Source organism: Homo sapiens, chromosome 6 (assembly GCF_000001405.40).
Source record: "Homo sapiens chromosome 6, GRCh38.p14 Primary Assembly".
Lineage (NCBI taxonomy): Eukaryota > Metazoa > Chordata > Mammalia > Primates > Hominidae > Homo > Homo sapiens.
In genome coordinates, this window is record NC_000006.12 from 31,100,903 (window position 1) to 31,348,749 (window position 247,847).

At 46.1% G+C, this 247,847-nt stretch overlaps 8 protein-coding genes, 4 long non-coding RNA genes and 4 pseudogenes across 63 annotated transcripts, besides 82 other annotated features; 6 read left to right on the plus strand and 10 right to left on the minus strand.

Annotated features, from left to right (window-relative positions):
* Positions 10,321-11,673, minus strand: C6orf15 (chromosome 6 open reading frame 15). Its single transcript, NM_014070.3, has 2 exons — positions 11,587-11,673; positions 10,321-11,389 (listed from the first exon to the last, which is right to left on the minus strand). The coding sequence occupies exons 1-2, from the start codon at positions 11,651-11,653 to the stop codon at positions 10,479-10,481; spliced, it is 978 nt and encodes a 325-aa protein (NP_054789.2). The 5' UTR covers positions 11,654-11,673; the 3' UTR covers positions 10,321-10,478.
* Positions 13,898-39,190, plus strand: PSORS1C1 (psoriasis susceptibility 1 candidate 1). The gene is made up of 6 exons (NM_014068.3): positions 13,898-13,989; positions 24,774-24,937; positions 28,667-28,743; positions 37,528-37,557; positions 37,754-37,877; positions 38,739-39,190. The coding sequence occupies exons 3-6, from the start codon at positions 28,731-28,733 to the stop codon at positions 39,028-39,030; spliced, it is 459 nt and encodes a 152-aa protein (NP_054787.2). The 5' UTR covers positions 13,898-13,989; positions 24,774-24,937; positions 28,667-28,730; the 3' UTR covers positions 39,031-39,190.
* On the minus strand, positions 14,185-19,544 carry CDSN (corneodesmosin). Its single transcript, NM_001264.5, has 2 exons — positions 19,433-19,544; positions 14,185-16,627 (listed from the first exon to the last, which is right to left on the minus strand). The coding sequence occupies exons 1-2, from the start codon at positions 19,515-19,517 to the stop codon at positions 15,123-15,125; spliced, it is 1,590 nt and encodes a 529-aa protein (NP_001255.4). The 5' UTR covers positions 19,518-19,544; the 3' UTR covers positions 14,185-15,122.
* Positions 15,838-16,707: an enhancer, noted in NCBI's record as "H3K4me1 hESC enhancer chr6:31084517-31085386 (GRCh37/hg19 assembly coordinates)". NCBI's record gives its function as "activates a minimal SCP1, AML or CMV promoter by ChIP-STARR-seq in naive H9 embryonic stem cells {active_cell/tissue: H9 hESC(naive)}" and the evidence as "EXISTENCE:reporter gene assay evidence [ECO:0000049][PMID:30033119]".
* Positions 24,489-25,089: an enhancer, noted in NCBI's record as "H3K27ac-H3K4me1 hESC enhancer chr6:31093168-31093768 (GRCh37/hg19 assembly coordinates)". NCBI's record gives its function as "activates a minimal SCP1, AML or CMV promoter by ChIP-STARR-seq in naive H9 embryonic stem cells {active_cell/tissue: H9 hESC(naive)}" and the evidence as "EXISTENCE:reporter gene assay evidence [ECO:0000049][PMID:30033119]".
* Positions 25,090-25,690: an enhancer, noted in NCBI's record as "H3K4me1 hESC enhancer chr6:31093769-31094369 (GRCh37/hg19 assembly coordinates)". NCBI's record gives its function as "activates a minimal SCP1, AML or CMV promoter by ChIP-STARR-seq in primed H9 embryonic stem cells {active_cell/tissue: H9 hESC(primed)}" and the evidence as "EXISTENCE:reporter gene assay evidence [ECO:0000049][PMID:30033119]".
* Positions 25,691-26,290: an enhancer, noted in NCBI's record as "H3K4me1 hESC enhancer chr6:31094370-31094969 (GRCh37/hg19 assembly coordinates)". NCBI's record gives its function as "activates a minimal SCP1, AML or CMV promoter by ChIP-STARR-seq in primed H9 embryonic stem cells {active_cell/tissue: H9 hESC(primed)}" and the evidence as "EXISTENCE:reporter gene assay evidence [ECO:0000049][PMID:30033119]".
* Positions 36,632-38,164, minus strand: PSORS1C2 (psoriasis susceptibility 1 candidate 2). The gene is made up of 2 exons (NM_014069.3): positions 38,070-38,164; positions 36,632-37,404 (listed from the first exon to the last, which is right to left on the minus strand). Exons 1-2 carry the CDS (start codon positions 38,122-38,124, stop codon positions 37,049-37,051), a joined length of 411 nt encoding a protein of 136 aa, NP_054788.2. The 5' UTR covers positions 38,125-38,164; the 3' UTR covers positions 36,632-37,048.
* Positions 36,684-37,664: an enhancer, noted in NCBI's record as "H3K4me1 hESC enhancer chr6:31105363-31106343 (GRCh37/hg19 assembly coordinates)". NCBI's record gives its function as "activates a minimal SCP1, AML or CMV promoter by ChIP-STARR-seq in naive H9 embryonic stem cells {active_cell/tissue: H9 hESC(naive)}" and the evidence as "EXISTENCE:reporter gene assay evidence [ECO:0000049][PMID:30033119]".
* Positions 39,825-40,011, plus strand: POLR2LP1 (RNA polymerase II subunit L pseudogene 1; annotated as a pseudogene).
* Positions 41,537-57,295, minus strand: CCHCR1 (coiled-coil alpha-helical rod protein 1). 25 transcript variants are annotated; one of them, XM_047418911.1, is made up of 19 exons: positions 57,265-57,295; positions 56,483-56,598; positions 56,121-56,187; positions 55,829-55,934; positions 53,594-53,897; positions 50,057-50,220; positions 49,823-49,958; positions 49,553-49,663; positions 49,164-49,313; positions 47,716-47,826; positions 47,503-47,609; positions 44,794-44,906; positions 44,546-44,591; positions 44,264-44,400; positions 43,983-44,171; positions 43,785-43,886; positions 42,360-42,511; positions 42,061-42,232; positions 41,537-41,814 (listed from the first exon to the last, which is right to left on the minus strand). In XM_047418911.1, the coding sequence occupies exons 3-19, from the start codon at positions 56,134-56,136 to the stop codon at positions 41,690-41,692; spliced, it is 2,241 nt and encodes a 746-aa protein (XP_047274867.1). In that variant the 5' UTR covers positions 56,137-56,187; positions 56,483-56,598; positions 57,265-57,295; the 3' UTR covers positions 41,537-41,689. The 25 variants fall into 25 exon arrangements, with proteins under 25 accessions (XP_047274867.1, NP_001381575.1, NP_001381571.1 ...); NM_001394646.1 differs by having other exon boundaries at positions 47,503-47,600; positions 55,829-56,042; NM_001394642.1 differs by having other exon boundaries at positions 55,829-56,042.
* Positions 54,792-55,407: an enhancer, noted in NCBI's record as "OCT4 hESC enhancer chr6:31123471-31124086 (GRCh37/hg19 assembly coordinates)". NCBI's record gives its function as "activates a minimal SCP1, AML or CMV promoter by ChIP-STARR-seq in primed H9 embryonic stem cells {active_cell/tissue: H9 hESC(primed)}" and the evidence as "EXISTENCE:reporter gene assay evidence [ECO:0000049][PMID:30033119]".
* Positions 56,141-56,641: an enhancer, noted in NCBI's record as "H3K4me1 hESC enhancer chr6:31124820-31125320 (GRCh37/hg19 assembly coordinates)". NCBI's record gives its function as "activates a minimal SCP1, AML or CMV promoter by ChIP-STARR-seq in primed H9 embryonic stem cells {active_cell/tissue: H9 hESC(primed)}" and the evidence as "EXISTENCE:reporter gene assay evidence [ECO:0000049][PMID:30033119]".
* Positions 56,642-57,142: an enhancer, noted in NCBI's record as "H3K4me1 hESC enhancer chr6:31125321-31125821 (GRCh37/hg19 assembly coordinates)". NCBI's record gives its function as "activates a minimal SCP1, AML or CMV promoter by ChIP-STARR-seq in primed H9 embryonic stem cells {active_cell/tissue: H9 hESC(primed)}" and the evidence as "EXISTENCE:reporter gene assay evidence [ECO:0000049][PMID:30033119]".
* Positions 57,687-63,313, plus strand: TCF19 (transcription factor 19). 13 transcript variants are annotated; one of them, NM_001438635.1, is made up of 6 exons: positions 57,687-57,820; positions 57,995-58,133; positions 58,241-58,805; positions 60,545-60,675; positions 60,845-61,103; positions 61,575-63,313. In NM_001438635.1, exons 3-5 carry the CDS (start codon positions 58,568-58,570, stop codon positions 61,076-61,078), a joined length of 603 nt encoding a protein of 200 aa, NP_001425564.1. In that variant the 5' UTR covers positions 57,687-57,820; positions 57,995-58,133; positions 58,241-58,567; the 3' UTR covers positions 61,079-61,103; positions 61,575-63,313. The 13 variants fall into 13 exon arrangements, 12 of the variants coding, with proteins under 12 accessions (NP_001425564.1, NP_001425565.1, NP_001305837.1 ...); NR_199382.1 differs by having other exon boundaries at positions 57,995-58,805; positions 60,891-61,103; NM_001438636.1 differs by having other exon boundaries at positions 57,995-58,805.
* Positions 58,366-58,549: a silencer, noted in NCBI's record as "fragment chr6:31127045-31127228 (GRCh37/hg19 assembly coordinates)". NCBI's record gives its function as "represses an EF-1alpha promoter that drives an FKBP-Casp9 reporter gene in an ReSE screen in K562 erythroleukemia cells {active_cell/tissue: K562}" and the evidence as "EXISTENCE:reporter gene assay evidence [ECO:0000049][PMID:32094911]".
* Positions 60,290-61,273: an enhancer, noted in NCBI's record as "OCT4-H3K4me1 hESC enhancer chr6:31128969-31129952 (GRCh37/hg19 assembly coordinates)". NCBI's record gives its function as "activates a minimal SCP1, AML or CMV promoter by ChIP-STARR-seq in naive and primed H9 embryonic stem cells {active_cell/tissue: H9 hESC(naive and primed)}" and the evidence as "EXISTENCE:reporter gene assay evidence [ECO:0000049][PMID:30033119]".
* Positions 61,274-62,257: an enhancer, noted in NCBI's record as "OCT4-H3K4me1 hESC enhancer chr6:31129953-31130936 (GRCh37/hg19 assembly coordinates)". NCBI's record gives its function as "activates a minimal SCP1, AML or CMV promoter by ChIP-STARR-seq in primed H9 embryonic stem cells {active_cell/tissue: H9 hESC(primed)}" and the evidence as "EXISTENCE:reporter gene assay evidence [ECO:0000049][PMID:30033119]".
* Positions 63,314-63,434: 121 nt separating the features above from the next.
* Positions 63,435-69,780, minus strand: POU5F1 (POU class 5 homeobox 1). 4 transcript variants are annotated; one of them, NM_002701.6, is made up of 5 exons: positions 69,314-69,780; positions 65,025-65,145; positions 64,669-64,799; positions 64,226-64,384; positions 63,435-63,965 (listed from the first exon to the last, which is right to left on the minus strand). In NM_002701.6, the coding sequence occupies exons 1-5, from the start codon at positions 69,716-69,718 to the stop codon at positions 63,699-63,701; spliced, it is 1,083 nt and encodes a 360-aa protein (NP_002692.2). In that variant the 5' UTR covers positions 69,719-69,780; the 3' UTR covers positions 63,435-63,698. The 4 variants fall into 4 exon arrangements, with proteins under 4 accessions (NP_002692.2, NP_001167002.1, NP_976034.4 ...); NM_001173531.3 differs by lacking the exon at positions 69,314-69,780 and adding an exon at positions 65,632-66,268; NM_203289.6 differs by lacking the exon at positions 69,314-69,780 and having other exon boundaries at positions 65,025-66,268.
* Positions 63,640-64,221: an enhancer, noted in NCBI's record as "OCT4-H3K4me1 hESC enhancer chr6:31132319-31132900 (GRCh37/hg19 assembly coordinates)". NCBI's record gives its function as "activates a minimal SCP1, AML or CMV promoter by ChIP-STARR-seq in primed H9 embryonic stem cells {active_cell/tissue: H9 hESC(primed)}" and the evidence as "EXISTENCE:reporter gene assay evidence [ECO:0000049][PMID:30033119]".
* Positions 66,854-67,711: an enhancer, noted in NCBI's record as "OCT4-H3K27ac hESC enhancer chr6:31135533-31136390 (GRCh37/hg19 assembly coordinates)". NCBI's record gives its function as "activates a minimal SCP1, AML or CMV promoter by ChIP-STARR-seq in primed H9 embryonic stem cells {active_cell/tissue: H9 hESC(primed)}" and the evidence as "EXISTENCE:reporter gene assay evidence [ECO:0000049][PMID:30033119]".
* Positions 67,712-68,569: an enhancer, noted in NCBI's record as "OCT4-NANOG-H3K27ac hESC enhancer chr6:31136391-31137248 (GRCh37/hg19 assembly coordinates)". NCBI's record gives its function as "activates a minimal SCP1, AML or CMV promoter by ChIP-STARR-seq in primed H9 embryonic stem cells {active_cell/tissue: H9 hESC(primed)}" and the evidence as "EXISTENCE:reporter gene assay evidence [ECO:0000049][PMID:30033119]".
* Positions 68,570-69,427: an enhancer, noted in NCBI's record as "OCT4-NANOG-H3K27ac hESC enhancer chr6:31137249-31138106 (GRCh37/hg19 assembly coordinates)". NCBI's record gives its function as "activates a minimal SCP1, AML or CMV promoter by ChIP-STARR-seq in primed H9 embryonic stem cells {active_cell/tissue: H9 hESC(primed)}" and the evidence as "EXISTENCE:reporter gene assay evidence [ECO:0000049][PMID:30033119]".
* Positions 69,428-70,285: an enhancer, noted in NCBI's record as "OCT4-H3K27ac-H3K4me1 hESC enhancer chr6:31138107-31138964 (GRCh37/hg19 assembly coordinates)". NCBI's record gives its function as "activates a minimal SCP1, AML or CMV promoter by ChIP-STARR-seq in primed H9 embryonic stem cells {active_cell/tissue: H9 hESC(primed)}" and the evidence as "EXISTENCE:reporter gene assay evidence [ECO:0000049][PMID:30033119]".
* Positions 69,428-72,859: a biological region, named in NCBI's record as "POU5F1 5' regulatory region". NCBI's record gives its function as "regulatory_interactions: POU5F1".
* Positions 69,718-70,099: a promoter, noted in NCBI's record as "-380 promoter fragment used in the -380/-1-Luc reporter construct". NCBI's record gives its function as "drives POU5F1 transcription in NCCIT embryonal carcinoma cells {active_cell/tissue: NCCIT}" and the evidence as "EXISTENCE:reporter gene assay evidence [ECO:0000049][PMID:16149048]".
* Positions 69,718-72,321: a promoter, noted in NCBI's record as "-2601 promoter fragment used in the -2601/-1-Luc reporter construct". NCBI's record gives its function as "drives POU5F1 transcription in NCCIT embryonal carcinoma cells {active_cell/tissue: NCCIT}" and the evidence as "EXISTENCE:reporter gene assay evidence [ECO:0000049][PMID:16149048]".
* Positions 69,719-69,848: a conserved region, noted in NCBI's record as "conserved region; CR1". NCBI's record gives the evidence for it as "COORDINATES:sequence alignment evidence [ECO:0000200][PMID:11309664]".
* Positions 69,743-69,752: a GC rich promoter region, noted in NCBI's record as "GC-2 sequence mutated in the Mutant GC-2 and Mutant GC-1,-2 hOct4-380-Luc (D5) reporter constucts". NCBI's record gives its function as "important for POU5F1 promoter activity in NCCIT embryonal carcinoma cells {active_cell/tissue: NCCIT}" and the evidence as "EXISTENCE:site-directed mutagenesis evidence [ECO:0005528][PMID:16149048]".
* Positions 69,804-69,831: a protein binding site, noted in NCBI's record as "1st SF-1 site". NCBI's record gives its function as "positive regulation of POU5F1 promoter activity" and the evidence as "EXISTENCE:protein binding evidence [ECO:0000024][PMID:17226773]".
* Positions 69,824-69,843: a protein binding site, noted in NCBI's record as "GC-1 probe". NCBI's record gives its function as "binds Sp1 and positively regulates POU5F1 promoter activity in NCCIT embryonal carcinoma cells {active_cell/tissue: NCCIT}" and the evidence as "EXISTENCE:protein binding evidence [ECO:0000024][PMID:16149048]".
* Positions 69,824-69,843: a protein binding site, noted in NCBI's record as "GC-1 probe". NCBI's record gives its function as "binds Sp3 and may negatively regulate POU5F1 promoter activity in NCCIT embryonal carcinoma cells {active_cell/tissue: NCCIT}" and the evidence as "EXISTENCE:protein binding evidence [ECO:0000024][PMID:16149048]".
* Positions 69,828-69,837: a GC rich promoter region, noted in NCBI's record as "GC-1 sequence mutated in the Mutant GC-1 and Mutant GC-1,-2 hOct4-380-Luc (D5) reporter constucts". NCBI's record gives its function as "important for POU5F1 promoter activity in NCCIT embryonal carcinoma cells {active_cell/tissue: NCCIT}" and the evidence as "EXISTENCE:site-directed mutagenesis evidence [ECO:0005528][PMID:16149048]".
* Positions 69,992-70,002: a protein binding site, noted in NCBI's record as "ARID3B RE3". NCBI's record gives its function as "positive regulation of POU5F1 promoter activity" and the evidence as "EXISTENCE:protein binding evidence [ECO:0000024][PMID:25858147]".
* Positions 70,253-70,282: a protein binding site, noted in NCBI's record as "AHRE1". NCBI's record gives the evidence for it as "EXISTENCE:protein binding evidence [ECO:0000024][PMID:26059097]".
* Positions 70,286-71,143: an enhancer, noted in NCBI's record as "OCT4-NANOG-H3K27ac-H3K4me1 hESC enhancer chr6:31138965-31139822 (GRCh37/hg19 assembly coordinates)". NCBI's record gives its function as "activates a minimal SCP1, AML or CMV promoter by ChIP-STARR-seq in naive and primed H9 embryonic stem cells {active_cell/tissue: H9 hESC(naive and primed)}" and the evidence as "EXISTENCE:reporter gene assay evidence [ECO:0000049][PMID:30033119]".
* Positions 71,031-71,229: an enhancer, noted in NCBI's record as "CR2". NCBI's record gives the evidence for it as "EXISTENCE:reporter gene assay evidence [ECO:0000049][PMID:17226773]".
* Positions 71,034-71,229: a conserved region, noted in NCBI's record as "conserved region; CR2". NCBI's record gives the evidence for it as "COORDINATES:sequence alignment evidence [ECO:0000200][PMID:11309664]".
* Positions 71,086-71,115: a protein binding site, noted in NCBI's record as "2nd SF-1 site". NCBI's record gives its function as "positive regulation of POU5F1 transcription" and the evidence as "EXISTENCE:protein binding evidence [ECO:0000024][PMID:17226773]".
* Positions 71,144-72,001: an enhancer, noted in NCBI's record as "OCT4-NANOG-H3K27ac-H3K4me1 hESC enhancer chr6:31139823-31140680 (GRCh37/hg19 assembly coordinates)". NCBI's record gives its function as "activates a minimal SCP1, AML or CMV promoter by ChIP-STARR-seq in naive and primed H9 embryonic stem cells {active_cell/tissue: H9 hESC(naive and primed)}" and the evidence as "EXISTENCE:reporter gene assay evidence [ECO:0000049][PMID:30033119]".
* Positions 71,147-71,176: a protein binding site, noted in NCBI's record as "3rd SF-1 site". NCBI's record gives its function as "positive regulation of POU5F1 transcription" and the evidence as "EXISTENCE:protein binding evidence [ECO:0000024][PMID:17226773]".
* Positions 71,190-71,208: a protein binding site, noted in NCBI's record as "CR2 EBS (ETS binding site)". NCBI's record gives its function as "negative regulation of POU5F1 transcription" and the evidence as "EXISTENCE:protein binding evidence [ECO:0000024][PMID:24971534]".
* Positions 71,571-71,675: a conserved region, noted in NCBI's record as "conserved region; CR3". NCBI's record gives the evidence for it as "COORDINATES:sequence alignment evidence [ECO:0000200][PMID:11309664]".
* Positions 72,002-72,859: an enhancer, noted in NCBI's record as "OCT4-NANOG-H3K27ac-H3K4me1 hESC enhancer chr6:31140681-31141538 (GRCh37/hg19 assembly coordinates)". NCBI's record gives its function as "activates a minimal SCP1, AML or CMV promoter by ChIP-STARR-seq in primed H9 embryonic stem cells {active_cell/tissue: H9 hESC(primed)}" and the evidence as "EXISTENCE:reporter gene assay evidence [ECO:0000049][PMID:30033119]".
* Positions 72,145-72,276: a conserved region, noted in NCBI's record as "conserved region; CR4". NCBI's record gives the evidence for it as "COORDINATES:sequence alignment evidence [ECO:0000200][PMID:11309664]".
* On the minus strand, positions 72,833-85,415 carry PSORS1C3 (psoriasis susceptibility 1 candidate 3). Of its 13 annotated transcripts, NR_152834.1 has the most exons (7): positions 85,124-85,415; positions 76,737-76,997; positions 74,787-75,053; positions 73,739-73,924; positions 73,624-73,654; positions 73,336-73,368; positions 72,833-73,131 (listed from the first exon to the last, which is right to left on the minus strand). It is a non-coding gene; the product is annotated as a psoriasis susceptibility 1 candidate 3 (long non-coding RNA). The 13 variants fall into 13 exon arrangements; NR_152837.1 differs by lacking the exon at positions 74,787-75,053 and having other exon boundaries at positions 73,739-73,777; NR_152833.1 differs by lacking the exon at positions 74,787-75,053.
* Positions 73,809-74,705: an enhancer, noted in NCBI's record as "OCT4-H3K27ac-H3K4me1 hESC enhancer chr6:31142488-31143384 (GRCh37/hg19 assembly coordinates)". NCBI's record gives its function as "activates a minimal SCP1, AML or CMV promoter by ChIP-STARR-seq in primed H9 embryonic stem cells {active_cell/tissue: H9 hESC(primed)}" and the evidence as "EXISTENCE:reporter gene assay evidence [ECO:0000049][PMID:30033119]".
* Positions 76,949-77,543: an enhancer, noted in NCBI's record as "OCT4 hESC enhancer chr6:31145628-31146222 (GRCh37/hg19 assembly coordinates)". NCBI's record gives its function as "activates a minimal SCP1, AML or CMV promoter by ChIP-STARR-seq in primed H9 embryonic stem cells {active_cell/tissue: H9 hESC(primed)}" and the evidence as "EXISTENCE:reporter gene assay evidence [ECO:0000049][PMID:30033119]".
* Positions 78,076-78,577: an enhancer, noted in NCBI's record as "OCT4 hESC enhancer chr6:31146755-31147256 (GRCh37/hg19 assembly coordinates)". NCBI's record gives its function as "activates a minimal SCP1, AML or CMV promoter by ChIP-STARR-seq in primed H9 embryonic stem cells {active_cell/tissue: H9 hESC(primed)}" and the evidence as "EXISTENCE:reporter gene assay evidence [ECO:0000049][PMID:30033119]".
* Positions 79,684-80,227: an enhancer, noted in NCBI's record as "H3K27ac-H3K4me1 hESC enhancer chr6:31148363-31148906 (GRCh37/hg19 assembly coordinates)". NCBI's record gives its function as "activates a minimal SCP1, AML or CMV promoter by ChIP-STARR-seq in naive H9 embryonic stem cells {active_cell/tissue: H9 hESC(naive)}" and the evidence as "EXISTENCE:reporter gene assay evidence [ECO:0000049][PMID:30033119]".
* Positions 84,748-85,337: an enhancer, noted in NCBI's record as "OCT4-H3K27ac-H3K4me1 hESC enhancer chr6:31153427-31154016 (GRCh37/hg19 assembly coordinates)". NCBI's record gives its function as "activates a minimal SCP1, AML or CMV promoter by ChIP-STARR-seq in primed H9 embryonic stem cells {active_cell/tissue: H9 hESC(primed)}" and the evidence as "EXISTENCE:reporter gene assay evidence [ECO:0000049][PMID:30033119]".
* Positions 85,338-85,925: an enhancer, noted in NCBI's record as "OCT4-H3K27ac-H3K4me1 hESC enhancer chr6:31154017-31154604 (GRCh37/hg19 assembly coordinates)". NCBI's record gives its function as "activates a minimal SCP1, AML or CMV promoter by ChIP-STARR-seq in primed H9 embryonic stem cells {active_cell/tissue: H9 hESC(primed)}" and the evidence as "EXISTENCE:reporter gene assay evidence [ECO:0000049][PMID:30033119]".
* Positions 89,489-89,990: an enhancer, noted in NCBI's record as "OCT4 hESC enhancer chr6:31158168-31158669 (GRCh37/hg19 assembly coordinates)". NCBI's record gives its function as "activates a minimal SCP1, AML or CMV promoter by ChIP-STARR-seq in primed H9 embryonic stem cells {active_cell/tissue: H9 hESC(primed)}" and the evidence as "EXISTENCE:reporter gene assay evidence [ECO:0000049][PMID:30033119]".
* Positions 94,701-95,583: an enhancer, noted in NCBI's record as "OCT4-H3K27ac-H3K4me1 hESC enhancer chr6:31163380-31164262 (GRCh37/hg19 assembly coordinates)". NCBI's record gives its function as "activates a minimal SCP1, AML or CMV promoter by ChIP-STARR-seq in primed H9 embryonic stem cells {active_cell/tissue: H9 hESC(primed)}" and the evidence as "EXISTENCE:reporter gene assay evidence [ECO:0000049][PMID:30033119]".
* Positions 96,858-103,066, plus strand: HCG27 (HLA complex group 27). The gene is made up of 2 exons (NR_026791.1): positions 96,858-96,980; positions 101,470-103,066. It is a non-coding gene; the product is annotated as an HLA complex group 27 (long non-coding RNA).
* Positions 97,721-98,604: an enhancer, noted in NCBI's record as "OCT4 hESC enhancer chr6:31166400-31167283 (GRCh37/hg19 assembly coordinates)". NCBI's record gives its function as "activates a minimal SCP1, AML or CMV promoter by ChIP-STARR-seq in primed H9 embryonic stem cells {active_cell/tissue: H9 hESC(primed)}" and the evidence as "EXISTENCE:reporter gene assay evidence [ECO:0000049][PMID:30033119]".
* Positions 98,605-99,487: an enhancer, noted in NCBI's record as "OCT4 hESC enhancer chr6:31167284-31168166 (GRCh37/hg19 assembly coordinates)". NCBI's record gives its function as "activates a minimal SCP1, AML or CMV promoter by ChIP-STARR-seq in primed H9 embryonic stem cells {active_cell/tissue: H9 hESC(primed)}" and the evidence as "EXISTENCE:reporter gene assay evidence [ECO:0000049][PMID:30033119]".
* Positions 101,055-101,595: an enhancer, noted in NCBI's record as "OCT4-H3K27ac-H3K4me1 hESC enhancer chr6:31169734-31170274 (GRCh37/hg19 assembly coordinates)". NCBI's record gives its function as "activates a minimal SCP1, AML or CMV promoter by ChIP-STARR-seq in primed H9 embryonic stem cells {active_cell/tissue: H9 hESC(primed)}" and the evidence as "EXISTENCE:reporter gene assay evidence [ECO:0000049][PMID:30033119]".
* Positions 101,596-102,134: an enhancer, noted in NCBI's record as "OCT4-H3K27ac-H3K4me1 hESC enhancer chr6:31170275-31170813 (GRCh37/hg19 assembly coordinates)". NCBI's record gives its function as "activates a minimal SCP1, AML or CMV promoter by ChIP-STARR-seq in primed H9 embryonic stem cells {active_cell/tissue: H9 hESC(primed)}" and the evidence as "EXISTENCE:reporter gene assay evidence [ECO:0000049][PMID:30033119]".
* Positions 102,293-103,013: an enhancer, noted in NCBI's record as "H3K27ac hESC enhancer chr6:31170972-31171692 (GRCh37/hg19 assembly coordinates)". NCBI's record gives its function as "activates a minimal SCP1, AML or CMV promoter by ChIP-STARR-seq in primed H9 embryonic stem cells {active_cell/tissue: H9 hESC(primed)}" and the evidence as "EXISTENCE:reporter gene assay evidence [ECO:0000049][PMID:30033119]".
* Positions 103,014-103,733: an enhancer, noted in NCBI's record as "OCT4-H3K27ac hESC enhancer chr6:31171693-31172412 (GRCh37/hg19 assembly coordinates)". NCBI's record gives its function as "activates a minimal SCP1, AML or CMV promoter by ChIP-STARR-seq in primed H9 embryonic stem cells {active_cell/tissue: H9 hESC(primed)}" and the evidence as "EXISTENCE:reporter gene assay evidence [ECO:0000049][PMID:30033119]".
* Positions 103,734-104,453: an enhancer, noted in NCBI's record as "OCT4-H3K27ac hESC enhancer chr6:31172413-31173132 (GRCh37/hg19 assembly coordinates)". NCBI's record gives its function as "activates a minimal SCP1, AML or CMV promoter by ChIP-STARR-seq in primed H9 embryonic stem cells {active_cell/tissue: H9 hESC(primed)}" and the evidence as "EXISTENCE:reporter gene assay evidence [ECO:0000049][PMID:30033119]".
* Positions 104,454-105,172: an enhancer, noted in NCBI's record as "OCT4-H3K27ac hESC enhancer chr6:31173133-31173851 (GRCh37/hg19 assembly coordinates)". NCBI's record gives its function as "activates a minimal SCP1, AML or CMV promoter by ChIP-STARR-seq in primed H9 embryonic stem cells {active_cell/tissue: H9 hESC(primed)}" and the evidence as "EXISTENCE:reporter gene assay evidence [ECO:0000049][PMID:30033119]".
* Positions 110,070-111,064: an enhancer, noted in NCBI's record as "OCT4 hESC enhancer chr6:31178749-31179743 (GRCh37/hg19 assembly coordinates)". NCBI's record gives its function as "activates a minimal SCP1, AML or CMV promoter by ChIP-STARR-seq in primed H9 embryonic stem cells {active_cell/tissue: H9 hESC(primed)}" and the evidence as "EXISTENCE:reporter gene assay evidence [ECO:0000049][PMID:30033119]".
* Positions 111,566-111,751: a silencer, noted in NCBI's record as "fragment chr6:31180245-31180430 (GRCh37/hg19 assembly coordinates)". NCBI's record gives its function as "represses an EF-1alpha promoter that drives an FKBP-Casp9 reporter gene in an ReSE screen in K562 erythroleukemia cells {active_cell/tissue: K562}" and the evidence as "EXISTENCE:reporter gene assay evidence [ECO:0000049][PMID:32094911]".
* Positions 114,888-115,789: an enhancer, noted in NCBI's record as "OCT4 hESC enhancer chr6:31183567-31184468 (GRCh37/hg19 assembly coordinates)". NCBI's record gives its function as "activates a minimal SCP1, AML or CMV promoter by ChIP-STARR-seq in primed H9 embryonic stem cells {active_cell/tissue: H9 hESC(primed)}" and the evidence as "EXISTENCE:reporter gene assay evidence [ECO:0000049][PMID:30033119]".
* Positions 122,098-122,599: an enhancer, noted in NCBI's record as "OCT4 hESC enhancer chr6:31190777-31191278 (GRCh37/hg19 assembly coordinates)". NCBI's record gives its function as "activates a minimal SCP1, AML or CMV promoter by ChIP-STARR-seq in naive H9 embryonic stem cells {active_cell/tissue: H9 hESC(naive)}" and the evidence as "EXISTENCE:reporter gene assay evidence [ECO:0000049][PMID:30033119]".
* Positions 123,396-124,018: an enhancer, noted in NCBI's record as "OCT4 hESC enhancer chr6:31192075-31192697 (GRCh37/hg19 assembly coordinates)". NCBI's record gives its function as "activates a minimal SCP1, AML or CMV promoter by ChIP-STARR-seq in primed H9 embryonic stem cells {active_cell/tissue: H9 hESC(primed)}" and the evidence as "EXISTENCE:reporter gene assay evidence [ECO:0000049][PMID:30033119]".
* Positions 124,112-124,707: an enhancer, noted in NCBI's record as "OCT4 hESC enhancer chr6:31192791-31193386 (GRCh37/hg19 assembly coordinates)". NCBI's record gives its function as "activates a minimal SCP1, AML or CMV promoter by ChIP-STARR-seq in primed H9 embryonic stem cells {active_cell/tissue: H9 hESC(primed)}" and the evidence as "EXISTENCE:reporter gene assay evidence [ECO:0000049][PMID:30033119]".
* Positions 127,561-128,062: an enhancer, noted in NCBI's record as "OCT4 hESC enhancer chr6:31196240-31196741 (GRCh37/hg19 assembly coordinates)". NCBI's record gives its function as "activates a minimal SCP1, AML or CMV promoter by ChIP-STARR-seq in primed H9 embryonic stem cells {active_cell/tissue: H9 hESC(primed)}" and the evidence as "EXISTENCE:reporter gene assay evidence [ECO:0000049][PMID:30033119]".
* Positions 128,635-129,144: an enhancer, noted in NCBI's record as "OCT4 hESC enhancer chr6:31197314-31197823 (GRCh37/hg19 assembly coordinates)". NCBI's record gives its function as "activates a minimal SCP1, AML or CMV promoter by ChIP-STARR-seq in primed H9 embryonic stem cells {active_cell/tissue: H9 hESC(primed)}" and the evidence as "EXISTENCE:reporter gene assay evidence [ECO:0000049][PMID:30033119]".
* Positions 134,473-134,974: an enhancer, noted in NCBI's record as "OCT4 hESC enhancer chr6:31203152-31203653 (GRCh37/hg19 assembly coordinates)". NCBI's record gives its function as "activates a minimal SCP1, AML or CMV promoter by ChIP-STARR-seq in primed H9 embryonic stem cells {active_cell/tissue: H9 hESC(primed)}" and the evidence as "EXISTENCE:reporter gene assay evidence [ECO:0000049][PMID:30033119]".
* Positions 138,748-139,249: an enhancer, noted in NCBI's record as "OCT4 hESC enhancer chr6:31207427-31207928 (GRCh37/hg19 assembly coordinates)". NCBI's record gives its function as "activates a minimal SCP1, AML or CMV promoter by ChIP-STARR-seq in primed H9 embryonic stem cells {active_cell/tissue: H9 hESC(primed)}" and the evidence as "EXISTENCE:reporter gene assay evidence [ECO:0000049][PMID:30033119]".
* Positions 143,697-144,446: an enhancer, noted in NCBI's record as "NANOG-H3K27ac hESC enhancer chr6:31212376-31213125 (GRCh37/hg19 assembly coordinates)". NCBI's record gives its function as "activates a minimal SCP1, AML or CMV promoter by ChIP-STARR-seq in primed H9 embryonic stem cells {active_cell/tissue: H9 hESC(primed)}" and the evidence as "EXISTENCE:reporter gene assay evidence [ECO:0000049][PMID:30033119]".
* Positions 144,981-145,482: an enhancer, noted in NCBI's record as "OCT4 hESC enhancer chr6:31213660-31214161 (GRCh37/hg19 assembly coordinates)". NCBI's record gives its function as "activates a minimal SCP1, AML or CMV promoter by ChIP-STARR-seq in primed H9 embryonic stem cells {active_cell/tissue: H9 hESC(primed)}" and the evidence as "EXISTENCE:reporter gene assay evidence [ECO:0000049][PMID:30033119]".
* Positions 149,271-149,772: an enhancer, noted in NCBI's record as "OCT4 hESC enhancer chr6:31217950-31218451 (GRCh37/hg19 assembly coordinates)". NCBI's record gives its function as "activates a minimal SCP1, AML or CMV promoter by ChIP-STARR-seq in primed H9 embryonic stem cells {active_cell/tissue: H9 hESC(primed)}" and the evidence as "EXISTENCE:reporter gene assay evidence [ECO:0000049][PMID:30033119]".
* Positions 152,080-152,699: an enhancer, noted in NCBI's record as "OCT4 hESC enhancer chr6:31220759-31221378 (GRCh37/hg19 assembly coordinates)". NCBI's record gives its function as "activates a minimal SCP1, AML or CMV promoter by ChIP-STARR-seq in primed H9 embryonic stem cells {active_cell/tissue: H9 hESC(primed)}" and the evidence as "EXISTENCE:reporter gene assay evidence [ECO:0000049][PMID:30033119]".
* Positions 152,700-153,319: an enhancer, noted in NCBI's record as "OCT4 hESC enhancer chr6:31221379-31221998 (GRCh37/hg19 assembly coordinates)". NCBI's record gives its function as "activates a minimal SCP1, AML or CMV promoter by ChIP-STARR-seq in primed H9 embryonic stem cells {active_cell/tissue: H9 hESC(primed)}" and the evidence as "EXISTENCE:reporter gene assay evidence [ECO:0000049][PMID:30033119]".
* Positions 153,688-154,364: an enhancer, noted in NCBI's record as "OCT4 hESC enhancer chr6:31222367-31223043 (GRCh37/hg19 assembly coordinates)". NCBI's record gives its function as "activates a minimal SCP1, AML or CMV promoter by ChIP-STARR-seq in primed H9 embryonic stem cells {active_cell/tissue: H9 hESC(primed)}" and the evidence as "EXISTENCE:reporter gene assay evidence [ECO:0000049][PMID:30033119]".
* Positions 158,954-159,560: an enhancer, noted in NCBI's record as "OCT4 hESC enhancer chr6:31227633-31228239 (GRCh37/hg19 assembly coordinates)". NCBI's record gives its function as "activates a minimal SCP1, AML or CMV promoter by ChIP-STARR-seq in primed H9 embryonic stem cells {active_cell/tissue: H9 hESC(primed)}" and the evidence as "EXISTENCE:reporter gene assay evidence [ECO:0000049][PMID:30033119]".
* Positions 160,064-160,565: an enhancer, noted in NCBI's record as "OCT4 hESC enhancer chr6:31228743-31229244 (GRCh37/hg19 assembly coordinates)". NCBI's record gives its function as "activates a minimal SCP1, AML or CMV promoter by ChIP-STARR-seq in primed H9 embryonic stem cells {active_cell/tissue: H9 hESC(primed)}" and the evidence as "EXISTENCE:reporter gene assay evidence [ECO:0000049][PMID:30033119]".
* Positions 165,585-166,528: an enhancer, noted in NCBI's record as "OCT4 hESC enhancer chr6:31234264-31235207 (GRCh37/hg19 assembly coordinates)". NCBI's record gives its function as "activates a minimal SCP1, AML or CMV promoter by ChIP-STARR-seq in primed H9 embryonic stem cells {active_cell/tissue: H9 hESC(primed)}" and the evidence as "EXISTENCE:reporter gene assay evidence [ECO:0000049][PMID:30033119]".
* Positions 166,664-167,223: an enhancer, noted in NCBI's record as "OCT4 hESC enhancer chr6:31235343-31235902 (GRCh37/hg19 assembly coordinates)". NCBI's record gives its function as "activates a minimal SCP1, AML or CMV promoter by ChIP-STARR-seq in primed H9 embryonic stem cells {active_cell/tissue: H9 hESC(primed)}" and the evidence as "EXISTENCE:reporter gene assay evidence [ECO:0000049][PMID:30033119]".
* Positions 167,342-167,843: an enhancer, noted in NCBI's record as "OCT4 hESC enhancer chr6:31236021-31236522 (GRCh37/hg19 assembly coordinates)". NCBI's record gives its function as "activates a minimal SCP1, AML or CMV promoter by ChIP-STARR-seq in primed H9 embryonic stem cells {active_cell/tissue: H9 hESC(primed)}" and the evidence as "EXISTENCE:reporter gene assay evidence [ECO:0000049][PMID:30033119]".
* On the minus strand, positions 167,847-171,190 carry HLA-C (major histocompatibility complex, class I, C). The gene is made up of 8 exons (NM_002117.6): positions 171,097-171,190; positions 170,697-170,966; positions 170,171-170,446; positions 169,308-169,583; positions 169,064-169,183; positions 168,591-168,623; positions 168,436-168,483; positions 167,847-168,271 (listed from the first exon to the last, which is right to left on the minus strand). Exons 1-8 carry the CDS (start codon positions 171,167-171,169, stop codon positions 168,267-168,269), a joined length of 1,101 nt encoding a protein of 366 aa, NP_002108.4. The 5' UTR covers positions 171,170-171,190; the 3' UTR covers positions 167,847-168,266.
* Positions 168,629-169,130: an enhancer, noted in NCBI's record as "OCT4 hESC enhancer chr6:31237308-31237809 (GRCh37/hg19 assembly coordinates)". NCBI's record gives its function as "activates a minimal SCP1, AML or CMV promoter by ChIP-STARR-seq in primed H9 embryonic stem cells {active_cell/tissue: H9 hESC(primed)}" and the evidence as "EXISTENCE:reporter gene assay evidence [ECO:0000049][PMID:30033119]".
* Positions 174,670-178,522, plus strand: USP8P1 (USP8 pseudogene 1; annotated as a pseudogene).
* Positions 178,032-178,533: an enhancer, noted in NCBI's record as "OCT4 hESC enhancer chr6:31246711-31247212 (GRCh37/hg19 assembly coordinates)". NCBI's record gives its function as "activates a minimal SCP1, AML or CMV promoter by ChIP-STARR-seq in primed H9 embryonic stem cells {active_cell/tissue: H9 hESC(primed)}" and the evidence as "EXISTENCE:reporter gene assay evidence [ECO:0000049][PMID:30033119]".
* Positions 178,608-179,493: an enhancer, noted in NCBI's record as "OCT4 hESC enhancer chr6:31247287-31248172 (GRCh37/hg19 assembly coordinates)". NCBI's record gives its function as "activates a minimal SCP1, AML or CMV promoter by ChIP-STARR-seq in primed H9 embryonic stem cells {active_cell/tissue: H9 hESC(primed)}" and the evidence as "EXISTENCE:reporter gene assay evidence [ECO:0000049][PMID:30033119]".
* On the plus strand, positions 179,389-180,669 carry RPL3P2 (ribosomal protein L3 pseudogene 2; annotated as a pseudogene).
* Positions 179,494-180,377: an enhancer, noted in NCBI's record as "OCT4 hESC enhancer chr6:31248173-31249056 (GRCh37/hg19 assembly coordinates)". NCBI's record gives its function as "activates a minimal SCP1, AML or CMV promoter by ChIP-STARR-seq in naive and primed H9 embryonic stem cells {active_cell/tissue: H9 hESC(naive and primed)}" and the evidence as "EXISTENCE:reporter gene assay evidence [ECO:0000049][PMID:30033119]".
* Positions 181,857-182,358: an enhancer, noted in NCBI's record as "OCT4 hESC enhancer chr6:31250536-31251037 (GRCh37/hg19 assembly coordinates)". NCBI's record gives its function as "activates a minimal SCP1, AML or CMV promoter by ChIP-STARR-seq in primed H9 embryonic stem cells {active_cell/tissue: H9 hESC(primed)}" and the evidence as "EXISTENCE:reporter gene assay evidence [ECO:0000049][PMID:30033119]".
* Positions 182,539-183,462: an enhancer, noted in NCBI's record as "OCT4 hESC enhancer chr6:31251218-31252141 (GRCh37/hg19 assembly coordinates)". NCBI's record gives its function as "activates a minimal SCP1, AML or CMV promoter by ChIP-STARR-seq in primed H9 embryonic stem cells {active_cell/tissue: H9 hESC(primed)}" and the evidence as "EXISTENCE:reporter gene assay evidence [ECO:0000049][PMID:30033119]".
* On the minus strand, positions 186,599-188,213 carry WASF5P (WASP family member 5, pseudogene; annotated as a pseudogene).
* Positions 187,028-187,878: an enhancer, noted in NCBI's record as "OCT4 hESC enhancer chr6:31255707-31256557 (GRCh37/hg19 assembly coordinates)". NCBI's record gives its function as "activates a minimal SCP1, AML or CMV promoter by ChIP-STARR-seq in primed H9 embryonic stem cells {active_cell/tissue: H9 hESC(primed)}" and the evidence as "EXISTENCE:reporter gene assay evidence [ECO:0000049][PMID:30033119]".
* Positions 193,006-200,735, minus strand: LINC02571 (long intergenic non-protein coding RNA 2571). Its single transcript, NR_149115.1, has 4 exons — positions 200,570-200,735; positions 194,042-194,111; positions 193,313-193,393; positions 193,006-193,219 (listed from the first exon to the last, which is right to left on the minus strand). It is a non-coding gene; the product is annotated as a long intergenic non-protein coding RNA 2571 (long non-coding RNA).
* On the minus strand, positions 195,924-207,692 carry LOC112267902 (uncharacterized). Its single transcript, XR_926691.3, has 5 exons — positions 206,897-207,692; positions 206,435-206,524; positions 205,876-205,953; positions 200,857-200,952; positions 195,924-197,674 (listed from the first exon to the last, which is right to left on the minus strand). It is a non-coding gene; the product is annotated as an uncharacterized LOC112267902 (long non-coding RNA).
* Positions 235,587-236,786: an enhancer, noted in NCBI's record as "MED14-independent group 3 enhancer chr6:31304266-31305465 (GRCh37/hg19 assembly coordinates)". NCBI's record gives its function as "activates an origin of replication core promoter dependent on BRD2, BRD4, P300/CBP and CDK7 cofactors, and independent of MED14, by STARR-seq in HCT116 cells {active_cell/tissue: HCT116}" and the evidence as "EXISTENCE:reporter gene assay evidence [ECO:0000049][PMID:35650434]".

Consider the following 247,847-nt stretch of genomic DNA (forward strand, 5'->3'; position numbering starts at 1 on the left):
ATGTCATGCCACTGTCTCCTGGCCTGTAAGGCTTCCACTGAAAAATCTGCTGCCAGACTTATTGACGCTTTGGGAGTTTGATCATTAAATGCCTTGAGGTAGTCTTTGAGTTTAATCTGCCTGGCATTCTATAACCTTCTTTTATTTGAATGTTGATATCTTTCCATAGGTTTGGGAAATTCTGTTATTTCTCTGAATAAACTTTCTATCTCTATGTCTTCTGTACCTCCTCTTTAAAGCCAATAACTCTTAGATTTGCCCTTTTGAGGCTGTTTTCTAGATCTCGTAGGCATGCTTCATTGTTTTTTATTATTTTTTCTTTTGTCTCCTCTGACTCTGTATTTTCAAGGAGCCTGTCTTCAGGCTCACTAATTCTTCTGCTTGATTAATTCTACAATTCAGAGATTCTGTCTTTTCTGAAAGATTAAAATAAATAAAATTTTAAAAAGGCTGGGCACAGTGGGTCACACCTGAAATCCAAGCACTTTGAAAGGCCAAGGCAGGCGGATCAACTGAGATCAGGAGTTCGAAACCAGCCTGGCCAACACAACAAAACCCTATCTCTACTAAAAATACAAAAATTAGCCAGGCGTGGTGGTGGGCATCTGTAATCCCAGCTACTCGGGAGGCGGAGGCAGGAGAACCTCTCGAACCCAGGAGACGGAGGTTGCAGTGAACTGAAATTGTGCCACTGCACTCCAGCCTGGGTAACAGAGTAAGACTCTGTCCCCCCCACAAAAAAAAAAAGAAAGAAAGAAAAGGAAAAAGGAAAAAGAAAAAAAATTTTCAAAAAAATTTTCAAAAGAGTCGTACATTCTTCAGCATGTCCATTGTATTTTTCAACTATTGAATTTCTGCCTGATTCTTTTTAATTATTTCATTCTCCTTGTTAAATTTATCTGATAGAATTCTGAATTCTTTCTCTATGCTATCTTAATTTTTTTTTTTTGGAGATGGAGTCTCACTCTGTCACCCAAGCTGGAGTGCGGTAGCGTGATCTCGGCTCACTGCAACCCCTGCCTCCTGGGTTCAAGCGATTCTCCTGCCTCAGCCTCCTGAGTAGCTGGGACTGCAGGCACGTGCCACCACGCCCAGCTAATTTTTTGTATTTTTAGTAGAAATGGGGTTTCACCATGTTAGCCAGGATGGTCTCGATCCCGATCTCGCGATCCGCCCTCCTCAGCCTCCCAAAGTGCTGGGATTTCAGGCATGAGCCACCGTACCCGGCCCTTGAATTTCTTTTAGTTTCCTCAAAACATCTATTTTGAATGATCTATCTGAAAGATCATATATCTCTTTTTCTCCAGGATTGGTCCCTGATAGCCTATCTAGTTCATTTGATGAGGTCATGATGGTATTGATGCTTATAGGCGTTTGTCGGTATCTGGGCATTGAAGAGTTAGGTATTTATTGTAGCCTTCACAGCCCTGGGCTTGTTTGTGCCTGTCCTTCTTGGGAAACCCAATAATGCTGTGGTTTTGCAGACTCTTAGAAGTACTGCCTTGGTGGTCTTGGATAAGAGCTGGAAGAATTTTCTGGATTATCAGGCATAGACTCTTGTTCTTTTTGCTTACTTTCTCCCAAACATACAGTCTCTCTCTCTCTTGCTGAGCCACCTGGAGCTGGGGGTGTGGTGACACAAGCACCCCTGTGGCCGTCACTGGGACTGCACTGGGTCAGATCTGAAGCCAGCACAGCACTGGGTCTTTGCCAGGGCCTTCCCTTCAGGGCAACAAGTTCCTCTAGGCTAAGAGCTTCTCCAGAGATGCTGTCTGGGAGCCAGGGATTGGAGTCAAAAACTTTGGTAATTTACCTGATGTTCTGTTCTACTGTGGCTAAGCGGGCGCTGACACCACAATACAAAGTCCCTCCCACTCATCCCTCCCCTTTCCTTAGGCAGAGGAGCCTCTCCCTATGGCAACCACCACCACCAGTCCACAGCAATTCTGCCAGTCCACCACCAATGTTCACTTAAAGCCCAAAGGTGGCCGGCTGTGGTGGCTCACGCCTGTAATCCCAGCACTTTGGGAGGCCGAGGCAGGTGGATCACTTGAGGTCAGGAGGTCAAGACCAGCCTGACCAACATGGTGAAACACTGTCTCTACTAAAAATACAAAAATTAGCCAGGTGTGGTGGTGGGTGCCTGTAAGCTCAGCTTCTTGGGAGGCTGAGGCAGGAGAACCTCTTGAACCCAGGAGACGGAGGTTACAGTGAGCCCAGATGGTACAACTGCACTCCAGTCAGGGTGACAGCAAGACTCCGTCTCGAAAAAATAAAAATAAAAATTAAAGCCCAAGAACTCTTCCATCAGCTTGTGGTGAATGTTGCCAAGCCTGGGACTTACCTTTCAGGGCAGCAGGCTCCCCTCTGGACCTGCCATGAGCCAGAGGGGCAGGTCCAGGACAGAATCTACACCTAGATTTGGGGACTCCAAGAGACTGCTTGTTGCTCTGCCCTACCATGGTTGAGCTGGTGCCTAAGGTACAAGACAAAGTCCCCTTTACTTTTCCCTCTGCTTTTCTCAAACTGCAGGAGTCTTTCACCATAGCCACCATAGCTGGGAATGTGCTGGGTTACTGCTGAAGACAGCATGTCTCAGAGTCTCACCCAAGGCCCACAGTGTACTACCTGGTTATTGCTGCTAGTTATGCAGGGCCCAGGGGCTCTTTAGTCAGCAGGTGATGAATCCTGCAAGTACTGGGCCCTTCTCTTCAAGGCAGCAGCTTCCCTTTTGGCCCAGGTATCTAAAAATGACATCTGGGAGTTGGGCCTGGAATGGGGGCCTCATGACTTGGCCCAGTGCCCTATCCTACTGTGGCTGAGCTGGTATCCAAGATGCAAGACCAAGTCCTCTTTACCCGTTGCTCATCTCTCCTTAAGCAGAGGGAAGGAGTCACTTTCGTTGCTAGGAGCTGCACTGCCTGGGATTGGAGAAGGGGTGGCACAAGCCCTCCCTTAGCCATACCGGCTGGTGTCTACCTAGGTCAAGTGCAACCCTAGTCCATTGGCTGTAAGTCCAGCCGAGCACTAGGAGTTGTCTAGGAATTGCAGTCCTTGGGTCCTAGACTGCCTTTTCTTTTTTTTCTTTTGTGGAAATATGGCCTCCTTATGTTGCCCAGGCTGGTCTCAGACTCCTGGGCTCAAGTGTCCCTCCTGCCTCAGCTTCCCCAAGTGCTGGGATTATAGGTGTGAGCCACCGCATCCAGCCTAGACTGCCTTTCAAGTTTACCTAGGACACCAGAGCACTTTGGCCCATGGTGGTGAGGCTTGCAGAGAAACTCAAGTTCCAACCACTGGGACAGGTGATTTCCCTCTGGCTAGGGCTGGCCCAGATGCCCCCCTCCACATGCAGGTGCCGGTCGATCCCAGCATGACTTTGCTCTCCGCTATGACAGTGCAGCAGTGAGTTCAATATAAAGTCCCCCACCCCATGCCCTCCCTCCCCAAAATGCAAAGACTCTCTTTCCACGCTGCAGGGACACTGCCAGGGAGGACGGAAGGGGCGTCACAATTCAAGACTGTCTCTCCTGCCCTCCTCAATGTTTCCTTTAGTGATATGAAGTTAAATCCAGTTACTGTGATTGCTCACCTGATTTTTGGTTCTTGTGATGATGCTTCTCTGTGTGCAGATAGTTGTTAAAAGTTAGTGTTCCAGGCTGGGCACAGTGGCTCATGCCTGTAATCCCAGCACTTTAGGAGGCTGAGGTGGGAGGATCATTTGAGGCCAGGAGTTCAAGATCAGTCTGAGCAACATAGTGGGACCCCATCTCTATAAAAATTTAAAAATTACCCAGGTGCAGTGGTGCAGGCCTGTTGTCCCAGCTACTTGGAAGGCTGAGGTGGGAGGACTCCTTGGGCTCAGGAGGTTGAGGCTGCAGTGAGCCCTGATGGTGCCACTCCACTTCAGCCTGGGTGATAGAGGAAGACTCTGTCTCCAAAAAATAAAAATAAAATAATAATAATAATTGCATTCGTAGGCCGGGTGCAGTGGCTCACACCTGTAATCTCAGCAGTTTGGGAGGCCAAGGTGGGTGGATGACCTGTGGTCAGGAGTTCAAAACCAGCCTGACCAACATGGTGAAACCCCATCTCTACTAAAAATAAAAAATTAGCCGGGCATGGTAGTGCACACCTGTAATCCCTGCTACTTGGGAGGCTGAGGCAGGAGAATTGCTTGAACCCGGAAGGCAGAGGTTGCAGTGAGCAGACATCGCGCCATTGCACTACAGCCTGGGCAACAAGAGCGAAAATCCATCTCAAAAAAAAAAACGCATTTGCTTCTTAGGGGGTTTCAGACATTTAAGAGAATCCTATGTATTAAATGCAAGATTTTTTTTTTTTTTTTAAGATGGAGTCTTGCTCTTGTCACCCAGGCTGGAGTGCAATGGCGCGATTTCGGCTCACTGCAACCTCTGCCTCCTGGGTTCAAGCGATTCTGCTGCCTCAGTCTCCTGAGTAGCTGGGATTATAGGCGCTTGCCACCATGCCCAGCTAATTTGTATATTTTTAGTAGAGACAGGGTTTCACCATGTTGGTCAGCCTGTTCTCGAACTCCTGACCTCAGGTGATCCACCCGCCTCGGCCTCCTAAAGTGCTGGGATTACAGGTATGAGCCACTGTGCCCAGCTAAATGAAAGATTTTAATTAAATGCTTAAATGAGTTTAAGTCTAAAATCAATATTTAGGCCGGGCGCAGTGGCTCACGCCTGTAATCCCAGCACTTTGGGAGGCTGAGGTGGGTGGATCACAAGGTCAGGAGATCGAGACCATCCTGGCTAACACGGTGAAACCCCATCTCTACTAAAAATACAGAAAAATTAGCCAAGCGTGGTGGTGGGCACCTGTAGTCCCAGCTACTCAGGAGGCTGAGGCAGGAGAATGGCGTGAACCTGGGAGGCAGAGGTTGCAGTGAGCCGACATCACGCCACTGCACTCCAGCCTGGGTGACAGAGAAGACTCCGTCTCAAAAAAATAAATAAATAAATAAATAAATAAATAAATAAATAAATAAAATCAATAATGTGTTTTAATCAGTTTGGATTATTAAATCCATAAATGTCTATGTATTAGTTGTGTACATAGTGTATAAATAGAAGAATATTTAATGCTTAAATGCTATTTGTTTAATAAATTCATAAGAGAAACAAAATTACATTAAGTAGAAATACCTTAATGACATTTAGACACTGAGAGGGTGTCCCAGGAAAAGAGAGGGGCACCTGAACTTGAAGGCTGGTGACAGATGTTTAAGGGGCCACTAACATACCAGATAGATTTTATCTTCCTAGACTCATCATCTTTGCACCTATTAATCATGAACAGAGTTAGTTCTCCTGAATTCATCATATGAAAATGTCACAGTGGACAGAGAGACTCAAGAGAAGTGAGTTTTGACTGGGTGAGTCAAGAGGGATTATGGTCCTGAGTAGCCAGGGAGTGATTTAAGTACGGGATTCAGAGAAAGGAGGGACAGAGGAAGAGGTGCTAAAGAAACAACCCTCTGGCCGGGCGGGGTGGCTCACGCGTGTAATCCCAGCACTTTGGGAGGCTGAGGCGGGCGGATCACGAGGTCAGGAGATCAGACCATCCTGGCCAACATGGGGAAACCCCGTCTCTACTGAAAAATACAAAAATTAGCTGGGGATGGTGGCACATGCCTGTAATCCCAGCTACTCGGGAGGCTGAGGCAGGGGAATCGCTTGAACCAGGGAGTCGGAGGTTGTGGTAAGCAGAGATCACGCCACTGCACTCCAGCCTGGCAACAGAGCGAGACTCCGTCTCAAGAAAAAAAAAAAAAAAAAGAAAGAAAGAAAGAGAAAAAAAAAACACCTGCTGCATCAGTCACAACTGCCATCCTGAGGCCAAGAAGAACTAAATGGTCTCAAAATTATTTCACAACTTGTTGCTACCACCTTTCCACAGTGGGGCTTGTCTAGCCAGAGAATCAAACATTAATTCACTTTAGGCTGGTCATGGTGGCTCATACCTGTAATCCCAGCACTTTGGAAGGCCGAGGCAGGAGGATCACTTGAGGCCAGGAGTTCAAGACCAACCTGGGCAACAAGCGAGACCCCCATCTCTACAAACAAACAAACAAACAAAAGAGTAAGCACGTCATACACATCATAGAATTCTAAGAACTGAAGTAACCTTGTAACATTTAGTTCATGGTAAATACATAAAGGAAACTATTATTATTATCACCCAACAGTGTGTGTGTAAGTGAAAAATGTCTTTTTTACTGACAAATGGCTAAGTGAATGCTGTTTGTTTGAGGGATGAAATATTTAAATGAGAAGCCAACTCAACTCTTCCTCTTGATCTTAGAGTCATTCTCTCAAGTGTAACTCCCAGTGCAAAGCATCACATCAACTTATCAATCGACTGTGATGTCAACTACAGCCTCTGCACCAGACCAGCCCTCCTCTGTGGGACGAAGAACTATCCTGTGGTCCTGCCAGGACTGCCTCACTGGGACAACGCACTGCATTAGGATCTATCCCTTACGATGGCTCAGGGTTTTCCAGTCTCTAAGGCACCTTATCATTATCTTACCTAAACTTCCTAATAATCCTGTGAGGGAGGCTGGACATCTGCTTTCATCCCATGTTACAGATGAGAAAACGAAGGTCCACAGAGGTCAATGACTTGCCTAAGGTGACCTGGCACAGAAAGTTGTGTGGCAGAAGGGGAACTTCTGTTTCCTAACTTCTGGATAAGCGCCCTCCTAGGATAGGAGAAATGAATGACTCTTGCTACTCCAGCCACCACTTCCACTAATTAACCACTAATAAAAATGTAAAAATCAGTATGCCAGCAGTAGTCCCTGTTGCAAACATTAGGACCTTTCTCATATCACAGATTACTGAAGACATTCCCTCTCTTTTTGTTGTAGTTGTTGTTGTTTGGTTTTTGGGTGTTGTTTTTGTTGTTGTTGTTGTTTTTCTGAGATGGAGTTTCCCTCTTGTCACCTAGGCTGGAGTGCAATGGTGCAATCTCAGCTCACTGCAACCTCTACCTCCCAGGTTCAAGCGATTCTCCTACCTCAGTCTCCCGAGTAGCTGGGATTACAGGCGCCCACCACCACACCTGGCTAACTTTTTATTTTTAGTAGAGACAGGGTAGCACCATGTTGGCCAGGCTGGTCTTGAACTCCTAATCTCAGGTGATCCACCCTCCTTAGCCTCCCAAAGTGCTGGGATTACAGGTGTAAGCCGCCTTTCTTTTCTTTTCTTTTTTTTTCCTTTTTAGTCTTGCCCTGTCACCCAGGCTAGAGTGCAGTGGAATGATCATGGCTCACTGCAGCCTCAACCTCCCAGGCTCGGGTGATCCTCCCACCTCAGCCTCCCAAGTAGCTGGTACCACAGGCATAACACCATGCCAAGCTAATATTTTATTTTTTTTAAAGTTTATTTTTGCTCTTATGATGATGATTTTTTTTTTGAGACAGAGTCTCACTCTGTTGCCCAGGCTGGAGTGCAGTGGCACAATCTCAGCTCACTGCAACCTCCATCTCCCAAGTTCAAGCAATTCTTATACCTCAGCCTTCCCTCTAGCTGGGATTACAGGCGTGCAACACCATGCCTGGCTAATTTTTGTATTTTTAGTAGAGATGGGGTTTCACCACATTGGCCAGGCTGGTCTCCACCTGCCTTGGCCTCCCAAAGTGTTGGGATTACAGGTGTGAGCCACCATGCCCGGCCTACTCTTAATTTTTTTTTTAAGTGCTCAAGCTAATTTTTTAATTACTATTTGTAGAGATGAGGTCTCCCTATGTTGCCCAGGCTGGTCTAGAATTCCTGGGCTCAAGTAATCCTCCTGCCTCAGCTCCCAAAGTGCTGAAATTACAGACATGAGCCACCATGCCCAGTTCCACCATTTTTTAAGCAACAACTAACGTTAATCCAAAGACCACCCTGAGGGGACTGGCCACATCCCCCTGGGACCCTCCACTGTTAAAGTCCATCTTCCCTGAGCCATCAGCACCAAGCATCAGATGAACTTCACTGCCCTGGCTCAGTGTTGCCTGTGTGTGAGCCTCAGCTCCCCATCCTCTCTGGGCCTCAGTGTCTTCCCTGTGCAGTATGCCCCGCAGTGCCCACCCAATGGGGTTGTTGTGAGGATTTGCTGGAAGGGTGTGTGTGCAAGCCCCTTGTCCAGGACCTGGCCTATATGTAAATATAATAAAAGTTCGTTGTTATTTCTGTTAATTGCATATTGTACTTGAATACTCCCTGGACAGATAATGAGAAAAATGAGGTTTGAGTCACCACCCCTGTCACTTGTAACCCTGTGTGACTTGCTTAATCCCTCTAAATCTCAGTTCCTCCATCTGTAAAAATCTTTTTTTTTTTTTGAGACGGAGTCTCGCTCTGTCACCCAGGCTGGAGTGCAGTGGCGCGATCTCGGCTCACTACAACCTCCAACTCCCGGGTTCAAGCGATTCTCCAGCCTCAGCCTCCTAAGTAGCTGGCATTACAGGCACCATGCCTGGCTAATTTTTGTGTTTTTAGTAGAGATGAGGTTTCACCATGTTCCCCATGTTGGACTAGGCTGTCTCGAACTCCTCAGGTGATCCGCCTGCCTCGTTCTCCCAAAGTGCTGGGATTACAGGTGTGAGCCACCGTGCCTGGCCGCAAAAATCTTATAATGCCTTCCTCACAGAGAATAATGAAGGTTAAATGATGAAACGCACAGAGCATTTTAATGCTGAGAAGGGCTTCATGAGGTTGTTGAAAAATGTCAGTGAGGCTCTGGGAGGGCTACAGCCGGAGTGTAGATTAGACTCTGGGTGTAGCCGCATGGCTCAGGAATTGAGTGGAAGAAGAGAGATGATGAGAGAGGGGGAGGGACAGAGAGAGAGGATCAGCCATTCCTTCGTGCCTGCTGAGTGCCTGCCCTGGTCCAGACCCTGTTCTTTGTGCTGGGGGTGCAGCAGTGAACTAAAGAGACAAAGCCCCTGTCCTCGTGGTGCTTATGCTCTAGTGAGTCTGTGGAACAGAGCAGGGGACTGTTGACACCAAATTTAAATGTGCGAATAGGAATGACTATGCAGAAGAGGCCACCAGGAAGAGGGACAGAGAGAAATGAGACTCCAGGCTTGATAGAATGACCTTGGGCTGGTGGAAGAGGCAGGTGCTGAAAACAGGCATGGAACCCCTTGCCCTAGGGCAGGGAGAAACCAAGAGAGTCCAAGCTGGGAAAAGAATCAGGTGAGGAGGTTGAGGTGTTGACGAAGGGAGTGTGCTTGGTGATGGGAAAGGTGGGCTCTGAGGAAGGTGTTCCAGGAAGGACTTCTCAGTGTAGGATGGAGCCTTATGGCAGACGCTGGGACCGGGCATCTTCTCCAGAAATGCCCATCTGCCACTCAGGCAGGCAGGCAGGCAGCTCCCTACCCCTTGAGTTCTGGTGTTTTTCCTACTCCTTTCTCCCCTCCCACAAGCTGCCCAACTCCCAGGGACCTGACTGGATGGAGAGTACATACACCTGGACCACTGCAGGCATGGCACAGGGAAGAGAGAATCCAGACCCAAATCACCTCCAACCCACACCTGCTGATTCTTCCGTGCTTTTGTAGCCTGACCCTTCGCTGCCGTCACTCCAACTCCTGTGTGAGGATGTTGAGCTCCTGGGAAAACCGAAGGGAGGGCAGGAGAGACAATACTGTGACCAAAGGCTGAGACTGTGTCATCACTTGGGAATGAAAGCATCAAATGCCACCCCAGGTGGGATTGTTGGCTTCAAGGTTTTTTTCTCCCTTTCCTTTCTCCCTTTTCTCTTTTCCTTTATCGAGGTCTGCTATTTACTCAGCAACTCTTCAAAGTCTGTGGTTCTGTGGGACACAATGTGCTAAATGATGCCTGTAAGGGAGGAGGTCGATGTACCTCCACTTCCAAGAAGCTTGACTTTCCGGGGAAGAAAAGACAAGTGAAGCGTAGACATTGCGACTTTTGGCTTCCTGTTTCTGTGAGTTGCAAGGAATCCTGTCCACCTGGCCCTGGAGCCGCCTTCTGGGACCTCATCCTTGCCCCCTGCTGCAGGTGCCATCTCAATTAGTCCTGCTGTCCCTCCTCCCCCTTTCAGATTCCAGCACAATTCTGGAACAGCTCTCCCACCTGGCCGGGGTGAGACTGAGGCTCCACCCTCAAGCACTTGGGCACTGATCCTTTGTGAAGGATGGGGATAGCAAGACAGCGTCTGCAGGGGCCCCTAGAGGGCCGTGGGGATGGCTAGAAAACAGGAATGAACAGACTCACTTCAGCTTATGCCCAGACTCACTTCAGCTTATGCCCAGAAACAAAGAAACCAAGGAGAAGCAAATTCCATAAGTGCTTTTATTTTATTGGAGATGAGCAGGGGAGGCACTGAAAAGTGGGGATAGTGCTGGAAACATGCTGACAGGGCCTGGATTGAGCCCACACAGCAAGGGGCGGGAGCAGGACTCTAACTCCCAATGTTGGGTTTCCCTCTATCGTGCTCTAGCCCCACTGCAACCTAGGGCTTGGAGGATTAGGGAAGCCAGCTGGGATGTTCCAAGAAGAGCCAGGAGGGCGGAGGACTCCAGGAGGAAATGGGTTATTGATACCTGGGTATAGATGAATATTCCCCCAGCTGCCTCCTGGATACCGATTAATATTCCCCCAGCTGCCTCCTGGATACCGATTAATATTTCCCCAGCTGCCTCCTGGATACCGATTAATATTTCCCCAGCTGGTACCTGGGGGTTGATTATTGATACCCCAGATTCCCTCAGGGTGTGGCATGGGCCTCGTTCCCCAACCAGTCCCAGGGCCTCCACCTCCCCAGGACACACTGGGATTCAGGGTACCCCAGGGGTGATCAGGCAGAACCCTGTGGATGAGAGACCAGGGAGGGCGTTGGGAAAGGATTTTTCCCCCGGCTCCCAGTGAATTAGAACGGGGCAGTCGTCTGGACTCCGAGTCCTGGTGGAGGAGTGAAGCCTTGGGTGAGAGGCCTGTGGCATCGGGAGAAGACTCCCCAGGCAAAGGGCCACTGCCCGGAGCGAGGGCCGCAGCACTGGAGAGGTAAGAGAGTTCTTCAGGCAGCGCTTCCCCCAGGCGGTCCTCAGCCGCAGCAGCCATCATCTGCCAAGGATCCTCAGGGGGCCAGGAATCCATGGCAGGCAGCCCCCACGATGGAGGCCACCTCTGCACTGCAGAACCTCCTGCAGGTGGGAAGCCATCTGATGCAGGCACGCTGAGCTTCAGAGGAACCCTTGCCAAGTCATTAGACCTAGGGTCCAGAGCGGGCTGCGGATGTTCAGAGTTAGAGGGGCCAGTGGAGGAAGGTTGTCCGAGCTGAGGCAAGTTGGTCCCCAAGTTTTGGGAAACTTTCTCCTCCACAACACCGATGCTCCGGGCAAAGAGGCCTGAGGGAAAGGGAAGATAAAGCAACCAGTGGTCTCCAGTCCCCGAGTCCCCAGTTCCCTTTGCTTCCCCTATGCCTATTCTTCCTTTTCCCTCAGGGACCTAAATGTGTACCCTCCTGCCTTTACCCCTTTCCTTAATTCCTGTTTCCTGGGGGACCTCCAGTCCCTCCTGCCCAAGGGCATCACGGCCTCCATACCTGGGAGATGAAGACAGACCAGGAGCAGGCCCAGAGGAGCGCAGCTCCCTGCCACGCGGCCCTGCATCCTGCTCAGCACCCGATCTCCCTCAGCCCCAAGACAGCCAGCCCTTTATCCTGGTAGTGGGGTGGGGGACAGCAGAAACAGGCTGGGCTAGTGGTTGTGAAGACAATAAACCTCCACATTCCACCCTCATTCCTAATGTGGTCTGTGGCAACAGGTGTCACTTGAATGAATGTCCCAGAGGAAGCTGGGTGTCTCCCGCCCTGGCTCCTTTCCTTGACCTCCCTGCCCCTTCTTGGCCCAGGTGTCCTGGCTCACAGCTCATCCCTGGTTGCCAGCCTCCCCAGCCCTGCTTCTCTATACACAAGGACCTCCACCCTGGGGTCCCACTCTCTTAATTGCCTCTCTCAGCAACAGAAACACTTGTTTCTTTTTGGGAGCTGGATTGTTTCCTCCCAGCACCCCTTTCTCATGCATCCTCATATCTCCTTCACCTTGGCCCCAACCTGCAGGAGGTTCTGGGGTGCAGAAGTGGCCCCATCTGAGGAGCTGCTCCTACATGAGACCCTGGATCTAGCTAGGGAAATGGACCTGGATGCCATCCTTATGAGATACTGACTAATTCCTGCTGCTGCAGTGACAAATTACCATGAACCGAATGGCTTACAACAACATGGATTTATTACTTTACAGTTTTGGAGATCAGAAGTCTAAAACAGGTCTCAGTGGATTAAAATAAAGGTGTCAGCAGGGCTGTGATTCTTTCTGGGGGCCTCAGGGGAAAATCCCTTTCCCTGCTTTTTCACCTTCTAGAGGCATCCTGTGTTCTTTGGCTCATGGTCCCCTTCCTCCATCTCCAAAGCCAAAATCAGCCATTTCTTACACTGTATCACTCAGACTTCCTCTTCTGCCTCCCATGTCCACATTAAGGGACCTGGTGACTACACTGGACCCACCTGAATAATCCATGATAATCTCTGTGAAGTCAGCCGAATAGCAACCTTAATCCCATCTGGAACCTTAATTTCCCTTTGCCATGTAACCTAATTCCTACGTTCCAGGGATTAGGATGTGGACATCTTTGATGGTGTTGGGGTTGAAGACATCATTCTGCCTGCTACTGGTGGTCAGATGTGCCATAGAGTATAAGAAACCTTGGGAGAAAGTGGCTATTTCCAAGTAACAGTAGAGGAGAGCCTTTAAATGCTGCTGTCAAATGGCCAGGACTTGATCCTTGTTGAAGCTGGGCGATGAGAATGTAGAGATTCATTAACAGTTTGTTGGCTTTTAAATATGTTTGCAAATTTTATTATAAAAATGCAATGGCTTTGTTCTCTCCATGGCTTCCGGGAGGCCCCAGGAGTAGGCTTCCCTGGCTGCCCAAGGTCTAAACATGAGCTGTTGGCTGATTCTACTGCTGTGTCCTCCCCACCTGCCCCTGCTGGCTTAACCACTGGAGGAGTGAAGAGCTCCTCTCCAGAACTGGCAGTGGATGGAGCCCAGAGGCCTTTTTGGATGACATGCATGAGTTTTACACAAGCTTTTAATTTGGAGCACAGCAGGAGACTCGAGGAAACACCACATCAGAGAGCCTTCTCTCCCTGCAATTCCCATTCATGAAGCATCTGAGGACCTCGATTCCTGCCATTGGCTGCAGATCAGGGGCCAGATGCTGGACCAAGGGTGATTCAATCCCTTTCTGGTCAATGTAATACATTTTTGCTGATTCCAGACTTGGAGTTTCAACAGTTCTAAATTCAGGACCAGACAGCACCACCCTGATAGGAGGGAATGGGTTAAGTGCTACAGTAGGGGTGAATTCCTTTGCAGCCAAGCAGAGGCTCTGAGAGGTGGCCTGGGGTGGGGGGTGGGGCTCCTACAGGGACAAGCACAATCCACTCTGCCCTCCTTGGGATGCGGGAACTTCGTCCGCCTCAGCCTCTCCCTGCCTGTCTCAGGACTTAAGTCGCATGGACCCCACCACACACTCCACTTTCTCTCTCTTCTCCAGTGGAAGCGACTCCTCTTTCCCACTGGGGCACTCTGCCTTCTCAGCCCTCACCTGAGAGCCATGTTGCTCACACTCTCACTCTGGACCCCAGCAGAGCAGGGAGTGTGAAGATGGAGAGACCACCGGCAGCTCTGTTCTGCCACAGGCTGGGCCTCTTGATCTAGGCCAGTGAGTCACCCTGCTTGGCTGCACTCCCTGCCCTGCTCCCATCCTCTCAGTCCTTTACTCTCTCCACCCCCAGCTCCAGGAACAACGCCCAACTGGCCTCCTACTCAGCTGACAGGAATCTGGTTGGAGTTGTTGTGTCCCAGCCTTCCCAAGCTTCCAGGTGTCCCAGAAACCCAGGAAATCGAGACTCATGACTCCCAGAGAGGATGGCATCTAGAAGGTGAGGAATGCTAATGGTGGAAGAAAAGGAGTTTGGGTGGGGAGGGGAGGGGAGGGGAGGGAGAGGAAACACTGAGGGCCCTAAATAAGGGGAAGGGGGACCCCACGGTGAATGAGGAATGGGAAGAGAATGGATTTCCTGGAGCAATGAGAGAGGAGGGAAATGGCGGAAGGATCTGGGAGGCCAGGCAATCTCTGCTTTCAGTTCAACAAATATTTATTGTCTTCCTCCTCTGTGGGAGCAGCTGGAAGGTAGAAGAGAAACACAGCCCGCTTTTGAAGGAAAATGAGGAACACAGAGACCTCTAGAGGCGTAGGAAGAGCACCACCCAGACTCTCAGAGGAGACCCAGGACTCCAAGAAGGCAAAAAGTCTGCACCTAGTCCCCACAGTTTACTGAGCCATCTGTCCAGGATCCAGGGACAGCAGGGAGCCTGCTTCAACCTCTGAGGGTGCCCCAGTGTCTCCCTCACCCAGGGAATCATCTGAGCACTGAGGGAAGTGGCCACAGGAAGGGGCTGAGATAAGGGCCTTGAGAGGCAATGGGTGTGTTGGGGACGGTGATCTAGGAGGGCGTGGTGAGCTCTGTAATGGAGGGTGGGGTGGAATTGGGAGCGAGAGCCCAGTGGCATATTGGGTGGGTTGACTAGATGTCGAAGAAAGGTCAGTGAAAAGTGGCCACTGTTTCCAGATGATGGTTTGACTTTGCTTTATTTGGTAAAGGGGAAGAGGAAGGTATAACTTCTTCAGGCGTCAGAGGTGCTCTGAGAGCATTTCAGGGGTTTCCCAGTTGAGAAGCTGATGGGGGTGTTACTCAATGGACCATTTCCACACAGTAGAGGGAATTGTAAGGGGTGGTGATCTGGCTGAGGGGCACTGTGGTGGAATGGGAATTTAAACAGTAGGAGAGAATCAAGAGAGGAGCTTTGAATCTACCATTTTGAGAAGAGGAAGGAGGAAGGGGTGATAAGAGAGAGTCTGCAACCTTGGGGTAGTGGAGAAAGCAGAACCACTCTTTTGGGAAGGAGGGAAACTGAGCTAACCCTATGCCTGGGCACTGGACTTCTCCCATATGGGATATAGTGTATGTGCTTGTTTGTGCCCAAGGCATGCACACACACAACAGTTGACTTCTTATGGACTGTTGAGTAACTCTCCTTGGGGTAGGAAAACTTCAGGGTCAGCTAGCTGGGGCCCCAGAGGCTTCACTTGGGCTAGGATATCCCGGATGGAGCGGCAGGGGATCTTTCCAGCACTGCTGGAGCCACAGGGCTTGGCACCAGCGGAGGGATCAGGATGGGGAGAGCCATCGGGGCCCCCAGTCAGTGTCAAGGAGGAGACAGACATGCAAGGGTGACCAGAAGAGCTGGACTTGCTGCCACAAGGCTGAAGGATGATTTTGCCACTGGATTGGGAACTGGAGCTGCTGCTGAAGGAGCCGGTGCCTGGTGGGGAGCAGGGGCTCTGGGAAGCACTGCCGCAGGGATGGTAGGGTAAACCGGAGCTGCTGGAAATGCTAGAACTGCTGGGGACTCGAGAACTGGAGGGAGAGCAGGGTCCCTTGGAGCCCGTGGAGCCGCCTCCACAGAGCTGGACCCCACCAGTCCCCACTGGCTGGAATGCAATGGCCGAGGAAGCTGCCGACTGGCTGGGGATGATGGGGTTGCTGGAGAAGTATTTGCCCTCAGAGATGGGGGGCCCAGCTGCAAAGGAAGGGACCCCTGGAGAGCCTTTCACAGGGTTCTCTTTGGTGAAGTAGCCCACAGGGTAGATTTTACCCTTACTGTAGGTCATGCCTGGAACCAGATAACTGTCAGAGGAGCCACCCACCACCTCGTAGCCACCATAGGATTTGTCTACAGAGGTGATTGGGGGACAGGGCTTGCCTGGAAGGCCACCATTGCTACAGGGGGGACCTTGAACCACTCCAGGGGCACCAGAACCGTGCTGGTCCACCACCACCACCACAGGCCTCTGACCCCCTGACACAGAGTGGGAGCTGGGGATGTAGGGGCCGGAGTGCGAGACGATGGGCCCTCCACTGCAGGGAGAGTCGGGGATGTCCGAACTACAGGGACGCTGGTTGGAGCTGACGCTTTGGCCACTGCTGGATACCCCAAAGGTCTGGGAAGAGGAAGAGCTTTGTCCAGGCTGGGAAGGGTTTAGTATTCCGCGGTAAGAGTTGTCATTGGTTGGCAGAGCAGAGCCATTCCCTACTTGGAAGCTGCTGCTGCTGAACTGAAAGCTGCTGCTGCTGCTCGAATGAGAGCTGCTGCTTCCCGAGTGAGAGCCGCTGTTTCCCGAGTGAGAGCTGCTGCTCCCCAGCTGGGAGGAACCGGATGCACCTTGTAGACTAGAGCCAGATCCGGAGGAGTAGCTGACCTGGGAATACCCCGTTCCTGGCTTAAAAGATCCTGCAGAACCACCCTGGGCAATGCTGGATCCGCTGGAGCTACCACTGGAGCCACCACCAGAGCTTCTGGCACTGGAAATGGAGCTGCCAGAACTGCTGGAGCCACTGTAGCTACTGAAACCGCTGGAGTCACCCTTCCCAGTGAGGCAGGGGTCGTTAGGGGAGGTGATACGCGTGGGGTCCTTACAAGGGTCTGAGAAGGTGCCAATGCTCTTAGCCAAGGTCCCTGTGGAGGAAAGCAGTGGTTAGTAAGGGCCAAGGAGGCTTGGCTTCCTCCCTCACCTTTCTGCCTTATCTCAGTCATCGGCCTCTCGGGTTTCTCCCAAGCAGAGCGCAGGGAGAGTTTAGGGATGGAGAAAGGAGGAAGAACTGGCTATTGTCTCTAAAGGATATTGAGGTGGCCGAATAAAGGCATTTCTTTGTTTGGGAAGGGTGGGCAAACACCAACCAGAAAAATAGAAAATTAGGTGCCAAAGTGAGTGGCCTCAAAGGAATACATTGAATATAAGAGGGGGCTGGGCACAGTGGCTCACGCCGGTAATCCCAGCACTTTGGGAGGCCGAGGTGGGAGGATTGCATGCGCCCCAGAGTTCAAGACCAGCCTGGGCAACATAGACCCCGTCTGTATTTTGTTTTTTAATTAAAATTTTTTTTAAAAAGAAGAGGGAATGGAGAAGGGGCAGGAACAAGTAGGTCTAAAAGAAAGGACCCTGAAGAGACAGAGAATTGGGGAAACTGAGGCTCTGAGGAGTCCAGGCGTAAATTCTTAGGGGAAAAATCCTGGGCCAGACAGTGGGACCAAAGGGAAGAAGACAAAAGGCAAAACAATGGAGGGCTGAGAAGTGGAGACACATATAGAAGGAGACACTGGAAAAAGACAAAGCTGGGGGCAGAGGGGCTGAAATAAAGGAAAGGGCACTCGAGGACTAAGATTTGGTCACCAGCTTCTTCGTGAGAGCCCAGGCTGGGGTCAGGAATGGAAACCCTATTTCCTATCTCAGCACTGGCCATGCCAGTAAAGCTGGGTGGGGGCCAGGATGTGGGGTCACTACCTGTTGCTTCAGAACCTGCTGGTACCAGTGTGTCAGGACACCGCACCCTGAGCCAGCCCTGCTCTCGCTGGCCCAGCCCAGGGAACCAGGACGAAACCCCACGAACCTCCGAGGCTCCTGGCCACAATCAGCTTCCCTCTCTGAGCACACCTGCCTCTGTCCAGCCCCTCATCTGACTTCTGCTGCCTTGACTTCCCTCAGGGATGTGGAGCCACATCTTTCCTTATCTTTCCTTTCCTTTGCTCAAAACCCCAGGCCCAACTTACCCCGTGGTTCCTCCATGACTCTTTCACCTGCGTTCCTTCTGCCTTCCCTAGCCCCTCCAGGTCCCACGTGTTACAAACAGAGCCACATACTAGCAAGTTACTGAACCTCTCTGAGCTTTAGTTTATACATTCAGAGGGGCCAAATTTTCCCTGCCTTCCCACAGCATTACTATGAAGAAAACTAAATGAGATCATCCACCTGGAAGTTTTTTCTTCTTCTTCTTTTTTTTTTTTTTTTTTGTGAGATGGAGTTTCTTGTTGCCCAGGCTAAAGTGCAATAACACGGTCTCAGCTCACTGTAACCTCTGCCTCCTTGGTGCAAGCGATTCTCCTGCCTCAGCCTCCCAAGTAGCTGGGACCACAGGTGCCCGCCACCACACCCAGCTAATTTTTTGTATTTTTAGTAGAGAGGGGGTTTCACCATCTTGGCCAGGCTGGTCTTGAACTCCTAACCTCAGGCGATTCACCTGCCTTGGCCTCCTGAAATGTTGGGATTACAGGCACAAGCTATCATGTGCGGCCAGATGTTTTAGAAAGTGTAAAGCATTATATATTATGAATTATTACTGCCACTCATCCTGATCCCTCCACCAACAACCAGACTGCCATCCTCTGTGATGTCCCTGTTCTCTCCTCAGAAAGAAATTCTCTGCATGCACCTCCACGCCGAACCCCAGCTGTGCCAATTCCCTTCAGTCCTCTGCACGAATCCACCATGCATTGCCTCTCTCTTTCGCTATTCCCTCAGACACCAACCACCCACTAGACCATGGGAAGGTCGCAGAAATTCCTCAAGGGCTATAAGTACCCGGTGGTCAACAACACAGGTCCAGGGGTTGCCCGGCCTGGGGTTGAAATCTTGGCTTTGCTGCCTTCTAATGCATGATCTTGAGCTACTTTCCTAACTTCTCTGAGCCTCAGTGTCCTCATCTGTAGAGTGGAAATAGCAAATCTCCTTTCATACCGTTCTTGTAATGATCAAAAGTGCTAATATAGGCCGGGTGTGGTGGCTCATGCCTGTAATCCCAGCACCTTGGGAGGCTGAGGCGAGCGGATCACTTGAGTCAGGAGTTCAAGACCAGCTTGACCAAAATGGTGAAACCCTGTTTCTACTAAAAATACAAAAAAAAGAAAATTAGCCAGGTGTGGTGATGGGCACCTGTAGTCCCAGCTACTCTAGAGGCTGAGGCATGAGAGTCGCTTGAACCTGAGAGGTGGAAGTTGCAGTGAGCCGAGATTACGCCACTGCACTCCAGCCTTGGAGACAGAGTGGGACTCCATCTCACAAAAAAAAATAAAAATAAAAGTTCTAATATATAATCCAAATGTGCTTAAAACAGAGTCTAGCATATAAAAAGGCTCTAAAAATGATATTATTACTATTAAATGTCCAATCATTATCTTGTAGTGCTCCCATAATAAAAATCACCACCACCATTTATATAAACCTCTAGAATTTCCAAAGTACATATCACATACATTATTTAATTTGAGACACACAGACTAGAGTTAGGTGTCATTAACCCCACTTCAGAGTTTCAGAAACTGGGGCTCAGGAAGTTTAAGAAACTTACCTGAGGCGACCATACAGTGAGGAGCAACCCCCAGACTCAAAAGGCAGATTCCAGAGCCCCTGCCTGTCCCCTTCGCTGGGTCCTCTCCCGGAGTCTCCCTCCCGCCTCCCTCCTGTTCCCAGGGCCCCCAGCCTCCTACCTGGCAGGAGGAGACCAGCCAGCAGCAGTGCCATCATCCCGTGCCCACCCACACGCCCCATCCAGGGTGCCCGAGACGAGCCCATCTCGGACTGCACGGCCTCCTGACTGATGGCAGCTCAAGGACACCCGGGTCCTTTATGCCAGAGCTGGACATTCCCTGGGCAGGAGTCACTGTGGGGAGAGGAGGAGAGGTGGAGGGGGTGGGTGCCCCAGGGGAAGTTGGTGTGGCCGGGAGGAGCGTGGTAATCAGCCCGGTGCATCTGCCTACTCAGCAGCAGCAGTGGCTGCAGTGTGGGGTACCCATGGCCACGGGGCTCTAACGATCCTGCCACCTGACAGGCCTGGCCCCGGCTCCTCATTGCCTAACCCGGAACCAGGCGCTCTGCCCCACGGCCACCCACTCTGGGGCGGCCACTCTTGCCACGGGACCCAGCTGCCTGGCTCCTTAACTCTCCTGCCTACCGTAGCTTGGCCTGTCTCTCCATCTGCCCTCCACTCGCAGTCGTGGGTGTTTCAGCTTTTTCTTCCACACTTGGGTGCCCGCTCCAGCCCCACCCACCCAACCCCAATGAGGTCCCATTCACAGCCCCTGATCTGCTCCTTCCTTAGGACCCCATCACTCCACCTCCACTTTCCTCCTTCAAATATGAGTTCTGCCCCCATCCCCCAGGCTCCCCCTCCCACCACTCCCCAAGTACCAGGCCAGCCACATACCTATTACGTGTTCCATCACCTGGGGAACTTTCTCCTTCTCAGAAATGGGGCACCACATTCCCAAAACCAACTCCCTGACCTGTCGCTTCTGGGGGCCTCTGGGGACGGCATGGTGGCGGGGGTGGGGGGGTGCTGGGAGCCAGGGCTCAGCCAGGGGAGGGGCCTGGGCTGATGACCTCTGTCAAAGCTGGGCCTTGGTTACTCACAGGGCACTCACAGCCCCTCCCCATGGCTGGTAACCCAGACCTCAAGGGTGAGCAAGAGGCTAAGAAGGCTAATTGGGAAGGTGGTGGCCCCATAGCCCATCTGCTGGCCCTGGGCTGGATGAGCGAGCAGGAAGCAGCAGCCAGCTCTGGGCAGGTCGAGGAGGGCCAGGCAGGCTCCCGGGTCCTCAAAGGATGAAAGGAGGCCAGGAGAACCGGAGCCCTGCCATCTGCTGAGAGGGTGGTGGCTTCTCCTCCATTGCGTTGGCCTCCCTCCTGCTCTGGCCCCTGCCCCGCCCCAGCCAATTAATTGCTCACTAGTATTGCGGGAGTATCAGTATCGGAGGGAGGTGCCTGGGAGTCCAGCAAGCTGCCCTCTCCTCCCCCAGGCCTCAGACACCCCTGCTCCCCTCACCCAAACTCACTTCCCAAACCTCATCTCCTCACAAAGGCAGCTCTGTCCCTGGGCCCCTTGGCCTGGTCTCTCCCATTCCCTCTACCTCCTGACCGCCCTTTAAGTTCAGACCAGCAGGAGGATGGAAATGTTTCCTGTCTGTGCTGTCCGATACGGTAGCCACTGGCCACATGGAGCAAGTTTAACCACCAAAGATTTGGAGCTTTAATTTTAATTAATTGTAATGATGTGGTTGGCCACGTGCAGCTAGTGGCTGCCATCTAGTCTTGCTCTTGACTTGCTAGTGACACTCAGAATGGGAGTGGGAGGAAAGAGGGGCTGAGGGAGCTGTGGAGAGAGGAAGGGATAGGACAGGGTCCCCTGAAGGGGGCTAATGCCTTGGGAAAAACAAACAAACAAAAAACACTGGCTTCAGAATGAAGATGACGTGGGTTCAAGTCCCAGCTAACCTCTTGGCTTTGGGCGGCTCTTCAAACCTTTCTGAACTTCCATCTCCTCATCTGTGAAATGGGGGTATTTTAAATAACACTTATTTCACAAGGTTTTTGTGAACATCAAATGGGAAATTATCAAAAAGGTTAAATGGGACAAGGGGTGCAGTCCCCCAGTAGGAAGCCCAGCAAATGGAGCCCTGCAGGTGCTCCTGTCTTCATCCTTCCACTGGGGGAGACAAATAGGCCAGCTTCACCCCCACAGCCCCAGGCTCCCTTTCCTGAGTCTCCAGCCCAGCCAATGCTAGCAGAGTGTCTTCTGCTCCCTTCCTGCCTTGTATAGAGGTGCAGGCACAAATGTGAGACAGAGATACCATTTAAAGTGATGCTGCTCGGCTGGGCACGGTGGCTCACGCTTGTAATCCCAGCACTATGGGAGGCCGATGCGGGCGGATCACTTGAGGCCAGGAGTTCGAGATCAGCCTGGCCAACATGGCGAAACCCCGTCTCTACCAAAAATACAAAAAAAATTAGCCAGGCGTGGTGGTGGGCGCCTGTAATCCCTGCTACTCGGGAGGCTGAGGCAGGAGAATCACTTGAACCCTGGAGGCAGAGGTTGCAGTGAGCCAAGATTGCACCATTGCACTCCAGCCTGGGTGACAAAAGGGAAACTCCGTCTCAAAAAATAAAGTGATGCTGCTCTTTCCGAACATCATTTCCTCCTGTGGGCCTCCCTAGACTCTCAGGCTTGGCTCCCTGGAGGACCTGGGCAAGGAGGGAGGGGGCACTGGGGTAATGAGGGGAGTGGCAGAGGGCAGGGAGGAGTGGACTAGAAGGTGCTGGGCCGTCCCAGGGTGTGAGGGGAGAAGGCAGCGGAACAGTGGAATCTGTGGCTTCTTCTTTTCCAACACAAACTTCCCCTGACCAGCCAGAGGTAGCAAAGTTTGTCTTGTTTTCTTTGTCACATTCCTCCTGGCTGCCGTCAGAACTTGGCCAAGACAGCCAGGCTGGAGGAGGCACAGTCTCTCCTGGCCTCCTGCCAGGTCTCCAGCCGCCCACGTGGACTGGCGGTGCAGCCACGTCCCTCCTCCTGGCTACTCTCTCCTGTCCACTCCTGTCCACCCCATCCTGCCACCCTGGGCTGCCCAGTTCCTCTACTGTCCTGCCCACCTGTGGGCCCTTGAGCTCTAATCCGCCGTGCTTTTGGTTTTTTACTGAAACCCTGCCTTCTGTGCTAGATTTTACTCTGGTGCTCACCATTAATCTTTCTCTCAGTGCAGGTGGTGGAGACCTAAAGCTAATGGGGCTTAGGAGGGAAGAAAAGGGCATCAGCTGAGTGCCCACACAGGCCAGGGTCACCTTCAGTGAAGCTGCCAGTTTGGTGACGTCCACAGTAGTGCAGGCAGCTCTGCTGTGTTCTACAGCAACAGATTCTGGCCCTGCCCCTGCCCGTGCCCGTGCATTGGACCGGGTGAGAAAGTGTGGGTGGCGTAGACACTCTACACCCGAGAAAATCAAGCTCAAAGCACATGCCTTCCATAGGCAAAAGGTGGGGCTCCCAGCCATGTATCATGAAGCAGGCAGGTCACTGTCCCCTCTGGTCCCCTCCACCCCTCCAGCAGCCCTGTGCTGCTGTGTTTGCTGTGCCAGCCTTGGCCCCCAGTGCACGCTCCTCTGCTGTGTTTTGGAAGTTGCACTGAGAAAGAAGAGAAATTGTTCCTTGCCCTGAGGAGCTGCCATCCAGCTGGGGACACACAGCGTAAGACAGCAGCCTAGAGTGGAGAAGCGGGTAGGCACTTGGCTTCAGGGAGGTGGCAGGACTTTCCCCGGGCCTTGAGGAATGATGAGAGAAGCACAGAGCAGGCAGCCAGACGTGGGGCCTTGTGGTGCTTCAGGTGTATTTAGAACCAGCGGATGGCGTGGGTTGGTGTGGGACATGCATGTGGAGGACAGTGGTGTGGGAGAAGGGACAGGCTGCTTGGATCAGGATTGTAGATGACCTACAACACCAGGTTAAAAGAATTTGGATTCTATAGGAATTGCAGTAAATGTGAGAGGGTGCAGGGAACCAAACGGCTTTGAATGATCACAAAGGGGGCTGAAGCATGGCGTGCTATAGTCCCAGCTACCCAGGAGGTGGAGGTGGGAGGAATCCGAGGCCAGCTGGGGCAAGTTGAGGGACTCCATAAAGAGGAGGCTTGGGGCACGAGATCCACCATGTACTGACTGCCTGCTGCAGGCGGACACGGTGCCTGGGTATTTAACATGAGTTGTCTTGTTCAATCTTCACAACAGCCCTACAGGGTAAGTGCTTTTTCCCCCTGTTTCACAGATGAGAAAACTAAGTTGAAATTATTTGTCCAAACCAGCTGCTAACAAGCAAAAATGTTTGAAAAAGATTCAAACCCAGGCCTGTTGGACTTCCAGGCCCACATAGATCCTATTACTCTGCAGCTGACACCATGCTATAAATGAATGGCAGAGGTTCATGGACAGGCTTAAGAGGCTCCCTAAACCCTGTAAGGATGTGTGCAAAATTCCTTATGTATATGAATATTTCTAGAGAGAAGATTTCTGCTGTCAAAGCTGGCCAGGTATGGTGGCTCACGCCTGTAATCCCAGCACTCTGGGAGGCCAAGGCAGGTGGATCACTTGAGCTCAGGAATTTGAAACCAGCCTGGCCAACATGGCAAAACCATCTCTACTAAAAATACAAAAATTAGCCGGGTGCGGGGGCAGGCACCTGTAATCCCAGCTACTCAGGAGGCTGAGGCAGGAGAATCATTTGAACCGGCGAGGCGGAGGCTGCAGTGAGCCGATTTCATGCCACTGCACTCCAGCCTGGGTGACAGAGTGAGACTCCGTCTCAAAAAAAAAAAGTGAAGAATTCTTAAGTGAAGGTTACTGGCTCATGAGGTCCCTCCTCCACAGCTTTCCTCCTCTGGGGGCCTGAGAGTCAGGACAGAAGTTCTAGCACAAGTGTTTCACATAGGGGTCCTTGGTAGACCAGGGCTTAGGCTTGGAAGAAGGAAAATGGAGTGAGCACGAGGAAGAGAAAAAGCCTGGAAAAGCAGCTTATTTTGTGCTGAGGAGAGAAGGAAAGGGGCCACCCAGAGCTGCTCTGGGGCTCCAGGGCCTGTGGGCTCCTCCCCTCCTTTGTTCCTCTCTGCTTGGCTCCAGCGAGAGGCCGTTTCCTCTCCTCTCTCTTTCTCCATGACACCCACGCTTCCCTGTGGACTCACCTCTGCAGCCACAACAACACCCTCCTCTCCTTGGCGTGGAAGCCAGCGCTCCTGGCCCACTCCCAGTAGGGGATGTCCTCTGAGTTGTTTTTCCTGTGCGGGGAGGGGTGGACTGAGTCATCCACACTCTTCACCTGGTTCCTCTGGTGACCAAGAACATAGAAGGAGAGGGCACATCCCCAATCAGGTGTTCCGAACATCTCTGCGAAGACTGACCCTCCTCAGCCCAGGTGCTCCTATGGGACTGGCTACACTTCTTGACTCAGTTTTAATCTCTCCTTCTCTGCCTTCCTGTTGGGAATACCCCCTCACTTCTGTGGCTTCTTTCCTGTAGTAGACGATCAAGGGTGGAATCTACAGTCCGTGAGCCCTGACTTCTTGCCTTCGTCTCAAATAGACTCTGCAGCCAGCCATCTATGCAGCGCCCCAGTGGCTTTGAAATGCAACAGAAACCATCACCCCCGGACCGTGGGCTCCATGCCAGTGGGCAAAGCACAGGTGCGTTCACTGAGTTCCCAGCACATAGCTGTGGCAGGCACTTGGTGATATTTTGAAATAAAAGAATGGAAGAATGTGTCCAGGCTGTGCTTCCCCTTTCTACCTTACTCAGGGACATGGTGCCCTCCTCTCTGGTTTCCTGCCCTGTGCCCACCCCCCACCCCCTGCAAGCACAGCTCTTATGTGCAAAGCCCCTGTAGGTGCTGGAGGGATTCACTGATGGCCTTGGCGGAGGTGGCAGTGGGCATGTGCACTTGGCTCTGACACAGCCACTCATGCAACACCCTGTGCAATCTCGGCCTGGGCCTGTGTGTCCTGCCCTCATTCCTCACGGGTGACTGTCTCCCCTGAGCCACTCTTCTCTCTATTGGATTAGCTCCTTTTATTTCCCCCTAGGGATGCAACACATTTTTATGAACAAACAGCAGTGTTCACATGGCTGTGATGAGGACGTACTGGGGTTTCCCCTGGACATGGCATTCATCTGATGCCAGTGGTGGGCAGGACCGTGCTGTATACTTTAAAAAAACCCTAGGGGGTTCTGTTAGGTGCCCCCACTGCAGCATAACGAGTTGCCCCTAGCTGAGAAGCCCTGTCCTGGGGCCTGTCCACACCATCCTCTTCCTGAGATTATTCCTGGTGTGGGCGGTGCTCGGCTCTACCTTTCCTTCCTTCTTCCCTGCTTGGCTCCTGGTCCAATGGCTCTCTCCTCTATGGAATGGCCTCCTGGAGCTTGGCTGGGTCAGCCCCCACTTTCCACTCTTCCCATGCCTGTCCTCACCCTCCCAGCAGCCCTGCCAGCCTCCGACGGGCCCAGGGCACTGCAGCCGGCACTTGGGAGTGAAGACTGGGGCCAGAGCCAGGCTCACCTTTGGCCACTGAATCCTGAAAGAGGAGGAATTTGGCAAGTGGGGTTCTGCCCACCAAGCTTTCTTCCCCCCGCTCCCCTGAGTCTTTTCCCTTCACCCCCACTTCCCAAAAGCAGCAGGGAGTCAGCTGTAGGGCAGTCGCTCCCTGGCCGAAGCCTTCCTGGCTGTTTCCGTCACACCCTGAGGCCACCCCTCTTATCTTGCGAGGAGGGAGGCACACAGAGGCTGTGATTAGCTGTCACAGTAGCAAGACTGTTCCCCTCTCTGTCCTGCGGAGTGAGTGTGAGGGAAAAGAGCTCTCCTTGTCTGCTCATTATGTGCACCTGTTAAATAGTCATTCTTTCCACTAGGGCTATTAGTGGTTTTTATTGTTACTGGTCACCCAGAATTAGAGTCACAGCTTCCTCGACAGGGTGAAAGAGAGCGCCAGGGTGCAGTCTGAACGTGCTCTCGGGAGAGGAGAGGCCGGAAAGACTTGTACCAGGAGGGACTTCTAGGCTGGGCTGGCCCTTGGAGCGCCTAGGAATGGGACTGTGGTGGCCCATCTTCCCTCCTGTGTTCTGGGCTGTCTGAGTGCCTCTGGGTGAGAGTCCTCACAGGAGGGAGCTTCTCCTACTGCCCAGTGTCTCCCTGGCACCTGAGGCATCACCCAGCACACAGAGGTGACCAGGAAACACAGACTCCTGTTAGAGAGGCATCTCGTGTCCCGCTCTGTTCTCTTGGGCCCTGGGACTAGAACATCTTCACCAGAGACCGGCGCCGACTCCTTGGCAGTGTGTAACATTCAGCTCGGTGCCGAGGTCTGCCCATGCAGGACTGATCTCCATTCTCTCAATGACCCTAGGAGACAGGAATTATTATTATTATTATTATTATTATTATTTTGAGATGGAGTTTCGCTCGTAGCCCAGCCTGGCCAACATGATGAAACCCCATCTCTACTAAAAATACAAAAATTAGCCGGGTGTGGTGGTGAACACTTGTAATCCCAGCTACCCGGGAGGCTGAGACAGGAGAATCACTTGAACCCGGGAGGTAGAGGTTGCAGTGAGCTGAGATCGCACCACTGCACTCCAGCCTGGGCGACAAGAGCGAAACTCTGTCTCAAAAAAACACACATACACACACACGTTTGGGACCATCCCTATTTCCTCGCTCTGCCTAAGCTGCGTCACACCATTCATCACTAGGTGACATCCTACTACAGATACCTTGTAAGCATCTGTGTATCTCTCTCCTCCCTCACTGGAAGGCAGCTCCCTGAGGGCAGGGCCCTGATCCCTTTGACTGGCTGTGGTATCCTCTCCTGTAGACCGCTGGCTCATGAAATAATCAGGGAGAGAATGTGTAAATGATGATCGTGAGGTCCACTTGGACAGGCAGCCTGTGCCTGAATTTTCCTGAGGGCTTCAGAGCCTGTCTCGCCTCGCCTCACATGCCTGGCTCACCTTAGAACGGTCACCTTGACGGCTAAAGGGACACCTGTGTGCCTTGATGGTGGACCCAGGGAGTGGATGACATTAGTGAGGGAAAGAGCAAAGGCTCTGGAGGAAAACACCTGAGAGGAGTCTCTAGGCTGCCCTCTGGTGGCAGTTCTTGGAACAAGACCTGAGAGCCGCTACCTTGGCTCTCAGCATTGCACGGGAGTTTAGAGGTTATTAAAGAAATCCCCCTAAAGTCCCATCCCAAGGTCACATAGAGAACGAATGGCTAAGTAGCGACAAGAACCCAAGTCACAGTCTGTTGATCTCACTACCATGCTATCCTGCCTGCCCCCATCACAGGAGTTGAGATTATACTGCAAAAGGAAAGGTGGGGATGGGGTGGGGACTGGGGAATTTGGGGAGGGAATTGATTACTGCCTCTGAGGATATTAGGGGGAAAAACCCACAGGAGGTGCATTTGGCTTAATTCAGCAAGTTTTTTGAGTTTTGATTCAGTGCCAGGCACCTGGTGGGCACTTAATTAAAGATTAGCAGGAGAAGAAAAATGTACAGTAAGAGAGCTTAAGTTTATACCAAAGCGAGTCTTGGGTCTAATAATTTTGAAACATGAAATTGGCAGAGAAGTTAGGAGTCCCTCCTGGGCTCCTACGTCAGGGTTTGCCCCCTCTCTAATTTAACTTTTTATCAAATTTTATTGTCATGATGTATATGTTTGTCCTCCCTAAACACAGAGCCCCTTGAGGGCAGGGAGGACTGAAACTGCTTCCTGGGACTGTCACCATCACATAGCACCCCACAGAGCAGATGCTCAATGAATGTTGATTGTGTGGGCAAATGGATGAACAAATGAATGGTTTGGAGTTTCCCTGGCCAGAGAGCTTCAAAGCAGGGCAGACAACCATCTCTTCTGTCTAGTCCAAAGACATCATTCGCTGCCCAAGGCTCAGGGCTGTGCCTGGTGCTTTCTCAAGGTAACTTAGCTTGTATAATTAGATTTTACCGTGATACTAGTTCTAGGTTCTTTTTTTTTCATTGGCCAAGCATTTAATAACTATCTGTCATGTCCAAGGTTCTGGGCTATTGTTCTGTAAATCTGTGATCCTATTCTGTTATTTAATTCCGTGACTCTGTGTTGACATAGACGTGACGGTGTCCCTGGGGCATTTACTCCTAGGTGAGCTTAGCCAAGGCAGGTAGAGAGGAACCAGCATTGTCTAATCTGAATGGATAAGCCAGCACAATGGGTTTCCCTCTGCAAATACCTCCATACCATCCAGGCCCACTCAGTCTCCTCCCCAGCTAATGAAGACAGCCTGTTTGAGTGCCAAAATCCACTGCCTATTAATAGGTACTAAAATCTCCAATTGCCTCATGCCTCCCCCTTCTCTTTCCCACTCACCTACCTGCCATGTCAGCCTGGGAAGAATTGGTTTGCAGCCAGGCAGTCCTCCATCCAGTCTTGACTTTGGCACTTGTGATATGACTTGCACAGGTGAGTTACCTCTCTCAGTGTTGGTTCCTCTTCTGTGAAATGGGGCTAATCATTTGCTTTATTGAGTGCCTTCTAGGCTGGGTACTAGGAGAGAAGGAAGGGATACAAAGAAAGACAAGGCACAGTTGCTGTCTTCAAGAAGCTCATACTTTCCAAGGAAATAAAGGCATGGAAACCCACATAGTGCTGTGGAATTAAAGAAGGCAGCATGCTGTAAAGAGCCCCAGCTTTTTCCCTAGACAACATCAGGGGCTCAGTTCCTTTCCCTCCTTTCTCTCTTCTTTAAGAATTTCTCTTAGCTGGACATGGTGGCACATGCCTGTGGTCCCAGCTACTCAGGACGCTGTGGTAGGAGGATCCCTTGAGCCCAGGAGGTCAAGGCTGCAGTGAGCTGTAACTGCACCTCTGCACTGTCCAGCCTGGGCGACAGAGCAAGAACCTGTCTCAAAAAATAAAAAATTAATTAATTAATTAATTTTTTTTCCTCCTAACTAATTCCACGTTATTGGCTTGAGGGTCAGTTTGAGGGGTCCAGACCTCCTTCTTCCTTTCTATCCTTAGCTTCCTGCCACAGTATACCCAGAGATGTATGTGTTTCTCCCCACCCTAGGCACAATTTTTTTTTTTTTTCTGAGACAGCTCTGTCATCCAAGCTGGAGTGCAGTGGTGCAATCATATCTCACTCCAGCTTCAACCTCTCATGCTCAGGTGATCTTCCTGCTGAGTAGCTGGGACTACAGGCATGCACTACCATGGCCTGGCTAATTGTTTGTTTTTTTTTTTTGAGATGGAGTCTCACTCTGTCGTCCAGGCTGGAGTGCAGTGGTGCGACCTCGGCTCACTGCAACGTCCGCCTCCCGGGTTCACGCCATTCTCCTACCTCAGCCTCCCGAGTAGCTGGGACTACAGGCGCCCGCCACCACTCCCGGCTAATTTTTTTTGTATTTTTAGTAGAGACAGGGTTTCACCGTGGTCTCGATCTCCTGACCTCGCGATCCGCCCACCTCGGCCTCCCAAAGTGCTGGGATTACAAGCGTGAGCCACTGCGCCTGGCAACCTGGCCAAATGTTAAACATTTTTTTTGTAGAGGTGAGGTCACACTATGTTGCCCACACTGGTATCAAACTCCTGAGCTCAAGCGATCCTCCTGCCTTGGCCTCCCAAAGTGCTAGGATTACAGGTGTGAGCCACTGTGCCTGGCCCTTTTTTAATTTTAATTTTTTTTTTTTTTAGAGATGGGGTCTTGCTGTGTTGCCCAGGCTGGCTTTGACCTCCTGAGCTCAAGCAATCTTCCACCTCAGCCTCTGGAATAGCTGGGATTACAGGTGCGCCCTACCATGTTCAGCTAACTTATTTTGTTTGTTCAGAGACAGGGTCTTGTTATGTTGCCCAGGCCCAGGCACAGTTCTGATAGAGGAGAGAGACTTTCAGATATGAGCTCCTGCACTTGGCACCAAGATCTTCCCTAATTTTCCCCCGACCTGTCTCTCCAACATGTCTCTCTCTTCTTCGGGTTATTTTACTCCAATCATTCCGATCTACTCTTTGTTAATTGGGCCCTTCATTAAATAATTTAGCCTTTCACAAAACACACATTAAGTGTGCATGACGGCCCAGGCACTGTATTCTCTGTCAGGGTTACACAGATGAATAAAGAGCTGGGATGGGCCAGGCGCGGTGGCTTATGCTTGTAATCCCAGCACTTTGGGAAGCCAAGGCTGGTGGATCACGAGGTCGGGAGTTCAAGACCAGCCTGGCCAACATGGTGAAACCCCGTGTCTACTAAAAAAAAACTACAAAAATTAGCCAGGTATGGTGGCGGGTGCCTGTAATCCCAGCCATGTGGGAGGCTGAGGCAGGAGAATTGCTTTAACCCAGGAGGCGGAGGTTGCAGTGAGCCAAGATCGTGCCATTGCACTCTAGCCTGGGTGAAAAGAGCAAGACTCCGTCTCAAAAAAAAAAAAAAAAAAAAAAAGAGCTGGGATGATGTAGTGGTTAAAATCAGTGTTGTTAGCATAGCACAGACCTAAATTGAAATCCCAGTTCTGCCATTTGTCCCCTGTGTGACCTTGCATGGGTCACTGTACCTCTCTAGGCCTGTTTCTGTCTTCTGTGAAATGATCATGATAGCATTGTTATGCAAATTAAACGAGAGCTTAAGCTGTAGAGCATTTACCAACAGTGCCCTATGGCACATGCGCAGTAGAAAGTAGTTGCAATAGTGTGTAGCAAATACTTTGCATCCTAGGTTGGATTCCCCAGAAGCAGGCCCTGAGACAAAGATTCAAGTAAAAGAGATTTATTTAAAACTAATGAGAAGTTGGGCAGGGTGGCTCACGCCTATAATCCCAACACTTTGAGAGGCGGAGGCAGGAGGGTTTCTTGAGCTCAGGAGTTTGAGACCAGGTTGGGCAATATAGTAAGACCCAATCTCTACAAAAAAAATTAGCCAGACGTGGTGGCATGCGCCTGTGATCCAGCTACTTGGGAGGCTTAGGTGGGAGGATCGCTTGGGTCCAGGCTTCAGTGAGCTGTGATCGTGCCACTGTACTCCAGCCTGGGCAACAGAGTGAGAACTGTCTCAAAAATAAATAGGCCAGGCACAGTGGCTCATGCCTGTAATCTCGACACTTTGGGAGGCCAAGGCGGGCAGATCACCTGAGGTCAGGAGTTTGAGACCAGCCTGGCCAACATGGTGAAACCCTGTTTCTACTAAAAATACAAAAATTAGCTGGGCATAGTGGCGCATGCCTGTAATCCCAGCTACTCAGGAAGCAGAGGCAGGAGAATCGCTTGAACTCAGGAGGCGGAGATTGCAGTGGGCTGAGATCACACCACTGCATTCCAGTCTGGGCAACGAGAGGGAGACTCCGTCTCAAAAATTGAATAAATAAATAAATAAATAAATAAAAGTAATGAGGGGACTGGGCATGATGGCTCACACCTGTAATCCCAGTGCTTTGGGAGGCCAAGGCAGGAAGATTGCTTGAGTCCAGGAGTTCCAGACCAGCCTGGGCAACATGGCAAGACATCATTTCTGCAAGAAATTAAAAAATTAGCCCAGTGAGTGGAGTGCATCTATAGTACCAGCTACTCAGAAGGCTGAGGCAGGAGGACCACTTGAGCCCAGGAGGTTGAGACTGCAATGAGTTATGATTGTGCCACTGCACTTTAGCCTGGGTGACAGAGTGAGACCCTGTCTTAAAAAAAAAAAAAAGTAATGAGGGTGGGGAGGAGTGGAAAGGGAGTGGGAAAGTGGGACCCAAGCACATGAGTGGAACCAAGCTAAGTCTCATGGAGGGCTGGGGTACTGACACCTTCATATTTGTCCACCGTTGGTTAAGGTCTGGGGGCGGGCTGGGGGAGTGGGAGGGTGGTGGCATGTGAGGATGTGGGAGAGAAAAATTTCCAAGTGCTTCCAGCTCTCTGCCCCTGGAAAAGGTCCCGGCAGAGGCATAGGCGGGGCTGTTGGGAGTGATTTAGCACTCTGGGAGTCCGTAGGCACAAAAATGGTAAAGGGGTTCAAGAAGAAATGCGTAGAACACAGTCCCTGCCCCACAAGGTTCATGGCCTGGGAAGGGAAGACAGACATGAATAAATCATTGCCATAGGGTGACTGGGGTGAAGGGCGTTGGGGGTCGGGTGGGGTGCGGGAAGGAGTGGTGTAGGCAGAGGCATCCCTGAGGAGAAATGCAGCTGGTTTGGGAGAGGACGGCCATTCCAGACATAGGGAACAGCACACACGAAGGCTGATGCACATACGCGCAAGGGCTGGTCCCTAGAGCTGGTGGTTCTGGCCACGAGAGCTCATCACCTGGGGGCAGCTTTTGTACCTGCACCCTGTATGAGGCTCCGGGTCTGCCCTTCCTGGTCCATCCTCCAGACACACTGCCTGTTCTTCTCTCAGGTCCCGCTCCGGGCCCTCCTCCCAGAAGCCTCCCCTGACTAGTCCAGCTCACCGTGACTCTTCTGAACTCACGGCGTTTACTGCCAAGGCTATTACGTTGGCGCTCGCTCATGTCATTATTAGGAAATATGCATTTTTACTGTCTTTGATGTTATTTAAACTTGCCTGTAAATTCTGTCTCTCTCAATTTTAAGTTCTGAGTAGAAACTACATATTTTTATTATTTATATTCTTATATTCTCCCATGGCACCCGGCATTCGTGGACACATTGAGGAAGTAAGATAATGAATGAATGAATGGGTGAATCCAGTCCAGCTTGGGGCCTATTTAATTCTACTAGGCTCAACCTACAATTCTTATGTGTTCTCAGATTATTCCTAAACCCTAAGCTTAGTTTTGTTTCATTCGGACCACATGTAGTTTTTTTTTGTTTTTTGTTTTCTGAGATGGGGTCTTGCTCTGTCGCCCAGGCTGCAGTGCAGTGGCACGATCTTGGCTCACCGCAACCTCTGCCTCCCAGGTTCAATGGATTCTCCTGCCTCAGCCTCCTGAGAAGCTGGGATTACAGGCGCCCGCCACCATGCCCAGCTAATTTTTTTGTATTTTTAGTAGAGACAGGGATTCACCATGTTGGTGAGGCTGGTCTCGAACTCCTGACCTCAGGTAATCCACCCGCCTCAGCCTCCCAAAGTGCTAGGATTACAGGTGTGAGCCACCACGCCTGATCTCATGTGTAGTTTTTTGGTTTTTTATTTGTTTGTTTTTTTGAGATGGAGTCTCGCTCTGTCGCCCAGGCTGGAGTGCAGTGGCACGATCTCGGCTCACTGCAAGCTCCACCTCCCAGGTTCACGCCATTCTCCTGTCTCAGCCTCCCGAGTAGCTGGGACTACAGGCGCCGGCCACCATGCCCGGCTAATTTTTTTTGTATTTTTTAGTAGAGACTGGGTTTCACCATGTTAGCCAGGATGGTCTCGATCTCCTGACCTCGTGATTCGCCCGCCTTGGCCTCCCGAAGTGCTGGGATTACAGGCGTGAGCCACCGCGCCTGGCCTCTCATATGTAGTTTTTAATGAGAGTTACCACATAAGCAAACTGGGTTCTAAGTGGTGAAATTTAAGGTTATGCAACCTCAGTTTCTTTTAACCCCTCTTCATCCCTAACCCTGGTCGGATACTTGATTGACAGTAGACCATTGGGATCTCTGAGCTCCTGTCCTTCTAACCTGATTGCCTCTTTAAAGGATTTTGAAAAACTATGTCCCTTGCACATTTGTATTGTTTTGAGACACGGTCTCACTCTGTTGCCCAGACTGGAGTGCAGTGGTGCCATCTTGGCTCACTATAGCCTCAACCTCCCAGGGTCAAGCAATCTTCCCACCTCAGCCTCCTGAGTAGCTGGGACTACAGGTGCGGGCCACCACATCTGGCTAATTTCTTAAATTTTCTGTAGAAACAGTTTTGCCATGTTGCCTAGGCTGGTCTCAAACTCCTGGCCACAAGCAATCCACCCGATTCGGCCTCCCGAAGTGCTGGTATTACAGGCATGAGCCACCTTGCCCAGCCCCTTGCACATTTTTAAGTCAACATTTAACATTTGTAATAATTTAATAGCATTCCAAAGGGTATGCTTTTCAAGGAATTGCAAATACATGTTAAAAATCACATCACTATTTATGTATTTATTTATTTATTTATTATTTTTGAGATGGAGTCTCACTCTGTCTCCCAGGCTGGAGTGCAGTGGTGCGATCTCGGCTCACTGCAACCTCTGCCTCCCAGGTTCAAGCAATTCTCATGCCCTAGCTTCCCGAGTAGCTGGGATGCCCAGCTAAGTTTTTTGTATTTTTAGTAGAGACAGAGTTTCACCATTGTCCAGGCTGGTCTTGAATTGCTGACCTCAAGTGATCTGCCTACCTCAGCCTCCCAAATGCTGGGATTACAGGCGTGAGCCACCATGCCTGGCCATGTCAGTTTTTAAAATTAAAAACAATTTGTTGTGCTCAGTCTGTCGGAGACTGCACGTCACTCTAAGTGTAGCAAATTGAATATAATGCCATAGAACTTTCATATCTGTTAGCATCCTTTTAAAAAATACGTGAACAAGCCCTTGAACAAGTGTTAGAAACAGTTATTCTATTTGTATTGCAATTATTGCAGTTAACCAAAACTAGGAATATTCACAAGGATTAAACATAAAAAGTTGGTCAGGCGCGGTGGCTCGTGCCTGTAATCTCAGCACTTTGGGAGGCCAAGATGGGCCGATCACTTGAGCTCCGGAGTTTGAGACAAGCCCGGGCAACACGGTAAAACCCCATCTCTAAAAACAAAACAAAACTAAACTAAACAAATACAAAAAATTAGTCAGGGGTGGTGCACCTGTAGTCTCAGCTACGCCAGAGGCTGAGATAGGAGGATTGCTTGAGCCCAGGAGGTTGAAGCTATACGAGCCATGATCGTGCCACTGCACTCCAGCCTGGATGACAGATGGAGACCCTGTCTCAAACAAACACACAAAAAGACATGAAAAGTAACTTATTGAAAATGCATCTCTTGGCCAGGCGTGGTGGTTTACACCTGTAATCCTAGCACTTTGGGAGGCCAGGGCAAGCAGATCCCATGAGATCAGGAATTCGAGACCAGCCTGGCCAACATGGCAAAATCCCATCTCTACTAAAAATAGAAAACTTATCTGGGTGTGGTGGCACACACCTGTAATCCCAGCTACTCGGGAGGTTGAGGCAGGAGAATCACTTGAATCCAGGAGGCGAAGGTTGCAGTGAGCTGATATCTGTCGTGCCACTGCACTCCAGCCTGGGCGACAGAGAGATAATACGTCTCAAAAAAAAAAAAAAAGAAAAGAAAGAAAATGAATCTCTTAATGAGATGGGAAAGGTTGATTTGTTTCCTATTGACCTTTGGCGGCTCTGGGAAGGGCACTCTGGTCAGGCCCAGGACAAGCAGGAGATTCATTCTAGCGGGGGGCACATATTAATCTGGAAACTGATTCCCTTAAAACTGGTCCTGCCGACACACCCCTGGGAAGGTTTGCATATACCACTAGGGGTATCCAAGCCATAGGCCATTAAACAGAGATGAAACTTGCCTTCCCATTCTTTAATATAGTGTTCTCAGAAAGGGAGAAATGTGGGCCTGAATGTTATTGTGACTTGCATAGTGACATTTCCAACCCTCCTCCTGCTAAGCCCCAGAGCCTTACATGCTGGACATGGGCAAGATAGGAACTCAAGTTACTTCCAGGTCTCCGTAAGTTTAGGACTGTGAAGAGGGCATCCTAATAGTCAAAAACATAAGTGTTGGCCGGGCACGGTGGCTCACGCCTGTAATCCCAGCCCTTTGGGAGGCCGAGGTGGGCAGATCACGATGTCAGGAGTTCGAGACCAGCCTGGCCAACATGGTGAAACCCCATCTCTACTAAAATACAAAAATTAGCCGGGCATGGTGGTGCGCACCTGTAATCCCAGCTACTCAGAAGGCTGAGGCAGGAGAATGGCTTGAACCCGGGAGGCGGAGGTTGCAGTGAGCCGAGATCGTGCCATTGCACTCCAGCCTGGGCATAGAGTGAGACTCCGTCTAAAAAAAAAAGAAAGAAAAAGAAGAAAGAGGCCGGGCGCTGTGGCTCACGCGTGTAATCCCAGCACTTTGGGAGGCCCAGGCGGGCAGATCACGAGGTCAGGAGATCGAGACCACTCTGGCTAACACGGTGAAACCCCGCCTCTACTAAAAAATACAAAAAATTAGCCTGGCGTGGTGGCGGGCGCCTGTAGTCCCAGCTACTCGGGAGGCTGAGGCAGAATAGCGTGAACCCGGGAGGCGGAGCTTGCAGTGAGCCGAGATCGTGCCACTGTACTCCAGCCTGGGCGACAGAGCGAGACTTCGTCTCAAAAAAAGAAAAAAACAAATAAATAAAAATAAATAAAAAAGACCCTAAGTGTTAGTTAAAGCAGCAGCCTAGATTCAGAATTAAGAAAACATGATTTTTATTTTTCCGTTTCATGGAAGCAGCAGCTGTCTACTGATAGTTCCTGCCGCCGGCCACCAGGTGGCAGAAGGGAACACAGTACCATAGCCCTGCCCCAGCGATCGCGCGGGCAGGAAGACCGGGTGGGAGGTAGGTGCGGCCGAGGCCTGGAGGCGAGGTAGGAGAGTAGGCTTAGGCTGTCAGAGGAAAAAACGGGCGATGTGAGGACTAAGTATGGATCTCAGGAGGGGACAGGAAATATTGAGAACACCACCTTACGGGTTCAGAATAAAACCGAGGGAATGAGGAAGAGGTTTAAGGAGACAGGCTAAATTGGGAAGAATTCACGGGGAATCAGAGGGTGGAGAGGGCGTGGGTGCCTGGAGATGCCTGGGAACAGAACGGCTGAGGGGACTCCATTATCTGTACTCTTCCCGGGGTGGGTCTAGGTCTGGCTCCTCCTGAGGTCGGTTGTCCACCTCAGGGGCAGGAGGCCAGGGGTTTTCTGGGGGCTGGGGTCCTGCCGGCCAAGGGTCGTCAGGCCGGGGAGGTTGAGGAGGATCCGTTCTAGGCGGTTCAGGGAGCCAGACTCCAGTTTCAGGCAGGTCTCTCCAGGGACGACTGGGGCGGGTAGGCGGAGGATCTTCAAAGAGAGGGGGTGCCCCTGGCCAAGGGTCACCGGGGACTGGGGGGCCCTGAGGCAATGTTGGGGAGCCTGCCTCCTCTCGGTCCTCTGCGGGTGGGTGAGAGGGGTGGCCCTCGCTGCCTGAGATGCCTGTAAAGGAGGAAGGAGAAAGGTAAGAGGTGGTGAGGGCTTCTCTCCCCAGCCCCACCCAGCCCCAGCCCCAGGAGGAGGAGCCTGTCTGGATGGACGCAGCCTGAACTGACCCACAAACAGACCAAAAAAGTCACTCTCAAAGAGCTCTCGGTAGGTTTGTAAATACTTAACTGATGGTAAAATGTCATGAACCCCTACCCCCGATGGATCTGAACCGTTCACTTGACCCACTTTAAACTGACCAGACTTCTCCAAATAAGCTCCATCCACCCCTGGTTGGGGTACCCCACTAGCTTTGTCCTCAGGCCAACCTGCAACCCAAAGTGGGTTACACCTTGGCCCCCAGGCACACAGACCCCAGCTTTACAAGGACCCCAGCTCCTTAACACAGATCCCAGCTCCGAGGAAACTCGTCCCCCCCACGTTAATCCTGACCGACTTTGCCACATGGAGCCAGCAAACCATTTCTGGTGAGAGCCAAATGCACCTTCTGCACCATGTCCCCCACCCAATGTGTCCAGAAAGCCATTTCTGGTGAGCCAGATGCACCTTCTGCGTCCCCTGAATTCCTGTCCCCAACCCCATGCGTCCAGTTCACCTCCGCCATCTTGAGTATCCCTCATCACCCCAAACTGCAGTCCCTGCCTCTGTTCCCACCTCACCTCTGGTGTGCAGGCAAAGGACCAGGATCCCCAGGAGCTTCCAGTTGAGGATCATGGCTATGTACTGGCCCCCAAAGCTGGGGTGGGCTGAGTCTGGGTGCCTGGGAACCCCAAGAGGCTTTATAGGGGAGGAGTGGAGGAGGGACCAGCCCAGTGGCACAGGAATACCATCAGAACAGAACTGGTCAAACCCGTTGGGAAGGCCTGGGCTGATGTGTCACCCCTGAAGGTGGCGTCCCTTATTTTAGTCCTCCAGCCCAGGACCCAGCTGCCTGCTCTCCCTATCATGACCCAGAGCCTGCGTCACCCCACCCTGGTTTTCACACCCTCCATCCACATCCTGGAGCAGTCAATACCCACTTGGCATCTCCGTAATCACAGAGATGTCCACCTTCATCCCTTGCAACTATTGGAAGCCAAAGAATGGGAGCAAACCACGCGATGGGCGTTGGGAAGCACCGTAATTACAGGGTTGGGAGGCAGGATGCCTGCGCTGAGGGAGGAGGTGCTTTTCAAACCTGGGATGCAGCTGGGACAGTGTCAGCTACTACCCCAGCCTCCCCACTCACCCCCGCACTGAAAGCTCCCCCTGGGGCTTCGTGCTTTCCTGGGCACTTCCCTTCCCCCATGGGATCCAGGCATCCTGCTCTCCACCATGTCCTTCTTCAGGCATGCAGGGGACCTCCAAGCAATGATATCCAAGGAATTCCATCTGGCAGCCACCCAGGATGACTGCAGAAAAGGAAGGACACAGGAGGATATCCTGGTTCCCTCTTCCCACCCAGAGCTGTTTGCATCAGTCCTGCCAATGGCTCCGGAAGAAGCTGCCAGGCTCCAGCAACCTCAGCCCCTTCCTCCTCCCTCAGGAATCCACCTATCCGCCTCTAGGACCTTGGCTCCAACTCTATTGTACTCGTCTCCTCCCTCCCATTCTCCTTTTGGTCTCAGCTCCTTGATCTAAGCCTCCCAGAGAGACCCCTAGAACGTTTCCCTCAAGGACCTTTCTGCCTGGAAGTCTGTTAGCCTTTCAGAAGTAACATGTCCAAAATAAAATTTGATTCCTCCCAGGTTGTTCCCTGCCTGGTCCGCTACCCCACAGTAAGGAACACCTTATTATGCAATGGCGTGATCTCATCTGTTCCCTCCAGGGCTCACCCAGAAACCTTCGTTACACTCCTCCACCATCCACCTGCAAGCCCCTCCACACCCTGTCCAAACCCAGCCCATCATCCTGAGCCACCATCTCCCCTGAGCCTCCCCAACACCCTTCTAATTGGCCCCCTTGCTCCCACTGTTTATCCCTCCCCCTCACACAAAGCCTGTCCTCCACCAGCAAAAGAGGTCTTAAAATATACATCACGCGGGCCTGGTGTGGTGGCTCGCGCCTGTAATCCCAGCACTTTGGGAGGCCGAAGCGGGCGGATCACCTGAGGTCGGGAGTTCAAGACCAGCCTGACCAACATGGAGAAACCCCGTCTCTACTAAAAATACAAAAATATTAGCCGGACATGGTGGCACATGCCTGTAATCCCAGCTACTCAAGAGGCTGAGGCAGGAGAATCGCTTGAACCCAGGAGGCAGAGGTTGTGGTGAGCTGAGATCACACCATTGCACTCCAGCCTGGGCAACGAGTGAAATTCCGTCTCAAAAAAAAAAAACATATATATATATATATATATATCAGGCCAGGCGTAGTGGCTCATGCCAGCACTTTGGGAAGCTGACACAGGAGGACCGCTTGAGCTCAGGAGTTGTGTGCGCTGCTTCACCTGCAGCAAGACTGTGGGCAACACGTGGGAGGCCTACCTGGGGCTGCTGCAGTCCAAGTACGCTGATGGGGACGCCCTGGGCCTGAAGCGCCACAGCCGCTGCCTGCCGCATGCTGCTGGCCCACGTGGACCTGATGCGGAAACTGCTCAATTATGCCCTCCTGGGGAAGTGACCTGGTTAGACCCACCCATCTGCTGCGCTGGGTGCCGGGAGCAATCGCTGACCACAGTGCGTGGATATGTGTACCTCACTCTGGAAGGGACCATCCAGTAAGTCCCTCAGGAAAAAAAATGTACACCAAATCATGTTGCGTCTTCCCTTTGTTTGGGGAGTGAGGACAGGTTCTCGCTCTCTTAGGCTGGGGTGCAGTGGTGCGATCACAGCTCATTGCAGCCTCAACCTCTTGGGCTCAAACAATCCTCCCAACTCAGCCTCTGGAGTAACTAGGACCATGGGTGCACGCCACCATGCCCTCCAATGTTTTTTATTTTTATTTTTTATATAGATGGAGTCTCCCTATGTTGGCTGGTCTCAAACTCCTGGGCTCAAGCGATCCGCTCACCTCGGCCTCCCAAAAAAGTGCTGGGATTCAGCTACTCCGGAGGCTGAGGCAGGAGAATTGCTTGAACCTGGGAGGTGGAGGTTGCAGTGAGCTGAGATTGTGCCACTGCACTCCAGCCTGGCAACAAGAGCAAAACTGTCTCAAAAAAAAAAAGTGCTGGGATTACAGGCAGGAGCCACAACACCGGGCCCCCTTCCCTGTTTTTTTTTTTTTTTTTTTAATTCTTCTTCTTTTTTTGAGGCTGAGTCTCGCTCTGTCACCCAGGCTGGAGTGCAGTGGCATGATCACGGCTCACTGCAACCTCCACCTCCCGTGTCCAAGCAATTCTCCTGTGTCAGCCTCCTGAGTAGCTGGGACTACAGGCTCACACCACCACACCTGGCTAATTTTTTGTATTTTAGTAGAGACGAAGTTTCACCATGTTGCCCAGGCTGGTCTCAAACTCCTGAGCTCAGGTGATCCGCGTGCCTCAGCCTCCCAAAGTGTCAGGATTACAGGCGTGAGCCACCACACCTGGCTTTCTTCCCCGTTTTTAAAGAAGTACTCCAATGGCTTTCTATTGACTTACAGTAAAATCCAAACTTGGCCACATCTCGGCCTCGCAGCAGCATCCTTGAGCATTCTCTACAGAGACCTCCTGGCCTCCACAGGAGCCCACTTCAGGCAGGCCTCTGCACAAGGTCCCCTGCTCAGAGGCCTCTCCCCAGAGTCAGTTTCTATCATATCATCGTACTGTACTTTCTCTTCAAGCACTTATTTGAAACGATCTCGTTCATCTGTTTAGGTCCCATCTGCTCGCTCGCTCTCCCACTAGGATGTAGGCTCTCAGGGTCCAAGTGGCCCCCAGGCTAATACAGTGCCTAGCTCTGACATTCCTGTTGAACGAGTGAATGTTTCATCTTCCCCACTCCTAGCATTTATCATCTTCCAGAAGAAAAGAGTTTTAAAACAAAAGTTGAGAATAAAGAAAAGCAGGAGCTTCCCAAACATTTCCAAAGCTGCCTAGAAAAAGGATTTGAAAAGGTGCCACCCATAGAGAGAGCTATGGGTGGGACCACTTCTCACAATCTCCAAGAGAGATGGCTGCAGGGAGAATTCCCACAGATTCCCAGAAATAACATTTCCAAACAATGGCTCCTTCTGTAGTCGTCTTTATTTAGAGCAGAATTCAGACTCAGCTGGTATCCCCCAGGGCAACCCCAGGATGGGGAAGGGCTGGTCTGTCCCCACCCACTTCTCCAGGATCCTCCCAGCCCCCAGGCTGGCTTTCCCTCCAACTGTCAGCTGCTTAGCTGCTCATCTGGGGATTGGAGCTGGAGCATCTGTCAAGGTTGTCTCCTTGACAAACAGCTTCCTCTTTGGAAATGGCTTCACTCAGGTCCTGCAGGTCATCGAGCAGGACAGAGAGGGACCCTGGGAAGGAAGACAGCAGATGAGCACCAGACAAGGGAAGGTGCTCGTGGTTACAGAGGAAACAGGGCTGGCACAGGAAATGAGGAATGGGAGAGAGGAGGCTCTTTGGTCCAAGCTGGGCATCGCTAAAAGAGGCTAAGGGCCTCGAAGGACCGCAGAGAACAACACTCATCATGCGAGAGTCTGAAGAGGAGATTCCTGAAGTGCGCGCATTTGTCCCTTGTCCCTTTGTGCTTGGCCCAAGACCTTTTATGGACTCCCTGGTGGGCACTGCTGCTGCTACAGGTGCAGATGCTGAACACTCTGGAGGCCTGGGGCTGGACACCACAGATTTCTTCTTATCCAGTAGGGAAGGAAGAACTGTCAACAGTCGCTGCTGCTTGTAACGGGAGAGGAGACCTTCCTGCTGCAAGGTGGCCTGGGAAGGAGAGGGTTAAACCTAGCCCGGATAGAGCCTCCCTCACCATCCTCTTTCCACACCTCTAGCCCAGGAACCAGCCCAGGATGGGCCCTAGTGTCTGCCTGTCTGCCCTCCTGTCTCCTACCAGCATGAGGTTCTTATCCCTCTCTAGCTCCTGCAAGCGCCGGGCCAGTCGCTGCCCCTCCTCCTTCCGGGCCTCCTCCTGCAGACGCCTGAGTTCCTGGCTCCGCTCCTTTTCCTGGGCGGCTCTGCGCTGAATCTGGCGTAAGGAGACCACTACAGAGAGGCCAAGGCACAGAGGAGGCAGGTGTGAGTCAGGCCAGAGGCAGCCAGGCACCATGAAGACAGGAACAAACGCTGGGTCACCAACTCTGTGGCTTGGGGAGGCTGTTCTGCTCTGTGGATCTGTCTCTTCTGTACAGTTGGAGGGGTGGGCTGATGCTCTAGGAGCCTGGGAATCTGAACCTAAGTATCTTCCTCATCCCTGAACCATCCTGGAGTTCCTCAGGGGAAATCTGAACATGAACTGGGTTAGATTTTGTGCAATTAGTGTTCACTGTCTTAAAGTGTGATGATTGCAGCTATATAGGAGAATTTACTGGCTTTGGGAGATGCGGCTGAACAACTTATGTTTACAACTTACTTAGGCGTGGTGGCTCACGCCTATAATCCCAGCACTTTGGGATGCCAAGGCGGGCGGATCACGAGGTTAGGAGCTCGAGACCATCCTGGCCAACATGGTGTAATCCCGTCTCTACTGCAAATACAAAAACTAGCTGGGCATGGTGGTGGGCGCCTGTAATCCCAGCTACTTGGGAGGCTGAGCCAGGAGAATGGCTTGAACCCGGGAGGCAGAGGTCACAGTGAGCCAAGATCATGCCACTGCACTCCAGCTGGTGACAGAGGAAGACTCTGTCTCAAACAACAACAACAACAAAACATTAAATGATTACAACTTAAAGTGATTCAAAAGATGTACAAATATGTGTGTATATAGATAAGAGACCAAATGTGGCAAATGTTAACTGCTATATTTAGTTAGAGAAGATACATTCATTACACAATTCTTTTTTTGACACATGGTCTTTCTCTATCACCCAGGCTTGAGTGCAGTGGCACAATCTTGGCTCACTGCAGCCTCGACCTCCCGGGTTCATGTAGTCTTCCCACATCAGCCTCACAAGTAAGCTTGGGGTACAGGTGCCCACCACCAGGCCTAGCTAATTTTTGTATTTTTAGTCGAGACAGGGTTTCGCCATGTTGTCCAGGCTGGCCTCAAACTCCTGACCTCAGGTGATACACCCACCTCGGCCTCCCAAAGTGCTTGGATTACAGGCATAAGCCACCGCGACCGGCCATATGCTGTTTCTTAATCTGGTGCTGGCTACATGGGTGTGTTCACGATGTGATAATTCATCTGTGCTACTCCTGGATACCTTCATTACTTCCTGTAATGAAGCTTTGAACACACTTTGAGGGGAAAATAATAACCTTATGTCTTAACACTTCCTTCTTCCTGGAAGGCCCTATCCACCCTGGCAAGGCTCACCGGCCTTGGCATGCTCCCTCCGAGCCTCGTTCAGCCTCCTCTCTGTGTCTGAGAGTTGCTCCCGCAGCCGAGTTTCCACTTCAGCCACCTTTTCTTGCAGGGCTGGGGTGAAAGTGCAGACGGGGCATATCAGCAGGAGCTTTGATTCGCAGTTCCCACCCCACCCTCCAAGGGAAGCACCCATTTCCCTCTCGACACCTTGCCCGTAGAGTTCCTGCTGCTGGGTCAGCTCCTGCCGCAGACTGGCAGCCTCCTCTGTGCTCTCCTGCTGGCCCTGGCGTGCTACCTCCAGCTGCAGCCCCAAGCTAGCCAGGGACTCCTGGGTCTGCTGCAGCTCCTGCTCCAGCTGCTGGGCCACCTTGCTCAGCTGCTGCCGCTCTGCCTCCCCTAAAAGGAGGGGGTGCTGGGTCAGGCCTCTCCCAGCACCCTAGACACCGGGTTTTTCCTCATCCTCTCCACCCCCTGGCAACCAGGTGTACCTTGCTCCCGAGCCCGGCCCACCTCCTGCTGGATGAGGCGGGCACTCAGCTGCAGTTCTGCATCCAGGCGGTTCCGTTCTTCCCGCAACTGCTGCAACTCAAGGCTCACGTCTGTGACCGGTGGTGGTAGGGGACAGCTGGGACGGGGAAGAGAAAGAGTCAGAAGAAATCACCCAGCTGCCTGATCCCAAAGCCCCCATCCCACCTCAGTCCTCATGGTTTTGGGGGTCCCAGCAGCCAATGCCCTAAAGCCCCATCCACCTCAAAGTGCCCAAACTTCACCTCTCCTGGCGCAGCTGAGCAAGGGCAAGCTTTCGAGCAATCAGGCCTGGAGGGGAAAAAGCAGGGAGAAAAAGAGATGAAGTTTGCATGGGAGAAAGTGGGGACAGGGAGTAAGGGAAAAAGAGATGCAAGGACTGGTGAAAGGAGGAAGGTGAATGGATGTGGGATCAGAGAGAGCTGGGTCAGGAAGAAGAAAGTCCGAGCTGGTGGGGTGGGGGCAGGACGTGGCTCGCAGTTGTCCTACGCACCCCGAATGGTGTGGACCTTGCGGACAGCATAGCTGAGTCGGTTGTTGAGGCTGGGAAGCTGGGCGGCAGCCCCTTCCACCTTAGCCATGGTGGTCTCGAGCCAGATCTGAGAGCTGGAGAGGGCACAAGTCACTGATCCTCCATGCCTCCCCTCATTCCCAAAGGACTTGCTGTGCCTTGTATAGACAACTCCCTCTAATCCTGTCCCATTATACAAGTACAGAACGCACAGCTTCCGTCAATTATCTAAAGGACCCTTGCCCCAAGAATGCATTAAATGACTATCTTTTTAAGCAACCTGTTAAGCTTATTTCTCACAACTGTGTTTTGCTCACTATCGTGTATCAAAGAGTAAAGTTATCCTCTCTGATCAGGGGCAGTGGCTCCTGCCTGTAATCCCAGCACTTTGGGAGGCCGAGGCGGGCGGATCACCTGAAGTCAGGAATTGGAGACTAGCCTGGCCAACATGGTGAAACTCTCTCTACTTAAAAACACAAAAATTAGCCGGGCATGGTGGCTCATGCCTGTAATCCCAGCTACTCCAGAAGCTGAGGCACGAGAATCACTTGAACCTAGGAGGTGGAGGTTCCAGTGAGCCAAGATCGCACCCCTGCCCTCAAGACTGGGTGACAGAGCGAGACTCCATCTCAAAAAAACAAAAGAAAACAAAGTTATCCTCTCCAAGCCCAGGAGTGTCGATCTAGCACCAATGACGGGCAGGTCCACATGCTTTACCAGCTGGCTGTGCCAGAAGTAGGACCAACCTGGCTCATGAAAACTGAGCAGCTTAAACAGGCCCCAGGAGGAGGCCAAGGAGTGTCTGGGGCCGGGCTGGGGTTTCCTCAGGAGAGTCCAGGTCTGCACCCACAGAAAAACACATGATGATGAAGGCTTGCAGCTGCATCCCCAGCAGCACAGCAAAGTTCACTTTGATCTGGAAATTGTTCCAGTAGATGCTTCCAACACCTACCACAGCCCTTATTAAAGTCTCCAATTACCTAGAGACAATCTAATAAACCCAGCAACAATCAGAGTTTGGACTGCTTTAAGCCTGGAGGACTTTCGGCAAATGCATCATTACACAGACCATTTCTGTGATCGCCTGGTACCAAAGTCAAACCCTGTCCACAGTGCATCTTTCTGTTCTCCTGGAGGTAGGGGGCACCCGCGATGGATTGAACCTGGGTGGTAGGTCATTATAACTAGTTTAATTCCGTGCAAGTTTGAAATTTTTCATAATTTTTAAAGCTAAATTAGTCCCTAAGGTACAAATCCAAGAGAAGGAAGTGATGGGCAAGGACTCATCCTGCATCTTAATTTCGCTAAACCAAAAATTATCTTTATCTAAATTAACCCATCAAGAAGAGCCTCACGATAACAATAAACATTTACAAGCCAGAGACTGTGCTAAGAACTACCTGCCGGCCAGGCACGGTGGCTCAAGCCTGTAATCCCAGCACTTTGGGAGGCCGAGGCGGGCGGATCACGAGGTCAGAAGTTTGAGACCAGCCTGGCCAACACAGTGAAACCCTGTCTCTACTAAAAATACAAAAAAGTAGCCGGGTGTGGTGGTGTGCACCTGTAATCCCAGCTACTCAGGAGGCTGAGGCAGGAAAATCGTGTGAACCCGGGAGGCAGAGGTTGCAGTGAGCTGAGATCGTGCCATTGCACTCCAGCCTGGGTGACAGTGCGAGACTCTGTCTCAAAAAAAAAAAAAAAAAAAAAAAGAACTACCTGCCTTGGGTACCTCAGTGTCTAAGGCTGAGGGGAAGTCATCACCAGCACAAAGAAGCTTTGCTGTTTTCTTAGAGGTTTTTCTGAAGGTCATACAACAATTGTAGGTAATGAAACAACTAGGAAGTTGGTAGGAGAGACAAAGGCTGGCAATTGATTTAGAAGGAAACTAACTGGCTTACATTTTAGATGGAATAGTAAGCAAGTTAAGTATATAATAAGCAAGTAAGTATATAGCTTTAAATAAATAGACTAGGCCAGGTGCAGTGGCTCACACCTATAATTCCAGCACTTTGGGAGGCTGAGGTGGGTGGATCACCTGAGGTCAGGAGTTCAAGACCAGCCTGGCCAACATGGTGAAACCCCGTCCCTACTAAAAATGCAAAAATTAGCCGGGTGTAGTGGAGGACACTGGTGGAGGATGCCTGTAATCCAGCTACTCGGGAGGCTGAGGCAGGAGAATCACTTGAACCAGGGAGGTGAGGTTGCAGTGAGCCAAGATTGCGCCATTGCACTCCAGCCTGGGTGACAGAGCGAGACTTTGTCTCAAAATAAATAAATAAATAGACTAAATTTTTCTCCAGTGAAACGGATTGCCCGTAAAATTTTAGAAAAAAAAAGGAAGATGAAGTGTCTACACTCTCCATCCTTGAACAATACTGCAAGTAAAGATCCTCCCGGGTGCTCTATTTAGCTCAAGCCATTACTAGACTGAACTGCAGGAGGAAGCAAGGCCTCACCTCCAGCCAAACATGCAACGGGAAATTCATAACAAGCAATCAGGTATGAATGCAGAAGGGGCTTCCCCAGGAAAAGAAACGAACACAGGAACATTGATAGAGCTAAATCTGCCCAGCCCTGTAGCCTCCAGTGGCCACTTTCCAGCCCCTCTTGCCTGAGGATCCTCAGCAACAAGGTGCCCAGGAACCTGAGGTGGCAGAAACACTACTCCACCCACCCCTCCATCCCTGATACCTGCTGACAGCATTGACCACAAGCCTCAGCTGCTCCTCGGCTGAGGCTGTCTGCTGCTGCCACCGACGCCTGGCCTCCTGAGCACGGCTCAGCTCCAACTGCAGGCCCTGGGGAGGATGCAGCAAAGGACAGGGTCCCTCCCTAAGTCCTGGCTGCAGCCCCGGAACAGGGGCTCCCTTGCCCTCCCCGAGTCTCTAGTAGGCTGACACCAACCTTGGCACCCATACGCTCCACCTCCACCTCTGCGGCTTTGTCCTGCAGGGATCGCTGCAGGATGGCCTGCTCCTGGCTCTGGGATGTCACTTTTTCCTGGAGTGAGGCCACCTGGGGGAGGAGAGAGAGCTAGGCAGGGCCCTCTAGAGCTAAAAGATGAGGGGGGCACTGGAAGCAAAGTGGCAGGTGCAGAGATCTCTGTAAGAATGCCATGCAGGGGCTGGGGGGAGGGGGGGCGGGCGACGGGGGTGGGTTGCAGCACGGTGGCTCACACCTGTAATCCCAGCACTTTGGGAGGCCGAGGCAGATGGATCACTTGAGGTCAGGGGTTCAAGATCAGCCTGACCAACATGGTGAAAGCCTGTCTCTACTAAAAATACAAAAATTAGCTGAGCGTGATGGCATGTGCCTGTAATCCCAGCTACTCGGGAGGCTGAGGCAGGAGAATCACTTGAACCTGGGAGGCGGAGGTTGCAGTGAGCTGAGATCAGGCCACTGCACTCCAGCCTGGTGACAAGAACAAGACTCCTTCTCAAAAAAAAAAAAAAAAAAAAAAGAAAAGAAAAAGAATGAATGCCACGCAGGGAGACAGAAGCTTAGGTTCTGAGGATGGAATCTGAGCCCAGTGTTCCATGTTCCACATTCCATGTGCCCACTCAAAGATGGGAATAGCCCTTGACCCACCCCACAAGACCCACCAACTGACCATGCCACTCTCCTCAGATGCTGTCACCTCCTCAGAGAGGCTGTCTCTGAGCATCCTACCTGAGGCTGACTCACCCCACAGTCTCTCCGTCACATTATCTTTTGAATTTTTCTTACTACTTTCTTTTTTTTTGAGAAAAGATCTCGCTTTGTCACCCAGGCTAGAGTGCAGTGATGGGATCACAGTTCACTGTGGCCTCGCCTCGACCTCCCAGCCTCAGGTGATCCTCCCACCTCATCCTCCAGAGTAGCTGGGACTACAGGAATGAGCCACTATGACCGGCTAATTTTTTGTATTTTTAGTAGAGACGGGATTTCACATGTTGCCCAGGCTGGTCTCGAACTCCTGACCTCCAGTGATCCACCTGCCTCGGTCTCCCAAACTGTTGGCATTACTTGACTGGGCACGGTGGCTCACACCTGTAATCCCATCACTTTGGGAGGCTGAGGCAGGTGAATCACCTGAGGTCAGGAGTTCAAGACCAAAGTGATCGCATTATAGGTGTGAGCCACTGCACCTGGCTTCAATCTTTCTATCGCACATATAATTACCCAACATTATCTGTTTACTTGCGTGTTCTGTGTCTCTGTTCTAGAATGCAAGCTCCACATTTTAGTTTTGTTCAGGGCTGTGTGCCCAGCATGTGGCAACCACTCAATAAACACTGGTTGAATGGATGCCACCTTCATGGAAGGAGCAAGGTGCTGGGAGGGAATACCGGGAGAAAAGAGAGTGCAGTGACCTGTCCCTTCAGCTGCTTAACAGAGTCACTGTGTTCCAGCTCCTGGGCCTTTAGCTGCACCATGAGGGCAAACACCTTCTCCCGCCAGCGGTTCAGCAGGGACTGGCACTTCCTGGTAAACTCAGGCTCCAGGGAATCTGAAGGTTGAACCTGAGGGAGAAGGAGTGGGAGAAAAGTGTGGGCTCCTGGGGGAGGAGAGGAAGGAGGTGGCATCTTTGTTTCTCCTCTGTCCTGCCTGGGCAACATGAGCTACAGCAAGAGGAGTTCACAGGAAGGAGATCTAAGCAGGTTCTGGGGCACATTGACCCCTCCTGCCCACAGGGAGGGAGGCAGGGGACAGTAGATGCAGGATGCGGCTGAGGGTGAGGGGTCTGGGGGTTGGGCTGTACCTTCCTGGTCAGCTCCTCCTCCTGCAGGGCGAGGATGTGTGTGAGGCTCTGCACCCGCACCTGCAGCAGCTCCGCGGTGGCATGCAGGCTGTCCCGGTCCTCCTGCAAGTGCTGCGGGCAGAGGAAAGCAGCCCCTCTGTAGGGCCTCCATGCCGCCTTAGGTACCACCTTCTCTCCCGGAGGCTGTGCTCTACACGCTCCTCCAAGGGCCACGCTTGCCTCCCAACCTGATCCCTAAGTCTGCACACAGATACATTCCTGCACCCTCACCTGCATGGTTTCCAGAAGCTTCTGTCGCTCCAGTTCCCATGTCTGGCTGTGGACCTCAGAAGGCACTTGTTCCCCAACATATTTTCTTAGATTCTCAACCAGGGTCACCTGAGCCTCCAAGTCTTCCTGGGTCTTGCTAGGGTTGGGGTGGGAATGGGACAGCCATCAGTGGGGCGCCCTGCAGATCCACCACATCACTAATTGCTGGGCTCCCGTCGGCGTCCGCCCACCTACCTCAGCTGCTTCCGAAGCAGCTCGGCCTCCCTCTGAGCCTCGGCCAGCTCCTTGGCTTCCCCTGCTCTTCTGGTTTCCAGACTACTCAGAGACTTCTCCAAGCCCTCAGCCTTGCTGGTCAAACTGGAAAGAGCCTCCTCGTGAGCCTGTGTCAAAGAGGACAGCTGCGGAAAGAAGAGGGGGCTCAGCAGAGGCTCGACCCCACATGGAGGCCTTCCTTGTTCCCTTCACTCCCACTTTCTGTGACCTTAGAGAATGACCCAACCAATCAGCCAACTGTGCACAGCAAATGGAGAGCTGGCAACTCACTCTCCGCAGCTGCCCCACAACCCATCAGGAGTTCTTGTCCGATCTCCCCCAAAACATATCTTCACCTCTCTGTCTCCGTCTCCACTGCCACCAACCCTCATCTTTTGCCTGGGCAACAGCGACCATCTCCTAACTAGTCTTTACAAACCCTCAGTGGCTTCTCACAGCATTCACAACAAAACCCAGGTGTCTCTCCACACCTGCAGGCCAGGGGACCCGGCCTCTGCCTACCTCCTGAGCTCACCCTGGAGGCTCTCCCACTGCTCCCCGCTCCGGCCACGGGGAGTCTGCTGAGAACCAGACAGCGGCCCCTCCTTGCTCCACAGACCCCAGGCGATAGCCCCTCCTCAGGGTGGCTTCACTGGGCCCTCTAATACCGTCCCTCCCCACCCTACTCTGCCCCATCAGCTGTTCACGTCCTCCTGAGCACTTAGCACTGACCATATCTTGCTTATGTGTATGTGTTACTATCTGTCGGACCACACTGGAAGGAAAGCTCCAGGAAAGGAGGAATTTTGTGTCTTTTGCTCATGGCACCTCAAAGGGTTGCAGGGGTGTCAGAGCCACCAAGAGTCATGGGATGGACTGGAAAGGAGGGCAAAGTGCCCACCCTGCTTCCTGGTCTGCCTCCTCTAGCCCTGTCTCCATACAACAATAAAATTAATTTGGGGGACATAAATGACAAAATTTTTTAGACATAAAATACAAATCTAATCATGTTATTTCCCTGCTTAAAACCTTTCAACAGGCCGGGCGCAGTGGCTCATTCCTGTAATTCCAGCACTTTGGGAGGCCGAGGTGGGTGGATCACAAGGTCAGGAGATCGAGATCATCCTGGCTAACATGGTGAAACCCCGTCTCTATTAAAATACAAAAAATTAGCTGGGCGTGGTGGCGGGCGCCTGTAGTCCCAGCTACTCGGAAGAATGACTTGAACCCGGGAGGCGGAGCTGGCAGTGAGCCAAGATCGCGCCACTGCACTCCAGCCTGGGCGACAGAGCGAGACTCCATCTCAAAAAAAAAAAAAAAACAACCTTTCAACGGTTGCTTATTACTTGAAAAAACAATTTTTTTTTGTTTGTTTTTTTGGAGATGGAGTTTCACTTTGTTGCCTAGACTGGAGTGCAATGGCACGATCTCAGCTCACTGCAAACGCTGCCTCCCAGGTTCAAGCGATTCTCCTGCCTCACCCTCCTGAGTAGCTGAGATTACAGGCATGAGCCACCACGCCCAGCTAATTTTTGTATTTTTAGTAGAGATGAGGTTTTACCATGTTGGCCAGGCTGGTCTCGAACTCCTGACCTCAAGTGATCCACCCGCCTCAGCTTCCCAAAGTGCTAGGATTACACATGTGAGCAACCATGCCCAGCCCTAATTTCTTCCATAAAATAGAGATGGGGGTCTCGCTTTGTTGCCCAGGCTGGTCTCAAACTCCTGGGCTCAAATGATCCTTCCACCTTGGCCTCCCAAAGTGCTAGGATTACAGGTATGAGCCACTGTGCCCAGCCTGCTCATTGCTCTTATGGGAAAGTAGCAAGTTCTGAAGTGGCCAAAGCCTTGTGCCCTGGGCCCTGGGCTCTGCAGCACACTCAGTGCCCCTCATCTCTGTGCCCCAGCCTTCTGGCCTCCTGTCCCCGCCTTCACCTGTTGTCCCACCAAGTGTCTTCCAGCTACCACTGGACTTCACACGCCTCTTCACTGGCCAACTCCTATTCAGCACAAACGGTAGCTTGTTGTTTTTTTAGTCTCGCTCTGCTGCCCAGGCTGGAGTGTGATGTCAGCTCACTGTAACCTCTGTCTCCCAGGTTCAAGCAATTCTCCTGCCTCAGCCTCCCAAGAAGCTGGGGGATTACAGGCGCCCACGACTATACCCGGCTAATTTTTGTATTTTTTTGTAGAGTTCTTCATGTTGGCCAGGTTGGTCTTTAACTCCTGGCCTCAAGTGATCCGCCCACCTCGGCCTCCCAAAGTGCTGGGATTACAGGCATGAGCCACTGTGCCTGGCCTAGCTTCTTGTTTCTAAGTTTCTTTCATAAATCTCCTTTGTCCATTTTCTGATTGGATTGCTGGTCTTTCCCTTACCAATTTCTAGGCACACATTTTATATTAGGGATATTACCCTTTTCTTGTGATCTGAGCTATAAATATAGCTTTTTTTTTTCTTTTTGGCTATTCCTAATGTTCATGTTATAAAGTCAATGGATCAATTTTTTCCTTTATGGCTTCTAGATTTTGGATTTTGACTCACAGGTAGAAAGGCCTTGCCCACTACAAGGTTATAAAGGAATTCTCCCTTGTTTTCTCCCAGTTCCTTTTTTATTTTATTTTTTGAGACAGAGTCTTGCTCTGTCGCCCAGGCTGGAGTGCAATGGCACAGTCTCGGCTCACTGCAACCTCCACTGCCCAGGTTCAAGTGATTCTCCTGCCTCGGCCTCCCAAGTAGCTGGGATTACAGGTGCGCACCACCACGCCTGGTGAATTTTTGTATTTTTAGTAGAGACAGGGTTTCGCCATGTTGGCCAGGCTGGTCTTGAACTCCTGACCTTGTGATCTGCCTGCTTCGGCCTCCCAAAATGCTGGGATTACAGGCGTGAGCCACTGCGCCCAGGGCTATGGTTTCTTTCCTTGACATGTCAACTGGTTACAGTGGCCTTCCCTGAACCCCAGACTAAGTTAGTGCTTTCTAGTCCTTCTCCTTCAAGGCATTCCTCCTGATTGCAATTAATTATGATTAAATTAAATGTGGATGTGTATATCCCCCACGAGGCTGTCAGTTCCATCCACGAAGGCAGGACTCAGGCTAATTTGGTCACTGAGTCTTAGAGATGGCAAAGAGTAAGTACTGAGTTTGAGGACTGAATAATCTCTCTCTCCCAGTCCACCATAGCCCCCTTATACCCACCTTCCTCACTGCCCTCCACAATACCCCTGATGAATTGGTACCTGGAGTAAAGTAGGGAGGCAAACTATTTCCTACTAGAAAGGGAAGCAGGGCTTCAAGTGGTGGGAGGCCACCTGAGTCTTGGGGGAAAAGTGCAACCTGAATTAAGATAAAAGTACCCAAATTCTCCATCTTTCTAGGCCATGTGTGTTTATTTTCACCAAAGGTCTCATCACTCTACTACTCACTACTCATGGAGGGTCTTTTCTGCAATACCTGTTCTTTGCTTGGAAGCTACTGCCCAGCTCTCCGTTATGAATTTGAATCCTTTCTACCCCTGCATTCACCTGCTCTTGGTGCAGCCTCTGAACCTCTTCCAGCTCCCGCTGGCTCCCCTCTTCCAAGTTCTTCCGGACAACCTCAGCCCCAGCCAAAGCAGCACGCAGGCCCTCAGCCTCAGCTCGGCCGGCCTTCTCCGCCCGTGCCAGAGCCTCTAGCTCCATGGCCTGGGCCTCTAGCCTCATCTTCTGCTGCAGCGAGGTCTCCCGCAGGAGCCGGACCTCCTCCTCCAGCCGCCGCAGCTCTTGCAGCTGCCGAACGATCACCTCAGCCTGCTGGCTCAGGGCCTGTGACCCCTCCAGCCCCCAGGACCTTCAAAGACAGGTTAGTGCAGGTGAGACTTGTCTCCAGTGCTGGAAGGATAGTTGAGGGCATAAACATAGCCAGGAGAAGGAAAAGAGGACCCCTCTGCTTCCGTGTGGGGAGGTGAAGGGGGTGCTGAAGCTGGGGTATGGGGATGTCTGCATTGACATCATCATCATTCATCAAAGCCCTATTGAGCATGTTGAGTCCAGTGCCTGGACTCACAGGACCTAAAGTCTGGCTGAGATCGTGGAACATGATCTCCCTAGAGAGAGCTACATACAGGAGGATTCAACATCAAATGTGTATATCATTAGGCCACACATTCTTTTTGTTTTTTGGTGGTTTTTTTGTCTTATTTATTTTTTTATTTTTAGGCCACACATTTTAAGTGGAAAGGTTGGAAGAACACACAGGGACTTCTCAATTCTAATTTAAGGGCAAGAAGTTTGAGGGAGGAATGGGCATAGAGAGGTCGTAAGCTTCCAGTATCAATATGGTGAGGCCAGGTGCTAGTTAAAAGGCATTTATTGGCTGGGCGCGGTGGCTCATGCCTGTAATCCCAGCACTTTGGGAGGCCGAGGCGGGCGGATCACGAGGTCAGGAGATCGAGATCATCCTGGTTAACACGGTGAAACCCCATCTCTACTAAAAATATAAAAAACTAGCTGGGCATGGTGGCAGGTGCCTGTAGTCCCAGCTGCTTGGGAGGCTGAGGCAGGAGAATGGCGTCAACCTGGGAGGCAGAGCTTGCAGTGAGCCAAGATCTCCCCAGTGCACTCCAGCCTGGGCGACAGAGTGAGACTCCATCTCAAAAAAAAGGCATTTATTGAGTGTTAGGTATACTTTATGAGGAGTCTGAGAGAACAGTACATAAATAACACAGTGCCAGCCTTTAGAGAAATCGTCTACCAATGTCACGTGAAGTTTAATCCAGCTTGGAACATGGCTCCTGAGGCAGCTCTCTGAGACCCAGGACTATAAGAGATTGTTGTTGTTGTCGTTTTTAGAGACAGGGTATCACTGTGTCACCCAGGCCTCAATGCAGTGGCTGGATCATAGGTCACTGCAGTCTTCAACTTCTGAGCTCAAGGGGTCCTACCACCTTAGCCTCCTGAGTAGCTAGGACTACAAATGCATGCCACCACAGCCAGCTAATTATTTTCTGTGGAGACGGAGTCTCGCTTTGTTGCCCACGCTGGTCATGAACTCCTGGGCTCAAGTGATCCTCCTGCCTCAGCTCCCAAAGTGCTAGGATTATAGGTGTGAGCCGCCATATCTGGCTCGCTCTTTCTTTCTTTCTTTAGTAGCAGCGATCTGTAGGCTAGGGAAATTAAGTGACTTGCCAAATGTCCTCTAGCTGGTAGCCAAACTAGAAATAGAGTCTCTGTCTCCTGACACCCAGTCTAGTATTCCTTCTTCATCATGCTGCTTCTTCTAATGTAATCCTATTCTGGAGCAAAATGGCAGAATGATATCCCAGTACATCTGGGAAAAGACACATGAAACAAGAATAAGAATGTTTACAGATAATACGACAGCATGGCCAGCTCCCACAGCATGTCCTCTGTAAAGGCTTTCTTCCATCAGAATGAACCCACACTGCCACAGTGCTGGGTCTCTACCTCTAGTTTGCACTTCTTCATCTTGCCTCATACCATGCTTTACCATCAGCTGGTGGTCAATCTATCTCCCCTCTTAGGATTTTAGATTCCTTATTAATTACAAATTTAAGTCAGGATTTGTCTTATTCACTATTGTTATCCTCATCCCTAGCACTTAGCACACTGCTTTATTATTTATGCACTGTAGGAACTAATTGCTTACATAAAAATGAGTACGTTCTGGAAACTAGGGCCGAAATAGGGTAAGGAGTTTATTCCAGTGAGGAAGGGTCACTAGCAAGCAAGCCTGAGAAAACGGCGTGGATGGATCCCTACCTGCCTCTCCGCCCTGGCTCCTGCCTGTCACTGGAAACATCCCGTTCCCACATGGTCACTTGAGGTCTCTGGGTGTCTAGCCGCCTCTCTGAGACATCTTGATGGCCTGGGGGTTGGACCAGGGGAATGTCTGAGAGCCAGGTGGGAGCCATTCTTGGCAGAGTTGAAAGGGGCCGAGCTTGAAAGTGGGAGGGGGGAATCAGCCCAGTGGAACCTGAAGAATTACAAAAACAAAGATGGTCAGTTTCCCAGGCAGAGACAACCACCACTCCCCTTGTCTGGTCCCACTGACCTGAAGGTGGAAACATCTCCACATTATTTGAAGGCTCTAGATTCTGTCTCCAGCCATCTATGTTCCCCTGGACAAGAGGAGAAACAAAGACACTCCAATTCAATTTTCAGGCCACCTTCCAAAGAGAAAGCCCCTACAATAACAAAGTCATAATCCTTGAATTATAGCCAGGTCCACCCGATGCTTAGCTCTTTTCCTACTTCCCCAAAGTAGGAGATACCCCAAATTCACTTGCTTGTCTCAACCTGGTTCCTCATGGAACCCAAGCAACTATCAAGTGGAGAGAATTTACTGAAAGAGACAGACTGAGAGGGGCTCTGAGGCTTTACTCATACTTTCAGGATTCTGGGCAGTGCCTCTACCCTCCTCCTTAAGTTTCTATGGTCCCTGCTGCTCCTGGCCAGAGGTGAGAAAGGAGGTACACAGTGCAGGGGTCTTGAGCGCCATCTCCAGAGTTCTCTCCATGGCTCAGCAAGGCCTGAGGGAAGCCCATCCAGACACCAGCAGGCCATGACTCTTGGGTCCTTCCCTGTTAAAGTGCTGGCCCAAGGCCTGGCCCCAGCTGAATGTGGCCACATGCAGGGCTAGACCCTCCCCAAGACCTTGGGAATCCAGGCCGCCTAGATCCCCAGGCAGAAAAGCCAGCGTCCTGACATCTTATTCAAATCTTTCCTGCGGCTGTTCTCTCAGCTTCTCTCTACTATCCCCTTAGCTTCCATGCCTGCTGCCCGCCTCCTCTTTCTCGAGTCCTAACACATAGTGGGCACTTTAAGATCTTCCTCCCACCCTCCCACCCTCATTAATCTATTTTTTACCCGAATCTGGGATCCCTACTCCCGTCCCTTTTTACAACCTAATCTACCTTTTTCTGAAGGAATTATTCTGGTCCTGACCCTCACCCCCATCTCTCAATAGCCTGCCCTCGCCCCCTGTACGCTAGCCGGCTCTACTCTCCCACCACTGCTCCCCTAGATACCCGAGGCTTCACCCAGTTAGCCCGTGAGCTCTAAGGCTGTTCTGATCTCTTCATCTGTCCCTTCACCTGGCCCCTGTACCCCCTTCCCCTTTGGACCCCTTGAACCCTCCCAGGACCCCCGCTCAGCCCCTTCCCGCCCCCAACCGACTCTTCCCGAACGTCCCTTACCAACCGCGAGAGCCCCCTACTGCGCTTTGGCCACACCCCCTACGCCTCGCTCCCGGCCCCGCCTCTGCCCCTGACCGCGCCTGCGCAAGGCGGGCGCCCTAAAGTCCTATTTCACTCTGTTGGGAGGAGGGGGAAAGGTGTACGCAGGCGCAGTGGCGTCTAAATTTGGGCCCACTAAATGCGTCGGAGCATCTCCGCGCCCAGGCGGCTCCTCCTCACTGCGGCAACCCGGGAAAACTTGTGAACTAATCAGAAAAAGTGGAAGGCGGGAGATCTTGGGGCGCTGTCCAATGGCGCGGAAGAGAACACATGAGCTGGCCAATCGGGAACGGCACGGGGGCGGGCTCGCTCGGCGCGAAGTTCGGGCCCGGGAATTCCGAAGGAGGGGTAGGCGCTGCCCGCGCGCAGAGGCCGCGCCCCTCCTGGCCCCGGCTTCTTGGCTGTCAAACAGATGCAGCAACGTCGGCTCCTGCCGAGGAGCCCAAGGGGTCCCGGGATCCGCCGCACAGGCTGGCACTGCTTGAAGAGGAGGCTACTCGGAGACTGCGCCGCGCGGGTAGATCCGAAACGGGGCTGGGGCGGAGTGGGAAAAGGCCGGGTATGCCTTGCATGATCGCGGGGAGCTCCTTCCTGTTTTTATCCCACCTAGAGAAGCCGGGAAGTAGGGGTTTAGGTCCAATTTGTTGGAGTACTTAAGGACTCGTTTGCACTTTCTTTTGGGGGATGACAGTGGATTCATTGCCCTCGGAGGTTCAACCAGTTATGAGTGAGGGATTGGCCAGAAGATCGGGGCGCAGGCAAGCAGGAGTGCTCTATTAGGATAAGCAAGTTTGACAGGAAGAAGCTACTCTTCTCCGAATTACACAGAGGTGATGTGTTCGTATTGCACGTAGACGTGTGTATAACAGGACCTCCTTCCCCGCGCCCCGCCACCCCGACACACACAGGAGCTGCCTAAAGTATCCTTGCCTTGCAGATTGGAGGCTCCCCAAATATTTTGCGATCTGAGGATCCAGCTCAAGTGAGGTGCCATAGGACGTGTTCCTGAGTTTGCATTGCACGGAGACCTTCCTGGAATTTTTCATTTGCAAGTCGGCTTAACCAATTTTGCATTGAGTCCTAGGCTGCTTGCACTCTGAATTTGGGCTATTCAGGTAGTGTGCTCAAAGTTGAAACCGCATACAGCACAACTCAAGTTTGCATCAGACTGGGAAGCGAACTTAAGCCAGCGGTGCGTGGCCCAGGAGTGGGAAAGGAAATGGATGCCTGAAGTGGAAGAGGTGGTGCAGAGGGGGCACCGCCCATGCTGCCCTGCTTCCAACTGCTGCGCATAGGGGGCGGCAGGGGCGGTGATCTCTACACCTTCCACCCCCCCGCCGGGGCTGGCTGCACCTATCGCTTGGGCCACAGGGCCGACCTGTGTGATGTGGCCCTGCGGCCCCAGCAGGAGCCTGGCCTCATCTCTGGGATCCACGCCGAACTGCATGCCGAGCCCCGGGGTGATGACTGGAGGGTCAGCCTGGAAGACCACAGCAGCCAAGGTGAGCATTAAGCAGGGCAGCTTTGCCCCTGGGTGGTTGAAGCGCCAGGCTGGAATGAGTAAGGTCTCCACAAGACCCTGCTGCCTGCCTCCCATACTCCCATCAGATTGGATGGATGGTCGTGGTCCAGACCTTCATCTTCCCACCAGAAGTGTGCACAGTCAGAAGCTCTCTGCCAGACTGACCCTTTTTGGTCCCGTTTAGCTCATACAGGACCTGGGATATCATCAGAAAGATATCACAGTGGGGATGTTCTGAGGCCACTAGAGGCCAAGTTTAGACTTGATTCAGTTTCCAGCTTTGCTGAGGCACTCTGTTCCTGGGTTAGGGCAGTTCTATGTTGAATAATGTTTTTAATAATCTGGGCATGTCTTTCTCCGTGACTTGAGGCAGTTAGCCTCAGAAAGCCTAGATTCACATTTGAGTTTTGCCACTGCCTCTTGGTAAAGTCAGCTGTAGGAGTGTTATGGTTATTAGACTATAGTAGCCAACATTCATCTAGTGCTTACTGTTATGAGCCAGGCCCTATTTTAAGTGTATTGAATGTAGGTGGTACTAATATTATCCTCATTTACAGTAAAGGAAAATGAGGCACAAAGAGGTTAAGGAACTTGTCCAGGGCTGGGCATGGTGGTTTACACCTATAATCCAGCACTTTGGGAGGCTAAGGCAGGGTGGATCACTTGAGCTCAGGAGTTCGAGACCAGCCTGGGCAACATGGTGAAAACCTGTCTCTACCAAAAAATTAATTAATTTTTTTAAAAAAGCCTGGGCACGGTGGCTCACGCCTGTAATCCCAGCACTTTGGGAGGCCGAGATGGGCAGATCACGAGGTCAGGAGTTCGAGACCATCCTGACCAACATGTTGAAACCCCATCTGTGCTGAAAAAAAAATACAAAAATTAGCCAGGTGTGGTGGCGTGCACCTGTAACCCCAGCTACTCAGGAGGCTGAAGCAGCAGAATCACTTGAACCCGGGAGGCGGAGGTTGCAGTGAGCTGAGATCGCACCACTGCACTCCAGCTTGGGCGACAGAGCGAGACTCCATCTCAAACAAACAAACAAACAAAAAGCTTGCCCAGGGTCACATAACTGGTAAGTGGTAGAGCTAGGATCTGAACGAGCTGGAGCTGGGGGAGAGTGAGCATGTTTGAAAACTGGACCTTAGGGCGGGGCACGGTGGCTCACGCCTGTAATCCCAGCACTTTGGGAGGCTGAGGCGGGCAGATCAGGAGGTCAGGAGTATGAGACCAGCCTGGCCAACATGGTAAAACCCTGTCTCTGCTAAAAATAAAAAAATTAGCCAGACGTGGTGGCACATGCCTGTAATCCCAGCTACTCAGGAGGCTGAGGCAGGAGAATTGCTTGAACCTGGGAGGCGGAGTGCAGTGAGCTGAGATTGCACTACTGCACTCCAGCTTGGGCAATAGAGCAAAACTCCATCTCAAAAAAAAAAAAAAAGAAAGAAAGAAAAAAAAAGAAGAAAGAAAGAAAATTGGACCTTAGGACAGTGAGGGCAGGGATCCTTTGTAGGAAAGCACAAGAAACACAGACTTGTTCCTAGCTGACAAGGAGTGTACTGCCTGGTACCTGTCACCTGCTGAGGGGCTTAGGATGTGAGGGAGAATCTGACTACAGTTTCATATTCTTCCCCAGAAATCATACAGATTTCTCCACTCCTGACTCTGGTCATTTCTGTTTTTGTCCTCCATATTTGCCTGGTGCCCCACCATCAACAGGTACTTTGGTCAATAATGTCCGACTCCCAAGAGGTCACAGGCTGGAATTGAGTGATGGAGACCTCCTGACCTTTGGCCCTGAAGGGCCCCCAGGAACCAGCCCCTCGGAGTTCTACTTCATGTTCCAACAAGTACGAGTCAAGCCTCAGGACTTTGCTGCCATTACCATCCCACGGTCTAGGGGAGAAGCCCGGGTTGGGGCTGGTTTCCGGCCTATGCTGCCCTCCCAGGGGGCTCCACAGCGGCCTCTCAGCACCTTCTCCCCTGCCCCCAAGGCCACACTGATCCTAAACTCCATAGGCAGCCTCAGCAAGCTCCGGCCCCAGCCCCTCACCTTCTCCCCTAGTTGGGGTGGACCAAAGAGCCTGCCTGTTCCCGCCCCACCTGGGGAAATGGGGACCACGCCTTCTGCTCCACCACAACGCAATCGGAGGAAATCTGTTCACCGAGTGTTGGCGGAACTGGATGATGAGAGTGAGCCTCCTGAGAACCCGCCACCGGTCCTTATGGAGCCCAGGAAGAAACTCCGTGTAGACAAAGCCCCACTGACTCCCACTGGGTAAGTGGAGTCCTCACTTGGCCCTCTCAGTGTTTTACTGCTTTTCGATTCCTTGTATCCCTAGGCTGTGAGGAGGTCCCCCTGCCTGGGGGGATGGGCACGGGAGGTGGAATAGATGGAATGGCAAGACCTGGGTTAGCTCTGATAGGAAAAGAAAAATATGTGCAGGAGAACATGAGAGGTGGGGTGGGGCAGTGCTTATAAAACAACCGGAGTGAGCATGTCCTGCTTTTTACATTCATATGGCTTTAACCCCATTCTTCTAGTGCCTAAGGATGGGGAACTTTCAGGCTCATACTAGAGGTTTTTAGGCCCACCCTATGTGTTTTTAAGGACAGAGTCCAGGCTCACCTTAGTTCTCAGACCACTGTGCCTCTGTGGCCTCACCCTATGACCAGCCATAGGGTGGCAAGGTCTAGGCCTTCTCCTACAGGTTTCCGGTGACCCTTGTGTCTGTGTCACTTCCTTCAGAAATCGACGTGGCCGTCCTCGGAAGTACCCAGTGAGCGCTCCCATGGCTCCCCCTGCAGTTGGGGGCGGGGAGCCCTGTGCAGCTCCTTGTTGCTGCCTGCCCCAGGAAGAGACAGTGGCCTGGGTTCAGTGTGATGGCTGTGACGTCTGGTTCCATGTGGCCTGTGTTGGCTGCAGCATCCAGGCTGCCAGGGAGGCCGACTTCCGATGCCCAGGGTGCCGGGCTGGCATTCAGACCTAAGGTCCACTGCCAAGGCACCATCGGACACACCTGCCCATGAGTAGACACAGCAGCGAGCAAATAGGTCTGATAAATACCCCCCTTCCCTTCCCTCCCCAGGAGGGAATGACTACAGGGAAGAAGGATGGATTGATGTGGACTCATTCAGGGCCTGGAGCAGACCCTGGTGGCCAAGACAGAAGAGATGGTTTCCTGCCAAAGATATTGCCACCTCCAGGAAATTGCCAGTGAGCTGGAAGTTCCCACTATTACAAGCCATAAGGCCATGTTGCCATGGACACCAGAATATCTGTAGTCAGAGCACCTATCAGTTGCAAAAGCCATGCCTGCAACCGATGGAAAATGTAAGAGGGAGTTCTTAAGGTTCTTGGTGGCATCACCCAAGGCATTCTGGGAAAACCTAGGGCCTGGCCCCAAAACTTCCCTACTCTGTGGCTAGTCCTGCTGCCAACAAAATCGTAGCGACCTGGCTTTTCACAGCTTTGCTTTTATTTCCAAGTCAAGGACAAGCCGCTTCATTCACTCCTGGGCATTTACTCTTCTTGTGGGTCTGTGATATTCCTTGCTTTCCAGGGAGAATGTGCTTGGCAAGGTCTGGAGAACTAATTCAGAATCTTAGGGGAAGGGGAGAGATGGAAATACAAACCTGCTTACTGGAAAGGTGCAAATATATGGGTTGAGCTGGAGGTAGGAATACAGGTAATTAAGGTTTCTAGTTTAAGGGAAAACAGATCTATTGCCATTTAAATAAGGTAACTGGGATTTGGTTAAGTTCACAAAGATAGCAGAAGATTTATTTACAGGCTTCACCTGTACTGTCAGGGCAAGAGAAAGCCTGGTAAACCAGCTACAGCAGTTTACCAGTGTGATGGCTGTGACACAGCTCCACTCCACGGGTGGACACAGCAGAGGGCAACTGGGCTGGCCTGGTTCAGTGTGAATCAAACCGCTTAACCCACACATGGTACATGTGATTTTCTTTTGTGAGCCTTACACCAAGCCAAACTATTGTCAAAGCATCATTTCTATAGAAATAAAGCCTTATCTTGACCTGTTCTATTAAAACCTGCCACACCCGCCCTTTCCTACCTAGATTTAATGAGCCCAAGTTTTTAAAATGGAAGAAATGACTCTGGGGCAAAGACCCCTAATGAACTAGTGGCAGAGCCAGGAATAAAACTTGAGTAACTAATGAGTCACTTATGGGCAGAGTATGCAAAAACCTTAAGTGGAAACCAAATAGACCCTGGTATCAAGAAAGCACAAAGTATTAATAGAAGTTTCTGGTTGGGGTGATCTAGGTTCAACAGAAATAAGATGATTTCTAAGTATAAAGCCATTTAAGAATTCCAGAGTAGGGTGGGAAAGCAAAAAGCCAGCTCTGAACAGGTAACAGCTACATGGTGACTGAGTCTATGGGCAAAAGTTCTTGCATCACAGGCTTTTGGGAACTAGCCTATCACAGGGCCCTGTACAAATAAACTTGGCTGCAATCCCAGCTCTCCCTCTGATGTTGTGTGACCTTAAGGAGTGTAAATGGCACCTTAGTTTCAGGGTCACTTGGGTATGAGCATTGGATATTCCCATCCCTACCTCAGTAACTGAAGGACAAACCAAGATAAGTGTGTCTATCTACTGTGTCCCAGGCTTCTTTATTTAAGAAAAAAGTGATACATGATGTGGGATTAAAATCAAGAGCATCATTGAACTTCACCTTCCCTCCAACCAGTTGCCCCAAACTCCCCTGCCCCCACCCTTTGTGTTCCCAATTCCTTCCTTAGTGAATGAAGAACTTAATCCCAAAAACCCTGGCACAAACTCCAGGTTTTCTTTCCCTAGCTCCTCCCCTCCCCCTGTCCCCCATTCCTAGAAGGGCAGGCACCTCAGTTTGAATGCATGGGAGAGCCCAGAGTGGTGACGGAGACAGGGGGAAAGGCTTCCCCCTCAGGGAAAGGGACCGAGGAGTACAGTGCAGTGAAGTGAGGGCTCCCATAGCCTGGGGTACCAAAATGGGGCCCTGGGGCCAGAGGAAAGGACACTGGTCCCCCTGAGAAAGGAGACCCAGCAGCCTCAAAATCCTCTCGTTGTGCATAGTCGCTGCTTGATCGCTTGCCCTTCTGGCGCCGGTTACAGAACCACACTCGGACCACCTGCAAGTGAATGACAGAAAGGAGAATGACATTAGACAATGAGCTGAGACGGGCCTGACTCTGCTTGGACATTCTATCCAAAGCCAACAGCCCTAGAGCAGTTAGAGGAGGACATTAGAGAATGAGCTGAGACAGGCCTGACTGCTTGGACATTCTGTCCAAAGCCAACAGCCCTAGAGCAGTTGGAGGAGCCAGAGCTAGGGAAAGCGAGGTGGTGACAGGGGAAAGAGATGGAGCCCGCAGAGAGACATGGCACTCACATCCTTCTCGAGCCCAAGCTGCTGGGCGATGTGGCTGATCTGCTGCAGTGTGGGTTTCGGGCACTGCAGGAACAAATTCTCCAGGTTGCCTCTCACTCGGTTCTCGATACTGGTTCGCTTTCTCTTTCGGGCCTGCACGAGGGTTTCTGCTTTGCATATCTGTGCAGGTGGGAAGGGGGTGACAAGGGCAAGCTTTGGACTTGCTGAGTAACAGCATCACAGGGGTCTGTGACTAGATGTGTCAGCAGAGCCAGGTGGTGGTGTGAAAAGGCAGGATCCTGGAAGGGTTGGCTCTGGACCTTATCCCAGCAGAACTGAGGAATTTCACTCCATCCCACTGAGAACCACTGCACCAAAGACGGAGAGCTACGAGCCAGTGATGGAAGCAATGGAAATTAGGCCAAGAAAGGGAAGGTCCCCGGGTATCCCCCTCCCACCCTTACCTCCTGAAGATTTTCATTGTTGTCAGCTTCCTCCACCCACTTCTGCAGCAAGGGCCGCAGCTTACACATGTTCTTGAAGCTAAGCTGCAGAGCCTCAAAGCGGCAGATGGTCGTTTGGCTGAATACCTTCCCTGGGGGAGGCCAGTCAAAAGAGAAGCAAAGTGAGGGAGCACGCAGGGCCCTTGTGACCCTGAGATCCAAGCTTACCACCTCTTCCCAGAGGGAGCTCAAAGCATCTTCTCCCTCTCCCTACTCCTCTTCATGGGTGAGGGTAGTCTGCCCCTGCCCCTCCCCACTAGGTTCAGGGATACTCCTTAGAGGGGAGATGCGGTCAGAATCTGCAGAGGGGAACCCACCAAATAGAACCCCCAGGGTGAGCCCCACATCGGCCTGTGTATATCCCAGGGTGATCCTCTTCTGCTTCAGGAGCTTGGCAAATTGCTCGAGTTCTTTCTGCAGAGCTTTGATGTCCTGGGACTGGATTTTAAAAGGCAGAAGACTTGTAAGAACATAAACACACCAGTTATCAATCTCCCCTTTCCATTCGGGATTCAAGAACCTACGTGTGGCCCCAAGGAATAGTCTGTAGAAGTGCCTCTGCCTTCCAAGCTGCCCACCTAACTTCTAGAAATAACCTACCCACAAATGTCATTCACCCATTCCCTGTTCACTGACTCATGCATGTAACAAAGGACTACTCTTCCCCCAGAAACTGGCACATCCAAGGGATGCAGAGCATCGTGAAAGGACAGAAAGAGAGACCCTGGCCTCGAGAACACCTGTCAGGTTATGAAGGTTAGAAGTTCTTTGCTGGGCGCGGTGGCTCACGCCTATAATTCCAGCACTTTGGGAGGCCGAGGTGGGCAGATCACGAGGTCAGGAGTTCAAGACCAGCATGGCCAACATGGTGAAACCCCGTCTCTACTAAAAACACAAAAATTAGCTGGGCACGGTGGCACGCACCTGTAATCCCAGCTACTCAGGAGGCTGAGGCAGGAGAATCACTTGAACCCGGGAGGCGGAGGTTGCAGTGAGCTGAGATCACGCCACTGCACTCCAGCCTGGGTGACAGAGCAAGACTCTGTCTCAAAGAAAAAAAAAAAAGAAGATAGTTCATTTAATACCTGCAAAATTCTCTCACTCAAGTATCACCCCCAGTTTAAGGATGTTTTGAGATTAGAGAAATAGATAAGCTGCTAAGTTCTGGGTTAATTAAAAAGGAAGAGCATCATGTCTCAGAAGCTAAATTCAGTATATACTCTCCCCAGCTTGCTTTGAGGGTCCCACAAACTATAACATGGCATGCATACACACAAACACAGCAAAAAAGTAACAGGTGTCATAAGAATGGATAAAGTGCTTTGTGTGTACTTACTCATTTTTTAAATTGATTATCCCTCATCTTTACTGTATCTTTTTCACTATAGAGGCATCCTAATTGATTTTTAAATTCAAGAGATTTATCGAGCACCTTCTATAAGCCAGCGGCTATACAAAGTGGACAAAGAGCCCTGACATCCAGCATGACAGAAGTGCTATTTGGCACTTGTTCTTCAAGTTGCCCACTTGGATCTCTTCCAAGTGCACTTTCCTTTTTTCCCTGCCCTATAACTTTTTAATAATAAACTTCCACTCCTGCTCTGAAAAATAAAAAAGTAAATAAAATAAAAAATGGCCAGGCACAGTGGCTCATGTCTGTAAATCCTAGCACTTTGGGAGGCCAAGGTGGGCAGACTGCTTGAGCCCAAGAGTTAGAAAGCAGCCTGGGTAACATAGTGAGACCCGTGCCGCCCCTTCTCCCACCCCTGCTGCCTCTATTTAAAATATATATATATATTATGGAAAAAAGTAAAGCAGTCTGGGCGCAGTGGTCATGCCTGTAATCCCTTCACTTTGGGAGGCCAAGGTGGGTAGATCACTTGAGGTCAGGAGTTCAAGACTAGCCTGGTCAACATAGTGAGACTCTGTCTCTACTAAAAATACAAAAATTAGCTGGGCATCATGGCGCTCCCCTATAATCCCAGCTACTCAGGAGGCTGAGGCAGGAGAATTGCTTGAACCTAGGAGGTGGAGTTTGCAGTGAGCCAAGATCGCACCACTGCACTCCAGCCTGAGGGACAGAGTGAGACTCCATCTCAAAAATTAAAAAAAAAATAAAGCAGTCTATAGGAGTAGGGTAAAGGAGGGAAGGAGATTATGGAGGAGGGTGACACTTTTAAAGACAGAGAAGGTGATTGTTTGAGCAAAGGACAAGAGTCTAATGTGGCAAGGCCCTGAAGTGGGCCTTCCAGAGCCCAAAGCTGGTCTGGTGGCTAGGTAGATCCTGTTGCAGACATAGTGACTTTGTTTTAGTCCAAGCGAAATGATCTCTCACCCTTTTTCTCCCCACCAAGACGGAATCTCGTTCTATCGCCCAGGCTGGAGTGCTGTGGCGTGATCTTGGCTCACTGCAATCTCCGCCTTCTGGGTTCAAGCTATTCTGCCTCAGCCGCCTGAGTAGCTGGGACTACAGGCACCCACCACCATGCCCGGCTAATTTTTGTATTTTTAGTAGATATGGGGTTTCACCATGTTGGCCAGGCTGGTCAGGAGACCTCAAGTGATCTGTCCACCTTGGCCTCCCAAAGTGCTGGGATTACAGGTGTGAACCACCGCACCTAGCCTCACCTTTTTTTTTTTTTTTTTTGAGAGTTTCGCTTTTGTTGCCTAGGCTGGAGTGCACTGGCGCGATCTCGGCTCACCGCAACCTCCATCTCCCAGGTTCAAGCGATTCTCCTGCCTCAGCTTCCTGAGTAGCTGAGATTACAGGCATGCGTCACCACGCCCAGCTAATTTTGTATTTTTAGTAGAGATGGGGTTTCGCCATGTTGGTCAGGCTGGACTCGAACTCCCGACCTCAGGTGATTCGCCTGCCTCGGCCTCCCAAAGTGCCTGGCCACACCTTTTAAAACACTGACTCTAGTTGACGTGTTGGCCACAGACAGTAGGGAGGAAGCAGTATAATTTGAGAAGCTACTGCGGTAATCCCAGCAGAGATGATGGTGGCTGAGGCCAGGGTTAGGTTGTGATTGATTCAGGATGTTTCTTAAGGATAGGATGTAGGACATGAAAGAAACTGAGGATGACTGGGTTTGGCCTTGAGCAACTGGGTGATCAGGGTGGAGCAGTTCAGGGAGCCATCACAAGAGACAGAAAACGCGGTAGTCATCTGGTGTCTAAATGGCATTTAAGCCTTGAGGGTGGGTGAGAGGAAGGAAGGGTAGATAGAGCAGAGGTTGAAGGACTGAGCCCTGGGGCATGCCATATGAGGCTGCCGGCAGACAGAGGTGCACAGCTAGTGAGAAAAAAACAAGGCCTTTTTGTAGTTCTGAAGCCTCAAGGAAGTGTTTCAATGGTGCTTGATCATATCAATTTCAAATAGGCTGTTTTCATCCCCAACTTCTGCTCAGCCAATAACTCAAACTGATAAATGCCCTCTGCTATCTTGGATTTTCCAAATTCTGTTTTGGGGTTTTGGAATAAACACTGGTCCAAATCCTCGCTTCATCATTTAGCAGTTAAAACCCGTTAAATAGGATAATAATACCTCCCCCTAGGAGATTTTGTGCTGGTTAATGAGATAATGATGTATAAACGGAGCACACAGCCAGGCACTTAGGAAGTGGACCACAATTGCCAGCCATTATCATTCAAGGCTCAGCAGTGACCTCCTGCGAAGAGGTTGGGGCTTCTCGGTCACTCCAGAAACCAGTCACACCTTTCTGTGAGGTCTCAAGGCTTAGTATTTAATCTCTAATTGCTTACACTTGTCGCCTTGAAGGACTGGAAGATACATCTTTAATAGTCCTCAGCAGGGCTGGATGCCTTCAATCCCGCAGCAGCTCTATATTTGCAAATGGCCTGGAGAAATCTCTCACCATTTTTCTTGTTTACAACTTTGGAACTGAGGCTGAAGTCAATCAAAATCCAGCTTTCTACAAGGGGTGCCAGGGTGTGCACCTTAACACAGTGGCCAGTCATTGGCCTGAGGCAGAGATCCGGGGAAGACAAGCCCTATACTTGACTGGAGGTAAACCCAGCTCACAACGCGCACACACACAGCCCAAACAGGAGATCCTATCAGAAACGAGTCACACCCTAGACTTTCAGGAACAATAATCCTGGAATGAGCACTGTTTTTACCCTCAGGCTATGCTTAACCCTAAGGCCAAAATCTTGGGTCTGATAAGGGTCAAATTTTCAAGCAGGACTAAGGGTGGGAAAAGGGGCTCAAACCAACCCCAAGCTGGGTCTGGTGCTGGGCCAGTAATGAGTGACCAGACCCTGGGCAGGCCTAGGAGATGTGAGAGACCCTGACAAGGGCTGGGCCAGAGCAAAGGCCAGCCTGGGCCAGCTTCCGACTCTCCCAGGCTGCTCTGCCCTCACCGGCAGTTGTCTCTTCGAAATCCAGCTTCCACTTCCCACCTGGCCCCTGCCTGCCAGGGCTGCCAGCAGTTGATACACACCCCTCCCTGGCCAGGGCAGCTGACCCTGCCTGCTCCTCTCCTGGGTGCCAGGTCTGGGCAGCTGCAGGTGACCACTTCCCCATCAGGCTGCCCTGTCATGACCACCTCCCCACACCCCAACCCCGTCGAAGCTCACTTGCCTCCTCCGGGTTTTGCTCCAGCTTCTCCTTCTCCAGCTTCACGGCACCAGGGGTGACGGTGCAGGGCTCCGGGGAGGCCCCATCGGAGTTGCTCTCCACCCCGACTCCTGCTTCGCCCTCAGGCTGAGAGGTCTCCAAGCCGCCTTGGGGCACTAGCCCCACTCCAACCTGGGGCCCACAGTACGCCATCCCCCCACAGAACTCATACGGCGGGGGGCATGGGGGAATCCCCCACACCTCAGAGCCTGGCCCAACCCCCGGCCCGATTCCTGGCCCTCCAGGAGGGCCTTGGAAGCTTAGCCAGGTCCGAGGATCAACCCAGCCCGGCTCCGGCCCCCCTGGCCCATCACCTCCACCACCTGGAGGGGGCGAGAAGGCGAAATCCGAAGCCAGGTGTCCCGCCATGGGGAAGGAAGGCGCCCCAAGCCGGGGGCCTGGTGAAATGAGGGCTTGCGAAGGGACTACTCAACCCCTCTCTCCCTCCCCAGTCCCACCCACTAGCCTTGACCTCTGGCCCCGCCCCCTGGATGGGTGGAGGAGAGGGAGGTGGGGGGAGAAACTGAGGCGAAGGATGTTTGCCTAATGGTGGTGGCAATGGTGTCTGTGGAAGGGGAAAACCGGGAGACACAACTGGCGCCCCTCCAGGACCTCAGTGCAGGTCCCCCACAGAAACTTTTTTTATTTTTATTTTTTAAGACAGGGTCTCACTTTGTTGCCCAGACTGGAGTGCAGTGGAGTACAATGATGGCTCAATGTAGCCTCGATCTACTGGGCCAAAGCAATCCTTCTGCTCCAGCCTCCTAAGTGGCTGGGACTACAGGCTTGGACCACTGTGCCCTGTTAGTTTTTTTATTTTTAGTAGAGATGGGGCCTTGCTATGTTACCCAGGCTGGTCTTGAATTCCTGTCCTCAAGAAATCCTCCCGCCTCTGCCGCCCAGTGTCATGATTAAAGGCGTGAGCCACCACACCCAACTTTCAACTCCCAACCCGCTCCCTGGCACTCTCTCAGGCTCTGCACATCCCAGCTGTCTGGAATCACTCCCACACCTCCATGTTCTTCAGGAACCCAGGTGCTTGACCCCCTCTCCACAGACCTCTGGCACTGTGCCTTCAGGGGCCAGTCACCCTCTCAGCTCCTCAAATTTATTGAATGTGTGTGTGGCGCTATCCCTCAATGCATCAACAGCCATAAGCACAATGGCCAGCTGCTCCCTTATGCCTTCCCCCGATCCATCCAGAATCCTAGGCATTCCCATCCCGATACTGGCCAAATCCAGCCACCCCGCAGCCTGGGTGCCTGGCACCATCTGCCCAGCCTGCCAAATTTCACCCCATCTTCAAGAGTAGACTGCCAGACAAGGCCTCCGTGCTATATCCCCCCACCCCCCCATCCCCCCACCCCTCCGTCTTCCAGAATCAGACTCCAGACTCTCCTCATCTAACAGACTAAGGGGTTGGTCCCTACTTCCCCTTCAAGGGACCAGACTTTGGACTGACTGGGCCTCAGTTTCCCAACCTTTGCTGAAACAGAGTGATAAGACACCCGCTTTGGGCCCCCTCCACTATGGAACCTGCACATCAGGTTCCTTGCTCCCCTCTCAACCAAAACTCAGACATCTAATACCACGGTAGGCCCCGTTCTCCCTCCCCCACCTCCCTGGCCCAGGCCTCCAGCCCTAGGCCCTGGGTGGGGAAAACCAGGGGGTGGGGGGTGTGGAGAAAAAATATCTGACTTCAGGTTCAAAGAAGCCTGGGAGGGACTGGGGGAAGGGGGCAGGACAATGGCCTTGGCTGGACAATCCCGGTCCCCAGAGGGGGCAGCTCTAACCCTAAACAAGTGCTCAACCCTTGAATGGGCCTGGATGGCTCCCCTGGGGACTGCTTCCTGCTCCCCAACCCCCCAGTCCCAATCCCCTCACACAGAATCCCCTTCAGAGACGCTAAAAGGAGCTCCAGCAACCCCCCTCTGCAATCCCCTCAAAGACTGAGCCTCAGACGGGCACCAAGGGCCCCCCACAGGGACCTAGGTATCTAGTTCCTCCTTCCTCTGGGGGACTCAGGCGTCCAGCTTCATCGTGCGTCCCTCCCCGAGCCTGGCAGATTGAGGGATGTGCTTTGTTTAGTGGGGCTGGCTGGCAGAAAGACGCAGAGGAGGTGGAGAGTGATTTGTGGAGGCGTGCAGGAAGGCTGCCCTAAGCTCCCCTTCAGGGTCTGTTTTTCTGGGCCTGGCCTGAGTATCCTGAGGCTCATGCTGCTGGTCTAGTGCTTGATTCTGTTTGCAAGAGAATAGCCAACGGAATGCCTGTCTGTGAGGGATGATGTTTGTCTGTCTGCTCCCAAAACTTGATCTCAGTGGAGGGCCTGGGGTAAGTCTGGGGGCTCCAGAGGGGGCTCTGGGCCAGGGCTCCCCACAGCTTCGAAGGCCAGAAGGCCAGGTCTGGACTGGGCACGCTGACCTCTGTCGACTTAAGTAAGGCTTCTCATTGCAGGCTCCAGGCTCAGCCCTGCCTGGGCTTGTCTGCTGGGGTCAGTGGCTCTATCTGCCTTCTAAGGGGATGGGTGTCCCGTGGCCAGCTGTCTTCATCTTGGTGGCATCCGTGAGTCTTTTGAGACTTTTCCCCCACTCTTATGTTGCCTCTGTTCGTGTGCCCATCTCCTGTCTGTGTAGACTTTTTGAGCCTAATTGTATGCGTGCATTTCAATACCTGCCACAGGTCTGCCGGAAGGTCTACAAGGCAGTGGGGTTGCAGCTGTGTTCACTTCTCGGCCTTTAACTGCCCAAAAGGCAGGTAGATTATGGGGCCTGGTGGGGGTGGGAGGAACATGCTTCGGAACAGGAGGAGGCCCCTCCCCAGCCATCTCAATCCCCAGGACAGAACCATCACGGCACCTTTGTCATGCATCTCTCTGCTGTCTGCCAAGAAGACGGCCTCTCAGAGGAGGGGGAGGGGCAGGCCTGGGATTTGGCTGGAATCTCCACACCAGTGTTTCTCAGCTTGCCATCCTCCAGGTTCCCCAAAAGCGCTCTTCCCAAGCCAGTCCAGAGAGTCCCTGCTGCCCATTTTCCTAGTGGCTCCTAAAACACCTTCCCCAATTTCCCCACTCAACACCACCCTCTTGTTTTTAGATTATAATTTGTACTGTAGGTGGTGTATTTCTGGCCTGGGCAAGAGGCCCATTCCCGAGAGGGACGCAGACAAGGGGTGGGTGCCTGGATCCCTGGCTGCCTTGTGGCTGGATATGAGCCCAGTCAGGGGTCAGCCTCCTGCATGCCTAGACTCCTAGCCGGCCCCCTTCTGGGGTGCTCAGGGCTGATGGGAGGTTGAGGCAGGCTTTCCTTCCTTCTCACTGTCCTGTTATGCCTGAAGGGTAGGTGGCTTCACTTCAGCCAAGGCCAGCTCTCCCAGGCCCCAACCAGTGCTGGGGGCCACCGTTGGGCCTGGAGGAGACTGGAAGCCAGGCTGAGTCATCAGAACTGGTCCCATGATTCCCTGGGTTTTAGAAAGTCACCATAAAAAGATACTTCACACACACCTTTATTATTACAGTGCAATGTCAAGACCCTTCACAGAGCACTGCCAGGGGACCCAGGTGAGGCCCACCTCTCCCCACCAGGTGAGGCGGCTGGCATGGCTGGGTGGGGAGAGGTGAGATGAGCAGCCTTGCTGCTCTCAGCCCAGCCTTCCCTTCCCCTCACTGGGAGATGAGGTGCTGTTTGGTTGAAAAACCAGCTGAAAAAACTCAGTTGGGACCAATAGAGACTTGCTCTCGACCCGGTCTAGGAAACCACTTATTTTGACTTCCGAGGCCTGTCAATCTGAAGGCAAAAGAAAGGGAAGAAACGGAGGGCTGAGGGTTCAGGCTTGGCCCACCTTGGGAGATGATCTCCCTTAATAGCAATTTAGACAAATTCCTTTGCTCACTGTGGACCAAGTCCCCTCTTCTCAACAAAGGACCCTCTGATCTCCCCCATGAGCCCTGCAAACTGAGGTCACCTTATCCCAAATCCAGACACTCTTACCTCAAATAGAGGAGTCAACTCTCTAGCTGTAGCCTGTAGGGAGTCAGAGGTGAGAGCAAAAGGAGTGGGTGAGCTGGGAGGATTGGTCAGGAACAAACTAGGAGGCATGGACCAGGTTCTAAGTCCTGGCTCTGACTCCCTGGCTAATGGCACCTCCCCCTCCTGTGCCTCAGTTTCCTCACCTAGTAAAGAGGATTTGGACTCAATGAACTCTAAACTTCCTTCCAACTCAGACATAAAATTGCTGCCCCGCTCTCATATGCCCTCCCATCTACCCACCCCCCTTACTTGACATGGGAATGTAGACTTCTCTGCACACCTGTGAAGAGAAATGGGGGTAGGAAAGCTGGGAGTGGTGTTCAATGAGAAGTTGGCATAGGCCTCCCTGTACCCTGCCACCTACCTCCAAGCATCCTTCCTGGGGAATCTGGCAGGTTTTCCCCTGAAGTTTGATCAAGAGATATAGGAGGAGGCCGGGAGCGGTGGCTCATGCCTATAATCCCAGCACTTTAGGAGGCTGAGGCGGGCGGATCACTTCAGATCAGCAGTTCGAGACCAGCCTGGCCAACATGGTGAAACCCTGTCTCTACTAAAAATACCAAAAGGTGGTTTTTTTGTTTGTTTGTTTTGTTTTTTTTGCATGTGGTGGTGCATGCCTGTAATCCCAGCTACTCAGGAGGCTGAGAAACAAAAATCGCTTGAACTCAGGCAGCAGAGGGTGCAGTGAGCTGAGATCGAGCCACTGCACTCGGCAACTGCATTGCTACATGCCTCCAAACCCCAGCTGCTCATCTGAGGTTGCACAGAGACTCAGCATCAGCCTGGTGCATCACCAGACAGGAGAGCCTATGCTCACGTCAAAGGGATCACAGCAGACTGCTGGCTCTGGGCATCTGAGCAGCGCCATGCAAGGGGGCAAGTGGCTTAGGGTTCCAGGGACTCAGGGGCTGGGGCAGCCCATCCCTCAGCTAAGTTAGCTGGACACTGGAGGATAGAAGTCAAGGGCCTAGCATGTTGGGATGGCTCCTCTCCAGGGGCTTTGCAGAGAGTCCCATGCACCAAGGGGGCTAGCGGGACAGGGAAAAGTGGTGGCAAAGACCTCCCAGACAAACTGGCTGCCTCTGGTCCTATCAAGCTGCCGTACATCCTCCACACCAGGGCTTTAGGCACCATTCCACTGTGTTCCATGGTGACTGTAGGTGATGCCCCACCTTGAGAGCCCTTGGGTGCTCAGCCCTGGGTCAGAACTTGAACACCAAGTGGGAAAAGGGCTGACCAAGCACGGGAGAGGGAAGGAAAGCAGAGTGGCTAGGACGGTCAGCAACAGAGCTGTGTTCATTTAGGACATGGGTATTGAAATGGAGTTTTGAAGGCTGGCTGAGGGGCCTGCACTCCATCCCTCCCACAGTGCCCTCAGCTCCTCCACCTTCCCCACATGAACCAGTCCGCACCTATCACACCTACGGTGGGCCGTGGTCCCACCCCAGCTTTCAGGTGTTTCCGGAGAGGGTAGACGCAGCTCTAGGTCAGGAAGGATTGTTTCCTTCCCTTCTCTCCTTCTGCAGCTATGCTTGGTTCTGGCTGGCTTTTGCTGGAGTTGAAAGACTCAAGTGTGCTAAGAAGGGAGTCCTGGCCATCACAGTTGTAGTGCCAGTGTCCCCAGCTGCTCCGGTTCCCCAGCAACTCACAGACAACCGTGGTCTGGAGGGTGTGTGACTCTGAAAAGCCAAAACCCCAGAACTCCAAAGTTACAAGAGGTCAAAACAGTGGCTCTCTCCACCTCCGCTCCTACCTCCTCCCAAAATGCATGAAATTCCCTTCCTCTGACTGATAAACCCTCACTCATTCTCCAAGACATATCTTCTCTGTCAACCACATCCCCACCAAAGTCACACTGCACCCGCTCTCCCTCCCCTGCAGCATGTGGCTCCCTCCCATGTACCCAGCATGCACTGTTCAGCCACATATACTCACCCACCCTCCTGAAGGCCCAGCACAGACAGCATTGTGTTTAAATCCCTGATCTACACATCAGCTACTGGCTATATGCCCACGGCAAATGTAATGGAACCTCTCCAAGCCTTGCTTTCCTCATTTGGCAACTGGACACAATTATAGTCTCTACCACACAAGTAAAGATAACATGAGATAATCCTTGCCAGTGTTAATGTAGGACCTACCAAGAAGAATTCAAGAACTAGTAGCTGCTATTGTAAGGTGTATTATTGGTAACAGCAAAATGAACAGCACTTACTAGGCTTAAATGTTTGCTAGATGAAAAAAAATGATATTGGTTAGAAATATATTTTGCTCAGGTCACCAGGTTTCTTATTAACTACTGGTGGTGGCGAGAGAGGTGAATGTCAGAAAAAGGCCAGTTTTTCCCATTTCCTGGATTTGAGAAAGTTGGATAAATTTTTTTCACCTGGCCGGGTGCGGTGGCTCACGCCTGTAATCCTAGCACTTTGGGAGGCCCAGGCAGGTGGATCACGAGGTCAGGAGTTTGAGACCAGCCTGGCCAACATGGTGAAACCCCATCTCTACTAAAAATATAAAAATTAGCCAGGTGTGGTGGCAGGCGCCTGTAATCCCAGCTACTCAGGAGGCTGAGGCAGGGGAATCGCTTGAACCTGGGAGGCGGAGTTTGCAGTGGGCTGAGATCGGGCCATTGCACTCCAGCTTGGGCAACAAGAGCAAAAAAAAAACAGACTTTTTTCACCTGAAGGGAAGGCTTGGGAGCTTAAGGACAATGGCTTCTTTCTTAGAGACCTAGTCCTTGACTGAGGGAAAGGGTGAGGGTCTTATACTTCTTTTTTTTTTTTTTTTATTGAGACAGAGTCTTGCTCTGTCACCCAGGCTGGAGTGCAGTGGCACGATCTCGGCTCACTGCAAGCTCCACCTCCCGGGTTCATGCCATTCTCCTGCCTCAGCCTCCCGAGTAGCTGGGACTACAGGTGCCTGCCAGCGCACCCGGCTAATTTTTTTTGTATTTTTAGTAGAGACAGGGTTTCACTGTGTTAGCTAGGATGGTCTCGATCTCCTGACCTTGTGATCCACCTGCCTCGGCCTCCCAAACTGCTGGGATTACAGGCATGAGCCACCGCGCCCAGCCAGAGGGTCTTATACTTCTGTCCTACTCTTGCTAATACCTAAGACCCAGTCCTTTTGGCACCACTGGGTACATAAAACAAGGTTTGAGTCAGGGATGAACTCCCCCAGGCAGGAGGAGATAGCATCAGGATCTCAGTGAAGTGGGATGGTATCTGAGTGCCTAGCACAGTGCCCCACGCAGAGCTCAATGCATCTTAGCTGAACAATAACGAATGCAGCTGCACATCTTCAGGCCCATATTGAGCTCTTCTCTCTTTTCTGCCTCCTCCTGAGCCCCCAAGCCCAATCACCTTGGCTCTGGTTGTTGTGTGCCATGATGCTCCCCGGGATGGTGACAAGGTGCTGGGCTCTGGCCTTCAGTCTGAGAACCAGCTTCTCCCAAGCTCTTGGGTCCCTGGCCTGAGCCCAGGATGCACGGGGCTCTGCCCACCTGCCCTCCTTGCAGCATCATAAGAAAGGGTGGTCATCCAGGTAGCCTGAGACTTCGTAAGGGGCTTGCCCAGGGCTGGGCTGGGAAAGAGTAATGAAGTCATAGCACAGAGAGTGGGTTGCTGAGGAAAAGAGAATGATGGGAAAGGGTTATTTTCCAACAGGAGTCTTACCTGGGAGACACTGCACAAGGTGCCTGTGTGGTGAGGCTGTGTGACTATTTTTGAGGGCACCAAAGGAGTGGGTAAGGGGAATGCAGACTGAACAATGGGAAGGGAATCTCTTGTTTCCCTGCAGGGCCTCATCTAGGCTCATTGTTTTAAATAGTAATGACTCCCAAATCTCTTCATCCCTGTTCTTCACATCGGTATATCCAACTACCTACCTGTTGGTCATCTGGACCTAAGGTTCCATATGGCCTTAAATCTGACACATCCAAAACTGAGTATTTCCTCTTGGCCCTGGCCATGGAACAACCTGCCTCTCATCCTATATTCCTGGTGAGTGGCATCATCCTCTCACCTGCCTGCTTACTCAAGCCAGAACTGGGTTGAGGTGTGGGCAACTACCGGATGTCATGTAGCCTCCTGGCACAATAGCATGAAGTGAGCTGAGAGGTCATGGAACAAAAAGGCTCACAGACCAAATGTAAATGCTCAAATAACATCGTTTATTAAATAAATGTAAAACACATTCTGAGAAGCAGGAGGCAGGTGCTGGGGTGGGTCAACACACGGGAGAGGGGGCAAGTTGGGTGGAATGATCACACCAGCTGAACTGTGGGTCATGCAGTGTGCATCCATCCTGTCAAATTGAAACCTCCTGCATCCTGAGTGCCTCATGTCTCACGTATTTAGGGTACCGTGAATATTTAGTGCCTCCTTGGTCTTTCTGTCCCTTTTGATCTCTGTACACACGAATATGTTGTACTATCTACAGATGACTAATTTAGTTATCTATGTGTAACACTTCTTTTGAGTTTATTGTTTTCCTGTCTTCTACAGCAGAATTGGATATTCCCAAACAATCGGCAAGTCTGGTGTTTATCCTAGAGTGCTGCCTCCCTTCACACCCCCTAGTTTCAAACAGTCAGCAAGCCCTGCCCATTTTTAACTTCCTGTTTCTCCAATCTGGACATTCCTCTACCTCCACCAAACCAGCCCATAGTATGGCTTGCTTGGATTATAGCCAGAGTCTTTCTAACTGGTCTCTCTCCCTCCAGTCTTAAGCATATAAAATCTGTCCTCCTTGATATAATCAGAGTGATCTATCCAGAAATACATATCAGACCGCATACCTCTCTGCTCTTCCTCTAAGGATTCCCCTTTTGTCCTCGGGATGGTTTCCAAGCTCCTTAGCAAGCTAAACAAGGCCCCTTGAAGGCTGCCGTCTCCACCCTCATCTCCCACCACACCCTGCCTTCACCTGACCCACTTGGAACAGGAAGGTTGGAGCACCTCCATACTCCTGCAGTTCCACCTCCCAGTGCCTTCCTGAGATGGTCCCCTGAAGGGAAGACCCATCCTCCCCTTCTCCAAACACCACTTAAACCACTTAAACCCTTTCATTAAACCCTTACCCTGGCCTCAAACCATCTACCACGCTGCTGTACCCCTTTATTTCAGAGACGGCTCTGACTTTCACTCAGAGGTGACACTCACCCTACCACTTGTCTATGGCTGTGCATCCCTCTTGGGGCCATCTCTTGTGGACAAGAATATGAGCCACATTCTTCATATATGAGAAAATTACACCAATCTCAGAGGATTAGAGGTCATGCCAAAAAACACACCTGGTAGTTATGTTTAAATATATTTTTAAGGCTGGGTTAAAAACCACGATGAGGCGAAACCCCATCTCTACTAAAAAAATACAAAAATTAGCTGGGCCTGGTGGTGCACGCCTGTAATCCCAGCTACTCGGGAGGCTGAGACAGGAGAATCCCTAGAACCCAGGAGGCGGAGGTTGTAGTGAGCCGAGATTGCACCACTGCACTCCAGCCTGGGCGACTGAGTGATTCTCCGTCTCCAAATATATATATACACACACACACATATACGTATATATATGTGTATATACGTATATATATATATATTTTTTTAACAAACATAGCTGCTATCATTGGCTCCTTTTCTCTTTTTTTTCGAGACGGTCTCACTCTGTCACCCACATTGAAGTGCAGTGGCACAATCATGAGGCCCACCCCAACCTCTGCCTCCCAGGCTCAAGCGATCCTCCCACCTCAGCCTCCAGAGTAACTGGGACTACAGGCGTGCACCACCACGCCTGGCTAATGTTTTTGTATTTTCTGTATTGACAGGTTTTCCTCATGTTCCCTGGGCTGGTCTCAAACTCCTGTGTCCAAGCAATCCTCCGCCCAGCTCGGCCTCCCAAAGTCCTGGGATTACAGGCATAAGGACCTCCTACGGCCAAGTTTAAGCTTCAAGTGGGAGACATGGGACAATTACTTACCAGATACAACCAGTTTCAGAGGAAGCCCTACCTACCCTCTAAGCCTGACCTTATCTTGCAACCTCCATCGCCCCAGACCTCCCCCGGCTCCAAAAAGCACTCCCAAGAGGCCTCATAAAGGCCACAGTTTGGGGAAGGTTATGGCTCAGGGGAAGGGGAGAGGTGCTAAATAATTAAGCCCCCCTACTACTCAGCACCCGCGTGAGGCATCGTCAGGCATCGTCAGGCCTCCAGTGGTGGTGGTGGCACCGGGCCTCAACCTCCCCGGAGGGCTGGACTCTCGCTGCCAGGCTGTGGGGATCAGGCGTTGTGGGGGAGGGGGACACTTAACAGGTATGGAGGGCGGAGCAGAGCCCCGCAGTCACTGGCCTGACTTCCGGAACGAACCGTCGCCAGCAAGCACAGCAGTAGGACCAGGGGGATGCAAGAGCGGGGGCGGCCGGGGATCGTGCTTCTCGCTCAGGTCCAGATTCCCGGCAACCAGGCCGGCGGAATCACGTGCCATGCTCCAGGCCAGCGTAGTCCCGCCCATCTTCCAGCTGAGCGTACCGGGAGGCTCCCATTGGACTGGAGCTGCTACGGAGGCGGGACTTTCCCTTTTTCTTGAACCCCATTGGGTTAAGTCCAGTCCGAGACAAGCGTCTCTCCTCAGCAGTGGGAGGGGTGATTTGGCTCATCCATACTTAGGAATTTGGGGTTTGAGGCCGGGTGCGGTGGCTCACGCCTGTAATCCCAGCACTTTGGGGGGCCGAGGCGGGCGGATCACAAGGTCAGGAGATCGAGACCATCCTGGCTAACACTATGAAACCCCGTCTCTACTAAAAAAATACAAAAAAATTAGCCGGGTGTGGTGGCGGGCACCTGTAGTCCCAGCTACTCGGGAGGCTGAGGCAGGAGAATGGCGTGAACGCTGGAGGCAGAGCTTGCAGTGAGCAGAGATCGCGCCACTGCACTCCAGCCTGGGCGACAGAGCAAGACTCCGTCCCCCCAAAAAAATAATTTGGGGTTTGAGACCCGGCGCGGTGGCTCACGCCTGTAATCCCAGCATAATCCCAGCACTTTGTGGGGGGCCGAAGCGGGCGGATCACCTGAGGTCAGGAGTTGGAGACCAGCCTGGCCAACATAGCGAAACCCTGGCGCGCACTTGTAAACCCAGCTTCTCGGGAGACTGAGGAAGGAGAATCGCTTGAATCCGGGAGGCGGAGGTTGCAGTGAGCCGATATAGCTAGCGCCACTGCACTCCAGCCTGGGCGACAGAGTGAGACTCCGTCTCAAAAAAAGAGAGAGAATTTGAGGTTTAAGTTGTCTCTCCTTGGTCGCTGTGCAGTCGAGTGTTTTTATGTTCAGACCTCTTCCTGCCCATTTTATTTATTTAATTTATTATTTATTTATTTATTTATATTTTTTGATATGGAGTTTCACTCTTGTTGCACAGGCTGGAGTGCAATGGCGCGATCTCGGCTCACTACAACCTCCGCCTCCCAGGTTCAAGCGATTCTCCTGACTCAGCCTCCCTAGTAGCTGGGATTACAGGTGCCTGCCACCATACCCCACTAATTTTTTGTATTTTTAGTAGAGATGGGGTGTGTGTATACATATATATATATATATATATATAGCAAGTAGTCAAGAGCTAGTCTATTTTGATAGATAGCATTTCTCATCAGAGTCTCTTGCCGGGCAAGAACAGTCAAGGTTTGACGGGTTTTATTAGTAATAATTTCTAAACAGCTTGCAACCATATGATTCGGTTGAGCATGTAGATGGGGGTTCGATATCCTCATGAGCCATCTTGTGTCTAAGTGGCAGGCCTATAGTATTATATAATTTTTTTAGGAGGTCATTTATCATCTTTCCAATTACCTATGGCTATGCTTCGTTTTTCGCAGGAAGCATAGACTGGGAAGCCCAGAAGTTTACCTGTTTTTATGGGCAGTAAGAAGAAAGATGGCTTAATGGTGCCAATTACACAGCTACCTGTCCACTGATCAGGGAGCTTAGCATAAGCTCTGCGTATAACCCGGTGGGGGCTGTCCAGTCCCGGTGGAGTTCTGGGTGGGCCCAAACAGTCTGCAACTTTGGAAATTTACTGAATGGATTTCTTTCTGTGTAATTGGAACTCCACCATGTAACTTTTTGTGGTACCATTATACAGTTTTTGCCCAAGACAACTAAGCCGCCAAACAGGATCTTTTTTATCTTCTTTTTAAGTAGCCCAAATGACACAAGACCAGTATTGACACATCTCACATAAATACAATTCTTGACAGATACACTTATTTTTTTTTTACTGTGTCACTTTTTTTTTCCAATTTAGAGAACCGCATCCTATTCCATGCTGCTTACTATCAATAGCGGCACAAGCACCAAATTTTAAGGTTACATTTTTGGGGGCCCCTCTTTTTTCCATTCTAGCTATTACCTTACTTGTGTCACCTAGAAAAGGACCAGTCCTTAATTTTATTTTAAAAACTGTGATCACGGGAGGCTTAAAATGGGTCATAACACACATCAGGTTGGTTATTCCCTGGGCTACATACCTTGGATAGCATTATACAAACAAGTTTCTTTTAGAGTCCTGGTACACTTATGATAACCATAAAATAATAGGACTGTAGCAATTTTTGTCCTACCTCAGTGACTTGATGTATATACTGGAAACAGTTCTCAATCTGAGGAAGGTCAGTTGAAGTCCTTACTGTACAAGTCCAAATTTTAAGGAAAATGAGTCCCGCAATGAGTTTCCTCATGCTTCGCCTGTGCGTGGACCAGTCAGCTTCTGGGTGTGACTGGAGCAGGGCTTGTCTCCTTCTTCAGAGTCACTTTGCAGGGGTTGGCAAAGCCGCTCCCATCCACGTACAGCTCCCAGTCTACTGATGTTTAAGGGTGGTCTCGGAGGTTAGGCCTACTAGAATAAACTGAGTCCAGCACCTCTAAACAGTTATGTTTAACTGGGCTCTCTGTTACCAGGAGTAAGGTGGCTGGGTTAGGGTGTTGGAAACTTCAATGGTTTTGTGGGGATTTTCACAGAGCAAGGTTTGGTATCTAGTTAGTCTAGCATTTATTAGCTAATGATGTCCTTTGGTATTTATTAAAGTCACCACAGCATGGGGAGACTTTCTGTTTAGGTTTTGCCTAAGAGTTAGCTCATCTGCTTCTTGTGCTAACAGGGCAGTTGCTGCCAGGGCCCTTGGACATGGGGGCCAGCCTTTGGAAACCCCGTCTAGTTGTTTTGAGAGATAGGCCCCTGGCCTTGACCAGGGCCCTACAGTCTGGGTTAAAACTCCAACTGTCATTTTTTCTCTTTCTGACACACAGAGTGTAAAGAGTTTTGTCAGGTCAGGTAGCCTCAGGGCTGGGGCCGACATGAGTTTTTCTTTTTAACTAATGAAAAGCTCTTTGCTGTTGGTTGTAATAGATGTAGTTTATCTAATCTACATTTTTGTTGACTGTCATCTACTAAAATATTGACTTAAATCCTGTAACTATTTGATTTCAAGCTTTAAATTGATCTGGTATTCCTTGTGGGGCTCCAATTGCATTTAAGTAGATGTGAGAATTGAAAGACCTATAAGGGGCTTCTCTCGTTTTATGATGTCTTACTTTTTTTTTCCTCTGGTTGATGAAATGCCAGGGTGAAAGGGATAGCCAAATGGACTAAAGCACAAGTGCCACTCTAGTTATTCAGCAGAGTGCCCAGTAAAGGTCCACCCCGATACCACCACACATCCTCTCGGGGATGAACAAGGGCTGACTGATTGATAAGCTCTTGGAAACTCTTAAGCTCACTGCATCCCTTCAGGTCTCCAAGGAATGCTAAATCTCCTCCCTGCCGTGAGAGACAAGAAGTGAACTTAGTGTTGGGAGATGGAAGCTGGATGGCCCTCGGGGGCTGACCCACAGAGACTTCGGGATATAGCAGAGAGAGCTTGGCATGACTTATTACTCCAGGCTGTAGAATCCTGGAAAAGAGCTACCATGCAGCCCACACCTGGTCGACTGGAGGACCACCTTAGTGGAAGAGGGACAATCAGGGCCTCTGGCCTGCCATGTGCACAAGCATAACAATTGATTTTGTTTAACGTGCAGATGGAATATTTAATCCATTCCAACCAGGCATTTGCATCTTGGTATGCTGTCTTAACTGCCAAAGTTTGTTTTAAGTCTTTAACTTCTATGATCCTCTAGTAAAATGAATGTTTCCTTTAGCATCTATTTTTATTAGTTTTTAGACCAAAGAAAGCTAAACACCATTTTATATTTAATAATGCTTCTTGTATGATTTTTATACCAGGTAAGCTAAATTTTACCTTTATATTAGTGTGTTATTAATGTTAAACTTAATTTTAATAAAACTTTGTAGACATATTTATCCAATTTTTCATGTTTGACCATAAGGTAAGGTTTTATAGACTCTTTTTAACCTTTTATAATTTTTGTTAAAGAGCAGGTTGATGCTTTAAGAAAAACCTGTCACATTTTTACTTTAATGTCCAGTTCACAGAAAAACTGGATGATACCTTTTTAACTTTAGCTAATATGTTTACACACAGAATTTTCTTTACAATTAACATTTTAAAATTTGCTTACACTTTCAAAACAATAATTTTTTTAACCTTTTAATGTAGGTAAAAATCCACATTCTTATGCCTCCTTATAATCTTTTTACCAAAGGTATATTTTACTTTTCTTATACACCTTGCACATAAACTGTTTTTTTTTTTAAATAGTACTCAGGAGGCCTTATTACTTTTAAATTACACAATATTTTTTGCATAAATTTTTTTATAACATTTTTTCTTTCACGACTTTCGCCGACAATTCTTCAACATGTCTCAACTTTCTGACTTATTACAAACATTTTTTTTTCTTTAAACAACCAGTTAATTTATTTCAGGACAAGAATTTACCATATAACACTCTTTTTACATAAATTCTGCCTCCCCCGCTTTTTTTTTTTAAAGTGAACTTTTTTTTTGTCTTTGGACTAGACTGTCTAAGGCCACAAGATTAGAAGTTACCATAATACATGTTATACTGTTAATTTTTAGCAAACTTCACTTTTGTTGAAAACCTTGTAAGTTTGGGATTTCAATTATCCTTTGCTATTAATAAGACCTTGTTTAGTCTAAATTAACTTAGAATTGGTATAGATGGCCTTTTTTTCTCTCTGCTGGTCTTTCCTTGCCTCTGCCAGATGCTTATGCTACTGTTCTCTTAACTACTGTAGGGGGAAGGGGGTCTAAAACCAGCTGTAACTGTCTATGTACAGAAACTGGTCTGGATGCCTTGGCTTACAGGTTACTTTGTGTCATACCTTTGAAACAAGGGACCTGTCCAGGCTTCCTTCTGATGGCCAACCCACCTCTAATGCTGGCCAGTCTATTTCACAAGTTCTAAGTTTTCCTGGTGTCACAGTAACATCGTAATCTCCCTTAAATTCTTTCTTGAAAAAAAATTTTTTTTAACATAGTTCCTAGTGGGGTGGGCTTATTTGTGCCTGACCCATGCTTCTTCGAGACAAAACACCACGCTCACACCACACGTGCACTACAAAACAAAAAAACAGGGCACACACACTTTTGCAGTTTACACCAAACCAAAATCAGAGTATCCAAAAACCCAAGCCAGGTCAAAACCAAAACCAAAACCAAAGTATCACACAATCTAAGTCAAGTCAAAACCAGAATAAAAGTGCCAGTACAGGCACACCATGGGTGATCAGGCCATGCTTCCACTCAGATGGAGTGGGGCAAGTTCCAAAGACTAGTCTTACCAAGTTTCAGATGTCCGGACTCCAAGTGCCAGTTCCTTCCCAGTGTTCAGCCAGTGTGTTAATCCTCCTCGGGGGCCTGCTACGTGCTGCTCTGGCGAGGCGTTCCACCCGGGGAATTTCCTACCCGGGAGCGCTCTTTGGATCGCGTCACTCAGGCTGGCCAGAGTCCACCGCAGGGATGCTCCACAGGGCAGGCCTAAGCCACCCAAGGGGCTGCCTTGGCCGTCCGTCAGTTACCTCGCTTCCTGTTCAGGGAACCAAGAAATGTAGCAGGACGAGCCCCAGACAAAACCTTTCAGACACCGAGTTGTAGAAGGAAGGGCTTTATTCAGCTGCGAGCATCGGCAAGCTACTGCCTTAAAATCCAAACTCCCTGAATGCACAATTTCTGTCCCTTTTAAGGTCTCACAACACTAAAGATTTCACATGAAAGTGTCGTGATTGATTTGAGTACGCAGGTGGTACGTGACAGGGGCTGCATGCACTGGTGGTCAGAGAGAAACAGAACAGGGCAGGGAGTGTCACAATGTTCTTCTATACAATGTCTGGAATCTAGGAATAACATCGCGTTCTAAGTCATGGGTTGATTTTTAACTACTGGGTTTAGGCCAGGCAGGCCCAGGCCTGGTTTCGGGCCTGGCGCCAGGCTGCCTGTCTTTGGTTTTACTTCCTTGTTTTTTCTTAAAACAGGTACTGAGTATAAAGCAATATAAAACAATACGAAAGGGTCTCTCTCTTCCCTCAAAGGGAATAGGCTGCTGTGGAGAAAGGTAAATAAATGGTGGAAAGAATTACATGGGGGATTAACTAATCTGTATACCAAATCCCCATGACAGGCAATTTACTTCTATAACAAACCTGCTCATGTAAAAGGTTTTTGGCCGGGCATGGTGGCTCACGCCTGTAATCCCAGCACTTTGGGAGGCTGAGGTGGGTGGATCACTTGAGGTCAGTAGTTTAAGACAAGCCTGGCCAACATGGTGAAACTCCATCTCTACTAAAAATACGAAAATTAGCTGGGCATGGTGGCACGCACCCGTAGTCCCAGCTACTCGGGAGGCTGAGGAAAGGGAATGGCTTGAACCTGGGAGGGGGAGGTTGCAGTGAGTCGAGATCATGCCACTGCACTCCAGGCTGGGTGACAGAGTGAGACTGTGTCTCAAAAAAAAAAAAAAAAAAAAGCAAAAAGTTTTTAAAAGAAAATAGTGGAAAGACAGAGACCCTAGAAGAGGGAGAAGGCCTAAGGCAATTTCTTCTTCCTCTCTTCCCCATCATTCTTTCAGCCACTGTGGAGAGAGGGAGAGTACGGGGTGCAGGGTAGATGAGAGTAGACAATTCTGATTATTTGAGGAGGGTTTGTGGTTTAGGAAGTGAGCTTCTCACCGATTTTATTTATTTATTTTGAGACGGAGTCTCACTCTGTCACCCAGGCTGGAGTGAGATCTCAGCTCACTGCAACCTCCACCTCCCGGGTTCAAGTGATTCTCCTGCCTCAGCCTCACGAGTAGCTGGGACTACAGGCATGCACCACCATGCCTGGCTAATTTTTTGTATTTTTAGTAGAGATGGGGATTTCACCATGTTGGCCAGGCTGGTCTCAAATTTCTGACCTCAGGTGATCTGCCCACCTCGGCCTCCCAGAGTGCTGGGATTACAGGCGTGAGCCCCGCACCTGGCCTAAAAACTTTTATATTAAGTTCAGGGGTATATGAGCAGGTTTGTTATAGAGATAAATTTCCTGTCACAGGGGTTTAGTGTACAGATTAGTTAATTCCCCTTGTAATTTTTTCCATCATTTATTTACCTTTCTCCACAGCAGCCTATTCACCTAACAATAAACTGAGTGCCCATTATGTGCCAAGAACTGGAGATAAGGATATGAGTAAGGAATCTTACTTATCTCCAGTTCTTATAGCATATACTCATTCTGTTTCTCTTTCCTTTGGCCTAGTTTGAGTGCCCAGCAGGTGTTTCAAGTCACTGATTACGTATCTACTCTGCGAAAGTTGTTTGTGCAGCCTGTTTATCCTCTCCTTTGGAACTTCAGTACTCTTTTTTTTTTTTTTGAGACGGAGTCTTGCTCTGTTGCCCAGGCTAGAGTTCAGTGGTGTGATCTCGGCTCACTGCAAGCTCTGCTTCCCGGGTTCATGCCATTCTCCTGCCTCAGCCTCCCGAGTAGCTGGGATTATGGGTGCCTGCCACCACGCCTGGCTAATTTTTTTGTATTTTTAGTAGAGACGGGGTTTCACCATGTTAGCCAGGATGGTCTCGATCTCCTGACCTTGTGATCCGCCTGCCTCAGCCTCCCAAAGTGCTGGGATTACAGGCTTGAGCCACCGTGCCCGGTGTGCCCTGCTAATTTTTTGTATTTTTTTTTTTTGAGATAGAGTCTCGCTCTGTCGCCCAGGCTGGAGTGCAATGGTGTGATCTGGCTCACTGCAATCTCCACCTCTCGGGTTCAAGTGATTCTCCTGCCTCAGCCTCCCAGGTAGCTGGGACTACAGGCATGTGCCACTACGCCCAGCTAATTTCTTGTATTTTTAGTAGAGATGGGGTTTTACTGTGTTAGCCAGGATAGTCTCGATCTCCTGACCTCGTGGTCCACTGGTCCACCTGCCTTGGCCTCCCAAAGTACAGGAATTACAAGCGTGAGTCACCACACCCAGCCAATTTTTTGTATTTTTAATAGAGATGAGGTTGCACCATGTTGGCCAGGCTGGTCTTGAACTCCTGACCTCAGGTGATCCTTCCACCTCGGCCTCCTAAAATGCTGAGATTACAGGTGTGAGCCACCACACCTGGCACAATTATCTTATTTATTATCATTATTATTTTTGAGACGGAGTTTTGTTCTTGTTGCCCAGGCTGGAGTGCAATGGCACAATCTCAGCTCACCGCAACCTCTGCCTCCTGGGTTCAAGTGATTTTTCTGCCTCAGCCTCCTGAGTAGCTGGGATCACAAACCCCTGCCACCACCCTCGGCTAATTTTGTATTTTTGGTAGAGACAGGGTTTCTCCATGTGGGCCAGGCTAGTCTCAAACTCCTGACCTCAGGTGATCCGCCCACCTCGGCCTCCCAAAGTGCTGGGATTACAGGCATGAGCCACAGCCCCCGGCTACTTTTTATTATTAACATTAAAATATTTTTGTTTAATTAATTTATTTATTTTTAAAATTATTATTATTACTTTTTTTACTTTAAGTTCCAGGATACATGTGCAGAATGTGCAGGTTTGTTACATAAGTATACATGTGCCATGGTGATTTCTGCACCTATCAACCTGTCATCCAGGTTTTAAGCCCCGCCTGCATTGGGTATTTGTCCTAATGCTCTCCCTCCCTTTGTCCCCAACCCTATTTTATTTTTTTGAGACAGAGTCTCCCTCTATTGCTCAGGCTGGAGTGCAGTGGTGTGATCTCAGCTCACTGCAACTTCCACCTCCCAGGGTCAAGCGATTTTCCTCTCTCAGCCTCCTGAGTAGCTGGGACTACAGGTACACACCACACACCTGGATGATTTTTGTATTTGCTTGCAGAGACAGGGTTTCGCCAGGCTGGTCTCAAATTCCTGACCTCAAGTGATCCACCCACTTTGGCCTCCCAAAATGCTGGGATTACAGGCGTGAGACACCGTGCCCAGCAAAAATATTTTTATTTTAAAATTTATTAAATTTATTAAAATTTTATTTTAAAATTTCACCATTTACAAAAAGTGAAATGATCAGATCTTTAGCAAATCCATCAATGAATTTTGACAAGTACATGTCACCCACACCCCTGTCAAGATATAGAAAGTTCTCTTTGCCCTCTTTGATTCTGCCCTACCCCTGAGTAGCCATGGATCTGATGACTATCACTATAGAGCAGTTTTTCCTAATTTTTTTTTTTTTTTGAGATGGAGTCTCACTCTGCCACCCAGGCTGGAGTGCAATGGCACGATCTCGGCTCACTGCAACCTCTGCCTCCTGGGTTCAAGAGATTCTCCTGCCTCAGCCTCCTGAGTAGCTGGGAGTACAGGTGTGAGCCACCATGACTGGCTAATTTTGTACTTCCAGTAGAGATGGGGTTTCGCTATGTTCACCAGGCTGGTCTCAAACTCCTGACCTCAGGTGATCCACCCGCCTCGGCCTCCCAAAGTGCTGGGATTACAGGTGTGAGCCACTGTGCTGGGCTGCCTGTTTTAAAACTTCCTATAAATGCATGCATAGGTATGGCCTCTTTTGTGTCTGGCTTTTTGTATTTGGCATAATATCTATGTAATCCATCCATGTTGTTGCACCTATCAGTAGTTCATTCTTTCTTTAAAAAAAATTTTTTTTTTTAAATTTTGAGACAGTCTCACTGTCTTAGGCTGCAGTGCAGTGGTGAGATCTCAGGTCACTGCAACCTCCACCTCCCAGGTACAAGCATTTCTTCTGCCTCAGCCCCCTGAGTAGCTGGAACTACAGGTGTGTGCACCACCACGCCTGGCTAATTTTTGTATTTTTAGTACAGATGGGATTTCCCAGCTACTCCAGAGGCTGAGGCAGGAGAATCACTTGAACCCAGAAGGCAGAGGTTGCAGTAAGCCGAGATCGCACCACTGCACTCTAGCCTGGGCGGCAAGAGTGAAACTCTGTCTCAAAAAAAAGCCAGGTGTTGTGGCTCACACCTGTGGTCCCAGCTAGTGGGGAGCCCAAGAGTTCAAGCCTTCAGTGAGTGGTAGTCATACTAGTATACCCCAGCCTGGGTGACAGAGTGAAACCTTGTCTCAGAAAGAAAAAAAAAACAAGATGAAGGAAAGCATATGTAGTTTGCTAAAATTTATGTGGAAAGAGGGAAATTATATGTATATACACACACACTTATATTTGCTTGCATATGCATAAAACGTCTAAGTTTGTTTGGTTTTTTTGGGACAGAATCTGACTGTCACCCAGGCTGGAGTGCAATGGTGCAATCTCAGCTCACTGCAACCTCCGCCTCCCGGGTTCAAGTGATTCTTCTGCCTCAGCCTCCCAAGTAGCTGGATTACAGCCTTCTGCCACCATGCCCACTAATGTTTTGTATTTTTAGTAGAGACAGGGTTTTGCCATGTTTTCCAGGCTAGTCTCGAACTCCTTACCTCAGGTGATCCGCCCGCCTCGGCCTCCCAAAGTGCTGGAATTACAGGCGTGGGCCACCAAGCCCGAACAAATGTCTTAAGTTTGTTTTCTTTCTTTCTTTAATTAATTAATTTATTTATTTATTTTTCGAGACGGAGTCTTGCTCTTGTCGCCCAGGCTGGAGTGCAATGGCAAGATCTCGGCTCACTGCAACCTCTGCCTCCCGGGTTCAAGTGATTCTCCTGCCTCAGCCTCCCAAGTAGCTGGGATTACAGATGCCCACCACCACACCCGACTAATTTTTGTATTTTTAGTAGAGACGGGGGTTTCATCATGTTGGCCAGGCTGGTCTCGAACTCTTGACCTTGTAATCCACCTGCTTCGGCCTCCCAAAGTGCTGGGATTACAGGCTTGAGCCACTGCACCCGGCCAAGACAGAGACTTTTTGCCTTTTGAACCTTTTGAATTTTTAACCAAGTGAAAACACAAAAGGTAATTCCAAGGAGGAAAAAAACCCAAAAAACTCATAGTGAAAATTTAAGAAAAAAACTCAGCCTGATAGAATTCTCTTACCTTCATTAAGAGAAAACAAAAATTGTAGCTGGGGCCAGGCGCGGTGGCTCACGCCTGTAATCCCAGCACTTTGCGAGGCAGAGGCAAGCGGATCACGAGGTCAGGAGATGGAGACCATCCTGGCTAACACGGTGAAACCCTGTCTCTACTAAAAATACAAAAAATTAGCCAGGTGTGGTGGCGGGCACCTATAGTCCCAGCTACTCAGGAGGCTGAGGCAGGAGAATGGCGTAAACCCGGGAGGCAGAGCTTGCAGTGAGCCAAGATCGTGCCACTGCACTCCAGCCTGGGTGACAGAGCGAGACTCCATCTCAAAAAAAAAAAAAAATTGTCTAAAAATTATATCACTCCTTTTTTTTTTTTTTTTTTTGAGATGGAGTCTTGCTGTGTTGGCCAGGCTGGAGTGCAGTGATGCAATCTTGGCTCACTGCAACCTCTGCCTTAAGAGCTCAAGCAATTCTCTTGCCTCCTGAGTAGCAGGGACTACAGTTGCATGCCACCATGCCCAGCTAATTTTTGTATTTCTAGTAGAGATGGGGTTGCACCATGTTGACTAGGCTGGTCTTGAACTCCTGACCTCAAGCGATCCACCGTGGCCCACCCTCAGCCTTTCAAATTTCTGGCATTACAGGCATGAGCCACTGCTCCCAGCCAAACCGCAGTCTTTACAAGGGATTCTTTTTTTTTTTTTTTTCTGATGGAGTTTTGCTGTTGTTGCCCAGGCTGGAATGCAAGGATGCAATCTTGGCTCACTGCAACCTCTGCCTTCCATGTTCAAGTGATTCTCCTGCTTCAGCCTCCCCAGTAGCTGAGATTACTGGTGCATGCTACCACACCCGGCTAATTTTTAGTAGAGATGGGGTTTCACCATGTTGGCCCGGCTGGTCTCGAACTCCTGACCTCAGATGATCCACCCTCCGCGGTCTCCCAAAGTGCTGTGATTACAGGTGTGAGCCACCATGCCTGGCCTTTACAAGGGATTCTAATGGTCTAATGCGACAGTTGTGGCTTCAGTGAGCTCAGGGTGCCCTCTGGTGTCCATGTGGGCCCAAGGATGTGATATTTAGAAAAAACACTTGTAATTCTGGGGGACATGTAATTGAAGCCACTTGCCAACTTTTCAAGATTCTTATTTATTTATTTATTTTTTTTTTTGGAGACAGAGTCTCGCTCTGTTGCCCCATCTGGAGTGCAGTGGTGCAATCTTCTCGGTTCACTGCAACCTCCGCCTCCCTGGTTCAAGCGATTCTCTGCCTCAGCCTCTGGAGTAGCTGGGACTACAGGTGCATGCCACCATGCCTGGCTACTTTTTGTATTTTTTGCAGAGACAGGGTTTCACCATGTTGGCCAAGGTGGTCTGGAACTCCTGGCCTCAAGTGATCCATTGGCCTTGGTCTCCCAAAGTGCTGGGATTACAGGTGTGAGCCACCATGCCCGGCCTTTTTATTTTATTTTATTTTATTTGAAACAGAGTCTCACTTTTTTGCCCAGGCTGGAATGTTGGTGGCCTGATCTCTGCTCACTGTAACCTCCACCTCCCGGGCTCCAGCGATCCTCCCACCTCAGCCTCCCAAGTGGCTGGGATTACAGGCGTGCGCAACCAAAGATTCTCATTCTTAGCCCATTCTGTTATCCCTATGAGTCTGCTAATAGTTGTCATACTAGGTCACCCTGTATTTGGATCAGAAGGTACGGTAGGAGCGCCTAGGGTCATATACCAGGCCCAAACAGCTGAGGGCAGTAGAGTAAGTCCTGCAGGTCAATGCTTCGAGGAGGGGTGGGAAGGATTGAGGGTGTGGGGGCCAGACTGTGTAGTGGCAGGAACCCCAGGTGCTGTGTGAAGCAGAGAGCATGCATCACCCTCTGACCCACATTCAGTTTCTTCCTAGGTGTCTGCAATTCCCGGGACTCCCAAGGAATTCAAATGCTGCAGCCTTGGGCTTGCGAATTCTCCAGGATGGGCAGAGTATGGTCTTATTTATCCTACACTTCTGCCTCATAGTGCTCTCCCAGTCCTCTTCTGTTATTAGAGATCAAACCAGGTTGCTTTAGGGCAGTGATTCTCAAAGTGTAGTCCTGGGACAAACAGCACTGGCATCACCTGGAAACTTGTTAGAAATGCAATTCTCAGCTGGGCGCAGTGGCTCACGCCTGTAATCCCAGCACTTTGGGAGGCTGAGGCGGGCGGATCACCTGAGGTCAGGAGTTCGAGACCAGCCTGGCCAACATGGTGAAACCCTGTCTCTACTAAAAATACAAAAAATTAGCCGAGCGTGGTGGCAGGCGTCTGTAATCCCAGCTACCTGGGAGGCTGAGACAGGAGAATCACTTGAACCCGGGAGGCGGAGGTTGCAGTGAGCCAAGATTGCGCCATCGCACTCCAGCCTGGGGGACAATAGCAAGACTTCGTCTCAAAATAAATAAATAAATAAATAAAAAAGGAAATGCAATTCTCTGGCCTGGCCCACACATATTATATCAGAAACTGCAGTTTAACCTCCCCCCACCCCTGGAGAATTCTGCTTTTCGAATCAGGCCTTTCTCTTTTTCTGTCTGTCTTAAGTCTCAACATTGAGTAGCTGTGATTTTGGAATAGTCAGATGTGGGACACCCTTTCTTGCCAGGAAGCATCTGGCTCCTCAGTCAGCTTAGTCTGATTCTTGGCCTGGCCCAGGGAAAGAAATTCATGTTCTGGATTCTGAGCAATGCTCTCTTGTCCCAGGTGCCTGTTGGGCTCCTACTTACACCTCAAAACATAGCTTGAACATTGTCTCTTTTGTGAACTTTCTGTGACTCCTAGGTCAGAGAAGATGGTCTACTTGTGAGTTTGCAAAGCATGTGTACATGTCCTGCCAACCATTAGTGTTACAATTTCCTGACTGATCTCTGCCTGAGCAAGACTGGGACAACCTTGAGCGCAAGGGGGGTTTGGTTCCTCTTACCTCAGCCCCAGCTCCTTAAACACAATGCCTGGCACGTGGTAGGTATTTGATAAATATTTATTCAATGAAGGAACTGCCTGCAATGGCCTGGTAGACAGGAAAGCGGAATGAAAGCAGGTCAAAAGTGGCTGGGAGAAGATTTTCTAAATCCCGATGTTGGGCACAGGGACCCCTGAAGTTTTCTTTTGGAACCTTCCTATCTGTCTTGTTCTCCTCTCACCAGGCACATCCCTGCCCTCCAGAGCCCACTTAGTCACACACTACCTTTCAGGACTACCTTCCACATCAGCCAGGTGCAAACCCCACAATGACTTCTGCCATGGCTCCCAATGCTTGGCTGCAACTCTGAGGCCAATTTCAGTGAGAGTAAGGAGCTTATCCAATGGAAGTGTCACTAGGAGTGACAATGGCTGGCTTGAAGATTAGGGAAATAGTGTCTACATTTCAAAAGAGAAGACTGCTCCACAAGGAATGTACAGTTTTGATATGTGCAGGGCTCAGGTCTTCAGGGGATAAATAAGTTCCTAAATGCGCCATCAACAGGAATTTCCTTCAGGATAAATAGGAAAAGAACATTTAGGCTTTTTAATTAAAATTTTATTTTACATGTTTTTAAAATTCACAATAGATATTTTATCCTAAAATAAAGTAAAACCGAGAGGTGACAGCGTGCTGGCAGTCCTCACAGCCCTCGCTTGCTCTCCCCGCCTCCTCTGCCTGGGCTCCTACTTTGGCGGCACTTGAGGAGCCCTTCAGCCCACCGCTGCACTGTGGGAGCCCCTTTCTGGGCTGGCCAAGGCCGGAGCCCTCTCCTTCAGCTTGCGGGGAGGTGTGGAGGGAGAGGCGCGAGCGGGAACCGGGGCTGTGTGCCGCGCTTGCCGGCCAGCTGGAGTTCCGGGTGGGCGTGGGCTTGGCGGGCCCCGCACTCGGAGCAGCCGGCCAGCCCTGCTGGCCCCTGGCAATGAGGGACTTAGCACCCGGGCCAGCAGCTGCGGAGGGTGTACTGGGTCCCCCAGCAGTGCCAGCCCACCAGCGCTGCGCTCGATTTCTCACCGAGCCTTAGCTGCCTTCCCGCGGGGCAGGGCTGGGGACCTGCAGCCCGCCATGCCTAAGCCTCCCACCCACTCCAAGGGCTCCTGTGCGGCCCGAGCCTCCTCGACGAGCACCACCCCCTGCTCCACGGCGCCCAGTCCCATCGACCACCCAAGGGCTGAGGAATGCAAGCGCACCGTGCGGGACTGGTAGGCAGCTCCACCTGCAGCCCCGGTGCGGGATCCACTAAGTGAAGCCAGCTGGGCTCCTGAGTCTGGTGGGGACGTGGAGAGTCTTTATGTCTAGCTCAGGGATTGTAAACACACCAATCAGCACCTTGTGCCTAGCTCAGGGTTTGTGAGTGCACCAATCCACACTCTATCTAGCTGCTCTGGTGGGGCCTTGGAGAACCTTTATGTCTAGCTCAGGGATTGTAAATACACCAATCGGCACTCTGTATCTAGCTCAAGGTTTGTAAACACACCAATCAGCACCCTGTGTTTAGCTCAAGGTTTGTGAATGCACCAATCTACACTCTGTATCTAGCTGCTCTGGTGGGGCCTTGGAGAACCTTTGTGTCCATACTGTGTATCTAACTAATCTGATGGGGACTTGGAGAACCTTTGTGTCTAGCTCAGGGATTGCAAACGCACCAATCAGCACCCTGTCAAAACAGACCACTCGGCTCTACCAATCAGCAGGATGTGGGTGGGGCCAGATAAGAGAATAAAAGCAGGCTGCCCGAGCCAGCAGTGGCAACCCAGTCGGGTTCTCTTCCACACTGCTAAAGCTTTGTTCTTTTGCTCTGCAATAAATCTTGCTACTGCTCACTCTTTGGGTCCATAGTGCTTTTATGAGCTGTAACACTCACTGTGAAGGTCTACAGCTTCACTCCTGAAGCCAGCAAGACCAAAAGCCCACCGGGAGAAACAAACAACTCCAGACGTGCCGCCTTAAGAGCTATAACACTGACCGCAAAGCTCTGTAGCTTCACTCCTGAGCCAGCGAGACCACGAACCCACCAGAAGGAAAAAACTCCGGACACGTCCGAACATCAGAAGGAACAAACTCCAGACGCGCCACCTTAAGAGCTGTAACACTCACCGCGAGGGTCCACAGTTTCATTCTTGAAGTCAGTGAGATCAAGAACCCACCAATTCCGGACACAAAACTTGCTTAATTACAGAAAATATGAAAAGTATATAAAAGCAGGGTCTCACTCTGTCGTCCAGGCTGGAGTGCAGTGGTGTGATCACGGCTCACTGCGACCTCAAACTCCTGGTCTCACACGATCCTCCTGCCTCGCCTCCGAAAACTCTAGTTTTACAGATATGAACCATAGCGCTAGCTCTTACTGTCTTTCTTCAACACGTCCTCCCATCCTTCCCTCCTTTCTCCACTCTGCATTTGACCCCGGTGTATTCCAGCCTCCAGGCCAACACACGTGACCACGTCTGCCTGGGGCAGTTGAAGTAAAGGACGCGAGGCGGCGCTGTCACCGCATTCTGTGAACCGCAGCGCTCTGGGTCCCTCCCGCTGGTCTAGTATCATTTCAGTGAACGTCACTCTACATTTTTTGTGTGTGTGTGAGATGGAGTCTCTGTCGCCCAGGCTGGAGTGCAGTGGCGCGATCTCGGCTCCCTGCAAGCTCCGCCTCCCGCGTTCAAGCCATTTTTCTGCCTCAGCCTCCGAGTAGCTGGGACTACAGGCGCCTACGACCACACCCGGCTAATTTTTGTATTTCTAGTAGAGAAGGGGCTTCACCATGTTGGCCAAGCTGGTCTCGAACTCCTGACCTCAAGTGATCCGCCCGCCATGGTCTCCCAAAGTGCCGGGATTACAGACGTGAGCCACCGCGCTCGGCTGTCACTGCAGACTTTGATGGGGGCCACACTCGGGGTATAAATTAGGATCCTCACTGAAAGGGCGGGACCATGGAGGCTTTTTCTTGGCCCCTTAGTTGTGGGTTTTCCTCTGGGCGGCGAAGCCAGTTTCCATCAGAACTGCCCAGAGGCGGGCGCTGCCTTCCTGGGGTGACGCAGCAGCAGGAAGAGTTTCCGGATCCTGGAATCCGTGGGCGGCCCGTGGGAGGGGCTGAGGCTCATTTCTCTACTCACCTGTCTCCGAATCCGTCGTGGTGTTTCAAGCGAGTCAAGATTCCAGATCGCGCCCCAGGCTGGACTCGGAATTACTGCCCCGCGGGTCTGCATTTTCACAGCGGCAGGTGTGAGTTCCCCGCCGCTGGAGACCAGAAGCCTGAAGGCAGCTCCGCCCACCCCAGCCCACAGCGCCGTTATTCCGTTTCTATATCAGTAAACACTTGTCATTTTCCGTAGACCAGGGCGGGGTGACGGGTGATCCCAGTCCTCGCAGTGAACTCTGGGGCGCAGAATTCAAAACGCTTGCGGTCGCCGAGCGCAGCCCCGCCCTGGGTTATGTAAGTGACAGCGCTGGGCCGTTTCTCTTTTTTTTCCGGACCCCGCAGTGGCGCCTAAAGTCTGCAAGGAGGAGGTCGCCTCTGTGCTGTGGGTCCAGGAATCTAAGGCGAGTGCTGAGGGAGAAAATGTAGTTGATGGGGCAGAGCAGAAGGGGCTGTAGGTGGGTTGGAGGGGGAGGGGAACGGGCAGCCAGGCCTGGACCCTGGGGAGTGACTCACCCGGAGCCGAAGACCATCTCAGCTTTCCCTAGCCCAGAAAGGGTGGGACTGGCTTTATTTCTGCCTGCCATCACCTCAAAATGCCGTGGGACAAATCTTACATATTATTATTGTTATTTATTTATGTATTTTATTTTTTTTGAGACAGTCTTGGTCTGTCACCCAGACTGGAGTGCAGTGGCGCCATCTGGGCTCACTGCAACCCCCACCCCCCCGGGTTCAAGCAATTCTTCCTGCCTCAGCCTCCCAAGTAGCTGCGATTACAGGCACCCCCCACCACGCCCGGCTGATTTTTATATTTTTAGTAGAGACGGGGTTTTGCCATGTTGTCCAGGCTAGTCTCGAACTCCTGACCTTAGGTGATCCACCCGCCTCGGCCTCCCAAAGTGCTGGGATTACAGGTGTAAGCCACCGCGCCTGGCCGGGAAATATCTCTTACAGAAATAAAGGCAGTTGGCTGGGTGTGGTGGCTCACCTGTAATCCTAGCACTTTGGGAGGGTGAGGCAGGCAGATGGTTTGAGCCTAGGAGTTTAAGACCAGCCTGGGCAAAATGGTGAAACCCCTTCTCCACCAGAAATACAAAAAATTAGCCGGGTGAGGTGGCTCATGCCTGTAGTCCCAGCTACTCCGGAAGCTGAGGTGGGAGGATCACCTGAGCCTGGGGAGGTCGCGGCTGCAGTGAGCCATGATTAACCCACAACTGCACTCCGCCTGGGTGACAGAGTGAGGCCCTGTGTCAAAAAATAAGAAAGAAAGAAGAGAGAGAGAGAGGAAGGGAGGGAGGGAGGGAGTTGAGGTTCAGAATATGTAACAGTGTTTATTGCTATACTCCATTCAATGGACTATGGACTATTATGCAGTGATTTAAAAGTAGGAGTTTGGGCTCACACCTGTAATCTCAGCATTTGGGAGGCTGAGGTGGGCGGATCACTTGAGGTCAGGAGTTCGAAACCAGCCTGGTCAACATGGTGAAACCTCGTTTCTACTAAAAATACAAAAATTACCCTGGCATGGTGGCACACGCCTGTAATCTCAGTTACTTGGGAGGCTGAGGCAGGAGAATCACTTGAACTTGGGAGATGGAGGTTGCAGTGAGCTGAGATTGCATCACTGCACTCCAGCCTGGGGGACAAGAGCAAAACTCCGTCTCAAAAAAAAAAAAGATATTTCCCACCTTGGATTGCTGGGTCGGGGGGTGGTGGGTATTTTCATTCATAATTGTCAGATTACTTTCATAAACAATGGAAACAGTTTCAGGCTCCTCAGCTTCTCACCTCCAAAATGGGCCTTTTCCTGTATCATTAACAGTCCTCAATGTTCTGGCTAATCAACTGAGCGACTGTTTATAGATTTGCAGGCCATTTGGATTTACAATTAATCTTATTAATGAGGCTGAAATGTGAAGTTTATCTCAGCCTCAAAGAAGTAATTCAGCAAGGATCAGTGGTTTCACTTAACAGTCTGGCTCTGAGGCTGGCTGTGGCCCTGTTATCCATGGTGAGCACCATGGGAATGCAGGCAAGGGCTGTGAGAGGCTTGGAACAAGGCTCCACCCAGGAGAGATCTGGGTGGGCGTTGGTGACCAGTAGAACCTAGGTGTCCTGGGCCAGTGCCCTTGGAGACTAGTCTTCTTTACCCCAGGCATCTTCTTTATTCTGGAATGAGCCTGCCCATCCCTCAGGAAGACTGAAAGGAATTCGGTCAGAAGAATATTATTGACTTTTATCCAGACTTGATTTCAGTAGAGTTCTGGGACCTGCCATATCCTATGGGTGAGCTCTATCCAGGTCCCCTTCCCTGAATTACCTGTCCTCTCCCCACTGACTGGGATGACACCTAATTTTACAACCTGCTGTAGCATCTTTGCTCCCACTGTGACAGTAAACTCCTTGAGACTGGTGGCCATCTTGGGAAGTGATTAGATTCAGAAGAGGTTGAGAGGTTGGGGCCCCCATGATGGGATTAGTGTCCTTTTAAGAAAAAGAAGAGACTGGAGCTCCCACTCTCTTCACCACGTGAGGATATGGCAAGAAGGCAGCTGTCTGCCAGGCAGGAAGAGGGCCCTCACCAGGAACTGAATCTGCTGGTTCCCTAACCTCAGATTTCCAGGGTCCAGAATTGTGAGAAAGAAATGTCTGTTGTTAACCAATCCATCTGTGGTGTTTTGTTATGGCAGCACAAGCTGACTAAACAAGTGCCAAAACCAAACCAGTAACTCCCACTTTCTAGTCTCGGACCCAGTATTAAGGAATTCTGGTCACATAGTTTATTCATCCATTTAACAAATATTTAGTAAGTGCTTCTGTGCCAGGCATTTTTCTAGGCCTGGTGATCATTTAATCAAAAGAGACTAACACCTGCTCCCTGATGCTTACAATCTGAAAGACAATAAAGAAAAATATAGTAACAGTAGTGAATTATATGGATGTGTTCCAGCAATTGATTGCTGAGCAAAAAATAATCTTAACGCATACAAACGCCGGGCATGGTGGCTCACGCCTGTAATTCCAGCACTTTGGGAGGCTGAGGTGGGCAGATCACAAGGTCAAGAGTTCGAGACCAGCCTGGCCAGCATGATGAAACCCTGTTTCTACTAAAAATACAAAAATTAGCTGGGCGTGGTGGTAGGTGCCTGTAATCCCAGCTGCTTGGGAGGCTGAGGCAGGAGAATCGCTTGAAACCAGAACGTGGAGGTTGCAGTGAGCCAAGATTGTGCCACTGCACTCCAGCCTGGGTGACAGAGTGAGACTCCATCCCCCCCAAAATATATATATATGTATATATATATTATAAACAACCTTTATATTATCTCTCATTCTGTGGGCTGATTGGGCTCAGCTGGGCAGCTCTTCCGCTCCATACAACATGGGCTGGGCCACCATCATCTGGAGCCCAGCTGGTCCAACACATTCAAGAGGCTCCTGCACAGGGCTGCAGTTGGTGCTGGCTTGTTGGCTGGGAACTCACTGAGGCTGTGAACCAGGTGACTTGGTTTCTCCTCCACCTGCTCCTCCACGTGCCCTGGCTGCTTCTGGCTCTGCACCTGGGGTCCGGGTGTTTCAAGTGGCCAAGTCAGAACCACAAGGCATCTTATGCTGGAACCTCAGAAGTCAGGCAGCATCACGTTCCTCATGTTCTAGTCACCAAAGCAAGTCCCAGATCCAAAAAGGGGGATTAGCATCAGCTCTTGATAGAGGATGGCAAGGTCACATTGCTAAAGAGCATGTGGGATGGGAGATATTGTTGAGGCCATCTTTGGAAAAGGACTTTTATGTTTACAAAGTGATAGGTGATAAAAAGAAAAAATAGGCCAGGTGCGGTGGCTCACGCCTGTAACCCCAGCACTTCGGGAGACCGAGATGGGTGGATCACGAGGTCAAGAGATCGAGACCATCCTGGCCAATATGGTGAAACTCTGTCTCTACTTAAAAATACAAAAATTAGCTGCATGTGGTGGCGTGCACCTGTAGTCCCAGCTACCCTGGAGGCTGAGGCAGGAGAATCGCTTGAACCCAGGAGGTGAAGGTTGCAGTGAGCCAATATCGCACCACTGCCCTCCAGCCTGGTGACAGAGCAAGACTCCACCTCAAAAAAAAAGAAAAAAAGTAAAAAAAAAAAAATGCAAAGTTGACAATCAATGCAAAGTAATAGAGGTGGCATTTTAAGTAGGGTGGTCAGGGTGGGCCTCATGAAGGTGCCATTTGAGCAGACTTGAAGAGGAGAGAAACTGAGACACGCAGGTATGTGCAAAGGAAGAACCTTCCAGAATCACCCTCATGTACACCTATGCTCTGTACATACCCAGGGCTCTGCACTGAGGCAGACCCTAAAGCTGCAGTGGGAATGGAGGTGGACACACTTATGGAAAGACTTCTTCAAAGAATGTTGGGGACCCAGGTCTACCCTTCCTGCTGTGGCTCTTATACGACGTGGAGTTGGGGAGGGAAAGGCACTGGCATGTGGAGGAAGACTAGGAGAGGAGGGGAGGCCAAAGCGTGTCCCACCCTCACTCCACCTCTCTGCTCTCTGTCTCCTACATCGAGTGCCTCCTTCCCCAGGGCTTGTGGTCCCTGACAAGGAGGACCCTGAGGGCAACCACACCTTGCCATGCAGAGCACCTGGCTTCTCATCTGCCAAGCTCACTCTGACCCGGCTGCAGGAAGGGAAGGAGCCAACCCCGGACTCAAGACTCAAGGGGACCAGAACCAGGGAGATGAGACATACCAGGGCTGGGCAGCTGTGGGGGTCCTTCCAGAGAGGAGCTGAGATACGCCTACCTGGAGGGGCCCCTGGGCCTGGAGGGGCTCCTCAGTGTGACTGGGTGAAGTGTTTTCAGAGGACCAGGGTTGAGGTTGGGGGCATCTCATCCAGACCCTGCCGGCATCTGCCCCAGAACCCAAGGGCCCCTCCTTCCTCCCTCCTCAATGGAAATGCTGGAGATGTCCTCAGTCACCCTCTGAGCACTCACACATCACCCCTTATTTGGAAATTTTTCTCACTCTAACCTTCCTTCCTGCCGCACCTTCTGCCCCATCCCCAGGCTCTGGCCTCTCTCTCTCCTCTTCTACCCTTTAGCAGGTAATGACTCAGTTCCCACTGAGGAGCCAGCTGTAGGTGAGAGTTTGGGCTCTCGGTGAGGTTGGGAGAAGGAAAAGGCTTATGGGCCAGGGGGTGGGAGGGAGAATGGGCACAGCCAGAGCAGAGTGGAAGGGTTGGGGGAGGCGATAAAGACAGATGTTTCCGTATTACCATTTTTCTTTCATGGTCCGAGGGAGCTGCCCTTCCCCCAAGCCCAGGAAAGTGAAAAGAGAAGCAGGAACAGTAAAATACTCCACAGGAAAGAAAAATCTTAGTGATCCCTCCTGCTGTCTCTTTCCTTTTGCCTATTCTGGCAAATTTTGTAAGTGAAATTTGTTACCAAGATGTGAAAATCTTATAAGAAAGTCTCTAAATATTTGAGAATAAAATTATCAATGTCTCAGCTCTGCAGGCTGAAAAAACGGAGGCTTTACAAAATAAAATCATGCTTGGAAAACTTCTCCTCTGAGGGATGTCAAAGGCTGCACTGAATAAGCTCTAAGGTGGTGCTGAAATGAGTCATTTATTTGCCTGTGTAAGCTCAGGCAGGTGTTGGAATTGAGGAAGTATAGGTAATGAAAAAAGTAAACATGTCCTCGGGACATAGCGACTGGTGATGACCACACAATCAACACAATAAACTCTAGCATTCACATTGTAGTCCAGCTCATTCAAGCAAAGCTATCTCCAATAGGGAGTTTACCCTGTACAGAACACGTGCATTTCCACCTGTTCTCAGACTGACCCTTTGCTCATCACAATAGTGAAAAAAAACACAGCCCTGGGTGGAGATTTAAGATGCTAATGAGTCATGAGATGTATGAACAAGCATGTACAGCTACTGCACACGTGCACCCAGAAGACCGCCCAGAACATGCTTGCTAGTAACACCTCTTCCCACCCACCTCCTGTGAATAATCATGTAAGACTCCCATAAAGGGAGTTTCTCCAGCAGTGATCAATGCTGTCTCATCCTTAGGAGCAGCCCACCCTGAATCCTCTCAGGGTGTACAGTTTATTTTGCACTTAACTTTCAAAATAATATTTTTCCTTTGTAATAAATTGCTTTGTACTTCATCTCCTTTGCTGCGTGTTTCTTGTTTAAATTCTTTTAAATGAAGAAGTCAAGAACCAAGGTATTACAACAGCCGTCAACATTTCCGGTGCCATGACTCAGAGGTTTGTCTGCTTCGTTGGTTTCAGTTTCCCTTCACTACTGGTGAGTACTATGGCAGCCAGAGACCCCTGATTGACTATCACTGCTTTCCCCAGATCTATTAAGGTTTTGGGGGAGGACCTTTTAACTCACTCACATTCTTTGAGCAACTAATTGTGATTGCTTTCCATTTGGCTGCTGCTTTTACAGTGTTTACAATTACCTTATTTGGATGGAACGCCCTGATTATTCAGCCTTGGGACTTTTGCTGCTTCTGTTTCACTTTTTGTTTTGCTGTTCCTCCCAGGACTGCACCTGATCTGTACTTACTGGCTATTGTAACTTTTTTTTTTTTTTTTTTTTTGAGACAAGAGTCTCACTCTGTCACCCAGACTGGAGTGCAGTGGCTCTATCTCGGCTCACTGCAACCTCCACCTCCTGGGCTCAAGCGATTCTCCTGCCTCAGCCTCCCAAGTAGCTGGGATTACAGGCGTGCACCATCACGCCCGGCTAATTTTTGTATTTTCAATAGAGTCGGGGTCTCACCATACTGGCTCAGCTGGTCTCGAACTCCTGACCTTATGATCAGCCCACCTTGGCCTCCCAAAGTGCTGGGATTACAGACATGAGCCACCGCGCCCAGCACTTGTTTGTTAATCAAGTAATCTCTTCAAAGATTTTTGTTCACCTTGAGGGACACATTAGATCTACTTTTGCCAACAGTCCCCATTCCTCCAGGCTCTGTGTGTTCTGAGACTCCTCTGAGTCTCAGAGGAGTGTGTTCTGAACGTCTCCTCTGAGAACAGGAGACGTTCCAAGAGGCCATCCATGTTGAGTGCAGGATGTGTGGCCACATGGATGTGTAGTCATGGGGACTATAACCAGGCATTCCAAGCATGATGACTGGACATTAAAAATGGCAGATCAGTGAAATAAGGAAGGGCTTGTTGGTGAGACATCCAGGCTCCCCGGCTGGCAGCAGAGATCACTTCAGTTCAGCTTGGAGACGTCCAGCACCAGTGAGACCTAGAATGGTGCATGGCAAATGCCCATGACCTCCTAGGGCCTCAGTTTCATGGGGATTCAAGGGAACACCCTGGACTCCATCGTCCGGCTTAGCTCACAGGGATGCCGATGACCTCCTGGATTTTGGTACATGTTTCTGTGGTTGCAGGATTCTCTTGTTACCTAGAAAGCCACCTCCTCTACTGTCACTGAAACACCTCTAGGGTATATACTAAACATTGGAATATTTTGAAACTGTATAAATTAAAAGATAATAGGTGGGTGCGATGGCTTACACCTGTAATCTCAGCACTTTGCGAGGCCGAGGTGGGCAGATCACCTGAGGTTGGGATTTTGAGACCAGCCTGACCAACATGGAGAAACCCCATCTCTACTAAAAATACAAAATTAGCTGGGCATGGCGGCACATTCCTGTAATCCCAGCTACTCGGGAGGCTGAGGCAGGAGAATTGCTTGAACCAGGAGGCGGAGGTTGCAGTAAGCCGAGATTATGCCATTGCACTCCAGCCTGGGCAACAAGAGCAAAACTCCGTCTCAAAAAAAAATTTTTTTTAAATAAATATAATAAACAATTGCCAAAGAGTAAAACTATTGATACAATCCTCACCACTTTAAGGCTTAAGGTTTTCTTTTCCATCACTGAGTCTCTCCCTTTCCTCTCATTCTTCCACTTACAAATCTCCAAAACAATTCTCACGCACTGTGACTTTGCTCCCTTCAGCTGATTTATCAGTTCATCCTGATAGCCTGATAGGTGACAAGCAGAGGTGAGGACTTCAAAGTTCACACCAAGTAGATCTAGTTCACTGTGGCCCTCCTTGACAGGAAGTTTGTGAAGCTGGCAGGGCTTCCGTCCAGGCTGTGCACTGTCTGGGAATCCTCATTTGCAATGTCTGGAGATCTTCATTTTTCTTACTACTAACAATCATCTTGTTATGTTTGCACTTCTTTGCATTTCACCCCTTTTGAATTCTGTCCTTCCATGAAAATTTATTGTCCTTTTTGATCCATCTGTATTCACAGACTTTCATTTGCTTTCTTTTTCTCTCTAACCCGTAAGACTGATAAAAATTGTCCTAAAGTTTCTTTCTTTCTGCTTTGTGTGTCAGGGCTCCTCTGCCTTTGGTGAGAGCAGAGTTTTATCTTTACCGGAAGAAAACTTTTTTTTTTTTTTTTTTTTGAGATGAAATCTCACTCTGTCACCCAGGCTGGAGTGCAGTGGCCCGATCTCAGCTCACTGCAACCTCCACCTCCCTGGTTCGAGCAATTCCCCTGCCTCAGCCTCCCGAGTAGCTGGGACTACAGGTGTGTGCCACCACGCCTGGCTAATTTTTTTGTATTTTTAGTAGAGATGGGGTTTCACCATATTGGCCAGACTGCTCTGGAACTCCTGACCTCAGGCAATCTGCCTGCCTCAGCCTCCCAAAATGCTGTGATTACAGGTGTGAGCCACAGTGCCCAGCCCTGGAAGAAAACTAATTGCTGGGTGAAATATATTTTCTACCAAATTCCCCTTACGAGACCTAGAAAGCCTAATGAACATAGCTACTTACATGTCCTAAGCTGTTATTTTAAGGCCAAAATTAAAACATTAAGGGCACATATAAGGTTGGCCATTACTAACCTGAAAAAAAAGATAAATAAATTTCCATGATTAGGTCTTTTCAACATTGCATAGTCCCAAACAATACTGTTTTACAATTAGAGTTTTTGTTGTTGTTGCTGTTTTTAAATAAAAAGAAAGGAAGTTTGGGTGCAGTGGCTCATGCCTGTAATCCCAGCACTTTGGGAGGCCAAGGCGGGCAGATCACGAGGTCAGGAATTTGAGACCAGCCTGGCCAATATGGTGAAACCCCGTCTCTACTAAAAATACAAAAATTAGCTGGGCATGGTGGCACGTGCCTGTAGTCCCAGCTACTCGGGAGGCTGAGGCAGGAGAATCACTGGAACCTGGGAGGCAGAGGTTGCAGTGAGACAAGATTCAGCCACTGCACTCTAGCCTGGGTGACAGAGAGAGACGCCATCTCAAAAAAAAAAAAAAAAAAAAAAAAAAAAAAGAGGATGATCAGGGATTTTCCAAGGGCCCAGGGGAACCTGACATTATTCCCCCTACTAACCAGACAGCTCTATACTAAGACCAGTCCCTTAGAGACTGATACCAAATCTATTATGCTCATGTTATTCAAAAGAATTTGGGAGGCCGGGCGCAGTGGCTCACGCCTGTAATCCCAGCACTTTGGGAGGCCGAGGCAGGTGGATCATGAGGTCAGGAGTTCGAGACCAGCCTGACCAACATGGTGAAACCCCATCTCTACTAAAAATACAAACATTAGCCAGGCGTGGTGGCTTGCACCTATAATCCCAGCTACTCAGGAGGCTGAGGCAAGATAATCACTTGAACGTGGGAGGCGGAGGTTGCAGTGAGCCGAGATCGCACCACTGCACTCCATCCTGGGTGACAGAGCGAGACTCTGTCTCAAAAAAGAATTTGGGGAAATCTAACATAATTAATGACTCTATAATAAGAAATATACCAGCTGGGTGCAACAGTGGCCCTTTGGGAGGCCAAGGTGGGTGGATCACTTGAGGTTAGGAGTTCGAGACCAGCCTGGCCAACATGGTGAAACCCTGTCTCTACTAAAAATAAAAAAATTAGTCGGGTGTGGTGGCGCAGGCCTGTAATCCCAGCTACTTAGGAGGCTGAGGCAGGAGAATCACTTGAGTCCAGGAGGCGGAGGTTGCAGCGAGCTGAGATCATACCAATGCACTCCTGCCTGGGTGATGAGTGAGACTCTGTCTCAAAAAAAAAAAAAAAAAAAAGAAAGAAAAATACCTCCTACCAACAACTTTCCTCCCTTACAATCTAGTCCAGGGTTACTCTTCAAACCTCTTAAGCTTCTACTCCTGTAGTCCTTCCTCACTTGACACACAGTCTTCTGCACCCCGTCCTTATCAGCTTGTTCACCAAACACTCCCTAAAGAGCCCAGTCCTGCTGGGACAACTCATAGCAGAGTATCCTATTGCCCCCCTAAAACAAAAAGCAACCTACTCTCACTCTCTATCTGTATCTCCCTCTCTCAGGTAACACACAGAAAAACAACCAAATCCTCTTAGAGACCTACTTCATGAGTCAGTCTGTCCCAGATATCAGGAAAAAGTCACAAAACTAGTCATAAATCCCCAAGTCCCAATAAATGAACTGCTAAACCTAACTTTTGGTGTCTTTAATTACCAAGACAGAGTGGAAAAGGCACATAGAGATCAAAGGGAAGAAAAGAGAGACAAAAGATAGTCCCAATTTTTGGCCTTCACTCACTATGCGAAAACTCCCACCTCCAGGTCATCCTGAGTGGAACCCAAGGGCTATTCCTGCATTTATAAAAAGCCTGGACACCGGAGCTAAGTAAGTAACAAAGGCCTTCAGGCTTGCAAACCCTCTGGAGCCTGTCATCAATGTGACAAAGAAGGGCAATGGAAGAAGGACTGTCTCCAACTCTGAAGGGAGGAGGGACTCCTAATTCCTTATTGTCCCTGGCTAAAGACTAAAGAGACCAAAGGCAAAAAACAGCTCCTATGTGGCAATCAGCCCCAGTCACAGCAATGGAGCCTCGGATGACCCTGGACATGACAGGCAAAAATATCAATATCCTTTTAAAGACAGAGGCTGGCCTGTCAGTTCTCACTGTCTGCCCTGGGCCTCTGTCTACCAAACACGACACTGTCATTGGTGTTAATAGCAAACTCCAGACTAGGATTTTCACTCTACCATGCAGCTGACCAACTTCTGCTGCAGTAAAACTTAGGGGTGTAGGCCTTTGGTGTGTTTATCAAAAATAAAAAATGATTCCTTTTAAGTCATCACAGAAACTTGAAACAAAGACTCCAAGCTATTCCTATGAAGCACTGGAGGATCTAAGGCTCCTGTCCAAAAACAGCCAAGACCCAAAACATCAGGCAATTAATGTTGCCTCAGCATAAGCTTCTATTCAAGAAAACAACTCACAGTGAAATGTGATGTTTTTATTTTTTTCTTATTTATTTACTGTATTTTAGGCGCTTTTAGTAAAACGACCTTATCTGCTAAAGAAATAATAAACCATACTACTAATTTATAAAAATTAACTCAGTCTTGCTGGCTTTGCATGACTACCAAAATTTAAAAATGTGCAAAACCTGTTTCTCGGGAAGAATGGGCCAACATTCCTATACACCTCCTGGAACAAACTTTGGACCATAATGTGGGAATATCTGACTAAACAAACAATACAAAGAGAGTTCCTTGGACCTGGCCACTGCCAGTTCAAACTTCCATTTTTATCTATGAATAATAGCTTCACTCTGCCAAGGGGAAAATTGCTTTCTTACCTTGCTTTTTACCCAGAGCAATTCCCCTTCTGCCTTTACAGCAACCATGCCAGTTTCACTCCTTTTATAGAAAAACTCCACAAGAGAGTCAGTATATCTAAACCTTTCTCACAGAATCATTTATACACCTCATGATAGAACCCTAAAGGGGGAACTTTATTTCAAAAAGCTTATTAACACCACTCAACTCTACCATCCTCTAATTAGTCCAGTGACCACCAAATTTCCATTACTTTTACCACCTCGATGCAAAATGCTTTTGCAGCACAAATTTCACCATCACATAGAATTTGCTTGTGTTGGCCGGGCGCAGTGGCTCACGCCTGTAATCCCAGCACTTTGGGAGGCTGAGGCGGGTGGATCACGAGGTCAGGAAATTGAGACAATCCTGGCCAACATGGTGAAACCCTGTCTCTACTAAAAATACAAAAATTAGCTAGATATGGTGGCATGTGCCTGTAATCCCAGCTACTCAGGAGGCTGAGGCAGGAGAATCGCTTGAACCAGGGAGTCGGAGGTTGCAATGAGCTGAGATCGCACTACTGTACTCCAGCCTGGCGACAGAGTGAGACTGTCTCAAAAAAAAAAAAAAAAAAAGAATTTGTTGGTATTTGTGGATCTTCAGCACGTCTACAACTCCCTCCACAATGGAAGGGACGATGTCCCATAGTTTACATTTCCCCTTATCTACCTTTTGCGTTGGCTAACAAATCTCTCCCTTTCCCCATGTACCAACATCACAAGATCCACCGCTGAGCAGGATTCCTTGTTCCCTTGGGATTAATGCTATCCTCTCTATCGGGACTAGCAGAGCCAGCCACAGAGACAGAGCCTTGGGAACCCAGCATAAACTGTCTCAGGAGACCACAGTGGCCCTCTGACAAACAGCAGAGAGCCTCACTAGACTTCAGCAACAGCTGGACTTCCTGGCAGTCCTACAAAACCGAAGAGCCTTAGACCTTCTCACAGTTGGACAACGAGGAACATGTTTGTATCTAGAAGAAGAATGTTGTTTTCGCATCAATCAAATTACAAATATATATTAATAGCATTTTCTTGGAATAAGAAAATCATTACCCAGGCAGACAAAATTGAATATTTAGGAGCTTCCGTGGGAACTTGGAAGCAATGGCTGTTTTCTGCCTTGCTCCCTTTAACAATGCCAGTCATTACCATATGTTTAGCTCTAACTTTTGGTCCAACTTTGTTTAAAATGCTGATTTCCCAGCCTGGCCAACATGTCGAAACACTGTCTCTACTAAAAATACAAAAAATTAGCCAGGTGTGGTGGCAGGCGTCTGTAATCTCAGCTACTTGGGAGGCTGAAGCAAGAGAATTACTTGAACCTGGGAGGCAGAGGTTGCAGTGAGCTGAGAGCTGAGATCACTCCATTGCACTCCAGCCTGGGCATCAGAGCCAGACTGTCTCAAAAAAAAAAAAAAATTGCTGATTTCTTGCTTTGTCACCTACAGCAAATCCCGGTTCATGTGATGGTTTTGCAAGGCTTCCAACCTTTGGCTGCTAATTAGCTATCTCACATCTTGCCCACCAGTCCCCTGAAAGACATGGCTTACACACTGTTAGACTAGGCAGGAAAAGACTTCAGGGCCCAGGTTAGGCAAGGACAATGCCGCACTCAGCAGGAAGCAGCTCTGGAAGAAATGACCTAGCCTCTCATCCTCCCGTATGATTATGGGTCCTAAGATCTTTTAGGGAGGAATTGAGGCAGGATAGGGAGTCAAGGAAGTAACTGTGTCCTTGGGATGCAGCAACAGTGATAACCATACAGACAACACAATAAGCTCCAGCATTCACATTGTAGACCAGCTCATTCAAGCAAAGCTATCTCCAGTAGGGAATTTACCCTGTAGAGAGCATGCGCATTTTGATTTTACCTACCGTCAAACTGACCCTTAGCTCATTACAATAGTAAGAAACACACACCTGGGTGGAGATTTAAGATGCTTATGAGACATGAGATGCATGAACAAGCATGTATAGCTACTGCACATGTGCATCCAGAGGACCACCCACCCAGAGGACCACCCAGAACATGCTGACTAGTAACACCTCTTCCCACCTCCTTATGAATAATCATGTAAGACCCCCATAAAGGGAGTTTCTGCAGCAATAATCAATGCTGTCTCATCCTTAGGAGCAGCCCACCCTGAATCCTCTCTCTCAGGGCATACTATCTATTCTGCACTTAACTTTCAAAATATCATTTTTCCTTTGCAATAAATTGCTCTGTACTGCATCTCCTTTGCTGTGTGTCCCTTGTTTACATTCTTTTAAATGAAGAAGACAAAGACAGAGGTATCACAGATGTCATCAACAGAACCTCTATGTCCTCCTTAGGAAAGTGAAATGAGCACCCAATGCCCAGATTTTGGTTATAATACATCAATCTCCAATAGAAGGAACCAGGGCTCCTTAGAAAAATAGCTGATTCTAGGGGTGAAGTAGGAAAAATACAAGATAAGCCTGGAACATCTTGAAATGCTACAAAAGAACTGGGCATGGTGGCTCACGCCTGTAATCCCAGCACTTTGGGAGGCTGAGGCAGGCGAATCACAAGGTCAGGAATTCGAGACCAGCCTGGTCAACATGGTGAAACCCCATCTCTACTAAAAATACAAAAAATTAGCCAGGCGTAGTGGTGGGCACCTGTAATCTCAGCTACTCGGGAGGCTGAGGCAGGAGAATAGCTTGAACGTGGGATGCAAGACCAGGAAGACTCAATATTGTTAATATGTCATTTCTTCCCAACCTGATCTATAGAATCAATGCAATCCCAGTCAAAACCCCAGGACGTTATTTTGTGTATACTCACAAGCTGATTTAAAAATTTATATGGAGAGGCCGGGCACAGTGGCTCATGCCTGTAATCCCAGCACTTTGGGAGGCCGAGGTGGGCAGATGACCTGAGGTCAGGAGTTCAAGACCAGCCTCGCCAACATGGTGAAACCCCGTCTCTACTAAAAATACAAAAATTAGCTGGGTGTGGTGGCGGGTGCCTGTAATCCCAGCTACTTGGGAGGCTGAGGCAGGAGAATCGCTTGAACCCAGGAGGTGGAGGTTGCAGTGAGCTGAGATTGCACTCCAGCCTGGGCAACAGGAGCGAAACTCTGTCTCAAAAAAACAAAAAACAAACAAACAAAAAAGGTTTATATGGAGAGGCAAAAGGCCTAGCCAGCACAATATAGAAGGAAAACAAAGTCAAAGTACTGCCACACCTGACTTCAAGACTTTCTATAAAACTGCAGTAATCCAGACAGATAATTGGTATAGTCATTGCTGGAAGGAGTATGAAGGTTCCTCAAAAAATTAAAATATAGAACTACCATATGATCCAGCAATCCTACCACTGAATATATATTCAAAGGATATAAAATCTGTGTGTCAAAGAGATGTCTGCACTTCCATGTTCATTGCAGCATTATTCTTTCTTCTTTCTTTAGAGTTAGGGTGTCACTGCATTGCCCAGCTTGGTCTCAGAATCCTGGCCTTAAGTGGTCATCTTGCCTCAGCCTCCTGAGTAGCTGGATTCCATGTGCGAGCCACCACACCTGGCTGCAGTGTTATTCTCAAGAGCCAAGATATGGAATCAACCTAAGTATCCATTAATGGATGAATGTATAAAGAAAATGTGGTATATATACACAGTGGGATACTATTCAGTCAACAACATGAATGAACCTAGAAGACATTATGTTAAGTGAAATAAGCCAGGCGCAAAAAGACAAACATGATCTCACATATATGTGGAATGTAAAAAAAGCCAAACTCATATACATGGTGAGTAAACCGGTAGTTGTCAGAGGCTGGGAGGTGGGAGGATTGGGGAGGGGTAAGCAAATGACACAAAATTTCTTTTCTTTCTTTCTTTTTTTTTTTTTAAAGACAGAGTCTCGGCTGGGCGCAGTGGCTCAAGCCTGTAATCCTAGCACTTTGGGAGGCCGAGGCAGGCAAATTGCCTGAGCTCAGGAGTTAGAGACTAGCCTGGGCAACATGGTGAAACCCTGTCTCTACTAAAATACAAAAGAAATTAGCCGGGTGTCGTGGCATGCGCCTGTAGTCCCAGCTACTCGGGAGGCTGAGACAGGAGAATTGCTTGAACCCGGGAGGTGGAAGTTGCAGTGAGCTGAGATTGCACCACTGAACCACTGAACTCCAGCCTGGGCAACAGAGAGAGACTCTACCAAAAAAAAAAAAAAAAAAAAAAAAAAAAGACAAGAGTCTCTCTCTGTCACCCAGTCTGGAGTGCAGTGGCATGATCTTGGCTCATTGCAGTCTCTGAATCACTCGGGTTCAAGTGATTCTTGTGCCTCAACCTCCCAAGTAGCTGGGACTATATGCATGTGACACCACATCCAGCTAATTTTTGTATTTTTAGTTTCACCATGTTGACCAGTCTGGTCTCGAACTCCTGACCTCAAGTGATCCACCCGCCTCGGCCTCCCAAAGTGCTGGGATTACAGGCATGAGCCATCATGCCCGACCAACACAAAATTTCAATTAGATAGGAAGAATAAGTTTAAGAGATCTATTGTACTTTATGGTGATTAAACTTAGTAACCACATATTGTATATTTCAAAATTATAAGATAAATTATTTGAAGCATTATTACCACAAAAAGTATGTGAGGTAATGTATATGTTAATGGCTTGCTTTAGCCATTTTACAATGTATACGTATATGAAAACATGATGCTATACACCCAAATATAACTTTTATTTGTCAACCAAAATAATTTAATTTAAAAAAGACAGTGTTGTATTGGCAAAAGAATAGACAAATAGATCAATGAAACAGAATAGAGAACCAAGAAATAGACCCACGTAAATACAGATAAAGGAGCAAAGACAATACAGTGGAGAAAAGACTGTCTTTTCAATAAATGGCACTGGAAAAACTGGACATCCACATGCAAGAAAAGTGAAATGAAAAGAGCTCTCTTGAAAGGTTGTTGTGAAGGTCATCTGTGACAGGAACAAAAAGTGCCCAGCAGGGTCTCTGACAGCAAGCTCCTACATTAATCTAATGGCTGGACTTCAATAGCCTTAGCCCCGTCTCCATAAAACTTTGCTATGAAGGCTACAATGATTCCTGTCAGTCATGCAGTCCTACTAACCTGCTGGGTAGGATACAATATCGAAGGGGCCAGTATACTGCCCTCAGGGGGCTCTGTGGCCTCTTGACCTTGTGGATGATGCTGACCATAATGTTCTGCTTGTCCCTGGCTGAAGACAGGCCCCTCCTGCAGAGGCCAGGCATGAATGCACATCTGAGTAAGACTCTATTATGACTCAAGAATAACAAACATAAATAAATAAACATGATAACATAACAAACTAGGTTTCATTTTCTGCTGCTGTAACAGAATACCACAGACTGGGCAATTTATTAAAATATGTATTTCTTACAGTTCTGGAGGCTGGGAAGTCCAAGAGCATGGTATCAGCATCTTGTGGGGGCCTTCCTGTAGTGTCATCCCATGGTGAAAGAGGTAGGGCAAAGGGGCCAAACATACTTTTTATCAGGAGCCCACTCCCACAATAATGACATTAATCTATTCAACCTAATCAACTCTTAAAGGTCTCCCCTCTTAATACTATCAGAATAGCAATTAAATGTCAACATGAGTTTTGGGGGGTCATTCAAACTGTCAGAGGCATGTGAACCAGAGCAACTCCATCTTGAATAGGGGCTGAGTAAAATAAGGCTGAACCCTACTGGGCCACATTCCCAGACGGTTAAGGCATTCTAAGTCATAGGATGAGACAGAAGGTCAGCACAAGATACAGGTCCTAAAGACCTTGCTGATAAAATGGGTTGCAGTAAAGAAGCTAGCCAAAACCCACCAAAACCAAGATGGTGATGAGAGTGACCTCTGGTCGTCCTCACTGCTACACTCCCACCAGCACCATGACAGTTTACAAATGCTGTGGCAACGACAGGAAGTTACTCTATATGGTCTAAAAAGGGAAGGCATAAATAACCCACCCCTTGTTTAGCATATCATCAAGAAATAACCATAAAGATGGGCAACCAGCAGCCCTCAGGGGTGCTCTGTTGATGGAGTAGCCATTCTTTTGTTCTTTTACTTTTCTAATAAACTTGGTTTACTTTACTCTATGGACTTGCCCTGAATTCTTCCTTGTGCAAGATCCAAGAGCCCTCTCTTGGGGTCTGAATCAAGACTCCTTTCCTGTAACAAAACCTTAGCATTAGGTAATCTGTGGTTTACTTTTTTTTTTTTTTTTTTTTTGAGACAGAGTTTCTACTCTTGTTGCCCAGGCTAGAGTGCAATGGCACGATCTTGGCTCAACGCAACCTCCACCTCCAGGGTTCAAGCGATTCTCCAGCCTCAGCTTACCGAGTAGCTGGGATTACAGGCATGTGCCACCATGCCTGGCTAATTTTGTATTTTTGGTAGAGATGGGGTTTCTCCATGTTGGTCAGGCTGGTCCCAACCTCAGGTGATCCTCCTGCCTTGGCTTCCCAAAGTGCTGGGATTACAGGAGTCAGCCACCGAGCCTGGCCTGGTTTATGTATATTTATCTTTATTCCTACATTTCCATGATTATGAGATTCACAGTTCATCCAATAGACTTGAACTGACCCAATGCCCAGCACTTTCTTAAGTTCTTACAGATGAACAAAGCTAATATTCACAGATTCTATTTATTTATGGCTTAGGACTACCTACTGTAAATTACTGGGGGCCAGTCCATTTTGGAGTTCATAACCTAAAGCAGAAACTCAGGTGGCTAATATGTTACTTTCATGAAGGATTGTTATGAGTGTATCATTTCAATTGTCTTGCAGAAGCCTCATTTGTTCTGTTAGATACAGTAAGTTCCTCTTCAAAGGTTCAGCTTCTTCAACTTCCTTGTTCTTTGTTTTCTATTTCTAAAACCCAACTTCCTTGTACTCTCTTGTTCCTAGTTACCCGCTCTGTAAACACCAACTCCCACCAGTTCCAATCTGTAACTTGCAGAGGGCTCTTCCTGCCTTTGCCATGCCCTGACATGTTTTGCACAGTAAAGGATGGCCTCTCTCTTCTCGCTGAAACAGCCCTTCCCGCCCTACTTACTCACACTCCTGCTCCATTTGAAATAGCCAATTGGGATCAGCTTAGATTGTGCAGTCTGACTTCAGCAAATGGGGACAGGACACAGTAGCAGGGGCTGATTGCGTTAGGGATAAAACCCGCTTCTGTCCATTGTTCGGTGTGCTCTCACAGCAGCCAGAAGTGCAAGCAGCACCCTTCTGCAGAAGTAAACTTGCCTTGCTGAGAAATCCTTTTGTTTGAGTGCTTGTCTTCTTTGCGACTCCAAGCTCTTGTTTTTTTTTTTCTAAATAGCTGCTATCTTTTTGTTTTTGTTTTTGTTTTTGTTTTTTTTGAGATGGGGTCTCACCTTGTTGCCCAGGCTGGAGTGCAATGGTGTGATCTCAGCTCATTGCAACCTTGGCCTCCTGGGTTCAAGTGATTCTCCTGCCTCAGTCTCCCGAGTAGCTGGGATTACAGGTGTGTGCCACCATGCCTGGCTAATTTTTTGTATCTTTAGTACAGATGGGGTTTCTCCATGTTGGCCAGGCTGGTCTTGAACTCCTGACCTCATGATCTGCCTGCCTTGGCCTCCCAAAGTGCTGTGATTACAGGCATGAGCCAATGTGCCCAGCCTCTTTTTTTTTTTTTTTTTTGAGACGGAGTTTCACTCTGTTGTCCAGGCTGGAGTGCAGTGGTGTGATCTTGGCTCACTGCAACCTCTGCCTCCTGCCTCAGCCTCCCGAGTAGCTGGGATGACAGGTGCCTGCCACCATGCCTGGCCAATTTTTGTATTTTTAGTAAAGACAGGGTTTTGCCATGTTGGCAAGGCTGGTCTCCTGACCTCAGGTGATTCACCCACCTCGGCCTCCCAAAGTGCTAGGATTACAGGCATGAGCCACTGCACCTGGCCCCTTGTTTTTAATTTACAAATGTAATTAATTTAGCTTTGTAAACCAAAAAGTGACTGAGGCAGATCTCAATCAATTCGGTGTTCATTTTGCCAAGGTTGAAAATATGCTGGGGGAAAAGAAACATAAGCCACAATAGGACCTGTGACCTGTGCTTTTTCCAAGGAGGATTTTGGGACCTTCAATATTTAAAGGAGAAAGGGCAAGCAGGAGAGGAAAGAAAAAAAAAGGAAGGACAGGTAGGCAATGATGCGAGTGGTTACATACTTGTGAGGCTGTGATTAGTCCTTAGTGAATCTACATTTTACATGTGAAAAGAAGGGAGGGAGGAAGAAGTCAGTTATGCATTCACATCATGTTCAGTAAATCTATATTTTACATAAGCTAAAGTAAGCATGTAAAATTACAGTTATATGTTTGGGAACAAAAGGAAGGCAAATTTTGCATGACTCAGTTTCCAAGCTTAATTTCTTGCATAGCAGTTTGGGGTCCTGAGATTCTATTTTCTTTTCACATTTCTCCCTTGTTATTCAAAATCTTTCAGAGAAAGCATGGTAGAAGAAAATGGGTGTCTGCTCATGGGTTTAGTCTAACCTCTTCTGCTAGAATGATTTATTCCTGGAAGATTAGATCCCATGTTGCTAGGAAGGCTTATTCTTAGGGGCTTGTAAAGTCTCTTGTCCCATGGAGAAAAATAGAGGGAGGAAGAGAGAAAGAAAAAAGGGAAAGAGAGAAAGAAAAAAGGGAAAAAGAGAAACAAAAGGGAGGGACCAAGACCAGATTATAGAAACAAATGGAATGCAATCCTGGAAAAGTAATTTAGGATATGCTACCGAGAAGTCCATACTTCAGTAGGCAGGCACAAAGGTGGGGTGTGTGAGGCTCTGATTAGTGCTCAGTGAATCTACATTTTATAGGTGAAAAGAAGGGAGTAGAGAAAAAATCTATTATGCATTTGTCTTGCACTTAGTAAGTCTACATTGTACATAAGAAAAAGTAAGCTTGTGAAAATACAGTTATCTGCAAATGCTACTATTTCTGCTATTACGCTACAAAGTTTAAATTTTCTAGCTTCAGTTTGCAGGGCTGTAAGAAAAGCACAGTTTTAATTTCTAGTGATTCCAAGTGAGAAAAATGGGAGAAATTTTTCTTTTGAAAATGTTACTTTGGAGACTTATAGCCAGGGAAGAATTCAGGATCTAGTCTGAATAAATTGTAGACAAATAGTGAAAACTGAAAAACAATGGACAAGGCTAGAATCTTATAATGAGTATACTATAATTTTCTTTGAAATAATTTTTCTCTCTCCAGTCCCCTATTTTTACCAAAATCAAAATCATAGTGGGACCAACGTATCTGCAAAATAAGTTTTAGTCTTATTATACTTGGTCTGATTATTTGCATAAAGCGCAGCAAGAATAATTATTGGCCAATAGGCTCTTTTTTTTTTTTGAGACAGAGTTTCCACTCTTGTTGCCCATGCTGAGTGCAATGGTGCAATCTCAGCTCACTGCAACCTCTGCCTCCCGGGTTCAAGCGAGTCTCCTGCCTCAACCTCCCGAGTAGCTGGGATTACAGGCATGCGCCACCAAGCCCAGCTAATTTTGTATTTTTAGTCAGGACGGGGTTACTCCATGTTTGTCAAGCTGGTCTCGAACTCCCAACCTCAGGTGATCCATCCGCCTTGGCTTCCCAAAGTTCTGGGATTACAGGCCTGAGCCACTGTGCATGGCCCTAGGCTCTTTTTGAATTGGTTTTGCTAGAGCTTTTCATAAGGAATCTCAGATTAGAGTTTTTCTTGAGTCCAGCCAAGGATTTATCTGTGCCTGCAGATACTTGTATGAATGAGGTAAATTTCTGTCTTCTCAAGGTCTCAAAATAACGTGTGGTTCCTAGGTCTGTGAGAAAGTGATATTCTTACTTACTACCTGTCAGGAACCCTGTAAAGGAAATGCGTAGACAAAGTATGAGGTCAGTTTTTCCAAGGGTTTTTTTTTTTTTTAATCAGTTCTATAACATCAATCTCAAGTTCTCAAAGCAGTCTGCTTATATCTTAAAATATGGCATTCTAGCCAAAGCCTTGGTAAAATAATCAGTGTCAAAATTATGTCCTGTTAAGAAAGAAAACAGATTTTTATTAAACTCATGCAACTAAGTATATTGCCATAAATCATGAATACTCAGAAATAAGGCCAGGCGTGGTGGCTCATGCCTGTAATCCCAGCACTTTGGGAGGCTGAGGCAGGCAGATCATGAGGTCAGGAGATCGAGACCAGCCTGACCAACATGGTGAAACCCTGTCTCTACTAAAAATACAAAAATTAGCCAGGCGTGGTGGCGGGTGCCTGTAATTCCAGCTACTCAGGAGGCTGAGACAGGAGAATCACTTGAACCCGGGAAGCAGACATTGCAGTGAGCTGAGATCGCCCCACTGCACTCCAGCCTGGGAGATAGAGCAAGACTCCTTCTCAAAAAACAAACAAACAAACAAAATCTCAGAAATAGTTTCTGAATTCTGGAGAAATCAGGTAGAGAGAAAGAAATATGCCTCAAATTTTGCTTACAAGAGTACGCTTCATTGTGAAAAGCTGTAAATGTTCAAAAGAAAAGTTTTCTTGACTCTGAAAAACAAAGCAAAAAGAATCAGCAATGTTTCCAACAAAAAAAGTTATAAAAGATTATTTTGGCCAGGCGTGGTGGCTCACCTGTAATCCCAGCACTTTGGGAGGCCAAGGCGGGTGGATCAGAAGGTCAGGAGTTTCAGACCAGCTTGGCCAACATGGTGAAACCCCATCTCTACTAAAAATACAAAAAATTAGCTGAGCGTGGTGGTGCACATCTGTAGTCCCAGCTACTTGGGAGGCTGAGGCAGGAGAATCACTTGAACCCAGCAGGTGGAGGTTGATGGTGAGCTGAGATCATGCCACTGCACTCCAGCCTGGGCAACAGAGCGAGACTCCATCTCAAAATAAATAAAATAAAATAAAATAAAATAAAATAAAATAAACCCCTCTAACTAGGCAGAATTACTTTTCCTTTAACAAAAGCCCTATTTCCATGCCTTCTTATGTTTCTACCAAAAACCACATTCTACTTTTCTTTGCATGTTGCTTGTAGAATTATTTATCTTATATCTAGTAATTTAAATTACATCTATGAATTGTAATGTTAACTCTTAGTAACTCTTATTTTTAGTGAAAAAACTAGGAGGTACACAATTTTAATTAGTACCTCCTGCAGAACGCAATCTCGGCTCACTGCAACCTCCGCCTCCCAGGTTCAAGCGATTCTCCTGCCTCAGTCTCCCAAGTAGCTGGGACTACAGGTGTGTGCCACTACGCCCGGCTACTTTTTTTTATTTTTAGCAGAGATGGAGTTTCACCATGTTACCCAGGACGGTCTCAATCTCCTGACCTTGTGATCCGCCCTCCTTGGCCTCTGAAAGTGCTGGGATTACAGGCGTGAGCCACCGTGCCCGGTCTATCATAGGATCTTATAAGGAGATCAACTGCATTTAGATAGGTGCTTTTAATTTGGCCTGTATCTTTTAACTGGACCATTGAACTCAGGGTAGAGCCCACACTGAATTTTCAGTGCCCAGAAAGAGAGTAATGCCATGGGGACCTGGCCATACAATATTTTTAGTGTGTTTTGCTACAAAAACTTTCTCTCAAGGCTGGTGGGCAACCCAGTGCCAATCAGCCCACTCTGTGATCAGCCCATTTCCCAGCCATTGTATACGCCAAAGTCAAGTTTTCTCACAATATAAAGTGATTTCTGATCCCATTCAAAGCCAAAATCAGGTCATGCAAGGCAAAGGAACAGAGTTTTTGACCTGAGAGGATTTTGTCCTCTCTTGGATTCCCTCTTGGGATTCCCTGAGGAAAAAACAGCAGTTTCTCACAAAAATGCGTCTGTGGTGCCTTTTGCATTTTTCTTAAGGGATCCCAGGCTATTAGAATTTTATTTAATTTAATTTTTTTCTTATGTGGCACCAAGGTTGGCAAGAGGAAGGAGGGGCTGATAGAAATAAATAGGGGAGGCCGGGCGCAGTGGCTCATGCCTGTAATCCCAGTACTTTGGGGGGCCGAGGTGGGTGGATCACTAGGTCAGGAGTTCGAGATCAGCCTCGCCAATATAGTGAAACCCCGTCTCTACTAAAAATACAAAAATTAGCTGGGTGTGGTGGCAGGCGCCTGTAGTCCCAGCTACTTGGGAGGCTGAGGTGGGAGAATCGCTTGAACCTGGGAGGTGGAGGTTGCAGTGAGCTGAGACCACGCCATTGCACTCCAGCCTGGGTGACAGAGTGAGACTCCGTCTCAAAAAAAAAAAAAAAAACAAAGAAATAGGGAAACAGAGGAAGTGCATGTGGCTAGCAGGGGGTTGAAAAAGAGAGACATTTAGTTGACTGAGAAATGTTTACCCAGGGAGAAAAGAGACCTTAAAGCAATATGTACACACTGAAGTCTAAAATATCAGTTTTAATTAAGTCAAATTTTGACTATAGAGCTCTAAAAAAATCCTTTGACATCTCTTATTACCAGATTTTAGCCAGGAGGAACAGTTGATATTCCTGGCTTTTCACCTTCTTTACCAAAAGGTATCCTCCCAAGTGCCTTAACCAAAGTTATGACTATTAGGCCACAAGGTGGGTGGCCCTTAGTTGTTCCCTGATGAGGTGGCAAACCTGAGCCATGGCAGAAGTGTTTAATGTTTTTTTTTTTAGTTTTGCTCTGTTGCCCAGGCTGGAGCACAGTGGTGTGATCTCGCCTCACTGCAGCCTCCGCCTCTCAGGTTCAAGCGATTCTCCTGCCTCAGCCTCCTGAGTAGCTGGGACTACAGGTGCCCACCACCACACCCGACTAATTTTTGTATTTTTAGTAGAGACAGGGTTTCACCATGTTGGCCAGGATGGTCTCAATCTCTTGACCTCGTGATCTGCCCATCTCGGCCTCCCAAAGTGCTGGGATTACAGGCATGAGCCACCGCACCCGGCTGAGAAGTGTTTAATTTTAACTACCAGAAGTGTTTGAAGTGATTTTTTTGCTCTTAATTTAGTCAAGGGAATTTTTGAAGACTAGCCATGACACTACTATGTGTCCTTTTAAGACTTGATGTTTTCATTAATTGTTTAGAATAAGAAATCTCTGAAATCTTTAATAGCCCACAGAGAGAGGCTGGGAAGGTGTTCCTGTTATATAAATGAAACCTCTCAGGTAGTCAAATTTTATCTTTTTTTAACCAGCTGGGGGTTTTACAGGTGCAACCTGACTTTCTGCAGCTGTGGGCTTTCCAGTATAGCTCCTGGGCCAGGGATCTCTATCTGCTCCCCAGAGGCTTGTACCTAAGATACAGGGCTCCCTGGGCTTCTCAGTACAGGTGGACTTAAACTAATGGGCTAGAAACAGAGAAAGGGAGGTAGAATTTCCCACTTACAGCCAGACCCTGCAGCACAGCTTTCCAGAGCCTCAGCCCCCCTGCCCTGGCTGATGCTCCCTCCCTGACTCCCCTCACCAGGGCCCTGGCCCCACCACACAGCTGAGCTGGCCCAAGCCAAAGAGTTGCTGGAGCAGCAGCTGGAGTGGATCAGGCTCTGCTGGAGGGGGTGGGGGCCCCAGGCCCTGATGGTCAAGATCCAGAACCTGAAGAAACAGATAAGGAAGGAGGCACCAAGAGAGCCTGGGAGGAGACACCCAAGCTTCCCACCAGTGCCTGTGGCACCCCTCAGCATTGGAAATACTGTGCACCACCCCCAGGAACCCCAGGATCAGAAATATCCCAGCTGCTCCCAGGCCACTGGGAAAATGGAAGAGACCACAAAAGGCCAGAAGTTAGCAGTGTGATGGTTAATACTGAGTGTCAACTTGGTTGGATTGAAGGACGCAAAATACTGATCCTGGGCATGTCTGTGAGGGTGTTGCCAAAGGAGATTAACATTTGAGTCAGTGGACTGGGAAAGGCAGACCCACCCTAAATCTGGGTGGGCACCATCTAATCAGCTGCTAGCGTGGCCAGAATATAAAGCAGGGAGAAAAATGTGAAAAGGCTAGACTGGCCTCCCAGCCTACATCTTTCTCCCATACTGGATGCTTCCTGCCCTCGAACATCGAACTCCAAGTTCTTCCGCTTTGGGACTCGGACTGGCTTCCTTGCTCCTCAGCTTGCAGGCGACCTATTGTGGGACCATGTGATCATGCGAGTTAATACTACTTAATAAATCCCCCTTTATATATATATTTATTCTGTTAGTTCTAGAGAACCCTGACTAATACAGGCAGGTAGTGGGGAGCCAGGGCTCTGCAGTCTCAGTCCCATGCCTCCTTTGACCTCACAGCAGTGCACCTCAGCCTTACAGGAATTTACCCTGGATCATGTCCTACAATAACCTCTCCCCAAACACAGTAAGAAGATGTAGCATGCAGATACCACAGACACACATGTGTTCCATTTTTCGTTAGGATTTTTTTTTTTTTTTGAGATGGAGTTTCCCTCTTGTTGACCAGGCTGGAGTGCAAAGGTGCGATCTTGGCTCACTGCAACCTCTGCCTCCTGGGTTCAAGCGATTCTTGAGCCTCAGCCTCTCGAGTAGCTGGGATTACAGGCGCTCGTCATCACGCCCGGTTATTTTTGTATTTGTAGTAGACGCTGGGTTTCTCCATATTGGTCAGGCTGGTCTTGAACTTCCGACTTCAGGTGATCCACCCGCCTCGACCTCCCAAAGTGCAGGGATTATATGCGTGAGCCACCGCGCCCAGCCTAGTTAGGATTTTTAAAATTCTGACAATCAGGAATGGGGGTTCAGGAGTGGTGCTGATGCAGAGGAGGGAAGCCATGGGGTGGGGGCTGTTAGGGGTGGAGGCAGTAGTGTCTCCTTCACCCCCACCTGGGGTCTTCTCCTGAAGGACAGACTATCACATCCCAGAATTGGTGAGTCCTCTACTGTGTCTGTTCAACTGAAGAGAAAATATGGCACAGTCAGAATAAGGCATGAAAAGGGGAAAGTGAGGCAGGAACACACGGCACACATGCAGACGCTGGTGTACTGTGTGGGTTCAGAGGACGGACGTGGGGGTGAGGGAAGGGATGTAATATGATGAGAGAAGACAGAAACCCCACATAAAGGTCAGGAAAACATCCCAACACAGCATCAAAGGCCAGGGGGCATGAACCAGTCAAGTGTCCATTATGCATCAGATGCCCATGACCTATGTGATGAGATTGAAGAAAAACATACTAAGGTTCAGGGAGGAACTAAGTGTTTCATGAGATCAGCACTCACCGTGGAGGAGACATCTGTCTCATCAGGCAGCTCACTAACACTGACCTCGAAGCGATGCTGCCCATCACACTGGATCCTTGCATGATTCTCATCTGACACAAACGCTGATGGCCAAGCCCTGTTCCAAACCAGCCTGCTCTAGTCACCTGAAAGGAGGCAGAGGGTAGAAACAGAAGACCCAAAGAGGGAAGACACCCAGAGGGAGGGAAGAGGATGTAAGGTGTGAAAAGATAGAAAACATAAGGAATGGGAGAGTAGGTGTCCTTCTGGGTGTGGGGCTCACCTGTCATTGATAAAGGCAATGCTCATCCACTTGATGTCTATGACGTGGCCCAATAGGTTGGTAACCATAGAACTGGTCATTGAAAATCTTTTGGGGTCATTCTTGGACATGTGCAGAACAGCAAACAATTTTAGTCACCTGATGTGTTTCCTTGGCTTCCTGTTCAGTTTTCCTTAGGCCTCAGCTGCTGCTATTGCTGCTGGCTGCTCTCCACATTCTCCTAAATTCCAGATGGGTGTGAGGAGGTAAGGGCGGGAAGAAATAGTGGATTGTGGATTGAGGTGCGATTTCCCACCACTGGAGGGGACAGATTCATAAGCTGGCATTGAAGAGGTTCCTGCCCTTTGCACAGTGTGTTTGGTCACCCCAGTGCTCAGGCTGAACCCTGAGAAGAAAGAGGAACTTGACTGTCTGAAGGCTCTTGGGTGGTGTTTAAGACCCCTGGCCACTGTGTCCTGGCTGAATGCATACATGCAGATGGAATCTCTTTCTTTCTTTTTTTTTTTGAGACGGAGTCTCGCTCTGTCTCCAAGGCTGGAGTGCAGTGGCGCAATCTTGGCTCACTGCAAGCTCCGCCTCCTGGGTTCACGCCATTCTCCTGCCTCAGCCTCCTGAGTAGCTGGGACTACAGGCACCCGCCACCACACCCGGCTAATTTTTTGTATTTTTAGTAGAGACAGGGTTTCACTGTGTTAGAATGGTCTCGATCTCCTGACCTGGCGATCCGCCTGCCTCGGCCTCCCAAAGTGCTGGGATTACAGGCATGATCCATTGCACCCGGCCTCGATATAGAAGTTTTTAAGAGCCAGACGCTTGAACTTGTGGGCATCGGTTTGGGGAAAGAGTCAGTTGGAGTAAAGTTATCTTGAGGCATTAACTTTTTTGCTTCTTAAGGCCATTGGTCTTTTATGCTAGTCTTTCTACAAACATAACATGAGGAAACGCCTAGGCTGGCAGCAATGTTTTCAGCCAGCTGAACAAATAGGTTTTTGGCTAAAGGAGGAGGCTCTGATAACTTCCGGTTTATATGCTCAAAGAATGACTTAAAGACTCAGAATTGCTCCTGGGCTGACTGCTTGGTTCAAGTCTTCTTTATAATATACAAAGTTGTTTTAGCTTTTTGACCGTAGCTTTGTAATGCCATGGAGTAGCCTATAGTCCATACAGGTAGGTTTGGCCTTAAGATAGTAAGATTTACAGGATTGCAAATGCTTGTCTTACAATCTGGTTTTGCTGGTACTTTGATGAGCAAGATTGGCTTTGGCCTCAGTGATGATCGGTCAGTGAACTGCATTGTGCAGTTCCAGCAAGCTATTGCTAGGGCCTTGGAGGGACAAACAGGGAGTGTACATACAATTTTATACTGGCAGTTTTTATAGTACTTTGTAGGACTAGAGATTGTGAGATAGGTTGGGTTCATGGATGTTAACTGACAAATATCAAAGTATATGGATATAGCCCCCACCCTGGGAAGGAGAGGCTTGGGTTTGACTTACAAGACTTCTTTTTTTTTTTTTTTACTTGTATGAATCTTAAACTAAGTCCTAGGTAAAGACTTCGGTCATAGCATATATAAGGCTGGCCATTTCTTGGGTCACAAATTGAACAGGTGGTCTGATTATAAGTACAAGTTCTTTTTTTTTTTTTTGAGACGGAGTCTCGCTCTGTCTCCAAGGCTGGAGTGCAGTGGCGCAATCTTGGCTCACTGCAAGCTCCGCCTCCCGGGTTCACGCCATTCTCCTGCCTCAGCCTCCCGAGTAGCTGGGACTATAGGAGCCCACCACCACGCCCGGCTAATTTTTTTTTTTTTTATTTTTAGTAGAGACGGGGGTTTCACCGTGTTAGCCAGGATGGTCTCGATCTCCTGACCTTGTGATCCACCCGCCTCGGCCTCCCAAAGTGCTGGGATTACAGGCGTGAGCCACCGCGCCCGGCCTTATAAGTACAAGTTCTTAAGCGAGTCTTTGTACACTTATAAGTATGGTACAACAGAGTTCTAGTTGTACTGTTCTTTGACTAAGTAGTATGTGTACAGTGGGGACACTTTTCTGTCAGTGTTTCTTCTAGTATGGTTAAGGGGGTAACAACATCAAAACAATGTACAGCATATTTAAATCTAGCAAGGACAAAAGAGGTCTTTATTTGGGGGAGGAGGTTGAGCACAGTGACAGAACAATAGGAAAACAGTTAGTATTACAGGAAAACTACTAGTCTTAAGATTTCTAACTACATTTACTTGCTTGATGAGTCTTTAAGCTTCAGCCGTGCATAGACTAGTCAGCTTCCGGTGTGTGACTAGAGCAAGGCTTGTTGTTTCTTCAAACTTCAGCTGTGCGTAGACTGGTCAGCCTCTGGAGTGACCAGAGCAGGGCTGTTGTCTTCAGCAGCAGCTTGGTCTTGTCTCAGGATCAGCCGGGTTGGATGATCTGGGTGTTGCTGGCTGGTTCACTTGTCCTGAGCTGCCGATTTTAGCCGACTGTGATGGAGTTAAGGCACGATTCTTGCAACTTTAACAGCAGTGGGAGTGGACAAGATTACTCTGTGGGGCTTATCTTACATGGGTCTTAGAGAAGTTGGGTTCTACTTTTTAACTTAAACAAAGCTACTAGGTTTAAAGGGTGTACTGGGTCTGTTAGACTTCTAGGCATTCTTTTATGTACTTAACTATGAACACTTTGCATGGCTGTTTCTAAAGCCTGCATTTGATTTCTTAAGGTTAGTTCTTTTAGTTCTTGGAGATCACTTTTAATTTGACGGTGGCTGATTGAACAAAATCTTATAGGGTAAATACTTAGTTTGTTTGGTGGGGGTGCGCTTGGCTCAGAGGAGGACTATAGGCAAGACTTGATTCTGTCTCAGATGAGTTTCTTGGCAATATTTCTTCAGTAGCTGCTTGAGTGTCTGGTTCATGCATTCTACAGTAAAATAATCTTTTTTTCTCTTTTTTTCCTTCAACTTTGCTCTAGAAAAAAGAAGTGTCCAAGGCCTATTTTTTTAGCCCTAGCTATTCAGACAGTGTTATCTTATAACTGTCCTTGGGTTGGGCACGGTAGCTCACGCCTGTAATCCCAGCACTTTGGGAGACCGAGGTGGGCAGATCACGAGGTCAGGAGATCGAGACCATCCTGGCTAACATGGTGAAACCCTGTCTCTACTAAAAATACAAAAAATTACCCAGGTGTGGTGGTGGGTGCCTGTAGTCCCAGCTACTCGGGAGGCTGAGGCGGGAGAATGGCGTGAACCTGGGAGGCGGAGCTTGCAGTGAGCCGAGATTGTGTCATGGCACTCCAGCCTGGGTGACAAAGCGAGACACCATCTAAAAAAAAATATATGTATAAAACTGTCCTTGAGGTAAGCTTGCTAAGCAGAAAAAAACTTGTTCTTTTCTTTTTCTTTTTAACTTTTGCCTTGCCACATTCTAAGCCTTAGCTTTAACTTAAAGTAAGTAAATGCAATACTTATTATTATTATTATTATTTTTAAATTTCTGCCTCAGAATGAATAAATTACATGTATTTTTTTTTTGAAGCCATGCCTTTGGATTAGGGCAAACTCTAGGATATTTAAGTGAATTCCCTGAGGAATGTGGACTCTGTAAGCAGGTGAGTGCATTATTCTCTGCTTCTCTCTCTCCACAGGGCCGTCGTTCACCCTCCTCCACCTTGTCCCCTGCACTGGGAGGCAACCACAACAGGCACGGCCCATGCTCCTGCACCACCTGGCTTCTGCTTGGGTGTGGATGATAACAGGCACCTGCAGGAGATGGGAGCATGCGGGGAGAAGTAACTCAGGGTTTTCATTTCCCTCACTCCCTCTGGACAGCTCTGTGGTTCCGTAATCATTGCCGTCCTCTACCTACAGCCACAGGCATGTGGGTCTGCCCCTAGTGAAAGCTACAGATTTCCTTGGGTTCTGGAAACTGCTCCCTTCGTTGCTCTTTCAAGCTTCAAGATGAAAACAGTTTCCTGCCAGGAATAATCCCAGGGAGCTTCAGCGCCCTTTGTGGCTTTCTTAGCCCTGCCGGCACCTGTGTAGAAGGTGCCATCTCAGGCCAGCGCGGTGGCTCAAACGTGTAATCTCAGCACCTTGAGAGGCTGAGGCCAGAGGATCACCTGAGGTTGGGAGTTCAAGACCAGCCTGACCAACATGGAGAAACCCTGTCTCTACTAAAAATAAAAAATTAGCTGGGCGTGGTGGCGCATGCCTGTAATCCCAGCTACTCGGGAGGCTGAGGCAGGAGAATTGCTTGAACCCAGGAGGCAGAGGTTGTGGTGAGCCGAGATCACACCATTGCACTCCAGCCTGGGCAACAAGAGTGAAACTCAGTCTCGGAAAAAAAAAAAAGGTGCCATCTCTTTCCTGCCAGGTCCCTGACTGACCACAGGGTGCTCCCACAAAAGGAGAAGTGACAAGAATGTATTTAAGACATTGCACTAACACATCTATTCATGATGTTAATTCAAAAAATTGACTTACTACAATAAAAGGGAAAAATAAGAGTATTCTGGAAACAGAGCAGGAAGGAAGGCAAAGGTGAAAACAATCAATCTGGGGCATCTGAGAAGCCCCAAGTGCAGAGGCTGCCCTGAGTCTTTAGAGGACAAGAAACAGAACACACGACCCAAAAGTGAGAGACAGAGCCTGGCCGGAGCAGGATGATAACGGCTCTCCTACAGAGTACTATTCCTGTAAATCTCTGACGAGAGGGGTGAGATCAACATGTAAAAATACACACACACAAAGTGGAGCTGAGGGCAGGATGGAGAACTCTCATTCTCAGCCCATGACCTCCATGGACTTGGAGAAAGACTCAGCCTGGAGATGTGTGAGGCCTCCGACCTGGAGCAGCACCCGCCCCTAAAGACCAGGCACAAATCCCAGCACACGGGGGGATCCAGACAAATACACAAGAAATGACCACAGCAGGAACTTTATTGAGCACGGAGCAAGGGTGCACACCACTCAGCACCTGCCCCTCCACCTGTCCTTCTCTCCCCACCTGCCTCTGCCCCAGCACAGCAGGTCCTCAGAATCCAAAAAGAGAACCTAACCTGCATGTTCTCTCTCTCTCTTTCTTTTTTTTTTTTTTTTTTTTTGAGACAGAGTTTATCTCTTGTTGCCAGGCTGGAGTGCAATGGCGTGATTTCGGCTCACTGCAACCTCCACCTCCTGGTTCAAGCAATTCTCTTGCCTCAGCATCCCGAGTAGCTGGGATTACAGGCAGCTGCCACCACACCCAGCTAATTTGTGTATTTTTAGAGATGGGGTTTTCACCATGTTAGCCAGGCTGGTCTCGAATTCCTGACCTCAGGTGATCTGCCTGTCTTGGCTTCCCAAAGTGCTGGGATTACAGGCGTGAGCCACCACGCCTAGCCTCCATGTTCTCTTAATAGTTTGTAATATCTTATCACAGCTTCAAAGAAAGGATATGAGAATAATAACTCATAGAGCAAGATATCTGTTTAGAGTGAGTGAGTCACAGGGGAGATCTGGGAGGGAAACACTGCAACTCTTTCATTCCCAGAAAAAGAAGGTTGATCCAGGGAAGGGGACACCGGGCCTGGATATTGGGATTATGTGGAAGGGGTTCTGGGACATCAGGGGAATGGGCCCCTCTCCCTGTATCCTTCCTGGGCTATGCTTGGGAGGAGACACAGTTTATCAGCTGTGCAGCTGGGGGAAGAGAAGTCAGGGTCCAGAGACAAGGGGAGCTGAGAACAATCTGTGTCTTGCTGGTCTGCAGAAGGCAGCTCTCAAACTGTAGAGAACAGTTTGGGATGATGAAAATGTTCTAAAATTAGATATGGTGATTTAAAAATCCAAATATGTGAAAAACCATTGAATTGTATACTTTAAATGGGTGAATGATATGTGAATTATATCTTAATAAAGTTTAAGGAAAGAAATATAATGATATGTCATGACAAATCCACTAGAATTTCTAAATTAAAATCACTGACTATTCCAAATGTTGGTGCGAATATGGACCATCAAGAGCTGTCACACACTTTGTCTAGCAGTGTGGCATCATCTCTTTGGGTAGGATATCATATACATACACCAGTAATTCCACTCTTAGGCATATAATTTTGAAAGATATATGCTCATTGTGCCAACATACATGTGCAAGAAGGCTTACAACAGCATTGTTTGTAATTTTTAAAACCTGAAAACAAATAAAATGACCACAAACAAAGAAGGATTAATTTAATGTGTGGAATTCTATGAATAATAAACATGAATGCTCTAGAGACACCTATAACAACTTAGCAAACATACATTTGAGCTAAAATAAGGTCTCATAAGAATACACATAGCACGATTCCATTTGTATCAAAAGATTCAAAATCTATATGAAGTTTGAGATAACCTATATTGTTTTAGAGATGTATGCATGGGAGTAAAGCTTTAAAGAAAGGCGTGAACAGGATTACTATGAAATCAGGATGAGGGTGAACTCTCACGACAGCAAAGGGATTGTTATTGCTATCAGGATTGGTATGGAAACTTCCGTGTGTTTTTTTTCCTGACTTTTGTTTCTTTTTCACATGGATTTTCCCTTTAAAACCATTTGTTAAAATGTAAATATAATTCAGGCACTTCACTTTTGGTTGTAACTTACACTGTAAGACTGCTAAAAAAAAAATAATATTAGCTACTTACGTGTAATTGGAAAAATTAACCTTTATTCACAAAAGAGATGGGCTGCCCCCTATACCACGAATCAGAGAAGAGACCATGAATTGAAATGGGAACTTGGAATTGTCATTATTCCGTAATTATACTCAGGATCCTGTCCATGAAACATTGGAATACCACTGTCCAACCCCCTTCTGCAGTGATGGAGTGTCTATATCTGAGCTATTCATTATGGCACAGATACAGACATTCATATTCTGTGAATTCTGAGTACTTGAAATATATGGCTGGTGCAAATAAGAAACTGGCTTTTAAAATCCATTTAATTTTAATTAATTAAAGTGTAAATAGTGCCATGTGGACAAGGCAGAATTACAGTGCCGAGACCAGCTCAGTCGGGGAGACCCTAACCCAGTGGCGCTAGAGGAATTAAAGACACACACACAGAAATATGGCGTGTGGGGTGGGAAATGAGGAGTCTCACAGCCTTCATTCCAGTAAACAGTCATTGTGACCGGTTGTCCCGCTTTCCTCAGGTTTTCTTCCACCATCTGTGACAGCTTCTTGATCTGTCCCCAGGTGGGTGGCTGTGTTCAACGGGTGTTGCTCGTGACAGTTAGGGTCCTCCTCAGCATCAGTCTCGACATGGCTGCAACCAGGGGGTCCTCGGGATCCTCCTGGAATCTCTTCCTTGGCATCTGGCTCATGATAAGGTTTTAGGTGTCTTGATAGTATCCAAATTGGCTGCTGGTTTTGGCCTGGAGAAACACAAGCATAACCTCTACCCAAGTTATTATTTTACCTATGTCCCAACTTTTTGTTATTGGATCTCTTCACCAAACCAGTTGTTCTGCTCCTGTCTTTGCAGCTGGTTTCTGTAGATGCTGTTCAGCTGCTGATAACATCTGGCCTTTGGGCAGCCTCAAAAAATTTAAAGTTAATAATGCTAGATTCAGTTGTGTATGGGCTGTCTCGTAATCCCTGTTTCTCCCCCTTTTTTGTCATCAGTTGTTCATCTGTATAAATCATAACTGAGCATTTTCAATTAATTGCATGGAATGAACCATGTATAAAGAATCAGAAATCACATTAACAGGCATATCAAAAGCAGTCAGCACCTCAATTACAGCTACAAGCTCTGCTTTCTGAGCTGAAGTATAGGTTGCCTGGAAAGCTTTACCTTTTGATCCAGAATAAGAAGCTTTACCATTGCTAGACCCATCTGTGAAATAATGAAAATGCTTAGCAGGCTGCAGATTGTTTACCACAGGAATTGTAAATGCAAACCGTTCACTGTCTTGCTTAGCTAAGGGTATAGTAAAGAAAGAGTCCTTCCTGGCTGTAATGCTCCTATAGCTTGTATAACTGAATTAATGGCTCCTAAATCAGTTAACATTCTCCATTTACCTGATTTTTTCTTAATTACAAAAGCTGGAGAATTCCAAGGGGAAAGTGTTGTAGCTATGTTCTCATTTTCTAATTGTACATTAACGAAGTTCTCTAAAGTCTCCAGTTTCTCTTTACTTAGCAGCCACTGTTCTATCCAAATTGGCTTATCTGTTAACCATTTTAAAGGTATAGGTTCTGGAGGCTTAACAATGACTGCCATCAAAAATGATACCCTAAACCTTGGCGGGAACTTTGTCTCTCCACTTGAAGCATTTTTTTTCAAACCTTGCAAATTTTTTCCTAGTCCCATACCAGGGACATGCCCCATTTCATGCATCATATGTTGACTTTGAGGGCTATATAATTGCTCTGGAAGTAGAACTTGTGCTCCCCATTGTTGTAATAAATCTCTCCCCCATAAATTTATAGATACGGAAGTTATAATTGGTTGAATAGTCCCAGGTTGTCCATCGGGCCCTTCACAATGCAAAATATAATGGCTTTGATATACTTCAGGGGCTTTACCAACTCCAACTGTTTTAAGTTGAGTGTGTTGAACTGGCCACGCAGACGGCCAGTGCTGTAGAGAAATGATTGAAATGTCCGCTCCTGTATCTACCAAATCTTTACATTTCTTTCCCTGAATAGTTATTTCACAGGTAGGACGTTTATCAGTAATTTGATTCACCCAATAAGCTGCTTTGCCTTGTTTATTTGTGCTTCCAAATCCTCCTGTTTGTTTAATTTCACTTTTCCCATTCCCACATACGGCACAATCAGGAGCTGTGCTATACACTCTCCTGGCTCTGCTTTCCAGGGAACAGAAGTAGATATAACAATTTGAATTTCCCCATTGTAATCTGAATCAATGACCCCTGTATGTATTTGTACTCCTTTTAAACTTAAACTAGGCCTTCCTAGAAATAATCCTATCGTTCCCGCTGGCAAGGGTCCACAGACCCCTGTTGGGACCTTTTGCAGGGTTTCCCCAGGCAGAAGCCTCACAGCTTTTGTGCAACATAAATCTACTGTGGTGCTACTGGCTGTGGCGGGGGACAGATATTGTACAAGGATGAGGGAATGGCCTGAGCCAGAAATGCCCCGGTTTGGAATGGGGCCCCGGGATGGGCCCCTCATGGTGTTTCCTGAAATCAGGTTCCCATCTTTATCAAACTTAGAGTGACACTGATTAGCCCAATGTTTTCCTTTTTTGCATTTTGGACATATTTCAGGCTCAGTAGTTTTCTTTTTTTCCCCTATATGGTGGCCTGACTTGCTGATTTTTTCTACATTGTTTTTTAGTGTGATCATGCTTCAAACAGTTAAAACAAGCTCCAGGAAATGGAGTATTTCCTTTATCCACTCTCAGTCCTGCCATTGCCTGTGCCAACAAAGTAGCTTTATGCAGATTACCTCCGATACCGTCACAGGCCTTGATATAATCAACTAAATGTGCTTTCCCTCTAATAGGTCACAAAGCAGCCTGGCAATCGAGATTAACATTGCCAAAAGCTAATAACTGCAACACTATACTCTGAGCAGCTGAATCTGAAATCACCTTTTTAAGAGACTCCTGTCTTAAGAGATTCCAAGCTATAAAATCTGCATACAGTTCTTTTGGTCCCTGTTTTACAGCACTAAAGGAAGGGTATTGTTCTCCACCTGAAGTGATTTTTTCCCAAGCTCTAATGCACACTCCTCTAAGCTGCTCTACGGCATCATCCTGTATGACCACTTGTGCGTCTAAACCAGCCCAGCAGCCGACCCCCAAAAGTTGGTCCATGTTATATTAATTTGAGTTTCGGCCTGGGCATTGCAAGCAGCCTGAATGGAAGCTTCATCTGCCCACCAAGTTTTAAATTGTAAGAATTGAGCAGGACTTAGACAAGCTCGAATAAGAGTGTCCCCGTCAGCAGGAATCATCCGACTGGAAACAGCAACATTCTTTAACAGTCCCATTACAAAAGGAGAACCTGGTCCATACTGATTAATAGCTTGTTTAAATTATTTGAGTAATTTAAAAGGAAAAGGCTCAAATGTAGCTATAATATTTCCCTGTTGATCAGGTGGTGTATTCTAACAGGGAACTGCCAAGCCTCTATATCACCCTCTCGTCTAGCCTGCTGAACTCCTGCCTGAATAGAACTGACAGCAGTCGCTCGAGGTGCTGCTCAGTCACTGGGGCAACTACTTTTCGCCCAGTGTCCTCCAGAAAAGAAAGATCTGGAGGGTCTGGCCACTCTTTTTCTTCAAAATAATAATGAGGGGGTGCAGAAGGGTAGGGATGAACCTCTTCCTCCTTTGCCGCTTTAGCTTTAGCTGGCAAATAAACCTGCTCTGTAACCTCTTCTGTTACTTCGTCATACTCTCCTTCCTCCTCATCATCAGTGTGAAAAAGTTCCAAGGTGGAACGAACCAGAGCCCACACTTGTCCCATTGTTACCGGATGCTTCCAAGCTCCCCATCTTACTCACTACGAGGATTGCTTAAGAGTACTTGGGTGTCCTCCAGCTTAGTTCCCCATTCTCCAACTGTTGCTCTGGCGACCCTTCAACCTGGATTCGAGCCCCCACGTATGGGTGCTGCTTACTGAGACCAGCTTGGTGGGGGAGACCCTAACCCAGCAGAGCTAGAGGAATTAAAGATACACACACAGAAATATAGAGGTGTGGAGTGGGAAATCAGGGGTTTCACAGCCTTCAGAGCCAAGAGCCTTGAACAGAGATTTACCCATGTATTTATTGACAGCAAGCCAGTGATAAGCATTGTTTCTATAGATTATAGATTAACTAAAAGTATTCCTTACAGGAAACAAAGGGATGGGCTGAAATGAAGGGATGGGCTCTGGCTAGTTATCTGCAGCAGGAGCATGTCCTTAAGGCACAGATTGCTCACGCTACTGTTTGTGGTTTAAGAACACCTTTAAGTGGTTTTCCACTCTGGGTGGGCCAGGTGTTCCTTGCCCCCATTCTGGTAAACCCACAACATTCCAGCGTGGGCATCATGGCCATCACGAACATGTCACAGTGCTGCAGAGATTTTGTTTATGGCCAGTTTTGGGGCCAGTTTATGGCCATATTTTGGGGGGCCCGTTCCCAACATTACAGAAACAAAATGCAGCATCTACTATCACTATCTTTTTGTTCAGTCATCCATTATGTGAATGACAACTTCATTGTTACTAACTTTGGAAAGATCCCATTTCAAAGAAAAATGGGATTTCAGCTTCTTCAGTGGTAGATTTTCTTACACTCAGCAGCTAATAAAATATCTGAACCCCACAAAAAACCCCTGTTTATCTCTGTTATCTCTGGGTATAGAAAAATGCTGAATTCTTATTTGTATGTGAAATAAAGTGGTTTTTCAATAAGAAATTTTGCTATAAGGTAAGAATTTTATTCTAAATATAATTTCTTTCTTTCTTTCTTTCTTTCTTTCTTTCTTTCTTTCTTTCTTTCTTTCTTTCTTTCTTTCTTTCTTTCTTTCCTCCTTCCTTCCTTCCTTGTTTTTTGTTTTTGAGACAGGTTCTCACTCTGTTGCCGTGTCTGGAGTGCAGTGGTGCGATCTTGGCTCACTGCAACCTCTGCCTCCCAGGTTTAAGTGGTTCTCTTGCCTCAGCCTCCCGAGTAGCTGGGATTACAGGTGCCCACCACCATGCCCGGCTAATTTTTGAATTTTTAGTAGAGACGGGGTTTCACCATGTTGGCCAGGCTGGTCTCGAACTCTTGACCTCATTCCTAGAGCATTTTTTCCATTCATCTTTTATTAGTATTCAGATACACCTAGCAGCTGGTATGTTTTGTAGGATAGTTTTTGGTCATTCATTCTACCATGATTTAGCTTAGTATTAAAGGTTTATAGAATTTCCTTTTAGTTTGTAATTTAGAAACAAGATTGACATTTACTTCTTGTTCATATTCTCTAAGTTTTCACAACAGCTTCTCTCAGATAAGATCTCAAGGCCAGACATGGTGGCTCATGCTTGTAATCCCAGCACTTTGGGAGGCCCATATCACCTGGGGTCGGGAGTTCGAGACCAGCCTGGCCAGCATGGTGAAACCCCGTCTCTACTAAAAATACAAAAATTAGCCAGGCATGGTGACAGGTGCCTGTAGTCCCAGCTACTCAGGAGACTGAGGCAGGAGAATCGCTTGAACCCAGGAGGCGAGGTTGCAGTGAGCCGAGATCATGCCATTGCACTCCAGCCTGGCGGTAGAGTGAGACTTTGTCTCAAAAAAAAAAAAAACAAAAAAAAAAAACTCCAATAATCAGTTCAAGGTTGAACTGCTAACAATAAGATTTGAAGTTAACATTTAATTAATTTATTTATTTTTTAGACTCAGGGCCTCACTCTGTTGCCCAGGCTGGTATGCAGTGGCACCATCAGAGCTTCCTGCAGCCTTGAACTCCTGGGCTTAAGGGATCCTCCCACTCAGCCTCCTGAGTAGCTGGGACTGCAGGTGTGCACCACCATGTCCAGCTTAACATTTTATTTTATCTGATAGTAGAGTGAAGCACTTGCATTACAAAAATAAAATACATACAAATTACAACAACTTTGCCAATCTAACATATGACCTCGAATGATAGTTAAATTAGGAGCCAGTCAGCCACTTTCAAACATGTTTTTCAAAGTGAAATTTTAAAGGCAGTGTCATTGTTTACTTCTACTAATGCTCATAGGTTTAGCTGTGGTCCTGCTATAGAGTTTGTTAAGAAAACTTCCCTGAGTTGTTTTAAATGGTCTTATCAAAGCCAAACACTGAAATCCTATAATCATTGGAATTGGGAACAAAAGATACATTTCTAGGCTTTATTTTATTATAAATTAAAATCTTAGTGATGGTAGGATCATTTTTCCTTATGGATTTTTTCTAATATATTTAAAGCATAGATAATTGTGTTCAATCAGTTGTATTTTATGCTGAATCATTTGACCATGTGAGGAAAGCATATTTTTGGACTCTTATCCCATCTTGACTAGAGGGATCAGTAAAAACCTGGAATGAAGAAGTTCTTCATGTGCACATCTTTTTTTCTTGTGTGCACTGCCCTTCATTCACACTTCTGTGCATTCACACATTTGTGATTGCACGTTTTGGTATTGATTTAGAATCATTTATTAATTCCACAGTCAAGTTAATAAAATGCCATTGGGAATTAAAGATAAATTTTACATGCATTTTCTCAAAATTCATTACTTGATCCATTTATTCATTCTAAACCCATGTCAAATGCCATTCTTTAAACCTCATGTTTTATTAAAGTTGATTTCACTTATTAATTCAATCAAAAGCCATTGAAGTTTATAGCAAGAGGCATCAAAGAAGGCAGAATGTTTCTATCTGTTCTGGGATTAACGGGGGTAGAAAGATGGGAAGGGCAGAGGGACAAGAGGCCTCACAGAGACAGACAAGATATAAAGACACCTGCCTCCCTGGCCAGAAACCAACTTCCAGGATTCAGGATTCAGGAGTAAAGTGTCCCAATAATTAGAAGGTTTCCTGGTCTCTCTCAAATTCAGTGCTCATTTGGCCAGGGATAAGGCCCTCACACCCTTTGCTTTGAGGATCCAAGCTTAGAATGTGGCTGTCTCTGGGACATTTCATGCTAAAGAAAGCCCAGCAAGTGTAGACAAAGAGTCTAGAGGGCACCAGCCACCCTTCCATGGAACTCTGTTCAAGGCAACTCTCTGTGTTCTGTTACTTATATTGGCCGCGTCTTCAGGAATTTAGCGAAATGGCCATGTTGTCTCTGAGTGGAAGTGAGGGGAGGCCACTGGGCAGTCAGAGATTTTGAATCCCTGTTTCCTTTCCCCCCATCTCAACCAGAGGCCACTTGTGAAAGCCCAAGAAAAAAAGACACGAATGTCAGAGGTGAATCCAGGCTCATGAACCCATTGTGGTCACGGGACTGAAGCCACGTGGCCCAACAGTAATGAAGTCTGTGAGGCCTTGGTAACCCCAAAGCTCTCCCCCAATTAGGAGCTGCCTCTCACTGCCATCAGGCACCCCAGGAGCTGGACATGTGGCATTCTTTGTCATGTCTGATGAGGAACTGGAGAGGTCCCAGAGCATATAGACCTTGATCGAATTGGAGCTAGAGTGGAGTCAGGCAAAACTCTGCATTGACTCAGAGGCACCTACATGTGAAATAAAGTCTCCACTCAGAGCTTCCATCAGAGCATCAGGCTCAGTAGCAATTCCTTTCTGCTGTTGCTGTATTTGCCCTGTGACAACTGGTGCTTGAAGGAAGGAGAAATCATTATGTGTGCAGGAAAGCACATGCAATTAGAAAACTGGGACATGATTCATAAGGCAGGAGGGACCCTTTTCTCTTTCGTGGTAGATGTGGGACTCCCTGTCATCTTTGTCCTGATGCCCCAAGTGCACAAGGTGAATTTTCCTGCTCTCAGTTGAGTGACCAACACTGGGAGCTGGAATTCAGAGAAACAGTGGCAGCCTCTCTCTCTCCATCCCCCATCCCAGTAAATCTAAGGCAAGGGCCTAGGGCTCTTGCACTTTATTTTCACCATGCATTTTCCTTCTCTGGTTAAGAAAATAACCAAATGGCCAGGCGTGGTGGCTCACACCTGTAATCCCAGCACTTCGGGAGGCTGAGGTGGGAGGAGCACCTGAGGTCAGGAGTTCGAGACCAGCCTGGCAAACATGATGAAACTCCATCTCTACCAAAAATGCAAAAATTAGCCAGATGTGGTGGCATGCACCTGTAATCCCAGCTACTCAGGAGGCTGAGGCATGAGGATCACTTGAACTCGGAAGGTGGAGGTTGCAGCCAGCTGAGATTGTGCCACTGCACTCCAGCCTGTGATAGAGTGAGACCCTGTCTCGACAACAACAACAACAACAACAACAACAACAACAAAAAGGAAATAAAAAAAGAGAAAATAACCAAATGTATAAAAATCAAGGTTGCAATTCTGCAATTCTTGTGGCACCCAGAATACTGGACTAGACCAAGGGTGCCAGGTGCTTGTCACTGCTCCACCACTCAACGGCTGTGACCTCAGGAGAATCTCTCCAAGTCCTGGTGCTTGTTAATTCATCTGTGAGTCATGGATAAACACATCCATTCTAGTGAGAATAAATGAAAACACATTTCATCCTTACTGAGATGCAGTGAGTGTCGCCCCAGTACTAAGGGGTAAATGCAGAGAGAAACATTAGTTTAGGATTTTTTTTTTTTTTTGAGATGGAGTTTCACTCTTGTTGCCCAGGCTGGAATGCAATTGCACGATCTCTGCTTACTGCAACCTCTCCCCACTGTGTTCAAGCAATTCACCTACCTCAGCCTCCCAAGTAGCTGGAACTATAGGCTTGTGCCACTATGCCCGGCTAATTTTTTTGTATTTTTAGTAGAGTTAGGGTTTCACCATTTTGGCCAGACTGGTCTTCAACTCCTGATCTCAGGTGATCCACCCGCCTCAGCCTCCCAAAGTGCTAGGATTACAGGTGTGAGCCACCGTGCCTGACCATCAGCTCGGGATTTTAAGAAACATGATCCTTAAAAGTAGGAAGAAAGCACATAATACCTGCAAAGCCCTGGGCAAAAATCCTCTTTTACTTCAGTAATGATTACAAAATAATTATTTCTCATAACTTCTAGAAAATTAGAGGAAAACTCATTCCTTCAACATCTCAAGAAACTTAAATACAGATGATGATTATATATCAGATTGGAACCACAAGCTTTGTTCTGAGTAAAACTGAAAAGAAATGGGGATATCTCCATTTTTGAGTGGTGACCATGGGACCCAAAGTGGTTTGTAAATGACCCTTTATCATCTACACTTGTCAAGTTTCAATTGATTCACTCAGTTCTTAGAAATCCCTGATAATTCATAATCTTGAAAAAATTTCATGTCCAGATACTAGGCAGGGTAATATGTTTGTTTTAATTTGCTAGGGCTGCCATAACAAAGTACCACACACTGGGTGACGTAAAGAACAGAAAAATTATTGTGCCACAGTTCCAGAGGCTGGAAGTCCAAGATCATGGTGTTGGCAGTGCACATTTCTTCTGAGGCTTCTTTCCTTGGCTTGTAGATGTGTTTTCCCTGTGTCTTTACATGGTCATTCCTCTGCATCTGTCTATGTCTAATCTTCTCTTTTTATAAGGACACTAGTCACATTGAATTAAGACCCACTCATATGACCTCATTTTACCTTAATGACCTCCTTAAAGACCTCTCCAAATGCAGTCACTTTCTCAGGTACTGGGGGTTAGGACACCAACATGCCAATTTTTGGAGGGATGCAATTTAGCCCATAACAGTCTGGATTAACCTGGAGACTCCTTTTCCTTCCTTCCTTCCTTCCTTCCTTCCTTCCTTCCTTTTTCTTTCTTTCTTTCTTTTTCTTTCTTCTCTTTCTTTTGTTTTCTTTTCTTTTATTGAGATGGAGCCTTGTTCTGTCACCCAGGCTGGAGTGCAGTGGCACGATCTCGGCTCACCGCAACCTCCGCTTCCCAGGTTCAAGCATTTCTCCTGTCTCAGTTTCCCGAGTAGCTGGGATTACAGATGCCTGCCACCACGCCCAGCTAATTTTTGTATTTTTAGTAGAGATGGGGTTTCACCATGTTGGCCAGGCTGGTCTCGTACTCCTGACCTTAGGTGATCTATTCACCTCGGCCTCCCAAAATGCTGGGATTACAGGCGCCAGCTACCGCTCCTGGCCGAGATTGCGTTTTCTAAAGAGTAAAACAGAGTAAATCTCTTCGGCTTAACTCTGTCTCTTAATACTCTGAAATTTTGTTCTTGCAGTGAGAACAAAAAAAAAAGACAGCCAAAGGTTGGTGTCACGCAGAAGGTGAGCCCTCCCTAACTCTGGCTGCCCCAAGACGCAGTGCTGTGTCATTCCTGAAAGTTTGCTCCATTCTAGTGATTCTGGCTCCAGCTTTTTCATTGGGAAGAGGATTCTCTCCCAGAGGAAAAACTTCTCCTGCTATGCAGGCTTATTTTCTTTATATTTGTAGGACAAAAAAGTTGATGTAATAAAAAGAATATATTTGTGAAATTTTTGTGGTAATCATTTTGATATCCTTATCGATACCCCATATTGTGATGAATATGTTGGCTTCATTTTGGCAGAAGGGACATGACACTGGACATTTTGAGCCACAATTTCTCTGGGCCTTTCCATGGGATTCAGTTTCAGCCCTGGTAGGTGAAGGGAGAGCTCTTGGTGTAGGGTTTGGTCTTTATAATAAACTATGCTTTTGGGGTAGCAGGTTTATCTCTGGAAGCATGAAGCTTAGTCAGGAGTGCGACCCTCCTCCCCATTCAAAAGGTCAAGGTAGAGCAGGTTCTTGTTCAGGGCGCAGTGAGCGAGAGAAGGGAAAGTGACAGAGCATTCTTTCACCTTTTTGTGACATGCATGCATCCAAGTCTCTGGTGTTTTAAATAACTGAAACTGAGACCTAGACCCACTTATCTGTAAAGTAGAACTGTGGAGAAGGAAGCATATCATCCCCGCCACTGGAGAGATCCCTGAAGAGAGATTTGTGAGCCCCCATTTTATCGAAAATGACACAAAATTTCATCAAAATAAAGTGAAATTGTGGCTGTAGATGGGGTTTTATTTAGAGCTTTGACTCCGCATCTGCTTCCTAAGACATGGTCCTTCCCCAGGATACTACAGAATCACAGGGCTTAGACTGGAGGGGTAAGGTGTGATGGTGTTCTTCCTTTCTGGCCGATAGGATGTTTTGGATTGTATGTATTTTCCAAAGACGGCTGCAAAAGTATCTTCCATCACACTTTGTTTTCTTTAGTTTGATCCACCATTCCCTCATCAAGAGGTAAGTTCTCTCCATCCCCTTAAACATGAGCAGATCTGATATCTGCGTTAGCCAATAAAATAGGGCAGAAACGTGGTTGTGTCAGTTCTGGGCACTGCTATTAACCATCCTGCCTGCATCTGGTTCCTTCCACTTCAATGCCTGAACCATGTTAAACTCCAAGGCCATCATCTGAGCCCAGCAAACACATAGAACCCTATGAGAAATCATTAAAAATTCTTAGTTACTATTTTCAGGAATATCCTTTTCCATCCTTTCATTTTCAACTTGTATGTGTCCTTAGATCCAAAGTGAGTATCTTGTAGCCAGCATATGGTTAGAATCTTTTTATTATATCCATTGTGATAATCTCAATTCTGATTGGGGAGTTTAATCCATTTACATTTAAAGTAATTACTGATGAAGAAGGACTTACCTCTGTAATTGTGATGGTTTTATGCATGTCTTATAGCTGTTTCATCCCTTATCTTCCTCATTCCAACCTTCCTTTGTGTTTAGTCGATTTTTTTTCTAGTGATATGTTTTAATTGCCTTCTCACTTTCTTTTGTGTATATTTTATGTATATTTTCTTTGTGATTACTATGGTATTGCACATAACAATACAACTATAACAATTTTGAATTGAAACCAGTATGAAACTCTGCTTCTTTACATCTTTTTCCACCCCTCATTTTACATTATTGATGTCACAAATTACTCCTCTGCAGGCTAGCAGGCTGGAAAGTCACAATGTTGCAGTCTTCAGTCTAAAATTTGTAAACCAGGCTGGCAGATTGGAAATCTAAACTGTAGTTGCTACTGTCATCTTGAGGCAGAATTTTTTCTTCTTTGAGAAGCCTCACATTTTGCCCAAAGGCCTTCAACTGATTCAAAAAGTCCCGCCCACATTTTTGAGGGTAATTTCCTTTTCATAAAATCAACTGACATAAGATTTTAACCACAAGTGCAAAACACCATCATAGCAACATATAAATTAGTGTTTGATTAAATAACTAGACACTATGGTTTAGTAAAATTGACACATAATACCCACCACCCGGGGGTCAGCCCCCCCGCCTGGCCAGCCGCCCTGTCCGGGAGGGAGGTGGGGGGGGTGAGCCCTCCGCCCGGCCAGCTGCCCCGTCTGGGAGGTGAGGGGCGCCTCTGCCCGGCCGCCCCTACTGGGAAGTGAGGAGTCCCTCTGCCCGGCCAGCCGCCCCGTCCGGGAGGGAGGTGGGGGGGGTCGGCCCCCCGCCCGGCCAGCCGCCCTGTCCGGGAGGGAGGTGGGGGGGTCAGCCCCCCGCCTGGCCAGCCGCCCCGTCCGGGAGGGAGGTGGGGGGGTGAGCCCTCCGCCCGGCCAGCCGCCCCGTCTGGGAGGTGAGGGGCGCCTCTGCCCGGCCGCCCCTACTGGGAAGTGAGGAGCCCCTCTGCCCGGCCAGCCGCCCCGTCTGGGAGGGAGGTGGGGGGGTCGGCCCCCCGCCCGGCCAGCCGCCCCGTCCGGGAGGGAGGTGGGGGGGTCAGCCCTCCGCCCGGCCAGCCGCCCCGTCTGGGAGGTGAGGGGCGCCTCTGCCCGGCCGCCCCTACTGGGAAGTGAGGAGCCCCTCTGCCCGGCCAGCCGCCCCGTCCGGGAGGGAGGTGGGGGGGTCGGCCCCCCGCCCGGCCAGCCGCCCCGTCCGGGAGGGAGGTGGGGAGGTCAGCCCTCCGCCCGGCCAGCCGCCCCGTCCGGGAGGGAGGTGGGGATGTCGGCCCCCCGCCCGGCCAGCCGCCCCGTCCGGGAGGGAGGTGGGGGGGTCGGCCCCCCGCCCGGCCAGCCGCCCCGTCCGGGAGGGAGGTGGGGGGGTCGGCCCCCCGCCCGGCCAGCCGCCCCGTCCGGGAGGGAGGTGGGGGGAGTCAGCCCCCCCGCCCGGCCAGCCGCCCCGTCCGGGAGGTGAGGGGCGCCTCTGCCCGGCCGCCCCTACTGGGAAGTGAGGAGCCCCTCTGCCCGGCCACCACCCCGTCTGGGAGGTGTGCCCAACAGCTCATTGAGAACGGGCCAGGATGACAATGGCGGCTTTGTGGAATAGAAAGGCGGGAAAGGTGGGGAAAAGATTGAGAAATCGGATGGTTGCCGTGTCTGTGTAGAAAGAAGTAGACATGGGAGACTTTTCATTTTGTTCTGCACTAAGAAAAATTCCTCTGCCTTGGGATCCTGTTGATCTGTGACCTTACCCCCAACCCTGTGCTCTCTGAAACATGTGCTGTGTCCACTCAGGATTAAATGGATTAAGGGCGGTGCAAGATGTGCTTTGTTAAACAGATGCTTGAAGGCAGCATGCTCGTTAAGAGTCATCACCAATCCCTAATCTCAAGTAATCAGGGACACAAACACTGCGGAAGGCCGCAGGGTCCTCTGCCTAGGAAAACCAGAGACCTTTGTTCACTTGTTTATCTGCTGACCTTCCCTCCACTATTGTCCCATGACCCTGCCAAATCCCCCTCTGTGAGAAACACCCAAGAATTATCAATAAAAAAATAAATTAAAAAAAAAAAAAAAAAAAAAAAAAAAAATACCCACCACCCTAGTCCATGCTTGTGAACTTGGCACCCATTAACGTTTTCTTAAACCATACTTAGTCTCCAAATAAAAACAATTATAAAGTCATACTTTTGCTAAAGATGATACAGCTATCTTGCATCCATCTAAAAACACTAACCATTTCCTCAGAAAAAAATTCAAACTCAATGCATGATAAGCATTTTTCTCTTCGATATACTGTAACCTAAACACCATGTTTAAAAAAAGTTGAACCATCATTAATAAAAGGGAACTATTATTAGCACATTTTATGTTTTATTACAAGATGATAAGGAAAAGATGAAAACAAAGGTATTTGCTTAGTACGTGTATGGGTACATACACACAGACATAAATATCATTGTAAAAACATAAGGAAGAAATGCTTATAACATTTACTGTCTTTATTTCTGCAACTGATCACATGGTTACAGCTGGTTATTTATTTATTTATTTATTTACTTATTTATTTGATACAGGGTCTTCTTCTGTTGCCAGGCTGGAGTGCAGTGGCATTACCTTGGCTCACTGCAAACTCCACCTCCTGGGCACAAGTGATCCTTCTACCTCAACCTCCTAAGTAGCTGGGACTGCAAGCACACCACCAAGTCTGACTAATTTTTTGTATGTATTTTCAGTAGAGATGGAATTTCAGCATGTTGCCCGGGTTGGTCTCACATTCCTCGACTTAAGGAATCCACCTGCCTCAGCCTCCCAAAGTGCTGGGGTTATAGGCATGAGCCACTGTGCTGGTCACAACTAGTGTAAATAGCTTTTTTTCACTAACCATCCCATAGTCCCACTGCCTTCAGCAAGTCCGTCAGCTGATCAGGTTTCTTTTCCTGCTTGGGTGACTCATACCTTCATTCCTGAAGGGCATGGGTCATTAGTAGTCCTGCCTGACTTGGGTTGTTGTAGTTTTTATTGACTTTAATTATAGAGCAGAGTATTACTAAGAGATGCTCTAAAAGATCTCCTGTATTTCAAACATAGTCTTATTTACTGCCATTGTGTAGTAGCAGACCAATTTCCCCCTGATGACCAGGACCAATCACCCCAGAAAGTGCAGTAACTCCTTCCTTTGTCTGTTGATTCAGTAACATGAGGAGCTGAAGGGCCCGGGTGGGTGTCTTAGCTTCCAGCTCAATGGAATAATTTCTGTGTCTCCTGAGGGAGTATTCCTCCCTTTGGTAAACCTCTAGATCCTGATCCTATTCCTCGTGACTGTGCAAGACCTCCCAACCAGGGTCTCCAGTACCTCCTACAGGTGTGTTTGGGCTGGCAACAGGTCTGTACTTTCCTGAGACAGAGCTCCCAAAGGAAAAGGCAGACTACCATCTTTGCTGTTATGTAGCTTTCACTGGTGATATCTCCAGTTACTGGAAAATCTGAGGCAACTGGGGACTGGAGCAGGCCCTCAGCAAACTGCAGCAGCCCTACAGAAAAGTGGTCAGACTATTGAAAGAGAAAACAAAAGAAGAGAAAAACAAAACCCATTCATAGATCAGCAACCTCAAAGAATGAAGATAGATAAGCCCACTAAGATGAGAATCAGCACAACAATGCTGAAAACTCAAAAAGCCAGCAAGGGTTTGGAACCAGGCTAAAGCTGAGATGACTGAAAGAGCAGAAGTAGAATTCAGAATATGGAGAGGGAAGAAGTTCACTGTGCTAAAGGAGTACAGTGTGACCCAATCCAAGGAAGCTAAAAATAATGATAAAACATTGCAGGAGCTGACAGACAAAACAGCCAGTATTATAGAAGAATGAAACCAACCTGATAAAGCTGAAAAACACACTAAAAGAATTTCATAGTGCACTCACAAGTATTAACAGCAGAATAGAACAAGTGGAGGAAAGACTCTCAGTGCTTGAAGACTGGCTTTCTAAAATAAGACAGGAAGACAAGAATAGAGAAAACAGAATGAAAAGGAACAAACAAAACCTCTGAGAAACATCAGATTATGTAAAGAAACTGAATCCATGAATTATTGGTATACCTGAAAGAGATGGGAATAATGGAATCAATTTGGAACACACTTCAAGATATCATCCATGAGAACTTTCCCAACCTAGCTAGACAGACCAACATTCAAATTCAGAAATGCAGAGGACACTAGTAAGTTACTCCATGAGAAGATCATCCCCAAGATACAATCATCAGATTCTCCATGGTTGAAATGAAAGAAAGAACGTTAAGGGCAGTCAGAGAGAAAGGCCAGGTCACCTACAAAGGGAAGCCCATTAGACTAACAGTGGACCTCCAAGTGGAAACCCTACACACCAGAAGAGATTGAGGGCCAGTATTGAACATTGTTAAAGAAAAGAATTTCCAACCCACAATTTCATATCCAGCCAAACTAAGCTTCATAAGCAAAAAAGAAATAAAATTCTTTTCAGACAAACAAATGCCAAGGGAATTCATTACCATCAGACCTGCATTACAAGAACTCCTAAAAGAAGCACTAAATATGGAAAGGAAAGACAGTTACCAGCCACTACAAAAACAAGCTGAAGTACATAGACCAGTGACGCAATAAAGCAACCACATAAGCAAGTCTGCAAAGTAACCAGCTAACACCATGATGACAGGATCAAATCCATACATATCAATACTAACCTTAAATGTAAATGGGCTAAATGCCACATTTAAAAGACACAGAAGGGCAAGCTGGATAAAGAACCAAGACCTATCAGTATGCTGCCTACAATACACTCATCTTACATTCAATGACACACATAGGCACAAAATAAAGAGATGGAGGAAAATTTTCCAAGCAAATGGAAAGCGGAAGAAAGCCAGGGTTGCAATCCTAGTTTCTGACAACACAGACTTTAAACCAAGAAAGATAAAAAAAGATAAAGGTGGGCATTACATAATGGTAAAGGGTTCAATTCAATGAAGAGATCTAACTATCCTAAATATGTATGCATCCAATAGAGGAACACCCAGATTTATAAGGCAGGTTCTTAGAGACCGTCAAAGAGATTTAGAACCTCACACAGTAGAAGTGGTGGACTTTAATACCCCACTGACAATATTAGACAGATCATCAAGACAGAAAATTAACAAAGATATTCAGGACCTGAATTCAGCCCTGGAGCAAATGGACCTGATAGATATTTACAGAACTCCGGACCCCAGAACAACAGAATATACATTTTTCTCATTGCCACATGGCGCTTACTCTAAAATCAATCACACAATCAGAAGTAAAACACTCCTCAGCAAATGCAAAAGAACTGAAATCATAACAAATAGTCTCTCAGACTACAGTGCAATCAAATTCAAAATCAAGAATAAGAAATTCACTAAAACCATATAATTACTTAGAAATTAAATAACCTGTTCTTGAATGACTTTTAGTAAATAATGAAATTAAGGTAGAAATCAAGAAGTTCTTTGAAACTAATGAGAAAAAAGATACAATGAACCAGAACCTCTGGGAAACAGCTAAGGCAGTGTTAAGAGGGAAATTTATAGCAGTAAATGCCCACATCAAAAAGTTAGAAAGATCTCAAGTCAACAACCTAAAATCAAACCTATAAGAACTTAAGAATGAAGAGCAAACATATCCCGAAGCTAGCAGAAGACAAGAAATAACAAAAAAAAATTAACAAAAGTATTGTCTCCTGAAGGAGACAGAGACACAAAAAACCATTTGAAGGATCAATAAATTCAGGAGGTTTTTTAAAAGAAATTAATAAAATAGACCACTAGCTAAGCTAATAAAGAAGAAAAGAGAGAAAATTCCAATAAACACAATCAGAAACAATAAGAGGAACATTACCTCTGACCCCACAGAAATACAAGCAACCACCAGAAAATATTATGAACACTTCTATGCGCATAAACTAGAAAATCTAGAAGAAATGGATAAATTCCTGGACACATACACCGCCCCCAAGACTGAACCAGGAAGAAATGCAATCTCTGAAAAAATAATGAGTTCTGAACTTGAGGCAGTAATGAAGAGCCTACCAAAAAAAAAAAAAAAAAGTGCAGGACCAGATGATTGACAGGTGAATTCTACTGGATGTACAAAGAAGAGATGGTACCATTCCTATTGAAACTATTCCCAAAAAATGAGGAGGAGAGACTCCTCCCTAACTCATTCTATTAGGCCAGCATCATCCTGATACCAAAATGTGGCAGAGATACAACAACAACAAACAAGAGAAAACATCAGGCCAGTATTCTTGATGAACATTAATGCAAAAATCTCCAACAAAATGCTGGCAAACCGAATCCTGCAGCACATCAAAAACCTTATCCATCACAATCAAGTAGGCTTCATCGCCAGGATGCAAGGTTAGTTCAACATATGCAAATCAATAAATGTGATTCATCACATAAACAGAACTAAAGACAAAAACTACATGATTGTCTCAGTTGATGAAGAAAAGGCTTTTCATAAAATTCAAACTCTATTCATGTTTTTAAAAAAACTCTCAATAAACTAGGTGTTCAAGGAATATACCTCAAAACAATAAAAGCCATCTATGACAAACCCACAGCCAACTTCATACTGAATGGGCAAAACTAGAAGCATTCTCCTTGAAATCAGCACAAGACAAGGATGCCTTCTCTCACTGCTCCTGTTCAACACAGTATTGGAAATTCTGACCAGGGCAATCAGGCAAGTGAAATTAAAAAAAAAAAAAAAAAAGAAGGATGTTCAAATAGGAAGAGAGGAATTCAAATGATTCCTGTTTGCAGATGACATGATTCTATAACTAGAAAAACCCATAGCCTCAGTCCAAAAGCTTCTTAAGCTGATAAACAACTTCAGCAAATTCTCAAGATACAAAATCAACGTGCAAAAATTACTAGCATTTCTACACACCGACAACAGGCAAGCCAAGAGCCAAAGCAGGAATGAACTCCCACTCACAATTGCCACAAAAGGAATACAATACCTAGGAATAATGCTAATTTGGGAGGTAAAAGATGTCTGCAAAGAGAACTACTGGTCCCAAAAAGTGTGCATTAATGTTAGCAGTAGCTATGATAGGCTGGGTGGAATGCCCATAGGTGGTGTTTGCAGGTAGGTGACAGCTAAGGTGATAGCACCCAACCTCAGTTACCCAGGAGGAGTTCTCAGGTGTCCACAGTGGTGGATTGGGTTGAGCAATTCCCAGGACCCTGGGCTGTGTTCTCTGTCTCAGTGGAAAAAGGAAATGAAGCTGTCTTTTCATCATTAAATGCTGTGCCAACTAGTCCCTTAATTTTCTTTTTGCCTGAAGGACTGAAAAACATTTATTATAGTTTAGATCTGCTAGTTATAACTTTTTTCACTCCCTATATAACTAAAATCTATTTTTCGATAGCTATATTCATGGTATGTTAATTGGTTAATTAGTTTGATTTAATCATTACACATGGTATACATATATCAGTACATCACAAAACATCTCATGAATGTATTATGATTTGTCAATTTAAATTATACATATATATGTTTTAGAAAGGTATTATTTTCTGGGAATAGAATCTAGTTTCACAGTATTTTCCTTTTAGGACTTTAAAGATGTTGCTCATCTGTCTTCTCATTTGCATTGTTTCCAGTGAAATAACGGCTGTCATCTTTATTATTATTCTCATGTCTTTTTTTTTACTTTCTGCTTATTCATTTTTCTCTCCTTCTGTTTTCAACAAATACATGTTTTTTTCACCCACAGTTATAGAATGAACTTGAGCAACAATCTATAGGAATGGCTTTTTGACTGTTGGTTGAAAATTTTTAGAAACAGTTGTTTGTTCCTTGTTTTATTAGGACAAAGGCTAATTTCCTCAGAATATTCTTAAATTGAAGAATGTCATAATTAATTTTATTTGTCATCTTGGCTGAACCACAATGCCCAGATAGGTGATCAAGCATTATTCTGGATGATTTGTGAGAATGTTTCTTGGATAACATTAATGCAAAATAACTAGACTTTGAGTAAAGTAGATTGATCTCTGTAATGTGGGTGGGCTTCATTCAATTCATTGAAGGTGTAAATTAAACAAAACATTGACCTTCTCTGAGCAAGATGGAACTCTGCAGCAGAAAGCGCTGGGATTTGAACTGCAATATCCGTCAACTGATCTCAAACAGCTGGTTGGTTTGTGTACAGCATTTGGAAGATGAATGGACAACATCCTGTTTGGAAGTCCACCGCTTTGATCGAAGAAGATAAAAACAGAACAACTCTTGTGGGCTGAATTGCAGGATGTTTCTCAGCAGTGGTGGAAGAATTGAACAATAATAAAGCTCCTATGTTTTAGTTTTTATTGACTTACAGGCAGTGACTAATGGCCTGGCCATATAATTAATCAGGAAAGCAAAGGAAAACTTGCCGATGAAAAGAGTGCCCAAATGAGACACAGTCCTATGGAAATCACGATGGTAATTTGAGAGGTTCATTAATGTAAGACACGTTGATGCCTGATATAGAGTGGATGTTGTTCTTGCCCGAATCTCATGTTGGATGGAATCCCCAGCATTAGAGGTGGGACCTGCAGGGAGATGATTGGATCACGGGGGCAGTTTCTCATGAATGGTTTAGCACCGTCCCCTCAGTGCCCATCAATGCCCATCAGAATAACTCCCTTCCAGGTTTGGAAGGTGATTGAAATAAACAAGCATTTATCTCCAAGTGTTTGCCAGGTGCACCTGTAATTCCAGCTATGAGAGCAGCTGAGGCAGAAGGATATCTTGAGTCCAGGAGTTAGAGTTTGGCCTGAGCAGCATTTGAGTTCAGCCAGAGAAAGATATCAAGACCACATCTAACAAAAATCCACGTTTGCTTGCGGTGATCACCTAGGTCCATGAAGTAAGTAGACACTGGGGCTGTAGCAATGCAGAGAGAGGTGGAATCAAGGCATATTCCTCTTGCATTCCCCACGTCACAGGCATAAAATACATATAAGTGTTTTCTTTAACAAAAAAAAAAAAGAGAGAGAGACAGAGATAGCATATGGCTATGTGGCAGATTCTCTTATGGGAAGATCTTGAAAATACAGAGCTGGCAAGTTACACTGATACCAGTAGACCCAGGAAGCAGCAAATGGGTCTTGGCAGCAATAGATATGCACCCTGGAGCTGGGCATTGCTCAGCTGGTGGTAGATGTGCTACCAAACTGAACTGGAGTCCACTCACCTGGGGCAGTAAAAACAAACATCCATACTGAGATTTTGTAGTGAGAGAAAGGAGGGCATTTATTTGTAGGGTGCCAAGCAAGGAGAATCAGCTAGCTTACAGTTAAGACCCAACCTTCTCAATGGCTCACAAGCAAGGTTTCTTAAAGACAGGGGTAAATTTCAGGAAAGCAGAGTTACAGGCAACATCATAAATCAATGCATAGAAGTTACACACTGGTTTGGCCTTAAAAGGAGGAATATCCTGATGAGGGAGCTTACAAGTCGTAGATAGAGATAAAAGATTCTCTGATTTGCGATTCATAAGGAAGCAAAGCTTCCTTACACAGTTGGGGGCAGTAGAGAGGAATGTTCAGGCCTGGCCTGTGGGCTTTACTCTCTCCAGGCCCCTCAGGAAGAAATTTAGAACAAAGAACAGTGGTCAGAGTTCAGTCCTCAGTTTCCCCTTATCTGAGGTCAGTGGATCTATTAGGTGGGAATCCGAGTTTCTGAAAAACAACTCAGGGACATATGTTAAGATGTTCTCTTTAGTTTCCATAGAGAATCCAACATCTTGTGACTCTAACTTCCTTGGCTATCGTTTTAAGCTATCATTACCTTCTTGTTTATAAGGTCACTCACTTAATTTTTAGGGCTGGCTAGGTGCCTGGAATTTCTTTTGAAGGAACTGAAGGTTTTTCTTTATTTCCATGTTGGGAGGCCCTGGCAGGCTTCTAAGAGAGGTCCCTGCTTTATCTCAGATGCAAATGCTTGGAGTGCTACTAAGAGCTTGAATGGGAGGTACTGCAACCATGTGGACCACTGAGTCACATTTCTTTACACCAGAAAATGCGCTTGCTCAAAATGTCAGAAAGACATCCTTCTCAGAGGAAGAGTTCCATAGAGAATTAAAATATTCCATTGAAACATTGGTTGTATAAAGCAAGAGTGGGGAAACAAGCATGAAGGGTGGGCTTACACACCTTCATGAGTGTGCTTACACTTGATATGAAAGTATCCTCTCTTTTCCTTGTGGATCAGGGGAAGGTGCTGGTGTGATCTATATACAATCCTTCCCAAGGTGGGAGGACACTGGAATGATGACTGTACTTTACCTCAACTTGCTTTTCTCATACCTGATGCAGTAGTCTCAGGACTAGGGATGCAAATAAAAGTCCAGAAACAGGAATTATTCCTAAGCAAGAAACTGTAAATATATTTTGTGTCCATTATGTAATGATTCCTAAGGGTCTGGAGAAGTAGGTTGTGCCTTCACTGCATCTGGCAAAGTTGGGGTTAACACTGAATGCAGCTGTATTGCCTAGGGTCAGATAGCCAACCAGTTCTCTACTGCATAACCCTACCCTCTATGAACTGGAATGGATGATGCAAGACAATTGCTAGAACAGTATTGGTCCCTGCAGTCTAGGTCAGCACAGCAGCAGAACCTCATGTCCCTTCCATAACTAGAAATGTTTGGTATAAATGAAGAGAAGGAGAAATAGTAGCTGAGGGTAAATGAATGAATAAATGGGTTATGCAATGAGGAAAATCCAATGTTACATGAACTACTCAAAAGAGATATAAGCAAGAGATGATATTGTCTCTTAACTCAATTTTACCAAATGCCTGAACGGGTGCAGCCATATGTTGCTGAGACTACTCCTGTTTTTGGGCTGCAACGGGACAATTTTTTTTATTATACTTTAAGTTCTAGGGTACATGTGCACAACATGCAGGTTGGTTACCTATGTGTACATGTGCCATGTCGGTGTGCTGCACCCATTAACTCGTCATTTGCATTAGGTATTTCTCCTAATGCTATCCCTCCCCCCTGTCCCCACCCCATGACAGGCCCTGGTGTGTGATGTTCCCCACCCTGAGTTCAAGTGTTCTGATTGTTCAATTCCCACCTATGAGTGAGAACATGCGGTGTTTGGTTTTCTATCCTTGTAATAGTTTGCTCAGAATGATGGTTTCCAGCTTCATCCACGTCCCTGCAAAGGACATGAACTCATCCTTTTTTATGGCTGCATAGTATTCCATGGTGTATTTGTGACACATTTTCTTTTTTTCTTTTCTTTTTTTTTTTTTTTTTTGAGATGGAGTCTTGCTCTGTCGCCCAGGCTGGAGTGCAGTGGCGCAATCTCGCTCACTGCAAGCTCTGCCTCCTGGGTTCATGCCATTCTCCTGCCTCAGCCTCCCAAGTAGCTGGGACTATAGGCACCCGCCACCATGACCAGCTAATTTTTTTGTATTTTTAGTAGAGACGGGGTTTCACTGTATTAGGCAGGATGGTCTCGATCTCCTGACCTCGTGATCCACCCACCTCAGTCTCCCAAAGTGCTGGGATTACAAGTGTGAGCCACTGCACCCGGCTTATGTGCCACATTTTCTTAATCCAGTCTATCACTGATGGACATTTGGGTTGGTTCCAAGTATTTGCTATTGTGAATAGTGCAGTAAACATACATGTGCATTTATAGTAGCATGATTTATAATCCTTTGGGTATATACCCAGTAATGGGATGGCTGGGTCAAATGGTATTTCTAGTTCTAGATCCTTGAGGAATTGCCACACTGTCTTCCACAGTGGTTGAACTAGCTTACACTCCCACCAACAGTGTAAAAGTGTTCCTATTTCTCCATATCCTCTCCAGCACCTGTGGTTTCCTGACTTTTTAATGATTGCCATTCTAACTGGTGTGAGATAGTATCTCCTTTTGGTTTTGATTTGCATTTCTTTGATGACCAGTGATGATGAGCATTTTTTCATGTGTCTGTTGGCTGCATAGATGTCTTCTTTTGAGAAGTGTCTGTTCATATCCTTTGCCTACTTTTTGATGGGGTTGTTTGATTTTTTCTTGTAAATTTGTTTAAGTTCTTTGTAGATTCTGGATATTAGTCCTTTGTCAGATGGGTAGATTACAAAAATTTTCTCCCATTCTGTAGGTTGCCTTTTCACTCTGATGGTAGTTTCTTTTGCTGTGCAGAAGCTCTTTAGTTTAATTAGATCCCATTTGTCAATTTTGGCTTTTGTTGCCATTGCTTTTGGTGTTTCAGTCATGAAGTCCTTGCCCATGTCTATGTCCTGAATGGTATTGCCTAGGTTTTCTTCTAGGGTTTTTATGGTTTTAGGTCTAACATTTAAGTCTTTAATCCATCTTGAATTAATTTTTGTATAAGGTATAAGGAAGGGATCCAGTTTCAGCTTTCTACTATGGCTAGCCAGTTTTCCCAGCACCATTTATTAAATAGGGAATCCTTTCCCCATTTCTTGTTTTTGTCAGGTTTGTCAAAGATCAGATACTTGTAGATGTGTGATATTATTTCTGAGGGCTCTGTTCTGTTCCATTGGTCTATATCTCTGTTTTGGTTCCAGTACCATGCTGTTTTTGTTACTGTAGACTTGTAATATAGTTTGAAGTCAGGTAGTGTGATGCCTCCAGCTTTGTTCTTTTGGCTTAGGATTGTCTTGGCAATGCAGGTTCTTTTTTGGTTCCATATGAACTTTAAAGTAGTTTTCTCCAATTCTGTGAAGAAAGTCATTGGTAGGTTGATGGGGATGGCATTGAATCTATAAATTACCATGGGCAGTATGGCCATTTTCACAACATTGATTCTTCCTATTCATGAGCATGGAATGTTCTTCCATTTGTTTATGTCCTCTTTTATTTCGTTGAGTAGTGGTTTGTAGTTCTCCTTGAAGAGGTCCTTCACATCCCTTGTAAGTTTTATTCCTAGGTATTTTATTCTCTTTGAAGCAATTGTGAATGGGAGTTCACTCATGATTTGGCTCTCTGTTTGTCTGTTATTGGTGTATAGGAATACTTGTGATTTTTGCACATTGATTTTGTATCCTGAGACTTTGCTGAAGTTGCTTATCAGCTTAAGGAGATTTTGGGCTGAGATGATGGGGTTTTCTAAACATCCAATCATGTCATCTGCAAACAGGGACAATTTGACTTCCTCTTTTCCTAATTGAATACCCTTTATTTCTTTCTCTTGTCTGATTGCCCTGGCCAGAATTTCCAACACTATGTTGAGTAGGAGTGGTGAGAGAGGGCATCCCTGTCTTGTGCCAGTTTTCAAAGGGAATGCTTCCAGTTTTTGCCCATTCAGTATGATATTGGCTGTGGGTTTGTCATAAATAGCTCTTATTATTTTGAGATATGTCCCATCAATACCTAGTTTATTGAGAGTTTTTGGCATGAAGGGCTGTGGAATTTTGTTGAAGGCATTTTCTGCATCTATTGAAATAATCATGTGGTTTTTGTCTTTGGTTCTGTTTATATGCTGGATTACGTTTATTGATTTGTGTATGTTGAACCAGCCTTGCATCCCAGGGATGAAGCCCACTTGATCATGGTGGATAACCTTTTTGATGTGCTGCTGGATTCGGTTTGCCAGTGTTTTATTGAGGATTTTTGCATCCATGTTCATCAGGGATATTGGTCTAAAATTCTCTTTTTTTTTGTTGTGTCTCTGCCAGGCTTTGGTATCAGGATGATGCCAACCTCATAAAATAAGTTAGGGAGGATTCCCTCGTTTTCTATTGATTGGAATAGTTTCAGAAGGAATGGTACCAGCTCCTCTTTGTACCTCTGTTAGAATTCGGCTGTGAATCCATCTGGTCCTGGACTTTTTTGGGTTGGTAGGCTATTAATTATTGCCTCAATTTCAGAGCCTATTATTGGTCTATTCAGGGATTCAACTTCTTCCTGGTTTAGTCTTGGGAGGGTGTATGTGTCCAGGAATTTATCCATTTCTTCTAGATTTTCTAGATTATTTGCATAGAGATATTTACAGTATTCTCTGATGGTAGTTTGTATTTCTGTGGGATCGGTGGTGATATCCCCTTTATCATTTTTTATTGTGTCTATTTGATTCTTCTCTCTTTTTTTCTTTATTAGTCTTGCTAATGGTCTATCAATTTTGTTGATCTTTCCAAAAAACCAGCTGCTGGATTCATTGATTTTTTGAAGGGTTTTTTGTGTCTCTATCTTCTTCAGTTCTGCTCTAATCTTAGTTATTTCTTGTCTTCTGCTAGCTTTTGAATGTGATTGCTCTTGCTTCTCCAGTTCTTTTAATTGTGATGTTAGGCTGTCGATTTTAGATCTTTCCTGCTTTTTCTTGCAGGCATTTAGTGCTACAAATTTCCCTCTACACACTGCTTTAAATGTGTCCCAGAGATTCTGGTATGTTGTGTCTTTGTTCTCATTGGTTTCAAAGAATATCTTTATTTCTACCTTCATTTCGTTATGTACCCAGTAGTCATTCAGGAGCAGGTTGTTCAGTTTCCATGTAGTTGAGTGGTTTTGAGTGAGTTTCTTAATCCTGAGTTCTAATTTGATTGCACTGTGGTCTGAGAGACAGTTTGTTATAATTTCTATTCTTTTACATCTGCTAAGGAGTGCTTTACTTCCAACTATGTGGTCAATTTTGGAATAAGTGCGATGTGGTGCTGAGAAGAAGGTATTTTCTGTTGATTTGGGGTGGAGAGTTCTGTCGATGTCTATTAGGTCTGCCTGGTGCAGAGCTGAGTTCAAGTCCTGGATATCCTTGTTAACTTTCTGTCTCGTTGATCTGTCTAATGTTGACAGTGGGGTGTTAAAGTCTCCCATTATTATTGTGTGGGAGTCTAAGTCTTTTTGTAGGTCTCTAAGGACTTGCTTTATGAATCTGGGTGCTCCTGTATTGGGTGCATATATATTTAGGATAGTTAGCTCTTCCTGTTGAATTGATTCCTTTACCATTATGTAATGGCCTTCTTTGTCTCTTTTGATGTTTGTTGGTTTAAAGTCTGTTTTATCAGAGACTAGGATTGCAACCCCTGCTTTTTTTGTTTTCCATTTGCTTGGTAGATCTTCCTCCATTCCTTTATTTTGAGCCTATGTGTGTCTCTGCACATGAGATGGGTTTCCTGAATACAGCACACTGATGGGTCTTGACTCTTTATCCAATTTGCCAGTCTGTGTCTTCTAATTGGGACATTTAGCCCATTTACATTTAAGGTTAATATTGTTATGTGTGAATTTGACCCTATCGTTATGATGTTAGCTGGTTATTTTGCCTGTTAGTTGATGCAGTTTCTTCCTAGCATCGATAGTCTTTACAATTTGGCATATTTTTGCAGTGGCTGGTACTGGTTGTTCCTTTCCATGTTAGTGCTTCCTTCAGGAGCTCTTGTAAGGCAGGCCTGGTGGTGACAAAACCTCTCAGCATTTGCTTGTCTGTAAAGGCTCTTATTTCTCCTTTACTTATGAAGCTTAGTTTGGCTGGATATGAAATTCTGGGTTGAAAATTCTTTTCTTTAAGAATGTTGAATATTGGCCCCCACTCGCTTCTGGCTTGTAGAGTTTCTGCCAAGAGATCCACTGTTAGTCTGATGGGCTTCCCTTTGTGGGTAACCTGACCTTTCTCTCTGGCTGCCCTTAACATTTTTTCCTTCATTTCAACCTTATTGAATCTGACAATTATATGTCTTTGGGTTGCTCTTCTTGAGGAGTATCTTTGTGGTGTTCTCTGTATTTCACAAATTTGAAGTTTGGCCTGCCTTGCTAGGTTGGGGAAGTTCTCCTGGATAATATCCTGAAGAGTGTTTTCCAACTTGGTTCCATTCTCTCGGTCATTTTCAGGTACACCAATCAAATGTAGATTTGGTCTTTTCACATAGTCCCATATTTCTTGGAGGCTTTGTTCATTTCTTTTTACTCTTTTTTCTCTCAACTTCTCTGCTCGCTTCATTTCATTCATTTGATCTTCAATCACCGATACCCTTTCTTCCACTTGATCGAATTGGTTACTGAAGCTTGTGCATGCGTCATGTAGTTCTCATGCCATGGTTTTCAGCTCCATCAGGTCATTTAAGGTCTTCTCTATGCTGTTTATTGTAGTTAACCATTCATCTAATCTTTTTTCAAGGTTTTTAGCTTCCTTGCAATGGGTTCGAACATCCTCCTTTAGCTCGGAGAAGTTTGTTATTACCAATCTTCTGAAGCCTATTTCTGTCAGCTTGTCAAAGTCATTCTCCATCCAGCTTTGTTCCATTGCTAGGGAGGAGTTGCGATCTTTTGGAGGAGAACAGGTGCTCTGATTTTTAGAATTTTTAGCTTTTCTGCTCTGGTTTCTCCCCATCTTTGTGGTTTTATCTACCTTTGGTCTTTGATGATGGTGACCTACAGATGGGGTTTTGGTGTAGATGTCCTTTTTGTTGATGTTATTCTTTCTGTTTGTTAGTTTTCCTTCTAACAGTCAGGACCCTCAGCTGCAGGTCTATTGGAGTTTGCTGGAGGTCCACTCCAGACCCTGTTTGCCTGGGTAACACCAGCAGAGGCTGCAGAACAGCAAATATTGCAGAACAGCAAATGTTGCTGCCTGATCCTTCCTCTGGAAGTTTCGTCTCAGAGGGGCACCCGGCCGTATGAGGTGTCATTCGGTCCCTACTGGGAGGTGTCTCCCAGGTAGGCTACTCAGAGGTCAGCGACGCACTTGAGGAGGCAATCTGTCCGTTCTCAGATCTCAAACTCCATGCTGGTAGAACCACTGCTCTCTTCAAAGCTGTCAGACTGGGACATTTAAGTCTGCAGAAGTTTCTGCTGCCTTTTGTTCAGCTATGCCCTGCCCCCAGAGGTGGAGTCTACAGAGGCAGGCAGGCCTTGTTGAGCTGCAGTGGGCTCCACCTAGTTTGAGCTTCCTGCCACTTTGTTTACCTAGTCAAGCCTCAGCAATGGCAGACGCCCCTCCCCCAGCCTCACTGTCACCTCCCAGTTCAATTTTGGACTGCTGTGTTAGCAGTGAGCAAGGCTCCATGGGTGTGAGACCCACTGAGCCAGGCGTGGGATATAATCTCCTAGTGTGCCATTCACTACAACTGTTGGAAAAGCACAGTATTAGGGTGGGAGTGTCCCGATTTTCCAGGTACAATCTCTCATGTTTTCCCTTGGCTAGGAAAGGGAATTCCCCGAGCCCTTGTGCTTCCCTGGTGAGGCAATGCCTTGCCCTGCTTCAGCTCACACTCTGTGGGCAGCACCCACTGTGTGACAAGTCCCAATGAGATGAACCCAGTACCTCAGTTAGAAATGCAGAAATCACCCGTCTTCTGCACCGCTCACGCTGGGAGCTGTAGACTGGAGCGGTTCCTATTTGGTTATCTTGGAATGATCTCCCCTGGGATAATTGTTCATGACCAAAAAGGATTCTGGTAATGTACCAGGATCTTCTCACTGTTATGATTCTTCTGGTATAGGAGATCTGTGATTGGCCAGGCACAGTGGCTCAGACTTGTAATTCCATCAGTTTCGGAGGCCATGGTAGGAGGATTGTTTAAGGCCAGGAGTTTGAGACCAACCAGGGCAAAATAGTGAGACCCCATTCCTACAAAATCTTTAAAAAATTAGTTGGGCATGCTGGTGTGCACCTGTAATGCTATTGCTCAGGAGGCTGAGGCAGGAGGATAACTTGAGCCCAGGAATTCAAGGTTACAATGAGCTATGATTGTGCCACTGCATTCTACCCTGGGCAACAGAGCAAGACCTTGTCTCTGAAATAAATAAATATTATAAAAAGAGATAATGTGGTCAAAGACCAGGGTGTGATCTGTGGCCCAATCAAAATATTTGGTCTTTTTCCCTGTTTCCTGACAAGCAGGTTCCAAAACATTTGCAATCTCCTCAGTGATAAGTATGACTTTAATATGCCAATGAGATGACTATGGGGTGAGGGGCTCCTAAATAGCTTCAGGATGGGGGCTGGTTGCCAGAAACATGAAGCTGTGATTAGAGGATTGGAACTTTCAGCACCATCTCTTACCTCTGAGAAGCAAAGAGGGGCTGGAAGTTGAGTTCAGTCACCAGTGGCCATTGATTTAATTAATCTTGCGTACACAATGAAACTTCCATAGAAACCTCTAGAGATTGGGTTTCGGAGAGCTTCCCAACTGGTGAGTACATCCGTGTGTCCATGTGCTGGGAGGATGGTGAACCTCATCTCCATGGGGACAGAGGCTCCTGTGCTCAGAGCCCTTCCAGGCCTCACCCTATGCACCTCTTCATCTGGCTGCTCATTTGTACCCTTTATAACTGCTATGGTTTGAATGTTTCCCTAGAAAAGCATCTGTTGGATAATTCATCCTGAATGCAACATTTTTAAGAGGTGGGACCTTCGAGAGGTGATTGGACCATCAGAGCTCTGCCCCCATTAATGAATTAAGTCTGATCATAAAAGGACCTGAGGCTGTGAGTTTGACCTCTTATTCCCCCTACCTCTCACCCTCTCTTGCCCTTTTGCTTTCTACCAGGTACAGTCCTTGGTCTTGGAATTCCCATCCTCAACAACCATGAACAAAATAAATTTCTGTTCATTTTAAGTTATCCAGTCTCAGGTGTTCTACTATAGTGGCATAATTTAAACCAAGAGTCTGTAACCCCCGGCTGTGGACTGGTACAGGTTCCTGGCTTGGCAGGAACCAGACCGCACAGCAGGTCACTAGTGGGTGAGAGAGCATGAGCATGACCACCTGAGCTCCGCCTCCTGTCAGATCAGTGGCGGAATTAGATTCTCATAAGAGCATGAACCCTATTGTGAACTCTGCATGCGAGGGATCTAGGTTGCATGCTCCATATGAAACAGTAATGCCTGATCATCTGAGGTGGAACAGTTTCATCCTCAATGCATTCCCCCCTATTCCCTGCTACCTCTGCTGGTCCATGGAAAAATTGTCTTCCATGAAATTGGTCCCTGGTGCCAAAAAGTTGGGGACCACTGATTTAAGCTATAACAATAATAAACTACGATACTGAGTGTGAAAGAAAAATAAAATTTAGGGACACCAAATTCACTATACCAAAGGGACAAGTTAAGTTTGGTAACTGAGTGATGGAAAAACTGCCTTTCTTTTGTTCCTAAACAAATAACTGCAAAGATTGAGGACCACATATCTCCCCAGGTGGCCTCCCTCACAAATTGTTCACAAGATAATTCCTTGTGGGCCCCAACATCTTTACTCTAAAACAGAGTTTTGTTGAATTTCACCCTAACAATGTAAATTAACAGCTTATCTTCACAGGTACAGGACAAAGACAAGACCAGAAATCATCCCTCCACTCGCCTGGAGACAAATGTGTATTTGACTTCTCTACCCAACATTTACTTTGTCTTATGTAAAATGCAGATTTACTGAGCACTCGATGAAAGCATAGTTGCCTGTTCCTTTTTCCTCTCCTGCCTGCTCTTTCTCCTGTAAATATTGAAGTCCTCAAAACCCTCTTAGTAAAAAGCATGGGCCACAGATGCTACAATAATTTGTGTCTCTGTTTCCAAGGTACATCTTCAGCTTGGCAAAATAAACTTCTAAACTGATTGATACCTGTCTCAGATGTTTTTTGGTTTACATGGCTATAGGAACTTCCTGAGTTCTTTGAGTTAGTTTAAGAATTCCCAAACCTTGGGAGGTGAGAAACCCCTGACTTTGCAGCCATGATAGACAGAAGTGCAGGTAACCTGGAACCCAATAACTTGTGACTTGCATCTGAAGTGAGGACAGACTTGTGGGACTGAGTCCTTAAACCTGTGGAGTCTGAGGCTAACTCCAGGTAGTTAGTGTCAGAATTGAGTCAAATTCTAGGACTCCCAGTTGCTGTTGGAGAATCAGAAAATTATTTGGCTGGAGGAAAACCCCATCACCATCCCACAGAGAGAAACTTACAGTATATTGGGGGAACCCACCCCCAATATTTCAACGTAGGTTCTTTCTATTTTCCATAAGTGTCAGCCAGCTGAGAAATAAAGAAAGACAGTACAAAGAGAGGAATTTTACAGTTGGGCCACCAGGGGTGACATCACATATCAGTAGGACTGTGATGTCCGCTTGAGTCTCAGACAAACAAGTTTTTGTTAAGGGTTTCAAAAGGGGAGGGGGTGTAAGAACAAGGAGTAGGTAAAAAATCACACGCTTCTGAGTGCAAAAAGCAGAACTACTAATAGGGGTCTAACAAAGATCACATGCTTCTGAGGGAACAAGACAAAGGGCAAAAGCAGAACCACTGATAAGGGTCTATGTTTAGCAGTGCACGTATTGTCTTGGTAAACATCTTAAACAACAGAAAACAGGGTTTGAGAGCAGAGAAGTGGTCTGACCACAAGTTTACCAGGGCAGAGTTTTTCCCCACCCTAGTAAGCCTGAGGGTTCTGCAAGAGACCAGGGCATATCTCAGTCCTTATCTCAACTGCATAAGACAGACATTCCCAGAGCAGCCGTTTATAGACCTCCCCCAGGAATGAATTCTTTCCCCAGTGTATTAATATTAATATTCCTTGCTAGGAAAAAAATTTAGTGATATCTCTCCTACTTGCACGTCTGTTTATAGGCTCTGGGCAAGAAGAAAAAATATGGCTCTTTTTGCCCAACCTCGCAGGCAGTCAGACCTTATGGTTGTCTTTCCTTGTTCCATAAAAATTGCTGTTATTCTCTTCTTTTTCAAGGTGCACTGATTTCATATTGTTCAAACACACGTTTTACAATCAAATTGTAACACAATTATCACAGTGGTCCTAAGGTGATGTACATCCTCAGCTTATGAAGATAACAGGATTAAGAGATTAAAGTAAAGACAGGCATAAGAAATTATAAAAGTATTATTTGGGAACTGTTAAATGTCCATATTAAAATGAAATCTTCACAATTTATGTTCCTCTGCCGCAGCTCCAGCCAGTCCCTCCGTTCAGGGTCCTTGACTTCCCGCAACAACAGTAAGAGTAAGCAAGTAAACCTCTACCTTCTTCGGTCCCAGAGGAAAAGATAAAAAAAAATTAAGCATTTATTTCATGTCCCTAAGTCTGCTAAACACAGGTTTCTACCAGCTATTCATTGTCCAGACATGGAGTGGCCCTACCTCTAACCTAGAAGTTAGGATTTTTTAGGCCTTTGAGGGGGTCACATAAAAACTAATAAGTGTCAGAGATTCTCTCCCCAGAAATATTTCCACACACAAGAAAATATAAATATTAATATAAAACATCAGTGTGCAACCAGATCCTCTGAGATCTTACAAACCTGGGTGTTTTAATCCTAGTAAGAGACAATGCCAAGCACACAATGCCACTCCAATAATCTGGAGTATGAACTGGGATAGACAAAAACTTGATGTAATAACTTATTTTCAATGGAATGGGTGGAAAGATGTTATTTATTAGTCACTGGTTCATTCAGACACTCTGAATCCCTACCAGATACAAGATAAATTTCTTGTCTTGGAGCACTGCTCCAATAATTAAAATTTATCATTCTTTTCCCACCCTTCACACTCCAGCACTTCAACCCTCTTACTACATCAGAATTCCACACTGTCAATGAAAAGAGGCAAACTTCATAAAATATTTGAAGAGATTTATTCTGAGCCAAATACGAGTGACCACAGCCCATGACACTTCCCTCAGGAGACCCTGAGAACATGTACTCAATGTGGTTGGGGTACAGGTTGGTTTTATACATTTTAGGAAGATATGAGACACTAATAATATGTATTTAAGATATACATTGGATCAGTCCAGAAAAGCAGAACAATTTGAAGCAAGCGGGGGTTGGGGGTTACTGCTTCTAGGTTATAGGTAGATTTTAAAATGTTCTGATTGGCAATTGGTTGAGTTATTATCAATAAAAAGGAACGTCTGGGTTATGATAAGAGGTTGTGGAGTCCAAAATTTTATCATGCAGTTGAAGCCTCCAGGTGCCAGGCTTCAGAGAGAATAGATTATAATGTTTCTGATCAGACTTAAGGTCTGTGTTGATGTTAATTGCTGGTCAGCTTTTCCTGAATTCCAAAAGGGAAGAGGCCATAATGAGGCATGTTCAACACCTGCTTCCCATGGTGGCTTGAGCCAGTCTTTCAAGTTAACTTTTGAGCACCCTGGCTGAGGAGGGTGTCCATTAAGATGGTTGGGAGAGGGTGGGTTTGAAGTTTATTTTTGGTTTACAACATGTAAAATGTTAAGAGGAGATAGAAACCACCCGCATCCCTAGAATAGCACAACACTCCAGTCACCCCTGCAGTTGATAATGGACATGAGTCTTAAACTCCATCAGTCAGATGACCACCTGCTGAAGCGGCATTGTTGTCTCAGGTAAATACTCAGGGTTCATTGTATCTTGCCAAGAAGATTAAGGACAGTGACACACAAGGAGTGAGTTTATTGGCCGGTGCTATGTTGCCTGCTCTTTACTGAACACATGGCTGGCAAAAAGAAGGGAAGATGGAGCCATCATTGTGAACACGTCTAGTCCTAGGTGTCCTTTTCCTATTGGCACAGCTGCCAGCATTCACTCGTGCAAGCTTCCAGCTTGCTTGTCTATGTCTGAAGCTTGATTTTACAGGCTGGTCTTTGTCAGAAAAGAAAATGATTTGGGGCCTGCTTTCCATTAAAAAGAAAACCTTACTGAGACTTCTGTACCCTCACTACCTGCCTAAATAATTTCTTCTTAAATCCTATATCACTGCCAGACTCTGAGCTAGTATGAGGTGACACAGAAAGGCTGGGATTGTGCAGAATGCATTTTAGTAAACATGGCTGAGTGTCAGTAGTGATGTCCAGTTGCCAGGTGCAGCAGTGACATCTATCCTAGCCTTGGGGTCCAGTGTCCAGCACCAGGATGTCAGAGGTGTGAGCAGTGGTGTCTGTGCTCAGCAGCAGGGGCAGTTGTTCCTAGGAGGGACCTGATCCAGGGGCGTGGGCTATGGATTCTGTTCCGGGATGTGTAGTTTTCAGCCTGGTTCTGTGGCCTTCCCCACAATAAAATTAACCCCCAATACCAGATATACTACTTTATGTGTAAATTACAGAAATTTGTTTTCCATAGTTTTCTCCAAGAGGTGAGTGAGAAATGAATCTATGGACCAGGGTCAGAGAGCAGCATTCGGAGGTGTTCCTTGTGTGACAGCCACATCCTGAATTGTCTACCTGGCCTCTACCTCATGGTGGAGAGATCAACAGGGAATATCACATCTCTTAACTGATGATATACATCCTCCCTTTCCTTTCTGCAAGAAAAATCCTCTTTTAAACAGGGTTTGAAAACCCACCCCACCCCACCCACTCACCCACCCTGGGCACTCTCTGATCTCTGAGGTTCCTGATCCGGCTGAGCAACAAGATTTCTGGTGGAGGCTTAGAAAATACTCAGGCCACTCCTCAGAACCCCTGTCTCACAATATTATGCACAAGACCAAGGAATCATTTACATAACAAGCCTTACAGGCGAGGCTGATGCAGACATGTGGGATCCTGGTGTTCTGGCTGCTCCAAGTGTGATCAGGAGACCAGTAACGTGAGCTCCAGCCTTGTCATAAATCCAGAATCTCTTGCTCGACTCCAGACTTCCTGGATCTCAGCACCACATACAGGTGATCCTGGTGCACATGGGGGTTCCTTGTCTGAGTGTCCTCTAGACGTGGGGCCAGAACTGTGCAGTCTGCTCTGTGGTCTGATCAGATCCCTTACAACTGGAGGTCCAGGGTTCAGTCCTTGCACTCATTCTTTTCCATAGTCAATCACTCCCTTGGTGCTTCATCCATGCTTGAGGTTTTAAGTATCCTTTATGTGGTGTGACCTCTTAAATCTATTTCTCCAGCCCAGTCCTTTCCCCTGAACTGTGGAGTTGTCTGCCCAACTGCCACCCCAGCTCCCCCACCTGCATTCCTAGTAGCCATGTCCTCCACTGAGTGCCTGTGATGCCCCCTCCTCAGGACGCTCCTGCCAGAGTCTCCCCATCTCCACTGACAGCAGCTCCACCCTTCCTTCTACTCACTCATTTTACAACTATGGGTGTCCTTGATTCGTCTTTCTCACACCACAGATACAATCCATTGGCAAATGCTGTGAGTCTATCTTCAAATGTATCCAGAATCCCCTCACGTCCCACTATTTCCTGTGCTCACACCCCAGTCAAGGTAACCGACATCTCCAGCCTGGAATACTGCACTCGATTCCTGTTTTCCCTTCTGCCTCCCTCGTCCCTCGCCTCTCAATTCTGTCCTCAGCACAGCCATCAGAGATCCTTTTAAGAAAGAAGTCATATCATGGCCCTCTTCTGCTCAAAACTGTCCTCTAACTCCCCATCCCACTCAGAGCAAAGGTCAGATGCAACCCCACTCCCCTCAAGCCCACCTGTTCTGGCCACACCTCTGACCTCATCTAGTTTCTCTGTCCAGCCCTCCTGGCCTCCTTGCTCTTCTGGGAACACAGACACCTTCCTGCCATTGTGCATTTGGACTGGAGTTTCCTTGCCTAGAAAGAACTTCCCCAGACATCCTCATATCCCTCAAATCTTTCCTGAAAGGTCATCTTTGCAACAAGGCACACATTGACCACTCCTGTCCAACAGCCACCTTCCCTGTCCCCACTGCCCATACCCGGATCACCTGCCTCATGGCACTTACCACCTTCCATCACTTTCTTTTCTTACTCTGGTTATAGTGTATGTATCGTCTGCCTCTTACCACTGGAGCATATGCTCAGATATTTTTCTGATTTTACTTCAATGGCGTTCCCCAGATGCAGAACTTTTCTGTCCTATGTCTGGCTGACAACAAAGGTCAGTTGAATGATCAGTGTAGAGCACCTCCTATTCTAAAGCCAGTATCTTTATTAACATAGCCTCAGGCCAAGTGCTGTTTTGTGGCAGCTGCAGCACAAGGTCCCCTCACACTGACACCGAGGCCGCCTGTACTTTTCTCAGCAGGGCTGCTTGTGTGTCCTCCCTCCCCTATCCCTCCTCCCACACCAACCGCCCTGCACACTGCAGCACACGATCAGGTTTCTCTCTTCAGGAAGGAACAATTCTAGACTATGGACCCAATTTTACAAACAAATACAAATCTAAATTAGGCTCTGCTTTAGATTCATGAGTTGGGATTGGAGTCAGCACGAAGATCACTGGAATCAGGGAAGGGAGAGAGGGCAGGAGACCAAAGCAGAAGAGGAGCCCTAGAAGGAGGGCAGGAGCTGAATGGGTCTGAAAATTTGTCTCAGAAAGCACAGGGACTCCCGTGTGCAGGGGCTGCCCTGGGCGATGGGTGAGCCTCTGTGGTCACAGCTTCCGCTGGACAAGTTTCCACTGAAGGGACAAGGACAATGGAGCAGTGAAGGTGACCCAGCTGAGGACTGACCACATAAAGCCCATGAAGAACTGAACAGCAACTAGGCACAGGCCCCGTCCACACTCGGCTCCTCACAGCCTTCCCCACCCCCACCTGCAACAGACTCAGCACAGCGAACATGCAAATTCTGGAAGGTTCTCAGGTCTTTATTTGCTCTCTCAACTTCTAGGAATTGACTTATTTAATTAATCCATCAACGCTTCATAGCAAATATTTGAGAACACAAATTTATATTCAGGTTCTTAACTTCATTAGGGAAGTAAGAAGTTGCAGCTCAGTGCACCATGAATTTGAGACAGAGATGGAGACATCCAGCCCCACCTCTCTGGAACAGGAAAGATGATCGGGGAGGGAACACAGGTCAGTGTGGGGACAGGGGTCACGGTGGACACGGGGGTGGGCTGTCTCTCCACCTCCTCACATTATGCTAACAGGAACGCAGACACATTCAGGTGCCTTTGCAGAAAGAGATGCCAGAGGCTCTTGAAGTCACAAAGGAGAGGTGTGAAGAAATCCTGCATCTCAGTCCCACACAGGCAGCTGTCTCAGGCTACAGAACACAATAGTCATGAACAAATTCAGGTCAGTCATGGTAAGCGATGACACTCTGAACGGCCCACCACACACTCGAAACGTCCCAATCAAAGAATCCCCATTACCCAGGCCTTTTCCCTCTGCCCCACCCCCGACCACTTCAGCTCCCCAGAATCTCACCTTTACAAGTGATGAGAGACTCATCAGAGCCCTGGGCACTGTTGCTGCCTGGGGTAGAACAAAAAAAAAGACCTGGTCAGAGCCCGCAGGAGATGTGGGACAAGAGGAATTATGGAGTAGGTGAGCTCCTCCACACGCCCGCCGCCATCACTTACACGCAGCCTGAGAGCAGCTCCCTCCTTTTCCACCTGTGGGAAGAAAATGCCCTATGAGGGGACTGGGAGGAGGCAGGGCCATGTGATCTTAGGGGAACCTCCTAGTCTTGGACCCAAGAGAAGTTTCCAGAACTACGACTGCAGACCCAGGGCAGGATCAGGAAACATGGGGAAAGCAGTTGTGGGTTCTGGACCAACTGCCCTCCTAAGGTCTGTCCTTAGCAGGGACCTTCCCCTGACTCATGAATGCTGGAATCAGGACCCCAACACCATAATCATCAAGGTGATACATCCGTCCTTCATTGTCACATGTGCTTCACAAAAGAGTAAGTGCTGGCACACAGGGTCCCAGGCTGGGATGGCCCATGTGTGGATGGTGCTTCCAGTAACAAGGCGGGGCACACTTCTACCTGGGGCTTGAAACTCCCAGTGGGACAAGAAAACCCAGACCCCGCTCTTCACCCCTTCCCTACCTGAGCTCTTCCTCCTACACATCATAGCGGTGACCACAGCTCCAAGGACAGCTAGGACAACCAGGACAGCCAGGCCAGCAACGATGCCCATGATGGGGATGGTGGGCTGGGAAGATGGCTCTGGGAAAGGAGGAGAAGGTGAGGGGCCCTGACCCCCAAGCCTCAGCCCTGACCCGGCTGAAGGGCTCCAGAAGGACTTCTGCTTTCTCTGATAAGAGATGTGACCCCCCATTCCCCTCCTTACCCCAGCTCAGGGTGAGGGGCTCTTGCAGCCCCTCGTGCTGCATATGGCACGTGTATCTCTGCTCTTGTCCAGAAGGCACCACCACAGCTGCCCACTTCTGGAAGGTTCCATCTCCTGCTGGCCTGGTCTCCACAAGCTCGGTGTCCTGGGTCTGGTCCTCCCCATCCCGCTGCCAGGTCAGTGTGATCTCCGCAGGGTAGAAGCCCAGGGCCCAGCACCTCAGGGTGGCCTCATGGTCAGAGAGGGGGTGGTGGGTCACGTGTGTCTTTGGGGGTTCTGACGGGAAGAGTCAGAAAATTCAGACACTTTGCATCTCTCTTGGGACACTCCAGCAGCGCCCATGTGACCATCCTGAGAATGGACAGGACACCTGGGGTGGGGAAGGCGGCAGAGAACCCAGACGCCAGCCTGGACACAGGCACCTGGGATAATCTCCTATTCATTGGAAAGTTCTAGTCTCTGAGGGAGGAACAGCGACTTCTGGTCCTGACCTGAGTGGAGGCTGCAGGACTCAGAAAAGCTGGAATCAAACCTTCAGACACATTGAGTGTGAGGCAGAGAACAAGGCCTGAGAGAAAGGTCAGCAGCCTGACCACAGCTGCTGCAGTGGTCAAAGTGGTCAAAGGAGACCCCTGATCAGTATTCCAGGGACTGTCTTCCCCTCCATTTCCTCAGAGACTTCATCCCTTAATTGTCCTAGAGAGCAGAGGGGGCCCTCAGAGGAAACTCAGGAAAACTCATGCCATTCTCCATTCAAGGGAGGGCGATATTCCAGTGCTGATCCCATTTTCCTCCCCTCCTCGTGGGAGGCCATCCCGGGAGATCTATAGGAGATGGGGAAGGCTCCCCACTGCCCCTGGTACCTGCGCGCTGCAGCGTCTCCTTCCCGTTCTCCAGGTATCTGCGGAGCCACTCCACGCACGTGCCCTCCAGGTAGGCTCTCAGCTGCTCCGCCGCACGGGCCGCCTCCAACTTGCGCTGGGTGATCTGAGCCGCGGTGTCCGCGGCGGTCCAGGAGCGCAGGTCCTCGTTCAGGGCGATGTAATCCTTGCCGTCGTAGGCGGACTGGTCATACCCGCGGAGGAGGCGCCCGTCGGGCCCCAGGTCGCAGCCAGACATCCTCTGGAGGGTGTGAGACCCTGGCCCCGCCCCCGCGGTCAGCCCAGTCCCCCGAGCCCCGCCCCGCCCCGACCAACCCGCGGGGATTTTGGCCTAAACCGAAAATGAAACCGGGTAAAGGCGACTGGGGCTCTCTCCGGTCGAGGGTCTGGGCGGGTTCCGCAGATCCACCTTGGGGTGGATCTCAGACGGGGAGACTCTGGGCGACCCGGGCCGTCCGTGGGGGATGGGGAGGGGTCGTGACCTGCGCCCCGGGCCGGGGTCACTCACCGTCCTCGCTCTGGTTGTAGTAGCCGCGCAGGTTCCGCAGGCTCACTCGGTCAGCCTGTGCCTGGCGCTTGTACTTCTGTGTCTCCCGGTCCCAATACTCCGGCCCCTCCTGCTCCACCCACGGCGCCCGCGGCTCCCCTCTCGGACTCGCGGCGTCGCTGTCGAACCGCACGAACTGCGTGTCGTCCACGTAGCCCACTGAGATGAAGCGGGGCTCTCCGCGGCCGGGCCGGGACACGGCGGTGTCGAAATACCTCATGGAGTGGGAGCCTGGGGGCGAGGAGGGGCTGAGACCCGCCCGACCCACCTCCCTGCGCGGCTCCCCGGGTCCTGCGCCCTCGCCGGGAGGGCCCCTCGCTCCTCTCCGCAGAGGCCGCTTCCCTCCCAACCCCGCACTCACAGGCCCAGGTCTCGGTCAGGGCCAGGCCTCCCGAGAGCAGCAGGAGGAGGGCTCGGGGCGCCATGACCCGCATCTCGGCCTCTGGGGAGAATGTGAGTCCGGGTGGGTGACTGGGGACTTTAGAACCGGGACTGCGGAGACGCTGATTGGCTTCTCTAGAACCCGACACCCAATGGGAGTGGGAATTGGGGACGCGTCATGAGTATTCAGGAAGAAGGACCCGACGCAGGTTGGGAGAAGTGAAACTCAGGGGAGTGGAGAATCCCCAACGCGGCGCCTCCCCAATGCAGACACGGCCCTTGGAGCCTGAGACCCTGAGAGCCCCGCCCGGGACCTGGGACTTCGTCCTGATCCCTCTTCTCCTACACCAAGCATCTTTGTCACACTGTGTGCCTGAGTCCTGGACAAGGATCTGTCTGTGGAAACCAGGGAGAGACCCCAAGGCTGCGCCCAGCCCCTTCCCCTTCACTTCTCCTCCTGGAATCCCCGTCCCTGAACTGGACTCCCTGCCTCCCACCCTTTGCCTTACCTTACCTCACCTCAGGTAATATTAAACTACATCCAGCAAAATAAAGGAAACTTACCTCTCCCCTTGGACTCTTGTACAGGGAAACTCACCATGGGGAACTTGATGCCAGACAGTGAGCTCGCCCTGGGAATGGACGTGTAGAGTCAGGAGTTTTCTCTTTAAACCTGGTGAAGTTTTGTCTGAAAGCACCAGGTAGAGATTCTCATAGAGACCAGTTTCCTTTTTGTTTATTGATACAGTAGGTAGCACAATATTGGTAATCCCTGAATGATTAGAATTCCAATCTGTGAAAGACCTGTGTCAAAACTGCATTACAATTAAATTCTCAAAGCTCCTGTTTTACTTTCGCAGACTATGGTTCTGTGACTCTGGGTTGTTGCATTTAAAGTTATCCTCATTCTCTAGCCAGAGTTTCCCTGTGTGAGTCCAGAACATCTCCTGAATACAAAGAAGCAGGGTTTGTTACTGTCTATTGCAACCGGGAGCCTGTAGTCATCACCTCAAAGTTGCGAGGGCTCCATGCAGTCCCAATGCTCTTCACCAGCGCTCCAGCACTGCCCGTTTTCGTGAACTATGCACATCTAAGCAGTGTGCATATTTTATTTGGACACTTGATATTTTTGTAACCCCTTTTTAAAAAAAAATCATAAGGAGCCCATTAGTTTTAAGGCAGTCACACAAAATGTATTAAATACCGAATGCAAAGAACCCCCTGCCAGGCTCTTCTACTGCTTTAGAATTCTTTCCTCTGCTCCTTTTCCTCACCTCCTGCTTCTCCAGCCCTTCTCTCTGCCCCTCTCATCCCTCACACCCTCTTTCCCCTTTAGTCCCCGCCACCCTGTCACTCCTGAATTGTGGCACTAACACTGTCCCTCACCTCCTGCCCATGTCTGTTCTCCCCACAGTGCTCAGCAGTCCTGCTAATGTGACTCAGGTCGTGTCATTTCTTCACTTATAATGGTTGGGTTTTGGTCTACCATTTTGCTATACGTTTTCAATTTGTCTCATATCTTTTTGTTTCTGTTCCTCCTTTGCTACTTTCTTATGTGTCAAGTAAACATTTTTCAGCTTATGGTTTTAATTCTCCTAGTGGCTTTTAGCTATATTTCTTTACATTAATTTTTTATTGTTGTAAGAATTGAAACCCAATTCCTTGACTTTTCACAGTGAAATTCAGGTAATATTAAGCTGCATCCAGCAAAATAAAGGACACTTCAAATGGTGTAGTTTCACTTAAACTATCATTATGCTATTATTATTGTATATGTTACATCAATATACGTTATAAACTCAACGATACAGTGTAATACTTTTTGTTTTAGACAAGCAGTCACATATCTTCAGGAAATTAAGAAAATGGGTGTGTATGTGATATGTGTATGTGCATCATTTCTGTTGTTAATTGTTCCTTTCTGTATATCTGGGTCACCATCTAGTATCATTTCCCTTCAGCCTGAAGAACGTCCTTTAAAATTACATGTAGTACAGGACCCCTAGGAAATGAATTTTATGGGTTTGATGATCTAACAATGCTTTTATTTTTGCCTTCTTTCCTCCCCCCCCGCCTTTTTTTTTTTTTTTTTTTTTTTTTTTTTTTTTTTTTTTGCTTATTAGGGCGTTTACGTGTAAAAAAATTCACCAGTTTTAGCTGCACTTTTTGGTGGATATTGGTAATTATTTATAGTGTAACTACCACACTGCCCAGTAGAGAAACACCAAATGCAAAGATCCTCCTACTAGGCCCCTCCACTGCTTTAGAGTCCTTTCCCCTGCTCCTTGTCCTCACCTCCTGCTTCCCCAGCCCTTCTCTCTGCCCCTTATCCCTCAGACCTTCTTCTCCCCTTACCTCCCCCTCCCAGTCACTCCTGAGTTGTGGCGCTGTAGAGAACAGTTTCTTTTCCCTAAAAACTTTCTTTATCCCCCTTTCTATTTAATCCTTGCCTCCCACCCTCACCCCCTTCCCTTCACTCAACCACTGCTGTGCTTTCTGTCACTGCAATAGTGACATTTCTAGAATTTCATGGACATGCAATCATATGTTATGTAGTCTTTTGTTTGGTCTCTCCCTTAGCATAACGATGTTTGAGATGATGCCATTCATTCATTTTTGTTGCTGAGCAGCTGCCGAGTATTGCTGGAATCCCAGTTTATTCATTGGTTTCTGTGTCTCCAGTTGATAGACATGTGGATTCCTCCAGTTAGGGCTTGTTATTAATGAAGCCACTATAAATAACTGCTTACAAGTGTGGACTTACGTTTTTATTTCTTTTGGATAAATACGTATTTGTGGAATTGCTGGGCCATGTGGTAATAGATGGGTAACTGTATAAGAAATTGCCATACCACTTTACAAATTGGCTGCCACATTTCTTGCATTCCTACCAGCAATAGCAGACATTCCTATTTTTTCCATATTCTTGCCAGTGTTAAGACTTATCATATGTCTTTTTAACTTTACCTGCTCTAGGTGATGTGTGATGGTTTCTCATTGTGGTTTTAACTTGCACTTCTTAGATGACTAGTATTGTTTGCTATCTTTTCATGTTCATCTAAGTGACTTATTACATATATTTTACGAACTATTTTGCAAATTCAATGATTAATTCCAGAGACTTTTTCAGAATTCCCTAGTGTTTTCTACATATACAATGAAGCTGGTGACAAAGAAAGACTTTCATTTCTTCCTTTCTTATCCATTGATCTGTTTTCTTTTAAAATTATTATTATTTGGTAGAGATGAGGTCTCACTTATCAGGCTGGTCTCAAACTCCTGATCTCAAGTGATCCTCCCACCTCAGCCTCCCAAAATGCAGGGATTACAGGCATGAGCCACCATGCCTGGTCCTTGTTGCACTGGTTAGGATGGCTGTTAGGTGTTTAAACAAGAATGATAAGAGCTCACATGTTTGTTTACAAGGAACTTAAACAAATTTACAAGAAAAAAACCCATCCCCATCAAAAAGTGGGCAAAGGATATAAACAGACACTTCTCAGAGGAAGACATTTACGTGGCCAAGAAACATATGAAAAAAAGCTCACACACGTATATGAAACGTGACTGTTTATAATCCTATCCAAAAAAGACCTGATTTCAAGCAACAGCAGGATTGCTTCCGTTCAATACTTGGACCTGCAAACATCAAAAAAGCCACTGGAGAAACTGAACGACTCTCTGAAAGCCTTAAACTAAGATATGAAGAAGTTGAAATCTGGAAAAAACTTGAGGAAAAGGACAGGCAGGGGGAAGCACAGTGGCTACAACAAAAAAGGCAGGAAACAGGAAGAGAGGATGGCAGCACGTTGGCTAAAGGTTCTTTGGAGATTGTATTGGATTCCAAAGACAAAACCCAAAAGAGCAATGGTGAAAAGAATGAAAAATGTGAGACCAAAGAGAAAGGAGCAATCACAGCAAAGGAACTATACACAATGATGATGGATAAAAACATCAGCTTGATTATAATGGATGCTCAAAGAATGCAGGATTATCAGGATTCCTGTATTTTACATTCTCTCAGTGTTCCTGAAGAAGCCATCAGTCCAGGAGTCACTGCTAGCTGGATTGAAGCACACCTCCCAGATGATTCTATAGACACATGGAAGAAGAGGGGGAATGTGGAGTATATGGTACTTCTTGACTGGTTTAGTTCTGCAAAAGATTTACAGATTAGAACAACTCTCTGGCATCTGAAAGATGCACTTTTCAAGTGGGAAAGTAAGACTGTCCTGTGCAATGGGCCTTGGGCTTTGGTTTTAGAGGGAGGCTGTAAAAACTGGTTCCTTTGCTATTCCCAGTATACAACAAATGCTAAGGTCACTCCACCCCCACAACACCAGAATGAAGAGTTGTCTATCTCATTGGATTTTACTTATCCCTCACTGGAAGAATCAATTCCTTCTAAACCTGCTGCCCAGATGCCACCTCCACATATAGAAGTGGATGAAAATATAGAATTGATCAGTGATCAAATAAGTGATAATGATCAAAATGAGAGGACGGGACCACTGAATATATCAATTCCAGTTGAACCAGTTGCTGCTTCTAAATCTGATGTTTCACCCATCATTCAGCCAGTGCCTAGCATAAAGAATGTTCCACAGATTGATCATACTAAAAAACTGGCAGTCAAATTGCCTGAAGAGCATATAATCAAATCTGAAAGTACAAATCATGAGCAACAGTCTCCTCAGAATGAAAAAGTTATTCCTGATTGTTCCGCCAAGCCAGTAGTTTCCTCTCCAACTCTCATGTTAACAGATGAAGAAAAGGCTCATATTCATGCAGAAACTGCTCTTCTAATGGAGAAAAACAAATAAGAAAAAGAACTTCAGGAAAGACAGCAAGGGAAACAAAAAGAAACTGAGGAGGGAAGAACACGAGCAAAAAGCCAAAAAGAAACAAGAAGCTGAAGAAAATGAAATTACACAGAAGCAACAAAAAGCAAAAGAAGAAATGGAGAAGAAAGAACGTGAACAGGCCAAGAAAGAGGATAAAGAAATCTCAGCAAAGAAGGGCAAAGAAATAACAAGAGTAAAAAGACAAAGTAAAAGTGATCATGAAACCTCTGGTGCCGAGAAGTCTGTAGAGGACAGGGGGAGAAGATGTTCAACCCCAGAAGTACAGAAAAAGTCAACAAGAGATGTGTCCCATACATCTGTGACAGGGGATTCAGGTTCAGGCAAGCCTTTTAAGATTAAAGGACAACCAGAAACTGGAATTCTAAGGACAGAAACTTTTAGAGAGGATACAGATGATACTGAAAGAAATAAAACTCAACGAGAACCTTCGATAATAGCACGAAGTGAAGAAATGGGGAGGATGGTACCAGGACTGCCTTCAGGCTGGGCCAAGTTTCTTGATCCAATCACTGGAACGTTTCATTATTATCATTCACCACTAACACTGTTCATATGTACCCACTGGAAATGGCTCCTTCATCTGCACCTCCTTCCACCCCTCCAACTCATAAAGGCAAGCCACAGATTCCTGCTAAGCAGGATAGGGAACCTTCCAAACTGAAATGCTCTTACTCCTCCCCAGATATAACCCAGGCTATTAAAGAGGAAGAGAAGAGGAAGCCAGCAGTAACTCCAACAGTTAATCAGGAAGACAAGCCAACATGCTACCCTAAAGCTGAGATCTCAAGGCTTTCTGCTTCTCAGATTTGGAAACTCAGTCCTGTTTTCAGAGGTTCTGGACCAGCTCTTACTGGACTTCGTAACTTAGGAAATACTTGTTATATGAACTCAATATTGCAGTGCCTATGTAATGCTCCACATTTGGCTGATTATTTCAACCGAAACTGTTATCAGGATGACATTAACAAGTCAAATTTGTTAGGGGCATAAAGGTGAAGTGGCAGAAGAATTTGGTATAATCATGAAAGCCCCGTGGACAGGACAGTATAGATATATCAGTCCAAAAGACCTTAAAATCACCATTGGGAAGATCAATTACCAGTTTGCAGGATACAGTCAAGATTCACAAGAATTTCTTCTGTTCCTAATGGATGGTCTCCATGAAGATCTAAATAAAACTGATAATCGGAAGACATATAAAGAAGAAAATAATGATCATCTCAATGACTTTAAAGCTGCAGAACATGCCTGGCAGAAACACAAGCGGCTCTATGAGTCTATTATTGTTGCACTTTTTCAGGGTCAATTCAAATCTACAGTACAGTGCCTCACCCGTCACAAAAAGTCTAGGACACTTGAGGCCTTCATGTATTTGTCTCTACTGATAGCATCCACAAGTAAATGTACATTATAGGATTGCCTTAGATTATTTTCTAAAGAAGAAAAACTCATAGATAATAACAGATTTTACTGCAATCTTTGCAGAGCTCGACGGGATTCTTAAAAAAGAAATCTGGAAGTTACCACCTGTGCTTTTAGTGCATCTGAAACATTTTTCCTACAATGGCAGGTGGAAACAAAAATTACAGACATCTGTGGACTTCCCGTTAGAAAATCTTGCCTTGTCACAGTATGTTATTGGTCCAAAGAACAATTTGAAGAAATATAATTTGTTTTCTGTTTCAGATCACTGCGGTGGGCTGGATGGAGGCCATTACACAGCCTACTGTAAAAATGCAGCAAAACAGCGGTGGTTTAAGTTTGATGATCATGAAGTTTCTGATATCTCTGTTTCTTCTGTGAAATCTTCAGCAGCTTATATCCTCTTTTATACTTCTTTGGGACCATGAGTAACTGATGTAGGCACATAAGGAGACATAGGTTATAAACTAGTTATCTTTTAAAAGGCTCAGCAACACAATTCTTGAAATGCTTATCAAGATAATGGTAGCAATAGCTGGCCATTTAGAGGAATTCTAGGACAGTGGGAGCTGTGTTACTAGCACTATATAATTCCTGTCAGTGGTGACAAATAACACTTAGCAAGTATTGCAGTAAGCATCACTTACAGGTACCATTTATTTCAAAACAACTTTTTTAGTCTGCTCCAAAGTTAAAATAATTAACTAGCTAAGCATTATTATTCTACTGGTCTAAAAACCATTGTACCCTTTTTTTCCTTTTCACTGTTACAGCCTTTTCACATTTCTAAATCCCATCTTCATATACTATGAATACTCTAGAATGATGTGAAGCAGATAGGAATGTATGTGTACATATTTATTGCATACTTACACATCAAATCGATATACATAGTTTAACATGTGGTCCTTTCGTGAAACTTAGAACTCAGAGGATTGCATTTTTTTCTTTGAGCATATTTTGAGTAACTGCAGTGCTTTCTTATGGAAATGACAGGGCAAAGCTATTTTTCTGTTGGCTTTGGGGGCATTTGGGTGCACTAAATCTTTATCTTAAAAAATAAATGAAAACTTCCTTTAATTTTTTGAAATGAGACATTAAAATCTTAATGAGAAAAATTAAAAAAGCTCAATATCACTGCTCATTAGAGAAATGTAAATCAAAGCCACAATGAGATACCATCTCCCGCCAGTCAGAATGGTAATTATTAAAAAGTCAAGAAACAATAGATGCTGGTGAGGCTGTGGAGAAATAGGAACACTTTTACACTGTTGTTGGGAATGTAAACTAGTTCAACCATTGTGGAAGACAGTGTGGCCATTCCTCAGAGACCTAGAACCAGAAATACTATTTGACCCCTTGGGTATCTACCCAAAGGAATATAAATCATTCTACTATAAAGACACATGCACACGTATGTTTACTGCAGCACTATTTACAATAGCAAAGACTTGGAACCAACCCAAATGTCCATCAGTGATAGATGGATAAAGAAAATGTGGTGCATACCACCATGGAATAGTACACAGCCAGAAAAAGGAATGAGTTCATGTCCTTTGCAGGGACATGGATGAAGCTGGAAGTCATCATCCTCAGCAAACTAACACGGGAACAGAAAACAAAGCACCTCATGTTCTCATTCCTAAGTGAGAGTTGAACAATGACAACACATGGATACAGGGAGGGGAACAACACATATCAGGGCCTTTTGGGGAGTGTGGGGGGCAAGGGACGGGAACTTAGAGGATGGGTCAATAGGTGCAGCAAACCACCATGGCAGACTATACGTATGTAACAAACCTGCAGGTTCTGCACATGTATCCTGGAACCTAAAGTAAAATAAAACAAAGCAAATTAAAAAAAGAAAGCCCATGTCTTACATGTATGCATATGTTCATTGCAGCACTATTCACAATAGCAAAGACATGGAATCAACCTAAATGTCCATCAATGGTAGACTGGATAAAGAAAATGTGGCAAATATGCTCTACCGGCAGGATTTGATGGCGTGATGTCTCACAGAAAGTTCTCCACTCCCAGACATGGGTCCCTCGGCTTCCTGCCTTGGAAGCGCAGCAGCAGGCATCGTGGGAAGGTGAAGAGCTTCCCTAAGGATGACCCGTCCAAGCCGGTCCACCTCACAGCCTTCCTGGGATACAAGGCTGGCATGACCCACATCGTGCGGGAAGTCGACAGGCCAGGATCCAAGGTGAACAAGAAGGAGGTGGTGGAGGCTGTGACCATTGTGGAGAGGCCACCAGTGGGCATTGTGGGCTGCGTGGAAACCCCTCAAGGCTTCCGGACTTGCAAGACTGTCTTCGCTGAGCACATCAGTGATGAATGCAAGAGACATTTCTATAAGAACTGGCATAAATCTAAGAAGAAGGCCTTTACCAAGTACTGCAAGAAATGGCAGGATGAGGATGGCAAGAAGCAGCTGGAGAAGGACTTCAGCAGCATGAAGAAGTACTGCCAAGTCATCTGCGTCATTGCCCACACCCAGATGCAACTGCTTCCTCTGTGCCAGAAGAAGGCCCACCTGATGGAGATCCAGGTGAATGGAGGCACTGTGGCTGAGAAGCTGGACTGGGCTGGTGAGAGGCTCAAGCACCAGGTACCTGTGAACCAAGTGTTTGGGCAGGATGAGATGATCGACGTCATCAGGGTGACCAAGGGCAAAGGCTACAAAAGGGTCACCAGTCGTTGGCACACCAAGAAGCTGCCCCGCAAGACCCACCAAGGCCTGTGCAAGGTGGCCTGTATTGGGGCATGGCATCCTGCTCGTGTGGGCTTCTCTGTGGTACGTGGTGGGCAGAAAGGCTACCATCACCGCACTGAGATCAACAAGAAGATCTATAGGATTGGCTAGGGCTACCTTATCAAGGATGGCAAGCTGATCAAGAACAATGCCTCCACTGACTATGACCTGTCTGACAAGAGCATCAACCCTTTGGGTGGCTTCGTCCACTATGGTGAAGTGACCAATGACTTTGTCATGCTGAAAGGCTGTGTGGTGGGAACCAAGAAGTGGGTGCTCACCCTCCGCAAGACCTTGCTGGTGCAGACAAAGCAGCGGGCTCTGGAGAAGATTGACCTTAAGTTCATTGACACCCACTCCAAGTTTGGCCATGGCCGCTTCCAGACCATGGAGGAGAAGAAAGCATTCATGGGACCACTCAAGAAAGACCGAATTGCAAAGGAAGAAGGAGCTTAATGCTGGGAACAGATATTGCAACTGGTGGGATCTCAATAAAAGTTATTTTCCATTAAAAAAAAAAGAAAAAGAAAATGTGGCACATATACACCACAGAATACTATGCAGCCATAAAAAAGAATGAGATCATGTCCTTTGCAGGAACATGGATGGAGTTGGAGGCCATTATCCTTAGCAAACTAAGGCAGGAACAGAAAACCAATTACCACATGTTCTCACTTATAAGTAGGAGTTATATGATGAGAACACATGGACACGCAGAAGGGAACAACACACACTGGGGTCCACTTGAGGGTGGAGGGTGGGAGGAGGGAGAGGATCAGGAAAAATAGCTAATGGGTACTAAGGCTTAATACTTGGGTGGGTACTAATGGGTACAGAAATAATCTGTACAATAAAACCGCATGACACAAGTTTACCTATATAACAAACCTGTACATGTACTCCTTAACTAAAAATAAAAGTTAAATTAAAAAAAAAAGAAACAAAGAAACTGCATATCTGGAAAGAGCATATGGTTGGGTTCTGTGTTTTGTTTTTTTTTTTTAACCAATTCACACAATCTCTGCCCTTCATTGGAGTGTTGATTCATATAGGTTTTTTTTTCATTATTGATAAGTTTTAGGTCTACCATGTTATTTCCTCAGTTTTGGTTTCTCTGTTCCTCTTGTCCTGACCAACGACTTCTTATTAGAAACCATAGAAACAAAAGAAAGTAGAATAACACCTTTAAAGTGCTGGAAGAAAAAAAGGACAACTAAGAATTCTATATCCAGCACAGATGTCCTTCAAGGACAGGCAAAATAAGGAGATGTTTCAGGTAAAAGAAAATTAAGAGAATTTGTCACCAGCAGATCTGCACAATAACAATTGGTAAAGAAAATTCTTCAGGCTAAAGGCAAATGATACCAGGTGGGAAATGAGGTTATCAGAAAAGATGAAGATGATCAAAAATGGTAAATACTGAGCTAAGTGCAAAAGGCTATCTTGTTCCCCTCATTTACTCTAATTTATATACATAGAACTGTTTAAAGATAAGAAGAAGTTTTTTTCTTGTGGGACTTATAACCTATATAGATATATTACATATAATATCTGTACCATAAAGATGGACATTTTATAGAGGATAAATGGTTGCAAGATTTCTCTATTTATGGGTACTAGTACATTTTTAACTGAAAGTGGACTGTGAAATGTTAAGAAGAGTTAAATTCTGAAGGAAATTGAGACACAAAAACCATTCAAAAGATTAACAAATCTCATGATGGTTTTTTGAAAAAAACAAAACAAAACAAAATAAAAACTAAACAAAAATAAAACCCTAGCCAGTCTTGAGTCTCATCATTCTACGATTTCAGAACTATTGTGAATACAAAAGTAATCAAAGAACAGTCCTGCCCAGAAAGAGGAGTTATCCCTAAATATGGTGTCCCTGGAACAGGTGGCTCTCCCTGCTGGACCTCTTCCACGTGGGTGCTTTCTGCAGTGACTTTGTTGCCTTGCTATTCCACTTTACCCAGTGTCCTCACCCAAGAGACAAGGGGTGTCTGCTGCTGTATCCACACTTGGAGAAAGAAACCTTGATAGTGTCAGTACATTACAAGCTGGGCATGACAGCTCACGCCTGTAATCCCAGCAATTCAGGATGCTAAGGCAAGAGGATTGCTTGAGATCAGGAATTGGAGACCAGCTTGGACAACATAGTGGGACCCTCGTCTCTAAAAAAAATAAAAATCAGTAAACGGCTGGGCCTGGTGGTGGGCGCTTGTATTTCCAGGTATTGTGGAGGCTGAGGTGGGAAGATCCCTTGAGCTCATAAATACAAGGCTGCATTGAGCTACGATCCCACCACTGGGCTCCAGCCCAGGCCAGAGTGAGGTCTTGACTCAAAAAAATACATTGTAAGCCTTTGCTCACTATGGGTTATTTATTATTTATTCAATGTGTATTTTGATTTTATTTTACTGGCAGCACAATAAACCAGGACATGCTGAAACTAGAAATCACATCCACTTTCCAGTGTTAAAAAGCCCAGTCTAGGGAGGTGAGAAGGAGACAGTCCTCATTAGCGTTGAGGATTCAGGGAGATCGAGATGGGCTGGGCAGGAAGGTTCTTACTTGGAACCTGGAGGATGAGCAATGACATTCCTCTCTCCACCTTAAAGCTCATCCTGGGCATCTGCCTCCTGGGAGCAGGAGCACTGCAAGCTCCGCCTCCCGGGTTCACGCCATTCTGGCTCAGCCTCCCGAGTAGCTGGGACAACAGGTGCCCACCACCACGCCCGGCTAATGTTTTGTATTTTTTAGTAGAGACGGGGTTTCACCATGTTAGCCAGGATGGTCTCAATCTCCTGACCTCGTGATCTGCCCACCTCGACCTCCCAAAGTCCTGGGATTACAGGCGTGAGCCACCGCACCCGGCCTCTCCTTGGGATTTCTTTACTGGACACCAGCCTGAGTCAACTTTCCTGTAAAGCAAAAGAAGCGTGAGGTTGCTAAAGGAGGAATGGTGTGATCTCCACCTTTGGCGAGATCCCTGTCACCGTGTTCAGGCGAAGGGCCAGGCCTTACTCCCCATGCAGAGAGGAGGCTATGGCCATGAAGACGCCTGTGGAGAAGTGAGGACCCGCTCCCTCTACACTGATGGCCAAGAGCCTACAGATGGCGGAGAAGGCTTCCCTTCAGCTGTGTCCTATCAGGTTCTTCCAGGAGTCAAGGAGTAGACCTGCATGTTACCTCTGGTGATGTAAGCTGCATGCACACCTAGAAGTGAGGTCACCCCTGCTGGGGGTCCTGGGGCTGCTGGTTGTTCTGGGTGCTCAGTGTCCAGAAAAGAAGATGGGGAGGAGGCTTTGTGCAAAACAGTAACCATACTCTATAAATTATTTTTTCATTAGCCTTTGTGTCATAAAATAAAATATAGGACTCCAAAAGAAAAAAATGTCTAAAATTTGTGTCCTTTAATACAAAGTAAACACCCATTAATCACCAGGGATAGATGTTTGTGGGGCAAACCAGAAGCCCCATCATTTGCTCCAGCCCAGCAATAAACTCTTTCTTCCCTCAAATAAAAACACAACCTGACTTTTACGATCATCAATTCTTTGTTTTATTTTTATTTTTATCATCCAATATTATGATTTAGTTTTACCTTTAGAAATATGCTTTTGTTTTCTTTATTCTATAGATTCTTCCTTGAAATTTATATTGTGTGGTAGAGCTTCCCATAGTGTGCATTTTGCTGATTGCTCCCCAAGGCATAGTTTAATATGTATTTCTATTATCTGTATTGCCTCTAAATTGGTAATTGGCTATGGAGATCAGCTTCTATTCAGGCTTGGTTTCTTTTTCACTTGGACTTGTTTGATGGTGCTGTATTGTGTTCTTCCATCAAGAGGAAGAACCTCACATTAGTTTTTTCTTTTATTGTGTTGTTAATTGCCATTGCTATTCAATGGCTAAATCTGTTAATTCATGATGGGTTGCAAAAGAGTTATTATAGTCTCAGTCTCTCATTCCTTCTTCATTTATTATCTGAATAATTTCTAAGTAAGAGATTCACCCTCCTCTACTGTTTGTTTACTACTAGAAACTTGGTTTTTGAGAGACTAAGCCAATCATCTACTCACCTATGATCCAGCAATAGCACTCTTAGTTCTAAACCAATAGAAATGCATGTATGTGTGTGCCAAACTATATGAAAATATTATTCATAGCAGCACGATTTGTAAAATCTGTATACAACAAAATTGTCTATCAACAGTGAAAGGACAAGAAATGTGAGTTATTTATAAAGTGGAGCATTGGACAGCCATGGGAGTGAATAGGCTACGACCACACACAGCGAGATGATGAGACCCAGGGTCATGATGGTGACTGTATAATGCCATTCAACTAGACCTGGCAGAACTCATCTGTATTAGAAATCAAGAGTGGCTACTCTAGGGTGGGGAGGGTGGTTTATGACTGAGTAGGACCCAAAGATGCCAGCAAAGTAGGCCTCTACATTAAAAAAAAAAAGAGAGAGAAAAATTAAACAGAGAAATTTAAAAGTTTATAAATAATGTTTACTTGTATTCAAGAAAATTATAGCGACAGCCGCCAGATAATGATCAGCTCTAAAAAGAGAAGCTCAAGAAGCTCATGCCACAGCAGCTGGTACAGCTGAGGAGATCAGATAAACCAGCACAAGCATGGTCATGAAAGGGAGCTGCAGACATATGGTTTCCAGAGTTTCAAAATCCATATGACTAAAATCTATGTGATGCGTATTATATGATGACTGCCTCAAGACAGACAGGTGTCCACTTAGAGACACAGAGCTGTGACTTGCAGGGGCTGGTTGATTTTCTCAGAACTCATTAACCTAAATCCATTAGTTACCATCCTGTTTCCACTCCTATCATCACCTCAGACAACCCTGCGTTTAGCTCAAGATTCTTCCCTTCATCGTAACTGAAAGTCACTAATGACTGCAATCAATTTGAAATACTATAAGTAGGTAAGATTTCCTCAGTAAGTAAATGGTCTTAGCATATTTTTGAAGTCATAACTATAATCAAAGCCTGGGACATTTATTTGCTCTAAACAAGCAGTTATTCTTCATCCAGAATTACACAATAGAAGCTCTCATTCTTGCATTTCCCAACAGTTTGCCTTAGCCAGGAAAATAAACCCCATGGGTCTCTAGCATGACCACAGTGCAAGAATAAGGGGAAGGGCAGAGGTGAGAACTAAGTGCTCTTCTACAGCTACGGGTCTATCAAGGTAATCTTGAGAGGTACTTATCAATATGTGATGTGCCAGCAACAACATGAGGGAAGATAACCACGTGTTTCTAGGATAAGGCAAAGGCCCTGCTCATGGATTCATCCGTAATCTGAACACAGCACATGAAGAGTGAACAGCTGTCAATATCTACTTTCACCTCAATGTAAACTTTCAAAATTAAGACCAAGTGGAGCACGGTGCCCTCTGAAGCACTGTCTGTCACACACTAAGGAGCTAAGAACTCCTGTGGCCTCCTTTAGAACACAGCTCTTCCAGGACACACAATGAGCAGGCCTGCTTTAGCACCCAGGGCCCACATGCAGCTGCTCTGCCCAGAGCTGCCCAGCTCCTGGACCACTCACCTCTGCTCCTGCTGGCTGGTGCCCAAGCTGTAAGGGCTGGCAAATATTTTGAGTATTGGTCCCAAAGGCCCCTGAAGGTGAAAGGATCTTGTTCTTCATTTTCATTACTTCTAAGCACTGAGACCTCTTACAAGAATCATCCACAAGCATTTACTAAGTGAATGTTCACAGGAAACCCTTCCTGAAAAGGGTCCTTCCAACTTTACATTTGACAAGTGTGTACTAAGGCAATAAAACTATTCAACTGAGCATTCAAATTCACACAGAGGATACCACGCCAAGAAAATGAAAGCAGAAATATTGGATTCTCCTTATTTGTTAAACCTTTCCCTCTAGAACCAACAGCTTTTCAAACTCATAAAACACCCCAAAACAGTAAAACAATATCAATTACTCATCTGAAGATATCCACCTGAAACACAGTTATTAATCTTCAAAGGCCTAGCACCAGGCAGCTTCACACAGCACATCTGCAGAATTGTAATGATCAATAAGAGTAAACCCAAAGTACACTAAATACTTTCATGGCCTACAGGAAAAAAAAAAAACGCTCTTTTCAGGACGATGTAATAGTTACACCCTATTTCTTCATGTGCAGCATGATATTCTATGCTTAATGGCATTTAAATGTTACACAGTAAATACTGAGAAAACCCAGAATTTTTGGATGTGCAGAAGCAATATCACATCATTAATACAAAAGGTGCTCAGCTGCGGGATTATAATACCATTGAGTGCTGAGACCACTTGAAATCTTAAGTACATTCTTAGCATATGGTCTCCTGGCTGTCACCCAGCCTGGTACCAGCTACCCACCTGTTGCATAGAGCTAGCCCCAGCACTGCCTTGGTTGGGCCGGTTGTTTTTGTCAAACTCTAAGTCTCCCTCAGAATCCCTGTACTTCTCCACTGCAATGTATTGACAGGGTTGTGACCTTGTCCTTCCCAAGGGGCTCACTCTTGGCCTCTTGCTCACACAGATCCTGCACCTTTTCCAGTCAAATCCCCATTCCAGTAGCAGCAAGGAGATCACTTCTCGTATCACTTTTTGGTGGCTGTGCAGGTTCTTGACACTTTGCCTCAGCTACTGGTGGTAGTGTGGGGGCGAATGCATGGGGAAGACAAAAAAGAAGAACTGAGCCAAGAGGCCTGGTGGGGAAAGTGTGTGGCTGGAGGAGGGAATGCTGGACCCAGGGGCCAGTGGAGGGAGGGTGAGGAGGAGGGTGTGTGGAGCCAGCTGATATGAGGAAGGAGGCGGCAGGAGGATTTGCAGAAGGCAACAAAGGCAGTTTGTACTGTAAAAGGGGGAAGAGAAGGAGGTCTTGACGGGTTGTAATATGCAAGCACCTGTGCTGGGAGCATCCTGTAGTCTCCTGGAGCCATAAGTGCACAGGATTGGAACACAGCTGGGGTAAGGCAGGGAAGTGGGGGCCGCTCTTGAGGTCCATTTAGGGCCATGTGCCTCACTGAGGCAGAGGAGGGGTGGCACTCAAGCTCAGGGGCCTGGTTTGTGGGCCCATGTGGACATGCATCTTCAGCTGCCTAGGAAGGGTCGTGAGAATGGTTTGGAGTAGCTCGATAAGAGCATCCCTAACATCCATTGTATGGGACCTGCTGTCTAGGGACAGGGGTTCTTGCAGGATGCTCCATGGTACACACTGAGACAACCTGTTGCTGGGTCTAAGCTCTTTGTCATATGCCATCATATTCCACTCATGGTGCTTGTTTCTGGCTTTTGTAATCCTTTTCACATCATAAGTGGTGCCATCTATGTGGTTTTGCTACTTTTGATGCCTTCTGTCTTTCCTTTTGTCTTCTGTGTCCTGCAGCACTTCTTCTTTCCAGAGGTCAAATAAATGGGAAGGATCAGTATAGAACTTCAGCCTGTCTTTATCATCTCCATGTGCTCTCATGCTATTCAGGGGAGGTGGTCAATCACTCTGATTGTAAATGTCAGCAGCAGGAGTAGGAATGCTGCTCTTTGAAACTGCTTGCTGGTCTTGGGCTGGGGAACTTTTGAGGGCTTTTTCCATGTTGATGTCCTGTGGTGACACCTCTTCCACTGCTGAATCCAGCTGAGTGACTTTGACCATGAGGCAACAAATTCTAAGAGAATTTGATCTAATGTGGAAGTAGTTAGCCTCCTTAAATAGCTCACCAAATATGTCTTCAGCATGTATGTTCAGATTGCTTAGCTGGTGCGTAATAGTGACAAGATTGTTGTTGGTTACACTTTCAAGTCACTGGTAATCCCTTCAGGCAGAGTTCCCTGGTGCAAATGCTGGGATTAGATGCTCCTCTTCACGGGAGGCATGGCTTATAATGTTCTAATTGACTAATGGCTTCAGAAATTTCCTCAGGAAGCATCACCACTTTGATTCAGATACCAGCAGTAACTGCAATCAAAATTAAAATGATCAGTCCCGCTGATGTAGAGGCAGAGATTGCACTGGTAGCTCCCTGATCTTACTCCACACCAGAACACACATCCCTGGGGCTAGCTAAGTTGCCTCAGGCCAGGCCAAGGCCTTGGTCACCCTATTTGTAATTTTCTCTGCAGTTATTTTGCTTTCATTTATTGAACACCTTAGATATGAGCTAAAATCCCCCACCAAATGTGGGAAACTTTCAACTATTATTTTCTCAAATATTTTTTTCTGATCCTGTGTCTTCTTTTGAGGATCCACTTGCATATCTGGTCACCTGCTTTATATTCTCTGATGGGTTCATGACGTTCTCTTCATTTTTTTCTTTAATCTTATTTCAATCTGTGTTTTGGATTTTAGAATTGAGCACATTCTGGAGATTTATATTCAAAGTCACAGGCTTGTTCTTTATTCTGCCATCTCAAAACTTCTGTGGACCTCTTCCAGAATACTTTCATTTTCTTTTTTTTCTGTTTGAGAATTTCCACTTAGTATCTTACGTGGTTTCAGCAGGGGTTTCTGGGTGTGTGTCCTGCATCTGTGTAATTTAGAGGTTGACCAAGTATTTGGGTCATTTATACTCAGATTTTGTGATTCAACTTCATTGTGGTTGCTTTGTTTCTGGAATTCTCTTTGAATTTCCAATTGTTTTGTTAGACTCAAATCCTGCCTTTTCACCTCTCAAGCCAGTAAGATTTTTGCTTTCTTCTACTGAGCTCTGTGCAGGTTGGCAAATGCACTCAGTCCATGTTACTGAAGACTTGCAGATCTTACCAGGATCATTTATCTCTTTGGAGGGTAGACCTCCCTCTAGTTTCTTTCTGGTTTTTCACCAGATTCCCAAGTGGCCCACACCCATGCAGAGTTTAGTGTTCAACTAGGGATGAGCATAATTTGCATTCACATTGTTGATCTCAACTCTTCTGCAGCTCTCTTTCAACATTCTCATTTACATTTCTAGCTGATTTGGGCTCTGAACTCTATAAACTGCCCATATTGAGCCACTAGGGCTGCAGTTATCTGCTGGGAGGCTGAAGAGCACTCATAGGTAAGAAGGAAAGGCCACCAACTTGCAGTCCTTACCTAAGACAGAAGGAGTCTTAAACAAGAAAGCTCTTATCACATATTGCTTGCCTTTGTTAATTTTCCAGTGACTTCAAATGTTTGTTTTTAGTATTTAGTACAGTTTTCATGTTGCTGTTGGAGGAAAACTTGCTGGTCTATCTCTTCATGTTGCCATAACCAGAAGTTCTACCCTGAAAGAGACTTTTGGGAGAGAAGGTCACAGTCCACAATTCAATCTTCTGAGACAAATATGGATCCAGGCACCAGAAACTGTCAAGTTAGATTTCTAAAATTAAAATAAGATTAGAGCTGGGTGCAGTGGCTCATGTCTGTAATGCCACAACTTTGGGAGGCCAAGGTGGGTGGATTGCTTGAGCCCAGGAGTTCAAGACAAGCCTGGGTAACATGACAAAAACCCATCTCTACAAAAAACACAAAAATTAGCCAGGTGCGGTGGCACACAGCTGTAGTCCCGGCTACTTGGAAGGCTGAGGTGGGAGGATCACCTAAGCCTGGGGCGGTCGAGGCTGCAGTGAGTTGTGTTCGCACCATTGGACTCCAGCCTGGGCAAGAGAGTGAGACCATTGTTTGAAAAAATAAAGATTGAATGAATAATAAAAGAAGATTAGGCCTGGCATCTGTGACCCCAAGGTTCTATGGGAATCACTGACTTCATACAACCTACAATGATAAAGAAGGACACCCTACATATATATGACTGGCCTCTTTAGTATTGGAGAGAGCACATTCCATAGCTCATAACTTTCCGACAGTCTGTGAATCAAGTCACCAAAACTGCAGCTAAAGTTGAATGGAGGCCATGGAAGTAGTTCAGTGAAGTACAAAACAAGCACTGCTTTTGTTCTTGATTCTTTCCCCAAACAATGCACTCACATGTTTTTAATAAATTCTACAGCCGGTTGTAGCTATTGGCAATGAGACCTCCCATTATTGAGGCCCTGGTCTTTTTAACTTGAGGAATTCCAGCAAATCTAAGGAGTACAAGCTCTTTGAGAAATAACTGCATGATATTATTAAACTCTAATGAGGACAGATGATTTCACCAATGAAAAAGTATGACTTCATATCCTGCAAGGGTATTTCTCTAATCCAAAATCCTATGAGCTAGTACAAGTACAGAAACATTCCATAATAAATGGAAATGTCATTTTGATCCAGGCAAAAGTCAAGCATATCTGCCATTTGGCCCTAAATGCTTATTTGGATATTGTTGAGTGTGTGTGTGTGTGTGTGTGTGTGTGTGTGTGTGTGTGTGTGTGTTTGTGTGTGGCAGTCATAGGACTCATTGCCCAAGTTTCAGGGTTTGGGGAAAAAGTTCCATTCTTTTTCTGAATTTGAGTAATAGCTTCTGGCTTACTACTGGGCCCTGGTAGATTCTGAATTCTATGATCATGATACAGAAAATGACCAAGTGACTTGAGATGCCCATTATGACCTGAGTTTTATCGGGTCACTCATGCTCACCAGCCCTCAGTCTGCAAGGGGAAATGGTATACACAGCATCAGACTTTAGCAGGTTCCATAAGGCCAGGTAAGTTGCCTAATAATTTGTACTATACTCCTAATGTTCTTATTACCACTGGAGAGTCCACTCTCCCTTGTCTCATTATTGAGGTCTTGAGGAGTTCCCTAAGGACAACTGACTGTAGAAGGAAAAAAATTTGAGTATGCTTGGATACCCCAGAGTTAACTGTCAGGGCATTAGAGTCTCTTTCAGGAATCATCATTAAGAGTAATGGAAATAAAAATACTTCCAGTGAGAAGATGTTCAATTAGACCATCTGGAAGTGCAGTTTACCAAAAGGAGAAACGTCTTACTGTTGGGTCCTAATCAATGCACAGCAGTAGCTAGTAGTTTCCTTAGATAGTCAGTGACTTTAAAGGAATAAGATGGTAAGGTTTGTGATAAGGAGCGTTGGGGAGGAGATTTGAACCACTCACATGGCACATTTAGGTAAACATACCTACCCTCATGCTAACAAAAATGGATAGTGAAAAAATAAAACACAATGTAGAAGCATTGAGAGGCTTAAACTTTAATAAAAATTGTCAAATCCTAAATCACGGAATTGTGCATTTACTTTTTTTGCTGAGCTTATTTACTTAATGTAGGATAATTAAGGTTTAGTTTTCATGGCCTCCTAAGGCATTTGGAATAGAAGACAGAGTTCAGGTAGCACTCAGAGTGGGAAATTTAATAGAGTGTTCTCCTCATTTCACCAGGATCCCAAAGCCAGCTCCTCAGTATAAGGAAAACATCCTTGCTTGAAGGTCTCCCCAGAAAGTCACCTTGGTGCTGAGTGGAGAGGGGCAAAACCTTCTCCTGAGATTAAAGAGAAGTGGATTTGCAGCCCGAGTTCACACTCCCTGGGTGGTCTAAAAATCATCAAGGCATGAATTTATTTTAAAGTAGTGCAGACTCCAAGGAACCTTGGAAAATCAAGCAAAACTTCTCTGAAAAATTTCTACTGTCATTGGCACTCTGAAAATTCCAAAAAATCATTACACCAGCAAAAGGAGCACTTAACAGTTAAGAACAACAACAGAGAACAATGTTCATAAGAGACAAAGCACCGTGAAAGAACAAGAAAATACAACAGACAGCAGAATCATACAATCATATAACTGAGAAATCAGAATAATTGTATAGGATATAAAATTGCTAAATGGGCTATGATTAAAGAACAGATTGTTAAATACATTTAGTGACTATAAAACTATAAATAATCTTCAGAAAAATTTGAAGAGACAAACACATAACACTTAAGCATGAAAATATAATAATAAAATTTAAATCTCAATGAATTTTGAAGACAAACAATTTAACACAAACACACCTAGTAAAGTACAAGAAGTTCTAAAGAATGTACTTTAGTCACAAAAAGATATCCCAGGTAGAAAGTATGAGGTGAAAGAAAAAAACAAACAAAAAATAAAGGTAAATGGATGGTTAAATATAAATTGAGGTTTAAAAGGATAGTGTATATATTGAGAATCTATAAATATTGTTAAATGAAATACAAATTATTTTATCTTTTTCCAGGTCTAATGTTGGATTTCTTTTCTTCATATTCTGATTAAAATTTCAAGATAAACTTCTCACTCATAATGTGTCCCATTCTGGTTTTGTTTTGTACATTTCAGTATAATGCATATAAAAGAATATTCTGCGGGTCTTTTTATGGTATCTTTCCAAGCTATTGTTGGATTGTCCAGTACTTCACGTTCTCCAACCTTGTAAGTAATGAATGTACAAGTTCAACTGTACATTTTTACTAGTGGGCAGTTTTCCACAATATGAATGCCATTCATGTAGTTGGCGGGACCTGCCAGTGTATCTTTCAGAACCACGGACAGATCTACATGTTCTGGGATGTAGGGAGCTAGAGTGCTCTCTCAACTGGATGCAATGGAATGCCAGGGAGGAAAGTTTAAGATAAACTCTAGTCACCACGGAATTGTGATTTTTAAGCATAGTAAGCATAGTCTGAAATACCACATTCTTTCCAACCCCTCTCTGCACCCAATACGTCATTAGCCCTGTATTTTATACTCACTGTCATAAAAGAACCTGTTGGGGAAGGGGAGGTAGCTTTAGGTCAGTCTTGGTACAATCATACAGTGGCTAAATTAGTAGATCTAGTGTAAAATGGCCTGGAACTGAATTCTAGCCTCATATCTTCAAAATTATGGAACTTTGGGCAAGTAACTTAACATCTCTGTACCTAATTTTCTTGAACAAGTTACAGTTTACAGATTTCATTTATTTATTGTGGATAATAACATCCTTCTCATATGGTTGTGATAAATATTGAACAAAATAATCCATGTAGGTACAAAAACCAGTGCCTGAAATATAGCAAGAGCCTTTTAAATGCAGCCATTATTGTTATTATGGTTATTCTTATTGTCGTTTTTCACAGAATACCTTCTGGTTCCCACACAGGATCTCTGAGGACCTGTTGGATCAGCAGCTCTTTTGTAAGATTCGTTGATATTGTGAAAATTCTCTAATCACAGCCCAGCTACAATTTTACAGAAGTTCCCAATACCTTATCTGAAGGTTTCTTACAGTCAGATTATGAGTCTTGGTTGAAGGCATCTTCTGGAGTCATGGTAACACTCCGGGTATTCTGGGAAAACAGTGATTTCAAAATACAGTTTGTCTTGTTGAGACTAGGAATTTGGAAAATTCCAGTCTGTGAAGTGAAGGGAGAGGAGATACTTCCTTAGCAGGAGGAAGAGAATGTACCAAGTACAGGGCAGTTAAAGAAATGTTTGTTTGATTTTTTTGCCAGTGGTTATATCTGTGGTTTCATTAGTTAAATGCCTTATGTGGTACATTCTTCCCAATAAGTATTTTTAAAAGCCTCTGAAAGGAAGGAGCTCTTGCTACCACCATCCTCTCAGTCAAGTGGGAATAATCTGGTGAGCATAGCAGATGCCAATCAGTTCATAAAAAGCTCAATCTTCAAGTTTGCAGAATTAATTCTAAAAACGAGAAGAGTATTGGACATAGAATTTGACATATATGTTGCATGCAGAAGCTGATATTTTAGCTTTATAGTTTACAGGTCCCTCAGAATGTTTTATACTTTTTTATCATAACTGGGAAGCTGTCACTTTAATCTTTGAGTAGGACTAAGGTATGAAAAGAGCAATGATGGTGTGCTCAATGGCTATATTACTAAACACAAGAATGTTTTCAGCTCGATCTACCTGAGCTACATGGAGATTTGATAACTAAATATAAAGTGAATGGAGATAAATGCCTTACTTACCTTCTGCAGATGACACCTTCTAGTTAGCAAGTGGCAGATCCAGGACTACTGGGCTAGGAAGCTGCTTGGGCTGGAGTACAAGGGCAGTTTCAGGGATAGAGAAATTAACAGGCAGAGAGGGAATCTCTGAGACTAGGAAAGACTAACTGCAGCTGGGCCTAGATGATCTGAGATCCAAATGTAGCTGTTGATCTTAAATTATGCAAAGTAGCAATGGAACTGTCAGTCAGTCAGCATGTCTAGCTAGTCAGACAGATCAGGAGTTTAATCACTGACGTTATGGGAAATCAGAAAACTCTGGGATGGCTGGGAGAATATGTGCATATAGACATCTGTAGAGTGGGTGACAAATAAATGAAACCACCTAAATATTTACCCCAGGGGAGTAGGTGCATATAACATACTATGGAACAGCATTAAAATGATGAGTTAAACCATTTTTTCTGTGAAATTCAAAGGATGTTCATGATATAATAGAAATAAAAATATCAAATGGTAGGGCACTGTGAATACAATGTAATTTTTCAAAAGCTACAATGAGCAATAAGATGAAATAAAAGTCATCTAGATTAAAAAGCAAGAGGTAAAACTATCTCAATTGCAGATGATAAAATCTTATATAGAAATACGAAAGAATTCACTAAAAACAAGCTTAGCAACTACTAAACCACTAATACTAAATTAGTTTAGCACATTGGTAGGCTACAAGATCAAAATACAAAAATTGAGTGTGCTTCTATAGAGTATCAATGCATTAATACAAATGTTATTTAAAAATCCAACTTACAATAGCATTAAAAACAATGAAGTCAGAAGAAAATTGAGGGCCCAGCAATACTCTTCACTTATATGGTTAATTGGTTTTATAAAACAGTGCTAATATAATTCAGTGAGGGGAAGAAATTATCTTTTCATCAAACAGTGCAGAAACAACAGGCTATCCCTATGCAAAAGAATAAAGCTGGATCCCTACTTCACACCACATATAAAAATTACCTCAGTGTATCAAAGACCTAAATGTGAGACTTAATATTAGAGAACTCTTAGAAGAAAACATAAGCATAAATCTTCATGACTTTGGATTAGGTAAAAATACCTGATCTTAAATGATACCAAAGGCACAAGCAAAAAGAGGAAATAAAAGATAAATTGAACATCATCAAAATTAAAAATGTGTGAGTCTAAGGACACCATCAAGAAAGTGAAAAGAAACTCATTGAATGGGAGAAAAGTTTTGCAAATCTTATATCTGGCAAGGAAAGGACTTGTATCTAGAATATATAAAGAATGGTTGTAACTCAATATAATAATATTAATAATAAGATAATAATAAACAATAAATAATAATAATAATAAGACAAATAATATACAAAAGGCCCATAAGCACATAGAAACATGTTCAACATCATTAAGCATCAGGGAAATGCACATCAACCCAAAAATGAGATACTATTTCCCACCCACTAGAATGGCTATAATTAAAAAGATAATAATTAGTGTTGATGAGAATGTGGAGATACTAGAATACTCACACTTTGCTGGTGGGGATTTAAGAGACATAGCCCCTTTAGAAAGCAGGCTAGCAGTAGCTCAAATTTGTGAACATTAAGTTATTACATGACCCAGCAATCCCCTCCTATGATACAGTATACCCAAGAGAAATGAAAACATGAGTTCACATAAAAACCTATATGCCATGTTTATAGCAGCATTATTAATCACAATCCAAATGAGAAGGACAAAAATGTCACCAACTAATAAATAAATTGTGATATATCCATACAATGGAATGTAATTCAGCGATGAAAAAGATGTGAAGTACTGATACAAGCTACGACCCACACAAACTTTGAAAATGTTCCGGTAAGTAAAAGAAGACAGACACAAAAAGCCACATGTTGTATAATTTCATTACATAAAATGTTCAGAATAGGTAAATCTGTAGAGTTAAAACATAGGTTGGTAGTTTCTTAGGGCTGGGGTTTGGATATGGATTTTTCTGCAGGGCTGGGAGGAGATAAAAGGATCTGTAATTGATTGTGGTAATGGAGGCACAACTGTGAATATTCTAAAAGCCACTGAATTGTATATTTTGAATGTGCGGATTTTATACTATTTAAATTATATCTCAAGTTGCCCTGAAAATGATTAAATTACATATAAAACTTATAGTCATTACAGCTCAACAAAAGCTACCAGATAAAAACACTCACTATGGTTTGCGTGCAAGTGAAGAAAGTAGACATGCAGAGAGTAGGCTGATACAATAGTAATCACCTTAGTTAAGTGGGTTTGGATTTAGTGAAAGGAGAGATTTAAAAGTATATTTATGCATATTTTGATTGTTTCATTTCCTACTGTGAGCAAGAATTATTTTTACACTAAAATTTAAAAAATAGAAAGTTACAAATCTTCAAAGCTCTGCAGTCAAATAAACATAGTAACAAGTGATAATGAGCTGTCTGGAATGTCTTCCTAGAGAACTGGCTGAAGCACATGCATGCAAAAGGAAGGCAATGGCTGAAGAATCAAGGCAGAACTACAGTGGTAGAAGAGAAGAAAAATGTAAACATGGAGATATAAGACAAGAAGATGACTGATGAAGGAAGTGGACATGAATACTGTGAAAACCTCTTGGGGAGTCAGAAATGACCGGGTCTACGTGGGAGGGAAACTGGATTACAGCCCAAGATGGCCAGCCATCAGGGACAGTGTCCCGAATCAGATTCTGTCCCGAATCAGAAGGGCTGTCTAATCATTCCCTTTCTTTTCCTTCCAACACCCCAGCAAGATTATTGCCTAATTTACAGCCATGCACGTTGAAGAATCAGTACAATTTGGAGACTTTGAGACAACAGACAGAAAATTTTTGAGCTCCTCTGGGCATTAGTGAGCTGTTTTCAGAAAAACAGACTCACTCTGGTATTTCAGGAATAAATAGAAATAAGAGCATACACTAATGTTTGGAAACCACGGGTAGCAAATATTGGTGAAGTCATGTGACAGGCAGAATAACAGTCTCCTAAATATGTCTGTGTCCTAATCCCTGGAACTTATAAAAATGTCTCCTAATAGGGCAAAAGGAAATTTTCAGATGTGATTAAGCTGAGGCTCTTGAGATGGGAAGATTATCCTGGATTATCTGGGCAGGTTCGATGTAATCACAATAGTCCTTATAAGTGAAAGGAGTAGAAAGCAGCATCAGAGTTAGAGCTGTGACAACAGAATCAGAGGTCAAAGTGATGTGACTGCTGACTTGGAAGATGGAGGAAGAGACCACAAGCCAAAGAATGCAGGCAGCCCCAAGAAGCTGGAAAGGGTGAGGAAACAGATTTTCCTTTAGAGCCTCAGAAGAAATGCAGCTCTGACGACATGTTAATTTTAGCCCATAGTGACACATTTTTGACTTCTTACCTCCAGAACTATAAGAGAATACATTGGTGTTGTTTTAAGCCACATAGTTGTGGTAATTTGTTATAGCAGCAGCAGGATACTATAATAATACCAGTCACCATTGGAGCTCCTGGAAGCTGCAGTAGGGAGGTCAGGGAAGCATATACTGAAGACTTCAGCTTGAAGCATGGATGGGAGGTTCTCAGAATCCTGCTGCGAGATTGCTATATTCTCCAGAACCTATGAGAAAGCTCTTATCACTCATCTTAGTCCACACAAGCAAAGCAGGTGGGTCTCTAGCCTAGCAGGGAAGCCACTGAGAACCTGACATCTGCCTGCTCCTCTACCTGCAGCCACCACTGATGGGTACAGGTCTGTCCCACCATCTCTCCAGGGCCCCATTTCTTAGGCAAGTCTCTCTCACTGGAAAATGTAAACTGGAACTATACAGGGAAGGGGATCCTGGGAGATATAGTGCCTGGCTTCTCCTCTGCAGAGAAGATGCTAGAGGGGAGATGAGGTGATACTGGGTTTTTAACAATGCAACACATGAGTTACTAACAGTGAATGAAGGGGGACTGGCTGACCTCAGTTTGACAAGCAAATGTGCCATTAGATGATGCAAACCATTGGTATATCTATGAGATTTAGTAGTTTTAGCAAGCTATTTATTGGAGCAAGGATGTATCAAAAACTATGAAAAGTGCAGGTTTAAAAAATGTACAAAAAATTTAATGGACTACACAAATGAAATAAATTCTTTTTTTAATTATACTTTTAAGTTCTGGGATATATGTGCAGAATGTACAGGTTGGTTATATAGGTACACATGTGCCATTGTGGTTTGCTGCATCCATCAACCCGTCATCTAGGTTTTAAGCCCCGCATGCATTAGGTATTTCTCCTAATGGTATCCCTCCCCTTGCCCCCATCCCCTGACAGACCCCAGTATGTGATGTTTCCCTCCTTGTGTCCACATGTTCTCATTGTTCAACTCCTGCTTATAAGTGAGAACATGCGGTGTTTGGTTTTCTGTTTCTGTGTTAGTTTGCTAAGAATGATTGTTTCCAGCTTCATCCATGTCTCTGCAAAGCACATGAACTCATTCTTTTTTATGGCTGCATAACATTCCATGGTGTATATGTGCCACATTTTCTTTATCCAGTCTATCATTGATGGGCATTTGGATTGGTTCCAAGTCTTTGCTATTGCAAATAGTGCTGCAGTGAACATATGTGTGCATGTGTCTTTATAGTAGAATGATTTATAATCCTTTGGGTATATGCCCAGTAATGGGATAAATAAATTATTAACTATGCTGCTATTTTATTTATTTAAAAATGTGAGTTCGTGGTCTGAGTAATTTACCTCAGTATGACTCAAGAAGGGCACTGGAAGTCCGTTGATCTGGCCAGAACAGAACCACATATATGAATGGAAAAAGTGGTCTTGTGTCTGCCAATCCCAGGGGCTTACAGGATGCTGTCTAGAATAGGCTGGCTACAGCAACTCCTAGTTAAGCCAGAAGTTTGGAATGAGTTCAATTTTGGGGGATTAAATTCTAATGAGAGGCAGAAAACAGGAAAGTTTATGCTTTTCCATGCTAATCAATGGCCCCATAAACATTTTCTTGTATATATTTTTGTAATTTCAAAAAACTCAAGTGTTTTATCAGTAATTTCTTAGAGGTGCACACAGAGAGAGATGAGTATAATTGTGAAGCTAAGTTTTGTAAAGCACAGGGATGGCTAAGAATGGGAAGGAACTGATCCCAGAATCCCACAGAGTTAACCAGTAACCCTCAGCCCAAGTACGTGATGACCACTGTTGAGCTTCAAAGGAAAAGCGGCCATCTGAGGAGCAAACAGAATTGCATGAAGAATAAGAGTGCAGACGGTGTCCTAAATACAGTGCTGAGATTCATGTAGAAGCACAGGAGGAAGCAACTGTGTAAGTATCCAGAGTCCTATGAAGTAGGGATTTCAATCCTCCAAGCCACCCTCTCCCATCTGCTAACAAGGATCAAGGCTTTTGTGGATGTAACTGGCTGTGGTTGATGGGAACCCCTGTGATCCCTATGGGGTTACACATAGCTTCGGAGAGGGGAATGAACACACACACAGCAAAGGGAAACCATCTGGGCCTTTACTGAAACCACTGGCTGACCCCTGGGTTAAAGTATGTATGTTCTGAGTACTGATGTTAATTACATACAGACATTGCTCAGACCCCATGTCACCTCACACTGCTGGAAATTTGCCTTGACCTCGACTCTCACCAATGACCTTATGGGTAGTTTCTATGACCAGCTGACTTAAGAGGAAAATTCTGAGCTTCTTCATAAACATGCCAGCTTAGTGTGTTGGTGTGAGGCAGCAGTAGAGTGTGTCTGCAGTGTGGGCAACTCAGGAATGAGCAGAGACAGTGCTGAAGAGGGTCCTGCCAATAGGCAGGTGGGGCTCTGATTTGCCCACTTTGTGTAGACAGAAGTGGCCTGAGGTGAGAACATGCACAGACTCATAGGCAACGGCAAATGGCTTAAATAGCGGGTCCGGGGCCTGGAAGGAGCAAGATAGGAAGATCAGGAACAGGAATATCTGGAAAGAGGCATACAGTAGATACAAAGTGCTTGGATCTTTTGTATCAGATGTTAATACTCAGCAAAAATTACCCTCTATACAAGTAGTCTAAACAACCAGGTGTACAGGATGAATCATTTGGTACACATCAGCCAGCCTCTGTCCTTAACCATCCCAGTGCTCATGAAACAGGCTCTTGAAAGCAGTATCTATGGTGGAAGAGATGCACTGTGGGTGGGTCCCAAGGCTTGGGCTCCCTTCAGCATGGCTGACGTGGTTATTGTCACAACCTACCTTCCAACGATAAATAAACTCCAACAGATTACCTTTGCTTATGGAGGCCAATGAGCAATTTGATGGCAAATTGATTCTACTCTTACTTTTTCACAATGAAAAAGGCAGGGGTTCTGTCAGATTTAGCTTGCCTTGTATTAGCGGTATGAGTTTGTTCTTTCTTCCCATAGTGCCACACTCAGAAACGTTATCTAAGGGCTCACATATGTATGATCTTCTAATAGGGGAACCACATAACATTGCCCCAGACTAAGGGACCTACTTTATAGCGAACGCTGTCTGGTAGTGGGCACACGACCATGAGATCTCCTGGTTCTACCCCATACTGCATCACACACGCTGCCAGCTGATAGAGCAGTGGAATGGTCTCTTGAGGGTGCAGCTGGGTTTTATCTTGAAGATCACATCCTATCAGGATGGGTAATGTCCTTCAGGATGAAGCATACACTTAGGCTATGGCAGCAGCTGTTACATAGTGCCAAGTCTCCAACAGGTAGAGTAAGTAAGTCTCTAACCACCAGTGCTGGAAGAAGGAATGACTATACTCACCAGCACTTCCGGTAACCCGCGTGGGGTGTTGGTGCTTCCCATCCCCTCAACGTACTCAGCTGGTCTAGGAGTTTGGGATCCCAGAGAAGGAAGTTCCTACCATGGAACAGAGTACAAGTTACATTACGTTTAGGGGTATGTTTGTTACCTGTTCAATTTGGGTTCCTCATGCTAGGAGGCTGTTGGGAAAAGGAGGGGTTACTGTATAAGCAGGGATAATTGATCGTGATTATTATGAGGAGCAGAACTTTAATTTCTGTCTTAATTTCTTGCTGAAACTGGTAACAGTGGTTGCATCCAGGCAAGGAATTTGGAAGAATTGTGGATGGGGTGGAGAACGAAATTTGCTTTGCACACTATACACATTTTTATTATTATAATCTTTTAAATATTGTTCTTGTATTAGCTATTCAAAATAAATTTTAAATTACAAATCAACCCCACATTTATCTAAAAAATTTTTTTATTTCAATAGTTTTTGGGGGACAGGTAGTTTTTGGTTATGTGTGTGAGTTCTTTAGTAGTGAATTCTGAGATTTTGGTGCACCATCACCCGAGCAGTGTACTCTGTACCCAGTGTTGCCTTTTATCCCTCACCCTATTCCCAACCTCCACCAACAAGCCCCTAGAGTCCATTATGTCATTTTGTATGTTTTTGTGTCCTCATAGCTTAGCTCTCATTTATAAGTGAGAACATTCAGTATTTGGTTTTTCCATTCCTGAGTTACTCCACTTAGGATAATGGCCTCCAGCTCCATCCAAGTTGCTACATAAGGCATTATTTCATTCCTTTTTATGGCTGAGTAGTAATCCATGGTGTACATACACCACACTTTCTTTAGCCACTGGTTGGTCAATGAGCACTTAGGCTGGTTCCACATCCCTGCAATTATGAATTGTGTTGCTATAAACATGCGTGTGCATGTGTCTTTTTCATATAATGACTTATTTTCCTTTGGGTAGATACCCAGTAGTGGGATTGCTGGATCAAATGATAGATCTAGTTTTAGTTCTTTAAGGAATCTCCATACTGTTTTCCATAGTAGTTGTACTAATTTACATTCTCACAACCAGCAGTGTAATCCATCCATGCCAACATCTATTGTTTTTTGACTTTTTAATTAATGCCATTTTTTTTTTTTTGAGACAGAATCTCACTCTGTCTCCCAGGCTGGAGTGCAGTGGTATGATCTTGGTTCCCTGCAACCTCCACCTCCCAGGTTCCAGCAATTCTCCTGCCTCAGCCTCCCGAGTAGCTGGGACTACAGGTGCATGCCACCACGCCCAGATAATTTTTTGTATTTCTGGTAGAGACAGGGTTTCACCGTGTTAGCCAGGATGGTTTCGATCTCCTGATCTCGTGATCTGCCTGCTTTGGCCTCCCAAAGTGCTGGGATTACAGACTTGAGCCACCGCGCCCAGCCAAATTAATGCCATTCTTGCATGTATAACGTGGTATCTCATGGTGAACCCCACATTTATTTAGCAAACATTTATTAGGCAGTTACTATGTGTCAGGGTCTCCTAGGCCTCAATGAGTGAAACATCAAAGATTCCACAAGGGGACTAAAAAAACAGCTAAATGCAGGCTACTATAATTAGTGCGGGAAAACTGCTTCCAAGAGGATGCAATGTCTAAACAGAGAACTGGATGAGGAACACAGTTAATCCAGGTGAATGGCAGGAGAAATCTTTTAGGGAATCAGTATCACAAACAAAGGCTCAGAAGAAAGAACACACAGGGAGTCTGGGGGAACTGTCAGCAGTTCAGGGTAGAGATTAGAGAAAGAGGAGCACAGGGGCAAAAAGCAAGCTTGGAGCAGTGAGCAGATTCAATGACTAAGGCTTGTGGGGTTGGGGAGAACCTTTGGCTTTTATCCGAGGACAATGTGCAGCACTGGCAGCACTGAAGTCAGGAAGAACCTTGATCAGATCTGCATTCCAGAATATCACTTTGGTGAAGTGTGAAGAATGAACTGAGAGATGCTAGACTGAATACATGGAGAAGAAGAGGTTCGGGGAAACCCTGGCAGGAACTGTAGGGAGAATGTTAGGATGGAGGAAAAGGTAGAAAGGACCCTGAGAGATCTGAGTAATCAAGACCCAGTGTTTCACACATGGAAAATGAGGTGGAAAAGGAGAAAGGTCCCCATGTGAACAGCACTCCATCTGGAAAAATGACATAAAACAAGGGAATTTGGCCCATGACATAAGAGGTCCTTGGGCTCACATGGTATTGAGTGATCAGGGAGGAGTTTAGTTGAGTTCACCTCTACAGACAGGTATTGAGTGCCAGGTATGCTGTCATCAGGGTCATAAGGAAATCAAAGGTATCTGCCTCATATCTTTGTGACTTACATGTCTGATCCTGCTTAAGAACTATGCCAATCCCCGACTTTCCAGGACCCCCAGTAATTTTGTCGTGTCCATGTGGGAAGTGAGCTGAGGCTTGGCAAGAGGATCTTAGCCCATATGGTCCAAAAAATAGTAGAAATATTTCTTTAGAAGACACAAATTCCCTAATTAAATGGACTAATTTATCCATACAAGAGAAATAAAATCACTAAAAAATAAACTGAGTGAAGGAAAAGAAATCAATAAAGTGTAATTACCAGAAGTTCGTGGGATTCTGCATGAAAACAAGCTTGAAGAAATAGTGAAAGCAGAAGATTTGCCTAACAGTATGACACTCGAATGAAAAAAAAACCAGATAGGTTTAGTGGTGCTGCTTCTTTACAGATGCAGGAGGTTTGAAAAGTAATAGAGAAAAACATTTGGAGAGAACGCCATCTTAGCTTTCACACAGAATGCAAGACCAGCCTTTCCAGTGGGCGTCTCTTGATTTTTGTTTCCAGGGATTCGATTTCATAAACACAGCTCAGCTCTGCAGATCATCTGGCCCAGTCCAGGACCCGGGTTTGTAATGATCTTGTTCAGTCATGGTCCAGCCTGTGTATAGAGACCCTAAGATGATGCCCGGTGATCCTGTCTCTTGGCATCTCATCCAGCTGAGAACCGATGGGGCCTAAACTTGCTTCTAACCAATAGAAAGTGACAAAAATGATGTCACTTCCGTGATGAGGTCATATTACAGCCGCACTTCTGTATTACTAGATGACTCTGTCTTCTACCTTCTTTGTTTGCAAGTTTTGATGAAGCAGAAAGGCCCATGTGGCAAGGAACTGAAGTCAGCCTCTGGCCACCAGCCAGTAAGGAACTGAGGCTGTCAGTCTAACAGGCATGGAGGAATGAATCCTGCCAACAATTGCTTGAGCTTGGAAGTGGATCCTTCCCCAGTTCAGCCTCCAGATAAGACCCAGCCATGGCACTCTGATGAAAATCATGTGAGAAAGCTGCATAGCTGTGTCTGGATTCCTGACCCATAGAAATGTGGGATAATACATGTGTGTTGTTGTAAGCTGCTAAGTTTGTGGCAATTTCTTACATAGCAATGGATAGCTGAAAACACCTCCCACAGCTTTCACTGAGTTAAGCGACCCTTGGGGCCAGTTAGAACTTATCTCATCCCCTTCCCTGTGGCAGCCCTTATCTTTCTCATAGGTTGACATCCCACTTTCTCTTTACCAGTGTGAATGTCAAGTTCTCTTACTATCTCCGTCACTCTCCTCTCACACCATCCAGGAGGCCCCACTAGGGAGTGGCAGGCAGAGAGGAGGAAGTGTGGGGTGTGGGTAGACTCCTCCTCATGGTTCAACCTTGAGTGCAGGTATTACCAGTTGGAAGAAGAGAGGTCAGGAACCAGTAGGGATTGGATGGAGATGAGTGAACACCCCACCACTCTCAGGCCCATGCAGGCTGTGAAATAAAACCGTGATGAATAGACTCTGCATGGCCCCTGCTGGTCTTTACCCTTCAGCATTCTAGATAGTGCACCTCATATGCCATGATGCAAACACCATTGACTCCCTCCAGGGCAGATATAAATCTCCCTTTCCCCCGCATCCAGCAAGCACACTCCATCAGCCTATGGGTCACTTCAACCCCATGACTCCCCAGTCGGGACTGTGGCAAATGCAATAGACTTCAGTCCAGTCTCTGTGCCTGGAGAAGAAAGGGAAGCTGGTCAGAGCCCACAGGAGGAGGTGACCCACAGGGAGCCAGTAGTAGGTGGGTGTGAGGGTGAGTATGACAGAGCAGTTACTTGGGCTCAGCAGTCAGACTGTCTCCTTAGAGTCATGAGTCAGCCCATTGACAGTTACTAAACTTCCTAGTGACCTCAGTTTCCTTGTCTGTAAAATGGGGCTGATAGCTGTCTCTAGGTCATAGGGCTCTTGTGAGGTTTAAATGATTTAATTCATGTAAATCCCTTAGGAACGTGACTGACACTTTTTTTAAGGTACAATTCTGTAAAAGAGTGGGACCCATCCATTTAGGTCCTGTTTCCTTATTCCAGGTGTGATGAAACCAGCTCTCCCCAACACTTATCCTGACCCCCGTTCTATGCCTGCAGGTGGAGCGCTGTTCTGTCCCCTACAACCTATGGTGTGGGGGGCAACCAGGAAAAGGCCAGGGTGGTGCCAAGTATGAGGAAGTCACAGAGTAACACACACACATACACACATACATACCCATACCTGCTTATATACATAAATATGTACAGATACATACATATACGCACTTATAAACACGCACATACACATAGATGCCCATACCTGTTTATACATCCACATGTGCACAGACAGACACACACACATTACACAGTCCCAATTCCTTGATTCAGTTTGGGGCCTGGGTAATTCCAGTTCAATCTCTTTTAAGAAATTTAAGAATCTGAAAGAGAAAGACCTGAGAATTTTTGTCCCACAAGAGACAGACCCACTTCCTAGGCACTGTGGGACTTTCTGAGCCCCATGTGGCCCTGCTCCTGGAAGCTCATGGAGGAGCGGGAAAATCTGACTTAACATCAAGGTTCTGAAGTCCAGAGGCAGCCCTAGGAACTGGCCTTCCCTGGGTACCAGGCCTCCGGGAGTCCAGCAGGTCCCCTTCCTCCTATCTCACCTATGACGTCTCAGCCTGCCTTCCACAGCCAAGGGCCCCTCCCAGGCTTTGCTGCACAGCAGGAATCTCCACGGGGCTCTAGAAGGAACAGGGACAGAGTTTAACTTAACCCCCTCGGGTGATGCACCCTCAGGTCCAGTTTTTTGGTTCTAACATTGGTGATACCACTTTTCAGTCTTAAAATGTCTTTTTCGGCCAGGCGCGGTGGCTCACGCCTGTAATCCCAGCACTCTGGGAGGCCGAGGCGGGCGGATCATGAGGTCAGGAGATCGAGACCATCCTGGCTAACACAGTGAAACCCCGTCTCTACTAAAAATACAAAAAATTAGCCGGGCGTAGTGGCGGGCGCCTGTAGTCCCAGCTACTCGGGAGGCTGAGGCAGGAGAATGGCGTGAACCTGGGAGGCGGAGCTTGCAGTGAGCTGAGATCGCGCCACTGCACTCCAGCCTGGGTGACAGAGAGAGACTCCGTCTCAAAAAAAAAAAAAAAAAAAAAAAAAAAAAAAAAAAGTCTGTTTCTTTTCTGATTTGCAAAAAGGTTTATAACTTTTGATACTCACATCTGCTACTTTCTATTAGAACCTAGCAGTCCTTCGTGGTACTTTCATCTACTGTGTCTCTGCCGATTCCGTTTCCTGGTGTTTTATCTTCTGGTTGGGTTAAAGATTATATGTAATTGTTGGGCACAGAGGGCCAGGAAAGAAAAAGATTCCCGGTGAAGCTAGACCCAAGTACATCACTGTTGACAAGGGTAACTACTGTCCTTTCCTATTTACCTCCCTGCACTCCTTCTTCTCTGTCCTCCCTCCCCACCCACCCATGGGAGAGCCTCAGGAGCCTGGGCCAGAATCCCCAACCCCGCAGTAGGGAGGAGGAGGAGGAGGCGGCGACGGAGGAGGAGAAGGAGGAGGAGGAGGAGACGGAGACTGTTCGGTCTCCTCTTTCCTCAAATATGGATGCCTCCAAGGAACATAATTCCAGCTCCAAGAGGTCCTGACGTGGGGCCTGGAGGACCCCAGTACCTGCCGGCAGCATCATCTCCTTGCCATGCTCCAGGTGTCTGAGCAGCCACCTAGTGCAGTGACCCATCGGGGCTTCCCTTGTGGCCTCCGCGGTCCAGAACCTCTCCCAGGTGTGATGGATCCTCCAAGCCGCTCTTTGAGCCGCTGTCCAGGTCTGCAGGTCCTCGTTCAGGGACATGAAATCTCCTTGTCGTAGGCGGACTTAAAGTGTCCTTCGAGGAAGCTCCTGTCCGGAGCCACCACCCAGCCAGACAGCAGCATCTGCAGGTGCGGTGCCCTGGACCTGCCCCAGGGTGAGCCGGAGGCGGGGCCAGGGAGGGGAGGGAGGTCGCCCCGCCCACCCCAGCTCCTTCCTCCCTCTGTCATTGGTCACAGAACAAGTCAGTCATGATCCAGATTGAAGGAGAAACCTGGAGCAAAATGGCCCCAGCGCTTCCCCACCTGAGAGGGATCAGCTGAGGCCCCGCCCCCCCATCCCTGGGAGAACCGGGCTGGTCACTCTGGGGTCGGGGCGGGGCACACCTGTGCCCGGAGTCTGAGGTCACTCACCGGCTGACCCTGGTGGTGGTGCGGGCCCAGGAACCTCAGGCCCCTCAGTAACACATTCCCTGCGGTCTTCGAGAACTTTCCTCAGGGCGCCCACAGCCCTGTGCCATCTTCTCCACCCGCGCTTCACGCTCTGATTCTCGCCGCGGCTGTGGAAGCTCAGGAATCGCGTGTCGCCCACGAAGGCGCCGCGGAGGAACTCAGGGCCCACGTGGTGAAGGCGGAGCCCGGCGGCCTTCAAGTACCCGGGGTGCGGGCCTGGGCTCCGGGAACCCGCACATTGCGGGCGGGAGAGGCGCAGGGTGCCTGGGACGCCGCCCCGCTCGCCTCTCTCCTGGACGCCGTCGCCCTGCCTCCCCGCGGGGACACAGCCTCCCTCCCACGTCCCGCCCGGCACCGGAGCCGCTCACTTGGGAGCTTCTTACTGTGTGGGGGGAGCTGGGGAGGGGACAGAGGGACGGGAACCAGGGGAGGGTGGCTTGGGGCGGCGGCTCTGGGAGAAGTGACCTGAGGAGTCTGCAGATCCCAGCCCGGGACGGAGGCGCCGCGAGAGGAGCTACTAAGCCCTCCAAGCCGCCCTTTCCCTCTTGCCTCCCCAGCCCAGTTCATCCTGATCTTCTCACCAGCCCAGTTCTCCCTAAGGTCAGGGCCCACAAAGGAACAGGAAGGGGGTTCCGGGACACAGGATCCGGCTTCTCTGGGTATCTTGGAGTCCAGGAAGGATCCTGGAGATCTCCCACTTTATGAAGCTCATCCTCCACTGACTCTGATGGCTTCTCTAGAACCCGAGACCAACTGATAAAGGCGTCCCATCTGGACGCCCTTATCAGTCCTGGGGGAAAAACAAGAGCCAAGGGTGAGAGGTGGCCATGAGGTCAGGGAAACCCCTGCAGAATTCTCAGGAGAGGGAAATCTTCAGAGCTGTGGCTTTGGCTTAGTTTGTCTTCCCACCAGCCACCTGTCCTGGAGCTGGAGATGCTTAAGTTTAAACCAGAGACTTTGGATATTTTCCCTGAGTGACATAATCCTTGTCTTTCTCTCCTGGAATCGTGGGTCCAGACCATCACAGTGATCCAGTCGGCCCCCTCTCCTTCTTCTCTCACTCCAATCTCTCTCCCTGAGCTGGACTCTCCGCCCACCCTCACATTCTGGAAAAGTGCAGTGGTGTGAGCATGGCCCTGGGGCAGAATTGTCTGGGTGCAAACCCGGCTCCATCCCTACTTTTGTGTGATCTTCATTCCTATGGCATTAACTATGAAAGGGAAAAATAACAGGCACAAGCCATGGATGTGTAGTCAGAATAAAATGAATTGGCATTTTTAAAGTGCGAAGACCACTATTTGACACATAGCACAATAAAAGTGTAAAATGCTATCATTCTTGTCATTTCTTTAGGTCCTTTTTCTTGAGGTCTTCCTCTTCTCTTTGGGTTCCCATGAAAATTTACCCTGTTGGAAGTTGATGTCAGCAAGAGACCTCCTCTTGGGAAATGCTGGCTCAGTGTGGGGCCTCCCTTTTAGTAAAGGGAAAAACCGATGGTGGACCAGTAGCTAGTGAGTCAGAGTCCATTTTATTTAAACAAGATCACCTACCTAGAATTAACTCCATTTTGATAAGGACATGCATCTCACAGATAAGCCCAGTGTAATTTATGAGGAGATTGCTTTATTTGTGTAGAACTTACTCTAGTGCTTTTCATAGTCTTGCAACACATTTTGAATCCCTGGTTCTCATTTCACACTGACTGCCTCACAGAGTGAAGACGATGAGAAGTATCTTCATACTATATTCCCACGTTCGTCTATCGGAGTCACAGTCATATATTACATATGCAGATATTTTTCCTAGAAGTTTGAATTTATTGATATAGATTTTAATCTGGAATAGATAGATATTACCTAACATTTTTGTTTTTATTACCTCTAAGTTACACATGCTTAAGTAGTCACTACTGATACCTATGCATTTTCTCCCTTGGCATGTGACATTGACATAAAAATTGTACATTGTACTTTAGTTTTCAGCAATTATTAATTATGTAATTTGGATCATCCCTCCCATTGAGTACTACTGGACAAGTGGGAAAAGGGTACATATTTGAAAAATCTGATGGAAAGTATGAAGGGGCTAACCAAGCAGTAAAGATTTGCCAGGCCAGGAACCAGGAGAAGGCAGAAATCTAGAAGAGCAAGTTGAGCTGCAGGGTTGCTTTTGTCCTGGGTGATGTTGGCTGCTCTGGGCAGTGTCTGAGACCTTTGAGGGCTAGGTGGATAAAGCCTACATCTAAAGGCTGTGGGTGCATATGTGGCACTGTAAATCCCTGGGATAAGGATGGGTCCCAAAGGGCTGACCCATAAGAGCAACACAGTCAGTTCTCAGGAGTGGCAGCTCAATTTTTGTTTGAGTGGTCCAGCAGTTTTCACTGCTCTTATTAAAAATTTTAATTGAGGATCTTCCCAGTGTCATAAAGAAGAAAAGAAATACACTTAAAAAGGTTTGAAAAGAAGGCACAAAACTCTTATAATTTGCAAATGGTAATATGCTGAATGCAGAAAATACAAATGATTAGAACACTCTTGAAGTTAATAAGATGCATATATATATAAATATATATATATATATATATATATATATATATTTTTTTTTTTTTTTTTTTTTTGAGATGGAGTCTCGCTCTGTCGCCCAGGCTGGAGTGCAGTGGCGAGATCTCGGCTCACTGCAAGCTCCGCCTCCCAGATTTACTTAGGCCATTCTCCTGCCTCAGCCTCCCGAGTAGCTGGGATTACAGGCGCCCGCCACCATGCCCGGCTAATTTTTTGTATTTTTAGTAGAGATGGGGTTTCACCATGTTAGCCAGGATGGTCTTGATCTCCTGACCTCGTGATCCGGAAGTTAATAAGATATTTTTGCTTGGTAGGTAGAAGAAATTATAGAGCTGTTTTGCACAGATATAAAATGAAAATTTAAAAAAATTGATTCAGCAAAAGTGCGTACATATAAACTTCTAAAACTAAACCTAACAAATTCTGTACAAGATATCAATTGGGATATTTAAAAAACCCTACTGAGTAATAATAGAAGACAGTAATTAAAGAAGACAGTGAATTAACTGAATCAATTTACCAGGATCCTGGCTTGGATGGTTCAATATAATAATGACATTAATTTCCTACAGGACTCTTAAGAACTCAAACACATCTCAATCAAATGTTTATCAAGCATTTTTGCAACACATAGTAAGCCAATTTTAAGCCTTATATTGAAATATGAAAGAGAAAAAGTAGCTATGACACTCTAAATAAGAATAATAAGCAGAGAGAATTTCCTTAGCAGATATTAAGACTTATGTTAGAGTTATTTTAATTAAGAGAGTCGAGATGTTGAGACAGGGTAGTAAACTAGAACTTGGGAACAGAATAGAAAGCCCTGAACGTATGTAGAGCAGAGGCAACATTACAGATCAGTGGGTAAAGGAAAACGATTTAGAAAATAATTTAACAACAATTGGTTATCTATCTGGAAAAATGCAATTGTACTCATCTCTTGTAAAAAAATGTGATTGTACTCATCTCTTTACAGTAATATAGTAGAATATCTTCATTACTTTAGTGTAGGGAAAGATTTTTATGCAGGTTACAACAAAGTATTAACCCCAGGGTAATCTTTGACAGGATTAAAGACATTAAAGTTGAGCTCCCAGATTATTTGGGGTTTTCCATTCCCCAGTGGACAGCGATAAATGACTAAATGTTCCTCTGGGAAAGTCCTGTAAAAAGAATTTATCTCGGAGTGAATTATAGGGTCCTTTCTCAAGGGCACCAGCCTTCTGCTTATATGAGGGGCTCTGACATATCAGCTGGCTTTGGTGTAGCTACTGGATAAGAATTTCTGAATATCCAGGACTCAAGGTTGGTGACTGCTCAGCAGACCTAGCAGTTTTTATACCTGTATGTGTCACGTGGCACCTTAATACCTTGGTAAGGGGGGCATCCTCTCAGCCCTCCCGGGAGATGTGGTTAGGAGATGTTAAGTAGGTTGCACATAATGGATACATTCCCACTTTTCCGTCTCTCTGAGCTGTGTTCAGACACTTTCCTCTGCAGTATGCCTGTGATAGGGATTCTGTTGATATAGGCTAGTGGTTTTCACAAACTGTTGCATATAGCAAAATCTGGAGAGATGATTTGTTTTAATAAACTCAAGGCTCTAGCCTGTTAAATTAGAATAATATCTGGGCCTGTGTAGTTTTGCTACAATTCCCAGATGATTTTGATACATACCAAATATTGAGAACCACTGCTTTGAGCTACTAGTTTTTAACTTGGCTGTTGATTGGAGTCAAACCTGGAGAGTTTTAGGAACAATACTGTTTCCAGGATCCTACTTTTGATGAATTAGATTTCATTGGTTTTACATGTTGATCTAGACCTGGGGCTATTTAAAATCTCCCACGTGATGGAAAGCGCAGTCAAATTTGAGAAACACTGTGCTAGGCCACAGTTGAATTCGGGTTTTAATTAGCTAACCTGGCTGACTATTAACATCACTCTTAGGTGTTCAAAATAACACATTTAATCTAAGATACTGGGTGAAGATCCCATATTGATGAATCCAGGCCAATCACATCTCATTTCTCCCTATGTCAATACTGAAAGCTATGGGGAGAAATCCCTCCAACCAGTGCTCCTCATCACTCTCTCCGTGATGATGCTCCCATTTAGCCGATCCCAAATAAAAGCCAGAAAGCAAGGCTGCCTTTTGTGGTCCAGCAGGCCATGCAGCACAGTGTCCAGGACACGGAGCAGGGAGAGTACATGGAGCGTGGATCAGGAGTGCACAGAGAAGATACCAGCAGACCTGCCCTCTCCATTGCACTCAAAATCACACTGGATTTCCTAGCTAGTGCAATCAGGCAACAGAATATATCAACTACATGAATTAATAAAAGCTTTAAGCAAAGTCATTGAATTAAAACTATATAAAATTATTTATATTTATACATACCACAACCAACACTGAAATTCAACAAAGAAAGAGATACTGTGAACACTAGCACCATATTTCAAGATCTTTGGAATAAATCTACTAAAAGATGCACAAGTAAAACCAACAATACTTTATTTAAGAGTATTTAATAAGTAAACATTACATGTTCATGAATTATAAGTCTCAATGTGGCAAAATTTGTCAGTGCTCTCCAAATCTGATTACTGAATGAAATCTCTATTAAAAATAAAATTGTTAAAGGTACTTGGAAAGGTGCCTGTCAAGCTAGGAAAGTTGCCAATGATAGAAAAAACACTCCTGAAGTGAAAACTCAAAATTTATGGATTTACTTCATTGTATAGAGAGACATATTATAAAGCCGTGGATTATCTTGGGATGATGAAAATGTTCTAAAATTAAATATGCAGATTTAAAACTCTGAATATGTGAAAAACCATTGAATTGTATACTTTAGATGGGTGAGTAGTATGTGATTTATATCTCAATAAAGTTTAATGAGGAAAACATAATGAGATATTTTGAAAAATGCACTAGAATTTCTATATTAAAATTATTGAGTTTTCCAAACACTGATGAGAATACAGACCATCAAGATCTACCACACATTGCTTGCCACAGCCACTTTATCTAGCAGTGTGGCATCATCTCTTTGAGTGGGATATCATACACATATACCAGTAACTCCACTCCTAGGTGTATAATTTTGACAGATATGTGCCCATTGTGCCAACAGACTAGTGCTAGAAGGCTTGTAACAGCATTGCTTGTAATTTTAAAAAATCTGACAACAAATGAAATGACCATAAACGAGAGAAGGGTTAATTTAATATATGATGTATTTATTCAATGAAATGTTACAAATAATAAACATGAATACTCTACAGACACCTATAAAAACTTAGCAAACATACATTTGATCTAAAATGAGGTCTTGTAAGAATATACACAGCATGATTCCATTTGTATGAAAAATTCAAAATTTATATAAAGTTTGAGATAACCTGTGTTGTTTTAGAAATATATGCATGGGGTAAAGCTTTAAAGAAAGACATGAACAGGATTACTATGAAATCAGAATGAGGGTGAACTCTAACGACAGAAAAGGGATTGTTATTGCTATGGGAATTGGTATGAAAACTTCTGGGTTTTTTTTCTGAGTTTTGTTTCTTTTTCACACGGATCTTCCCTTTAAAACCATGTGTTAAAATGTAAATGTAATTCAAGCCCTTCACTTTTGGTTGTAACTTAACAGTGTAAAACTGGTTTTAAAAAAAGTAATGTTAATTATTTATCTGTAGTTGGAAAAATTAACCTTTACTCACAAAAGAGATGGGTTTCCCCCTACACCACTCATCAGAGAAGAGACCATGAATTGGAATGGGAACTCGGAATTGTCATCATCCTATAATTCTACTCAGGATTCTGTCCTTAAAACATTGGCACACTGCTGTCCAGCTCCCTTCTGTAGTGATGGAATGCCTATATCTGTGCTGTTCATTACGTCAGTCACTGGCCACCCATGAATTCTGAGTATTTGAAATGTGGCTAGTACAAATGAGAAACTGGGAAAACTGACTTTTAAAATTAATATAATTTTAATTGATTTAAGTGTAAATAGTGTCTTGTGGACAAGGCAACATTACAAAAACAAAATGCAGCACCCGCTGTCTCTGTCTTTTTGTTCAGCCATGCATCGTGTGAATGACAGCTTCATTGTTACTAACTTTGAAAAGACCCCATTTCGAAGAAAAATGGAATTTCAGCTTCTTCAGGGGTGAGACTTTCTTGAACTCAGCATCTAATAAAATACCCAAACCACACGAAAGGACCCTGTTTATCTCTGTTCTCTCTGGGTATAGAAAAACATGCTGAATTCTTATTTGTATGCGAAATAAAGGGGTTTTCAATGGGAAATTTTTCTGTAAGGTGAGAAATTTATTCTAAATATAGTTCTCTAATTTCAAATGTTTTATCCAAGTTGCTTATAATTATTACTGTTTGGCTACTATAGTGTAAATATTTTTCAAATCATCTGAAATTTAAAAATATAGCAATATAATTCTATGCTGTGTGTGAAAAGGATTAAAAACAAGGTGAGCCTGTGTTAGCTTGGTAAATTATCACAATATAAGAGTGTTGTACAATGTACCAAGTTTAATGTAAAAGATGATGAACACCTCACACAGCCTGTTAAATTAATCAGAAACATTTCACTGTGAATGTGGAAGGGAAGATGAACAGAATTTTAAACACATTGGGTGTGTACAGAGGATCAGAATCTTGAATTTAGCATCACTTTTATATATTTTTTATTTACTTAGAGAGACTTTAGCACTTACTATGTCTCAGGCACTTTTCTAGATGCTTTTGATGCATTAAAACACATTTAATCCTTGTATCAACTTTAAGAAGTAGCCACCATGCTAATCCCAATTTACGGGTGAGTAGTAACTTTGCGTAACTCCAGCCAAGGGCGTGATAAGCTTTTACAGTTCTTTTGTAGTTTTTATTCCTAAAACATGTCTTTCATTCATCTTTTTTCTAATTAATGTTCAAATGTATCTAGCAACTGGTTATGTTTTGTAGGATAATTTTTTTGTCATTCATTCTACAATGATTTAGCTTAGCATTAAAAGTTTATGGAATTTCCTTTTAGTTTGTAAACTAGAAACAAGGTAGGCATTTACTTCTTGTTGATATTCCCCAAACTTCATTGTACACAACAGCTTCTCTCAAATAGGATCTCACAGAATCAGTTCAAGGTTGAACTCCTAACACTAAAATTTTACATTAAAATTGTATTCTCTGTTGCCCAGGCTGGAGTGCAGTGGCACCATCATAGCTTGCTGCAGCCTTGAACTCCTGGGCTGAAGGAACCTCCTGCCTCAGGCTCTTGAGTAGCTGGGACTACAAGGCATGCATCACCATGCCTGGCTTGGTATTTTCTTTTATCAGATAGCAGAGTGAAGCACTTGCATTACAAAAATAAAATGCATAAAAATTACGATGACTTTGCCAATCTAACATATGACTTCAAATGGTAGTGGTTAAATTAGGAGCCAGTCAGCCACTTTCAAACATGTTTTTCAAAATGAAATTTTAAAGACAGTGTCATTGTTTACTTCTACTACTACTCATAGGTTTAGCTGTGGTCCTGCTATAGAGTTTGTTAAGAAAACTTCCCTGAGTTGTTTTAAATGGTCTTTTGAAAGCCAGACACTGCAATCCTATAATCATTGGAATTGGGAACAAACGATACGTTTCTAGGCTTTATTTTATTATAACTTAAAATCTTAGTGATGGTAGGATTATTTTTCCTTATTGATTTTTTCTAATATATTTAAAGCATTGATAATTGTGTTCAGTCAGTTGTATTTTATGCTGAATCATTTGACCATGTGAGGAAAGCAGATTTTTAGACTTTTAGCCCATCTTGACCAGAGGGATCAGCAAAAACCTGGAATGAAGAATTTCTTCCTGTGCACACCTTTTTTCTTGTGTGCATTGCCCCTCATTCACACTTCTGCACGTTCATACATTTGTGATTGCACTTTTTTGTATTAATTTGGAATCATTTATTAATTCCACAGTCAAGTTAATAAAATGGTTAAAAATAAATTTTACATGAATTTTCTCAAAATTCATTACTTGATCCATTTATTCATTCTAAACCCATGTCAAATACCATTCTTTAAACCTCATCGTGTATTAAAGTTGCTTTCATTTATTAATTCAATCAAATGGCATTGAAATTTGTAGCAAGAGGCATCTAAGAAGGCAGAATGTTTCTATCTGTTCTGGGATTAACAGGGGTAGAAAGATGTGAAAGGCAGATGGAAAAGAGGCCTCAGAGAGGCAGCCCAGATATAATGACACCTGCCTCCCTGGCCAGAAGCCAACTTCCAGGATTCAGGATTCAGGAATAAAGTGTCCCAATATTCAGAAGGTTTCCTGGTCTCTCTTGAATTCAGTGCTCATTTGGCCAGGGCTAAGACCCTCACACACTTTGGTTTGAGGATCCAAGCACAGAATGTGGCTGTCTCTGGGACATTTCATGCTAAAGAAGCCCAGCACGTATAGACAAAGGGTCTAGAGGGCACCAGCCACCTTCCATGGAGCTCTGTTCAAGGCACCTCCCCGTGCTCCATTACTTATGTTGGCCACGTCCTCAGGAGTTTAGAGAAATGGCCGTGTTGTCTCTGAGTGGAAGTGAGGGGAGGACACTAGGATAGTCAGGATTTTGAATCCCTGTGTCCTTTCCCTCCATCTCTACCAGAGACCACTTGTGGAAAAAAAAGACACGAATGTCAGAGGTGAATCCAGGCCCATGGATCCATTGTGGTCAGGGGACTGAAGCCAAGTGGCCCAACAGTGATGAAGTCTATGAGGCCTTGGTCACCCCAAAGCTTCCCCCATTAGGAGCTGCCTCTTACTGCCATCAGGGACCCCAGGAGCTGGACATGGCATTCTTTGTCATTTTTCATGAGGAGCTGGAGAGGTCCCAGAGCATATAGACCTTGATTGAATTGGAACCAGAGAGAAGTCAGGTAAAACTCTCCATTGGGCAGTATAATATGTTTGTTTTAATTTGCTAGAGCTGCCATAACAAAGTACCACACGCTGGGTGACTTAAACAACAGAAATTCATTGTCTCACAGTTCTGGAGGCTGGAAGTTCAAGATCATGGTGTTGGCAGTGCTGATTTCTTCTAAGGCTTCTTTCCTTGGCTTGTAGATATGTTCTCTCTATGTCTTCACATGGTCATTCCTCCGTATCTGTCTGTGTCTAATCTTCTCTTTTTATAAAGACACTAGTCACATTGAATTAGGGCACACTCATATGACCTCATTTTACCTTAATGACCTCCTTAAAGACCTCTCCATATGCAGTCACTTTCTCAGGTACTGGGGGTTAGGACATCAACATGCCAATTTTGGGGGGATACAATTTAGCCCATAACAGTCTGATTATCCTTGAGATTGCATTTTCTAAAGAATAAAATAGAGTAAATCTCTTTGGCTCTTGATACTCTGAAATTTTGTTCTTGCAATGAGAATAAAAAAACGGAGAGCCAAAGGTTGGTGTCACCCAGAAGGTGAGCCCTCCCTAACTCTGGCTGCCCCAAGACCTGGTGCTGTGTCATACCAGAAAGCCTTGCTCCATTCTAGTGATTCCGGTACCAGCCTTTCAACTGGAAAGAGGATGCTTTCCCAGGGGAACAACTTCTCCTGCTGTGCTGGCTTATTTTCTTTGTATTTGGAGGACAAAAAAGTTGATGTAATAAAAAGAACATATTTGTCAAATTTTGGTGGTAATCATTTTGATATCCTTATCAATACCCCATATTGTAATGAATATGTTGGCTTCATTTTGGTGGAAGGGACATGACACTGGTCCTTTTGAGCCAGAATGTTCTAGGCCTTTCCATGGGATTCAGTTTCTGCCATGGTGGATAAGGGGAGAGCTCTTGGTGTAGGGTTTGGTCTTTATAATGAACCATGCTGTTTGGGCAGCGGGTTTATCTCTGGAAGCGTGAAGGTTAGGCAGGAGTGCGATCCTCCTCCCCATTCGAAAGGACAAGGTAGAGCAGGTTCTTGTTCAGGGTGCAGTGAGTGAGAGAAGGGAAAGTGACAGAGCATTCTTTCACCTTTTTGTGACATGCATGCATCCAAGTCTCTGGTGTTTTAAATAATTGAAACTGAGATCTAGTTCCACTTATCTATAAAGTAGAACTGTGGAGAGGGAAGTGTACCATCCCCGCCACTGGAGAGATCCCTGAAGAGAGATTTGTGAGCCCCCATTTTATCGAAAATGACACAAAATTTCATCAAAATAAAGTGAAATTGTGGCTGTAGATGGGGCTTTATTTAGAGCTTCGACTCCCCACCTGCTTCCTAAGACATGATCCTTCCCCAGGATACTATAGAATCACAGGCTTAGACTGGAGGGGTAAGGCGTGATGGTGTTCTTCCTTTCTGGCAGACAGGATGTTTTGGATTGCATGTATTTTCCAAAGATAGCTGCAAAAATATCTAAATATCTTCCATCACACTTGCTTTTCTTTAGTTTGACCCACCACTCCCTCATCAAGAGGTAAGGTCTCTCCACTCTTTAAACATAAGCAGATCTGATATTTGCGCTACCCAATAAAATATGGCAGAAGTATGCTTGTGTCAGTTCTGGGCACTGCTGTTAACCATCCTGCCTGCATCTGGTTCCTTCCATTTCAATCCCTGGACCATGTAACACTCTCAGGCCATCATCTGAACCCAGCCAACACATAGAACCCTATGAGAGATCATTAAAAATTCTTAGTTACTATTTTCATGAATATCCTTCTCTATCCTTCCAATTTCAACTTCCGAGTGTCGTTAGATCCAAAGTGAGAATCTTTTTTTTTTGAGACGGAGTCTCACTCTGTTTCCCAAGCTGGAGTGCAGTGGTATGATCTCAGCTCACTGAAACCTCTGCCTCCCCAGTTCCAGCAATTCTCCTGCCTTAGCCTCCCTTGTAACTGGGATTACAGGCACCTGCCACTATGCCCGGCTAATTTTTTTCTATTTTTAGTAGAGACAGGGGTTTCATCATGTTGGCCAGGCTGGTCTCAAACTCCTGACCTCGTGATCCACCCGCCACAGCCTCCCAAAGTGCTGGGATTACAAGTGTGAGCCACTGTGCCCAGCCAGATTCTTTTTATTCTATCCATTGTGATAATCTCTGAATTCTGATTGGGGAGTTTAATCCATTTACGTTTACATTTAAAGTAATTACTGATAAGGAAGGATTTACTTCTGTAATTGTGATGTTGGTTTTATGCATGTCTTATAGCTGTTTTGTCCCTCATCTCCTTCATTCAAACCTTCTTTTGTTTTTAGTCATTTTTCATTTAGTCGATTTTTTTCTAGTGATATGTTTTAACTGCCTTCTCATTTTCTTTTGTGTATATTTTATGTATTTTTTTGTGATTACTGTGGTATTATATATAACAATACAGTTATAACAATCTTGAACTGAAATCAATATGAAACTCTGCTTCTTTACATCTTTTCCCACCCCTCATTTTACGTTATTGATGTCACAAATTACACCTCAGCAGGCTGGAAGGCTGGAAAGTCATAATGTTGCAGCCTTCAATCTAAAATTTGTAGACCAGGCTGGCAGATTGGAAACCTAAAGTGTAGTTGCTACTGTCATCTTGAGGCAGAATTTTTTCTTCTCTGGGAAGACTCACATTTCGCCCAAAGGCCTTCAAGTGATTCAAAAAGTCCCACCCACATTTTTTAGGGTAATTTCCTTTTCATGAAATCAACTGATATCAGATTTTAATCACAACTGCAAAACACCATCATATCAACATATAAATTTAGTGTTTGATTAAATAACTAGGTGCTATGGTTTGGTAAAATTGACACATAAGACCCACCATCCCAGTCCATGCTTGTGAACTTGGCACCCATTAACATTTTCCTTAAACCTTACTTCGTCTCCAAATAAAAACAGCTATAAAGTCTTACTTTTGCCAAAGATGATACAATTAACTTGCATCCAACTAGAAACACACTAACCCTTTCCACAGAAAAAGATTCTCTTTGATATACTGTAACCTAAATACCATGCGTAATAAAAGTTAACTTTTATTAATAAAAGGGAATTATTGTTAGCACATCTTATGTTTTATTACAGATGATCAGGAAAGATGAAAAGAAAGGTATTTGCTCAATACATGTAAGGATACATACACACAGACATAAATATCATTATAAAAACATAAAGAAGTAATGCTGATAACGTTTACTGTCTTTATTTCTGTAAGTTCTCACATGGTTACAGCTGGTTATTTATTTATTTATTTATTTATTTATTTATTTATTTATTTGAGACAGGGTCTTGTTCTGTTGCCCAGGCTGGAGTGCAGTGGCATTACCTTGGCTCACTGCAAACTCTACCTCTTGGGCACAAGTGATCCTCCTACCTCAACCTCCTAAGTAGCTGGGACTACAAGCACACCACCAAGTCTAACTAATTTTTTGTATTTATTTTCAGTAGAGATGCAGTTTCAGCATTTTGCTCAGGTTGGTCTCACATTCCTAGACTTAAGCAATCCACCTGCCTCAGCCTCCCAAAGTACTGGGATTACAGGCATGAGCCACTGTGCTGGCCACAACTAGTATTTATAAATACTTTTTTGTTGTTTTTCACTAACCATCCCATATTCCCATTGCTTTCAGCAAGTCCCTCAGCTGATCAGGTTTCTTTTCCTGCTTGAATGACTTAAACCTTCATTCCTGAAGGGTATGGGTCATTAGTAGTCCTACCTGACCTGGGTTGTTGTAGTTTTTATTGACTTTAGTTATAGGGCAGAGTATTACTAAGAGATGCTCTAAAAGACCTCCTGTGTTCCAGACATAGTCCTATTTACCGCCATTGTGTAGTAGCTGACCAATTCCCCCTGATGACCAAGACCAATCACCCCAGACAGTGCAGTAACTCCTTCCTTTGTTGATTCAGAATCATGAGGAGCTGAAGGGCCCAGGTGGCTGTCTTAGCTTCCACCTGAATGGTTCATTTCTGTGTCTCCTGTAGGAGCATTCCTCCTTTTGTAAACCTCTAGATCCTGATCCTGTTCCTCTTGACTGGGCAAGATCTCCCAACCAGGGTCTCCAGCACCTCCTACAGGTGTGTTCAGGCTAGCAACAGGTCTGTACTTTTCCTGGAACAGACCTCCCAGAAGAAGGGGCAGACTGCCATCTTTCCTGTTACATAGCCTTCACTGGTGATACCTTCAAGTACTGGAAAATCTGAGGCAACTAGGGACTGGAGCAGGCCCCCAGCAAACTGTAGCAGCCCTGCAGAAAAGTGGCCAGACTGTTAAAAGAGAAAACAAAAGAAGAGAAAAAAAAATCCACTCAAAGGTCAGCAACCTCAAACATTGAGGGTAGATAAGCCCACAAAGATGAGAAGAAATCAGCAAAAGAATTTGATAACCAACCTGACAGAGCTGAAAAACACACTATAAGAATTTCATAGTGCACTCACAAGTATTAATAGCAGAATAGAGCAAGTGGAGAAAAGAATCTCAGTGCGTGAAGACTGGCTTTCTGAAATAAGACAAGAAGACGAGACTAGAGAAAAAAGAATGAAAAGGAATGAACAAAACATCTGAAAAACATGGGATTATGTAAAGAAACTGAATATATGAATGATTGGTGTACCTGAAAGAGATGGGGAGAATGGAACCAATTTGGAAAACATTTCAGGATATGATCCATGAGAACTTCCCCAACCTAGCTAGACAGGCCAACACTCAAATTCAGAAATGCAGAGGACCCCAGTAAGTTACTCCATGAGAAGATCATCCCCAAGATAAATAATCATCAGATGCTCCAAGGTTAAAATGAAAGAAAAAATATGAAGGGTATCCAGAGAGAAAGGCCAGATCACCTACAAAGGGAAGCCCATCAGACTAACAGTGGATCTCTCAGTGGAAATCCTATAAGCCAGAAGAGATTGAGGGCCAATATTCAACATTCTTAAAGAAAAGAGTTTCCAACCCAGAATTTCATATCCAACCAAACTAAGCTTCATAAGCAAAGGAGAAATCAGATTCTTTTCAGGCAAACAAATGCCAAGGGAATTCATGACTACCAGACCTGCATTACAAGAACTCCTGAAGGAAGCACTAAACATGGAAAGACAGTTACCAGTCACTACAAAAACACAATGAAGTACACAGACTAGTGACACAATAAAACAACCACATAAGCAAGTCTGCAAAGTAACTAGTTAACATCATGATGACAGGATCAAATCCATACATATCAATACTAACCTTAAATGTAAATTGGCTAAATGCCCCATTTAAAAGACATAGAGTGGCAAGCTGGATAAAGAACCAAGACTTATCAGTATGCTGTCTTCCATATACCCATTTCACACGCAATGACGTACATAGGCTCAAAATAAAAAGATGGAAGAAAATTTACCAAGCAAATGGAAAGCAGAAAAAAAGCCAGGGTTGCAACCCTTGTTTCTGACAAAACAGTTGTTAAACCAAAAAAGATAGAAAAAGACAAAGAAGGGCATTACATAATGGTAAAGGGTTCAATTCAACAAGGAGATCTAACTATCTGAAATATATATGCATCCTGTACAGGAATACCCAGATTCATAAAGTAGGTTCCTAGAGACCTTCAAAGAGACTTAGAATCTCACACAATAGTAGTAAGAGATTTTAATACTCCACTGACAATATTAGACAGATCATCAAGACAGAAAATTAACAAAGATATTCAGGACCTGAACTCAGCCCTGGATCAAATGGACCTGATAAATATCTACAGAAGTCTTCACCCCAAAGCAACAGAATATACATTTTTCACATTGTCACATGGCACTTACTCTAAAATCGATCACACAATTGGAAGTAAAACACTCCTCAGCAAATGCAAAAGAACTGAAATCATAACACTTGGACCACAGTGCAATCAAATTCAAAATAAAGACTAAGAAATTCACTCAAACCATACGATTACATAGAAATTGAATAACCTGTTCTTGAATGACTTTTGGGTAAATAATGAAATTAAGGCACAAATCAAGAAGTTCTTTGAAGATAATAAGAACAAAGATACAACGTACCAGAATCTCTGGGAAACAGTGAAGGCAGTGTTAAGAGAGAAATTTATAGCATTAAATGCCCACATCAAAAAGTTAGAAAGATTTCAAGTTAACAACCTAAAATCACAACCAAAAGAACTTGAGAACAAAGAGCAAACATATCCCAAAGCTAGCAGAAGACAAGACGTAATAATAAAAAATTAACAAAGGTATTGTCTCCTGAAGGAGACAGAGACATGAAAAACCACTCAAAAGATCTACGAATTCAGGAGTTTTTGTTCTGTTTTGTTTTGGTTTTGTTTTTGTTTGTTTGTTTGTTTTTGTTTTTGTTTTTGTTTTTTTTGAGATGGAGTTTCACTCTTGTTACCCAGGCAGGAGTGCAGTGGTGCGAGCTCAGCTCACTGCAACCTCTGCTTCCCAGGCTCAAGTGATTCTCCTGCCTCAGCCTCTCGAGTAGCTTGGATTATAGGCATGTGTCACCATGCCCGGTTAATTTTTTTGTATTTTTAATAGAGATGAGGTTTCTCCATGTTGGTCAGGCTGGTCTTGAACTCCTGACCTCAGGTGATCTGCCTGCTTCAGCCTCCCAAATTGCTGGGATTATAGGCGTGAGGCCACCGCTCCTCGCCTAGGTTTTTTTTAAATTAATAAAATCAATAGACCCCTAGCTAGGCTAGTAAAGAAGAAAAGAGAGAAGATTCCAGTAAACACAATTAGAAACAATAAGAGGGACATTACCATTGACCCCACAGAAATTCAAGCAACCACCAGAAAATATTATGAACACCTCTATGCAAATAAACTAGAAAATCTAGAAGACAAGGATCAATTCCTGGATACATACACCTGCCCCCTCCATGACTGAACCAGGAAGAAATTGAATCACTGAACAGACTAATAATGAGTTCTGAAATTAAGGCAGTAATAAACAGCCTACCAACCAAAAAAAACCCAGAACCAGATGATTGACAGGCAAATTCTATTAGATGTACAAAGAAGAGCTGGTACCATTGCTACTGAAACTATTCCAAAAAAAAAAAAAAATGAGGAGGAGAGACTTCTCCCTAACTCATTCTATTAGGCCAGCAACATCCTGATACCAAAATGTGGCAGAGATACCACAACAACAAAAAAGAAAACCTCAAGCCAATATTCTTGATGAACATCGATGCAAAAATCTTTGACAAAATGCCGGCAAGCCGAATCCAGCAGCACATCAAAAAGCTTATCCACTACAATCAAGTAGACTTCACCCCCAGTATGCAAGGTTTGTTCAACAAGTGTAAATTTAAAAATGTGCCTCGTTATACAAACAGAACTAAAGACCAAAACCACATGATTATCTCAGTAGATGCAGAAAGGGCTTTTGATAAAATGCAACATCTATTCATGTTTTAAAAAACTCTCAATAACCTAGATAGTGAAGGAACACACTTCAAAATAATAAAAGCCAATTATGACAAACCCACAGCGAGCATCATACTGATGGGCAAAGGCTGGAAGCATTTCCCTTGAAAACTGACACAAGACAAGGATGCCTTCTCTCACTACTGGTATTCAACATAGTATTGGAAGTTCTGGTCAGGACAATCAGGCAAGAGAAATAAATGAAGGTATTCAAATAGGAAGATAGGAAGTCAAACTATTCCTGTTTGCAGATTACATGATTCTATAACTAGAAAAACCCAGTCTCAGCCCAAAAGCTTTTAAAGCTGATAAACAACTTCAGCAAAGTCTCAGGATACAAAATCAATGTGAGAAAATTACTAGCATTTCTACACACCAACAACAGGCAAACTGAGAGCCAAATCAGGAAAGAACTCCCATTCACAAATGCCACAAAAAGAATACAATACCTAGGAACACAGCTAACTTGGGAGGTAAAAGGTCTCTATAAGAAGAACTATAAACCACTGTTCAAAGAAATCAGAGATGATGCAAACAAATGGAAAAACTTCCTATGCCCATGGATAGGAAGAATCTATATTGTGAAAAAGGCCATACTGCCCAAAGCAATGTATAGATTCAATGCTATTCCTGTCAAACTGCCACTGACATTCTTTTTTTTTTTTTTTTGAGATAGAGTCTTGCTCTGTCGCCCAGGCTGGAGGGCAGTGGCGCGATCTCGGCTCACTGCAAGCTCTGCCTCCTGGGTTCACGGCATTCTCCTGCCTCAGCCTCCCAAGTAGCTGGGACTACAGGTGCCAGCCACCACGCCCAGCTAATTTTTTGTACTTTTAGTAGAGACAGGGTTTCATCCTGTTAGCCAGGATGGTCTCGATCTCCTGACCTCGTGATCTGCCTGCCTCGGCCTCCCAAAGCGCTGGGATTACAGGTGTGAGCCACCGCGCCCGGCCACTACCACTGACATTCTTCACAGAACTAGAAAAAACTATTTTAAAATTCACCTGAAGCCAAAAAAGAGCCTGAATAGCCAAGGCAATCCTAAACAAAAGGAACAAAGCTGGAGGTATTACACTACCTGATTTTTTTTTTTTGAGACGGAGTCTCTACCCTGTTGTCCAGGCTGGGATGCAATGGTGTGATCTCAGCTCACTGCAACCTCCGCCTCCTGGGTTCAAGTGATTCTCCTTTTCTCAGCCTCCTGAGTAGCTGGGATTACAGGCACGTGCCACCACGCCCAGCTAATTTTTTGTATCTTTAGTAGAGATGGGTTTCACCTTGTTGACCAGACTGGTCTCAAACTCCTGACCTCATGATCCACCTGCCTCTACCTCCCAAAGTGCTGGGATTACAGGTGAGAGCCACCATGTCCAGCCTATGCTACCTGATTTCAACTATACTTCAAGGCTACAGTAACCAAAACAGCATGGTACTGGTACAAAAACAGACATATAGAGCAATGGAACAGAATAGAGAACCCAAAAATAAGACCACACACCTACAACTATGATCTTTGACAAACCTGACAAAAACAAGCAATGGGGAAAGGGTTCCCTATTCATAAATAGTGCTGGGATAACTGGCTAGCCATATGCAGAAGATTAAAACTGAACCCCTTTCTTACACCATATACCAAAATCACCTCAAAATGAATTAAAGACTTAAATGTAAGATCCAAAACTGTAAAAACCCTAACACAACCTAGGCAATACCATTCAGGACATAGGCATGGGCAACGATTTCATGACAAAGACGCCAAAAGCAAGTGCAACGAAAGCAAAAATTGTCAAATGGGATCTAATTCAACTAAAGAGCTCTGAACAGCAAAAGAAACTATCAACAGAGTAAACAACCTACAGAGTGGGAGAAAACTTTTTGCAAACTATGCATCCAACAAAAGTCTAATATCTATAAGGAACTTAAACAAATTTACAAGAAAAAACAAAACAACCCCATTAAAAAGTGGGCAAAGCATAAGAACAGATACTTCTCAAAAGAAGACATACATGCAGCCAACAAACATGAAAAAATGCTCAACATCACTGATAATTAGAGAAATGCAAATCAAAACCACAGTGAGATGCCATTTCACACCAGTCAGAATGACTATTATTAAAAAGTCAAAAAATAACAGATGCTGGCAAAGTTGTGGAGAAAAAGGAATACTTATACACTGTTGGTGGGAGTGCAAATTAGGTCAGCCATTGTGGAAGACAGTGTGGTGATTTCTCGAAGACCTAAAGACAGAAATACCATTATACCCAAAGGAATATAAATCATTCTATTATAAAAACATAGGCACACATATGTTCATTGCAGCACTATTCACAATAGCAAAGACATGGAATCAACTTAAATGCTCATCAATTATAGACTGGATAAAGAAAATGTGATACATGTATACCATGGAATACTATGCAGCCAGAAAAAGGAATGTGATCATGTCCTTTGTAGGGACATGGATGGAGCTGGAAGCCGTTATCCTTAGCAAACTAATGCAGAAACAGAAAACCAAATACTGCATGTTCTCACTTATAAGTGGGAGCTAAATGATGAGAATGCATAGAGACATAGAGGGGAATAGCACACACTGGAGCCTTTCAGAAGGTGGAGGGTGGGAGAAAGAAGAGGATCAGGAAAAATAAGTAACGGGTACTAGGCTTAAAACCTGGGTGATTAAATAATCTGTGTACCAAACACCCACAACACAAGTTTACCTGTAAAACAGCCTGCACTTGTACCCCTGAACTGAAAATAAAAGTTAAAAAAAGGAACTGATCTGTGGATTTTGCCTGTTGCTGAGTAGGTCTGTTTCAATTATGCAAACCAGCACTGAGAAAATAATCACAGAGTGGTCAGGGGCCCACTGGAACCACTGTGAGAATGGTTCATGGATGTTAGGGCTTCAGGTTTTCTATTCTTCCTAGTTTAATCTTGGTAGGTTGTTTGTTTCCAGGAATTTATCCATTTCCTCCAGGTTTTCCAGTTTGTCAGTACAGAATTGTTCATAATAGTCTCTGACAGTCTTTTGTATTTTTGCAATATCAGTTGTAATGTTTCTCTTGTTTCTGATTTTGAGTCTGTTAGAAATTAAGCTTGAAGTCGCAAAGAAAACGAACACTTGAACAAAGGATTTCTCAGCAAGGCAGTTTTTACTTCTGTGGAAGGGTGCTACCTGTAAGCCTGATTGCCATGAGAGCACCCAGAACAAGGGAAAGCAGGGGTTTTTATTCCTAACGCAAGTTGTTTCTACTATTGTTTCCTGTCTGCATTGGCTGGAGCTGGACTGCGCAGTCTAAACTGATCCCGGTTGACTAAAAACTTTAACTTTCCTAAAAAAGGTAAAGGTACAATGGAGAACAAAGGAAAGGAGGGGGTCGCTTATGGGAAACCAGGAAGACAATAATATTTCTAAATAAGGAAAGGGCATAGGCTGCAAGCTGGGACATGTTTGGGCATGTCTGGTCAGATCCAGGCAGACTACGAGTTAGGCCTTGGTTCAAGTACAAGAACATAGAATGTGTTTATTTATTTACTGTATGTAACAACTACTTGGAGCACAATAAAGAGTCATTAGTAAATTAGAAGATTTGTTAGTATGAAGAGTGAGGGAAACTTAAAGAAAGCTTTTAAGAGGAACTATCTTCTTAACACTTATGTTAAACCAAAAAGGAAAACTTTGGAGAGGAACTTTTATTCTTTACAGCTTCCCCCTCTTGATTTTACAGTTCTTCCTCTTCAAATCTCCTTAACATATCTTTAGTTTGTTACTCTTCTTAATCAGTTAGAAGGGACAACTTATCCGAGTAAGGGGAGGAGAATTGAAAGGGGTTTTGGTAAGAGCCTTTTCTATAAGCCTTTGCACTAATCCACGAATGCAAGGTATAATACAACATTCTACAAGGATAAGTACACTGATTATGAGAGCCAGTGAGGTGAGAACTGAGGACATGAGTCCTTTCCACTTACCAAACCACCTTTCCATTAAGCTAGTGAAAGGATCATTTATTCCAGAGTTTTTAGCTAGTTCATTTGATAAAGCAGTAAGACCTTGTCATGCTTTTGTTATAGTTCAATCAGGGGCAGTATTATCAGGGATAAAAGTACAACATTGAGTTCCAATCATAACACAAACCCTGCCTTTTTCTGCTAGTATCATGTCTAGTGCTATTCTATTTTCCCAAGTCATCTGTCTGGTGGGTCCTAGTTGCTCAGCTATTCCCTCATAGCATCCCTTGTGCAATTAATGAATTATTGCTGATTGTAGTAAATATAATTTATCCAATCTACATTTTTTTTTTTGAGATGGAGTCTCAGTCTGTCACCCAGGCTGGAGTGCAGTGGTGCGATCTCGGCTCACTGCAACCTCCGCCTCCCAGGTTCAAGTGACTCTCCTGAGTAGCTGGGATTACAGTTGCATGCCACCACGCCCGGCTAATTTTTGTATTTTTATTAGAGAAAGGGTTTCACTATGTTGGTCAGGCTGGTCTCAAACTCCTGACCTCGTGATCCACCCGCCTTGGCCTCCCAAAGTGCTGGGATTACAGACGTGAGCCACTGCACATGGCTATCCAGTCTACATTTTTATTGATAGTCACCCACCTGAATAATGACTTAAATCCCGCAGCTATTTGGTTTCAAGCTTTAAATTCATCTGGTACTCCAATAGCATCTATATAAACGCTGGGATCAAAAGACTCACAAGAACACTTCTTGTACTACGATGCCTGGTTGTTAATTCTTTTGGCGAATGAAATGCCAGGGTGAAAGAGATAGCCAATTGAATCAGAGCACAAGTACCACTCCAGTTATTTGGCAGAGTGTCCCACAAAGGTCCACCACAATACCACCATACATCTGCTTGGGGATGGATAAGGGCAGACTGATCGGTTAGCTCTTGGAAGTGCTTGACCTCCCTGCATCCCATGAGGTTTCCAAGGAAAGCCAAATTTTCTCCCTGTTGTGAGAGACACGAAGCAAATTTGGTCCCAGAAGATGGAGGCTGAATGGCCTTCGGGGGCTGACCTACGTGCTGGACCACAGGGAATAGCAGAGAAAGTGTTTGACATGATTTATTACCCCAGGCTGTGGGGTCTTGGAGCAGAGCTACCATGCGGTCCGTATCTGGTCTATTACAAGACCATCTCAGTGGAAAGGGGATAATTTGGGCCTCTGATCTGCTGTGTGCCCAAGCATAACAATCTCTCTTATTTTGACTGTGGATGGAATATTTAATCCATTCCACCCAGGCATTTGCATCCTGAGACCCTGTTTCAATGGCTAGAGTTTGCCTCAGGTCTTTTACTTCTACTACAGCTACTTTGGCTTTGTCACTGAGTATAGGTGGGGTGATGGTTTGAGGAAGATGTGATAGAGAGGTGGAAGGGGCAACTTTCCCGAGATGTTGGCCCCTATGCCATAAATACGACTTAATGAAGGGGAAGAGTTTTGGGATGTTGCAATAGTAATAGTAAGCCAAATAGGATTACATTGGTTATATGGACAATTAGAAGAGGCAATCCCTTTTGTAAGATGGATATATGGCTTTAAGGACTGGCAAAGACTGGTGGGAGCAGTCCAGCCTGGACCTTTGGTGTTCCGTAGGACATTAGACCAAGTATAGCATATGGACTCTGTTTTAAGGGGACAAGAGTCCCATTCCCACCAGTTAATACAACTACTTTTTGGAGTTATCATGATCTTTACAAGAATTTGCTATATCTTTCCAATCTGAGGAAGTCCAAGACGGACGAAGATATTTAAATGAGGCAGTAAGCTCTTTGGTCCTGTAAATTTCCACAAGGCATGACTAGACAAGCATCAAAGGTAATAATTTTGGGCAAACTTGATCTAGTTACATTAATGATGAGATGGGGGCAGTTAAGGGAAAGAAAAGAAGAAAAAAGATAGATATATTAAGTTTTTCTTTTTATCGTTACTCTGGTGGGAGTTGACGGAATAACGGTCCATGTCTCCGGAGAAGGTGATGCCTTCTTGACTTGAGTATAATGAGTCCACCCTTTTTCAGTGGTCTGAACTGCTGTTTCAGTTGTTGTGAGCACCAGATAGGGTCCTTCCCAGGTAGGCTCAAGCTTTCCCTCTTTTCAGCCTTTGATAAGGACGTGATCTCTGGGTTGATGTTGGTGGGCCAGGAATTCAAGGAGTGGAGTCTGTGCTAGGAGACCTTGAGTCCTGAGGGAAGAAAGAGTGGAAGACAGACCAAATACATAATTTCTAAGGAACTGATCTTTTGTTTCGATCATAGGAAGGTCAGTAGTAGTGTTTAGATAAGGTAACCCACAAAGCATTTCATAAGGAGACAGGCCAAGATCCCTCCGAGGGAAAGTTTGGATTGTTAGTAAAGCAATGGGAAGAGATTTTGTCCATGGTAGCCAAGTTTCTAAGATTAATTTGGTTAGATGACTCTTTAAAGTTTGATTCATTCTTTCTACTCTCCCTGATGAAGGTGGAGACCAGGAAGTATGATATTCCCATTTTATCTCTAATACTTGGATTAGGCCTTTAATAATGTGCATGGTAAATTAGGTCCCATTATCTGAATCAATGTTCTCTATTATTCCAAACCTGGGTATGATATGTTCTAACAGAGTTTTGACCACGTTACTGGCTGTTGCACTTGGAAAAGGGATGGCTTCTACCCAGTGGGTAAGATGATCTACTATTACTGGTAAATACTTAAGGCGGCCTATTGGGGGCATTTCAGTAGAGTCAACTTGGACACTTTGAAATAGCCTTAACCTAGGATTTCTTCCTCCAGGAGGTTGTTTTTTTAGGGTCTGCTTATTAGATTTTCTGCACACTATACAACTTTCCACCATTTGCTTGGCGAGGGTGTATATTCCTATGCACCCATAAACCCTAAGGACTGCATCACACATGGTTTGAGGACCCCAGTGAGATCCTTGATGAAGCTGTGACAATATTTCCCTCATAAGAGGTTTGGATAACATTTCTCTTCCATCTGGTAATACCCACTTTCCTTCTGAGTTTTCCTCAGCTCCTATTTTTTTTAGTTTTTCCTGATCTGCTTGAGAGAAGATAGGGAGTGCAGCTGAAGATGGAAGACAAGGGGTTAGTCAAAAAATGGGTTCTGCTGGAGAAGAGGCAGCTTGCTTAGCTATTTGGTCAGTGGGATTATTTCCCTCGCCTTCAAATGAAGGATTCGTTTGATGTCGTGGGACATGTACAACAGCTATTTCTTTTGGCAATTGTAAATTTTCTAGTACTTGTATTATTAGGTCCCCATGGTCTAAAATTTGACCTTTGCTGTTAATGAGGCCCCACTCAGTCCAAATTTTTCCAAAAGTATGGACTACTCCAAAGGCATACCTGGAGTCTGTATAGATTTTTCCTTCTTGATTTGCAGAAATTTTAAGGCCTGATTTAATGTGAACAACTCATATGTTTGTGCAGACCACTCATTTGGTAACCTTTCAGACTCTATTTCTGTGAGGGTATCTCCATCTATCATTGAATACCCGTTATGCATTTTTCCTTTGATTACTCAGGAGGAACCATCTATAAACAGGTGTTTCCCAGTCTGAAAGGGTGTTTCATTTAAAACAGGTCTAACTTCTGTTTGATAACTAATTAAATCTAAACATCTGTGCTCTGGGCAAAGATCAGGGGTCTGTGGGTTGGGGTTTCCTGTTAAGAAAACAGCTGGATTAATTGAGTCATCAGTGGTTAAGGTTAGATCATCTCTTTCTAACAAGATGGCTTCATACTTTAAAATTCTTGAATCAGTAAGCCACCTTCCCGCCTTCTGATTGAGAATTGTTCTCACTTGGTGAGGAGCACTAATGATAAGATTTCCCCAAAGGTTAATTGTCTGCTGTCCTCTGTGAGCAAGGCTGTTGCTGCCACTGATTGGACACACTCGGGCCATCCATGGGCTACTGGGTCAAGAATTTTTGACAAGAAGGCTGTGGGTTGCCAATGGCCTCCATGTGTTTGAGTAAGTACCCCTAAGGCTACTCATTACCTACATTAACAAAAAGATGAAAGGGCAATTCTAAAGAGGGTAAGGCTAGAACATGGGCTGTCACTAGTAACTCTTAATTTTTTTACCTGCTGTATTTCTGGTAAAAACCATATAAGGGGGTCCAATTCATCCTGTGTAAGTTTTTTTATATAGAGGTTTGGTTACTAAAGCATAAGAGTCTATCCATAAGCGACAATACCCTACTAACCCTAAAAATTTTCTAAGTTCCTTCTTTGTCTCAGGCAGAGGTAAGGATATGATGCCTTCAATCCATTCAAATCCAATTCTCTATTTGCCCTTACTGATTAAGTGCCCTAAATACTTGACTTCAGGTTCTACAAACTGAAGTTTGCTTTTTTGACACTTGTAACCCCTCCAGTTGTAAATTATTTTTAAAAAACCTATTGAAAATCCTTCTACTTTTTGTCTATCCTCCCCTGAAATAAGGATATTATCCATGCATTGGAGCAGGCATATATATGGTGGTTTGTAAAACTTTTCTATGATCTGTTCTAGTATTTGACCAAACAAATTTGGAGATTCTGTAAATCCCTGGGGCAAAACTGTCCATCGATACTGTTATTTTCAACCAGAGTGAGGGTCCTCCCATTCAAAGACTATCTTTGCTAGTGGGCAAGCCCAGAAGGCATCCTTTCGATCTATTACTGTGAACCACTCATGGTTGTATGGAATGTTACTAATAATAGTATAAGGATTAGGAACAACAGGGTGAGTTGTTCGAACTATTTGGTTAATAGATCGAAGATCTTGCACTAGCCGATATGACCCATCTGGCTTTTTCACAGGTAGTGTGGGAGTGTTATAAGGAGACATACAGGGTTCAATGAGTCCACGATGGAGAAGGCTTTCTATTATGGGCTTTAAATTGATCTTAGCTTCTAAGGGAATTGGATATTGTTTTCTTTTTACCACTTCCCCCAGCTTTTTCAATTTAACTTGGATTGGGGAAATTCGTAATTTTCCTCGGTTTCCTTCCTTTGACCATACATCTGAATGGATGTATCCCTCATTTAGAGTAGCAAGCAAATTTAAGGAAGGGAGGAGATTTCCTTGATTAACTTAAAGGCCTAGGTTTAATTTTAGCATTAAATCTCTTCCTAATAGGTTTGTTCCTGCCTCCAGGATTAACAGAAGTTTAATAGTTACTGAGTGATTCTGATATTTAATTTTTGTTTCTTCTAAGACTTTTGCTTTAAACCCCTCCCCTTTTGCTCCCAAAATAAAAAGTTCTTCTTGTGACCAAGTTACACCAGGGGGAAGATAACAAACTGAGGAATCAGCAGCTCCTGAGTCAGTTAAAAAGGTTTGGGTCCCACCTCTAAATTTATCAAGGGCTCTTGGTGGGACTCAAGGTAAAAAGAGTAGAGCCCCTGGCCCCCCATTCCTCTTCAAAGATCATAAGTGGGTGATTTCTTTTTCTTTTTTCCATTCAGGGCATTCTCTTTAAAGTGACCTTCCTTCCCACACTTGAAGCATTTATTCTGCCCTATTCCTCTTTTTATTCCCTTGTTCCCTGGTTTGATTCCTTTACCTCCATTATAGAGTCTGACAGTCGGGTACCTAAAAGATTTACCAGTGACATTTCTTTGAGCTGTCTATTGGGGAGTTCCCTGCTGTAAGAACAGCATAATCTTTGCCTTGTCCTTTTACTTTTCTTCATCTCTTCGTACATACACCTTTTGGGCCTCCCTTAAGAGTTCCTTTATGGGACAGTCCTTCCAATTTTCTGTCTTTTGTAATTTCTTGGTAACATCTGGCCAGCTATTTGTGACGAAGTGAAGCTTTAACATTCCTTGTCCAAGTGGGTCTCCTCCATCTAAACCAGCATATTTCCTCATTTGTTCCTTAAGCCTGTTAAAAAATTCCATAAGCCCCTCATCTTTTCCTTGCTGTATATTAAAAGCTTTGGTCATATTCTGGGTGCAGGGTAACGATTCTCTAATTCCTTTTATTATTATTTCTTGCAGGTCTCTCATATTCCTCCTATGAGCTATGTTGTTATTATCCCACTGGGAATCTTGAGTAGGAAATTTCTGTTTGGCTGCAGGGACGTTTTGACCAGGAGGATGCTCACACTCCCAAATGGTCATAGCAGCCCTATGCGTCATGCTCCTTTCTTCCCCTGAAAAAAGAATGCCTATGATGGACATTAACTCAGCCCAGTATACAACTGGAGTCCTAAAAATTGATGAATTTGATCTGTCACTACATAGAGATCATCTAAGAGTGGCTTGAGTTCCCTCTTCAAGCTCCAGACTTCTGAACTGGTCAGGGGAGCATTTACAAAGGCAATGCCCCCTCCTCCTAGAGACACTTCCCTCAATGGGAAGTGGTTTGTAGCTGAACCCCTAGAAGAAGGGAGAAAATGGAAGTTTTGGATATCATTTTTACATTGTTCTAACTCACGTTGAAGTCTTCCTGAGGGAGGGCATTCAAGCTGGGGATGACCCCAAGAATCAGGGTTATAAGGAGGGAAAGAAAATCTGAGTAGGGGAAAGGTCTGGGACTGTTATATCTACTGGAGTGGGAGGTGGGGGATGTTGGTCTACTGGTTGGGGGGAAGAAGGTTTGGTAGGGGAAGGTGGTCTAAGGGGTCCCATGTGTTGGTGGGGTTCTTGGCGTAAGGGGTATTAATTTCATGAGAAGTAGTTTCTGGCTTCTCTCCTTTAGTTTTTAGATGACAAAGGAGGATGGGCCTTTGCCACCAACACAGAGCATAATGTATTTCCTCCTGGGAAACAGGACTTTTATCATTTACATATTGTATTAAAAGCTGGCAGTCCAATCCTCATTTGACCCGAATTTTGGCCAGAAAACTGAAGGCTTTAGAATAGGTTCCTTGGTCCAAATGAAACAATAATACTTTATCATCTGTTGCTTTTTCTTATGTTTAGTCCTCTCGTATACTTCCAATATTTTAACATGAGTCCTAAAGGACTATCAGAGGTGATTTCACTGTCTGCCTTTTCCTTTTTACCTTCTGTCTTACTCAGGGTATTTCCCATGTTGAATACTGGTTAGGCTCAGTCCCTTGAACTAGAGATTTTTCACCTATCCTTCCCTGGAGGTTTAACCCCTATCCTGGAGGTTCCTTGCAATCTTCTCCTTCTGCTTCGTCCACTCTGGCTGCTTTCCCAGAGGAAATTAGGCTCCCCTTAGCATCAGCGGGACTGTATAAACCCCAATGTCAGGATCCCTACAAGAGGGCCACCATAAGCCGTATGAGGTGACCACAGAACCACAGATTGGACTCACTCACTCTGCACAGCAGTAGTGCTTGTTACCTTTCACACCCTTTAACCTCCAGAATATCCCGACCACCAAGGAAATACTGTTGCCCTTGTGACTTTTTTTACCTCAGTCTGTGCACAGTTACCTGGTCATTGCGGTACTTGCAGGCCTTCTCCTTCCACATTGCTGAGAGCCTGGATTTATTCGTCACAATGGGTAGTCTCAGTCTCCCGTCCCTGGGGCCACTGCAGTGGGGCAGTGGGGTGCACCTCCCCTAGATGGGGTGACCAAAGACCCCTTCCCAAAGAAGAATGGGAATAGTGGATGAGCCCCCAGAAAATTGTTAGAAATAAAGCTCGGAGTCACAAAGAAAACAAACACTTGAACAAAGGATTTCTCAGCAAGGCAATTTTTACTTCTGCAGAAGGGTGCTACCCATAAGCCTGATTGCCATGAGAGCACCCAGAACAAAGGAAAACAGGGGTTTTTATTCCTAACGCAAGTTGTTTCTACTATTGTGTCCTGTCTCCATTGGCTGGAACTGGACCACACAATCTAAACTGATCCCAGTTGGCTAAAAACTTAAACTTTCCCAAATAAGGTAAAGGTGCAATGGGGAACAAAGGAAAGGAGGGGGTCACTTATGGGAAACCAGGAAGACAATAATATTTCCAAATAAGGAAAGAGCATAATCTGCGAGCTGGGACATGTCTGGGCATGTCCAGGCAGATCCAGGCAGACTAGGGGACAAAGGAGTTAGGCCTTGGTTCAAGTACAAGAACATAGAATGTGTTTATTTCTTTACTGTATGTAACAACTCCTTGGGGGCACAATAAAGAATCATTAGTAAAATAGAAGATTTGTTAGTATGAAGAGCAAGGGAAACTTAAAGGAAGCTTTTAAGAGGAACTATCTTCTTAACACTTATCATTCTAAACCAAAAAGGAAAACTTTGAAGAGGAACTTTTATTCTTAACAAATTTTCTCTCTTTTTTTCTAGGTTTGTTTAGCTAGTGGTTTATCAATTTTGTTTATGTTTTTGAAGAACAAACTTTTCACTTTGTTGATCATTTACATGGTTTTTAAAAGTCTTTATTTAGTTCTACTATGATCTTTATTATTTCTTTTCTGCTAATTTTTGATGTGTTTTTTTCTTGCTTTTCCAGTTCCTTGAGGTTCATTGTTATATTGTTAATTTGTAATGTTTCTACTTTTCTTAGGTAGGTATTTATTCCTATAAACCTCCCTTTTAGCCCTGTTTAGCTGTATCCCACAGGTTTTGGTATGTTGTGTTTCCATTTTCATTTGTTTCAAGAAACTTTTTAATTTACATCTTAATTTCTCTGTTGACTCAATGGTTATTCAGGAGCATGTTGTTTAATTTCCATGTATTGGTCTTGTTGCCAACATTTCTCTTGGTGTATATTTCTAGTTTTATTCCATTGTGGCCAGAGAAGATATTTAATGATTTCAATTTTTGAAAATTTGTTCAGACTTGTTTTGTGGCTTAACATAGGCTCTCTCCCTGAAAACGTTCCATGTGTTCATGAAAGGAGTGTACATTCTGTAGTGTTAGATAGAATGCTCTATAAATATCTGTTAGCTTTATTTGGTGTAAAATTCTGTTTAAATCCAATGTTTCTTTCTTGATTTTCTATGTAGATGATCTGTCTCATGCTGAGGTTGGGATGTTGAAGTCCCCTACTATTATTGTATTGGAGTCTATCTTTCTTGTTAGATGTAGTAATATTTGTTTTATGAGTCTAGGTTCTCCAGTGTTTAGTGCATATATATTTAGAATTGTTCTATTCTCTTCTTGGAAGGATCTCTTTATGATTACGTGATGGCCTTCCTTATCTTTTAAAAAAGTTGTTCTTGACTTACAGTTTATTTTATCTGCTATAAGTATAGCTACTCCTGCTCACTTTTGGTTTCCATAGATAACCTCTTGCCATTCTTTTACCTTCTGTCTCTATGGATTGTGGTGAGGTGGTATTACCGGTGAGTTTTTCTGTAAGCAGAATGTAGTTAGATCATGTTTTCTACCCATTCAGCCATTCTAAATCTTATAAGTGGAGAATTTAATCTGTTTACATTCCAGATTTTTATTAATATGTGAGGCTTTGTGCCGAGACTAGCTCAGTTGGGAAGACCCTAACCCAGTGGCACTAGAGGAATCAAAGACACACACACAGAAATATAGAGGTGTGAAGTGGGAAATCAGGGATCTCACAGCCTTCAGAGCTGACAGCCTTGAACAGAGATTTACCCCCATATTTATTAACTCAAGCCAGTGATAAGCATTGTTTCTATAGATTATAGATTAACTAAAAGTATTCCTTATGGGAAACAAACGGATGGGCCAAAATAAAGGGATGGGTTTGGCTAGTTATCTGCAGCAGGAGCATGTCCTTAAGGCACAGATCACTCATGCTATTGTTTGTGGTTTAAGAACGACTTTAAGCAGTTTTCCGCCCTGGGTGGGCCAGGTGTTCCTTGCCCTCATTCCGGTAAACCCACAACCTTCCAGCGTGGGCATCATGGCCATCATGAGCATGTCACAGTGCTGCAGAGATTTTGTTTATGGCCAGTTTTGGGGCCAGTTTACGGCCAGATTTTTGGAGGCCTGTTCCCAACAGCTTTGTTCCTATCACATTGTTGTTTTCGGGTTGTTTTATATGTCCTTTATTACTGTCTTTTTCTCTTATTGCTTGTCATTATGGTTTGGTGGATTTCTGTAGTAGGACCATTTGAGACCTTTCTCTTCCTCTTTTGTGTGATTGCTTTACCAGTGAGTTTTATACTTGTGTATGTTTTCATGGTGATAATGTGGAAATGTTGAAAATGTCGTTTCAATTCCAGGTTTAGGACTTTCTTGAGCATTTCCTGTAGGCCCTGTCTAGTGGTAATGAAGCCTTTCAGCATTTGCTTGTCTTGGAAAGATAATTTCTTTTTTCAATTATGAAGAATACTTATGTTTTGTTTATTACTCTTGGCTTGGCAGTTCTTTTCCTTCAGGACTTTGATTATACTATCCTATTCTCTTCTGGCCTGTAAGATTTCTGCTAAGAAATCTGCTGTTAGAGCTGGGCACAGTGGCTCACACCTGTAATCCCAGCACTTTGGGAGGCTGAGGTGGGTGGATCATGATGTCAAGAGATTGAGACCATCCTGGCCAACTTGGTGAAATCCCGTCTCTACTAAAAATACAAAAAAAAAAAAAAAAATTAGCTGTGTGTGGTGGCGTGTGCCTGTCATCCCAGCTACTTGGCAGGCTGGGGGAGGAGAATCACCTGAACCCAGGAGGCAGAGGTTGCAGTGAACCGAGATCATGCCACTGCACCCCAGCCTGGCAGCACAGCGAGACTCCATCTCAAAAAAAAAAGAAAGAAAAAAGAAAAAGAAATCTGCTGTTAGTCTGATGGGGTTTCCTTTATAGGTGACTAAACACTTTCCTCTTGCTATTTTTAGGATTTGCGTTTTACCTTATACTATAGAAAGTCTGATTATATGCCATGGTGAGGAACTTTTTGCATTGTATTTTTCTCAGAATTATTGAACATTTTGTATCTGAATGTCTAAATCACTTGCTAGAGTTGGGAATTATTCATCTATTCTTTCATTAAATAGGTTTTCTAATCTGTTCTTTGTCTCTTTGCTCTTGAGAATACCAATAATTTGAATATTTGGTTGTTTATATTGTACCAAATGTCACAAAGGCTTTGCTCATTCTTTTTTTGTGTGTGTTTTTGTCTTATTGAATTATTTCACTATGTATATCTTCAAGTTTTGGAATTCTTCCTTCTGCCTGACCTAGTATGTTGTTGAAGCTTTCAAATGTATTTGGAATTTCATGTCATGAATTCTTTAATTCCAGAATTTCTGTTTTTTTTTTTAAATCTATATCTTTTGTAAACTTCTTATTTGTATCCTGAATTATTTTTATGTTTTCTTTGTATTTTTTTCAGAATTCTTTTGTATCTCACTGAACTTCTGTAAAATGAATGTTTTGAGTCCTTTATCTAGAATCTTGAAAATTTCTTTTTGATTAAGATCTATTGTCTTCCTTTGCGGCTTTTTTTTTCTTTTTTGCTTTTTCATGTTTCTGTGTCCTAACGTTAATATTTTTGCATCTGATATAACAGTCAGTTCTTCCTATTTTTGAATTTTGTTTCATAGTGGAGAGCATTTTCCTGAAGATGAGTCTATGGTGTTGGTTGCGTGGGGTACTTTGGATTTGATTCTGGGTGTAGTACATAGTAGAGTACTATGGCCTCTGTATAATTTCTTTGGCTGTAGACAGTGTTAATGGTATCTGTGATTTCTTCTGTGCATTAGGGTGTGGTTATTAGTGAGGCTGTGGTGAAAATGTGCTGGGGACTGAGATGCCACATGAGACAGTCTTCAGGCTCCAGTGGTGGCAGTGGTGTGCTGAGTGTTCCTATCTTTGTGCCCCAAGGTGGTATATACTGGCATTTGTGTTGGTGGTTACTGGTGGGCTGATTCCTGGGCTTCCAGGTGGCTTGCTTGGATGGCAGTAGTGGCAGTGGTTGACTGGGTAGGTGCTGGGGACTTCGGCTCCTGGGCAGCCAGCTTGGCAGTGGCAGTGGTGGGCTGCTTCTCTGGGTCCCAAGCAGTGTGCACTGTTAGCGGCAGATGCGATAGGCTGGGTGGGATGCCCATAGGTGGTGTTTGCAGGTAGGTGACAGCTAAGGTGATTGCATCCAACCTCAGGTACCCAGGAGGAGTGCACAGGTGCCCAAGGTGGTGGATTGGGTTGAGGAATTCCCAGGCCCTGGGGCTGTGTTCTCTGTCTCAGTGGGAGGGGGCGATGAAGTTGTCTCTTCATCATTAAATGCTGTGCCAACTAGTCCCTTAATTTTCTTTTTGCCTAGAGGACTGAAACATTTATTATAGTTTAGGTCTGCTGGTTATTTTTTCACTCCCTGTATGTCTAAAATCCATTTGTTTGTTTGTTTGTTTGTTTGTTTATTTTTGAGACAGAGTCTCACTCTATTGCCCAGGCTGGAGTGCAATGGTGTGATATTGGCCTACTGCAACCTCCGCCTCCCATTTTCAAGTGATTCTCCTGCCTCAGCCTCCTGAGTAGCTGGGAATTACAGGAGCATGCCACCATGCCTAGCTAATGTTTGCATTTTTAGTAGAGACGAGGTTTCACCATGTTGGTCAGGCTGGTCTTGACTCCTGACTTCGTGATCTACCTACCTCGGCCTCCCAAAGTGTTGGGATGACAGGCATGAGCCACCATGCCTGGCCTAAAATCCCTTTATTTTTTGATAGATATATTCAAGGTGTGTTAGCTTAATTTAATCATTACATAGGGTACACATATATCAATACATTAAACAATATCTCACGAATGTATTATACTTTGTCAATTAAAACTATACATATATATTTGAAAAAGGCATTATTTTCTGGGAATAGAATCTAGTTTCACAGCATTTTCCTTTTAGGACTCTAAAGATGTTGCTCATCTGTCTCCTCATTTGCATTGTTTCCAATGAAATAACTGCTGTCATCTTTATTATTATTCTTATTTTTTCACTTTCGCTTTTTCAATTTTCTCTTCTTCTGTGGTTTTCAACAAATACGTGCTTTTTTTTTAACCCAGAATTATAGAGTGAACGTGAGAAACAATCTCTAGGGAGGGCTTTTTGACTATTGCTTGTAAATTTTTAGAAACAGTTGTTTGCTCCTTGTTTTATTAGATCACAGGCTAATTTCCTCAGAGTATTCTTATATTGAAGAATGTCATAATTAATTTTACTGATCATCCCTAAAACCATAAAAACCCTAGAAGAAAACCTAGGCAATACCTTTCAGGCCATAGGCATGGGCAAGGACTTCGTGACTAAAACACCAAAAGCAATGGCATCAAAAACCAAAATTGACAAATGGGATCTAATTAAACTAAAGAGCTTCTGCACTGCAAAAGAAACTACCATCAGAGTGAACAGGCAACCTACAAAATGGGAGAAAATATTTACAATCTACCCATCTAACAAAGGGCTAATATCCAGAATCTACAAGGAACTCAAACAAATTTACAAGAAAAAATCAAACAACCCCATCAAAAAGTGGGCAAAAGATATGAACAGACACTTCTCCAAAGAAGACATTTATGCAGCCAACAGACACATGAAAAAATGCTCATCATCACTGGCCATCAGAGAAATGCAAATCAAAACCACAGTGAGATCCCATCTCACACCAGTAAGAATGGCGATCATTAAAAAGTCAGGAAACAACAAGTGCTGGAGAGGATGTGGAGAAATAGGAACACTTTTACACTGTTGGTGGGACTGTAAACTAGTTCAACCATTGTGGAAGACAGTGTGGCAATTCCTCAAGGACCTAGAACTAGAAATACCATTTGACCCAGTGGTCCCATTACTTGGTATATACCCAAAGGATTATAAATCGTGCTGCTATAAAGACACATGCACATGTATGTTTATTGTGGCAGTATTCACAATAGCAAAGACTTGGAACCAACCCAAATGTCCATCAATGATAGATAGGATTGAGAAAATGTGGCACATATACATCATGGAATACTATGCAGCCATAAAGAAGGATGAGTTCATGTCCTTTGTAGGGACATGGATGAAGCTGGAAACCATCATTCTGAGCAAACTATCACAAGGACAGAAAACCAAACACCGCATGTTCTCACTCATAGGTGGGAATTGAACAATGAGAACACCTGGACACAGGGGGGAACATCACACACTGGGGCCTGTCGTGGGGTGGGGGCAGTGGGGAGGGATAGCACTAGGAGATATACCTAATGTAAATAATGAGTTAACAGGTGCAGCATACCAACATGGCACATGTATACATATGTAACAAACCTGCACGTTGTACACATGTACCCTAGAACTTAAAGTATAATAATAAAAAAAAATTTATTGGTCATCTTGGCTAAAGCGTCGTGCCTGGATAAGTGGTCAAGCATTATTCTGGATGATTTGTGAGGATGTTTGTTGGATGAGATTAACACATAAATAGCCAGACTTTGAATAAAGTAGATTAATGTCTATAATGTGGGTGGGCTTCATTCAATTCACTGAAGGTGTAAATTAAACAAAACACTGACCTCCCTTGAGCAAGATGGAACTCTATAGCAGACAGCCCTGGGATTTGAACTGCAGTATCAGTCAACTGACCCACTAACAGCTGGTTGGTTTGTGTACAGCATTTGCAAGATGAATGGACAACATAATGTTTGGAAATCCACCTCTTTGATCAAAGAAGGTAAAAACAGAAAAGCTGTTGTGGACTTAATTGCATGGTGTTTTCTTAGCAGTGGTGGAAGAATTGAACAATAATAAAGCTCCTACGTTTTAGTTTTTACTGACTTACAGGGAGTGACTAATGTCCTGGCCGTATGATTAATCAGGAGAGCAATGAAAAACTTGCCTATGAAAAGAATGCCCATGTGAGCCAAGTCCCAAGGAAATCACTATGGTAATTTGAGGGGTTCATTAATGTAAGATCTGTTGATACCTGATATAGATTGGATGTTGTTCTTGTGCAGATCTCATGTCGAGATGTGATCCCCAGCATTATAGGTGGGCCTGGAGGGAGGGAGGTGGTTGGATCACGAGGTCGGTTTCTCATGAATCGTTTAGCACCGTCCCCTCAGTGCTGTTCAGTGTCCCTCAGAATAACTCCCTTCCAGGTTTGGAAGGTGATTGAAATCAACAAGAATTTATCTCCAAGTGTTTGCCAGGTGCACTTGTAATTCCAGCTATGAGAGCGGCTGAGGCAGAAGGATATCTTGAGTCCAGGAGTTAGAGTTTAGCCTGAGCAACATTTGAGGCCAGCCAGGGAAACATATCAAGACCACATCTCAAAAATAACAACAAAAAAAAATCCAGGTTTGCTTGTGGTGATCACCTGAGTCCATGAAATAAGTAGACATTGGGGCTGTAGCAATGCAGAGATAGGTGGAATCAAGACATAGTCCTCTTGCATTCCACACATCACAGGCACAAAATACATATAAGAAGTCCTTTCTTTAACAAAAAAAAGAGAGATAGCATATGGCTATGTGGCAGATTCTTTTATGGGAGGGCCTTGAAAATACATAGCTGGCGAGTTAGACTGATACCAGTAGCCCCAGGAAGCAGCAAATGGGTCTTGGCAGGAATAGATCCTCACCCTGGAGTGGGCTTTGTTCAGCTGGTGGTAGGTGTGTTACCAAACTGAACTGGGGTCCACTCACCTGGGGCAGTAAAAGCAAACATCCACACTGAGATTGTAGTGGGACAAAGGAGGGCATTTACATGTAGGGCGCCAAACAAGGAGAATCAGGCAGCTCACGCTTAAGACCCAACCTTTTTGATGGCTCACAAGCAAGAATTTTTAAAGGCAGGGGCAAATTTCGGGAAAGCAGAGTTACAGGCAACATCATAAATCAATGCATAGCAGTTACACTGCTTTGGCCTTAAAAGGTAGAATATCCTGATGAGGGAGCTTACAGGTCTTAGGTAGATTTAAAGATTCTCTGATTTGTGATAGATAAGGAAGCAAAGCTTCTTTACACAGCTTCCTTACACAGTTGGGGGCAGTAGAGAGGAATGTTCAGGCCTGGCCTGTGGGCTTGACTCTCTCCAGGTCCCTCAGGAAGAAATTTAGAACAAAGAACGGCGGTCAGAGTTCAGTTCTCAGTTTCCCCTTTATAAGGTCTCCCTGTCAGTGGATCTATTAGGAGGGAATCCATGTTTCTGAAAAACAACTCAGGGACATATGTTAAGATGTTATTTTTAGTTTCTATAGAGAATGAAACATCTTGTGACTCTAACTTCCTTGGCTATTGTTTCAAGCTATCATTCCTTCTTGCTTATAAGGTCACTCACTTACTTTTTAGGGCTGGCTAGGTGCCTGGAATTTCTCTTGAAGGGACTGAAGGTTTTTCTTTATTTCTAGATTGGGAGGCCCCAGCAGGCTTCTAAAAGAGGTCCCTGCTTTATCTCAGATGCAAATGCTCGAGTGTTACAAAAGAACTTGAATGGGAGGTACTGCAACCATGTGGACCACCGAGTCATATTTCTTTACACCAGAAAATGCACCTGCTCAAAATGTCCAACAATGGTCACAGAGAGATATCCTCCTCAGAGGAAGAGTTCCATAGAGAATTAAAATAGTCAGTTGGATGTGTAAAGGAAAGAGTGGGGAAACAAGCACAAAGGGTGGGCTTATACACCTTCATGAGTGTGCTCACACTTGACATGAGAGTATCCTCTCTTTTCCTGGTGGATCAGGGGAAGGTGCTGGTGTGATCTACACATATTCCTTCCCAAGGTGGGAGGACACTGGAATGATGACTGTAATTCACCTCAACTTGCTTTTCTCATACCTGATGCAGTGGTCCCAGGACTAGGGATGCAAATAGAGTTCAGAAACAGGAATTATTCCTGAGCAAGAAACTGTAAATATATTTTATGTCCATTATGTAATAATTCCTAAGAGCCTGTAGAAGTAGGTTGTGCCTTCACTGCATCTGGCAAAGTTGGGGCTAACACTGAATGCAGCTGTATTGCCTGGGGTCAGATAGCCAACCAGTTCTCTACCTGCATAACCCTACCCTCTATGAACTGGAATGGATGACGGGAGACACTTGCTAGAACAGTATTGGTCCCTGCAGTCTCAGCCAGCACAGCAGCAGAACCTAGTGTTCCTTCCAAAATTATAAATGTTTAGTATAAATGAAGGGAAGGAGAAATAGTAGCTGAGGGTAAATGAATGAATAAATGGGTTATGTAATGAGGAAAATCCAATGTTACATGAACTACTTGAAAAAGGTAGAAGCAAGAGATGATATTGTCTCTTAGCTCAATTTTACCAGATGCCTGAAAGCGTTCAGTCATATGTTGCCGAAACTATTCCTGTTTATGGATTGCACTGGGATAATTGTTAATGACCAAAGAGGATTCTGGTAATGTGCCAGGATCTTTTCACTGTTATGATTCTTCTGGTGTAGGAGATCTGTGATTGGCCAGGCACAGTGGCTCACACTTATAATTCCATCAGTTTGGGAGGCAATGGTAGGAACATTGTTTAAGTCCAGGAGTTTGAGACCAGACTGGGCAGAATAGTGAGACCCATTCCTACAAAATATTTAAAAATTAGTTGGGCATGTTGGTGTGCACTTGTAATGCTATCTACTCAGGAGGCTGAGGCAGAAGGATCACTTGAGTCCAGGAATTCAAGGTTAGAGTGAGCTATGATTGTGCCACTGCATTCTACCCTGGGCAACAGAGCAAGAGATTATCTCTAAAATAAAATAATAAATATTATAAAAAGAGATAATGTGGTCAAAACCAGGGTGTGATCTGTGGTCCAATAAAAATATTTGGTCTTTTCCCTGTTTCCTGACAACCAGGTTCTAAAACATTTGCAATCTCCTCAGTGATAAACATGACTTCAACATGGCAATGAGATGACTATGGGGTGAGGGGCTCCTAGATAGCTTCAGGATGGGGACTGGTTGCCAGAAACACGAAGCTGTGATTAGAGGATTGGAACTGTTAGCCCCATCCCTAAAGTCTGGGAAGGAAAGAGAGGCTCGAGGTTGAGTTCAGTCACACAATGGCCGGTGATTTAATTAATCATGCTTACACAATGAAATTTCCATAGAAACCTCTGGAGATTGGGTTTCGGAGAGCACATCTGTGTGTCCACATGCTGGGAGGATGGTGAGCCCCATCTCCGTGGGGACAGAGGCTCTTGTGCTCAGAGCCCTTCCAGGCCTCACCCTGTGCACCTCTTCATCTGGCTGCTCATTTGTATCCTTTATAACTGCTATGGTTTGAATGTTTCCCCCAAAAAGCACCTGTTGGATATTTCATCCCGAATGCAACATTTTTAAGAAATAGGACTTTTGAGAGGTGATTGGACCATCAGAGCTCTGCCTTCATTAATGGATTAAGGCTCATCATAAAAGGACCTGAGGCTGTGAGTTTGACTTCCTTTCCCCCCACCTCTCATCCTCTCTTGTCCTTTTGTTTTCTACCAGATAGAGTCCCTTGATCTGGGAATTCTCATCGTCGACACCATGAACGAAACAAATTTCTGTTTGTTAAAAGTTATCCAGTCTCAGGAATTCTGCTCTAGTGGCATAATTTAAACCAGGGGTCCTTAACCCCCGGGCTGCGGACTGGTACAGGTTCCTGGCCTGGTAGGAACCAGACTGCACAGCAGGAGGTGATCAGTGGGTGAGAGAGCATGAGCATGACACCAGAGTTCCGCCTCCTGTCAGATCAGTGGCGGAATTAGATTCTCATAGAAGCATGAACCCTATTGTGAACTCTGCATGCAAGAGATCTAGGTTGCATGCTCCTTATGAAGCGCTAATGCCTGATCATCTGAGGTACAACAGTTTCATCCGAAACCATTTCCCTCTGCCCTCCACCACCTCCACTAGTCCATGGAAAAACTGTCTTCCATGAAACCAGTCCCAGGTGCCAAAAAGGTGGGGATTTAAGCTATAACAATAAAAAACTGCAATACTGAGTGTGAAAAGAAAATAAAATTTCAGGACTCCAAATTCACTATACCAAAAGGAAAAATTAAGTTTGGAGACTGATGGAAAAACTGCCTTTCTTTCGTTCCTAAACAAATAACTGCAAAGATAGAAGACCACATATCTCCCCAGGTGGCCTCCCTCACAAACTGCTCACAAGATAATTCCTTGTGGGCCCCAACGTGTTTACCCTAAAACAGTTTTGTTGAATTTTCCCCTGACAATGTAAATTAACAGCTTATCTTCACAGGTACAGGACAAAGACAAGACTAGAAATCATCCCTCCACCCACCCAGAGTCAAACGCATATTTGACTTTTCCACCCAATGTTTACTTTATCTTATTTAAAATGCAGATTTACTGAGCATGAGATGAATGCATAGTTGACTATTTTTTTCCTCTCCTGGCTGCTCTTTCCCCTGTACACATTGAAGTCCTCAAAAGCCTGTTAGGAAAAAGCATGGGCCACAGATGCTACAATGATTTGTGTCTCTGTTTCCAAGGTGCATCTTCAGCTTGGTGAAATAAACTTCTAAACTGACTGAGACCTGTCTCAGACGTTTTTT

Bases quoted from the DNA above. Each gene is read 5' to 3' on its own strand.
- TCF19 (NM_001438628.1), top strand. From the start codon at position 58,568: ATGCTGCCCTGCTTCCAACTGCTGCGCATAGGGGGCGGCAGGGGCGGT. The intron at 58,806-60,544 runs GTGAGCATTAAG...CACCATCAACAG, and splicing joins GGAAGACCACAGCAGCCAAG to GTACTTTGGTCAATAATGTC. The intron at 61,104-61,574 runs GTAAGTGGAGTC...CACTTCCTTCAG, and splicing joins GCCCCACTGACTCCCACTGG to AAATCGACGTGGCCGTCCTC.
- C6orf15 (NM_014070.3), bottom strand. From the start codon at position 11,653: ATGCAGGGCCGCGTGGCAGGGAGCTGCGCTCCTCTGGGCCTGCTCCTG. The intron at 11,390-11,586 runs GTATGGAGGCCG...CCTTTCCCTCAG, and splicing joins GGTCTGTCTTCATCTCCCAG to GCCTCTTTGCCCGGAGCATC.
- CDSN (NM_001264.5), bottom strand. From the start codon at position 19,517: ATGGGCTCGTCTCGGGCACCCTGGATGGGGCGTGTGGGTGGGCACGGG. The intron at 16,628-19,432 runs GTAGGAGGCTGG...TTTCCTCCACAG, and splicing joins GGCTGGTCTCCTCCTGCCAG to GGACCTTGGCTAAGAGCATT.
- PSORS1C2 (NM_014069.3), bottom strand. From the start codon at position 38,124: ATGATCCTCAACTGGAAGCTCCTGGGGATCCTGGTCCTTTGCCTGCAC. The intron at 37,405-38,069 runs GTGAGGTGGGAA...CCTCCTTTACAG, and splicing joins CCTTTGCCTGCACACCAGAG to GCATCTCAGGCAGCGAGGGC.
- CCHCR1 (NM_001394641.1), bottom strand. From the start codon at position 56,698: ATGTGGCCACATTCAGCTGGGGCCAGGCCTTGGGCCAGCACTTTAACA. The intron at 49,664-49,822 runs GTGAGGGTGCAG...CTCTGCCCGCAG, and splicing joins AGCTTCTGGAAACCATGCAG to CACTTGCAGGAGGACCGGGA. The intron at 44,592-44,793 runs GTGCGTAGGACA...TTTCCCCTCCAG, and splicing joins CAAGGTCCACACCATTCGGG to GCCTGATTGCTCGAAAGCTT.
- PSORS1C1 (NM_014068.3), top strand. The intron at 37,558-37,753 runs GTAGGTTTGTAA...CTTGGCCCCCAG, and splicing joins TCACTCTCAAAGAGCTCTCG to GCACACAGACCCCAGCTTTA. The intron at 37,878-38,738 runs GTGAGAGCCAAA...GTCCTTCTTCAG, and splicing joins GAGCCAGCAAACCATTTCTG to GCATGCAGGGGACCTCCAAG.
- HLA-C (NM_002117.6), bottom strand. From the start codon at position 171,169: ATGCGGGTCATGGCGCCCCGAGCCCTCCTCCTGCTGCTCTCGGGAGGC. The intron at 169,584-170,170 runs GTACCAGGGGCA...TCTTCCCGTCAG, and splicing joins GGAGACGCTGCAGCGCGCAG to AACCCCCAAAGACACACGTG. The intron at 168,624-169,063 runs GTAGGGAAGGGG...TTCTTCCCACAG, and splicing joins GTGTAGGAGGAAGAGCTCAG to GTGGAAAAGGAGGGAGCTGC.
- POU5F1 (NM_002701.6), bottom strand. From the start codon at position 69,718: ATGGCGGGACACCTGGCTTCGGATTTCGCCTTCTCGCCCCCTCCAGGT. The intron at 64,800-65,024 runs GTGGGTTCCCCT...GGCCTCCCCCAG, and splicing joins CACCCTGGGGGTTCTATTTG to GGAAGGTATTCAGCCAAACG. The intron at 63,966-64,225 runs GTGAGTGCCATG...ATTCACTTGCAG, and splicing joins AGCTTGGGCTCGAGAAGGAT to GTGGTCCGAGTGTGGTTCTG.